General features: G+C 42.0%; 1 protein-coding gene and 1 pseudogene across 1 annotated transcript; one reads left to right on the top strand and one right to left on the bottom strand.

Moving 5' to 3' along the window:
- Positions 1-112,774: 112,774 nt before the first annotated feature.
- Positions 112,775-262,560, bottom strand: LOC126203586 (uncharacterized). Its single transcript, XM_049937947.1, has 4 exons — positions 262,371-262,560; positions 133,723-133,803; positions 126,635-126,879; positions 112,775-113,085 (listed from the first exon to the last, which is right to left on the bottom strand). Exons 1-4 carry the CDS (start codon positions 262,426-262,428, stop codon positions 112,927-112,929), a joined length of 543 nt encoding a protein of 180 aa, XP_049793904.1. The 5' UTR covers positions 262,429-262,560; the 3' UTR covers positions 112,775-112,926.
- Positions 230,420-230,537, top strand: LOC126204852 (5S ribosomal RNA; annotated as a pseudogene).
- Positions 262,561-288,358: the final 25,798 nt, after the last annotated feature.

Below are 288,358 nucleotides of genomic sequence, written 5' to 3'. Positions count from 1 at the left end.
TTATCTCCACCTAGAGGTCACTGTCGACAACGCATCTCCACCAGAGGGCGCCGTTGTGTTTCTTTCATCCAAGTTAGAAAAAAAATCGAAGTTGAGTATATTTTCAACAGACTTCGTATACATTCTGTCCTGATTACTTCACGAATGATGTCACCATCTTGAGTCTAGAATCTATAAAATGTTGTCAGCTGTCACCCATAGTCTATGGTAACCGACGTTACATGTACCTTTAAATTTCTGTTTCCTTTACTGCATTAAACTGTTACTGTTTACGAAATCGTACCCTACTGAAAATATCATGACTGTATCATAGTGGTGGTAGTGTAGTGTGTCGCGTCACTTATTTTGAAACTCGTGTCTCTTACGACCCGGCGTCGTCTGTTGATTTGTTTCGTATGAATAGCAATACGTGTCTGAAAAGAAGTACGAGGGAGGAGAGGTTCCCGAAGACCTGATACAGATTTTACAGGGCAGAGACATCGTGATGTAACGGGGTTGTGTGTAAGTTACTCTTGTGTAAAATCCTGCCAGAAAGGCCCTGGAGATTCGGTTTGTACAGACGTTGTTTTAGGTTAAGTTTCGTCGGAGGGCTAACGAACATAGCGTACTTCGCACAGTTCATGTTATTTCTTTCAGTTTTGTAATTCCCTCTCTTGCATTAAGAACATTCCAGTTCTTTGAGAGTGGAAGGAAAGTCTCCGAATAAAAACAACTAATTCATCCTGCGAGGCACGACTAACGACACAAAAATTTCCCCATGAATTTAGTGAAAACTAGGTCGAGATGTCTGATCCAACTAGTGCAGTTCCAACAAAAATGTAAGTAATCCTGCTGTTTAGAGGATAAGCTACAGACTCTTCTTTACGTACTATCTGTCACGTTGATAATAAGTGATAAGTAAATATACCTCTGTACCTGTATCATCAAAAGAAAATGATATACTACTATGTGAGACGGAGAGCGTCACAGACTAAAACTAATACACACGCATAAATCCGTGTTTTTCAGACAGAGCGTGTTTTTGACAGAGCGATGAAATAACTATTGGGTTGGTGTATAAGTTCGTAACGTCTTTCCATAAGTTAACAGATACAAAAAACAGAGACTTCAGTCATCAGTAATACCGGGTGATCAAAAAGTCAGTATAAATTTGAAAACTTAATAAACCACGGAATAATGTAGATAGAGAGGTAAAAATTGACACACATGCTTGGAATGGCATGGGGTTTTATTAGAACAAAAAAAAGTTCACAAAATGTCCGACAGATGGCGCTGAACAGCAAAACGTCAGTGACTGACTGCGCATGACAATCGTGTACAAAAGGAGCTGTAATGAGAGAGACAATCAGATGCGCCAGCAGTCGCAGCATGTTGACATTACATGAAAAGGCCCTTTTAATGAAGCTGTATTATCAGAATGGGGAATGTGCTAGTTCAGCGTTACTATCCTATCGCCATAGGAAGGGGATTCGAACGGGTAAAGGTCCGTTGACAAATGCAGCTGTGGCGAGAGTGATTCCGAAGTTGGAAGCCACGGGTTGTTTGACGATAGACCCCATAGTGGCCGACCGAGCACAAGGCGTAATGCTGCTGAGACAGTTCCGAAAGAAATGGAGACTGTAGTGGGTTCCTCTATGCACGGGGAAGTCAGCGCTCGTGCAGTCGCACGTCGCACCGGCATTCCATACACTACTGTTTGGTTGGCACTGAGGCGTACCCTCCGATGCTATCCGTACAAAACCCATCGGCATCATGAACTGTTACCTGGCGATTTAGTGAAGCGGAGGGCATTTGCTGTGTGGGCGTTTCAAAAGATGGCGGGAGATGACGATTGGTTGAGTAACGTGTTGTGGACAGACGAAGCTCATTTCACGATCCGAGGGTCTGTCAACGCCCATAATTGCAGAATTTGGGCTACCGAAAATCCTAGAACTGTCGTGGAAACTCCATTGCACAACGAGAAAGTCACGGTGTGGGTTGTATTTACCACATCTACCGTTATCAGGCCTTTTTTCTTCGAGGAAATGCGTGATTCTGGTTTTGTAACTGCTACCGTGACGGGTGAGAGGTACGGCGATATGTTACAGAATCGCATCATCCCCAGCCTGGCTGATAAACACCTGCTCGAACGTACGATGTTTATCCAGGATGGCGCTCCAACCCATATTGCTAGGCGCGTGAAAGATCTCTTGCGCGCGTCGTTTGGTGATGATCGTGTGCTCAGCCGCCACTTTCGTCATGCTTGGCCTCGCAGGTCCCCAGACCTCAGTCCGTGCGATTATTGGCAAGTGTATCGTGATCGACCTACATCTCTAGGGATGCTGAAAGACAACATCCGACGCCAATGCCTCACCATAACTCCGGACGTGCTTTACAGTGCTGTTCACAACATTATTCTTCGACTATAGCTATTGTCCCATGAACCATGGACCTTGCCGTTGGTGGAGAGGCTTGCGTGCCTCAGCGATACAGATAGCCGTACCGTAGGTAACACCACAACGGAGGGGTATCTGTTGAGAGGCCAGACAAACGTTTGGTTCCTGAAGAGGGGCAGCAGCCTTTTCAGTAGTTGCAAGGGCAACAGTCTGGATGATTGACTGATCTGGCCTTGTAACAATAACCAAAACGGCCTTGCTGTGCTGGTACTGCGAACGGCTGAAAACAAGTGAAACTACGGACGTAATTTTTCCCGAGGGCATGCAGCTTTACTCAATGATTAAATGATGATGACGTCCTCTTGGGTAAAATATTCCGGAGGTAAAATAGTCCCCCATTCGGATCTCCGGGCGGGGACTACTCAAGAGGATGTCGTTATCAGGAGAAAGAAAACTGGCGTTCTACGGATCAGAGCGTGGAATGTCAGATCCCTTAATCGGGTAGGTAGGTTAGAAAATTTGAAAAGGGAAATGGATAGGTTAAAGTTAGATATAGTGGGAATTAGTGAAGTTCGGTGGCAGGAGGAACAAGACTTCTGGTCAGCTGACTACAGGGTTATAAACACAAAGTCAAATAGGGGTAATGCAGGAGTAGGTTTAATAATGAACAGGAAAATAGGAACGCGGGTAAGCTACTACAAACAGCATAGTGAACGCATTATTGTGGCCAAGATAGATACGAAGCCCACACCTACTACAGTAGTACAAGTTTATATGCCAACTAGCTCTGCAGATGACGAAGAAATTGAAGTAATGTATGATGAAATAAAAGAAATTATTCAGATAGTGAAGGGAGACGAAAATTTAATACTCATGGGTGACTGGAATTCGAGTGTAGGAAAAGGGAGAGAAGGAAACGTAGTAGGTGAATATGGATTGGGGCTACGAAATGGCCGGCCGCGGTGGTCTCGCGGTTCTAGGCGCGCGGTCCGGAACCGTGCGACTGCTACGGTCGCAGGTTCGAATCCTGCCTCGGGCATGGATGTGTGTGATGTCCTTAGGTTAGTTAGGTTTAAGTAGTTCTAAGTTCTAGGGGACTAATGACCACAGCAGTTGAGTCCCATAGTGCTCAGAGCCATTTGAACCATTTGAGCTACGAAATGAAAGAGGAAGCCGCCTGGTAGAATTTTGCACGGAGCACAACTTAATCATAGCTAACACTTGGTTTAAGAATCATGATAGAAGGTTGTATACATGGAAGAACCCTGGAGATACTAAAAGGTATCAGGTAGATTATATAATGGTAAGACAGAGATTTAGGAACCAGGTTTTAAATTGTAAGACATTTCCAGGGGCAGATGTGGACTCTGACCACAATCTATTGGTTATGACCCGTAGACTAAAACTGAAGAAACTGCAAAAAGGTGGGAATTTAAGGAGATGGGACCTGGATAAACTGACTAAACGAGAGGTTGTACAGAGTTTCAGGGACAGCATAAGGGAACAATTGACAGGAATGGGGGAAAGAAATACAGTAGAAGAAGAATGGGTAGCTTTGAGGGATGAAGTAGTGAAGGCAGCAGAGGATCAAGTAGGTAAAAAGACGAGGGCTAGTAGAAATGTTTGGGTAACAGAAGAAATATTGAATTTAATTGATGAAAGGAGAAAATATAAAAACACAAAAATGCAGTAAATGAAGCAGGAAAAAAGGAATACAAATGTCTCAAAAATGAGATCAACAGGAAGTGCAAAATGGCTAAGCAAGGATGGCTAGAGGACAAATGTAAGGATGTAGAGGCTTATCTCACTAGGGGTAAGATAGATACTGCCTACAGGAATATTAAAGAGACCTTTCGAGATAAGAGAACCACTTGTATGAACATCAAGAGCTCAGATGGAAACCCAGTTCTAAGCAAAGAAGGGAAAGCAGAAAGGTGGAAGGAGTATATAGAGGGTCTATATAAGGGCGATGTACTTGAGGACAATATTATGGAAATGGAAGAGGAATTAGATGAAGATGAAATGGGAGATACGATACTGCGTGAAGAGTTTGACAGAGCACTGAAAGACCTGAGTCGAAACAAGGCCCCCGGAGTAGACAACATTCCATTGGAACTACTGACGGCCTTGGGAGAGCCAGTCCTGACAAAACTCTACCATCTGGTGAGCAAGATGTATGAAACAGGCGAAATACCCTCAGACTTCAAGAAGAATATAATAATTCCAATCCCAAAGAAAGCAGGTGTTGACAGATGTGAGAATTACCGAACAATCAGTTTAATGAGCCACAGCTGCAAAATACTAACACGAATTCTTTACAGACGAATGGAAAAACTAGTAGAAGCCGACCTCGGGGAAGATCAGTTTGGATTCCGTAGAAATACTAGAACACGTGAGGCAATACTGACCTTACGACTTATCTTAGAAGAAAGATTAAGGAAAGGCAAACCTACGTTTCTAGCATTTGTGGACTTAGAGAAAGGTTTTGACAATGTTGACTGGAATACTCTCTTTCAAATTCTAAAGGTGGCAGGGGTAAAATACAGGAAGCGAAAGGCTATTTACAATTTGTACAGAAAACAGATGGCAGTTATAAGAGTCGAGGGACATGAAAGGGAAGCAGTGGTTGGGAAGGGAGTAAGACAGGGTTGTAGCCTCTCCCCGATGTTAATCAAACTGTATATTGAGCAAGCAGTAAAGGAAACAAAAGAAAAATTCGGAGTAGGTATTAAAATCCATGGAGAAGAAATAAAAACTTTGAGGTTCGCTGATGACATTGTAATTCTGTCAGAGACAGCAAAGGACTTGGAAGAGCAGTTGAACGGAATGGATGGTGTCTTGAAGGGAGGATATAAGATGAACATCAACAAAAGCAAAACGAGGATAATGGAATGTAGTCGAATTAAGTCGGGTGATGTTGAGGGAATTAGATTAGGAAATGAGACGCTTAAAGTAGTAAAGGAGTTTTGCTATTTGGGGAGCAAAATAACTGATGATGGTCGAAGTAGAGAGGATATAATATGTAGACTGGCAATGGCAAGGAAAGCGTTTCTGAAGAAGAGAAATTTGTTAACATCGAGTATAGATTTAAGTATCAGGAAGTCATTTCTGAAAGTATTTGTATGGAGTGTAGCCATGTATGGAAGTGAAACATGGGCGATAAATAGTTTGGACAAGAAGAGAATAGAAGCTTTCGAAATGTGGTGCTAAAGAAGAACGCTGAAGATTAGATGGGTAGATCACGTAACTAATGAGGAGGTACTGAATAGGATTGGGGAGAAGAGGAGTTTGTGGCACAACTTGACCAGAAGAAGGGATCGGTTGGTAGGACATGTTCTGAGGCATCAAGGGATCACCAATTTGGTATTGGTGGGCAGTCTGGAGGGTAAAAATCGGGGGAGACCAAGAGATGAATACACTAAGTAGATTCAGAAGGATGTAGGTTGCAGTAGGTACCGGGAGATGAAGAAGCTTGCACTGGATAGAGTAGCATGGAGAGCTGCATCAAACCAGTCTCAGGACTGAAGACCACAACAACAACAACATAGCTATTGTTGAGGAATGGTGGTGGACATATTGAGCATTTCCTGTAAACAACATCATCTTTGCTTTGTCTTACTTTGTTATGCTAATTATTGCTTTTCTGATCAGATGAAGCGCCATCTGTCGGACAGTTTTTTGAACTTTTGTATTTTTTTGGTTCTAATAAAACCCCATGTCATTCCAAGCATGTGTGTCAATTTGTACCTCTCTATCTACATTTTTCCGTGATTTATTCAGTTTTCAAATTTATACTGCCTTTTTGATCACCCGGTATATTCTCCTTCACTATTTACAACAGTATGCCAACGCTGGAATAGCTTTTTGATCTGCGACTTAAGAGATCATGTATTTATGAGCGAATAATTCGTCTAGCCATGTTCGGAGCGCTTTTTCATTTGGACAGGAAATTTCTTGAAGATTGATCTGTAGGGAGTGGAAAAAGTCAAAATCTGAAGGCGCAAGACCACATGAATAAGACGGGTACGAAATGACTTCCCAACGCAACTCCTGCGTAGTGTTTCTTGTCAGTCTAGTAGAATGCAGACGGGTGTTATCGTCGAGTGGCATCACTTCATGCAGTCTTTTTGATCCTTGTTCTTGGATTGCGTCTGCAAGACATGACAGTTGTTGACAATAAATGTCAGGAGTGATGGCTACACCTTGGGGAAGCAATTAGTAGTACATCACTCTGTCACTGTTCTGCCATATGCATGACATTATCTTTTGTGGATGCGCGCAGGTCTTTGTACGGGGAGTTGCTGCTTACTTTGGACTCAACCATGCCTTCCCTTTCCTTTCATTGTGTTAGACTAAAGACACCATTTCTCATCACTAGTAGCAAACAGGATAGGAATGGTCGACGTTGTTCACGAGCCAATTGATGACGAGCAATCCGAGATGTACATATGGCCAACCGCTGATTTTTGTGATTTAGGTTGAGAGCCTGCGGTACCCATACTGCCGATTTTCGAAACTTCCTCATTGCATGCAAATGTCGCAAGATTTTGAAATGATCACGTTTCATGACGTTTCACAGTTCTCGTGTACAGTGACGTGGATCATTGAGCATTAATGTGTTTAAACTGTTTTCATCAAACCCTGAAAGTATCCCGGAAGCTGGAGAGTCATTAATGTCAAAACGATCCTCCTTAAAATGAGAAAACCATTTTCTTGCCGCGGTCTGTGAGCTGGTGGCATTTCCATATACGGCACAAATGTTTCCGGCTGCCTCGGCTGCTGTCACTCCTCTAATAAACTCGAAGAGAAGAATATGTCGGAAATGTTCCGATTTCCCCACTTAGCACTCCATTTTCTAGCCTCCACAGGTGCATTCATTATCTGCAAACGACAAAACGACGACATTGAACCTCAAAAATCCGCAGTGAACTACAAATAAAAATGATAATCGGTAAATAAAAAATGGTTCAAATGGCTCTGAGCACTATGGGACTTAACTTTTAAGGTCATCAGTCCCCTAGAACTTAGAACTAATTAAACCTAACTAACCTAAGGACATCACACACATCCATGCCCGAGGCAGGATTCGAACCTGCGACCGTAGCACCTAGAACCGCTCGGCCACCAAGGCCGGCGGTAAATAAAGCCATAGCAACCGGAATACCAACATGCTAAACAAAAACGTTACAAACTTTTGCACCAACTTAATAGAAAGGCTTATAGTGTATCGCAACAACTAAATATATATTTTTTTCTTCTTCTTCTTCTTCTATATACGAGAGTTTAATCTATTCCATAATATTAATAACTTAAACCATTCCAGCACCAACTATTTAGCTCTTAAAATGAATAATTAGGTCTGCTTACTAGGATCTGATCTAGGAAGTAACAGAATAGACGATAACGACTCACGATTAGAGAGACACACCATATTCAGCGCTGAAGTCTCTTGCGCACGCAATGGGCAGTTGGAGAGTGTCATAAGGAATCAAGTCATCTGTCATAAATGATAAACTTTTTCATCTCTACTCATACAGTGCCTTTGCACTTTCGGTCACATTCGCAGGTGAATAATAGAGGAGCTCGATTTTACCGTACGCTGAAAACCAGGCCTTATGATGTTTATGATGTATATGACTGAGCCATCCTTTTCAATTTTTATAATGTCCTAGTAACGGGTAAACATACAATACGTTGATGGGGCTCACAATGTCTCCACCTTCCCTCACCCCTGCCACATCCCTTTCCTCTCTTCCTATCAAACAGGAGACAGATAAGTGAAAAGAGACGAACATACAAAGCAGGTGCGCGAAATTCTTTACAAACGGAGAGATACATTTTATTGTCATTCAAGATGTCACTTCACCAGGGAACTTTTAAAGTTGCCAATCCATTTCGAGGCCGTAGGAAAGCACGATCTTTGAGAAGTTCTTCACGAAACCTTAGCAGCTTCTTTCAGTAGGCGCTGTAAACTGTCGTACGATCCAGAAGAACTCGTCCCACCTTGTAAATACTTAGTAATTACACTGTGTGACAAAAGAAGCGAAGCACACAGAGGAGAGGAGGAAACAATATGAAATTTCACAGCCCAAGAGGTTATGTGATGTTCTTTCGGTGATTGTAAAATGTGGTCAAATTTACAAAGAACTTGGCATTACGAACTCACTTTTCTGTACGAAGTAGCAACCTCTCTTGGCCGAATTTATGCACAGATAAAATTGGAAAGGGTGTCACATAGCCGTGAGATTTCCGAAGTATGAAAGCTGTGAATACCCTTGGAAAGGCATTCATCTATCTTTATTTTAAATGATCAACTATGAGATGAGACCTATTCTTTGAAAGACATTTGTTTTATATAATTTACGTAACTGTAAAGATGCGCATCTAGCGCGGACGCTAATACATCGATTGCATAGTCAAAGAAACATTTTAACAGAAGCTGAAATGACATTCCGCTTCGATCTAAATAAAAGATGGCAGTAAAAAAACTTTTGTAGATCTTCAGATTTTTAATGTACTGCTTCTGCTTGTAATGTGAAAACGTAGAAGAAGGTCGACTTTAAGCTAAAAAAGTGAGCGGTCTTGCCAGCGTGCAGACAACATTATTAATTAATAAAATTCAAGTAATTTATGTTCTAAACTGTAAATCGGCAAGTTATTGTTATCGAAGGTGTTGAACAGTGCAAGAATTGTCTTTAACGAAGGAGAAAAGTAATGACTGTAATTTGTGACAAAAACGTGAACATAGGAGCTAGCACAGGACAGGCTGAAATCTGATCGCACCTACAGTTAGAAAAGTACTTATGTAAGTTATATTGTTTATAAATAAGCCCTAATTTGCTAGTGAGAATTGTTAGAACATATTTAGTGTTTACCAGATTTCTTATTCTATTCTTTTCCTTTATACTTTTTTAACCTCCATGCCATATTATTTTTAGAAATGTCAAATAGCCTTTACTACAGCAGAGAATGCTGCGGCATCCTGGTCGTAGACAGAAGGCCGCTCCTTGTCTTCTATACAACTCATAGCTGCCCCATTTATTAATGATTTCATTTGCAAATACAATTTTTTTCACTGTTCATTGTTATAGGTCCCTTAGGTAATTAGAAAATTCATACTGATTACGTAAAGAAATCCGGGTTGTACTTTTCCAAATAACAGAAGTCTTTGCATAATCAAAAACTAGCCTCCTTCTGACAACGATCAGGAGCCGACCAGAAGACGGACGTCTTCGACCGCTTTCGTGTCTCCTGTGGCAAAGCTGTGCCAAACTGGGAACACGACATTCTAGTATGAAACACAGATTTAAATTGATAAAATTGAAATATATTTAACCTAATAATAATAATAATAATAATTTTTAATCATACTAGATGTGGCGCCCGAACAGGGACCTGATAAAAAATTTTTTAATCTGTTCTGTTATTGTTTCATGACATCATCCGGTGGACATCGGGAAGCCGTAAAGGAAGTACTGAACGAAACCGAGGAAGTATTAAAAAAAATTCGAAAAATAACAGCAGTGCGCAAAACGACTGATGTAAGTACACTTTTCATTACACATAAAATCTCGTGTCTTGTATAAAAAAAACTGATTTCCGGAATTTATTTCCTTACTGCTTCATTTTATCCTATCGTTGTTATTTCCTTGCAGAGTTGCTTATTTACGTAGTTAGAATTCATTTCTGATCATCTCTTCATTCAAAGTTTATTTGTTAGCGTTATTAGCATCTTCATTGTTACTACGGATAAGAACACAAGATGGATGCCATAATAGCAGGATTAAGTGTCTAGTAGGTGTTTGTCACTTATTTTCAAATTTAGGTGCCATCTTGTCTTATACCCGGTATAGCTCTGCAATTGTCAGCTACCGCGGTGTGACGTTTGACTATCTTCGATTTTTGAAAGCCTCTCAGAATTTGACATGCCAACGACTCACGTGAGTACAATACATACTTCAATTTGGGGGCAGACGCCGTCACTACAGGCAACTGCCGTGTCCTGCAATTTTTTGACTGCAAATTTCACTGTTGACTGTAGTGGACTGTAACAGAGGGTATCGTAGGTGTGGCCCAGGGAAGTGTGATAGGACCACTGTTATTTTCGATATACATAAATGATCTGGCGGACACGATAAGCAGCAGTTGTGGCTGTTTGCTGTTGGTGCAGTGGTGTATGGTAACGTGTCGGCGTTGAGTGACTGTAGGATGATACAAGATGTTTTACATAAAATTTCCAGTTGGTATGATGAGTAGTAACTGGCTCTAAATGTAGAAAAATGAAAGATAATAAAAATGAGTAGGAAAAACAAACCCGTAATATTGGAATACAGCATTAATAGTGTGCTGCTTGACACAGTCGCGTCGATTAAATATCTAGACGTAAGGATTATAGTGGAGAAGGCAAATGGTCGACCTTGGTTTATTGGGAGAATTTTAAGAAATTGTGGTTCATGTGTAAATGAGACCGCATACAGGATACTAGTGTGATGCACTGCTGAATGCTTTTCGAGAGTTTGGGACCCGGATTAAAGGAACGCATTGAAGCAGTTCAGAGGCAGGCTGCTGGATTTGTTACCGGTAGGTTCGAACAACATGCACGTATACAAGGAGATGGTTAGGGAACTCAAATGGGAATCGCTGGAGGGAAAGCGACGTTCGTTTTGAGGAGTGCTATTGAGAAAATTTACGAGAACCGGCATTTGAGGCTGCCTGCTGAACGATTCTACCGCAGCCAACGTATATCTCGCATAAGGATCATGAAGATGAGATTAGAGAGATTAGGGCCTGTACAGAGGCGTGCAGACATCGTTTTTCCCTCACCGTCTTTGTTGGTGGAACAGGTAAGGAAATGACTAGTAATGGTACAGGGTACCCTCCACCATTCACCATTTGGTGCCTCGCGGGGTATGTATGAGTAGTGAGGCAACAAGGACACTGACCCACATTGCAGGGTGCCTACATCAGGGGCAAGAAGCATTCAAGGGCAAACCTATTGTTCCCTTTTGATTGCCAGGTCCTTAACTTATTGTTCTCCTAAGAGGATTATGATCCTCTCGAGATAATACGTCTCTTTGATTGATATGTCCTTAACCTATTCTTTGGTTAAATGGTTTTTCAGGAAGCCCCCACCTCTCCCCTCCTTCTCCACCAGTCCCTCCTCCTCCCCCACCCCTGTGGAAAGTCCCCTCGCCAATACAAGCTCACTTTTGATATAAATTTCATTGAATAATTCACTAAATCGATCAATTAATTAATCCAATCCCCTCTGGGAACCCCCCCCAGCCCTCCCCTCCCCTCCCCCACCTGGAAATTGGCGGGAAAAAGACTCAGTTTATAGGCCATTTGGCAGGAAATCGCATGCAGTGAATGGAATATTGTTTAAACAATTTAGACAATGTGTGACAAATTGTTTATTTTAACAGTTTTTGGGATGCAAGGCCATGTATGTAATATAGTTTTTTTTTATTTACTAAAGAATTTGGTGGGAAATCGATTACAGTGTATAGAATATCGTTTAAACAATTTAGTACAAACAATCCTGCTGGAAGAACATCTGCAACTGAACATTATAGCAGAGGCTGAAAATATCGCTTCAGCTGTAAATTACTTTATTTTCACACGGCCAGTTTCGGACTGTTATAAGCCCATCCTCTGGTGTCGTAGCTGTGCTGTGGTCCCTGAGCACCGTTTGTACCAGGTGCGGTGTGTTGCCTATGAGTGCAGAGCAGATTGTAACTACAACCTGTTCTGCACTGATAGGCAGCACACTGCGCATGGTACACACGACTCTCAAGGACTACAGCACAACTTCGACACCTGAGGATGGGCTTATAACAGTCCAAAACCGGTTGTGTGAAAATAAAGTAATTTACAACTGAAGTGGTATTTTCAACCTCTGCTAAACAATTCAGACAATCTGTGAAATATTGTTTATTTAAACAATTTATGGTATACAAGGCCGTGTTTGGAATATGGTTTATTTATTTAGTTTAAGAACTCATGGGGAAATTGAATGCAGTGCATGGAATACGGTTTATTTAAACAGTTTATGGTATACAAGGTTATTTATGGAATATAGTTTCTTTAAACAGTTTGGCAGGAAAGCGATTGCAGGATGGAATATGTAAACAACTGCGGCACTATTTTTATTCTGATTGTGCATAGAAACGATGAGTAGGTTTATATTTGCTGCTGGAGTCAAATATGTTAAGGCTCTTACTTTTTATTTTCCTCGCTTCTTAAAGCACACTGGTGTCTAAGCAGAGATGGGATAATCAGAACAGTTACATATCTAAAACTTCATAGCATCAGGATACTGTGCACATGCTGCAAACAGTCATTCCACTGGACGCCCTACTGACATTGAAGTTGTTCCTCATGCTCTGCATTTTGAACATGGACGTTCGTTTCCAGGTCGATATGGGGGCCACCATCTCCTTGATCAATCTGGCAATGTATGCATGCCTGGGTTCCCAGGAGCTTTCTCCCACACTATCACCCTCTGTGGACAGTTCTTGGTCCCGGCCACATATATAAACATTCCCCGGCTCCTAACCCTGCTGGTGGTTGAGCATCCCTCGGCTTCAAAAATTTTTGGACTTGATGCTTTCACACTGTGAGGCTTTTCGATTTCTGATGAAATTGAGGTTGTTTCCTCTGCTGTCCATTAGAGGACCTTGATGATCTGCGTTTGGCCTATGCCTCTTTGTTTCAGTCTGACTTGGGGTGTGCTTCAGATTCCATGCGCACATTGCTCTCCAGTCCAATGCTCAACCGAGGTTCTTCTGAGCTTGACCCATTCCTGTGGCCTTTCATCCAGCAGTCAAGCAAGAGCTCAACTGACTGTGGATTGCTGGTGTCATTGAGTCCACGAAGGTGAGTGCTGGGGTGAACCTATTAGTGGTGATCAGGAAACCCAACGGCTTCCTTCACCTGTGTGGGGATTTCGGAGTTACAACCAATGCACAATCCCTGGTTGAAAATTATCCCATTCCCCAGCAGGAAGACCTTCTCACCAAAATTGAGCATAGTGAGTACTTCTCTAAGATCGACCTCATGGAGGCTTACCACCAGTTACTCTTAGATGGGAAATCTCACAACATCTCACAACATCATTGTCATCAACACGCCTTTTGGATTACATAAATACAAGCGCCTTCCATTTGGTATTTCCTTGGCCCCAGCCATTTTACAGAGGTACCTGGAGCAACTCACACAGCCAATCCCAGCTTGCGTCAATTATTATCTCGATGTCATCTTGGTCACTGGTCATACACGCCACGAGTATTTACAAAACCTTGCTACCTTATTTCTTGCCCCGTGGGCTGCACACTTACACTGTCAGCAGAAAAGGTGTAGTTTCTTTCAACCAAAAGTCGAATACCTGGGACATTGGCTCAGTAAAGACACCATTCGTCCATCAGATTGCATCATCATGGCCATCAACTCGCTTCCCTGCCCCAAGGATTCATCTGAACTCCACCTTTTTTTGGGCAAGGTTAACTACTACTTAAATTTTTACTCCAGGCTGCTGATGTTGCACCATCCCTCAATCGCTTGCGTCTCGAAGGAGTGCCTTTCAACTAGACTCAAGCCTGTGATCTGGCTTTTCTCCACTTGAAAACAATGCTCAAGTCCGCCCCTTGCCCTGCACTTGGGGTGTAGCACAGAGAGGGTCAGAAGCGGAGCTTAGAAGGTAGAATGCGTCAGCAGATGGAGCAGAGTCTGTGCTTGCCACCCATGGAGGAGTTTGGCCAGACTATGACCATCAATCGGCATGGTATGGTAAGTGCTCAGGAATAAGGTGAGGGCTGATGTGGTGCCAGAGGATTTGACTGCTTTTGTCAGCTATTGTTTAAACTTCCTGACCAGTCGTTATGCTGTGCCACTGGAGGACAGATGGAGCGGAGGGGTGATGTGAACATAACATAATTTTGCTAACTGTAATCAGGCTTGAACTTCGTAAATAGAAGGCATCATACACCTCTGAAAACCTATGTAGTGTTTGTGTTAAAAGAATCGATGTTTTATTTGGTTGCAAGGTAGTGGTTATCACTTTGCAGTTTGTCACCATAGTTTATCGTAGAGATACCTGCAGGGAGAATCTCTGTATTTCTTACACTGGAATATTAACAGAATTGCATTCAACATGACTAACAGGTCTGTAGCCGTACTGCTCTAGCATTATAGGGCGTTTTAAGTGCAGAACTGTGAAACCATAGGAGTGTATGTGTTTATATGCACAATCATTTCTCTCTTATCAATACCTTTTGGTACTGACCCTAGACACTAGAACAATACTTCTGAATTGAGTGCACAGTTGATTTGCGTAAAATACTTCAAACTTCGTCCGTCTTGAGCTCCATCACACATGAACCACACGTATCTTCTTCATAACTGTCTCCTGCATCATCACAACACTCTCATATCTACTATACACCGATAAGGGGTGCTAACATCCTCGACATCTGGAGAGTTCTCATGCACTTGGATGGAGCTGTGAGTAAGACTCTTGTGGGACAGTCATTGCTGAACAGCAGTTACAGAATCGTCTTGCTCTGTTCCTTCACGAGACCTGGAATGTAGCACATATAGTAGCCTCCCACTTCTGGTCATCTGGAAATTAAATCAGTCATAGTGTTGCAGGGAGGATTAGTCCAAGACAATGCGGACAGATCTTTCTATCTCCAACTTTATGGTAAGAATCCGAGAATTCTCTGTGACTCTCATCTGCATGGTGAAAGATGGGCATTCGTAGTCGTAAATTATGCACTATTATCGAAGTGCTTGAAATATACAGATTGGTATATGATGCTGGCTGGCATACTTTGGTATACATATGTTCGAGAATTAACAATGAACAGACGTACTGCACAGTCATCTATCTACATTCGCAATCTACTGTATGGTACTCGCAAAGCAGTGGAGGGGTGGTGTAGTGATGATACAGAAATTGGGAAGGATACTGCTGTGTCACTGATCAGTGTTGCAGTTATGGAAAAACTGGTGGAATTACTAAAATTGATCATACTGTCAACTGTGGTGCTTATTACAATACATCGACAGCTTTCTTTCCATCCCATCCATCCACTAGTACGCTGTTAATTACCACATAATGATTGACTGACATCACTTGTTACAGATGTAGAGAGAGTCTTAGTGGAAGCAACACCTTCCAGAGATGGCATGCACTGAAACAGTTATTGTGTACATGAGTGCAGTATGAAGGATCAATCGAAACGGAACACCTTGACATCTGCTTCCACATCACTGTTAAAAATAACTTTTAATGTAGAGATCATAAACCACCTTCAGACAGCTGTTTGGAAACACCCCACAATCCCACAAAACTCTTTCAGTTTCCATATGTCATGATATCTTCTGCAATTTTTTTTAGGACAAACACCATCTCTCTCTTTTATTTCAATCATCCTGTGTTTGTTGTAGAAGCAGTAGCAGCACAGTTTACACTGTACAATGTCCAGTTTTCTATGAGAGCCAACTGATTAATATATGTTAATGTCGTTTTAGCACCTGACACAGACCTTGAAGTCATGATGGAAAAACAAAATGATGGAAGTGTATGTAGCGTAGTCATACACAGCTTGGGTGTGTTACAGCAGAAAGAAACAAGTGTATCAATTAACAGCACAGGGAGCCTATCTTCCGACTGATGTCTGTGAGATATAGTCCCCTACAGTACCGGTGATGAAAATTTACACTGGTCTGTGCAGGTGACTTCATTCAAAAACCACCTGCTCCAACGAGACAATACCTGTACATTTAATATGCTCGATGCCAGTATGCAGATGGTATTTGTGATCGACATACCCGGAGAGGGGGATGTGGTAATATCTTACCGAGTTCTCTATCGGATTACATTAGTGGAGTTTTTATAGTTCTCAGTTTTTCCCTGTTGGATGGTACAAAATAACTATGTTAGATAGGAAGTATGGGTGACAGATATGATTCCACCCTGAGAGACGCAGATTTCCTTTGGACTAGAGTACTTGTATGTAGTTTGGAAATGGAATACAATGCAGTAACAAAGTCCTCATCCTTCTTCCAATTCCTGTGTGATATGCAGTCTTCCTAGTTTTCCCAATAAGAAATTCCACTGTAACTGCTCACACTATCTTTCCTACTGCATTGTGTTGCAGGAGAAACCTTGATTTAGCGCTGGCCTTACACACTGTAGAAGGCTGGCAGAGCTATGATTCATATTCCCATTTCCACCGAGTGGTCAAAACGCGGTTCTGTCACTTTAACTCAGCTCACCCTGTTTGTCCACGGGATGCAGAAGGTTTTAGATGTAGAAGTTTCTATTTCGAACTTTAATTGGGACAATCACATGGATGAAAGTGTAGGGATGGTGGGGCAGAGACTGCAGAGCAGTTACACTATGAAGAGAGACTGTCTTAAAACCATTTTGGAGTTTTACAGTGGCAGATAAGTTAGAAAAAGGTGACTCGTTTCAAGATACGAAGGTGGTATTAGAATGATTCACCAGTGGCTGTAGTCAGTAAAAGACATCTCTATAGAATCTAATGCATGTATGTGATTGAATGGAAAGACTTGATTCCAAATCTTAAACAGCATTTCTACCAGAAAGTGTAACGCTATCAGCGACTCTTGTGTGTGCCTGTAGAACCAAAACCACTTTTTATGCTGGAACGCTAACATAGTCGTTGAGATGGTACTTTTACTAGCGTTGTCCTTACGCAAAATGTATGGTGCCGGTGGTAGAACCCTTCCCTGGTCAGCTACAAATGTCGCGGTTCTCAATAGTGTTCCTCGAAAAGAACGTCATCTTCCATCCAGGGAATCCTATTTGAACAACCTGATGGGTGTGATGTGACTACTGAGAAAGAAAAATTACATGCCATGCAAAGTGACTCTCCAATTTAATTAATTATCCTATCAACTTGATATCAGTGACATGCTGGCTGGTGACTGGAAGCGGTAGGTCTGGTGCAACAGATATGATTCTTGACTTGGAGCGGTAAACAGCCGCTTGTTTTCTTTGCAGTGGTATCTTTTAACGATATTTCAATCTCTCATCTACACAGGGAGAGACAACTATCGTAATAAAATTAGATGTATCATCGAATTTATAAAATGATGCATAGTATAAACGCGATATTTAGATATTCTCTGTACTGTTACCTTAAGAGACTTCCTACATTGCGAGACAGTTGGCTACTTTAAGAGAGAGTTCTAAAGTGAGGAGGTGTCCTGTGACAGAGGTGGATCTTAGCACTCCATCAAGAGCCAAAAATGAATTTGATATTATAGTCCTGGATGCATAACGTAACAGACAAGATAAGATTTTTTCCTACACGATGAGAAAATACTTAAAGGAAATTTAGCCTATGCCATACCGTTACAGGATTTTCACTACAAGTAACGATACTTTGGTGATGTGAAAAAGCGTGTATGCCTAATTTATTCAGTCTTCGAAAATGACTTGTATAAAAAGAGAAATCTACATTTTGCAAGGTAAATTCGAGGTGTATGGTCAACAACGTCGCTGTCTAAGATTGGATACGTATTTTTTAAACTGGGGGTCTATATTCGGATGGGATTGGTTAGAACTACTATATACATTCAAACCGCAGCTGCTTGTTTTTCAGTGTACTGCTGCTGGCTGCAAGGGCTGTGATGAGGAGTCGGCAACTGGAAGTAATGGATTAGTTCTGCCTGTGACAGGTGGTTAGCTACAAAGAATGCTCTGACCAATCTGATCAAGCCCACAGCAGCAAGGTGTGACTAAGTGACCGGTGTGCTGCGTGGGCATGACAGAAGCTTGGGAGGAGATTCAAAGTGATGGATTTTAGCGCTGGATGTGTTGATAATGTCTGAATTGCTACCACTCAAATCATTCCAATACAGCCCTCATAACCAGGGGTGCTGCACTTTGGCGTACATACATGTCCTTGGCTGCACCTGCGATTGCAGCAGTAGTTTTCACCGAACTCTGAGCATTGATGCCGATGGTATCTGAGGTGGTTGGCGTGCTGCGTGTTGACCTTGGGACATGAGCACATGGGATGCGTCAGTGTTTAGGTAATCTCCAACATCTAGCCATGACGTCTACTGCTATGGACTGGATTGTGGTTTAGGTGTTTTGTGTTAAGCGCTTCCGAATACACTGCAGTGGACTCTGTCTTGCAGAGTTATTTTTTGTTGTTGTTGTTACTATCCTATCACGTGGCAGACCCTTTCCTCCTTTCTTATTCGTCCTGGTGTAGCGGAGAGAACTAATTTAGGAATTCTATAGCACTTGAAGAAAGAAAATACACTTAGAAGGAGTCTAGTGGTCGGAAATTCCATAACTGTGATGGTATAAATTGATGCCAAAATTTGAAATTCCAACTATTATTTCACACTTCATGGCTTCCAATCGTGATGTCAAATAATAATAGGTTTCTATTATTTAATGAAATTTCTCTTCAAAAACATAGCACTGTTGTTTAAGCATGCAAACTACTGTGCAGTGTCGGTCTTTTTTTATTTAGAGTAGTTTGAAACTGTGTGAAGCAAATTGTTTAAATGTCTACATTAACGATTTAATTAATATTTTCTGTGGCACATATTCTGAAGCACCATTTGTGACATCTTGAAGATATGATATTTCACACCAGATTTAATAGCTCCTGAAGCAATTCATGAAGTGTACCACAAGAAAGTCCACCAGGCAGGCTGGAGCAGTTTGGAGTCCAAGGCAGAATGAAATATCCCATGCTAGTTCCTATGTCTTCTGCAAAGCAAACTACAGCTCTCCCTCTCTTTGTATGGAACGACTTCCTTTAAAGTGTATTTCGAGTCAGCCTACTGTTAACTTTGTGACATCATCAGTTTGCGTGTGTGTGTGAAGTAGCAACTGTATCTGCCTTATTTTCCGTACACCATGATCATGTGACCAGCAAGTAAGTATTTATTAACTTCAGCAGTATTTCAGGATTAATTCCCAGTCAGGAAGGTGGCTCGTGCGTGCACTGGTATCTGACAGGTTGGTTCATGCTTGCAGAAATAGGATGTGACCACTTAAGATGGCAGCCGACAGCTGATAGTGGTGCGGCAAGCTCGGTGGTGCTTCCAAGCCCCTCTGGCACTCCCTGACTCTGGGCAGCCTGTGTGGATGGCGAGAAATGAGAAAGTTTTCAGATATTTTTAAGCAGCCTGTGATTGTGTAATTATGTGTTTCCTTATGTGATCAGAATGAAAAAGCGATTGATTTAATTACTTTTTTTCAATGTACTGGTATTTTACAAGACCTGTACCTTCCCAGACAGTACAGAATTATGAAGAAGAGAGATCCAAGCCCTGCAAATTTGATTTTTTTATAAATAAACAATATATCTTCTGCTGCATAATTGAATTTCCTGTCCTGAGATCCTTGCTCTCCAGCACAGTGACGCCAATTTATATGTGTGTGGGGGGGGGAGGGGAGGGCTGGGGGATTTATATGATGGGGAGGGGTTAATTAATTCATCAATTTAATTAATTAGTCAATGAAATTGATAGAGTGGGATGGGGCTATTCGAATAACTTAGGCCTGAAAGTGTACCTGTATCAGCAAGAGCGAGGGGGGAGGGTCAGAGGGTTGCTGGGGGTTGGGAGGATAAGGTGGAGGGGAGAGGGGTAATGGGAGGTTTCTCAGAAGGACAGATTATCCCCAAGGGGTCATAATCCACTTAGCAGAAAATTAGGTTAAGGACTTGTTAATCAAAAGCCAACAATAGGTCCCCCCCCCCCCCCCCCCCCAAATGTATACTTGCCCCTGATGTAGGCAACCTGTACTAACTAAACGTGCTGGTATCCTTGTTGCTCCACTACTTATGTAGCCTTTAAAATGGCGTCTGTAACAGAGGCTCCTTCGAAGCAGAGGGCTGTCATTGGGTTCCTTTGACAGAAAACTCGAGCATCGATGATACGAGGTATGTCCACAAAGTAAGTTACGTTTGCTTATATAAAACAAACTGTACATATACAGAAAAAATATTTATTGTACGAAAATCTACAGCTGTTAAACTACTTTTCTACACAGCTTCCGAAATTTTGTAGCCACTTGTCATAGTGTGGCACAAGTTTTTGTTTGTCTTCTTCATAGAAGGTTGCCGCCTGTGTATTCAACCATGTGGTAGCATGTTCTTTCAGCTCGTCATCATCGTTGAAGTGTTGACCACCAAGGACAGATTTTAGGTGTAAGAAGAGATGAAAGTCGCTAGGAGCGAGGTCCAAGCTGTATGTTGAATGATCAAACGCGTCCCAGTGAAATTCCCGTAAGAGTTGTTTGGTCACATTCGCACTGTGAGGTAGGGCATTATTGTGGAAAAAAGCAACACCTTTTGACAGTAGTCCTTGGCGCTTGTTCTGCATTGCGCAGCTCAATTTCTTAAGAGTCTCGCAATAACCACGTGCATTGATTGTTTGGTCTCGTGGTAAGAAATCAATCAGCAAAATGTCTTTTCCGTAGCAGAAAACGGTGAACATGACTTTTCGAGGTGTCAAGATTTGCTTAGGCTTAACCTTCGTTGGGGATGAAGTGTGCCTCCACGCCACCGATTGCCGTTTTGTTTCAGGGGTGTCGAACAATACCCAAGTTTCATCCCCCATGACGATCCGAGAAAGAAAACCATCGCCTTCTTCATTTAGCGTGTCAAAAACCGAAGTACACTGCCCATCCGTTGGTTTTTGTGCTGTTGAGTAAGAATTTTGGGTACCCAACGTGAGCAAAGTCTTCGAAATTTCAGTTTTTCTGTAACAATTTCATGAATTAGTGATCGTGAGATATTCGAATTTCCATAACAAGGGCTCTAAGTGTAATATTACGGTTGTGCTTAATCTTCTCTTCAGATGTGTGAACCAGTTCATCAGTAACCACAGACGGGCGTCAACTTCGCTCTTCATCGTGCACTTGATCACGTCCTTCATTGAACAGTCTGACCCATCTTCTAACCACTGAATCACTCATAGCATTTTGTCTGTAAACCTCGCAGATTTGCCGATGAATTTCCCTTGGTTTAACTTTCTTTGCATTTAGGAAACGAGTCACAGATCTGATTTCACACGCGGTGGTATTTTCAATTACGGCTGACACTATAAAGAAGCACTACAAAGCACACCGTCGGTTGCAGCGATCTGAAAATGGCGTACATGTCTTCTCCTTGAGTCAAAGTAACTGCCGCGCATGCTCGGAACTGTGATCGTAGCGCTGCCACGGATAGAAATAGAAACGGAACTTACTTTGTGGACGACCCTCGTATTCATAGGGGCTTGCAAAATGTCTACGGAGTTCACAACAGCAGGGTGAGTCGTCGGGTGAGGCGTCTGTCATCATCGCAACAGAGTAGCGCAAACCTGTCTGATCTGCTGCCCTGCCGGCCGGCGATACAAGCTGTGACTCCTGCAATGTTGGAACGTACGGTCACTCCTGTTAGAGGTGATCGACAAATCATAATTAAACACCTCCTGCTCAACTGGACGCCTCTGTAGGTAGAGCTGACACACTCGCCCACCATTTGGGGTACTCAAATTTTGGGTACCCACAGGGTCCCTCGCCTTCCAACAGAAGACCATAAAGAGCAGTGAGGGACCATCTGTTTGGTCCAATAAAGCGTGCATTCAGTGGGAAGCAGTACGTCGATGATGGGAAGATTATTGATGGAGCAAAAAGTTGTCTCCGACGTCGACCTGTAGAGTGGTACTATACGGGCATACGTGCCTTCCCAGCAAGGAGGTGCAAGGCCGTAGCACTGAACTGTGCTTATGTTGAAAAACACAGTTTTATAGCGAAAACAGTGCGTAAAAATATGGCGTATTGGAATCCAGAATAAAACCAACCTGCTTTCAGAAGAAAAAGTGTTACTTTTTGAGCACTCATCGGGTTTGTTGTCGTGGTTAGGTATCGAAAGTTATTTAGCGAAGACAGAAAGGTTACGGCTAACTGGCGACGCTTATCCGTGTTTAGGTAGTTTTTCCCTGAGCAGCCAGACAGGGAGTTACGTAAGCCACCGCAGTGGCCTACACTGCGTGTCAAGGACGGTCGGTGCGTTTTCTTTCTCGCGGATAAAGCCTACCCGCGTATTTGTGTTTTCGATGCTCACGAACGTGTTCCCTTTCACTACTTCTTGTGGTTTTACTTTTCAAAATGAGCCTCCGTGTTCGAAGGTTCTGACGACAGTATGGCGCTCATAGAATTTGCCTAAAAGAAGCTGTGTTCTTTGACGCGCCGAATCTCGAGCAGACGGCTTTACCCTGCGGGATGGAGAATGAAATACATAAAAAACAGCTCTTTAGATGGGTGCTGAGGAAAAGTAGGTACATAGCATACTGGAATGTTCCTGCTTATTGTCTATCATCATTAAATCATGCAATATTCAAACAAAACCGCAGGATGTTTCAAAAAGGCTGACATGAATCTGGACGATAACAATTACGAAACGTGGGACGTGCGGACAAGGAAATGTGTGTCGTTTGAATGGGTGTGGCATAGAATGTCAGAAAATTGCCGTTAGATGTCAATCAACGCGTCTTCTCAGTTTGCAGTCAGTCAGAAGTAAGACGGCGCCCGCTGAACAGATAGCGTTTTGTGTGCTGCAGTTTGCAAACAGTGAGTCAGTGATTTCGGTTCAGTGCGCATTTCGTTAGCATTTTGGCGTTGATCCTTCTGTACCCAAAAACATTCGTCGTTCTTATGCCAGTCCGAAGAGACAGGATACTTGTGTAAAGGTAACAGTCCAGGTCGAACCCGCACTTCTGATGTCATGGTGGAAAGAATTCGGCAAACGTTTGAGCGGAGTCCACAAAGTCCACTAGCTGCACAAGCAGAGAACTGGCGATGCCTCATACGACAGTCTGGTCTGTGAACAATAAAGAATACAATCAGTGCAAGCTCTTCGGGTTGGTGATAAAAGGTAATAGTTTGATTCCAGCAATGTTTTGCTAGAGGACATGGAAGACGATCCATTTTTACCACGGTTAATTTTCAGTGATGAAGCAACATTTCATATTTACGGTAAAGTAAATAGACGTAAGGTGCACATATGGGGATTCCAGAACCCTAATGACATTGAACACGAAAGAGAATCACCTTAAGTGAACATTTTTCGTGCCACTTCTCTTGAAAAAAGTGCACGTCCCTTATTTTTTAACAAAAGCACAGTGACTGGAATGAGCTACCTTTAAATGCTACTGAACTGGCTTTTTCCACAATTTCAGAAGGCCTTAGACGACTTCATTTTACAACCAGCAGGGTGGAGCTCCACCACACTGGCACAACAGCGTACGTCTATTTCAATCTAGGATGTTGTTGGTGATGCTAGTGGTGGACATATGGAGCATTTGTTATAGCATACCTAAAACTTTATATAATTTTGTGATTATTTTGCAACTGATACGATGTTTGTTGCATGTTTTTATCAATAACTATGGAGTTTTGAAATCAGGTTATCCTTTTTGAAACACCCTGTATTTTCTGTCCTGTTTTGCTTCGTGCTTCTGTTTCACTGCAGTACCAAAAGGACGGTACGATACCTGTGTAGTTGGGTGCGAATCTAGTATTCGTACTTACTGAGACAAATCACGAGGAATGCGCTTTGGATATTTATACATTGAATTTAGACACTTTTCTCCACTTTCATTGTCTATTTGGTAATATCCATCCAGTCATTACAGTTACAAGTAGCTGGCACAGAGATTGAGTCCAGCTAAGAGAGAATACACACTGAGCGTAAGATTAAATAATACTGAGCCAAAACTGAAGACTCGCGGTCACAACTGCAATAACAATTATAAAATCTTTGTTACAGGTTCACCTACAATTGACTTTATTATAAAGTGACGATGTTATAATAATCTTGATGCAATCAATTAATCAAAATTCTCGCTTAAGGTTATCGACATCCTAGTCTATCATACATCCGTCGTTTCTGATGCAAATATGTGATCTTCTTCATATAAGTTAAATATTACATTTCTTTCACAAAATTTCTTATTTTCTTGTCCGTTGCGAAATATCCACATATATTCGGTAATCGTTCATTACGTATAATTATGACAGGTTTATTTATTTATTTTTTTTATTTCTGATTTTCGTTCCGCGGTCGGTAGAAACGGAACCCTTACGAGATCACTTTGTTATCCGTCTATCTGTCCGTCTGTTAAGACTCCTTTCTCTCATGAACGGATAGAGCTGTCAAGTTGAAATTCATGTCAAATATTGATGTCTATGGCCTCTTGGCGGGGCAAGAAAGTTGAGCTTGTAGGTTAATGCAATCAAAAGATACAACCGCTATGTCACATATTTTGGTACTCGCAAACTCTCTCACGAAAACCTATAGATGAACAACTATCCATAAACATAATAATGTTTGTATGGGACCCTCAGAGGGCAAGTCCTACTCGCACTTGTCCGATTTTTTATCTTTAGCGTTACTTTCGTTCAAGAAGTCGAGATATTTCATTACTTAGAATAATGAGTACCAGACACTTGCTTATTTTTATTAAACGTTACTAATTTCGACAATTATGATATGTACTTACGAAGTGAGGAAAAATCCTCAGATTAGTAACTAAAATGTTAAATGTCTACTGAGATTTATACGTTAATATGAAAAACCTGAAAAGACATGCTATACAATCATCGAGAATTGCCGGTATGCACGTAATGAGCGCTTCGCTAGTTTGTATCAGGGAATACTGCATTATCATCTGTATAAGGCGTTACATTTCAACATGTCGTGAAAATCTTCCACTTTATTCTGTTACACGAATAGATACACACACTAGGCTTTCATATTTTTCTCTGGCTTATTTAACAAAGCTCCATCCTTTGATCCTAACCAAGATTTTTCAGGAGATTGTAAAGTAAAGGAAACGACGCGATCGGAAATTAGCTTCAAAATATTTTCAGTACGAAAGATAACTCCAACCAGCTTAAAGTTTGACTGTTATCAACCGAGTTTTACACTTGGTAGTGCCTCAAGCAGTACGCTCTACCCGTTAGAGTACACAATTTAATATATTAAAATCCGGTCAATGTATAAGAACACTGCAGTTACGTCCATAACATGTATATCACAACAAAGACCAAACAGTCGTCAAGAATACTGCCTTTCGAAATTCTACAATGCATTATGGAGTATAACCGGTTCAGCAAAGAATGATACCTAAAATGTTCGAAGGTAAAAAAGACTAGAGTGAATCACCTGTTGTTGCAGACTAAAGCAGCTATCAAGGAATGCCGCAGCAGGTTGTCTGAGAACATGCTTCCCTTCATCCTGATGCGATGGCGTGGGACGTATGTGCTACTTTACCAACACATTTCCCGCGTCCGGCCATCCTGATTTAGATTTTCCGAGATTTCTCTAAATCGCTGCAGGCAAATGCCGGGATGGTTAATCTGAAAGAGCACGGCCGCCTGCCTTCCCTAATCCGATGCGTTAGCTGATGAAAGTTTCCAATTCCAAATGTGTAATTTTAAGATAAGATGTAAACCAAATGAAATAGTTGCTTGAAATGAAATGAGGTCACTCATTAATTTTCGCTATTAGCGTATCAAATCAAAACATTCTGTCACCTGACGAATTAAGATGAGCCTGGCTCTCCTACACAACCCTAAAGAATAAATTGTCTGTGGCTTGCCTTGGCTAGTGTACTGAAGATGAGGACGTGATTCTATGGTGCTTCTGCGTATTCTTCACGTCTCTAATAATTTGGGTAGACTGACTTACCATGACTACCCTTGATTTGCATACTTGAAACAATATCGTGCAACATTTATCACAGCCAGTAATGCCGGGAAAAGTTTTGCGTCCTCGGCAACGATGTAATAAAGACAGCTTCTATTTACAGATGCGCTAGTTATCACTTGTTGCCATCAGTAGTCTTAAATTTAACGCAAACACTCCATATCTTGCGGAGTGTACCTCTGTTAGCAGGCTACTCTGCCCATCTCAGTCTGTCTGTGGTAAACCTGCTACAGGAAAAAAAGAGCTCCCAAAGCGGAAAACGCCATGTCAGACCTGCTACCCTTTCTGTACGTTGTCCACTGGGACAACCTGGGGCACAATCCCCTAGTAGAACACGTGTTTCCAAACGAAAGGACAAGGAGAATGGCATGGCCATCCACATTACTAATGCCTGCAAGAGTTCCAATGCCGAATGCTGCACGCTGCCAACAAATATTTATGTCACCATTAGGATGAACTCAAACCATTTACATTTCACGTTCATTTTTATATTTATGGCTAAGTACTTGATATCAAATAATCTTATGATTTTTTTACATAAGCGTTATTAAATATGCAGAAAGTGCAAAATGGCTAAGCAGGGATGGCTCGAGGACAAATGTAAGGATGTAGAGGCATGTATCACTAAAAGGGTAAGATTGATACTGCCTATAGGAAAATTAAAGAGATCATTTGAGAAAAGAGAACCACTTGTATGAATATCAAGAGCTCAAATGGAAATTCAGTTCTAAGCAAAGAAGGGAAAGCAGAAAGGTGGAAGGAGTATATAGAGGGTCTATACAAGGGCAATGTAGTTGAGGACAATATTATGGAAATGGAAGAGCATGTAAGTGAAGATGAAATAGGAGATGTGATACTGTGTCAAGAATTTGACAGAGCACCGAAAGACCAAAGTCGAAACAAGACCCTGGGAGTAGGCAACATTCCATTAGAACTATTGATAGCCTTGGGAGGGCCAGCTATGACAAAACTCTACCATCTGGTGAGCAAGGTGTATGAGACAGACGAAATACCCTCAGACTTCAAGAAGAATATAATAATTCCAATCCCAAAGAAAGCAGATGTTAACAGATGTGAAAATTACCAAACTATCAGTTTAATAAGTCACGGCTGCAAAATACCTACACGAATTCTTTACAGACGATTGGAAAAACTGGTAGAAGCAGACCTTGGGTAAGATCAGTTTGGATTCCGTAGAAATATTGGAATACGTGAGGCAATACTGACCCTACGACTTATCTTAGAAGCTAGATTAAGGAAAGGCAAACCTACGTTTCTAGCATTTGTAAACTTACAGAAAGCTTTCGACAAGGTTGACTGGAATACTCTCTTTCAAATTCTGAAGGTGGCAGGGGTCAAATACTGGGAGCGAAAGGCTAATTACAATTTTTACGAGAAACAGATGGCAGTTATAAGAATCGAGGGGCATGAAATGGATGCAGTGGTTGGGAAGGGAGTGAGACAGGGTTGTAGCCTCTCCCCAATGTTATTCAGTATGTATATTGAGCAAGCAGGAAAGGAAACAAAAGAAAAATTTGGAGTAGGAATTAAAATCCATGGAGCATAAATAAAAACTTTGAGGTTCGCCGATGACATTGTAATTCTGTCAGAGACAGCAAAGGACTTGGAAGAGCAGTGGAATGGGATGGCCAGTGTCTTGAAAGGCGGATATAAGGTGAACATCAACAAAAGCAAATCGAGGATAACGGAATATAGCCAAATTAAATCAGCTGATGCTAAGAGAATTAGATTAGGAAATGAGACACTTAAAGTAGTAGATGAGTTCTGCTATTTGGGGAGCAAAATAACTGATAATTGTCGAAGTAGAGCAATGGCAAGAAAAGCGTTTCTGAAGAAGAGAAATTTGTTAACATCGAGTATAGATTTAAGTGTCAGGAAGTCTTTTCTAAAAGTTTTTGTATGGACTGTAGTCATGTATGGATGTGAAACATTGACTATACATAGTTTAGACAAGAAGAGAATAGAAGCTTTCGAAATGTGGTGCTACAGGAGAATGCTGAAGAATCGATGGGTAGATCACGTAACTAATGATGATGTACTGAATAGAATCGGGGAGAAGATGAATTAGTGGTACAACATGACTAGAATAAGGGATCGGTTAGTAGGACACGTTCTGCGGCATCAAGGGATCACTAATTTAGTGATGGATGGAAGCGTGGAGGGTGAAAATCGTAGAGGGAGACCAAGAGATGAATACACTAAGCAGATTCAGAAGGATATAGGTTGCAGTATTTACTGGGAGGTGAAGAAGCTTACATAGGATAGAGTAGCATGGAGAGCTGCATCAAACCAGTCTCTGGGCTGAAGAACACAACAGCAACATATTAAATATTCATAAATCAATTAAATCATATTTTTATAACAAACCACGAGCTATGTGAAGTAACAGTTCCATTTGGAGTGGAGGTCTGCCAGTCTCTCAGCAACCTATTACAAGAGGTTTTCAATGCGGGGAGATCTGTAGAGTGTGCTGACCAGGGCAAAAATAGAACACTGTCTTTATTGAGATAAATTACGACACCACAGTTAAAAGACGATCTCGTGTCACCTTGTTGAAAGATAACGTCAAGGAAATTTTGAACACACGGCACAGCCACTGGCCTTAACAAGTGAGAAAAGTAAGGCCTATTGTCTAAACTAGCGGCTATATGAACCTTGAGCGATCGTGTTGTGTACTCAGTGCCATCGCATAGCATCACACCGGTTTCTGGGCTCTTTCATCAGTGATAAATACACAGTCCAGTCACATTAATGTGACCACACGTCAAAGGCATGAAAAGCCACCTTTTGCAGTGTGGACGTGCAGGAAGAGAGTCAGTGAGGTTGTGGAAGGTACCGACAGGCATGTGGAACCACGTTGACTCCACTGCCGTGGCCAACTGCGCTAGGCTTCATGGCTGAGGATCCAAGTTGCGAACAGCTCGATCGAAGTGGTTCAACAGATTCTCGATTTGTTTTAAATCCAAGGGGGCTGGTGGCCAGGGGAGTGGGGTAAACTCATCTTGGGGCTCTTCGAATCTTGCATGTACACTGCGTGCTGCACGACATGTTGCGTTGTCCTGCTTGTAGGTGCCATTGAGCTGAGGGAAAAAAACTCCATGTAGCGATGCGACATTGTCCCTGGGGATGGATATATAATGGTGTTGATCCATTGTGTCTTCCAGAATGACGAGTAAATCAGGGAATGCCACGAAAAACATTCCTCAGATCCTAACACTCCCACAATTGCTGCAGGGTGTTGCCTTTCAGACGTTTTACGCCGTAGAATCCGGCGGCCTTCTATCCGATGGAGCATAAAATGTGATTCATGTGAAAAGATCGCCTGTCGCCACTCAGTGGGCGTCCACTTGCAGTACTGGCGTGCAAATTCCAGCCTATGTCGCCCGTGAGTAGCATTTAGCATGAGTGCACAAACCAGAGGCCCATAAACATCAATGTTCGCTGAACGGTCGTTGAGGAGACGCTGTTGGTAGCCTCTTGGTTCATCTGGGCTGTCAGTTGCTCAACAACTACTTCTGTATCCCCATACACATCTCGGCAGACGTCGTTCATTCCTGTCACCTATGGCCAGCGGTGCACCATAGTTGCCTTGGCACTGGTTTTGGATAACTTGAGTTTGCCATGCATGATATACTTTAACCACAGTAGCACATGAACAGTTAACAAACTTACACGTGTCGAAAATGCTTTCACCCTTAGCCCGAAAGCCAATGATCGTGCACGTGGACGCTAGATAAATCGCTATGTTGACACATTACAACAACGAGTATACTGTTATTCGCGTTCCCCATGACACACTTTACATAACTTCCATTGCTAGAGCTGCCACCTGCTGTCTGTGAGTTGTTATTGTATGTTCACGTCGAACATAGGTGGTGGTCACATTAATGTGACATGGACCGTGTACTATCTGGTAATGACTGAGCTGGTTCAAATGGCTCTGAACGCTATGGGACTTAACATCTGAGGTCATCAGAAACAGCTTGTGGCTACGGTGACGGCTGGGCTATTGCAACAAGGCACACCGATTTTGATACAATGGAAGAAACCCTGTCATCCGATCTGTCTACCCTGGCAGCATACTTCCGTAAATGGAGGCTTAGGCCTAACTCCACGAAGACAGAAGTAACTTGCTTCCACCTCAATAACAGAGAAGCCGACAGAGCTCTGGAAGTATACCTTGACGACACGCGCCTCAACCACAACAAGGAGCCAAGGTACCTAGGGGTCACGTTAGACAGAACCTTGTCATTTAAGTCACACCTTACAAAAGAAGCTGCCAAGGTGAGAACAAGATACAACCTCATCCATAAACTCTGCGGAACCACCCGGGGATCAACTGCAACAACTCTGAGGACGTCTGCGCTGTGCCTGGTATATTCTGCGGCGGAGTACTGTGCACCAGTATGGCTAAACAGTAGTCATGTCAACAAAATCGATGTCGAACTTAACGACACCATGCGCATTATTTCAGGAACCGTTAGGTCTACCCCTAACATATGGCTACCTGTCCTGAGTCATATACCACCCCCCAAAATACGACGAGAAGCAGCCTTGGTCAGGGAATATAACAAGATCGAAGCAAACCCTGAACTACCGGTACACATCGATATACCTCATTTGAGTACAAAAAGGCTTCGTTCAAGACATCCTCTTCTTGCTCTCGACAGCCTCACTGGGTCTGACATCAACTCTTGGAGAAGAGAATGGCTCCAGAATTCCCCAACAACTAGCCACCTAATGCCTTGAATTACCGAGGCAGTTCCTGGTTTTGATCAGCCCCGCAAGGTTTGGTTAACTTTGAACCGATTAAGAACTGGGCATGGAAGATGTGCTGACTCACTCTTCAAATGGGGACTGCTGTCTTCGCCAGCATGTGACTGCGGCGCGCCTAAGCAGACCATCCAACACATCAGAGAAGAATGCAGTGCTAGAGCGTTCAGTGGGACTTTGAAGAATTCCTCGTGGCATCCCAAAAATCCATCGAATATATACAAGGACTAGATATTTGTCTGTGAATATATGTAATTTTATGTAATGTAGAATAACGTGATCCAATACTGAAATGTACTTAAATGCCATACGCTAAATAAATAAAGTTCCCTAGAACTTAGAACTACTTAAACCTAACTAACCTAAGGACATCACACACATCCATGCTCTAGGCAGGATTCGAACCTGCGACCGAAGCGGTCGCGTGGTTCCAGACTGAAGCGCCCAGAACCGCTCGGCCACACTGGCCGGTCAGTGACTGAGCGAACGACGTGCCTGTCTCCTTGAGCGTTAGTAGCGTGGGAAAGTTGAGATCCGGCGTGTCGTTAAGGGTGGCTGTGGTGTCACTGCCAGACACCACGCTTGCTGGGTGGTGGCTTGAATCGGCCGCGGTCCATTGGTGCATGTCGGACCCGCGTGTCGCCGCTGTGTGATCGCGGACCGGGCGCCGCCGCACGGCGGGTCTCGGGGGGCGTGCGGGGGCTCGCCCCAGTTGTACGGCGACGTTGCTAGCGACTATACTGACGAAGCCTTTGCTCTCATTTGCCGAGAGATAGAATAGCCTTCAGCTAAGTTAATGGCTACGACTTAGCAAGGCGCCACGATATTCGCTTAAGTAGTGATACTGAGTTTGTGTATATGTGGTGCAGCCGTCAATTGCCCTCCGCCACACACCGTTGGGTGGCTTGCGGAGTATGAATGTAGATGTAGATGTAGTAGATCCGTGCATGTATCTTACGAGTCTAATTTGTATAGTCAAGAGAGATGTACCAAAGGAAGCATTAAAAGTTAAGTATATTCCAAATATACGTATTTTCTTTATAGTATTCAATACGTATCCTGTTCCAGACTTGACGCCAGTCGGCGTGTGTGTACGCGTACCTTTCAGCTTCCTCCTCAGTGTGGCGTGACTAGCTTGTTACGCCACAACAGTGGCCCTTCTGAATCCATCGACTCCACATTCGCATGACAGTAGTGGGATTCCAACCAACGCGTGCTGAAATTTTTTAGAAGAATGAATTGCAGAATCAGTAGGCCACAGCCCCAATATTGTCGAATTCGGACACGTGTGCCAGTTTGAGGCGCACTGTTGCAACGATCACTTACTTATTTAGTTGCATAGCGCAGTCAGTCACGATATTCGCTTAAGTAGTGATACTGAGTTTGTGTATATGTGGTGCAGCCGTCAATTTTTTCGGCAATTGATTACCAGTTCACATTTGCTATCTGCGACACAACACGAGTAGCGGCTTATATGGAGCAGGAGGCAATCCACTGGTCTCGTAGAGTATATATATTGACCAAAGTACTTCTACTGCAGCAGTTACTACTGCGATTTACATTGTGAATAGTCATTGTGAGAATTAGTCAACTTGGGGAATCCGGACATTATATGAAATTAGGAAATGAGCCAGTGAGGTAGACAATCAGCCTGTTACTGAGAAAAGGGTTGCTACAGAAAACAGTCCTGCAAATATTACAACAGAATATAATGTGATGGAATTACATTTTTCTGGAGACGTATGAATCTCAACTTTATCTTCGATAAGAACAGAAGCTGGAGCTCTGAATTAAAAATTGTGCAATGGCCAGGACTTGAACCTGGGTCTTTTGTTTACTGGGCAGGTATCTAGTAACTACATCACTGCGACTATTGCAGGTGCAGGGACTACTCTCTTCCATTGCCCTCACTAACACAAATTTCAGTTCACACCTTCAGCTTATTTTTCCCTTCCTCAATCGTCACAACTGTCAGACTGTCTGATGTTGGAGTAGAATCTCAGATTTACACGTAATGGAGAAATCCTGCCTGTACCTCAGGTTCAGGTGATCTTTTGATCTGATGGAATTACATTTTCCAGGAATATTACACCAGTTACATATGTCTCCAGTAAAATGTAATTCCATCACGTCAGTAGACCTGCTACGATGGTGTAGTGGTTAGCACATCTGCCTAATAAACAAGACACCCAGTTTCAAGTCCCGGCTGTGGCATTAATTTTAGTTCATATTGCCTTCTTCAACGAGGATAGAAGCTGATTCTATCCTCGTTAAAGAAGGTAATATGATGAAAAGATTGACTGGGCTGTTATTCATACAATCATTAATGAAATGCAGGGTAACCAAAAAAGAAAGAGCACATTTCAGTTATTTACTAAAGACGAACTATGAAACATAGAACCACATTGCGCATGTCACTGCTTAGAGAAAACTTCAAAGTTTTATGTTCGCGCAGACACTATACCATATACTCAACATGAGTACCATGCATTGCTCGAGAAACATCGAAACGGCAGTCCATTTCATTCTACACATGAATCAACACGCCACTGTTTACTGAATCGACAACTTCAAAAATTCGATTTCTCAGCTCAAGAAGAATAGCTGCTACCGTATAAGTGGGACAAAGACTCTGTCTTTTTTTGTACCACGACATAAAAATCGCAAGGCCTGAGATCTAGTGATAGGGAAGTCAAAAGTAATGAACAAGATCTTATTTCCCTCCTCTTACAATTTAACGTTGTGGAGCGGTGTTTATAAGATAACGCTGCACCTCAAGTTGAAAGTGATGGGAGGGGGGAGGGGGGGCACCGTCAAGTATAAAAACTAAATTGAGGAAACAACCAACCTTTTAGCATGTCTTTGTACGACACTCCTGTCATAGTTTCCTCCGTAAAAAGAAAGGTCCCTAATCTTTGTGAATAAAACACATTGAATTTCGGTGAGTCTCTTCCATGTTCGACGTCGACGCTAAGATTTTGTGACCCCCAAATTCTTACATTACGGCGGTTTACTTTATCCGATAGATGAAATGTCGATTCGTCAGAAAAGATGACTCGTTTGGAAATAGTGTTCTCTGCCGTACTTTTTGTTATGGTTGCCGGGCCGTAATTGCTCCAATAACTGCGACTTTAAGGTTTCATATGCAGGCGTCGTTTCAAAACAGGGCCACGCCGTTGTTTGAGCAAGCTGAAATTCCTGGCCAGCTCGAGCAGTGTACCTCCTTCCCGGTGGAATGACTGGAACTGACCGGCTGTCGGACTCCTCCGTCTAAAAGGCTCTGCTCATGCATGGTTATTGACATCTTTGGGCGGGTTTAATGACATCTCTGAACAGTCAAAGGGACTGTGTTGGTGATACAGTATTTACAGCCAAAGTCTATCTTCAGGAGTTCTGGGAACCCGGGGTGATGTAAACTTTTTTGATGTTTGTATAAAAGATAGAAGCACATTACACACGTCACTGGATATAGGAAGGTCCAAAGTTTTGGCACAACTAGGCTGTCGTTCGTTTGTAGCAATATGCCGACTACACCACAAGAGAAATAATTTTCTATGTTGAAATTTGCGCGAAGTCAGTCCACTGTTCAAGTAAAACATGCTATTCGTCGTCGATTCAGAAAGACGCCACGTCTTTGAAAATTTTTTGAAACTGGTTGCATACGGAGCGGGAAGAGCCCTGGTTGGCCACCAATGTCTGACGAAAATGTCTGTTGTATCCGGGATGAGTTCACATGGAGCTCGACAAGAGTGGCCAACATGTTCTCCAGACATGAACCCTGTCGAACATGCCTGGGATAGACTGAAAAGGGCTGTTTATGGAAGACGTGATCCACCAACCACTCTGAGGGATCCCCGCCGAATCGCCGTTGAGGAGTGGGACAATCTGTACCAACAGTGCCCTAATGAACTTTTGGATAGTATGCCACGACGAATACAGGCATGCATCAATGCAAGAGGACGTGCTATTGGGTATTAGAGGTACCAGTGTGTACAGCAATCTCGACCACCACCTCTGAAGGTCTTGCTGTATAGTCGTGCCGGCCGCTGTGACTGAGCGGTTCTAGGCGCTTCAGTCCGGAACCGCGCTGCTGCTACAGTCGCAAGTTTGAATCCTGCCTCGGGCATGGATGTGTGTGATGTCCTTAGGTTAGTTAGGTTTAAGTAGTTCTAAGTCTAGGGGACTGGTGACCTCCGATGTTAAGTCCCATATTGCTCAGAGCCATTTGAACCATTTTTTTTTTTTTTTTTTGTATAGTCGTACAACATGCAATGTGTGATTTTCATGAGCAATAAAAAGGGCGGAAATGATGTTTATGTTGATTTCTATTCTAATTTTCTGTACAGGTTACGGAAATCTCGGAACCGAGGTTATGCAAAACTTATTTTTGACGTGTGTAATAGGGTCGTCACTTACTTCACGAAAAAGGTAAATCTTCCATGGTAATATTTTTTAATGACTCACGCATTCACAATTCTATTAAATACCATTTTCGATCAAAACTCACTCAGATTTACGTCTTAAACAACAATAAAAAAAAAGAAGAATACGGGAAAACACACAAGCTGGCAACCCCGGTAAATACTCAGACTATATTCATCCAGTATTTGGTAACGAGAGCAGTTAGTGACTTGCAACAAACTTTACACATAATTTCAAAACTTTACGAAACTTGCCCCCTCCCCCACTCCCAACACAAGATAATAAAGGGTAAAAGTTTATCGCTTATTGCTGTTCAGGCAGTAAAACTGTCGACTTTTTAATTTATCACTTCGTTTGCACTAACTAGAAACACATTCTTCAAACATGATCCACTTCTACCAATGAATGTACCTGCAAAATTATACCATTGTGCGATATTTAGTTCAGGAGTTATGATACAATAGACATTGAGATGCGTAAAAAACTACCTTTTGTTTTAAGTACAAATTTTTGCAGCGTTATTTATTTATTTACTCGTTGTGACACAAGTTACACGACGAGTTCGGTTCGGTGACTTGCCGTTATCAAGTGTACCTGTGAAAATAGTGTAAGAGGTGTATAATTGCTCCTTACGTCTATGTTAGTTCAAAATGGTTCAAATGACTCTGAGCACTATGGGATTTAACTTCTGAGGTCATCAGTCCCGTAGAACTTAGAACTACTTAAACCTAGCTGACCTAAGGACATTACACACATCCACGCCCGAGGCAGGATTCGAACCTGCGACCGTAGCGGTCGCGCGGTTCCAGACTGTAGCGCCTAGAACCGCTCGGCCACCCGTCCGGCTCTATGTTAGTCTCTGTCTACGTGTGGCACATTACGCTTACGTCTAAGATGGTGTGAGGTGGTCCTTGCGGAATCTTGGAGCACAAATGTCGGTTATCTTTTCGTTATAATACAATCACGTTATTCAAAAGTCAGAAAAGCTATCAAAAATTAACTTTACAAGATCATGCAAATAAAAAGTAAACATATAAATAACGTGATCGTATCGTAACAGAAAGACAAGCGACATTTATCCCGCAAGATGTCATATGGACCACGTCATACCAACTAAGAAGTAAGCATAATGTAGACAGAGACTAACATAAACGTAAGGAGCAATATTATACCTATTAAACCATCTTCACAAGTACGCTTGATAATGGCAAATCGCCGAAACGAGCTAGTGGTGTAACTTCTGTCACTTCGAGTAAGTACATAAACAGCGCAGGAAAAAATTAGTGCTTAAAATAAAATTTGTCGTTCGTCGCCCTCATGTAAGCCGCGGACCCACTGGAAAGGAAACCAGCTTTTGCTTGATACTGAACACAGATTACCCAGACCGCACTCATTCCACATCTACATCTACATTTATACTCCGCAAGCCACCCAACGGTGTGTGGCGGAGGGCACTTTACGTGCCGCTGTCATTACCTCCCTTTTCTGTTCCAGTCGCGTATGGTTCGCGGGAAGAACGACTGTCTGAACACCTCTGTGCGCGCTCGCATCTCTCTAATTTTACATTCGTGATCTCCTCGGGAGGTATAAGTAGGGGGAAGCAATATATTCGATACCTCATCCAGAAACGCACCCTCTCGAAACCTGGCGAGCAAGTTACACCGCGATGCAGAGCGCCTCTCTTGCAGAGTCTGCCACTTGAGTTTGCTAAACATCTCCGTAACGCTATCACGGTTACCAAATAACCCTGTGACGAAACGCGCCGCACTTCTTTGGATCTTCTCTATCTCCTCCGTCAACCCGATCTGGTACGGATCCCACACTGATGAGCAATACTCAAGTATAGGTCGAACGAATGTTTTTTAAGCCACCTCCTTTGTCGATGGACTACATTTTCTAAGGACTCTCCCAATGAATCTCAACCTGGTACCCGCCTTACCAACAATTAATTTTATGTGATCATTCCACTTCAAATCGTTCCGCACGCATACTCCCAGATATTTTACAGAAGTAACTGCTACCAGTACTTGTTCCGCTATCATATACTCATACAATAAAGGATCCTTCTTTCTATGTATTCGCAATACATTACATTTATCTATGTTAAGGGTCAGTTGCCACTCCCTGCACCAAGTGCCTATCCGCTGCAGATCTTCCTACATTTCGCTACAATTTTCTAATGCTGCAACTTCTCTGTATACTACAGCATCATCTGCTAAAAGCCGCATGGAACTTCCGACACTATCTACTAGGTCATTTATATATATATTGTGAAAAGCAATGGTCCCATAACACTCCCCTGTGGCACGCCAGAGGTTACCTTAACGTCTGTAGGCGTCTCTCCATTATCAGTGTTTGATAACGAGAGCACAACAAATTTTGCAAATAATTTCAAACAAGTTTCTTGTGCTGGCCATTTTAGCAGCAGTTGCATATAGGGCCAACATCAATAAAACGTTCAAACTGCAGGGACGAATTTCCTTGACTGGGAATGGAGGAAAAAAAAGGTCCTACGAATATGTGTCCGGAAATGAACGGTGTGCGTTGAACAACAGTCTGCCAAAACACAGTACAGAGCTGCATCGCATCCACGCCACAACAGAGCTCAAAGTGACCTCCGTGGGATTGCAGGTGATGGGGATAGTAGCGGTTGTCATGCCTGATACAAATAATCGTACTTTGGCTTACACCATGTTGGCGCGCCACTTGCCTGGAGCTTGCACTTGGGTTCGTCTCAATATCCTGCAGAACCCGGTCCTCCAAATCTGGTGCATGCAAAGTCCGCCGCCTCCCTGCACATTGTCTGTCTGGACGGACCCTTGATCACAAAAAAAGCCCAAAAAGGGCTTGAAATATTGTATGATTCGGTTGTTGTCTGTGAGAGCACTTGTTTTGGTATAGTCGTGATGCCTCTCCACCGTTTCCATCTGCTTGGCCGTACGGAAACACCATCTCGGCTTGTTCGCGACGTAAATACCGGACCATGCTGCTGCTTACAGTACGCTGCCTCACACAGCTTGGAACACACAAGGAACACACGGGGCGTGATCAGAGTTAACTGTCATTCGTCAGCGCCGTCTAACGCGGCAATGATGCATTTCCAGACACATGCTCAAACGACCGTTTTTCCTCCATTTCCAGTGAGGAATCCGCACCTGCAGTTTGTCGGTATTCTTAATGTTTACTCTGTATAAATTACAGCAGTTCAAAAGAAAGACGCCTTTTTCATGCTGCACATTAAGTTTCTTTTATTTATCTTGTGCACCAAGGTGTGTTTCGCCTCAGTTACAAGACATCTTCAGTGGGTGCCAGATCAGCGTCTAATTTATTATTTGCGAACCAAACAGTTTTCTCTCATGTGGCAAATTGGTTCGAAGTTTGTAGTTTTCATTTGGTCACTGTTTCCTAAGCTTTTTCTCGCTTATGTGCTTAACGTCAAATAAGTAACATATTAACTCATTAGTAATTAGACGCTTGGATCTGTTTTATATATGGGAGTTATATTCTCTAAGGAGTCTGGGGTTTACTTGTCTTCGCTACTCTAACGTCTATGAAGCTAATATTTTTGAAAATTACGAGAAGCTGGGTCACATTTTATAAATGTTGAGCTTGTGTGCTGCCGTAAATCGTGGAATGGTGCGTGTTTAACCAGTTTCCCGCGAGTTCCAGAGCACTCACACAGTGCTCGTGTCAAAATATTGGAACTTTAATATGTGTATCACAAATACTCGATGAATTCGTTGCACAGACGCAAGTTTTCGCCATATTTCGTAATACATTAACTTTAAAGTAATTTCGTATATGTTTTTGTGGAATTAAAAAAAAAAGGAAGTATATATCTCGCAGGTTTTTCGTATTTTAAACGAAAAACTCTTTGTTTTTCTTTGTGCGCAATACCATGAAGAACATGAAAACGAGGTCCCTACAGGGAAGCAGAAAAATTTGGAAGAGACATCTGAGAACGGATTTGTAATAAGTATGAAACTGGTTATATTTGATTTAAATAAACTTCTTTAAACTGGTTGTTGCTTTAAATATAAATCTTATAATTGTGCTTCATCCACGGCTCTCAAATGTCTCTCTTCGACAAGACAGTGAAAGTTTTTTTTTAAAAAAAAGAGGCACTGAGAGAAGCAAAGTCTGGTGGCAATCTGGCCCAGAAGCTAGCAGTGAGAGTTTTACAACCCTCCGATACCCCGTGTTGTATGGCAGATAAGAGGGGTGGAATGCAGTGCCCTCCCCACCCTTCTTGACAAACATTTCTGACGCCAGGGGAGCTGTGCTACGATGTGTACACGTGCTCAGTCAGCAAGATGTCCAACAAAGCGAGACTTGAAACTTCCTGGCAGATTAAAACTGTGTGCCGGACCGAGACTCGAACTCAGTTCATAGGGCACTTGTCCGTGAAATGCAGGGGTACTGAGTTCGAGACTCGGTCCGGCACACAGTTATAATCTGGCAGGAAGTTTCATATCAATGCACACTCCGGTCAGAGTGAAACAGTCACTCTGGGAGTGGAGAGTTGTTGATGCATTCTAACTTGCACGTTTTTTATTTCTCATATTACACAGATGTTGGCTGCACATGTATCAATTTGCTATCAAGAGACGCGGCTGTGTACCAGTGGACTGCCAACAGCAATTAGAAGAGTGGCGGTTTGCTGCAAGGCCTAGAATTTACTGCTAACAAATCTACATTCCCGTTTGTATCTCTTTAAAAAGAATCGTTACGTTGTATCTAGTGATGGTTTTGACACTGTGCATCTAGCGGTAGAAAAGTTATTTTCTATAGGTAAAGACAATCATAAAATGCTGAATTTAATTCTACACGCAAATTTAGGTAGAATGTGGCGAAGGGTTGGCAACGTACACTAAAGAGGATAAGGAATTTCTTTGCCAGAGGCAAACTGAACAGCTGTTACGTTGATGTTAAGTGTTTATGAAGCTAACATACCATGTTTGGTGCTTGTGGTAGTTACATTTGTGTTTTACGAACTTATATAAGTTATGTGATACATCACATTAAAGATCTCTCCACTCTTGGAGATGGTGAGTAATGTTGTGCGTATGTCTGTGTGTGTGTGTGTGTGTGTGTGTGTGTGTGTGTCTGTGTAACGTGGAAATAACATTGTAGTACTTAATTCCCTTGTCCCCTGCACCAGTGACCAGTGACACTGAAAATGAGCTAAAGGTAGATAGTTGAAAGCATGGCAACACTCGTTACTGAAAAGTAGCGGAATAGACTAGTTGAAACCGCCCTCCCCCCTCCCCCCCCCCCCCCCCCCGCCAACCACGTTTTGAATCTGTATTAAAAACTTCCAATCACGTCCGATGAAGAAATAACCTTTCTTGTACCACCTGTAACGTAAGCTTGAATAGGCTTAAGATGAAAAGTAGTGTACTACATAATGATCAAAATATCCACGGGTGTACTGCCGGTCTAGTGTCCAACGGGCACAATATTTCGGCGGTCATACATGTCGCCATCATCAGGTGAACTGACGGACTGAGCTCCTGTGAACGGGCCGGCACGGAGATCCGTACGCAATGGCTGCGACAGAACCCAGTTCCCTCTGAGCAGCCATTGCGTACGGATCTCCGTGCCGGCCCGTTCACAGGAGCTCAGTCCGTCAGTTCACCTGATGATGGCGACATGTATGACCGCCGAAATATTGTGCCCGTTGGACACTGTAGACCGGCAGTACACCCGTGGATATTTTGATTATCAAATACGCCGGGAGAAACTCAAGAATTACTACCTAATGCATTATCTATGGTTGCACTATCGGTCAGAGGTTGGCATTCACGTATCGTAGAGCCATTACAGCGCATTCCATGGCCACTAGCGGCGTACGTCGGCCCGATATAATGCCACCTCAAACCAGCTGGGAACCTCCACTTTGCTGCACTCGCTGGACAATGTGTCTAAGGCGTTCAGCCTGACTGGGTTGCCTCCAAACACGTCTCCGACGATTGTCTGGTTGAAGGCATATGCTACAGTCACTGGTGAAGAGCACGTAATGCCAATCCTGAGCGGTCCATTCGGCATGTTGCTGGTCCCATGTGTACTGCATTGCATGGCGTCGTGGTTGCAAAGGTGGACCTCGCCATGGACGTCGTCAGTGAAGTTGCGCATCATGCAGCCTATTGCGCACAGTTTGGGTCGTAACATGACGTCCTGTAGCTGCACGAAAAGCATTGTTCAACATCGCGGCGTTGCTGTCAGGGTTCCTCCGAGCCATAACCCGTAGGTAGGGGTCATCCACTGCAGTAGTAGCTCTTGGGCGGTCTGAGCGAGGCATGTCATCGACAATTCCTGTCTCTTTGTATCTCCTCCATGTCCGAACAACATCGCTTTGGTTCACTCCGAGACGCCTGGACACTTCCCTTGTTGAGAGCCCTTCCTGGCACAAAGTAACAATGTGGACGCGATCGAACCACAGTATTAACCGTCTAGGCGTGGTCGAACTACAGACAACACGAGCCGTGTACCTCCTTCCTCGTGGAATGACTGAAATTGACCGGCTGTCAGACCCCTCCGTCTAACAGGTGCTGCTCATGCATGGCTGTTTACATCTTTGGGCGGGTCAAAGGGACTGTGTCGGTGATACTATATCCACAGTCAACGTCTATCTTCAGGAGTTCTGGTAACCGGGGTGATGCCAAACTTATTTTGATGGGTAACGCTGGTTGAAGACGGCCGAGTGTACACCCAGTATCTACCTCTACTAGCTGTGGTACTTTGTTAAATCTCTAACATAACATTATACCTCTCAACGATTAGATTATGAAAACATTTATTTTTTTAATTCCGTCAATAATTTCAATACATTGTAATTATATGAAAATCTGAAAAAGTAAAGTTTTGATGCGCGTGGAAGGCGTCAGACAGACAACCTGCAGCTGGGAACTGGTGCCATGAATGAGGTTAGTAATTTAGTAATATATATGTTAACTTGATTTTACTATTTATGTTAAGCTTTCGTCACATTTCATATTTTATTAACTTTACAATCATTCGTTATATGCTCCTGCGACGGTCAAGAAGAAAAAAAAGGAAAAAAAAACATTCTCGCAAGTTTACCAAATTTGAACGAGAAACTTTTCATGTTGGTACGCAAAATCAGTAGTAGAGATGGGTCGTTCGCTAACTAACGGGTTCAAAGGAACGCTTCATCAAGATGAACGGAACAAGCGATGAACGAATTCTAAGGAACAGTCTTTTATAGTTCACTTCGTTGGCGGCTTTCTACTTATAATTCCCGGGAACGGTAAACGGTCGGTCTCGTTCCCGCAACGGCACGTCGGCCGCTCTCGTTCCAGCCTTGGTCCCGTTCCCATCTGTTTCGGTCTCGCTCGGCCGGACTCGTCCTTCACGTGGCCACTCGTCGCAGTTCCACTGCCGACTGCTCATAGTTCAGCTATTCGTTTCGTTCGCTGCGCACGTCCATACTAGATATGTTTCAAACCTTTTTTGGACTCGGAACTTCTGGTTCTTTTCGTATTCTATTCAGCGTCCATGACCGGTAATTAAAATGTATTTTATAATTACGTAAATTATATAACATTACAAGGTATGTAATACACACATCTTTTCGGGTAACAAAACGGCATATCAGCTTACTTCACTATTTCGGTAAACAGCAGAAGAAATATTTGTAAAAAGGCAAGATGTTTTTGTTATTACACATGTAAAGGAAGTCGGCACGGCACACACGAGTGGCCATTTTCCGTCTTTTTTTGATCCAAGGTAAAAGAGCATGTTCATTGTTATGGAAGGCAGACCGACTTACAACCGAATAAAGCCCGCGTTCCACAATCGAGTGTCTGGTGTCACATTTTGTAAAGAGAATATGATAACTTCTACAATATTATTTCAGTGGTACAGGGTGGCGCACGAAAAATCGTCCCCGAGTACTAGACTGCTCGTGGCGCACGAAAAATCGGCCCCGAGTACTAGACTGCTCATTGTCGCCTACCAATCGTCGTCTATTGTTTCTAAGTTGCTGTTTGCATTAGCTTATTTGTTATTTCTTCACTGCCTAATTATTACATGTTTATCTATTCTGCTCGTAGTGATCAACAAATCCTGTGTAACTGACGAGCAGTCTGTACTCGGGCCCGATTTTTATTGCGCCACCTTCTATTATTTGACTGTGATCGGTCACATAACGATACAGTTGGCTAAACGAGAGGTTTTACAGAATCGCGAAAATTAAAAGTGTAAGAGAATTCTGTTATGAATAATAACTCTGTATTCCATGGCGGAGACAAATGCCCCCTATTGACGTCTTCCATCTTCAGTCACTTGTGGTACTAATTTTCCACTTTTCATTAAGAACCGTATACGAAGCACAAATGAACGGTGAACGAGTAAAAATGAATGGTTCCCAAAAAAGAGTGATCACCAGTGAACTAGTTTCCAAGGATGAACGAGTTTGCCCACCACTAATCAGTAGTGACTACAAAAGTTGGCCCAAGCAGAAGAGCAAGACTATGTGTAAGAGCCGTCTGAAGACAGATTTGTAATAAATCCGAAACCGCTGATAGTTTGATTTGAACAAAATTTTTAAGTGATACTTGTGACTGGTTGCAGCGTTAACAAAAAACGTACAATTTTCTTCTTACTTTCTTTGTATTGGGTCATTTGAGATAATGGGGTGGCTCCATCCAGTTAAGTGAGAACAACAAACAAGCATCTCCGTACCAGGCAGCCATAGGCCTCAAGGAACTGTTGCACAACAGACCACTTGGCATCTCCTTCTGATTACCTTTCATACCAGGTGATTTTAACGAAAGTCCAGCTACTCACAGAGCTACAGTGTGGGCTGTAATCATCATATGGCAGCGAAACTTAGTAGATATTCATCTTTGATTTGCAGCTCCTTGTATTGGCAGTGTTTGCAGTTAAAATTTTTTGATTTGAGGTCCGCCAGTTACGCAAAACACCGTTTTTCTCAGTACCCAAACATGTTTCGGCACCACTGTGCCATCATCAGTAGGTTTTCGTTTTTATTTATTCTGCAATGTGAACATTTTTGTTACATGATTATAAAATTTGTGCATTTTTAGTTCAAACAGATCGTATCTTTTTGTAAATACCTTTACATTTGGTGAGCATGAATTTTCTGGACCACTTTTGTGTTAATTATTACAGGTAGCATGTCATCTGCAACCAAACGATGTTGCTGAGAAAGTTTTTTTTTTTTTTTGCTGAGAGTTAACCTATCTTGTAGAGTGTAATTTAGTTTTTCGCGATGTTTTCGCGCCTATTTTCGTATTTACTATAGCGTCCCCAGTGCTATATTACGAAAAGACTTAAAAAACGGTATTTATAAAGAAGAGACATTTAAAAATTGAATAATATATATATATTTTATAATGTGCCCGTAAAATAATAATTTCTCTGTGTAAGTTTCGAGTGCAAAGAAATATAAGAAAATGATCTAAAGAGACGACAAGATACGCTCTTTTGTTAATTTTTTAGTCGTCTTCACATCTTCTCTTGTCTTGGTTGCGTGTAGACGGACATCTTGCGAGTGCTGGCAAATGTAAGCATATTTGTATGAGTTAAGCAGATAATATATTGATTTAATATTATTGTGCACTTTTAATTTGTAAAAGGTGATCCCGATCTCATGTCCGCTTTCTTTTAATTAACCTGCATTCAAGTAATTTACAGTTCAACAATCGCAGCGGCCGATGCAGCCAACGACGCCATTACGTGGCGATATTAACTTATAAAAGATTTAGCGGAAGCGAAAAACTCGCCCGCTATTAACATAATATCCATTTTTCTGCACAGCCGCACGAAGTTGCAGAAATACGTAGCTTGAAGATTCTTATTTTCAGTACCATAGCCGAGAGCCAGAGCCAGGACTCCGACTACAATACAATGGTTAACGGAGGTAAGAAAAAAGTACCCTCGCGCGTGTGTGGGCCGCAATTGTAATTAATAACTAAAGATTTTTTGCTTTAAAGTAAACTGACTAGCCGATGAAATTAATATGAAAAGTTTATTCCCTTGTTCAACTTATATGCTCATGTTTTAAGATTCAGCGAGTCTAACATTCATTAACGTAACAAATAATCTAAGATTAATATTGTTAAAAAATAGAACTTCAGGAAAGCATTTAATCGTAAATCAAAATTGAATGAAATATCATTTTTATTAAGGCCCACCACGTAAGTTGGCAACAATCAAAAATAATAATAATAATAATAATATATTAAATTACGACGGCCGACGGACGCGAGATTGGCGCCGCAACTTTGGGGCCCGATCAAAGAAAAGGCGAAATTTATTTAATCTGATTCTATTGTAATGAATGTAATTATGTATGTGCCTAATTGTTGTAAAATATTAATGGCTATATGAATTCTTTTACATGTACAACAACAAAACCACACCCTGAGGAGATCTGGAGAAGAAAAAGTGTAGAAAAGAAAAAGGGTTTCGAGAAAGAAAAATAACTACGGTAAGGCCTATTGTGCAAGCATCCTGTGTAGCTCTGTGCGGAATATCGAACCCATATGCACATGAGCCGGCCGAAGTGGCCGTGCGGTTAAAGGCGCTGCAGTCTGGAACCGCAAGACCGCTACGGTCGCAGGTTCGAATCCTGCCTCGGGCATGGATGTTTGTGATGTCCTTATGTTAGTTAGGTTTAACTAGTTCTAAGTTCTAGGGGACTAATGACCTCAGCAGTTGAGTCCCATAGTGCTCAGAGCCATTTTTGAACCATATGCACATGAGATACCTTCGGCGAAAAAATAGTAAGTAAAGTGCAAATTAAACTTTGTGTATTTATATGTTTATTTTTGGAGGGGATAATTATTCGTGTGTGTATAAGTGTTAAAGATTTGTCAGTGACTTAAAGTGAATTTATTATGGGTAAGATAGGACAAGCTAAAGCATCCGTACCAGACGAACAAAATTTTGTTAATATGGAAAGTGAGGATCATTTGCAATACGTAAACGAATACCAAGCCACCGCCTCGGATAACATAATTTCCGGAGCGGGGGGCGAGGATCTGTGGACGGTGAATGACGCTCCACAGCAGAATGGGAATAGAGTAACAACAACTCCACTGCCTGGGTAGGGGGGCCAATCGAGTGCTAGATTAAGCGGGGCACCAGTATGCTCACCGATTGCAGACCCATTTGCAGAATTTCTGGCGCAGGTTAGAAGAAAGAGATAGGGAAAGAGACGAAAAACTGGCTCAAATGCTACATGAGCAGGAGAAAAAATTAATGCAAAAGCTCAGTGAGCAAGAGCAGCGCAGTGAAGCGAAACTAGACAGTATCCAAAGCGAACTTGCCGAGATGCGGGACGCTTGCAAAGAAATACCCGATCTTGTGCAAAACTTAGCCGGCGAGAAGCAAAAATTATAGATATCGCAGGCTACGCTTTAAGACAATGTCCAGACTTAACCTACCGTGTGGATAATGTGGAGATAGATGCACGGAAAAGTATTCATACATATTTGGAAGTGCAAACTCAAAAAGTCGAAAAAGAATTTAGCGAATGGCTAGAAGTAAAAGATCGTGAGATATCTGCAAATATTGAAAGCGACGTAAAAACAGCTGTAGAACAAGCGACTGCGGCCGCGAGTATAATTATTGACGCTAGCGCTGCAGCACTACACGCCGAATTAACACAGATCAAATCCCGTGTGACAGCGGAGTTGCCGAATTGGCAACATGAGGTCGCGCGAAGACTGTCTGTGTTGGAAAGCAATGTAAACAGTGGCGGACAGATAATGAATCCGACTCCGCGTGCTGATTACTATAATAACGCTGACGGTATGCAGGGTGCGAGTGCGCAACCGCAACCTAATGTGAATTATGAGCACGAACAACATGCGATACCGTGCAGCGCACGCACGAAGTAATGAATGTCACAGAATGTAGCAATCAGATGTGCAAAAAGAAGGACAATGTAATAAAACACAGGACATTCCAACCCTTCAATAGCGAAAAACGTAATGTCCACCCTGTTGTATTCATTAAGAACTTCAGGAATGTGTTTTCCCAGGACATGGACGGAAAGACAAAGAATACAGTTCGTGGTCTCCTTTATTCAAGGTGACGCGGCGCTGTGGGCCACCGTCGTGTCCGAAAAATGTCTAACGATGCAACAGTTCGAAGGTGCTTTCTTGCAAAAATTGTGGTCCGATAGCGTCCAAGAAAGACTAGGCAAGGAGTTGTACAGTCCAGAAATGTACAATCCTAAGGTGGGAACATTACGCAAATATTTTGAAAAGTATATAAACAAAGCCGGCCGCGGTGGTCTCGCGGTTCTAGGCGCGCAGTCCGGAACCGTGCGACTGCTACGGTCGCAGGTTCGAATCCTGCCTCGGGCATGGATGTGTGTGATGTCCTTAGGTTAGTTAGGTTTAAGTAGTTCTAAGTTCTAGGGGACTGATAACCACAGCAGTTGAGTCCCATAGTGCTCAGAGCCATTTGAACCATATATAAACAAAACCAGGTACTGGGACGAGCCTATGTCCGATTGTGACATAATCAGATTAATAAAAATGAAGTTGCCCAGCGAAATTAAAAGATATTTCATCAATGTGCCGGAATATGATAGAACAATCCATGGAAATAGTGGATTCTGTTGACTTATTGATCGAAGACATGAAAACCGAAAACAAGTGGAACCATGCAGGCTGTAATCAACAAAAAGCCGATTACAATGGCAGCCACAGTAACGGTAGTAACTTAGTACCAAATGATAACGGGATTAGGCAAGAGCACCGGAAACTGAATCGAAGCACAAACAATGGCAATGGTTATAACGGCAACGGTTATAATTGTCAAAATCGAAAAAGACATCATGATGGACGCATGACTAATGGGTATAGTGGTAACGGCAATCCGCAATGGCGGAACAACCTAGCGTGGTTGTAATGAACCGACACCACAGTGGCAACAAAACACATCGCCACAATGGAACGCCATCCCAGGTCCATCACAGAACATTTCAGGAAGTTACAACCGATCACCGCAAAACCAGAGCCATACACAATATCAAAATACACCATCGGGGAGGCAGGGCGGCCAACAACAACAACCAGAACCACAATATGAGGTTAGTGGAAGTGACAGACAACTGTCAACCCACTAATGCTAATCCGTTAAACTAAAGACAGCCACAATCCGCTCTCCGTTGTTGGCTGCAGGATGGGGAAGTGAGGGCACATTCACGGATGACAGCCATAAACTTTGTATGCTGAGATACAATGAGGGAATAAAAATAGAAAAGGAACTTGTAGACATACCGCAGAAATGTAACCGAACCGACAAAAGTGTTGTGCAGGCTATACTGCAAGCAAATATGTACGGAGCACCAATGCAGATAGTAGTCGACACCGGTGCGTCAACCAATGTCATGAGTGAAAATTTTTACAAGTACTTGAGTCAAAATAATAGAATACCAGTATTGCCAGTGAAGAATTGTCGTGTAACAGGTGCAATAGGTGCACAATCTCATATCATAAAGCACCAGGTGCAAGTCGAGTTTACGGTAGGAAATGAAGCAATGAAAAGCTCGTTCCTAGTAGTTAAGGGATTAGGTGTTGCTTGCATCCTGGGGATGGAATTTTTACGCCAGAAGGACGCAAAAATCGACCTCTTGTGCGGGGAAGTAAGCCTTATGAATGAGGGTAGAAGTGTAATTTTGCCATTGTTGAGGACACGGGAAGTGCACGGTAAATATTGCCGGAGCTTTCAGTCTAGATTCGAAGGAATACAGGTAATGAGTTTATATTCTGACCTAAGTACAAGACAAGCATATTATAAATAGTTTATTACTGAAGACAGAGAGGAAAAAAGGGAACTGATAGCCATGAAAGTCATGGAGTCAGAACATTTGACTGAAGCACAACAAAACGAATTGACTCAGCTACTTACAGATTATGAGAATGTGTTTTCGGAAAAACCCTGTGTTATCGAGGGCTACACCTATAACATCGAAGTGGTACCTCACGATACTTTCTGTCACGCAAACTACACCATCCCGTGGTCAAAGAAGGAGACAGTTACGATGGAAATAAGAAAAATATTTACAAAGACTTCAAGACGTTCGCTCAGTAGAGTAACTTTTACATGTGTGAATAATAGGTTGAGTTTATATTTTTCTCTGTGTGTAAATGTTCAGATTTTAGTGTAACAGGTAAAGACAATGAGGCACACAAGATTAGTGCGATTCAATTTTGTAGATGTTAAAGAATAACAGTATATTTAAGTAATCGCATTTTGAAAGAAAAATGAACGTAGGTTTAAGAATATTTTACAAATTTCATTTAAAAAAATGCTTTAAAAATATTTAAAAAAAATTCAACAGCATGTAATGACGAAAGAATTTCTCATTAGTGTGTCATGAACATTTTTGAACTGTAGTTGTAATGAAACTTATGAAAATTCAATATTATAGTGTATATGTTGTTCCATGTATTTATGTCTATACCGATCCTGAAATATGATCAATCATAATTTACTAAACAACATGAGTGCAGGGTGTACATCACCTAAGGTACCTCATGTGTTGTGGACAAGGTACAAAGTAAATCAGTAAACGCGACTACCGCTAAGCACTGTTAAAATATATTGCCATCTGCTGAGGCAGAGATTTACACGAATTTATCGTGTAAACAAAAGTCACAAATCTAAAGCCAATCTAGGAAATTGCACGCTAGGCCTAGATTACAAAATGTGTCAGATAATGCGAGAGGCAAAGTTTTGTAAAGTCGAGCCTGGCTCTGGAGGGGAAGTACGCAATGAATAGGCAGACGTGACATGGGGACTTACCTCAGATGAGACGGAAATACAATTGTATAGTCAAAAGTCTGAAGGCAAGTACGACTCTGTAAGTGGAAAATGGAACGAGGTAATTAGTGCGAGAGACTGGTAAAATCCAGCACGAGCGGAAATCCAGTTCAGACTGAATGAAATACATTAGTGTTTGTGAACTAATCGAAACAGTTACTTTAAGCAGTGTGAAAAACTGTGAAGGCGACACTGTGATACGGACAGTGAAGTGCTGGTATTGAACGTTCAACAGCGGTGAAGACGCCAAACGCCAATATTACGCACGAAAAACTGTGAATTTACTTAGAAATGTGAACTGTTAACGTGAAGTGAACCCACAGTCACTATTTTTGGGACAGATTGTAATTTCAGTGAGTACAATAATGCGAGATTGGAATGCGATGCGTGGACTGTTGCAAAACAGCGACCGCAGAGACGGCGAATGTTTGTGCTAAACTCGTATTGGGACATTCACCAGAGCCTGCGAGTGCGGCGAAAACATAAATAATTTTATGAAGACAAAAACTGACGTGTAATGGAAACAGTATCGCATCAAAACTGCATTCACGGGAGAAGATCCATGTCATGTATTCTGCGAGACAATGCTGGCTTGACACTAGGAAACTGGCGAAAACTTAACAACAACTGCCGCACTAATAAATGCTTCTTTCCCACTGGCGTAACCATCTGCAGCGGTAGAGAAATATTACGTTGGTTGCGTGTGTGTTTCATGTACTACGTCAGAGACGCGTAGCACAGCTGACTCCTTCCAACAGGCGTGGGGGGCGGATATCATCCCACTCCGCCACGCCCAGCCGAGGCAGAAGCGCATCGCCAACCGTGCAGCCGATCAGCTGATTCTGACGTCCCGCGACGGCGAGAGACACGCTGGCGTCGAGCGGGCGATGACCTCTCCGCAGCCGCCGCGAACGCCGAGCACCGAACACACCAATCGGCGACGTCGTGAGCTAAACGTCGCGGCGTAGATCATCAACGACACCGCAAACAATAACGACGATATATAAATTGTTATAATGACCTCATTTCTTTGCATAGTACAACGAAAAATTGTTCGCAACGTATGCACATCCTGTACTCTAATGACAACCCCAGGGTTTCCCTACGGCCGCGCCAAATGGGGAGCGAATAGTTGACACCCCTGGGACTTCAAGAATTACAGACTAACTCGTATTTGTATACCTTTGAACACTGCGGAAGCTGCAACGCCAAAAAGAAGCAGCCAAAATGAATGTACCAATTGAAAGATCATAACGAACTGTCATACTAATTGTATTCTACGTCCTTTTCTTTCGTACATGGCTGTATACGTAACCAATTGTGTAACATATTGTTATGTAAATAACTTTATCCGTATTACGCTTTGTGTGCAAACTACAACAACTTAAGCATACGATGTGACATATGTAAACTGTGAAAGAAAAATCCGCGTGTGGACACTGTGGACATAAAATAGGAAATATATGTCAAAAAACACGAACATTTTTTATGACATAAACATTTCGGGGAGCAATATAGCGTCCCCAGTGCTATATTACGAAAAGACTTAAAAAACGGTATTTATAAAGAAGAGACTTTTAAAAATTGAATAATATATATATATATATATATATATATATATATATATATATATATATATATATATATATATATATATTTTTTTTTTATAATGTACCCGTAAAATAATAATTTCTCTGTGTAAGTTTCGAGTGCAAAGAAATATAACAAAATGATCTAAAGAGACGACAAGATACGCTCTTTTGTTAATTTTTTAGTCGTCTTCACATCTTCTCTTGTCTTGGTTGCGTGTAGACGGACATCTTGCGAGTGCTGGCACATGTAAGCATATTTGTATGAATTAAGCAGATAATATATTGATTTAATATTATTGTGTACTTTTAATTTGTAAGAGGCGATCCCGATTTCATGTCCGCCTTCCTTGAATTAACCTGCATTCAATTAATTTACAGTTCAACAATCGCAGCGGCCGATGCAGCCAACGACGCCATTACGTGGCGATATTAACTTATAAAAGATTTAGCGGAAGCGAAAAACTCGCCCGCTATTAACATAATATCCATTTTTCTGCACAGCCGCACGAAGTTGCAGAAATACGTAGCTTGAAGATTCTTATTTTCAGTACCATAGCCGAGAGCCAGAGCCAGGACTCCGACTACAATACAATGGTTAACGGAGGTAAGAAAAAAATACCCTCGCGCGTGTGTGGGCCGCAATTGTAATTAATAACTAAAGATTTTTTGCTTTAAAGTAAACTGACTAGCCGAGGAAATTAATATGGAAAGTTTATTCCATTGTTCAACTTATATGCTCATGTTTTAAGATTCAGCGAGTCTAACATTCAACACCCCCCACCATGAACCATAGACCTTGCCGTTGGTGGGGAGGCTTGTGTGCCTCAACGATACAGATAGCCGTACCGTAGTTGCAACCACAACGGAGGGGTATCTGTTGAGAGGCCAGACAAACGTGTGGTTCCTGAAGAGGGGCAGCTGCCTTTTCAGTAGTTGCAGGGGCAACAGTTCGGATGATTGACTGAGCTGGCTCTGTAACACTAACCAAAACGGCCTTGCTGTTTTGGTTCTGCGAACGGCTGAAAGCAAGGGTAAACTACAGCCGTAATTTTTCCCGAGGGCATGCAGCTTTACTGTATGATTAAATGATGATGGCGTCCTCTTGGGTAAAATATTCCGGAGGTAAAATAGTCTCCCATTCGGATCTCCGGGTGGGGACCACTCAAGAGGACATCGTTATCAGGAGAAAGAAAAATGGCATTCGACGGATCGGAGCGTGGAATGTCAGATCCCTCAATCGGGCAGGTAGGTTAGAAAACTTAAAAAAGGAAATGGATAGGTTAAAGTTAAATATAGTGGGAATTAGTGAAGTTAAGTGGCAGGAGGAACAAGACTTTTGGTCAAGTGAATACAGGGTCATAAATACAAAATCAAATGAGGGTAATGCAGGAGTAGGTTTAATAATGAATAAAACAATAGGAGTGCGGGTAAGCTACTACAAACAGCATAGTGAACGCATTATGTGGCCAAGATAGGCACGAAGCCCACGCCTACTACAGTAGTACAAGTTTATATGCCAACTAGCTCTGCAGATGGTGAAGAAGTTGATGAAGTGTATGATGAGATAAAAGAAATTATTCAGGTAGTGAAGGAAGATGAAAATTTAATAGTCCTGGGGGGCTGGAATTCGACAGTAGTAAAGGGAAGAGAAGGTAACGTAGTAGGTGAATATGGATTGGGACTACGAAATGAAAGAGGAAGCCGCCTGGTAGAATTTTGCACAGAGCATAACTTAATCATAGCTAATACTTGGTTCAGAAACATGAAAGAAGGTTGTATACATGGAAGAACCCTACTAAAAGGTTTCAGATAGACTATTTAATGGTAAGACAGAGATTTACGAACCAGATTTTAAATGAATAGTTTGACAAAGCAATGAAAGACCTAAGTTGAAACACGGCCCCAGGAGTAGACGCCATTTCATTATAACTACTGACAGCCTTGGGAGAGCCAGGCCTAACAAAATTCTACCAGCTAGTGAGCAAGATGTATGAGACAGGCGAAATACCCTCAGACTTCAAGAAGACTATAATAATTCCAATCCCAAAGAAATCAGGTGTTGACAGATGTGAAAATTACCGAACTATCAGTTTAATAAGTCATAGCTGCAAAATACTAACGCGAATTCTTTACAGACGAATGGAAAAACTGGTAGAAGCCGACCTCGGGGAAGATCAGTTTGGATTCCGTAGAAATGTTGGAACACGTTAGGCAATACTGACCCTACGACTTATCTTAGAAGAAAGTTTAAGGAAAGGCAAACCTACGTTTCTAGCATTTGTAGACTTAGAGAAAGCTTTTGACAATGTTGACTGGAATACTCTCTTTCAAATTCTGAAGGTGGCAGGGGTAAAATACAGGGAGCGAAAGGCCATTTACAATTTGTACAGAAACCAGATGGCAGTTATAAGAGTCGAGGGGCATGAAAGGGAAGCAGTGGTTGGGAAGGGAGTGAGACAGGGTTGTAGCCTCTCCCCGATGTTATTCAATCTGTATAGTGAGCAAGCAGTAAAGGAAATGGAAGAAAAGTTCGGAGTAGGTATTAAAATCCACGGAGAAGAAATAAAAACTTTGAGGGTCGGCGATGACATTGTAATTCTGTCAGAGACAGCAAAGGACCTGGAAGAGCAGTTGAACGGAATGGACAGTGTCTTGAAAGGATATAAGATGGACATCAACAAAAGAAAAACGAGGAGAATGGAATGTATTCGAATTAAATCGGGTGATGCTGAGGGAATTAGATTAGGAGTTTTGCTATTTGGGGTGCCAAATAACAGATGATGGTCGAAGTAGAGAGGATATAAAATGTGGACTGGCAATGGCAAGGAAAGCGTTTATAAAGAAGAGAAATTTATTAACATCGAGTATTGATTTAAGTGTCAGCAAGTTGTTTCTGAAAGTGTTTGTATGGAGTGTAGCCGTGTATGAAAGTGAAACATGGACAATAAATAGTTTAGACAAGAAGAGAATAGAAGCTTTCGAAATGTGGTGCTACAGAAGAATGCTGAAGATTAGATGGGTAGATCACATAACTAATGAGGAGGTATTGAACAGAATTGGGGAGAAGAGGAGTTTGTGGCACAACTTGACTAGAAGAAGGGATCGGTTGGTAGGACATGTTCTGAGGCATCAAGGGATCACCAGTTTAGTACTGGAGAGCAGGGTGGACGGTAAAAATCGTAGAGGGAGACCAAGAGATGAATACACTAAGCAGATTCAGAAGGATGTAGGCTGCAGTAGGTACTGGGAGATGAAGAAGTTGCACAGGATAGAGTAGCGTGGAGAGCTGCATCAAATCAGTCTCAGGACTGAACACCACAACAACAACAACAAACATTCATTAACGCAACAAATAATCTAAGATTAATATTGTTAAAAAGGAGAACTCCAGGAAAGCATTTAATCGTAAATCAAAATTGAATGAAATATCATTTTTATTAAGGCCCACCATGTAAGCCTGCAACAATCAAAAATAATAATAATAATAATAATAATATATTAAATTATGACGGCCGACGGACGCGAGATTACTTACGTTTTCGTGTGGCAAGCACTTCCATTCTCCGTATCATGCTGAGATGTTGTGATGCATACGTAGCTATAACAAGTATTTTCCACAAATAACGTAGTAAAATGATTTTCACTACACCAGAACACAGTGTGATTGTGGTTTGTTATGTGTTCCAGCCGAGTCAGTGTTCATTTGCTCACCAGAGAGTTCGGCGCCAAATTTGAATTTTATTTGCATTTTATGTGTATGTGTGTGTGTGTGTGTTTGTGTGTGCGTATATGTGTGTGTTTTCTGTGTGTTTCTTAGCTGTGTGTTTCGTCTTTTATATGGTATTCTTATTTGTGTGTAAATGGTGCGTCTTTGGAGATTTTAATGCATTTATTTTTCGTGTGTGTGTGTGTGTGTGTGTGTGAGTGAGTGTGTGTGTGTGTAAATGTGTGGTGCGTGTGCTTGTGTGTAGACTTTATCTGTTTGTGCTGTCTTTATTTGTAAAGTTCCTTTAATGTGTTAAATAGTGTGCCCTTGCGGAGTGTAGTGTATTCGTTTAAGACCTGTTTTTCCTTCCGCTATTGCCTTCTTTATATGGAAGTTTTGCTCAATGGTCAGTTTGCTGTATAGGGTGTGGCTGGGTTTTAGTATTCTTAAGTCTGTTTCCATTGTGGTTGGGTGGTGTTTGTTGGCTATAAGGTGGTCAGAAAATGTGCTATCGGAGACGTTGTTTTTTAAAGCTCTGAGATGTTCCGAATATCTTGGTTTGAAGTTTCTGCATGTTTGTCCTATGTATACAGACATTAAGTGTTGCATGTGAGTTCATATATTCCTGAGCTGTTAAATTTATCCATGGGTGTTTCTTGCGTTCTGATCTTTTTCTGTGTTGTGGTCTCCGTCCTGTATCCTATTTGGAGTCCCTGTTTCTTTAATATGTTGCCAATTCTATGAACAATCTTGTTATTGGAGGTGAGTATGTGCCATTTAGTTTTGTGTGTGTGTTGTTGCTCTGTTGTGTCTTGTGTGTGGTCATTGTTTGTGTTTTGTGTTGTTCTGTGCTGGGTGAGGATTTGTGTGTGTGTGTGTGTGTGTGTGGTGTGTTCATTTTTGTACTGTTTGCATATTTTTTTGATTTAACTTGTCTACCATATGGGTAGTATAACCATTTTCTACTGCTATTTGTTTTATTGCGTTTAGTTCTTGTGTGTAGTTCTGTTTGTTCATGGGTGTTCCGTTTAATCTGTGGAGCAAGAAACTTAAGTTTGCATACTTATGTGCCAATGGGTGGTTTTATAGGTTGTACATGGTGGTGCTTGTGCTTTTCGTTTTCTCACCATACAAAAAACAAACAACACACGCAACCGCACAATATTCAGGAAACTGAATCCCAAAAAAGTTAGTAGATATTGTACTGCGCTAAGGAATCGATTTCCGCTGGAAAAAATTAGATACAATTTTGGCCACCCGGTGCAATGCAAGGTGAATGCAAGAAAGGCGTATAGAATTCTTTTGAAATAATACACCGCCATTTGACGGTATAGTACTGTATTTTCTTTGTGTACCATCTAGTTTCGTCTTCTGCGCCATTATCGAGTACAATGGTAAAAGTTCTTAGACCTTAAACATGTCATATCTGGTAAAGTCGGCCCAAAGCAGGTAAACAAGACTTTCTCACTTATCTGCTTTTGGGCGACTTTAGCAGAAATGACGTGTCAATCGTATAAGAAGTTTCAGCATTTTTTTCTATAATGGTGTAAAAGCAGAAATCTAGATTGTACAGAAGAAAAATACAGTAAAAATACAGTAAAAATTCAGTAATGGATTAGGAACAGGATGTGGTCAGAAAGGTTAAACAAGTGGCAGAGGCATATCGTTGATTTTTTTACTAACGGAGAGACGTCGACGAGAGGCTGTACAGTGTTAGATTTGCATCTGATGGGAAAAATTGGAACTACCTTTTTTCCAGCATAAACCGGTTCCACATTACCGCATTACCATATCTACCAAGTTTCGCGGCCATGCGGTAATTACAGCCAACACTGGACATCCGTGAGTAATTGTAACCAGCCCGTAAACCTCCGGTCCCCTCTCATTTTAGTTCCCTCAAACCATTTCCTTATTTGTTATTCTTCTTCTTCTTCTTCCATTCTTTCCTCTTCTCCCTCGTACTTCACCTTTCTACCTCCCCTTTTCTTTCGGCCTTTCTCATTTTTTCCTCCTGTCACAAAAAAAGCGCCGGTATGAAAACGGCGTCCCAGCTGCTGACCTTCTCTCATCACGTCACTGATTACTTGGGTCTCCTTTCAGTAGTCAACGATGGCCTTGCACAGTATTGCGAGGCATATTCAATAAGTAATACAACAAATTTTTTTCTCGGCCAGTTTCGGTTGAAAAAATGCGGAATTTTTTGTGGGCGTCATGGAATATTATGCTTCAGCCGCTATAGTTTTGTGAGATTCCGATACGTAGCCTTCCAAATGGCATCTGTAAGGGAGGTGAGTTCCAGGCAGAGGGCAGTCCTTGAGGGTTTTTTCCCCGGAAAACCAGAGCCTCGTAGATATTCATAGGCACTTGGAGAAAGTCTACGGAGACCTGGCAACGAACAAAGGCGCGGTGAGTCATTGGGCGAGGGGTCAGTCACCATTGCCAGTCTCTCCCGTGCCAACCAGACGCACACAGATGTGACTTCTGCAATATTGACACGTGCGAAGCGATCGACAGATCACAATCAAACATCTCGATGTTCAACTGGACGTCTCTGTTGATAGTGCAGACGCACTCATCCACCAGTTTGGGTACAGAAAGGTGCGTGGCCGCTGGATTCATCGCTGCCTAACAGAAGACCACCCTACAACCCGGATCTCGTACCTTCCTATCTGTTTGACTCAATAAAGAATGCATTCTGCGAGATGCAGTACGTGACGGTGGGGAGGTTGCTGATGCAGCAAGACGTTGGTTCCAACGTCGACCAGTAGAGTCCTCCCATTAAGGTGACATAAAGCTGTCGCACTGAACGGAAACTATGTTGAGAAATAGGGCTTTATGGCAAAAAGAGTGGGGAATAATACGATATACACTCCTGGAAATGGAAAAAAGAACACATTGACACCGGTGTGTCAGACCCACCATACTTGCTCCGGACACTGCGAGAGGGCTGTACAAGCAATGATCACACGCACGGCACAGCGGACACACCAGGAACCGCGGTGTTGGCCGTCGAATGGCGCTAGCTGCGCAGCATTTGTGCACCGCCGCCGTCAGTGTCAGCCAGTTTGCCGTGGCATACGGAGCTCCATCGCAGTCTTTAACACTGGTAGCATGCCGCGACAGCGTGGACGTGAACCGTATGTGCAGTTGACGGACTTTGAGCGAGGGCGTATAGTGGGCATGCGGGAGGCCGGGTGGACGTACCGCCGAATTGCTCAACACGTGGGGCGTGAGGTCTCCACAGTACATCGATGTTGTCGCCAGTGGTCGGCGGAAGGTGCACGTGCCCGTCGACCTGGGACCGGACCGCAGCTACGCACGGATGCACGCCAAGACCGTAGGATCCTACGCAGTGCCGTAGGGGACCGCACCGCCACTTCCCAGCAAATTAGGGACACTGTTGCTCCTGGGGTATCGGCGAGGACCATTCGCAACCGTCTCCATGAAGCTGGGCTACGGTCCCGCACACCGTTAGGCCGTCTTCCGCTCACGCCCCAACATCGTGCAGCCCGCCTCCAGTGGTGTCGCGACAGGCGTGAATGGAGGGACGAATGGAGACGTGTCGTCTTCAGCGATGAGAGTCGCTTCTGCCTTGGTGCCAATGATGGTCGTATGCGTGTTTGGCGCCGTGCAGGTGAGCGCCACAATCAGGACTGCATACGACCGAGGCACACGGGGCCAACACCCGGCATCATGGTGTGGGGAGCGATCTCCTACACTGGCCGTACACCACTGGTGATCGTCGAGGGGACACTGAATAGTGCACGGTACATCCAAACCGTCATCGAACCCATCGTTCTACCATTCCTAGACCGGCAAGGGAACTTGCTGTTCCAACAGGACAATGCACGTCCGCATGTATCCCGTGCCACCCAACGTGCTCTAGAAGGTGTAAGTCAACTACCCTGGCCAGCAAGATCTCCGTATCTGTCCCCCATTGAGCATGTTTGGGACTGGATGAAGCGTCGTCTCACGCGGTCTGCACGTCCAGCACGAACGCTGGTCCAACTGAGGCGCCAGGTGGAAATGGCATGGCAAGCCGTTCCACAGGACTACATCCAGCATCTCTACGATCGTCTCCATGGGAGAATAGCAGCCTGCATTGCTGCGAAAGGTGGAAATACACTGTACTAGTGCCGACATTGTGCATGCTCTGTTGCCTGTGTCTATGTGCCTGTGGTTCTGTCAGTGTGATCATGTGATGTATCTGACCCCAGGAATGTGTCAATAAAGTTTCCCCTTCCTGGGACAATGAATTCACGGTGGTCTTATTTCAATTTCCAGGAGTGTATTGCAATCCTGAATAAAACGAACCTGCTTTCCGAAAAAAAGAGGTGCATTACTTATTGAAAGCCCCTCGCATTTCGAAGTTCCACGGCTCGAGCCAGGAGAGCAGAAACACAGAGAATCTGAAATGACGGCAGTGCTCACAGCAGAAGAGCACAGCTGCGTAGAGAATCAGCCCACTCGCTGCCATGGTCGGCATGACGCTGGCTGGTGGGTACTGTAGTGGTGGCGAGCCTGTGTTCAAATGCCCGTGGAATGGTGGAATGCACCGGCGGCTCGCGGTTGGAAGCGACGTCTCGCGGCGCTGCAGCGGAACAGCGGGTGACAAAAGACCTGGACACCAGCCAGCCGTGTGGGTCAGCCGGCAGCTGAACTTTCTCCTCACCAACACAGCAGGGTTAAAGATACTCAGTAAACTGACTATGACTGGGTAAAAAACTAATCGACGGGTTGAGTTTTGGTATAATCTGTTTGCAAGAACTATACTGTAGAAATCATAGAATCCCGCCTTTTCCTGTGGATATGTCACTGGTAGAAGCCGACCTCGGAGAAGATCAGTTTGGATTCCGGAGAAATCTAGGAACACGTGAGCCAATACTGACCCTATTACTTATCATAGAGGATAGGTTAAGGAAAGGCAAACCGCCCTTTATACTATTTGTAGATTTAGATAAACCGTTTGACCATGGTGACTGGAATACTTCCTCTCAAATTCTAAAGGTGGCAGGGGTAAAATACAGGAAGAGGAAAGCTATTTATAATTTGTACAGAACCAGATGGCAGTTATAACAGACGAGGGGCACGCAAGGGAAGCAGTGGTTGAAAAGAGAGTGAGACAGGGTTGTAGGCTATCCCTGACGTTGTTCAATCTGTATACTGAGCAAGCAGTAAAGGAAACAAAATAAAATTTGCAGTAGGACTTACAATCTAGGGAGAAGAAATAAAAACTTGAAGTTTTCCGATGAGACTGTAATTCTGTCAGAGGCAGCAAAAGTCTTGGAAGTCCAGTTCAACGGAATGAAAAGCGTCTTGAAAGGAGGATGTAAGATAAGCATCAACAACAGCAAATCGGGGATGATGATGGAATGTAGTCGTAGTAGATCAGATGATGGTGAGGGATTTAGATTAGGAAATGAGACACTTAAAGTAGTAGATGTTTTTTACTATTTGGGCAGCATAGTAACTGATGATGGTCGAAGTAGGAAGGATATAAAATGTAGACTGACAATGGAAAGAAAAGCGTTCCTGAAGAAGAAAAATTTGTTAAGATCTAGTCTAAATCTTAGTGTCAGGAAGTCCTCACTGAAAGTATTTGCATGGGGTGTAGCCATGTATGGAAGTGAAACTTGGACAACAAATAGTTTGGACAAGAAGAGAATAGAAGCTTTTGAAATGTGGTGCTACAGAAGAATGCTGAAGATTGGATGGGTAGATAACATAGCTAATGAGGAGGTACTGAAAATAATTTGGGAGAAGAGAAATTTGTGGTACAACCTGATTATAAGAGGGGATTGGCTGGTAGGACACATTCTGAGCCATCAAGGGATCACCACTTTAGTACTGGAGGGAAGGTTGGGGGGGGGGGGGGGGGGGATCGTAGAGGGAGACCAAGAGATGAGTACAGTAAGTAGAGTCAGATGGATGTAGGTTGCAGCAGTTATTCGGAGATAAAGAGGCTTACAGAGGATAGACTAGCAAGCAGAATTGCATCAAACCAATCTTCGGACTGAAGAGCACAGCAACGACAACAATGCAACAATTACTGGCCACGAGGAGGCGATGTCTACCATTGTTGTTTAGGTAAGAAATTCACTGTGACTGATGTTGCAAGGCTACGTGACAAGCATATGGTCACAGCAGACGTGAGGGAAACGAAGCTGTCTATGGACGAGGTGCATGTCTCATTGTGGCAAGGGATGTGAATGCCAAATCCTCTCTGTGGCATAACAGCCAAACTGATGAAAGCGGTGAGACGCTGTGGGTATCTGGTACAGTAACTTGATTTCATTGTCTAAGACCTATAGGGCCAGCCGCGAACATCCGAGGGACGAACAGCTGTTGCCACTAACATATAGGGTGTCCCAAGAGAATGGTTACTATTCAGGGATATGACAGGAAAAATCATTCGAAGGAAAAAAGTCTAGAAAACTTGGGATCTTAGATGCATACCTTAGGAGCTACGAGCACTTCTTCATGTTCGATACTGTGAAACAAATCTCTTCTGCTGCAAGCTCTTCACTTTACATATTTTGGGTCAAGGTAATATGAAACAAAACTTGGCCAGGAGCAAGTAGTACTCTGGCACTGATGGCTGTGTACAAACTTAATTAAATATGTAGACAGTTCATAAATTCCGGGAATCGATGATCTCGACGATTTTTACCTTTTATCTACGTTAATACTGGTAGGATATCGGTTCCAGGGATTCCAATACTTTCGAGAATGTTTTAACTTCAAGACTGAAATCGAGCAACCAATGACAAAAATTTTTTTTCGTGGGATATAATTACAAATCAACAATTTTCAGATTTTATCCTTTGGTTGTAGTGTGAAACGTTGCTTCTTAGCAAATTTCATGGTTTTAGGTCAACAGGAAGTACCCACTGGTTTTAAGAAGTGAATTTGCGAGTATCAACATAGGTGATACAAATGGACGTATCTTTTCGTTGCACTGATTTAGAAGCTTCACTTGTTTACATCGCCAAGGCACAGTGAACCTTAATATGTGACATAAATTTGAACTTGATGTGTCTACCCGTTTCTGAGAAATAGGGTTTTGAACAGTCGGACAGACAGACGGACAACAAAGTGATCCTGTAAGGGTTCCGTTAATAGTGCCTGAGGTACGAAATCCTAAAAAGAAAAAAATGGCTAGTACACCTGAGCTCAAAAATGCATACCTTAAGAGCTTGCAGTAGATGAGGTTTGTTTCACAGAATTGAATACGAAGAAGTGCCCATAACTCTTAACGCACGCAATTTATAGTCCAAGTTTACTAGATTTTACTAGTTCGAATGGTCGTTCCTGTCATATCCCTGAATATTGACCATGCCACCTGGGACACCCTGTAGACGTCACTTTAGCAAACCGGATGCCAGGAGCTAAGATTAATAGCTGGTAAGTACTCCAGTATCTGAGATCCAGCGATCATAACGTAATAGTCACTGAAGGGGGGAGTGATAGAAACAGATGGAAGCAAACAGAGGAAGGTATCCAGAGTGAATTCTCCACTCTCCAGCGGACTGTATGCCAATATGAAACTTGCTGGCAGATTAAAACTGTTTCCTGACCAGGACTCGAACCCTGGACCTTCGCCTTTTTCGGGCAGTTTGTAACACCTACCTTTGACCTATTTTGTATCTGTATCGATATTTCTATGCCACTTTTTAGTATTGCTTATGTATAATTTTGTATCTGTCATGGAAATTCTTTGACTTTGTATACATGTTTCAGTGATGTGAAGCTTTTGAACAATGTTGTTTAAATTATGCTTGTGAATTTAAATAACTAATAGAATGATTGACACGTGATTTACTATGAATGGCTTGGTCCGTAGTTAGGGAACATAGGGTTGAATGTAAAAGATGTGGCGAAGCCTCTCAGCTACGGAAGTACCCCGGCGGAGTGCAAAAGGTGTGGTTGGCGCCCAAGTGCAACTCGTCCTTTGTGACGAGTAAGGAGTCAGGGCTCGGAAAATGGACTACGATGTCTTAATTACCTACATTACAGCATCTCAAGTGGCTTTGCTTCCAATGCATGTAAACTTCGGTGCACAGCCACTAACAAAAGTCATGCGAAGGACGCAGATACTTGTATCCCTAAGAAAAAAGAAATAATCAGGCTACCGTCGCGTGCAGCACACACATCTCCATTTTGGAGCGAAAGGTAAAATTAAGAAGAAGAGGTTATTAAAGCGCCTCGGGCCAATTAGAGCCCACTGTGAGGCCTCATGGATACAGGGCAGATAAGATGCACTACTAAACAATGTGTCAAGAAACAAAAAGAATACACTGGGAGTTTTGAGGCCAGAAGAGCTTAAGGGCTATATTTACGGACCTCCAATGCTGTATTTGGTGATACCATTATCATAACTTGGTTTTTGGCCCTATAAATATAATTCCGACGCCAAGAAGATATGTAACAGGGCGAGGCCAACAGTACTGCTATGATTGTGTCACTGCCAGGTTAATAGCCATTGCAAATTGCACTACCAGTGCCACCAGCCTGCCACTAAACTGTTTATATTTGGCACTCTGTAAATGGACCAGGTATTTGTGAAATCAGGTTGATTTTAATAATAATCATGCTAAAAACTCTATCCTACACCTGTGATCATCCCAAATCACAAACCTGGATAGGAATCCTATCCTAGTAAATTTAATTCTGAGTGTCCTAATTTATTATGAGAAAGTCGTTGAACTTGAATTTAATGTTTTGTTGTCAGTTGCACAGCCAATTATATTTTTGATTAGGTCAAAAGGCTGCTTATGAAAGCACATTTGTTTTTTAAAGAGTTATAGTTTGTTGTGCTTTACTTAATTAATGATAACAATACTTACTACTTCTCATACATACTGGTGTAGTTCTGTTAGTGAGCATGGTTCTTGAAACCATGAAAGTTTAAGTGTCCTCATGCACCAGACTAGTTAGTTAATGAAGCAATGCAAAGGCTCCTTCAGAGCCAGTGTAGTTACATATTCACTCTGTTTAATTGCTTCAAACCTAGTTTAAGAAAGAACTATTTACTGTGTTGTCTATTCTGATGCAAGTTGGTTAATGCACAGGCATAGAGACCAGGTACTAAGCAATGAAGTAACAGAGTATGATCATTAACAGACCTCCTGATTTAAATTCAGAATCATTTCAAGCTTTTCCCTATTCAGTATTGCTACTAGTTTCATGTGTGTCGGTATTTGGTTTTATAAACTGTTGCACCTAGTTCATTTAAGGTACATGTTGTTGAGAGGCGTATGTTGCTGTTCACTATCTCAATGGCCATTTGTTTATCACTTACTAGATGTTGTTGTTGTTGTTGTTGTTGTTGTGGTCTTCAGTCCTGAGACTGGTTTGATGCAGCTCTCCATGCTTCTCTATCCTGTGCAAGCTTCATCTCCCAGTACCTACTGCAACCAACATCCCTCTGAATCTGCTTAGTGTATTCATCTCTTGGTCTCCCTCTACGATTTTTGCCCTCCACGCTGCTCTACAGTACTAAATTGGTGATCCCTTGATGCCTCAGAACATGTCCTACCAACCGATTCCTTCTTCTAGCCAAGTTGTGCCACGAACTCCTCTTCTCCCCAATTCTATTCAATACCTCCTCATTAGTTATGTGATCTACCCATCTAATCCTCAGCGTTCTTCTGTAGCACCACATTTCGAAAGCTTCTATTCTCTTCTTGTCCAAACTATTTATCGTCCATGTTTCACTTCCATACATGGCTACACTCCATACAAATACTTTCAGAAACGACTTCCTGACACTTAAGTCTATACTCGATGTTGACAACTTTCTCTTCTTCAGAAACGCTTTCCTTGCCATTGCCAGTCTACATTTTATATCCTCTCTACTTCGACCATCATCAGTTATTTTGCTCCCCAAATAGCAAAACTCCATTACTACTTTAAGTGTCTCATTTCCTAATCTAATTCCCTCAACATCACCCGACATAATTCTACTAAATTCCATTATCCTTGCTTTTGTTGATGTTCATCTTACACCCTCCTTTCAAGTAACTATCCATTCCGTTCAACTGCTCTTCCAAGTCCTTTGCTGTCTCTGACAGAATTACAATGTCATCGGCGAACCTCTGAGTTTTTATTTCTTCTTCATGGATTTTAATACCTACTCCGAAGTTTTCTTTTGTTACCTTTACTGCTTGCACAATATACAGATTGAATAACATCGGGGAGAGGCTACAACCCTGTCTCACTCCCTTCCCAACCACTGCTTCCCTTTCATGCCCCTCGACTCTTATAACTGCCATCTGGTTTCTGTACAAATTGTAAATAGCCTTTTGTTCCCTGTATTTTACCCCTGCCAACCTTAGAATTTGAAAGAGAGTATTACAGTCAACATTGTCAAAAGCTTTCTCTAAGTCTATAAATGCTAGAAACGTAGGTTTGCCTTTCCTTAAACTATCTTCTAAGATAAGTCGTAGGGTCAGTATTGCCTCACGTGTTCTAAGATTTCTGGGGAATCCAAACTGATCTTCCCTGAGGTCGGCTTCTACCAGTTTTTCCATTCGTCTGTAAAGAATTCGCGTTAGTTTTGCAGCTGTGACTTATTAAACTGATAGTTCGGTAATTTTCACATCTGTCAACTCCTGCTTTCTTTGGGATTGGAATTATTATATTCTCCTTGAGGTCTGAGGGTATTTCGCCTGTCTGATACATCTTGCTCACCAGATGGTCTGGAAGGTTAGGTTGCTGTGTTACAGTGTGAACAGATATAAGGAAAGAGTTTAGGGTGTGTGTCAAGGAAGGTTAGGTTAGCCTTAGCACTGCCTTCTGCTTTATCGTTTTGCTTGACACAGTGCCTAATTAGCCTGACGACCGATTTTAATATGTAATGTTATAACTTGCTTTTGTGCAGGGAGAACGTCTGTTCCTGAGCCACCTGTTTACTGTTAGTTATACTCTGCTGGAGTGTTTCGGAAACGAATCCCAGTTTGATTGTTCTGTTTCTACTAGGTTATTTCATGGTCACAACTACTTAAAAAAATTCCTCACAGAGGTATGACGTTAGCAGCGATTGCCATTTAAGGTGGTCTGTGGTATCGTTACAAGTTGCTCTACCAACGGAGCCACCCAAGCATGACAAACGTGTCATCTTCACACCTTGCCTTCCCCAGTACACTGGAAGGTAGGAGATGAGATATTGGCGGAAGTAAAGCTGTTAGGACAGGCTGCAAGTTGTGCTTGAGTAGCTCAGTTGGTAGAGTACTTGCCCAAGAAAGACAAGTTTGCAGGTTAGAGTCCCAATCCAGTACACGGAGGAAAGCATGATTGTGATACATATCAGGAAAATGGACTGTGATGTCTTAAGTACCTACATTACAGCATCTCCACTCGCATTGCTTCCAGTGCATGTAGACTTCGATGCACAGCCACTAACTAAAATCATGCGAAGGATGCAGATACTTACAACCCAAAAAAAGAAATAATCAGGCTACCGTCCCGTGGACCACACACATCTCCATTTTGGAGTGAAAGGTAAAACTAAGAAGAAGAGCTTATTAACGCGCTATGGGCCATTTACAACGCACTGTGAGGCCTCATGAATACAAGGCAGATAAGATGCACTACAAAACAATGTCTCAAGAAACAAAAGGAACACACTGGGAGAAGTTTCTTTGTATACAGCTGCAATTTGACACATGGGGCACACCATAAGCAGTAGGGCAAAGACTGCATGGCCCCCTCTGCATGGAAGCCAAATTTATTCAAGATGGCTGATCAAAGATGGCGGCCACAGATGTGGCAGCATTGTAGTGACATCATGGCGGGAGTTCAAATTTTGGTGGGAAAATAGATCAATTGGGCTACTTGCACTAACCTAACTCCACCCCTCCAGTCCCTCCTCACAAACCCCTCACCCCTCTCATCACTTTCCCCTCCCATCCCCTCCCAACCCGTCCCTAGTCTGGAAATTGCTGAGAAAAGGACTCAGTCTGTGCTGGGCTGCTGGATATGACAGATATAAGTCTTTATTTTGTATGCATTGCTTGTTTAAACAATCTCAGTTGTCATAGACAGTAGTTCCACCCAGTGTGTTCACCATGACGTCCTGAGTCCAACTGACATAGTTCGCAACACCGCCACCAGAGCGCGCTGTTGGCCCTCCCTCCCTCCCCCCCCCCCCTCCAACCTCCTACCCCTCATGAAATATAACACAAGATGGCGGTCTGGGGAAAAATGGTGTGTCTAGCTGCTGGACTGGGAGGATGAACGTAATTGTTTACTGTGTTGAGATGCTGGAGAAGGAGGAGTTTAATGGGTATATTAGCTGTAATCACACAGCTGAGGACTGTGTCTATAGCCACCTGTAGGAAGTTTGGAAAGCAATGACATTTGATGAACACAAATACACTTCATCAAATAATGAAGATGCAGCAGGATGGGTTCAAATGGCTCTGAGCACTATGGGACTTAACATCTGAGGTCATCAGTCCCCTAGAACTTAGAACTACTTAAACCTAACTAACCTAAGGACATCACACACATCCATGCCCGAGGCAGGATTTGAACCTGCGACCGTAGCAGTCGCGCGGTTCCGGACTGAAGCGCCTAGAACCGCTCGGCCACCGCGGCCGGCAGCAGGATGGAGCTAAGTTAGATTTCGCAACTCATACTGATAAATGCATGTGCTTTAACTATAGAACATTCGATAAAAGTCCACTCACTCTTCCAAAGCACAGCAGGCAAGGCGTTCATTCCAGTGCACATGCTCCTTTCCTACATACTGGGCTGATGGCTCCAACATGCAGTAGCCACAGGGGTGGCCACGTACTGTTGCATTTTAAATACCTGGGGCCTTCCTTCTTCCCATCCTCAGAGCACAGATATCGCTTGTCATTGAACACAAATTGCTTTGGGAGTTATGACACCTGGTGTACAAGCAATCAAGGAGATATATCTTCTTGGAATTGTCTCTGAACACTCGAATGAAGAAGACATCACATGACTCTCAGACATGACAGAACTTTGCATAGATACGTTTCCCCCTGTCTTGTTCCAACCAATCTGCAGAGGCTCCTATTCCCTGTACAAAGGTTGTCTTGAGACTCTGTGACATCATTGAACGTCTTGTGAATGGAGCATTTAGATTGGTTCTGACTGAATTTACTCACCAAACTGCTGCTGCTGCCATTGTGGGAGCACTGTGCGCCATTTTCTGCAGACATACAAATCACGAAACTTTCAGTGGCAAAACCATTTCGTACAGATCGAAAAAAAAATAGCAGTCATATTACACTGGCAGTTAAACCCTGCGAAAGTGGTATACAAATCATGAAATATGGGAACTATCGCCAAAGAAACTTCCTCAATAACACTGGTCTGCTTCTGTCGAGTAAAGCTTGAATTTCTCAGCTTGAAACTGATCTCCAACCGGGCTATATCACCACATTTCATATCGATGTAGTAAACACAATTAATATCCTGCACCATACAAAATCATCACATCTGCATCCTGCATATAGCTATCAGCCACCAGACACTTGTATGTATACCACAAAGACAGACAAGATCCCAAAAACCATAAGCACATGCACCATATATAGTCATGGCAGCACTAGATATTTCCTGCAAGGTCATCCACCAAGCCCAGTGATCGTGAGTCAACTGCCCACCACACACTCTGGCCTGACACACAATCAGTGCATCCTCAGTGGGCTGCAGTCACTCTCCAAACTGGTGTACAAAGGCTGAGCTGCCTACCTAGGCACAAAGGCGTTACTGTTTCCGGCCCCGACCTGCTTCCTTGCTCCGTGCTTTCTACAGCCATCTCCAGACTCTGGGAGTACAAGAACTACGTACTTTCAAAATGTTTGCCAGAATATCATACCATTTGTGCGATGGTTATCGATAGCAAGCACATAGTAGTATGCTATCGATAGGTTGTGCCCTAAGTTCCAAAGATAAAAAATGGAAATTTTATCTCTAGTAACTGGAAACTTTAGCGAGGTGCAGCGAGGTAGAACGTGCTCTACATCACTGAGTAACTAGAAGCTTGTCTGTGAAGCTCTTTGCGTGAAAACTTGAAAATGGAGGAAACTGGTAGTTCCACTCGTATTTTTTCTAACGACTACCAATGTTAATGATATAAAAGATTGCAAATCATACTTCTACGTTACAAAGTCAGGTAAGATGTTTCGCATGTCTACAGAATAAGCGAATATCTCATCCATCTGTCTTTACCATCCAAATGAACACAACCAAATTAAGACGGGAAATGTGTAGAAGCAGCCAATTGGACAATTTACATGTGAGGGAATAATTGTCTAGTGCAAACACATGCCCATATTGAACCTTCTCAAATTTCCACGGAGAACACACGCGATCACGAAGGCTGCTCAACACACAATGAATATTAGTTCGCTATTCAGCCGCCTAGAGGGCGACACATCCCTGTACCCCAGAAGACCTGTCTAGCACGGATGGCTCCCACCATAATCCGGAAACATCAATTGGTCCAGCCACAGGCCACCGCTGCCACGCAGAATAATCTTAGGAAACCACCCACATATGTTATATCATTGTACTTACAATTAAATATTACGATTGCAGCCCCAATCTGACGACACTCAACAATGATCCAACTATTGGAAATATCTCCTCCTGAGGATGGTGGCTCTGGAAATATGAAAATCTGTACCGTTATTATGACTGGACACAGCTTTCCACATAAAAAATCTTTAATTCCCGTGACAGCACTCACAATTTTCCACGTCGAATCCAAACCTTCATTACAACAGAACAAAGCCATTTTCCTTGCACATGTCAGAACACTGATCACAGTACACATACTTTATAAGCCTGCTGATCACGGCGAATCTATCACATATTCCCTTCTACATATAATACTTCGCCAATAACTGAATGCTGGTGACATCAAACATTGCTAAGTGAAAATTCGCTATGGATGGACATATCTAATTTGTTTTTCTTACGAGTGGTACCAGTGTGCCTTAGGAAGAGAGACGTAATCGTCTTATAAGCGACCAGCTATTAAAGAACACGATCGCAAAGACTATGTTACTGTCACAAGCGGCTTTGATCCTACTGGCACTCGCAAGTATCGCTAATGATATCCATGTTAAAAGTTGTACAAGCTTTATAAATCGAGATATGATAAATCAAGATATGGTAAAGTGGTATTCCACACAAATACTGCGAAACTGAACATATACAGTGAATGCCAGGGTGTGGATTAACAGACTGAAAGTGCGGGTGCACAGTCGCCGGCGGTGTAAGATCGTTATAAAAGCACCGAATTTAGAAAGTGATTCGGCTAAAGAACGTGGTATGAAACCAGTATTTGCAACTCCCTCCGCCGCTAGGTATTTCTCCAGTGTCTGTAACCCATTCTGTCTCAATGCCACGTCAGAGGCTCTGCAATATATCCACTGGGTTATAGGCGAGGGAGGATGATGGCTGATTGAAAATGATCACATGCAGTATATGGTGTGCTATGCGATGAATCATTTTTTATAAAATGCAACGCTAGATTGAGGTTGTCAAAAAAATGTGCAAAATCCTATGACCAGTATACTGGCTTTTCGGATCTCTAGTCTTACGCTTTCAAGTATAAATGCTGTCGGCAATTTGTAACCAAGTCTTTCTGTTCAACCACATATTACCCCCGCTGGATCCTATGGAGATGTCTTTTAATGATTACAGCCTCTACTTAATCATATTCGTGGCACTCTCAAATCTCGAAGCGAGTCACCCTTTTCGAACCTATCTTCTATAGCAAAACTCCAACATGGTTTTTAAACAGTCCCACTGCATCTTGTAACTGTCCCTCAGTCTCTGTCCCGCCATCCCTGCAGCTTTGTGCATGTGATTGTTTCAATTTAAGTCGAAACTTAGCATAAGTCTAAGAGCGCTATATCTACCACCTTCTGCAACCTTTAGAGAAACAGGGTGAACTGACTTAATACGACAGGACCATGTTTGATTACTCAGTGGAAATGGGAACATATTTCGTAGCTCCGCCAACCGTGTACAGTGTGTAAGGTCAGTGCCAAACGAAGCTTTCTCCTGCAACACAAAGTGGTGTACAAGAGAGTATGAGCAGTTACGGGAACTGGAAGAAGGGCGAGGATTTTTGCTACTGCATTGCAGTGCATTCCCAAACTACGAGCGTCATTCAATAAGTAATGCCCTAATTTTTTCTCAGAATATATTTACTCTTGAGAGTCAGAATTTGGTGACAATATACATCAACATGCCTTGTCCAATTTTTCTTTGTAGTCTCCATCATGTTCTATGGCCATACACCAATGTTGTGGAAAAGCATGTATTTCCTGCTAGTAAAATCTCTTGTCCTGTAAGCATAGCCACGTTTGCACTGCATGATTGACACTCTTGTCATTTTCAAAGTGTGTTCCACATAGAGAATCTTCAAGTGGCCCGAAGACCTGGAAGTCCGAGGGTGCCAGGTCTGGACTGTAGGGTGGACGTGGCAATGATGTCCAATTGGCGATGTGTTCCCAGGATCTCAGACTTGTGTGTGGGCGTGCATTATCATTTTGGAGCAAGTTTTCTGCTGGACTCTTTCCCAATTGAAAACGTTGGAAACGGTTCTTGAGTTTATTGAGAGTCTTGATGTATGCCTCTGAATTAGTGGTTGACCCTCTCGGCATCACACCCACTAGAATGACACCATCACAATCTCAGAAGACAATACCATGACTTTTCCGGAAGAGGGGGTTGTCTTGAATTTCTTCTTTTGTGGTGAATGAGGATGATGTCACTCCATGGACTGCCTTTTTGTTTCTGGCGCAAAGTGGTGCACCCACTTTTCATCCCCTGTAACGATCCATGACAGAAAGGCCTCTTTGTTGGTCTCTAAACGCTCCAACAATTCAGATGAACTGGCCTTTCCTTGAACCCTGTGGTCCACGTGAACATTCGTGGACCCCTTCGTGAGCACCTTTTTGAATATCCGAGAGTCTCGATCATTGCAGACGCACTTCCAATGCTGACTGACAAGTGTAAAGCCAATTGTCGGGTTGTGATGGGCCGGTTGGCATGAATAACGGCATCCGTACTATTCAGCATGTCTGGAGTAGTGGCTGTGACAGGACGTCCCAAGTGTGGCTGATCATGGAGCTCTGTTTCTGCATTTCGTGAGGCTGTAACTTTCTTTACCCATCGCATATCACTCCTATCAACTGCAGCATCGCCATACAATGCACACAAACATTTATGAATGTTCACTGCGGTTTCTTTTTCTGTCTATAAGAATTCAATAATAGCGCACTGCTTGCAACGTGAGTCATATGTAGACGCCATTTTGACGCTGTACTACGGCTCTGCCATCCGCCAGAAAGGTTCGAAACTTCACTGGCGCAAAGAACAAACATCAAAAGTGGAGCATCAACAAGGACGTCTGTCTATGTATATTCCTGGCTTTCTAAAGAAAATGTGGAGCATTACTTATTGTACGACCCTTGTACATACAGTGTCTAAAGGAGATCTAGGTACGTCACAGTGTATTCATGTCTGTCACCTAAACATTTTCTCAGTCATCGTTATTTTGTACCATCCAACAGAGAATGAAAAACAATAAACTCCACTGACGTCATCCAATAGAGAATGCAATAAATTTTTACTGCATCTCTCTCTTCCAATATATGTATGTATATAAAAAACAAATACCGTTTGTGTCTTGGCATCAAGCATATGTGGCGATCCTAATAAATATACTGGCATTGATCCACTCAGTGATGAAAGTCACCTTTACAGAGCAGTCTGAAGTTACATTGCCTGCACTGTAGGAGGACCATATCCCGCAGACTATCAGTCACAAGAGAGGACTGCGATATACAACTACATTTACAATGTGCTTCTCTGTACTCTCCGCCAATTGCAACCTTGCAGTGTCAGCTAACAAACAGTTGTGGTATGGCGACATTCCTCTGTATGTCTATTGAGGTAATAATGACACGTGCAAGTTGACTGCTGTCTTTGATGCTTTCCTGAAAAGAAGAGAACCATCTGCCTCTAAACTGACTTGCATCTGCGTTGAAGGATGACAGAAAGTGGATGGAGTGATCGGTTGAGATGGAGTTGTAACGAGATATGGTTTAATGGTAGACTCACAATGCATTCTAGAATGAGAGGAAGATGTTGCTGCTGGTCATTTAACCATTTTTTTCCATTGTTCTCTTGGGTCATATCAGTTGCATGATATAATCTGCATTCGACTCACATACAAATGCGTGCTCTGTGTGTGACTTAGAGCACTATCTACTTGTGATCATTAACAGCAAACCTCTCAGTTATCGGAGGTTTTCAGTGTCATGTGTGATGATGATGAAACATATCCATCCTGAATGACATTTTCACTCTACAGCGGAGTGTGCGCTGATATGAAAATTCCTAGCAGATTAAAACTGTGTGCCGGACCGAGACTCGAATTCGGGACCTTTGCCTTTCGCGGGCAAGTGCTCTACCAACTGAGCTACCCAAGTACGACTCACGCCCCGTCCTCACAGCGTTACTTCTGCCAGTACCTCGTCTCCTACCCTCCAAACTTTACAGAAGCTCTCCTGGTTCGCAGTGAGTCGTGCTTGGGTAGCTCAGTTGGTAGAGCACTTGCCCGCGAAAGGCAAAGGTCCCGAGTTCGAGTCTCGGTCCAGCACACAGTTTTAATCTGCCAGGAAGTTTCATATCCATCCTGTTTTGGCACTTTCCTCTAGACGAATGATGGTTTATGCGATGTACCTCATTCTACTGCCACATCTTGGGCATAAAATCGAGTCTTCAGTTTCGTAACTACAGTGATTCTAAGTTAGCGACAGGTTTTTATGAGGTGCTGTAGTCCCTGTGTATACATTTGCTTAAGATGTCCTGTTTACGGAGTTAGTAGCAGCATGACATGTAATTTCCCGTACTGTGTGTTTGTCTCTTTCCTTATAAGCAGCGGAGTGGCCATGCGGTTCTAGGCGCTACAGTCCGGAACCGCGCGACCGCTACGGTCGCAGGTACGAATCGTGCCTCGGGCATGGGTGTGTGTGATGTCCTTAGGTTAGTTAGGTTTAAGTAGTTCTAAGTTCTAGGGGACTGATGATCACAGCAGTTAAGTCCCATAGTGCTCAGAGCCATTTGAACCAGCCTTATAAGAGGCATTCTCCGTTACTAAGAGATCACTTCATTGGACTGATGTGAGCATAGTATAATTTCTGAACCGTGACTATACGTGAACGGTGGGCGCCATACAACTCTGGAAAGCAATATGGTGCATGTATCACACAGAATCGATGTTTTAAGGAAGTAGTTTTTTCATTTTACAATTTGTCATCATAGTTTGTTGTAGAGAAATTTGCTGGAGAATGTATGTAATGCACTGGAAATATGTTTCTTACATTGGAATATTAGCAGCATTGCGTTCCACACAACTAATAAGTCTAAAACCACACCGCTCTAACATTATAGCATGTTTTAAGTGCAGAATGGTATAGCCTTAGGAGTGCATGTGTTTATGTTCTTTCTTACCAATACCTTCTTGGTACTGATCCCAGACACTAGAACAATACTTTAGAATTGATAGTGCAGTTGATTTATATAAAATGCTTCAAACTCCATCCGCCTGGACGTCCATCATGCATGAAAACTATATGTTTCTTCTTAACCGTCTGTTATATCATCGCAACACTTTCATATCTACTATACACAGATAAGGGGTGCTAACCTCCTCGACGTGCGCTCATCTGGAGAGATTTTGTGTACCTGGATGGTTGCCGCAAGTGAGATTGTTGCGGTACAGCAGTTATGGACTAGATCGGTCTGTTCCTTCATGAGACACAGTGGTCTACTTCTCGTCAGCTGCAGATTAAGTAGGTAACAGAGTTGCAGGGAGGGTTCGTCAAGGACAATGCGAGGTTATCTTTCAATTCTGAACTTTATCCTAAGAATGCGGGAATGCTCTGTGACTCGCATCCGCATAGGGAAAGATGGGCAATCGTAATTGTGAATTACACACTGTGATCGAAGTGTCAGAAATATGTAGATTGCTGTCTGGTATTCTTTGGTTATATGTTCGAGAATTAACAATGAATGGACCTATTGCACAGTCATCTATCTACGTTTTCAATGGTACTCGCAAAGTAGAGGACAAGGGGTTTTAGCGATGATACAGTAATTGAGAAGCATGCTGTCGCATTATTGGTCGATGTTGAAGCTATGGAAAAACTGGTAAAATTGCTAAAATTGATCACACTGTCAACTTTGATTCATGTTACAGTACATCGACAATATCTTTTGCATCCCATCAGTCCACTGGTATGCTGTTGATTACCAAATAATGATTGAGTGACAGCAGTTGTTTGGGATGAAGAAAGACTTTTGCTGGAGAGACAACACTATCTCGGGATGACTAGCACCATAACAGTGATCGCTTACATGATTTAAATATGACAAATCTGTTGAAATGGAACACTGAGCCATCTGCTACCCTGTCATTGTGAAAGATGAATTTAAATGTAGAGGCCATCAATCACCTTCAGACAGCTGTTTGGGAACACTGTACAGTGCCACAAAACTCTTTCAGTTTCCTTATGTTGTGACTGTCTTTTATTTCAATCATACATTGAGTGCATTGTTGGAGCAGCAGCAACGTGATTTACAGTGTGCGATGTCCAGTTTTCTTTAACAGCCAGTGGATCGAAACATGTTAATGTCAATTTAGAATCTCACACACGTGGTGGAAAAACAAAATGTATAGTGGTGTACAAAGCCGTAGTCATACACTGGTAAAATTGCTAAAATTGATCACACTGTCAACTTTGATTCATGTTACAGTACATCGACAATATCTTTTGCATCCCATCATGTGTTACAGTAGCAATAAAAAAGACCTATTAAACAATAACAGAGGGACATCGGGAAAGTCTCTTGTGAGTGATAGTCTGTGGAATATGGTCCTCCTACTGTATGGGTGATGAAACTTTACACTTCTCTGTGCAGGTCACTTTGATCACTGAGTGGAACAATGCTTGTATATTTAAAAGGATCACCACATATTCTCAGTTCCAGCACGCAGGTATATGTATATATATCGAAAGAGAGAGATTTGGTAAAAATCTTATCGAGATCTCTATTGTATGATGTCAGTGGAGTTTTTACAGTCCATATTTTTTTCTCTGTTGGATGGTACAAAATAACGATGACAGAATGACAGTTGACAGATGTGAATACCCCTTGAGGGATCCAGATCTCCTTCAGACTGTAGTACTGGTATGTAGTTGGCAAATGCACTGCAGTGCAGTAGCAAAATCCTTACCCTTCTTCCAGTTCTTGAAACTGCTTGTACTGTCTTTTATACCATTTCGTGTTGTAGGAGAAAGCTTCATTTGGTGCTGGCCTTACACACTATACAGTATATGTATGTTCCACATCTCCTTCTAAGCCTCTGGACCAAACTTAGTAGACATATCCTATACTGTCACGCAACAATTGCTGTGGGGATAAGAATCAGCAACTTATCATAGTTCGGGAGACAAGACGTCATAGACAATGAGATTTGCAAAAAGCTACTGCATATCCATGTTGTTTAAATTTATTACTTCTTCGCTACTAACTCTACTCGCAACACCTCTCGCTGGCAGTGTCCACATATGCCTCTGTATGTACCTAAACAGATTAATATCACTGTACCAGGCATATTTCAAGAAATACAATGTCATAAAACTGAGATGCGTAAAAAATGCCGCATCATGCATGAAGTTTTAATACATATACTCTTTACTACTAAGACACTCCTACATTTGAGTCAACTTGAGGAAATCCTTTATATCTGACGACGCTTTTGACAGCTTTCAACTGCGATGCGCGAACAAGTGAAAGCTAAAACAATCGCCGTCTACAGAGCTATCAAAAGATATTGTCATAAAGATGTTTGCAAAATCGCATTGTAGACGTGCAAAGCAGCTGCACCCAGCATACAGAAACTCTCCAGGATTATCTCACACAAAGCCTACTGCAGGAGCACGTATAAAGTTTTGTTTCTACTAGAAAAATGGCAAAATGAATACCCAACAACGCCGGCTTTGTCAGCTAATATAACGTACAACATCGCATGCTATAACTGATATTGATTATGTATGACCTGTTTAGATTTTCAAGATAATATGTACAAAATTCATGACAGTAAATTTAGTTAATTGAAGACAACATGTGCCAGCAAAGACAGATTGTATCCACACAGGACAGCAGCTGTTTTTGCCAATGTTGATCTCCTGCAGTCACCTGAGGGTCATGCATGTTTTCTGCAACATTATCGCTGGAGATATCAATTATGACAGTGCTGTATATTCATTTTCGTTCCTCAATTTCTCATGTGGTTCATAGTTCTTCTAGGTCAGGGACACAAGGGATGCCTCGTGCTGTGACAGTGAATGTGGATACTCCCAATGAAGGAAACCTCACGCTCCAGAGTCGAGTGTGTTTTTGTTACCCTTTCTCACTGCCCTCAAGCAGACAAGATTGTACACTCGAATTTGAAGTGCAGTCACAGAATATGATAAAAAAATCATAACAGGTTTTGGCAACATGAAGGCCCTTTGCAGAAGCTGTATGTCACATACCAAATACCTCTTGTGATGTCGAGAATCTCAAGTGTTTACGATTATAATCATCTTGTGACTATGCGACTCTGTCCAAACTAGAAAGAACTGTATGAAAAGTCAGTATATTCTGCATAGACAGAATGCTGATGTTATCCAAGAATTCTTATCTCCATAAATTGCACTTTTGCAAATAAATTTCTACTTCATTACATTTGCATCTTTCAATAAAAGAGTGCAACATCTGCATGTAGGAGATGATGCCAAATGAAAGGAATTCTGTCAGTGGATAGTTGCCAATGAGTGCTGTATTCCACATATTCTGTCGACTGATGCATCAACATTTACTCAAAATGGCATCAGTAATCCATGCAAGTCTCACATGTTACCAGATGAAAATCTGCACACTGCTGTGGAATCAAAATTTCAACGATATTTCTCAGTGAACGCGTGGTGCAGTAATATTGATGTCCATAATTTTAACCATCACTTTCTAGAAATAGCAGCAAATATAGAATTAAACGGTTCAGTTGAAGAAACAAAAGGATATATTAAAATGCCATTCAACAAAACTTTAAGCAGCTAGAAGTACGAGCAACATCCTTCAGCGAAATTAAAACAGTTCTAAAAACTTTAAAAAATAATAGCTCATGTGGGATCGACCGAATTTCAAACAGAATTCTGAAGAGTTGTTCCAACTTAATAAGCCATGTCCTTAGTAATACACGCAATGCATCACTGGCACAGGTTTTTTTTAAGACAGGTTATAATGCACAATTGTTCATGAGAAAAGCAACAAGACAGACTGAAACAACGACTGCCTAGTTTTCTTACTGAGACTACTATTTATATATTCACACAGCAAATAGTACAAGCCTTAAATAATAATATATCGGCTGTTGGTATCTTTTGTGATCTCTCAAAGTCCTTCCATTGTGCAGATCATGATTCTATCTACGAAAAACTCAAGTTCTATGGAACTGATGCCTTTACGCACAGCTAGTTTCAATCATATTTGACAAAAAGAATGCAAAGTGTTGTGCTGAATAATTCAGATAATGTCAGAAAGGTAGAAAATTTTTGTGAATGGTGAAAAAAAATTACGAAGGGATACCCACGTGCTTCAATTTTGGATCCACTCGTACTCTTTATGTATAAACTACACTTAGCGTTCAGCAAGAAAAATTGGTACTTTTTGCAGATGATACCAGTGTTACAATAAATCTCATTAGAGATAGTGCAAGAGAAGAATGGTAAATGACATTTTCCAAAGAATTATTAAGTGGACTCTCCCTATACTTTGAAAAAACACACTATCTACAGTTCTGTACTACAAATAAAGTCATACCAAGAACTGATGTGGCACATGAGCAGGAGTTAGTAAATAAGGTAGAACGGTCCACATTTTTGGGTGTACAAACTGATGAAAACCTGAACTGGAAGAAGGCGCTTCTCAAACAATTAACTTCAGCTACTTTTGTTCTTCATACAGTTTCTTAATTTGGAAACAAAGGTATCATCCTCCTGATGTATTTTGCACATTTCCCCTCATTAATGTCATACAGAATAAAACTTTTCTGGAGTAACTCATCACTCAGAAAGAAAATAGTGAAAGTACTAAAGTGAGCACTAAGAATAATAAGTGTTGTTCACCCGCAGACACTCATGTTGCTGCCTTTTCAAGGATCTAGGCATTTTAACTGTGCTGTCACAGTACATACATTAACTAATGAAATTCGTCGAAAAAAAGTCCATCACAGTTTCAGAAGAACAGTGACGTACATATCTACAGTACTAGAGGGAAAAATGACCTTTACTGCCCATTCTTAAAACTGTTAGCTGCTCAGAAAGGAGTCCAATACGAAGCAACAAACATTTTTGATCATTTGCCCAATAACATGAAATGTCTGATAAGTAGCGAAGCAAGATTTAATCTAATTTAAAATCATTTCTCCTGGACAACTTCTTCAATTCCGTTGATGAATTTGTGGGTTATTTCTACCAGTAAATAAATAAACAAAGATATTTAAGTGTACTTTGCATGAGCGGAACTAAAAATGATAATGTGTCCACCGTGAGGTGCATGGCAGAGTGTGTAATCTACCCCTCCCTTCTTTGTTGTCACTACTGTTTTCTATGATAAAATCTTTTCAGAAAATACGAGAGGAGTAGGATTTACAATAAGCTTTTTACTTATCTTTTCTCTCGTAGGCTAGTTAACTCCAGTTCTTCATGCTTAGGGGTCCATTTCTCGAAGCTGAAATTTTCACATTTCAGGATCTCATGGTCCAGTTGATCTACTCGTAAATAAATTTGAGAATATCTGTGCAGAATTTTTGTTTTTTCATTGTTTATTTGTATTACATTTTACTACACAACAATGTCTTTTGAATGTTCACATTAGCAAAGCCTAAATTACATTCTTCCTCCAAAATACAAAAATACATACAGTCACGTCAGAGGCATGCTTACTACGACTTCACATGCAGTAGTAACAATATTCCAAAGGGTTTACAAACTTTCTTGATAAATGAATTGGTATTAGTTTATTATTATTATTATTATTATTTTATAAACGAATCCAGAAATACACATAATAAACAGTACTAGATTGCGCAATTAATAATAGAAATTTTCAGTGTGCCAAATATTTCGTAATTTCAAATGTTACTAAAAAAATCATTTTTAACTGTAGATTTAGAGTTAGTACATATCGATTATAACAACGAAAATTAATTCATTTTCATAGATTATAGCTTGAAATATGACGTATTGTGTATGAAATTGTATGAGATTTTTCAGAAAAACTGTCCAAAATTTGAAAAATATTTCTGGTATCGGCTACTTCTGTTGAGGAAAAAAATGCTAGAGGAGGATGTCCCTTTACAAGTGTGAGGCCCATTGTACCAGTTTTCAGGGTTTCTTCCTGTTCCATTCATGTAGGAGTAATCCACTAAATTAGAGGCCCATATCGTTAATGTCGATATGCAGCACGGTTTTGGAACATATATTATATCTCTTTGTTCACATGAAGTGTTGAGTGCTATTGATAAGGGATTTCAGATCGATTCCATATTTCTGGATTTCCTGAAGGCTTTTGACACTGTACCACATAAGAGGCTTATAGTGAAATTGCATGCTTATGGAATATCGTCTCAGTTATGTGACTGGATTTGTGATTTCCTGTCAGAGAGGTCACAGTTCGTAGTAATTGACGGAAAGTCATCGAGTAAAACACAAGTGATTTCTGGCGTTCCCCAAGGTAGTGTTATAAGCCCTTTGCTGTTCCTTATCTATATAAACTATTTGGGAGACAATCTGAGCAGCCGTCTTAGGTTGTTTGCAGATGACGCCGTTGTTTATCGACTAATAAAGTCACCAGAAGATCAAAACACATCGCGAAACGATTTAGAAAAGGTATCTGAATGTTGTGAAAATTAGCAATTGACCCTAAATAACGAAAAGTGTGAGGTCATCTACATGAGTGCTAAAAGGAATTCGTTAAACTTCGGTTACAAGGTAAATCAGTCTAATTTAAAAGCCGTAAATTCTACTAAATACCTAGGTATTACAATTACGAACAAATTAAATTAGAAGGAACTCATTGAAAATGTTGTGGAGAAGGCTAACCAAAGACGGCGTTTTATCGGCAGGACACTTAGAAAATGTAACAGATCTTCTATCTTTTAGAATACTCCTGTGCGGTGTGGGATCCTTACCGTATAGGACTGACGGAGTACACTGAAAAAGCTCGAAGAAGGGTAGTACGTTTTGTTTTATCGCGAAATATGGGAGAGAGCGTCACAGAAATGATACAGGATTTGGGCTGGACATAATTAAAAGAAAGGCGGTTTTCGTTGCGTCGGAATCTTCTCACGAAATTTCAATCGCCAGCTCTCTCTCCCAAATGCAAAAATGTTTTGTTGATACCGATCTACATAGGGAGAAACGATCACCACGAAAAATAATGGAAATCAGAGCTCGTATGGAAAGATAAATGTGTTTGTTCTTTCCACGAACTATATGAGGTTGGAATAATAGAGAATTGTGAAGGTGGTTCGATGAAACCTCTGCCAGGCACTTAAATGTGATTTGTAGAATATCGATGTGGATGTAGATGTAGATGTATGGAGCATGGGAAGAATGATTGTTTGAATTATTCTAATTTTATCCTCATATTCCCCGTGTGAGTGATACATTGGGGGTTGTAGTGTATCCCTAGAGTCATCATTTAAAGCTTGTTCATGAAACTTTGTTGATAGACTTTCTTGTGATAGTTTATGTTTATCTTCAAGAGTCTTCCAGTTCAGTTCCTTCGGTATCTCTGTGACACTACCCCACCAATCAAACAAGCCTGTGACCAATCGTGCTACCTTTCTCTGTATACGTTAAATGTCCCCTGTTAGTCCTTTATGGAATGGGTCCCACACACTTGAGCAATATTCTAGGACGGGTCTCACGAGTGATTTGTAACCAATATCCTTTCTAGACTAACTGCACGTCCCCAGCACTCTACCAATAAACCAAAGTCTACCACCTGCTTTACCCACGACTGAACGTATGTGATCATTCCATTTTATCTCCCAACAAAGTACTACACCGAGGTATTTGCATGAGTTGGCCGATTTCAAGTGTCACTCATTGATAGCATAGTCATAAGATACTAAGTTTTTTCCTTTTTATGAAGTGCAAAATTTTACATTTCTAGCATTTAGAGCAAGTTGCCAATCTCAGCATCATATTGAAATATTACCAAGATGTGACTGATTATTTATGCAGTTTCTTTCAGATAGTAATTCATTACAGATAACACCACCATCTACAAAAGCCTGATTTTACTATTAATATTCCCTACAAGGTCATTAATATACAACATGAACAGGAAGGATCCCTACACACTTCCCTGGAGCACACCCAAAGTTACTTCTGCATCTGACAATGACTCCATCCAAGATAACATGCTGTGTCTTCCTTACCAAAAAGTCCTCAATCCAGTCACAAAATTCACTTGATACCCCATCCATTGGTACCTTCGATAATAAGTATAGGTGTGGTACTGAGTCAAATGCTTTTCTGAAATCAAGAAATAATGCATCTACCTGTTTGCCTTGATCTAAAGCTTTCAATATTCATGTGAGAAAAGTATGAGTTGGGTTTCGATGTCAAAGATATTGGATGGTAGTTTCGTGGCTCACTTCTACTACCCTTCTTGTAGATAAATGTGACCTCGGTCTTTTTACAAGACCTGGTTACAGTTTGTGTTCGAGGGATCGATAGATTACATAAATTTCAATACAGAACCTGACAGGGATTCCATCAGGGCCTGGAGCTCTGTTCAGTTTTAAAGATTTCAGTTGTTTCTCAACACCACTGAAATTAATACTTATTTCATTCAACTTTTCAGTGGTACGATGATTAAGTTGGGGAATTCTTGTGGATTTTCCTTTGTAAAGGAACGTTTGAAAACAGAGTTAAGCATTTCGTCTTTCGTATTGCAGCCCTAAAACCAGTTCCTGTCTCATTCATTAGGGACTGGACATTAACTTTGGTGCCACTAACAACCATTACACGTGGATCGGAATTTCTTTGGGACCTGTGAAAGATCACTTGATAACATTCTGCTATAGTAGTCATTGAAGGTATCATGTCTTGCTCTCTTGACAGCCAAAAGTGTTTCATTATCTATAGCCCTATGGTTTGTTTTACACCTCTTATGCATTAATCTCTGTTTCCTTAGAAGTTTCTTTACAGTGACTATATACCATGGAAGTTCCCTCTATTTATGAACTGTTCTACAGTGTACATATCTAGCCAGTGCATAGTCAGATATTCTTTAAACTGAAGCCACAGTTCCTCTACAAGATCCTGATCTGTGCTGAAAGTTTCAAGTTCTTCATCGAAATATGACACTACTGATTTTGTATGTAGTTTACTAAACGTTTATATCTTTCTGCTTGTTTTAGTTGTCCTTTGTACTTTGGTAATCATTAGAGACCGGATTATGTACATCATGAAAACCTTAAAATATACGCACAAATATGCATGGAAAATGCTTAAAAGTGCATGAAAAGTGCCGAAATATGAAAGTCAGAAAAATATAAAAACCATGGTAGTTGCTGCGTACATTATATCTCTAAAGTCGAAACTGTGCATTTCAATTAAGAGGAAGAGCGTCAGCCACGCGAAAAATCGGTAGGCCTACATTTAGAACGCTGATATCATTTTCTAAATACTTTCTCGTAGAAGTTAGGAAGGGCGCCTTTCTGGGATTAATTACTAAAAATTTGCAAAATGGGGACGCGTACCACGTTTCAAGAATTATTCTTCCTTTGCTATTGTTGTCGATTACCAGCGGATGCGAAGGGAATGAGTCGTAGAGAAACAGTCGATAAGTATAGGACCAACTTCGAAATATATGGCATGGAGAGAGGCACACTCAAAAACTCCGTAACATTTTATTTAAAAAACAACATAAAATCAAGAACTTTTTGGACAGCATTAACATTTAATTAATAGTATTGGACCAAAGCATCATTTACAATTTATTGTACATTTTTCTACTATTGCAAACGTAAACAACCAAGTACTGTTCTAAATGTTTGGTAGTAAGATTGCGTCTTCGGTCACTCAAAACATTTTTACAAGCAGAAAAGGACCTTTCTTTATCAACTAAGGTAACTGGGCATTATTTGAGTTTGGCTGCTATGTTGGCACTTATTTTTTCAGGTTAAAGATCACCTCATTCCATTAATAAAACTATCAAATTGGCACAAGGGTTCAAAGCCTGGGTTACTGTTTGAAATGTTTACAAACTTGTAAGTTTTCTTGGAAATACCTCCAGCAATGAGGAGTTGACTATAATAATTTTATTCATTAACTGAACAGATTCATTCAACGCTAAACCTTGTGTTTAAAGCTTTTCAATACTTGAAGGTATATGGGAAAAATGAGTACTTATCACAGCAATGTATTTTTTAATACTGGAATCATTAAAAGCTTCCTTGCACTGGCAAACTGCCAAAACCTTTGCACCCTGGAAGTCGTTTACTACCCCTCTAATGACCTCGAAATGTTCAAAGTAAAACAACACAGCTTCGACCCACATACCCCAACGAGTTACTACTGGTTCGAAAGGTAAAGGCACATTTGGTAGTTTTTCTTTGTAGGTCTTGATGCGAGTGGGAGCCTTTAGAAACATTTTCTTTGTGAATGAAATAATTTCATTCACATTCTCAAATTTGGAACGTCCTTCTTCAGCAGGGGCGATTCTAGAAGTCGGTTAAGGAGGAAGGAGGGCTAATAGTGGTAGGAGGGGGTTTGGGGGAATGGAATATCGCTTAACAAAAGGAGAGTTGGGGTCCTCCATCGACAAATTAGTAAATTTTGGTTTTGCTTAAAGAAGTTTTTGGTAACTGTTTTGGAGTTCAGGGTAAAAAGTGTGTATTAATAAATAATAAGAAACTTATTTTAAGTTAAATGATATTTATTGGTTTGGATAGTAAGCTATTTGCCGCCCTTATTCTTTTGTTAAAATGTGTTTGAAATACGTTGCAACCTATGTTGCTACATGATTATTAAAAAAAAGATTGAATCTGTTAGAGTAATATATTCGCCGATTTCTGAAGTCATTTTATCCAGCAAATATGATACTCCTTTAGGGGTGGAGGGGGGGCTATAGCCGCCAAAGCGCCCCCCCCCCCTTGCCACCGCCGCTGTTCTTCAGCTATGCGATATACTCCGTGAGCAAATCACATCACATGAATGAAATTGGCATAAAATACTCGAAGGGCTTTTCCTGCTTTGATCACATAGGCAGCAGCATCTGAAATAAACACAAACACCCTTTCACCTACAGAAGATTCTGTAAATATTTTTCTAATACCATCATTCAAAAATCTGGCGATCGTAGAATGATTTACTTGTTCAAGAACTTTGCAGGCAGCTAAATAGGAAGAAGAAGGCTCTTATTTTAAAGCACCAATAATGAAATTGCAGTGTAACTGTTACAAGTGTTTGTAGTTTCATCAGCTGAAATCCAGGTAATGCTTTCCTTGAGTTCATTCCGAATTTCTTCCGGAACATTTACGTAAATTGTCGATACGTAATTTTTACGTAATGTTGTTTCATCTGGTATATTTTGATATAATCAGTATTTGAGTAGGAAGCCTTTGAGCATAGGGTTTGTAAGTTTGTGAAGAGGAATAACGCTTGCAATCAATGTTTCACATAGATCCATGTTAAACCGACGTATTTGGTTACCTTTGGACAAATCCCTGCTACTGCAACTTGCTGTTGTCAGAAGTTGTTGACGTGGCCCTTTCTTCTGCATTCCTGCGATGTGAAGACTTGTCTTGACATGCTGGTCAGTTCGAAACTTTTTATGCACGAAACGTTTTTTATCACAAACTCGACAATATAAATCAGTTCTGTCATATGTAAATGTTACAGGATGGTCAGCTATCCACGAAACGACATTTCTTTTTTCGGGTAGCATGGCACACAAGTCATAAAAAATGGTTCAAATGGCTCTGAGCACTATGGGACTTAACATCTGAGGTCATCGGTCCCCTAGAACTTATGACATTCAACTGTGTACAAGTAAATAGAAAGCCAAACTGAAACAATGAACGTGCGACTAAAAGCTTGGGTAGTTTTATTTAATTGTTGCCGAAGCGTACGGTATTACAGCAGAGGGGATTAACCGGGAGCGCGGGCGCAGAAGCATTGACTCTGCCTGTTCCTGTTCCTTTTCTGCAATGATTTCGCTAGGTAGTGGGCTCTCAATTAATGATTACACGCAGTTCTAGGTTGCGGTCAATTGAGAAACATCAAAACTAGATCAAGCTAGAGACCGCCTGTCTAAATTTTTTGAATATTGTAAACATAGAGCGAAAATATGTTTCGTCACTAGTTTATAGTTAAAATATGCAATAACCGGTGAAAAGGGGTCAAATGTGCAAATGCATATGCAACGTGCAAATGCATATAACCCCGTCTCTAGTAACCATTGTTGCCACAACCACATCATGGCCACTGATACCAGTTTCGATGTGGACATCCTCAAGTCAGGTCTACTTTTTGCCATTAGATATATTTCCATCATGAGAGGGGTTCCAAACTATTCGATCTAGGCAGTTTTAAGAGAAGGCATTAGTAAAATGCATTTGGCAAAGCTTCACAGGATTTATTGTCATACCCACCACTAATGAAACTGTAATTTCCCGAATTAATTGTTGGATGATTAAAGTCTCCACCAATGATTACAGAATGATTCAGAAAGTTCATTCTGTACAAGGTTTTCTCTTAAACTTCCACTTACATCAGGAGATGAGTCTGGTGGGCGTTAAGTTGATCTAATTATCATTTTGTGCCAACCCTTGATATGTGTCTTGCCCAAACAATCTCACATGCAGCTTCGGTTTCTACCTCGGTGATTTTGAGTGACAAATACACCACTTCCATTTCCATTTACCTGTTGTTGTTGTTGTTGTGGTCTTCAGTCCTGAGACTGGTTTGATGCAGCTCTCCATGCTATTCTATCCTGTGCAAGCTTCTTCATCTCCCAGTACGTACTGCAGCCTACATCCATCTGAATCTGCGTAGCCCTCCAGTACTATATTGGTGATCTCTTGATGCCTCAGAACATGTCCTACCAACCGATCCCTTCTTCTAGTCAAGTTGTGCCACAAACTTCTCTTCTCCCCAATCCTATTCAGTACCTCCTCAGCATTCTTCTGTAGCACCACATTTCGAAAGCTTCTATTCTCTTCTTGTCTAAACTATTTATCGTCCATGTTTCACTTCCATACACGGCTACACTCCATACAAATACTTTCAGAAACGATTTCCTGGCACATAAATCTATACATGATTTTAACAAATCTCTCTTCTTCAGAAACGCTTTCCCTGCCATTGCCAGTCTTCATTTTATATCCTCTCTACTTCGATCATCATCAGTTATTTTGCTCCCCAAATAGCAAAACTCGTTTACTACTTTAAGTGTCTCATTTCCTAATCTAATTCCCTCACCATAACCCGACTTAATTCGACTACATTCTATTGTCCTCATTTTGCTTTTGTTGGTGATCATCTTATATCCTTCTTTCTAGACACTGTCCATTCCGTTCAACTGCTCTTCCAAGTCCTTTGCTGTCTCTGACAGAATTACAATGTCATCGACGAACCTCAAAGTTTCTATTTCTTCTCCATGGATTTTAATACCTACTCCGAACTTTTCTTCCATTTCCTGTACTGCTTGCTCAATATACAGATTGAATAGCATCGGGGAGAGGCTACAACCCTGTCTCACTCCCTTCCCAAAAACTGCTTCACTTTCATGTCCCTCGACTCTTATAACTGGTTTCTGTACAAATTGTAAATAGCCTTTCGCTCCCTGTATTTTACCCCTGCCCCCTTCATAATTTGAAAGAGAGTATTCCAGTCAACATTGTCAAAAGCTTTCTCTAAGTCTACTAATGCTAGAAACGTAGGTTTGCCTTTCCTTAATCTTTCTTCTAAGATAAGTCGTAGGGTCAGTATTGCCTCACGTGTGCCATCATTTCTACGGAATCCAAACTGATCTTCCCCCGAGGTTGGGTTCTACCAGTTTTTCCATTCGTGTGTAAAGAATTAGCGTTAGTATTTTGCAGCTGTGACTTATTAAACTGATAGTTTGGTAATTTTCACATCTGTCTACAACTGCTTTCTTTGGGATTGGAATTATTATATTCTTCTTGAAGTCTGAGGGAATTTTGCCGGTCTCATACATCTTGCTCACCAGATGGTAGAGTTTTGTCAGGACTGGCTCTCCCAAGGCTGTCAGTAGTTCTAATGGAATGTTGTCTACTCCTGGGGCCTTGTTTCGACTTAGACCTTTCAGTGCTCTGTCAAACTCTTCACGCAATATCATATTTCCCATTTCATCTTCATCTACCTCCTCTTCCGTTTCCATAATATTGTCCTCAAGAAAATCTCCCCTGTATAGACCCTCTGTATACTCATTCCACCTTTCTGCTTTCCGTTATTTGCTTAGAACTGGGTTTCCATCTGAGCTCTTGATATTCATGCAAGTGGTCCTCTTTTCCCCAAAGGTCTCTTTAATTTTCCTGTAGGCAGTATCTATCTTACCCCTCGAGAGATAAGCCTCTACATCCTTACATTTGTCCTCTAGCCATCCTTGCTTAGCCATTTTGCACTTCCTGTTGATCTCATTTTTGAGACATTTGTATTCCTTTTTTCCTGCTTCATTTACTGCATTTTTGTGCTTTCTCCTTTATCAATTAAATTCAATATCTCTTCTGTTACCCAAGGATTTCTATTGCCCCTCATCTTTTTACCTATTTGATCCTCTGCTACCTTCACTATTTCGTCTCTCAAAGCTACCCATTCTTCTTCTACTGTAGTTCTTTCCCCCTTCCTGTCAATTGTTCCCTTATGCTCTCCCTGAAACTCAGTACAACCTCTGGTTCTTTCAGTTTATCCAGGTCCCATCTCCTTAAATTCCCAGCTTTTTGCAGTTTCTTCAGTTTTAATCTACACTTCATAACCAATAGATTGTGGTCAGAGTCCACATCTGCCCCTGGAAATGTCTTACAATTTAAAATCTGGTTCCTAAATCTCTGTCTTACCATTATACAGGGTGTCCCAGCTATCGTGTCCACCCAAAATATCTCTGGAACAATAACAGCTATTGGAAAACGACTTTCACCGTTATCAATGTAGGGCTGGGGCCCATGAATGTACATATTTGGAATCATTCTAAAACGAAAGCATATGTGTTTCTTAACACAAACTTATGTTTTTTTAAATGGACCTCCTATATTTTTTCTTCAGCAATCCATAGCATGACAAAGCACATACACAATGGCGTTGATTGCATCGCAATATTCCCATTACATCCCGAGATATTAAGACGCGAAGTTGACGCTTGAAACACCCGACATGCGCTGCTAGCGCACGTCCTGAGGCTCAGGCGTGTACCCCATGCTGCGCGTAATCGCGATGTGATTGACATGCGTAATCACACTTCCATACTTATCAAGAGGTCCGAAACGAATAATACGGTCTGCTGCCATCCTGCATTAACGTCGTACATTCCAGCAAGTATTTATCCCATAGGCTAGGGGTGATTCGGTTCTGTAACATATCTGTGTACCGCAACGTTAGTCACAAAGGTAATTTCGCTTATCTTTAATCCGTTACTAAAAAGGTAATGCCGTTCAACGTTAAAACTTTACTTTACTGTAGATCTAGCGCAAGTGACAGTTAATCAGTCACTCGTAATAGTAAAATTCATGTTGATGGTTTTAGTGAAACGAGCAAGTGGACTAAAAGTTTTACCGTTGTTTACGTAAAAATGTTTTGATTTGGGAAGTTCAGGTAGGACATAGAAGATGAATGTAAACATGTTTAACCAATTAGTTTTATTATCACATAATTATCAATGTTATGCTTATCTAATGCGTTCTACATCTACATGACTACTCTGCAATTCACATTTAAGTGCTTGGCAGAGGGTTCGTCGAACCACAATCATACTATCTCTCTACCATGCCACTCCCGAAAAGCGCGCGGGAAAAACGAACACCTAAACCTTTCTGTTCGAGCTCTGATTTCTATCATTTTATTTTGATGATCATTCCTACCTATGTAGGTTGGGCGCAACAAAATATTTTCGCATACGGAAGAGAAAGTTGGTGACTGAAATTTCGTAAATAGATCTCGCCGCGACGAAAAACGTCTTTGCTTTAATGACTTCCATCCCAATTCGCGTATCATATCTGCCACACTCTCTCCCCTACTATGTGATAATACAAAACGAGCTGCCCTTTTTTGCACCCTTTCGATGTCCTCCGTCAATCCCACCTGGTCAGGATCCCACACCGCGCAGCAATATTCTAACAGAGGACGAACGAGTGTAGTATAAGCTGTGTCTTTAGTGGACTTGTTGCATCTTCCAAGTGTCCTGCCAATGAAACGAAACCTTTGGCTCGCCTTCCCTACAATATTATCTAGGGGTCTTTCCAACTGAAGTTGTTCGTAATTTTAACACCCAGGTACTTCGTTGAATTGACAGCCTTGAGAATTGTACTATTTATCGAGTAATCGAATTCCAAGGGATTTCTTTTGGAACTCATGTGGATCACCTCACACTATTCGTTATTTAGCGTCAACTGCCACCTGCCACACCATACAGCAATCTTTTCTAAATTGCTTTGCAACTGATACTGGTCTTCGGATGACCTTACTAGACGGTAAATTACAGCATCATCTGCGAAAAACCTAAGAGAACTGCTCAGATTGTCACCCAGGTCATTTATATAGATCAGGAACAGCAGAGGTCCCAGGATGCTTCCCTGGGGAACACCTGATATCACTTCAGTTTTACTCAATGATTTGCCGTTTATTACTACGAACTGCGACCTTCCTGACAGGAAATCACGAATCCAGTCGCACAACTGAGACGATACCCCATAAGCCCGCAGCTTGATTAGAAGTCGCTTTTGAGGAACGGTGTCAAAAGCTTTCCGGAAATCTAGAAATACGGAATCAACTTGAGATCCCCTGTCGATAGCGGCCATTACTTCGTGCGAATAAAGAGCTAGCTGCGTTGCACAAGAACGATGTTTTCTGAAACCATGCTGATTACGTATCAATAGATCGTTCCCTTCGAGGTGATTCATAATGTTTGAATACAGTATATGCTCCAAAACCGTACTTCAAACCGACGTCAATGATATAGGTCTGTAGTTAGATGGATTACTCCTACTACCCTTCTTAAACACTGGTGCGACCTGCGCAATTTTCCAAACTGTTGGTACAGATCTATCGGTGAGCGAGCGGTTGTATATGAGAGCTAAGTAGGGAGCGGTTGTATCAGCGTAATCTGAAAGGAACCTAATCGGTATACAATCTGGTTCAAAATGGTTCAAATGGCTCTGAGCACTATGGGACTCAACTGCTGAGGTCATTAGTCCCCTAGAACTTAGAACTAGTTAAACCTAACTAACCTAAGGACATCACAAACATCCATGCCCTAGGCAGGATTCGAACCTGCGACCGTAGCGGTCTTGCGGTTCCAGACTGCAGCGCCTTTAACCGCACGGCCACTTCGGCCGGCTATACAATCTGGACCTGAAGACTTGCCCGTATCAAGCGATTTGAGTTGCTTCGCAACCCCTAAGGTATCTACTTCTAAGAAACTCATGCTAGCAGTTGTTCGTGTTTCAAATTCTGGAATATTCCATTCATCTTCCCTGGTGAAGGAATTTCGGAAAACTGCGTTCAATAACTCCGCTTTAGCGGCACAGTCGTCGGTAACAGTACCATCTGCACTGCGCAGCGAAGGTATTGATTGCGTCTTGCCGCTTGTGTACTTTACATACGACCAGAATTTCTTCGGATTTTCTACCAAATTTCGAGACAATGTTTCGTTGTGGAACCTATTAAAGGCATCTCGCATTAAAGTCCGCACGTCTGTAAATGACAAATTGTTGCAAACAAATGTTTCTTAACATCACTGGGTAAAATAGCCCTTTGTAGAAACTTCCACTGTGATACCAGCACTACATACTAAACAAAGCGTTCACATCTCATGCTCAAAGTGATGCCCATTGGCTTGCATACATAGGGTCACTCTGCGGATGAAGGATACTTCGTGCTACTGTTTCCTCTTCGATGGCTATACAAGCATCAATAATGCGTTGCTTCATGTCCTCTGGTGTTGTTGGTTCATGTTGGTAAACAGCATCCTTCACTGCTCCCCAAAGAAAATAATCCAGCGGTGTAAGGTCCGGAGATAGGGCAGGCCGCCTAACTGGGCCACCTCGTCCAATCCACCTACCAGGGAACGTACAGTTCAGAAGTCGTCGTGCTCGTAAGGCGTTATGTGCAGGGCATCCGTCATGCTGATACCACATGATCATTCTCCGGTTCAGAGGTACGGTGTCCAAGAGAACAGGAAGATAGTGTCGTATAAATCTGGAGTATTGTCTGCCATTTTGGATGCCATTTATAAAGAAAGGTCCGATAATCGTATCTCCAATAATCCCACACCAAACATTAACTTTCCACGGACGTTGATGCTCTACCTGACGGAGCCATTTTGGATTGTCTGCAGACCAATAATGCATATTCGTCATATTGACAATTCCTTTGTTGTAGAATGATGCCTCGTCGGTAAAGAGAACATCTGCAAAAAAATTTGGATTAGTCAGAATTTTTTGCTGAGCCCACCGACAAAATGTTACCCTATTGCGGTAGTCATTTCCATGAAGATCCTGGTGTAAATGGACATGGTAAGGATGAAATTTATGACGTTTAAGAATACGCTGTGCACTTGATTTCGACACACCAACTTCACGTTCAATTTGACGTGTGCTGATTTGAGGATTCACAGCTATGGTAGCGAGCACAGCAACTTCAGCACGTTCATCTGTGCGTGTTCTAGGACGATGTCGAGGTCTTGGATTTAAGCTTCCCGTTTTACGTAGACGAGATGTGAGACGACCAAACATCCGGCGCGAAGGCGATGGCTTGTCAGGGAATCGTCTTCTGTACAGTCGTTCTGCCTGAACAGCATTTCGTCCACCTACAACAGGGTACAGTACAGGTATGTAGAGTAGGGTAGAAAACAGACATATTAACTTAATAACCATAATGTTCGCTAACAGTACTATCAACAAACAAACAATCTCATAACGTATTACCCATCAACGTACATTCTCCATAGATCTGCAGCATTTCTACCATATCTTCATGTGTTTACATTATACTGTACAGTATAAGTTCCACAACACAACGTTTATTCACAATGTGTACTACCTCCGTGCCGTCACTAGATTACTCTGATGCACGACTACACTGGCAAGCGGTGTACTGCACGCCAAAGCAACAACAAATGGGATGCTCGGGGGGTGGTGAAGTACAGGAGTTTGCATGAGTCGCAAATCATAAACAAGGCGAAGTGGTAACTGTGGCAGTAGTGGGAACTACGTTGGACACTTGACTAGGTAGAGCCAGGCCCTGCGCGACAGGCACAATGGGTCATATAACGCATTAGATAAACCTCATTTTGGGTGTGCAGGATAAATAAGACAACCTGACGGGTGTACACCAATCGGTACTGGTTCATATTGAGTACGTAGATGCGTAAAACGTGCAAGAGGGAAACCATTATGTGCTTATGAGAGTTGATGGCAGCAGACCGTATTATTCGTTTCGGACCTCTTGATAAGTATGTCGGTGTGATTACACATGTCAATCACATCGCGATTACGGGCAGCATGGGGTTCACGCCTGAGCCTCAGGACGTGCGCTAGCAGCGCATGTCGGGTGTTTCAAGCGTCAACTTCGCGTCTCAATATCTTGGGATGTAATGGGAATATTGCGATGCAATCAACGCCATTGTGTATGTGCTTTGTCATGCTATGGATTGCTGAAGAAAAAATATAGGAGGTCCATTTAAAAAAAAAAAAACATAAGTTTGTGTTAAGAACCACATATGCTTTCGTTTTAGAATGTTTCCAAATATGTACATTCATGGGCCCCAGCCCTACATTGATACCGGTGAAAGTCGTTTTCCAATAGCTGTTATTGTTCCAGAGATATTTTGGGTGGACACGATAGCTGGGACACCCTGTATAATCTATCTGAAATCTTTTAGTATCTCCAGGGTTCTTCCATGTATACAACCTTCTTTGATGATTCTTGAACCAAGTATTAGCTATGATTAAGTTATGCTCTGTGCAAAATTCTACTAGGTGGCTTCCTCTTGCATTTCTTAGTCCGAACCATATTCACCTACTACGTTTCCTTCTCTTCCTTTTCCTACTGTCGAATTCCAGTCACCCATGACCATTAAATTTTCGTCTCCCTTCACTACCTGAATAATTTCTTTTATCTCATACATTTCATCAATTTCTTCATCATCTGTAGTTGGCTTATAAACTTGTACTACTGTTGTAGGCGTGGGCTTCGTGTCTATCTTGGCCACAATAATGCGTTCACTATGCTGTTTGTAGTAGCTTACCCGCACTCTTATTTTTTTATTCAGTATTAAACCTACTCCTGCATTACCCCTATTTGATTTTGTATTTATAACCCTGTATTCACCTGACCAAAAGTCTTGTTCCTCCTGCCACCGTACTTCACTAATTTATACTATATCTGACTTTAACCTATCCATTTCCCTTTTTAAGTTTTCTAACCTATCTGACCGATTAAGGGATCTGACATTCCATGCTCCGATCCGTTTTCTTTCTCCTGATAACGACATCCTCTTGAATATTCACCGCCCGGAGATCCGAATGGGGGACTATTTTACCTCCGGAATATTTTACTCAAGAGGACGCCATCATCATTTAACCATACAGTAAAGCTGCATGCCCTCAGTAAAAATTACGGCTGTAGTTTCCCCTTGCTTTCAGCCGTTTGCAGTAGCAGCACAGCAAGGCCGTTTTTGTTAGCGTTACAAGGCCAGGTCAGTCAATCATCCAGACTGTTGCTCCTGCAACTACTGAAAAGTCTGTTGCCGCTCTTCAGGAACCACACGTTTGTCTGGCCTCTCAACAGATACCCCTCCGTTGTGGTTGCACCTACGGTACGGCTATCTGTATCGTTGAGGCACGCAAGCCTCCCCACCAACGGCAGGGTCCATGGTTCATGGGGGGGGGGGGGGGGGAAGGGGGGCGCATTTGCCTATCCTTTTGATATACACTTAAATTTCCCCCAAAATCTCATATCTATCAACTTTAGGTTTCAACCATCTCTGTGTACCTAGTATTATGTGAGCTTCACTGCTTTTGTTAATACTATGAGTACTATGGGACTCAACATCTGAGGTCATCAGTACCCTAGAACTTAGAACTACTTAAACCTAACTAACCTAAGAACATCACACTCATCCATGCCCGAAGCAGGATTCGAACCTGCGACCGTAGCGGTCGCGAAGTTCCCGACTGAATCACCTAGAACCGCTCAACTAGGTTTTTTAAATTAAAATATAGAACGTAGGTGTGTTTGAACATTTTATTTCGGTTGTTCCAATGTGATACGTGAACCTTTGTGAACTTATCATTTCTGAGAACGCATGCTGTTACAATGTGATTACCTGTAAATACCACATTAATACAATAAATGCTCAAAATGATGTCCGTAAACCTCAATGCATTTGGCAATACGTGTAACGACATTCCTTTCAACAGCAAGTAGTTTGCCTTCCGTAATGTTCGCACATGCATTGACAATGTGCTGACGCATGTTGTCAGGCGTTGTCGGTGGATCACGATAGCAAATATCCTTCAACTTTCCCCACAGAAAGAAATCCGGGGACATCAGACCAGTGAACGTGCGGGCCATGGTATGGTGCTTCGACGACCAATCCACCTGTCATGAAATATGCTATTCAATACTGCTTCAACCGCATGCGAGCTATGTGCTGGACACCCATCATGTTGGAAGTACATCGCCAATCTGTCATGCAGTGAAACATCTTGTTGTAACATCAGTAGAACATTACTTAGGAAATCAGCATACATTGCACCATTTATATGGCCATCGATAAAATGGGGGCCAATTATCCTTCCTCCCATAATGCCGCACCATACATTAACCTGCCAAAGTCGCTGATGTTCCACTTGTCGCAGCCATCGTGGATTCTCCGTTGCCCAATAGTGCGAAAAAAGTGGTCCAACTAAAACATTCATATTTCTTTATGTACTACATGAATATGTAATAAAAAATGGGGGTTCCTATTTAAAAAAACGCAGTTGATATCTGTTTGACCTATGACATCGCCATGTAGCGGGCCAACCATAGCGCCATCTGGTTTCCCCCTTCAAGCTAGTTGAGTTTCGTTCTTTGTAGATATTTCGTTTGATGCTTATTTTGTGAGATATTTGGCCGGGTCACTATCAATGGACCAACCTGTGGTATGTGAAACTGTTTCTCTTGTGATTTAATATTTACCTATTAAGATTTTGAATGAAACTTCCTGGCAGATTAAAACTGTGTGCCCGACCGAGAATCGAACTCAGGACCTTTGCCTTTCGCGGGCAAGTGCTCTACCATCTGAGCTACCGAAGCACGACTCACGCCCGGTCCTCACAGCTTCACTTCTGCCAGTATCTCGTCTCCTACCTTCCAAACTTTACAGAAGGTTCGCAGGAGAGCTTCTGTAAAGTTTGGAAGGTAGGAGACGAGATACTGGCAGAAGTGAAGCTGTGAGGACCGGGCGTGAGTCGTGCTTCGGTAGCTCAGATGGTAGAGCACTTGCCGTGAAAGGCAAAGGTCCCGAGTTCGAGTCTCGGTCGGGCACACAGTTTTAATCTGCCAGGAAGTTTCATATCAGCGCACACTCCGCTGCAGAGTGAAAATCTCATTCGGGAAGATTTTGAATATTTCTCAGGTTTTTAGCCGGATGGCATCATCCAGAAGGCATGATTTATTCGCAATCCAACTTCTTGCCATCTTCACACATTCCTGATGACTAACTGTCTTCTGCTGGTCACCACTTCTATCCCCTCCTCCCCTGCCAGCAGCCCCTAGCTGGCCGTGTTGGGGCATGGACCTGGCACAGTGGTGGGGAAATGCATTTCCAGGGCATGATCTGATGTCCTTTGTCCCACTGCCACAAGCACTGGAAACAGGTATCAGCTGGCATGGTGACAACACAGGCTTGTCCTCTTCAGTTGGCATGATAGGAGCAGGTTTCCATGTAGACTGCCACTGCATTTTGACTATGCTCGGTGCTGGGTCCCAGGCCTTGCTCAATTGAAAACCACTGCCTTTATTTATTTCTCTATCATGTAGTTGAATCACTACAGCCAGTTTTAATGTACAATCCCAGAAGGTGTTGGACTATTTCAACAATATGGCACCATCGTAATTCAAGACATGATTATGAGAAATGTAGAGATGTTGGCTACAGCAGACTTTGCAGCCTGTTCACTGTCTGTGTGGCGTTAATGCTCCCTGAATCTCTTCTGTACCATTTCGATAGTCTGGCATACATAGGTTTTCTGGACTGGCAGGGATGTTGTAGACTCCTGGTTTATGGAGCCCTGGGTCATCCTGGACTGACCCCAAAAAGGGTTTCATTTTGGCTGGTGGGCAGAAAATGCGTTTGACATTGTGTTTTGGGAGTATTCTTACAAATTTCATTGGTGTGTTTGTCAGATATGGTATAGTCGTCATTGGAAAATGTCTGTATTCATCATCAGCTGGCTAAGGCCCCAGTCACTTTGGTCTTACAGCACAATGTATTGTAACAGTTCATACTAAACATCATTTGAAGATGCTGCAGTTCAAGTGCTAGACTGTATTTGTTCAAGAGTTCATGTGCTATTTGCACCAGTGTGCTTGGTATACTATAGATACTGTGTCCTAATGTGCCATATTGTCTTTGATTACTGAACATGTCCAGAAATGGAAGCTGATTATTTTCTTTTATTTCCTGTGTGAAATTGATGTTTTGGTGCAGTGAATTCATGTATTACAGGAATCTTACAGTTGAAGGCCTCCATGTGGCCAGATTATGAACATATATCATCTACATACGGAAAAAACAGTGTGAGGACTTGTAGACTGTGGACACCAGGGCTTCTTCTTGAAATGCTCCCATAAACATGGCACATATCACTGATGTCAGCAAAGACTCTTGCCAGTCCATCTGTTTGTTCACAGTTGCCTATTTCCATAAAATAGAAAGTAGGTTTATGTAAGCATAAATTCAGTTTCATTAGCACTGATCCAATCTTTCCGGGTCTGAAGCCTAGAGAGTCTCTTAGAGGTACCCTTGTAAAGAGAAACACCACAGTGAAGTTTACCATGAAGTCTTCGTGGAAGGGCTAAATCAAGAACATTTTTCCATACAATTGACTTACCATTCAGTGCCCTCGTCCCCCTTCTTCCTTTATACACTTCCCCCCATGTTAGTTTGCAGTACCAATAGTCATATGCACTACATACTAACAATCCATTTGCACATTTCAGCTTAGGGTGCCAAGCAGCTGCTACTAACTGTGATATGTCCTGTATAAAATTACAGTTGTGGTGTCTCTGGCATCCCTTTCAGCTAGGCACCCCAAGTGGTGGCTTGTGTCACTTGCCCCTGCCAGTGTGGGAAATGTATATAGGACATACTATCCAGATGGTACAGGAGAGATGCACAGAGTATAAACGCCACACAGACAAGTAACAACAAATAAAATCTGCTTGACTGAGGCAGAAGTCATGGAGTTGCCAGATGAAATGTGCTATATTCCATATGTAGTGCTAGCATTTGCCAGTAAAGAGACTAAGCATTATTCTCAGGTGTTTTGCTAATCATATGTTGGTCCACCTATATTGCTAAAGAGCTGCCAAATGGCAGTCCTCTCTTGTGAACTTTAGGTAGTCAATAAAGCCTAGACAGTGCAGCTGCTCATGTGTAAAGTTTCTTCACTGTCATAGTTTGGAATGAATATTGATCACCTGAGTTTGCTACACTAAAACATTTATTTCACATTGGAGGAACAAGAAAATAATAAACTTTCATTCCTGGATGTGTTCATCAAGTGAGAACTAGATGCTGCATTAGGACGCAGTGTCTGTTGAAAACCCACAAGTACAGATTTGTACTTGCATACCTCCAGCTGTTCTCCCACTTTAGAACAAGAATGTGTCCTATGCACTCTAGTGCACAGAGCACATGAAACTATGGACCAAGGTAGTGCAGCAGCTGAACAGGAGCACCTACAGGCAATGTTCATTAAAAAGGTTTATGGCAACCACCAGATACAATGTGCAATAATACCAAAGAAGCTGAGGCCACAGTTCCCTGAGAATGAACAGAAATGTGTTGTGACAGCATTTATCCCATACATCAGGAACACATCAATGACAGTTAGAAAAAGAATGAGATTTTCACTCTGCAGCGGAGTGTGTGCTGATATGAAACTTCCTGGCAGATTAAAACTGTGTGCCCGACCGAGACTCGAACTCAGGACCTTTGCCTTTCGCAGGCAAGCTCTCGGTCGGGCTCACAGTTTTAATCTGCCAGGAAGTTTCAGTTAGAAAAAGCTTTGTTGGGATCAGTTAAGCATGTCATAGGACTCTGTAAACGGGAGACTACCGCACCCCCTGCCAGTGTGGGAAATGTATGTAGGCCACACTATCCAGATGGTACAGGAGGGATGCATGGAGCATAAATGTCACACAGACAATAAATATCCAATAAAGTCTTCTGTAGCAGAGCACTGTCTCTCCAACAGGGATTTCATGAATTATGAGTGCACTGTTGTAACAGTCCAACACCTTCTGGAATTGTATTCTAAAAGCAGATGTAGAGTTCTGCATACTCAATGAACTAATAAATAAAGACAACAATTTTCTATTAAGCAAGATCTTGGACCCATCCTTGAGCATGACAAAACCACAGCAACAGCCTGCATGGTTATCTGCTCCCACTGTGGCATCCAAAGAAAAGGGTGTGTTGTCACCATCCCAGTTGAGATTTGCTTCTGGCACTGATGGCAGTGGGTCTGAGGACACCAGATTGTGCCCCATTGGGACACTTCCCTGCCACTGCGCCAGGTCTGTTCCTGTAATGGCTGGTTAGAGGCTGCATGCAGGAGAAAAGGATGTAAAGGTGGCACCCAGCAGAAAACAAGAAGTAATCAGGAATTCCTGATGATGGCAAGAAGTCAGCTTGTGAAAGTATTATGCTGTCTGAATGGCACCACCTGGATGAATACATGTGAAACATTCAAAATCTTCCTGCAATCTGAAATCTAAAATCAAATAACTATTAAGATATTCAGTAAATAACACATTATGAATTAAAAATAAAAGGTAGACATGTATATCCTTTTACTACATTACAACAATGAAAACAATCAATTAATGAAAAAATTATTTAATTTGACAGATAAAAAATCTACTCACCAAGCGGCGATAGAACACATACATTAACAATTGTTGTAATTGGTAAGCTTTTGGAGCTAGTGGTTCCTTCTTCAGGCAGAAGGGTTAAAGGGGAAGGAAGAAAGTGAAGGACAAGGACTGGAGAGGTCTAGGAAAGAGGTAGATTTCAGGAAAGTCACCCAGAACCGAGGGTCAGGGGAGACTTACTGTACAGGATGAAAAACAAAGACTGATTGTTAAGGACTGCATCAGACAAGATTTGAAAACCTGACAGCTTAAGGATGGAACACAGGGTAATATGGAAGACAGAGATTACTACAAAAACGTAGTGCATGAGTTAATTAGAGTGGAATACTTTAGTAGTAATCTCTGTAATTGCATGTTATCCTGACTGCCATCTTTAAGCTCTCAGGTTTTCAGATCTCATCTAATACAGTCCCCAACAATCAGTCTTTCCTCCTCATCCTATATGGTAAGTCTGGGTGATTTTCCCAAAACCTACCCCTTCTCCTAGACCTCTCCAGTCCTTTTCCTTCAGCCTTCTTCCTTACCCTTCAACCCTGAAGATGGAGCCACTGGCTCTGAAAGCTTGCCAGTTACAGCAGTCTTTTACGTGTGTGTTCTGTTGCCACTTGGTGAGTAGATTTTTTACCTTTACTACATTAGTCATATGTCTTATAATAACATCCTCCAGTCTGGATCATAATTTATTATCAAATATATTTCATTAACTCAGTTCCCTGAAAAACTGTTATAGTGTGGTTCTGAATTCTCCAGTTTGCTTACTCTTGAGTATATGGTACTCCACCACAATGAAAAATCATGAATGCTGTAAAATAAACTTACCATAAAACAGTCACGTATTGTGTTGGAGCTAACAATGGATTCAGGTGATAGCAGATAATACAGAATAAACTGGGGAAGCTGAAGTCATTTCAGGTGTGTAGAATAATTTTTTGTGTTTTCACACAGGGCAGCAAAATGTAATGGTGTCTCTGATAAATTTTTCAAAGTTTTCTTGCCACAACAGATATGTTTGTATACTTAAGCTGTTAGCCATTTTATTTGTCATTGTTGTCAAGAGTAAACCACCATACTAATAGGCTATGTGGTACTTTCATACATAGTGGACCATAAAATTAAATGTCACAACATGAACCATGGACCTTGCCATTGATGGGGAGGCTTGCGTGCCTCAGCAATACAGATAGCCCTACCATAGGTGCAACCACAACGGAGACATATCTGCTGAGAGGTCAGACAAACATGTGGTTCCTGAAGAGGGGCAGCAGCCTTTTCAGTAGTTGCAGGGGCAACAGTCTGGATGATTGACTGATCTGGCCTTGTAACACTAACCAAAACGGCCTTGCTGTGCTGATGCTGTGAACAGCTGAAAGCAAGGGGGAACTACAGCCGTAATTTTTCCTGAGGGCATGCAGCTTTACTGTATGGTTAAATGATGATGGCGTCCTCTTGGGTAAAATATTCTGGAGGTAAAATAGCCCCCATTCGGATCTCCGAGCGGGGACTACTCAGGAGGACATTGTTATCAGGAGAAAGAAAACTGGCGTTCTACGGATTGGAGTGTGGAATGTCAGATCCCTTAATTGGGCAGGCAGGTTAAAAAATTTCAAAAGGGAAATTGATAGTATAAAGTTAGATATAGTGGGAATTAGTGAAGTTTGGTGGCAGGAGGAACGGGACTTCTGGTCAGGAGAATATAGGGTTAGAAATACAAAATCAAATAGGGGTAATGCAGGAGAAGGTTTAATAATGAATAGGCAAATAGGAATGCAGGTAAGCTACTAAAAATAGCATAGTGAATGCATTATTGTGGCCAAGATAGATACGAAGCCCATGCCTACCACAGTAGTACAAGTTTATATGCCAACTAGCTCTGCAGATGATGAAATGTATGATGAGATAAAAGAAATTATTCAGATAGTGAAGGGAGGCGAAAATTTAAAAATTATGGGTGACTGGAACTCGTTAGTAGGAAAAGGATGAGAAGGAAACGTAGTAGATGAATGTGGAATGGGAGTAAGGAATGAAAGAGGAAGCCGCCTGGTGGAATTTTTCACAGAGCATACCTTAATCATAGGTAACACTTGGTTCAAGAATTATATAAAAATGTTGTATACTTGGGAGAAGCCTGGAGACACTGGAAGGTCTCAGATAGATTGTATAATGCTAAGACAGAGATTCAGGAACCAGGTTTTAAATTGTAAGACATTTCCAGGGGCAGATGTGGACTCTGACCACAGTCTATTGGTTATGAACTGTAGGTTAAAACTGAAGAAACTGCAAAAAGGTGGGAATTTAAGGAGATGGAACCTGGATAAACTGAAAGAACCAGAGGTTGTAGAGAGCTTCAGGGAGAGCATTAGGGAACGATTGCCAAGAATGGGGGAAAGAAATACAGTAGAAGAAGAATGGGTAGCTTTGAGAGACGAAATAGTGAAGGTAGCAGAGGATCAAATAGGTAAAAAGATGGGGGGCAATAGACATCCTTGGGTAACAGAAGAGATATTGAATTTAATTGATAAAGGAGAAAACACAAAAATGCAGTAAATGAAGCAGGAAAAAAGGAATACAAATGTCTCAAAAATGAGATCAACAGGAAGTGCAAAATGGCTAAGCAAGGATGGCTAGAGGACAAATGTAAGGATGTAGAGGCATATCTCACGAGGGGTAAGATAGATACTGCCTACAGGAAAATTAAAGAGATCTTTGGGGAAAAGAGAACCACTTGCATGAATATCAAGAGCTTTGATGGAAACCCAGTTCTAAGCAAAGAAGGGAAAGCAGAAAGGTGGAAGGAGTATATAGAGGATCTATACAAGGGCAATGTTCTTGAAGACAATAGTATAGAAATGGAAGAGGATGTAGATGAAGATGAAATAGGAGATGTGATAGTGCGTGAAGAGTTTGACAAAGCAATGAAAGACCTAAGTTGAAACAAGGCTCTGGGAGTAGACGACATTTCATTAGAGCTACTGACAGCCTTGGGACAGCCAGGCCTAACAAAACTCTACCAGCTAGTGAGCAAGATGTATGAGACACGCGAAATACCCTCAGACTTCAAGAAGAATATAATAATTCCAATCCCAAAGAAAGCAGGTGTTGGCAGATGTGAAAATTACCAAACTATCAATTTAATAAGCCACGGCTGCAAAATACTAACATGAATTCTTTACAGATGAATGGAAAAACTGGTAGAAGCCAACCTCGGGGAAGATCAGTTTGGATTTCATAGAAATGTTGGAATATGTGAGGCAATACTGACCCTATGACTTATCTTAGAAAATAGATTAAGGAAAGACAAACCTACGTTTCTAGCATTTGTTTACTTAGAGAAAGCTTTTGACAATGTTGACTGGAATACTCTCTTTCAAATTCTGAAGGTGACAGGGGTAAAATATAGGGAGCGAAAAGCTATTTACAGTTTGTACAGAAACCAGATGGCAGTTATACGAGTCGTGGGGTATGAAAGGGAAGCAATGGTTGGGAAAGGAGTGAGACAGGGTTTTAGCCTATCCCGGTTGTTATTCAGTCTGTATATAGAGCAAGCAGTAAAGGAAACAAAAGAAAAAATTGGAGTAGGAATTAAAATCCGTGGAGAAGAAATAAAAACTTTGAGGTTCGCCGATGACGTAATTCTGTCAGAGACAGCAAGGCACCTGGAAGAGCAGCTGAACAGAATGGACAGTGTCTTGAAAGGAGGATACAAGATGAACATCAACAAAAGCAACACGAGAATAATGGAATGTAGTCAAACTAAATCGGGTGATGCTGCGGGAATTGGGAAATGAGACGCTTAAAGTAGTAAACGAGTTTTGCTATTTGGGGAGCAAAATATCTGATGATGGTCAAACTAGAAAGGATATACAATGTAGACTGGCAATGGCATGGAAAGCGTTTCTGAAGAAGAGATATTTGTTAACATCGAGTATAGATGTAAGTGTCAGGAATTCATTTCTGAAAGTATTTGTATGGAGTGTAGCCATGTATGGAAGTGAAATGTGGACAATAAATAGTTTGGAGAAGAAGAGAATAGAAGCTTTCGAAATGTGGTGCTAAAGCAGAATGCTGAAGATTATATGGGTAGATCACACAACTAATGAGGAGGTACTAAATAGGATTGGATAGAAGAGAAATTTGTGGCACAACTTGACTAGAAGAAGGGATCAGTTGGTGGGGCATGCTAAAGGAATACACAAACATTGAAAAGAGCAGACACTACATATATAATTAAAGTGATAATGGCCAATGAACCCTTCAGAGGAGATGCACACCAGGCTCAAATTCTTAAGGGATGAGCTGAAGTGCTGCAATTAATGAGACAAATGAGTAGGGGAACTACATCAGTAGCATGTGGTATAAGTTGAGAATTTGGGTCTGATGGGAGTCATGCTAGGTTAGTGTAGCTGTGGAGACCACTATTCGGATGGCATAGTGGTCACTGCATCTACCTAGTAAGCAGGAGGCCCAGGTTTGAATTTTGGTTCAACACAAATTTTCAGATTGCCCCATTGATATTAATCAGTTCTCACTGGCAGCTAATCTCTTTAAGTCATTTGTGTCTTACTGAGAAAGAAATATTAAATCCCCACATTGCTCCTAAAGGAATTAATTAGCACAAGAGAGTTTCCTTTACAATTAAATTATTCTTCTCCTCTGTTACTGGAGAAGCTGTGTTACTGGACTGACAAAAAACTAGATACGCCTACTGTTTCATTGCAGAATCTTCATGGGCTTAAACAGCTAGGAGAAGATCTAGGACAAAAATCAAGATTGTTGTGACAGTACCCTAAAATTTTCCCTATACTTTATGGTGTCTTTTGTGATGTTGAATGCTCTCAGATCCATTCCTGTCTTTACCAGCCATCCTGTAGAACTTTTTAATTTGGTAATGAAACTGAATATGTTCTTGGTTAGCTTCATTCTGTTAAAATGGCTCTCATACATTTAATTTATTCTTCCTTATTGTTGTTCATAACGTTCTCTTTTCTTTTCTCATTCTTCTTCCTCACTTCTTTTATTCATTGTAAGATATTGAGATCCTGTAGTGTTTCCAGAATAATTAATGTTGTGGAGGGATAAATTTTTGCCTGGAGTGATACTGATATCTTATATATTTTTTGGTTGAGTTTGTAAGATAATTTCATTTTCTTTAAACTTTCTTTACTTTTGGTGTTATCTAATCCATTGTTTTTGAGTCAGTTCTTCCAAATACTTGAACTATGAACTCTTTTGGTGTTTCCATGTTGTGTTCGTATATATTTTTCTCTGTTGTGTTTATGTTAAATGTACTTGGTTTTCTGTAATGACATTTGTAATCCAGCTTTATCTGCAATTTTATGAAGTGCTTCTCAGTATCTTCACATTGGTGTTTGTGACAAAGCAAGCTGGAATAATTTTAACTTCCCTTCTTGTTTTGCCATTTGCCTCCTTAAAATTATTTTTTTTTTCAATTTTAACTAATTACCATTAACATGTTGTTGTTGTTGTGGTCTCCAGTCCCGAGACTGGTTTGATGCAACTCTCCATGCTGCTCTATCCTGTGCAAGCTTTTTCATCTCCCAGTACTATTAACATACATGAGTATAATCTGCATTTTCATAAAAGAGAAAGGTTGGCCCTGAGTTTTAAAGAATATAACACCATATCTAATTTTGTGCTTGGTTTGATGTATTTAATTGATTTTCTAATTTATTTTGACTACTCCTAGTTAGTATCTTTTATTATAGGGTGAAATCAGTAATTGTTTCATAACTTAAGTTCTATTGTTGACATATAAAGAAATATAAATTCTGTACTAATTATAAACATTTAGGAGACAAAGCAACAGCATTCTTAAAGTATCTATTTGGCTCTATTCGAAAACATGTTAGCAAAGCCAGCCCTTAATTAATTCCAAATTAATTAACAGTTTTGTCCAAATTATTGTTTGCGTACTTATATTTGTTAATTTCATGATTTAGACAAATAATTTGGATTGATGCTTGTAGTAGAAGAAACTGTTAAAAAGACGGAATTTTTCAATGTATTCAGTTAATTTAATTAGTTAAGTTTTAACTGTAAATTTAACTTTAAACAATGTTTAGGTTCAGTACCTACTGTTGTGATGATATATAAGGGCCTGATTTTTGGTCATGAGACAGTCAGACCACCACCAAGTTTCAGATGAGGAACCTGTGTTGGTTAGAATGACAACAATGCATCAACTTAAGAGTGTAATAAGTGTTACACAATTAGAACTGTGAACTTTGTGGTTAGGCCTTTACTGCTTGTGGATGTTCAACAGTAAACTATTGTAGCAGTATGTGGAGTTTTGCTTGCTAACTATTAATGAGAATTATGGGACATTAGAACAATAGTGCATTGGTCATATATAACTGTTGCTTTTCCTGGACCCAGCTTGATACTCATCAATTGTGTGTTCTGCTTCATTTTCTATCATATTCAGCAGCGCTTTGGGTATAAATTTGTTCATAACTGGAAGTAAAGATATGTCTCAGTAATTGTTGGTGTCTGTACTGTCTCCCTTCTTATGTAGTGGATGAATTGTTGCTTATTTCCAATCCTCTGATATTCCATCTACCTTCCAATAATGTGTAATAACTTCATAAATAGTTTTAGCTGCTTACTTCCCTCCCAGTTTCCACATCCCAACAAATATCTCATCTTTCACTTGCACTCAGTTGTTTTTCAGCTGGCCATTGTACTTTCTACTTGATGCAGTGTCAGTGGTTCCTCAAGACAGCTTTTCCTTTTTGTATTGTCTAAAAATTAGTTATAACATTTGTTCATTGCAGATGAGAAGTTTTTTTTAAGTGTTTTGTTAGCAGCTCACATTTATCTTTGATGTTATTAGTCAGTTAGCATGTTGATACTTTGAAGAGAAGGCTCATTGCTTTCTATCCTGTAATTTCTTGTTTGAAAATTTTGTTGTTCCATCTGAAATTTGTATCTATTTCCTCTAATCTTTTTTGTCATATTTCAATTTCTCTATTCTAGCAATTTTTTATACCTCTTTCCTAATCTCGGTGACTGTATTCCAGTCTCTTTCCTTTTTATGGGTATTCCATTTTTTCCAAGTTGTTACTCTGTGCTTTATTGCTTCATCACACACCTTGTTCACCATCCACGTTTCCTTCTTCTTGGCGGCTATTCTAGTTCTTTCACCATTTCTATCATTGCTTCTCTGATCTCATACCAATCTCCCATCAACTGTGTGTAAAGCCAGAAGCTTTGTTATGAATTTGTTCCTGTTGTCTGACAAAAATTTTGTGTCATATCTATGATTTTTTCTAATTTTGATATTTGGTCTTTTATACCAATATATGACTCTTATTTCTGTTAAAAAGCAGTCTGTGTCCATGCATAATCCTCTTCTGAACATATATACAGGATATAATTGTCCTTATTGGTGCACACGTGTATGTGAATATTTCCTACTATTCTCTTGTATTTCCTGTCTGTGCCAGTCCATAATTTAAGTCTCCTAGTTGTATGTGGTGCTTTGATATTTTTCATGTGTCTAGTGTTTCCCAATATTCTACAACTTTTTCTGGATTTTTTCCTGTTGTCATTGCTGGTACATAGATTTGCATTAATGGGCCTGATTTTTGGTCATGAGACAGTCAGACCACCACCAAGTTTCAGATGAGGAACCTGTGTTGGTTAGAATGACAACAATGCATCAACTTAAGAGTGTAATAAGTGTTACACAATTAGAACTGTGAACTTTGTGGTTAGGCCTTTACTGCTTGTGGATGTTCAACAGTAAACTATTGTAGCAGTATGTGGAGTTTTGCTTGCTAACTATTAATGAGAATTATGGGACATTAGAACAATAGTGCATTGGTCATATATAACTGTTGCTTTTCCTGGACCCAGCTTGATACTCATCAATTGTGTGTTCTGCTTCATTTTCTATCATATTCAGCAGCGCTTTGGGTATAAATTTGTTCATAACTGGAAGTAAAGATATGTCTCAGTAATTGTTGGTGTCTGTACTGTCTCCCTTCTTATGTAGTGGATGAATTGTTGCTTATTTCCAATCCTCTGATATTCCATCTACCTTCCAATAATGTGTAATAACTTCATAAATAGTTTTAGCTGCTTACTTCCCTCCCAGTTTCCACATCCCAACAAATATCTCATCTTTCACTTGCACTCAGTTGTTTTTCAGCTGGCCATTGTACTTTCTACTTGATGCAGTGTCAGTGGTTCCTCAAGACAGCTTTTCCTTTTTGTATTGTCTAAAAATTAGTTATAACATTTGTTCATTGCAGATGAGAAGTTTTTTTTAAGTGTTTTGTTAGCAGCTCACATTTATCTTTGATGTTATTAGTCAGTTAGCATGTTGATACTTTGAAGAGAAGGCTCATTGCTTTCTATCCTGTAATTTCTTGTTTGAAAATTTTGTTGTTCCATCTGAAATTTGTATCTATTTCCTCTAATCTTTTTTGTCATATTTCAATTTCTCTATTCTAGCAATTTTTTATACCTCTTTCCTAATCTCGGTGACTGTATTCCAGTCTCTTTCCTTTTTATGGGTATTCCATTTTTTCCAAGTTGTTACTCTGTGCTTTATTGCTTCATCACACACCTTGTTCACCATCCACGTTTCCTTCTTCTTGGCGGCTATTCTAGTTCTTTCACCATTTCTATCATTGCTTCTCTGATCTCATACCAATCTCCCATCAACTGTGTGTAAAGCCAGAAGCTTTGTTATGAATTTGTTCCTGTTGTCTGACAAAAATTTTGTGTCATATCTATGATTTTTTCTAATTTTGATATTTGGTCTTTTATACCAATATATGACTCTTATTTCTGTTAAAAAGCAGTCTGTGTCCATGCATAATCCTCTTCTGAACATATATACAGGATATAATTGTCCTTATTGGTGCACACGTGTATGTGAATATTTCCTACTATTCTCTTGTATTTCCTGTCTGTGCCAGTCCATAATTTAAGTCTCCTAGTTGTATGTGGTGCTTTGATATTTTTCATGTGTCTAGTGTTTCCCAATATTCTACAACTTTTTCTGGATTTTTTCCTGTTGTCATTGCTGGTACATAGATTTGCATTAATAGTGGAATAGCCATTGTTTGCTGAATGAATGAAAGAAGTGATATTTGCCATGATGTGTATGTAAAAAATGTCATGGATACTGCTGGATTCCATTTGAAACCTTGAAGCTGTTCCAAGCATTGTGACTGTCTGTTTAGTCTTTATGCCCAGTATCCCTTAAAAAAAGTCCTGTAACCATATGATTCAAATGCATTTTCATCTTCATTCTAGTTTCCTGAAGTGCTAGTTTGGATATATTGAATTTGTTTAATACACCCATCAACTGTTTAAGTTTTCCAGTCTGCACTGAAGTATAATGTCCAGTGTGCACAATGGAAGTTTTTTCTTAGGGCTTCTACATCTACATCTACATCTACATTTATACTCCACAATCCACCCAACGGTATGTGGCGGAGGGCACTTTACGTGCCACTGTCATTACCTCCCTTTCCTGTTCCAGTCGCGTATGGTTCGCGGGAAGAACGACTGTCTGAAAGCCTCCGTGCGCGTTCTAATCTCTCTAATTTTACATTCGTAATCTCCTTGGTAGGTATAAGTAGGGGGAAGCAATATATTCGATACCTCATCCAGAAACGCACCCTCTCGAAACCTGGCGAGCAAGCTACACCGTGACGCAGAGCGCCTCTCTTGCAGAGTCTGCCACTTGATTTTGCTAAACATCTTCGTAACGCTATCACGGTTACCAAATAACCCTGTGACGAAACGCGCCGCTCTTCTTTGGATCTTCTCTATCTCCTCCGTCAACCCGATGTGGTACGGATTCCACACTGATGAGCAATACTCAAGTATAGGTCGAACGAGTGTTTTGTAAGCCACCTCCTTTGTTGATGGACTACATTTTCTAAGGACTCTCCCAATGAATCTCAACCTGGTACCAACCTTACCAACAATTAATTTTATATGATCATTCCACTTCAAATCGTTCCGCACGCATACTCCCAGATATTTTACAGAAGTAACTGCTACCAGTGTTTGTTCTGCTATCATATAATCATACAATAAAGGATCCTTCTTTCTATGTATTCGCAATACATTACATTTGTCTATGTTAAGGGTCAGTTGCCACTCCCTGCACCAAGTGCCTATCCGCTGCAGATCTTCCTGCATTTCGCTACAATTTTCTAATGCTGCAACTTCTCTGTATACTACAGCATCATCTGCTAAAAGCCGCATGGAACTTCCGACACTATCTACTAGGTCATTTATATATATTGTGAAAAGCAATGGTCCCATAACACTCCCCTGTGGCACGCCAGAGGTTACTTTAACGTCTGTAGACGTCTCTCCATTGATAACAACATGCTGTGTTCTGTTTGCTAAAAACTCTTCAATCCAGCCACACAGCTGGTCTGATATTCCGTAGGATCTTACTTTGTTTATCAGGCGACAGTGTGGAACTGTATCGAACGCCTTCCGGAAGTCAAGAAAAATAGCACCTACCTGGGAGCCTGTATCTAATATTTTCTGGGTCTCATGAACAAATAAAGAGAGTTGGTTCTCACACGATCGCTATTTCCGGCATCCATGTTGATTCCTACATAGTAGATTCTGGGTTTCCAAAAACGACATGATACTCGAGCAAAAAACATGTTCTAAAATTCTACAACAGATCGACGTCAGAGATATAGGTCTATAGTTTTGCGCATCTGCTCGACGATCCTTCTTGAAGACTGGGGCTACCTGTGCTCTTTTCAAATCATTTGGAATCTTCCGTTCCTCTAGAGACTTGCGGTACACGGCTGTTAGAAGGGGGGCAAGTTCTTTCGCGTACTCTGTGTAGAATCGAATTGGTATCCCGTCAGGTCCAGTGGGAAGTTCTACGAAGCTACAGTTCCTCTTTATGTGATGTTCTCAGCTCTCCAAAACCAATGGCCTAGTTGCATCACTGTTTCTAGTGATGAAGGACTGTTGACATCCTGTTGTATTTTTCCATTCAGTGTTTACTGTCATGTCATGGTTAAAAGTAAATTAGGAAGGATATTAACCCCTTTGTGGGTTGTTACACCTGTGATCAAATTGCCAGAGGGGTTTAACAGGCCACTGAATATGGGAACAAATGCCTTTTATAGCTGACTGCTTTAGTTACATAGTCTACTGATTTAACTGAATAATTATTATTGTTGTATTTTGTTTTTGGAAAGTAGCTTATATGGCCATTCATATTAGATGAGCACATCGTAGTATTGGGATGAGGATTCATAGGTGCGTGAGCATTCATTGATTAATTAACACATATCAACTACAGTTTGCAGTGGCATGAGTGATGAAAGAAGTGTCACATACTTGATCGAATGAGAAGTAGTCCATTCAGAGTGAACTAAATTGGTTATTGTGTTAATCTGTGGCATTATCATCTAGCAAATACATTAATATATCTACAGTAATGTTATTTCTTTTGGACTCTCAGGTGTAGAAATGATGCCAAAAATTACTAAACAATAGAATCTTGTTTCAGGAAAGGCAAATAATGAATGTTGCATAGGCCATTTAAAAAGAACTGAACTGTAACACTTAAGGCATATGTAATAGACTTGTCACACTTTGGTTACAATTGACAGACAACACTGGCCATCAAGTCTCTAGAATCCCAAACAATTGTGAACATGTGAAATATTTTTTTTTATTTCACAAAAGTAATGTAGTAACTAAACACATTTATGGTATTGTTCATATGAAACATTGATTTGTATTTCAATAAAAAGGTTGGGTTTATTGTACACAATAAATTAAGATACATGTTTATTAACATAAATAAATTTATCGATTCATTGCTAATGAAGTATATAAGGTTTCATGTATACACACATGGCAGTACTATAGGAATGCACTACACTTTCTTTGGTGATGTAGATAAATAAATAAACACTACTCCACTTGTGTGGAATTCCCAGTATTTGTAGCAGTGTCTGCTGTTTTGTTTGTGTTTGTGTAGAGCTTACGCAGATGTGTTACAACTTGGTTTCTGCTCTGTGTTGGATCTGGAGCCATTGTAGGTATTTCAGTTTTAGTCTCCTGCAGATTTACCTGCAACATAAATATCACAGTGTCAATGCTCTGTAATGTAAATTGATTTGACTCATAAATTTATGAGCACAAAAGTGATCAAGGACATATCTGAAACTAAGTTGTACTGTTTATAAGCTCCATTTAGCCTGCAAACATTGATGTGAAGTCAATATTGAATGTGAAAGAAGTATAAAAGACTGAGTATCTAGTAGATAACATAGATGATTAGATTGCAGATTTCCAATCCATCAATAATAATACTGGATGTTCCCCAAGTTTCAATTCTATGTCATTTTTCCCTTCCTGGTGCATGTTAATGATATTGGTCAATGTTCTCAGTTCATATGCAGTATGCTAAGTAGATGACACTTCTCTTTTGTTTTAGAGGCTTAAACACTACTGCACTCTAAGACAAAAAACTGATGCACCATGAATTATCCAAATGGGATGGAAATTGACAGAGGTGATGTACATGTGCAGACAAACCAATGATTACAATTTCAGAAAATTTGGCTGGTTTATTCAAGAGAACGAGCTTCACAAACTGAGCAAGTCAATAATGTGTAGGTCCACCTCTGGCCCTTATTGCAAACAGTTATTTGTTTGGCACTGATTGATAGCGTTGTTGGATGTTCTCCTGAGGGATATCATACCCAGTTCTGTGCAACTGGTGTGTTAGGCCATGAAAATCCCGAGCTGGCTGGAGAGCCCTGCCCATAATTCTCCAAATGTTATCAGTTGGGGAGAGATCCAGTGACCTTGCTGACCAAGGGAGAGTTTGGAAAGTTTAAAGATAAGCAGTAGAAATTTGCACCTTGTTAGGCAGATGTTTTATTGCTAAAATGTAGGCCCAGGATGGCTTGTCAAGAAGGGCAACAAAATGAAGTGTAGAATACTGTCGATGTACCGCTGTATCCCACCACCGTCTGGGGTGTCTACAGATATGTCTTCATCTTGGTATATCACTGATTTGAATGGAATTGTCTCACTGATGAGTCCTTCTTTGACTTGAGCCCCGATGACCAGAGGATGTGTGGGGAGATGCCTCAGACAATGGTTGGATACTGTTGCCCACTACATCTACATCTACATGTACGTGGATACTCTGCAAATCACATTTAAGTGCCTGGCAGAGGCCACTGTATTACCTGACAACCAGGAATGAGTGTCTTGGGTTAAAAATCAAAATCTGTAGGACTGTATTATTAGTCCAGTTTCTTATGGCTGTTTATCTTGTTTAATATACACATTAAATTGTTCAGAATCCCTGAAGTTTCTTTTTTATGAAGATGTCTGAAGAATATAGTAAATGAATGAATTCTGTACCACTCAGACATGAGTCCACTGCTTTAATCACATCTATCTCTACATCTATCAATCTCTATACTCTGCAATCCTTTGCAAAGTGGTACTATTGTATGATGTATTATGGTTAGTTTCTGTATCTTTTGCATATGGAGCACAGGAAGAAAAATTCTGAAATGCCTTTTTGCATGCTATATTAAATCTAACTTTATCTTCCCTATCCCTTTTTGACACCTTCTTTGGATGTGCTAGTCAGCTTTTTGTGCTTTTCTTGCTTCTTCTGCCACGTTTTATATTTATTTTCCATCACTTTGTCAATTTTGTGATCACCAATTCTGATGTTAAGTTTATTGCTAATTTTTATTAGTTTCATGTTTCTTTTAATTTACTCTAAATCCATAGCATGTTCTATTATGCTGTTCATTCTATTCAACAGGTCATGCAATTTGTCCCCACTTTCACTGCAGGTAGCAATGCCATCAGTGAAACTTATCATTTGTATCCTTTCATCTTTAATTTTAATTCCACTCCAGAAACTTTCATTTATTTCTGACTTTGTTTCTTCAGCATACAGATTGAACAGTAGGGGCGAAAGTATACATCTATATCTTACACCACTTTTAATCCCGTATCTTCCTCCTTTGTCTTCCATTCTTATTTTCTTCTTAGTTCTTGCACACATTTTATGTTACCTGTTTCTAGCTGTAGTTTACGTCTGAGAATTTCAAACAGTTTTGAACCTTCTGCTGCAATCAAACACTTTGTATAGGTTGACAACTGTCACAAAGAAGTCTTAAATTTTCATAACACTTTAAATGACACTGGTAAATATAAATGTACACCACTGGTCTTAAATTCTGTTCATTAGCTTATTTCCTACAAACAATCTATTGTATTGGTATTGAAATATTAATAGTAGTATCTCTGACAAGTATGAATACAATTTTAGTTTCATAAGTCAGTAAGCCAGAGATATTAACTAACAAGTGAGTTACCGTATGAATATTTACTGATGGTATTTGAGGTACTTGTCTTCAGGCCTAATTTTTCGTTCAGCTAGCATTTGTCACCTGTATATTTACTCTTCTGATATAGATGACCATAAATTCAATACTTATTGTTGTACTGGATAAAATATATTGTCACTTGTGGTGTTAAGTTGTGCTTCCATTATCAAGTGGAACTGTCTCTTTGGTACTTTTATCTTTCCTAAAGCCAGAGAAATATACATAGTGAAATAGTGCAAAATAAACCTGGTGTTGCCGGGGTTAGGGTTGTGATCAATAAAATATCTGGGAATCAGAGTGAAAGGATGTATACTATATAATGACAGATGTCAGATTACAAACAAAATCAAGGGACATAATCATAATCCACATATATATGTTGACAACTGGACATGAATGGGATGAAACTGATATAATGTGTAATCGCCTCAAAGAGATCAACGGAAAAGTTAAAAGAGATTAAAATCTTATCATTTTGGGGGATATGAATGGTATTGTTGGTGAGGGAAGGGGAGAAGAAAGTCATCTGAGGAATTTGGACTTGGATCAAGGAATGAAACAGGATACAAATTTGTAAAGTTCTACCAAAAATAAAAACTTTGCATCACAAATACTTTCTTTAACCATCACCAAGGAACAAGAAATTCACAGAAAATGCCAGATGATGCTAAGAGTTCATAAACATTTAGTAAAGTTTTAAAAAACAGGTCAAAGACAGAAAATGTTAGCAGGTTGTGATGTAAAAATGGACTATACATTGGTAATGATGACAAGTGAATTGAAATTAATGATAATTAAAAACAGAGAGTGTTAAGTGGGAACTAATTAGTCTCAAAAACAAGAATTCGTGGCATTTATATTAGAAGGCAACAAACAAGACAACTGATACAGATGACTGCAGTTTTTTTCAGTGTACTTGGTATGTCATAATAAAAACTGCTAAAAAAGAAATAATAGGAAAGGGAAGATACTGCAGACCTGGTGAATATGATAGAAGGGAGCAGAAAACTAAAAAATGCAAAAAAATCAGAGGAACAAGAGAAATAAGAAAGCTTGAGAAACGGAATCAATAGAGAGGCAAGACAAGCAATAGAAGGATCTTTTGAGAATGCCTTCATCTCAGCTGAAGATAACATGAAAGAAAGGAAACAAAGACAAAGCTTATAAATCAGTAAAACATTTTTGGAGACAGAAGAAATAGAAACAGAACAGTTATGTATGAAAATGGAAATATGCTGGATAGCATTGGCGAAATTGTAAGAATGTGAAACAGCACTTAGGAACTGTATAGTGGTGAAGAACTACTTCAAACACTACTTATGAATATGAGTAGATGCAAACAGCACAGCTAAACTTACCTTGAAAAATGTGTTTGAACTAGTTCTAGAGAAACTAAAAAAAAACAAAGCTTCTTGCGTGGACAATATTCCATGCGAAGTTCATAAATCAGTAGGAACTAAATTGGTAAATGAGATGTTTAATTTTGTGTGGAATATGCATATTTTGAGTAAATGTATCATGATACTTATCTCCATGAAAATAAATGCCATAGAATATGGAAACTACAGGACGGAGTCTATGTGTTCATGCAGATAAAATGATAACTACAATTTCTCTAAGCAACAAAGAGCAGAAAGTTGAAGCTACACACCAAAAAATCAGTTTGGATTCCAGAACAACAGAAAAACTAGAGAAGCAATTTTAGCTCTAAGATAAGCTTCAGAGAAAGAAGTGGTAAGGAATATAACTACTTACATAGCATTCATAGGCTTAGAAAAAGCATTTCATAATATCAAATGTGTCTGAGGAGTGTGTTCGAGTTGGTTGCGCCAATAATCACACCCCTTTAGCAGTAGTTCATTTATTAACCTTAACACATACAAGGATCACAAAGAACTGAACTGAACATGGCGGAACAGCCAAAGATAAAGCTTAAGAGTCCAAAGATGAATGCATATCGATGGTGGTGTCAATTTCATCGGCGCCACATAGCCCCCCCCCCAGTATGGGGTGCTCTTGAGAGGTTGGGGGGGGGGGGGAACTATGGCATTGGCAGGGGTGGTCTGCAGGAGATGGACCACGGTCAGCTCGACAGCGTCGTCAGGGAGTTGTGTGGGTAGATGTCATGAAGGAAGGTTCGGCCACCGAACCTGGAAGTCGTTGAGCGAGCCAGGTGTCATACTGGGCGTGCTGGTCGTGTGGCAACAGGTAGGCTGTCGGTTTGGGGTGGAATAGAGCAACGACGACGATGTCTCCGGAGGGCGTGGCGAACACACGAAGCATGTCCAGGTCGACGTGGGTGGAAGGGGAACACATTTCACCAGGTGGCAGGGTGTGGCGGAGGTTGTGTCATGAGTGCTGGATGAAGAGAAAAACACAACGAACAGTGTATAATCGTGCAGTATTATTGAGATGTCATGGATTATGTCCAGGGGGGACAGGCACAAACACGTCGAGCAAGGGCACGTTCAAGATGGGGGGCCGTGAGAAACCTTGACAGGGTGAAACAGGCGGCGAGGGTGTGATCATAGGTAAGCTCGACATGGGGAGCATGTGGTCACTCAACGGAGTGCGTGAGACTGGAGTAGAGGGCGAGGTAGGAGGAGAGCTCAACGATTGGAGCTGGAAGTCACTCGACGGAGTGTGTGAGAGCAGCGTAGAGCGCGAGGTCAGAGGAGAGCTCAACGATTGGAGCTGGAAGTCGATCGAGTGTCTTAAGTCCAACATGGAGGGAGTGGTCAGAGCGTTGTGAGCCACGGCAGTGAGAGGCGTGGTCGTGGCCTGAAGGGGGGTAGAAGAAGGCTCAACATGAGCAGGCTTAAGTCTGTTGAGAGACACTGTGACAGCTGAATCTTTCATCTGGATGTCACGGGTGTTGGCTGAGCGCTGGAGAACTTGGTACAGGCCGGTATATGGGGGTTGGAGGGGAGCACGGACAATGTCATCTCAGAGCATGACGTACTCGCAATCGTTCAGAGATTTCAGGACGTGAACCTTAGGGTGGGAATGGCTGGCAAGCGGAGGGATATGGAGGTTGATGAAGTGGCGTCTGACGCGGTCTACGAAGGAAGGTAATTCAGACTGAGGGGGAGAAGCGGAAGGGCTCACAAGTTCGGCAGGGAGAACAATGTTCTGGCCATATATGAACTCAGCTATTGTGCCTTTGAGGTCTTCTTTATAGATTGCACGAATGCCGAGTAGCACAAGGGGAAAGGCCTCCATCCATAGATAGATGAGTCATTGAAGAGCCGCCTTGAAAGCCTGTTACTTTGCGGGTGATATGCTGTGGTATGGATGCGCCGGATGCCACAAATGTTACAAATACCGTTGAACAGGGCCGACTCAAATTGTCTGCCCTGGTCAGTCGTGATGATAGCAGGACATCCGAAACACGATACCCATGACTCGACGAAAGCTTGAGCAACAGTTTCTGCCATAATATTGGGGAGGAGGACAGCCTTGACCCAGCGAATTGTTCAGTCGATAGACGAGAGAACATAACGAAAGCCGTTAGAGGGGGAGAGAGGACCGATAATGTCAATATGAATATGCTCCAGGAGGGTTCGAAAAGGCGCCGAGGAGGGGGTGAAGTGTGCTTGTGTACTTTGCAGCGTTGGCATGTGACGCAGGAGCGTGCCCATTGCTAGCAGTCCTTGTTGACATTTCTCCACACAAAACACTCCGCTACGAGGCGGGCGGACGCTCGAACACCGGGGTGGGCTAAATTATGCAATGTGTTGAAGACAGCCCGATGGAGCAAGGTTGGGATGAGGGGGTGTAACGTGCTCGTACTGTCGTCGCACAAGATCTCTCCAGAAATGCCAGGGAAGGTGGTGTGGACGAAGTGTAGTGAAGAAGTAGAGTCTGAAATCAGGTTTTGTGTTTCCTCTTCGGCGGGTTGGAGGTTAGGCAGTTCAGAGAGGTCTAACAGCGAATGCACGGCGTCGACTCGTGAAAGGAAATCAGCAACTATATTGTCAGCACCCTTTATGGGTCTGACATCGGTGGTGAACTGAGATATGAAGTCCATGTATCTGAAGTGATGAGGAGGTGGGTCAGCTGGCGGGTTTGTAATGGCCGCAGCCAGAGGTTTGTGGTCCGTTAAAACATAGAAAGAACGCCCCTCAATGTCAGTATTAAAATGCTTGATCGCTTCGTAGACCGCGAGCAACTCCCTGTCAAACGCGGAATATTTCTGTTGTGCATTGGTGAGCTTGCACGAGAAGAACTGCAGAGGCTAAGTTTGGCCGTCGATTGTCTCGCTAAGGACAGCGCCGATGGCAGTATCGCTCACGTCTGTGGTGATGAAAAACTGCGCATTGGGATGAGGATGCGCGATGGTGCAGGCCTCGGCAAGAATATTTTTGAGGGCAGTGAAAGAGTCAGTCATAGCAGGGGTCCCTGGAACGGGCCGAGATCCAGAAGTGTTGGTGCCTGCTAAGGCGTCCTTCAGTGGAGCCTGAATCTCCGCAGTCCGAGCTAGATGTCGGCGATAATAATTAACCATCCACAGAAAGCGCCGGAACTCTTTGAATGACGAAGGTCTGGATAGGTTTAGTATTGTTTGTACTTTGTCAGGGGGCGGTGAAATGCCGTCGGCAGAGACCCGAAAACCAAGAAAAGTGACAGCGGGTTGATGTAGCTGCAATTTGTCCTGGTTGGTCTCGATGCCTGCTACCGCGAGTGTTCATAACAGTTTGCACATGTCGAATGTTGTCCTTGACGGAGGAGCTGAACACAAGAATGTCATCAAGATATGCAAAGCAGAATTTTAGGTCGAATAGCACTTCGTTGATGAAGTGTTGCCAGATCTGGGTTGCGTTTATCAGACCAAAGGGCATGAATCGAAACTGATATAACCCGATCAGGGTGGTGATTGTTGTCTTCTCGATGTCTTCAGGTGCCATGCAATCAATGACAGAGAACGTGGTCGCACCTGCGAGGGAGCTGGGGAGCTGGTAAAGTCGGTAATGTTGGGTATGGGGTAGGTGTCCATAATTGTTTGTGCGTTTAGTCGACGGTAGTCTCCACACATGCGACAGGACCCGTCCTTCTTGGATGTCGTATGTATGGGCGTAGACCAGCTATTGGCAGAGGGTTCAATGACGCTGGAGCTTAGTAGTTAAGAAATCTGATTTTTAAGGTCGGAGAGGTGCTCGGGACAAAGTCGATGTGGTTTATTGGAGATCGAGGGACCTGGCGTGAGGCGAAGCTTGTGATCCGTGCCATTGGTGACGACAGGAGGCAGTTTGTTTACAATGTGTAGCGGGCGGGTCAGGCGAGGCGTGGTCGTGGTCGTGGTGTTCAGAGCCACTCGGTGGATCCGACGGGAGTCGAGACGGTAAAGTGTCCCAGGAGTCAACGTGACAAGATGGCCGCTGATTCGAAGCAGTAGCACTAAGGTCGGGTGAGCTTGGTAGAGCTCGTGAGCCGTTAGTGAGTCCATTGTCTGAGGGCGAGGCCTGTGGCAGCACGGTCGTGTGTGAAATGCTTGGCGTGAGTGCACTGTTTGTGTTGTCAGTGGTTGTCGCATTGCGGTGCACAGGAGCCGAAGTTGCATAGTTTGAGGTGCTGTCCGCAAGGGGTGGGGAAGGAGCCGTCAATTCGGGAACATGTGACGCTCGTCGCGCATGCGCACTTGTGTCTGGCCGAGTGTCAAATGCTGCCATGTTAGGAGGGTGTGGCCCTGCGGAACTGTCAGTACAAGTTATGGCAGTCTTGATAGCTCAATTGCAAGGGGTAGCAGGAGGTAAACACACGGAGGCTCGATTGCTGGGACTGCAAGCAAATTCGGCGCACTTACTGACCTTGCTTTATCCTTGCTGTAGTGTCCGCAATTCCTTTGCTGCATCAGAGAGCTGGAGCTGTGTTTCTTGGAGCCAGAGGGAAAGCTCGAAGTTTCCCTTGCGTAGGCAAGCAACGTGTTCGAGCTCGTCAAGGCACTTGTGCGTGGTGTCTTGTAACGTCATCGACAAAGACGAGCATGTAAAGATGAGATGAGCCCCGACCGATGTGTCACGGTGGGGTTTTCTCGATGGAACACAGGGGAAGTGAGTCTTGGACGGATGACGAAACACGGTGTTTCGCACTAGGTGCGGTGAAAGTTTGTGGTGTCGCAAGAAGTCAACGCCTAGTATAGGTTCGTCAATTTCGCACATTAAAAAAGTCCACTCGAGTTTGCAGTTTACGGAGAGTGAGACGACGTTGGAAGTTGAACCCAAGCATCGTAGTTTAGTTGGATTCACTGCTTGCAGTGAAGTATTATGAGGGCGGATGTTCGACAACACTAAGGACGTAGGCAGCAGTGAAACATTGGTGCCTGTGCCCACTAGGAAAAGGTATCCTGACGAAATGTCTTTAATGTAAAGTCGTCTGCAATTACCCAGTCGTTCCCAAACAGAATGGAGCACTGGGGGTTGCCTGTCATGTTGTGCGCAGGAGGCAGCACCTGGACCTACCTGTGATTGGCGTTTGGGAAGTAGCAGGGTGGTCAAAGACTAATATGTAACCATAAAAAATGAGACAGTTGTTATTTATGGAAGGACAAACCAAGAGGAAGGTGTCCAACAACATTGTGCATAGTATCTCACTATCTCCAACCACTGTGTAGAAGAGGCAATTAAAAAAGTCAAATAAGACTCAGAGGCAAGTTTATTAATACATGGCAAAAGAACAGGTATTTTATAATGTGATGATGGTGTTGCTGTTATAGAGGAAACTGCAGAAGACCCTGAACCCATGTTAGTTAAAATGGATAAAGTTATGGGGGAAAATATAATATGCAAAAAAGATATAATATGAAAATAAAAGTGATGGTATGTGATAAAGAAACAAAACTCAAAGTCCCACTTTACATAGACAATGAACTAAATGACCAAAGTGGATCATTTACTAATTTAGGAAGTGAGATCAGTAGGAACTTCCGGAGCAAAGCAGTAGTCAGAAGTAGAATAGCTCAAGCAAAAACTTCCTTCAAAAAGAAGAAGAATATCTTAAGGTAAAGAATGTTTCATTGGTGAAATACATGGCATGTGTAATGTTGGAATGGTAGCAGGGAGGGGGTTAGGTGGATAGAAGATAGGGAATAGTGAATGTGGAGGCCAGGACAGCTATGGGAACTATGGGTATGTTTTAGGGAGGGTTCCCACCTGCATAACTCAGGAAAGCTGGTGTTAATATGAAGGATCCAGATGGTGCAGGCTGTGTGGTAGTCACTGAAGTGAAGCAGATAGTGGTGGGCATGATGTTCAGGTACTGGGTGATCTAGCTGTCTCATGGCCACAGTTTGGCAGTGACCATTCATGTGGACAGAAACTTGTTAGTTGTCATACCCATGTAGGAAGAAACACAGTGGATGCAGTTTCTCTTGTAGATAACATGACTGCTTTCACAGGTAGCTCTGCCTTTAATGGGAATGAGGATACCTGTGACAGGTTTAAACTAGGTTGCAGTGGAAGGATGTATAGATGTATGGGACTGGCCTTGCACCTAGGCATCTTGCAGGGATATGCGCCATGACCTGAGGAGCTTGGGCAGGGGTGGAGTATGGATGGACTAGGATATAGCATAGGGTATGTGGGCAATGGAATATGAGTGTGGGAGGGCTCGGGAGGATAATGGGTAGGATCTTCCTCACTTCAGAGCATGATGAGTGGTCAAAGCCCTGGCAGTGCTCCAGTCTTGAGTAGTACTAAGACATGATAGGTATGTGGGAGGAAGGCAGGTGACTAGAGAGACAAGGCAAGGGATCTGTTTCTGAACAAAGTTTGGAGGATAATTTTGGCCTTTGAAGGCTTCTGTGAGACTCTTTACATATTTGGAGAGGGACAGCTCATCACTACATATGTGATGATCATCGCTGTCTAGGCCATATTGAAGGGGCTTCTTAGTATAGAATGGATGGTAGCTGTTAAAGGAGAGCTATTGTTGTTGGTCGGTAGGTTTGAAGTGGGTGGAAGTATTGTTGTAGCCACACTTGAACTGTCTGTCAACATCAAGGAAGGTGGCTTGTTGCATTGAGGAGAACCAAGTAAAGTGAATGAGTTACAAGGTTTTGAGGTTTTGGAGGAAGGTGGCTGGGGTGTCCTTACCCTCAGTGCAGATCAGAAAAATGTCATCAGTGAAAATGAACCAGGTGAGGGGTTTTGGATTTTGGGTGGTTAAGAAGGATTCCTCCAGATGACTCATGATTACATTGGATTAGGATGGTGAGATGTGGGTGCCCAATGATGTACCATGGATTTGTTTGAAAATGATGCATTCAAAGGAGAAGTAAATGTGAATGAGGTTATAATTGGTTTTGGTGACCAGGAAGGCGGTTGTATGTTTGGAGTCAGTTGTTCATTGTGGAAGGTAGTGTTTAGTAGCTGCAAGACCATAGGCATTGAGGGCACTAGTGTAGATGGAGGTGGCATTGACAATGATGAGCAGGGTGTCAGTTGGTAAATGAACAGGAACTGTGGAGAGTTAGTGGAGGGAATAGTTGGTATCATTTACATAGGAGAATGGGTTAAAGTAATAGACTAGAGTTGCTGATCCATAAAACCAGAGTTTTCCTCAGTGGAGGCACAGTAATTGGCCACAGAGAGGAATCCTGGGTGTTTGAATTTATGGGCTCTAGGTAGCATATAGAAGATAGGGATGTGGAGAATGGTGTGGGTGAGAGGAGAGATAGATTGAGGGGAGAGGTTCTTTGATAGGCCTAAGGATCTCAGGAGGTATTAACATTGCTGCAACATAATTCTCTCAAATCCCTTAACATGGAAACCAGCCTTACATATGCAAAAAGAACCACAACCCACCACCTAAAATCTGATCCCAACCTTATAATCCTAACTGCTGACAAAGGCTTCAAGACTGTGGTTATGAACAGCAGGGATTATCTGGTGGAGAGACTCCATTAGCTGTTGGATAAATCCACTTGCAAACCCTGCCACAATGACCTCATTCCAGATATTCAGCAGGATCTCTAGTCCCTCAACAATCCTTAGGCCCATCCCAGGACCTCTCTACTGAGCCTCTCTCTCCCCTCCACACATTCCAACCACTCCTGAGACTCCTACCTTCTATATGCTTCTTAAATTCCATAAACCCAGGCAGCCAGGATGCCCCATAGTGGCTAATTACTGTGTCCCCATTGAAAGAATCTCTGATCTCATGGACCAACACCTTCAGCTATTTTCTATTACTTTTTCATCCATATTAGAGACACCAACCATTAACTCTACCAACTCAACACAGTCCTGTTCTTTTACCACCTGGCACTCTGCTTGTCACTGTCAATGCCACTTTCCTCTACATTAACATCATCAATGCCCATGGTATTTCTGATTGAACATTAAGTTTCCCAATACACAGCTGACTCCATACATACAACTTCCTTCTTGGTTACCACGACCAACTTTATCGTCTCCCAAATTAGTTCTTGTTTGAAGAAACAAATCCATAGTACATCAATGAGCAAATGCACAGCACCATTCTACACTAACCTATTCATGGGCCTCTTCAGGATCCACCCTACCCATCCAGAACCCCAAGTGCCTCACATGGTTCAGATACATTGATGACATTATTGTGATCCTCCAGAACCTCAAAACTTCTCTGCCATTCCCTTCACCTATTCCTCCTTAACACAATGAGCCACCTTCCTCAATATTCACCTCACTCTCAAGTTTGGTTACATCAGTACCTTCATCCATATCAAATCTTCCAACCACCAACAATACCTCCTATCTCCACTTCAAAAGCTGCCACCCATTCCATACAAGACATTCTAGTCACCTGAAGTCACCACGTCTATTGTGGCAAGCAGCCTCTCTCCAAATATGCCAAGGCTCACTGAGACCTTCACAGACCAAAATTGTCCTCCAAACCTTGTTCAGAAACAGACCTGCCTTTCCTTGCCTCTCTAGTCTCCTACCACCTCCCACATACCCACTGTCCAGTCACAAAGGAGCATGCATCAATTCCACCCAGGATAGGAGCAACTGAATCACATTCTCCACCAGGATTTCTACAGTCTCTCATTGTGCCATGAAATGAAGAATATCCCTCCCCACCACTCCCACAGTGGTATTCTGGCACCCACTAAACCTATGCAATATCCTTGTCTATCCCTACTCCACCTCTATTCCAAACCCCTTGCCTCATAGCTTATATCATTGCAGTAGGTCTAGATGCAAGGCCCATCCCATACATCATCCTACTATCAACTAGTTCAGTCCTGTCACAGGCACCTCCTACCCCATTATAGGCAGGACTACCTCTGGATGGAGCCATGTGATCTACAAACTAAGCTGGAACACTGTACTGCTTTCTATATGAGCATGACAACTAACAAGTTGTTTGTCCGCATGACTGTTCACTGCCAAGCTGTTGCCAATAGTTATCTGGACCACCCAGTTGCTGAACATGATGCCCAATATGATGTACTTTGCTTCAATGTCTGCCTCTCAGCCTGCACTATCTGGATCCTTCCCACCAACAACAGCTTTTCTAAATTGTGCAGGTGGGAATTTACCCTACAACATACCCATAGTTCCCATAACATGTCTGGCCTCCACCTTCACTTCAGCACTACACAGAAATTTCATTCAACCAATGCATCTCTCTCTTTTCTGCCTGCCTCCCCCCCCCCCCCCCCCCCCCAACCAGTGTGAAGCCTCTGAACTGTGCATCTGGCAGCCTTATCATGTCTCCAGCATGCTCCTGGAATGTCCTCAAAGGCAGCACACCATCTCCTTCCACTCACCCTCCTATCCCTTCCCCTCCCCATACAATGCCTCCTCCTTGCCCCCACCACTCAGCCATATTGGTGCTCATGTCAGATGCAGTCGCACTCTGCAGTCAGGATGCAGTGGTTGGAAACAGTGGAAAAATCTGTGTGAGTTGTTCTTGTGTGAATATGTGTGTGTGTTTCCTATTTCCAAAGATGGACTAATTTGTTGGACAGCTTAATTTAGCAATCTTTTAATTATGCCTGTCTCATACTCAACACATCCTCTGTGCAGTGAGTACCAACCTATCCTTTTCATAATACTGTTTTTATCCCATGGAAATGGACAGGAATGGGGAGAGGCACATGTAGATATAAGAATTCAAATTTTAAGATATGAGAAATGCCACACTGCAAAATAAGAAGATGAAGAAAGTGGAGAAATGAAAGTAGAAATTGGAATGAATGGATGAATGAAGAAACTAACTGGTCATAAAAGCAAAAATAAATACAGAGGATGAAGGAAAGGTAAAATACTTACCTTCTTTTTTGGGGTGAATGCTGATCTCCAAGATGAGAGCCATTTCCCACCTTGTGTGTCTGTGATTATTTCTTCACCATTTGGAATGTAGAAGGTTTGCTGGATAACATGCCTCTTAGAGTTTCCATTGTTCTCAGGTTGTGGGCCAATAGGCTGTGTCTCTGTTTGAGGTCCAAGTTGTATAAGTACCTGGAAATCTGCATGTTCACCAAATCGAAATCCAAAACCGAAACGTGAATCTGTTCCTGAAATCATAATATAGAACATCCAGATGTTATTGTGGTTACTACCTTGTTAATAACCCTTAAGGGAAAAAAATGCAACGTTAAGTCTGTTCATCTCTCTGACAGAACATATTGAAATAATTAGGACCCAAATGAATTAAAAAAATTAACATATTAGAACTGAGAAAAACATCTTATTCACACACACGACAGTACCAAAGATTTGTGAGTGTGTGTGTGTGTGTGTGTGTGTGTGTGTGTGTGTGTGTGTGTGTGCGCGAGTGGGTGTGTGGGTGTGTGCGTGTGTGTGTGTATGTGTGTGTGACCAAGATGATCAAATCACTTCTACTCCAAGCTCTGCCAAAGACATGAAGAATTTAATTAATTTCCTCGAATCATCTCTCCCTCAAAAGCAGTTCCCATAAAGTTGATAGTTCCTCAAGTAAACTACTAAAATTCTATTCTTCACATGTATGCAGTGTGTTCAGTCACCTGTACAATATGACACTGTCACATGTTTAATACCTGAATGACTAAAATATGCTAGTCTTTGAGGGAGTTAAGACACATATTAATATCTACCAAGTTTCAATGCATACCTCTTTTTTGAGGGCACTGGAAAAAACTAAATACACAAGAACAATAACACACCTGTCCTAAAATAAAATAATTAGAACTTTCCATTGTCAGTTCAAAAATCACATTATACAAAATGAAATCACAAAATATTGCCATCTGGCATTTTCTGTGACTTATCAAAAGTAGTTTATCATGCAGTTTATGATGTTCAACTAGAAAAGTTCAAATATCGTGCTATCAGATGTCTTATTGTGCTTGGATTTCATTATTTCACAAGCAAAACACAGTGTGTCACAGTAAGGAACCCAGAGAGTGTGCACAATGAGGTAGCAGATTCAGAATAGGGAATCATCACTACAGGTTGTAAAGTACCAACACTTAGGTCAGGATATCAAAATGAAGAGACCTATATCACCTTTTGTTTTGTATCATGTGATATCATTTAAGTTTCATAATTTACAATGCATATTATTTGTTGAAGTGTATACTACATTTGAGCTAATATAACAACAATAATTTCCTTTCCAGTCAATAATGGATGTGAACATTCCTATTAGTCATGAGAGTACATAACAGGGGAACATAACATTTCTCAAAGTTCTTCATCATATCACTTTAAAATAAAGAAGAACAAGTAAGGATGTAATTTTAGATATAAATATATTCCAAAACACTGTAATCTTCCATTGTTTAATTTATGGAAGACATAGTAAATGTCATACAAATTTATGAAATTAAGTTGTTTGGAATCTAAGTTTATTATTCAATAGTTAAATAGTTACTCTTTGATTATGGAAATGTACATAACTTCACAAAAATGATTTTTATTAAATGAAAAATTATGTAACATCATTATTTAAACAAAGATATATAGACTTCCTATACTGAAAAAGCTTAATTATAAAAATAACTATTGTCACTGTTTGATTCTTTGATTTTTCTGCACAAGAAAACATATTTTTGTTTAAGTTACAACTCCTCTTAAAAACTATATGTATTGAAAATAATTGAAAATACAAAGGAATTTCTATAACATTATGGTGTGTAATAGTAAATTATATATAGTTGTAAAAAAAATGTGCACCAGACACAGTCTTTCTTCTCAGTTCTATTTACACACTTCTTTGTATGTAGTTCTTTTGTCAGACTACAATGCCCCAAGTTGATGTTGCTGTTGGAAAAAACCTTTTTTCGGTATTACTAAGTAATACATCAGTATTGTTTGTTTAAAATTATAAGGTTTCAATAATTGTGTACATCAATGATGTTGTAGTGTTTGATTTCATAATGGTAACTAAATCTGGATTGATTTATGAGACAAGTATGACGGAAACATGAAGTACAATAAATCTTGAGTAAAGGCCTACAGCAATTGATGTTTTCATTCATGAAGTTAAAAAACCTGGCCCTCTTGGACAATGAAGCCATTGTACAGACATCAACAACTTAAGAGGCATATTAAAATAATTTTTGTATCTGTTTTTGTTGTGCCTGTCTCCAACTCAATGTTTCATCTCTATACAGAGTAGCAATGTATCCTTCTCATAACTGTAAACTTTCAGAGATGATGGAAAGGGTAAATATACCACTCTGAGGTAAGAAACCTTAGTCCACAAATGACTGGGTCAAAAGCATATGTGAAAATCCACTCAAGTTTCACCTCAGTCTCAAGCAGTGCCCAAACTAAGGGCTTCAATTTATGATCTGATCATGATGTACAGATTTCTTCCTGAGTACTCCACAGTAGCTTTAGATAATTTCCCCTGTTGATGGACTAGTTATGAAACATATAACTTGGTGTCAGAGAGAACAACAATCCTAAGCCTTTGGTATAGTGATAGAGAATTCCATTTATCCGCACAAGTTTCACAACCTGCTACATTTACTACAGTTATTCAAAATGGCATCCTACAGCATTAATGCAGGTATAGAATTGTCACACAAAGTTCTGTTGTACCTTTTCTAATATCCGTTGTGTCTTTTGAACAGTGTTGAAGGCAGTGAGAATTCTTGTCAGGGGATCCTCTTCAGTCTCAACAGGTCCCACATACATAAGACTTTTCAAATGTTCCCACAAGAAGAAATCAGGTGGGATGAGATCAAATGAATGTGCTGGCCATTAAACAGGGCCTTTTCTGCCTGTCTACTTTTCAGGGAATGTTTGATACAGGTGTTCATGAACCCTAATTCCAGAGTGAGGTATGGGTCCATCAAGTTGGAAACATAACTATTGATGAATAACAAGTGGGATATGTCCGAGAAACAGGGGTAATACATCTCTGATAAAATATGTGTACACTGGTGTATCTAAGCAGGGAGGAAGAAGAAACAGGCCTAGTACATGATCAGTGAATATGTCTGCCCACACACTAACAGCCTGTATTAATGGCTCACCACAACTGTAGCATGGGGAGTCTCATCAGTCCAAAAATGACTATTACAGCTATATAGCATTCTGTATCTGGTGAGACAGACTTCATCAATGAAAAGTACATCTGCAGGTATGTGGTGATCAACAGTAAGACACTGCAAGAACCATTGGCTGAACTTGACATGTGGTCTAAAGTCAGCAGGAATTAAAATATGTACTTTCTGTGGATTGTAGGGGTGTAGCTGTATTTCCTGCAATACTCACCACACAGTACTCTGCAAAACATTCATTTTAAGTGCAACTGATTGAGTGCTGTTTGCAGGTGCTTCACCTCCTTGAGCAAGCACTGCAGCTCCTAAGCCAGGAGTCCACGTAATTTGTCATCCTCCTCATTCATTGTAATGTGGTGCCTGTTGCCCTGTTTTACTTAATCTCTGGAACAATCTTGGAAACATGGTGTGAGCTACATGTCTTCTACATGGATATTTGGCACTGTACAACCTTTCTGTTTCTCAGTTGCTTCAGTTCGCTTGCCCATATATGAAAATCATTTCAGTAAGTTCCATCACAAGGTACACCACCATTTCGTTAGGGTTGAATTACGTTCATACTTCATCTTGTAAACAGAGTTGCCATATACTACAGTACAGACATTGTACACCAGTATTGATCTTGTCACAGTATGCTGTCTGCATTGGATTAGGTTAATTATGATCCCAGCCTCTATGTCTCAATGCTGATTGTGATTACCTATCCTACAACCTCAGCAACAAGAGTTCTGGCATATGTATTTCACTGTCAGAGATATTAGAATGACTTTCGCTTATAACTTTCAGTTCAGTCATTTTCTGGCCAGAGTTCCTTACCTCAAACTGACACATTTACCCTTCTCCATCATTCCTGAAAGTTTGTAACATCATCACAGAATCATCCTGTAGATTGTAATTTACATATTCTAGGTAATATGCAGAAAGCCTTCATACCAATTTTAGGCTGAAAGAAGTCTTCAGTGATGCTGAAGCTTCCCAGCAGAGTAAAACTGTGTGCTGCATGAGGACTCAAACCCACAAGCTTGTCTTTTATGGATAATGCTCTTACTGACTAAGCTATCCAGACACAACTCATGTCCCCCGACACAACTCATGTCCTCATTTTGAGGGATATTCTTATGATCTATCTTGTTAAATTTACCCTCCACTACCTGTTATTAGACACTATTCTTCTCTTTTTGAAAGAAGTCATGTTGCCAAATTTGAAGCTTAATTTAAGATTACAGATCTCATTATGATACTTACAGATTGTTCACAAAGATAAGAGGAAGGGCTCCCTAGTTCTGAATCAGCAGAAGTTAGTAGGAGTCAGTCGACTTTTATCTGATCATGTTTCTTAGTGGCAAAAATACTTGGTTTGAGTGCTGAAGGCAGTGGACATAAGTTCTATCACATGTCAGACATGTTTTTTTTATTGCAATAGAAATGTATCATGGAACATACAAAATCACTTCAGCTGTATGAAAATCCTTTTATATTGGACTTTTATTGTGAGTCCAAGAGAAAAGGTTTTTCATACAGATGAATCAATTTTTTGTTTTCCAATATGTATGGTCACCCTGACTACAGAGCCTTTTGTTATAGGAATGACTGCCATCAATTATTTTTATTCCATTAATTGTGCCTGCATCATGTGATATCTGGGACCACAACCTACACTACTGTATAACTGGTTTCAAAAAGTAGATCCTCCCTCTTGGGACCTTTCCTTGTTTCTTGTAACTACACATTCTGCATAATACTGAACTCCACTTTCTTTTTTTATTCTCTTTCATTTAGGCTACCATCTACTGGGAAAATCTAGTTGGATAACTTTGACAAGGGTGTCTTCAGACAAAATGGAAGACTGCCCAGGCTGTGGAAACTTTTATCAATACACAAGGAAAACATCTGATGGACTTGGGCCATTACACCTCTGTGGAATATTTTGTTGTCCATGGTATTCACATGGAAGAAATTGCAGAATATGGGGACCTGACTGCTGGACCAAGGAGACATTATTGACTAGCAGTCGTGTTTCATTGTAGAAATCATACGTGTCATGAAAGAAGTCACAGAAATATTCTATCTGGATGAAACTTCGATAGACAGTAATATGGCAGCTGGCAATGTTGGGAGAAGGATGATGATGTCAGCATTGTGGCATGTGAAAGCTGCACTCATAGACTTGTTATTGGAAGTGTTGGACTGAGGAAGGAATTTGTCAGTGAGGCCTACCTAAAGTTCTGGACTAAAACCACAAAAGATGATTACCACAGTCAAATCAATTCTGGAAACTTTAATAGATGGTTTGCAAGTATGCTTCTCCCAAATTTTCCTATGATGTCAGTCACTGTGATGGACAAGGCTAGATACCATAAGAGACAGGTGGTCAAAACAACCACATGGTATATCAAAGTAACGATGTTGGAATGGCTGCAAAGCAGGCATGATGTCTGTATTGAGAGAGCATGAAGAAGCAGGCTCTGTTCACTTTAATTCAAGAACATAGACCTGCTAAAAAACATATGTGATTGATTCCACATAGTTTTCTGCTTGCCACTCTGTAATTGTGATTTGAATGCAGTATAACTGGCATGGGCAACAATAAATCAGTTGTTTAGGGAGTGCCTCATTTAAGGGGACTTGTTCAAAGACAATCTGCTTAAGATTGCAAGTGAATGCCTTCTATTGGTAACTGCTTATGACGGGGAAGAGTACAGCTGGAAGATCCAGCAACTGGGAGAAAATTACTGGAGGCATGGCAGTGTCTTCAAACTTGCAATAGATGAAATGATATTAATATCAGTAATGCTGAACTGGGCAGTAGCAACAATAATGTGCCATACACAGATGGCAAACTTCCTTCATGCATCTCACATTAATAATTTTTCAGTGTTTTCTAAGAGGATGTGGGCTTACTTAACACATTTCAGTGATAGAATCTTGTAGGATTATTACTGCAGAAGCAGCATTGTATTTATGCTTTGCTTTGATAGTTTACCTACTTGTAATCCTCTATTGCCATGTAGGGACATGAGTACAAGAAACTTAGTCATGGAGATTTGAGTGTACACACAATTTGGCATTACATAAGTGAATAAATGTTCAAAATTTTATTCACTGTATGGGGCTTATAACTGAAACAGTAACCAGCTGCAATTATAATTTACAAAGGTTTATTGTAATCAAAGAAACCTTTTTAAACCATACTAGTGGCTGGTTGTTGTTTCAGTTACAAACCTTACAGTATTACAGCCACAGTTCTCAAAACGGCAATTTACTCATTCTCTTTTTATTGCCGCAGTGTAAGTTTTACTACTGGTTCTTTTCAGTTCTGAACTGTCTATGAAAACTGATATGGAATTAGTAACCACAAGCAACATCATTAAACATGAATCTACCAATTTCTGTTTCACTAATCTCGTAAGCTTTTGTTGTGGCCCAGTCTCAATTTTACTTTTTGTAGACACACTATATGTATCAGTTGGCAGCTGTTTGGTGGAGGCTAATAGATAATACTATCAGTGCCACCTGGAGTGCAAACAGCATGTGAATGAAATTTTTTTTTGCCAGCAATGGTTGATGTTAGCATAGCTTGTTCCACTAGCTCTGCCCCTCTCCCCTCAGGAGCCTCTATGCTGGGAGTTGGTGGAAAGAGTTTACTTGCTCCACTCCTCACTCACCTCTTAGAATTTGCTCTTCTTCTTGTGAACAACTGTACTTGCTAATTTAAAGAAAGCAGTAAGTATGATATATTAACACACATGCATTAGTATTTAAAATGCAGGCAAAGTACAAAATAAAAGTATGAGAAATCAAGATTTTTTCAAAGATAAATCCATTTGGATCAATAACTTTAGGCTAAAGTGCATTGATATTTACCTTTTTTCAGTGGAGGAAGGTTGGAATAAATTAGTGACAATATTGACGGTAGCTCCTGGGGAATAATCAGTGCATCAGAACCTGAAACAGAGAGATACTGTTATAAAGCATTATATCACAAGAACTGGAAAAGAAGCTAGAGAGGAAGTTTAAATAACTTTAAATTTCTTACATCTTATGGTTAGTGTACCAATAACCAATGTTCATTGACATCCTGCAAGTGAGACTTCCTTGTTTTGGTTTTATTGCTAAAAAAAGTTCTTTAATAGCTGTTAAAGTCCATAGTCCTGGTCCAGCTAGCCATGGATACACTGTTATTTCCTCTTCACCTCATCTAACTGGGAAGTGAATGTGTGACATTGCAAATGCACAGGCACTGCGATGAAGCTGTGCACCTTTGATCCACTGGTAAAAGAAAGGCAGTAAACGCCAAGTAAGGCACTCATAAAAATAAAGTGTTCATGTTAACATATTCTGTGAAACACAATGCAGAAACCATTAACAGTACTATTAAAGAACCCTTTTGACCATTTGTATTATTTGACTCACTGAAGCAATGTCTTTGTTCTGACATTCATTCAATTTTTTTCCTGTGACCTTCAACAGCTCACAAAATTACTCAACTCCTAGCGTTGTTTTGCTTTTTAGTTAGCAGAAAAATAAAGACACATGTAAACATTTTCTGATGATGTCTGTTTCAGCTTTTTCTGTTATTTCTAAAATGTTAGAAATTTATTTTGTTCTTTGTCAGAAATTTATTTTGTTCTTTGTGTAATCTTATAATTTTTTCCTTGTACTTATTTGTTTGTGAAGCAGCAAGAGAAATTTATGTTGCATTTAGTCCATCAAGTGATACATATTTATATATTTTGCATATAAAACAGCTATGTATGTTCATGACAGGAGGGCACAATACACAAAGAAAAGAAAAAGTTAAAAAAATACATATACACGTGTGGTGCACACATAATGAGACCAACAGAGGGGGAAAAATAATTCACTTTTCCACAAAACATGACATTAAGGCACAAAATATATTAAAAATAAATAGTAAATACATGACAGTCAGTGTAGTGGACATATACACACACTTTTCTCCATTCATATTTAAAATCACTGTTTCCAAGTTATGTTAATAACTTGGTATTTAAAATTACTTCTTGGGACATTCTTTCAGTATCAGCTGTAAGCCATAAAGGTGCAATGGTATGTAGATGTATGAGGTATACAACTTCGCTTCCACCATTTTTTCCCCAACATTTGAAGCTTTAATAAAACAAATTGATTACACATGTATCCTTCAAAGTATTTTCCAATGCTGGTCACTACTTTCTCCCATCTTTCGGGCAGTGCACAAATCCTGTGGCGAAAAAATTGTTCGTCTTTTGAAGCGATCCACGAATTTGTGACTTCTTCATAAGATCGGAAGTGTTGGTCAGCCAGGCCATGCACCATTGATCCAAACAAGTGATAGTCAGAGGGAGCAATGTCTGGAGAATACAGCGAGTTGGGTAGGACTTCCCATTTTAATGTTTCCAAGTATGTTTCGACCTCTTTTGCAACGGGGGGTTTGAGCATTGTCATGCTGCAATATCACTTTATCATGCCTCTCACTGTATTGCGGCTGTTTGTCTTTTAATGCTCTGCTCAAACGCATTAATTTCATTCGATAACAAACACCTGTGACTGTTTCACTTGGTTTTAACACCTCACAGTACACGGCATCTAGCTTTTCCCACCAAATCTTGGAGCCATGAATATTCGGTTTGACCATCAACATGGAAGCCTGGCTGGGATACCCCCATGATTTTTTGAGTTTAGGGTTATTGTAATGAACCCATTTTTTGTGCCTGTCACAATGCAATGCACAAATCCCTTCCGTTTTTGCCTCTGAAGCAACTAATCACAAATACACAAATGAAATTCAACGTCTCTTGATTTCAGCTCACATGGGATCCAAGTTCCTTCTTTCTGAATCATGCCCATAGCCTTGAGATGGTTTGAAATGGCTTGCTGTGTCACTCCCACTAATCATGCCAATTCTTCTTGAGTTTGACGTGAGTCTTCACTCAGCAATGTCTCCAATTCTGCATCTTCAAAAACATACTCTCTTCCACCACTATGCCAGTCTACGAGGTTAAAATCACCATTCTGGAAGTGTTGAAATCACTCACGACACATTATTTCACTAATAGCGTCCTTACCATACATACTTGAGAGCATTTGATGAGACTCAGCTGTTGTTTTCTTCATTGAAACAAAGCAGTAACACTTCCCACAAATGACAAGAATTAGGCTCATAAATGGATATTTTCAATCAAGAACAACTTTATGATGCAGACACAAATCGACTAAAGTTTGAATGAGGTTATGTTGACTGAGGTCCAAGCTAACTGCCTGACATCTGCTATCTATTTCTTTTGACCGCTTCTCACCGTTGTCGCCACCTATCGGCAAACGGTGGAAGCAAAGTTGTACACCCTGTATCAGTGAGGAACAATTCTCTTCTTCATGTATGTTCTGAGTAGCAGATCAAGATGAGTGTGGTATGGGGGCTACACAGGTAAATGGCTAAAAATATCAAGTTTTAGGGTTCAGTCCTCAGTGATTACAGTTTTTTTTTGTTTCACATCAGATGATGATGTGTATATATGTGAACAACATGAAGTTGGACCATGATACTGTCATCATGTGATCATTGGTATAGATGTGTTAAATGTTTCCAGTTAGCTTCTTACTTCTATAGAGAAAATATGGAGAAAGGAGGGGTTGTAACATTTGTCAGAAACTGTTTTGATTTCAAGAGTATTGATATTAATAAATTTTGCTCAGAGCAGCACTTAGAAGCTTGTGCAGCAGAAGTAGTATTTCATAATAAGTCGTTTATAATAGTAGGTATATACAGATCACCTTCAGGAAATTTTAACCTGTTCATAAAAAGGATGGAAGCTCTGTTGTCCCATCTCATGGTAAAAAACAAGAAAATAGTGGTTGCTGGTGATCTGAATGTGGATTTATTGAACAGCTCTGTTAGTGAACAATTATTGCAATCAGTAACACAATCATTCAGTTTAGTTCCTACTATGAACTTTGTATCTAGGATATGTAAATGCTCTGAGAGTGCTATTGATAATATCTTTGTGGACAAATCTAGGGGAAAAAGTCATGCCACAAAACGAATAGTAAATTACCCTGTGTTAAGAGTTGAAACTTGTCAAGATGTAAAATCTATTAAATATTAGCACAGGAAGGTAATAAATAAGTTGAAAATTGAGAAATTCAGGAATTTGCTCAAAGAAATGACCTGGATAGATGCTGACAATACTTCTGACTCAAATGGAAAATACAAAGCATTCATTAATAAAGTTAACTGCAGAGTTCTGTGAAACTGGTGTCTGGGGCAAGAATCCAGATGGCATGAGCAGTGAAACAGGTGCTGAGGTCAGAATTGTCAGGATACTGTGTGTTGCCAGTATACACACTGACAAGATCCTGTTGCAGAGCATGCTCTACAATATGACAATTGTGACCTCAGAACTTGTTTCACCACATGCCCCATCTGGATTCTTGCCCCAGACACCAGTTTCTCAGAACTTCGCAGGTGGGAACTAGTTTCTTGCCACCCACCTGGCCTTAATTTACATTAATTTCTTCTGTATCAGCATTTCTTTGCAGTAACTACATTTTTCTTCACCCCATTTTAGTTCCATACATGTTTCATTCTCATTCTCTTACCCAACTATTTTTCACTGCCCCCCCCCCCCCCGCCCCCCCTGTACAATGTACATAGCTTTTCACTCTTATTACCCTGTCTTCCATCTTTAACATCCCAGTTTTCAAATCTCATTCGATACAGTCCCCAGCAGCCAGTCTTTCCATCTCATCCCATGTGGTAAGTCTCCCCTGACCCGTGGTTCTGGGTGACTTTCCTGAAATCTACCCTTTGTCATAGCCAGTCCTTTTCCTTCACCCCTCTTCCTTCCCCTTGAACCCTTCTGCCTGAAGAAAGAGCCATTGGCTCTGATAGCTTGCCTATTTGCAACCTTCTTTTGCTTGGTGAGTAGATTTCTTGTCCATCCAGTTAAATTATTCTGTCAAAAATTGATTGTTTTCGTTCAAATAATTGATTTGTATCTTGTAGTAACACATCATTATCAAAGATCTCAATATATTTATCAGTGTAAGTTTCAACTACCTTAAACATTTAAGTTTTGGTTACTGTAAGACTGCCTCCACTTGCTAAAATTGTACTTCTTAAATACACAATTGTTTTATTTCTTTTTATTATCAGTGTGTATGTGAGGCACATGCTATACTTATGTGAAATGAGTAATTTCTAAATTAGGAAAACATTTACAAAACTTTATTTTTTATTATTCACCTCTGAGATTTCCAACAACATGAGAATTAGTTTATCTGCAAACAGAGTATTTAAATGGCTGTTTAGCATTTTCAACCTCTGTAGAACATATGGAGTTAAGATTTCCAAAGAGCAATTAGCTAATTGTTTGAAAAATAAAGCCCTACAGTTACTCCTTTTAGAAAACATTTAATTTTCACCACAAAACTTTATACTGAAAAAGTTATTTGTAGTTATAACTTCCACTTCCCAGAAGATACTTTTGCTATTTTGACCTTTGAGTTCTTTTAATTTTAAGGACTGATGTCATTCTTGTTGCTCTAATTTTACTGACTTGAAAAATAAATTTGGTTACCAGATTAATGAATTAATTAAGAAACCAAATAAATTAGGAACGTTGTGAACCTTTTAATTTTACATGAAGCTTGGTGATAACAAATATTTGATGTAACTTTCGTAATTTTACAGTTGCCTGATAAACATTTGAACCAAATTATTGCCTGGTTCACTAGACTGACATCCACACTAAACTTGATTTGAGTTGACCTTTGTATTATTATAAACTAATAAATAGTTACTGATTTCACTAAATATTCATACTGTCATCTATACCTATATAGAACCTCGAGGCAATAATTGAGTGAGTTTGCACCCTGTAATCATCTGATTAACATCACAGCATTCACATTTATATGTCATTCAGTGCGAATATGAATATCTTTGTAAAAAGTTCTTTGAGCTGGCGTGACTCATAGAATCAGAATCCACTTGTAAAAATCTACTGTAAAAGTACTGCCACTGTCAGAATGCTACCGGAAGTGCTAACCTGCGATTAATGTTCTTCATGAATTCTTATAGACAAGCTGATCATCATGCTATCAGGAGTGAAAATAAATGTAAAAGGGTGTCAACTAAATGCAGTGTTGTGTCTATCACCTAAAAACTGTTTAAAAAACAGATTAAAGCTAGATGCAAAATTCTATAACTAGCTTCTGAGGGCCAGCATTCACAAGTTAGGAATGTTTCACTTCTGAAAATGCTTAGTTGAGATCACAAATTGAGAGTTCAGTTTAATGACAGTTTGAGCAATCTGGGAGGAATCAAGAAAAAGTCAAAGCAAAGGTATCTACTCCAAAATTAAAGTTAACAGATATCATCGGTACTTTAGTTTCAATAACATTTATATTTCTTTACAAAGCAACTGTTAAACTCAAAAGGAAGTTTATTTTGTTAATCAGTTTTATTAATTTTTATTGATGTCAACACACAAATTCCCAAAAATACACAAGACAATTTCAGTTTTATTTTGGAAAGAACACAGTCATCTTTTTTTTTACTGCAGTGTACTTGGTGGAACACATTTTCCACTGTGACTAAAGTCAAAGGTACATATACTTTTGCTCTAAGGATGTGCGTGCACAATATATCCAATGAAGACTTCAAAAGAAGTCACAGGTGAAATTCGCTCTGTTTCTCCTTCTTTTTCTCCTTTATTATCTTCATTCTTGCCAACAATTGACTGAAGGAATTTTTACGTAGCAACAGGGCATCACAGACTTCCATATGATCAACAAAATGTATGAAATCATCTTTTGTCACATTTTCTCCTTAGTCGTGAAGAAGGCCCCAGGTATTATGGAAATCTGAGTCCAATTCACCACTCTGCTGTCATTGCAGATATTTCTGTGGCTGCTTGCTTAATAGGCTTACACATTTCTTGACACGTATCGAAATTGTCATCTGGGTAACATTCTTCCATGTTTTATCGGCCATGGTAGTCACTTCCAAAACTTATGTTGGGGCGTTGATCATCTTCAGTGCTTTTCAGTGCCATCACCACAACTTATTTGTGATATGAAGATTTAAAATTCTGAATTGTACCCAGGTCATGCAGTTGCAATTTTTAAATTGTATTAGCAGGAAAAACATGTACTTTATTACTATATAGAGCTGATGGTTTATTGTGAACTGTGCAACTGCCAAGAAGGAGAGGATTTCTTGTCTTTTTTTGGACGCAACAGCCACTCATAGAGCAATCCCGTTGTCACCCATGCTTTAATACTGGAGCGGTAAGGCACAGAAAATTACGGGAGGCGTTTCTCGGTCAATTTTAGTAAAAAAAATGTTGAATTTGTTGTGGAACATCGTGGAAGATTCCTGGTTCAGCCCCTATAGTGCTATGAAGTTTCGATTGGTGGCGGCACTATGTGTGGTCTTCAAAATGGCATCTGTGACAAAGATGTATTGCAAGCAGGGAGTTGTCATTGAGCTTCTTTAGACCGAAAACCAGAGCATTGCAGATATTCATAGGCGCTTGTTTACAGAGATCTACCAGGAAACAAAAGCACAGAAAGTCGTTGGGCAAAGCACCTGTCATCATTGCAACAAGGTTACGCAAAACTATCTGATCTTGCACACACCGGCTGGCTGTACACAGATGTGACTCCTGTAACGGTGGAATGTGGAGACACTTTCATTCAAGGTGGTCAATAGATCACAAAGGCCTCGCTGCAAAAGTGGACATCTCTGCTGATTGCAGACACACTCGTCCACCAGTTGGGGTACTCAAATGTGTGTGCCTGAAGAGTTCCTCACTGCCCAACAGAAGACCCTAAAGAGCCAAGAAAGACCATCTGTATGGATGTGCTTACCTATTATAAGGCTGATCTCGACAATTTTTTGTCATAGTACAGTAGCTGTATGGGCTGGCTTTACGAACTGTACCGATGTCCGGCAGGGGTCGCAGCTGACAACCAAAGAGCATCACATATGTGGATAGTGGTTGGTCAACGCCTCATTAAATATTGGAGCAATGAGTTCTGGTGGACAATTCTCTTCAGTGCCTCGGGTCATGTACAGCCTCCAGTTACTGCCGAGTGTCCAAGCTGCAGTGTTCGTCTATCGTCTCCAAGACTTAGGCACCCTTGGCCAATTCTGGACTCTATGTAGGCATCACTCAGAGGCAGAGTGACAGGAATTTAATGCTTTAGAGGATCTGTCATAATTTGAAACGTCTAATTGTACCGAACACTCACAAGAAAAAGCATAATTTACGTTGAGTATTTCTTCATATTAAATAAATATCATTTTATTAATAATTTTTAGGAATATTTCGGACTAAAGATAACCTACGCCAACCTCCTGCATTCCAGACAGTTGAACATTCCTTTTATTGTGTAACCTAAGCTGAATTCTAGACAGCTAAGAGTTTCTGTTGTATAAAAGAGAAGACGAAAGTGAAGCTGTGTAATTGCAGAAGGTGACCCAGAATTTCGTTACAATAACAAAGCAATATATATTACTTAGTTACATTATTCCGCACGGGGAAAAACCGTTGCATTTTGGTCAGTGTCCCCAGCTAGTAACATCTGCCTAGAGGTCACTGGCCCCAATGCATCTCTGCTGGAAGGCGCTGTTCCGTTTCTCTCGTTTACGTGAATAAATCAACGTTTAGTATATTTTGAACAGACTTTGTGTACCTTCTGTGTTGCTAAAAACAGCTTTACAATCGATATCACCGTCTTAGACCTGGAATAAAAATATTGTCAGCTGTTACTCACAGTGGTGGATTAAGCCCTTCGGAGACCGGGCGGTGAAACTAAATGAGGCCTCCGACTGCTTAGAAACTAATGTTTTTGTATTTACATTTTGTAAAAAAATGATTAAGATACACTATTGGCCATTAAAATTGCTCCACCACGAAGATGACGTGCTACAGACGTGAAATTTAACAGACAGGAAGAAGATGCTGTGATGTGCAAATGATTAGCTTTTCAGAGCATTCACACAAGGTTGGCACCGGTGGCGACACCTACAACGTGCTCACATGAGGGAAGTTTCCAACCGATTTCTCATACACAAACAGCAGTTGACCGGCGTTGCCTGGTGGAACGTTGTTGTGATGCCTCGTGTAAGGAGGAGAAATGCGTACCATCACATTTCCGACTTTGATAAACGTCGGATTGTAGCCTATCGCGATTGCGGTTTATCGTATCGCGACATTGCTGCTCGCGTTGGTCGAGATCCAATGACTGTTAGCAGAATATGGAATCGGTGGGTGCAGGAGGGTAATACGGAACGCCGTGCTTGATCCCAACGGCCTCGTATCACTAGCAGTCGAGATGACGCATCTTATCCGCATGGCTGTAACGGATCGTGCAGCCACGTCTCGATCCCTGAGTCAACAGATGGGGACGTTTGCAAGACAACAACCAACTGCACGAACAGTTCGACGACGTTTGCAGCAGCATGGACTATCAGCTCGGAGACCATGGCTGCGGTTACCCTTGACGCTGAATCACAGACAGGAGCGCTTGCGATGGTGTACTCAACGACGAATCTGGGTGCACGAATGGCAAAACGTAATTTTTTCGGATGAATCCAGGTTCTGTTTACAGCATCATGATGGTAGCATCATGTTGGTAGCATCCGTGTTCGGCGACATCGCGGTGAACGCACATTGGAAGCGTATATTCGTCATCGCCATACTAGCGTATCACCCGGCGTGATGGTATGTGGTGCCATTGGTTACACGTCTCGGTCACCTCTTGTTCGCATTGATGGCACTTTGAACAGTGGTCGTTACAGTTCAGATGTGTTACGACCCGTGGCTCTACCCTTCATTCGATCCCTGCGAAACCCTACATTTCAGCAGGATAATGCACGACCGCATGTTGCAGATCCTGTACGGGCCTTTCTGGATACAGAAAATGTTCGAATGCTGCCCTGGCCAACACATTCTCCAGATCTTTCACCAACTGAAAACGTCTGGTCAATGGTGGCCGAGCAACTGGCTCGTCACAATACGCCAGTCACTGCTCTTGATGAACTGTGGTATCGTGTTGAAGCTGCTTGAAGCAGCATGGGCAGCTGTGCCTGAACACGCCATCCAAGCTCTGTTTGACTCAATGCCCAGGCGTATCAAGGCTGTTATTACGGCCAGAGTTGGTTACTCTGGGTACTGATTTCTCAGGATCTATGCACGCAAATTGCGTGAAAATGTAATCACATGTCAGTTCTAGTATAATATATTTGTCCAATGAATACCCGTTTATCATCTGCATTTCTTCTTGGTGTAGCAATTTTAATGGCCAGTAGTGTTGATGTGATGGTTGAGAAAAATATCAGATATTTAAAATGTGTGTACTCTACACTGTAGTAATTGTAATATACACTTCTGGAAAGAAAATGTAAAACCATCAAGGACTGTCCTCAGTAGTATGCGAATTCTGAGGGGTCGTAGTAATTGTGATTCATTTGTTACGGTCATTGGCAATCAGATGGCGCTCGGGAAGCCTGTCTGTGCATCCTCTGAGCTGCATTTAGAGGTGAAGAGCGTTAACAACACTCATTCTTGGGTACAACCATGCACCACCGACGAGTTTGTACTCCTGTTTAACGGTTTCAGAGCGGGGTCGCATTGTGAGCGTGCAGGAACAGGATGGAACGTATCCACGGTTTGCAGGACATGTTGGGCGCAATTTATCTGTGGTGTGACGCTGCTTTCAACAGGAGTCTGTAGAACATTCCCACATTTGTAGACCTGATTCTGGACATCAGTGTAGAACAGGTGCACGTCAAAATTGACACATTGTGCAAGGAACGGTGGCTGGCCGAACATCATCCAGGGACGAAATCTGGACACATATTGCACCTGCTATGTCATCAGGCGTCATTTGGAACCGTCTGTTTGCAGCAGGATTAAGGTCACCTGTGCCTGTGGCCAGGTTACCACAGATGTCCGACACTGCCAAGCATGGTTATCTGGCGTCATAAAACAGTTGCTGGAGAATGGAATGACGCTCTGTTGACTTCATGATAATAGTAGGTTCTGTCTGTATGTGATCGATGGACGTACATGTGTACGGCATAGATCTGGTGAGTTGTCTAGTCCAGAGTTCATTTTCTCACAACACACATGTCCCATCCGTGGCTTCATGGTGTGGAAGCCATCAGTTACAACTCAATGTCAAATCTGGTGTTTCTGCAGGATAAAGTAACCAATGCCCACTACACTGAAGACCCCTGTGTTCCTGCCAGCTCTACCACAGGAAAGAGATGTGTTTCTTCAGCAGGATAATGCACATCCATATACGGCTGCTGCAAGGCAATGTGCTCTTCGTGTTGTTCAAGCACTGCGCTGAACATCACGGTCACCAGATCTCTCGCCAGTTGAAAATGTATGGGACATGATGAAGCGTGAACTTAATCGTTGTCCAGAGCCTGCAAGAACCATTGTCGAATTGTAACAAAAGGCGAAAGATGCTTGGGACAATCTATCGCAGGATGCCATTCGGCATCTTTATGATCATTTGCACTTGAGCCTACACGCTTGAGTTGCCGACGCAGTGGTGGAGGGGGAAGGGGGGGTGGCTACACTGTGCATTGATGTGACTGTTTGGGCACCTTTTTCTGAGACACATGTGCTTCACTTGCCCTGAATTTGTTGTCGTGTGGTCCTTCAATGGTGAACCATTGAGCCATCTGCCACCTCACTTGTCCATAAAATAATAACATGGGTTTGTCCTTCAGGGTGTTGCATCTTTTTCCGGCGGTGTACATACTTAAATATATAGATGAGAAATTTAGAATACGAATCAGCATTGAGTACAGCAACCATCAGGCAGAGCGCAAAGAAATAACCAAGTATGAAATAAGAAAATTACAATTCATTCTATATGTCTAGAAACAAAGCGTGTACAGTTATAATATCTGTTTCGTATCTTAGTATTAGATAGTAGATACCACGGATATTATTGTAGCACATGTTTTCAAGTCTTTATTCTACTGTAATTTTCAATAACGTCGTCGAAATCTATTTCATTTGAAACTTTTCTTTCAGCTGCTAAAATGGTCAGTGGGCTAACAAATTTTCATTCATTGTACAGTAAAGATAATTTTTGATTAGTTTCAGTTTAAAAAAAAAAACTTCTCCCGCTTGGTGTGACTGACACACAAATGCCCCTTTTCCCTCCGTCGGGTTACCCATAGTCTGTGGTAGTCGTTATTGCGATATACACCGCTCCCAACGTCGTTTCCACTTGCGGAAGCAGTCTTGGTATGCCTCTTGCTGGATCGCGCGAAGCGTCATCTGCGAATTTTCTTTTATCTCGTCTATCGTTGCAAATCTTCGTCCATTCAATGGGGTTTTCAACTTTGGAAATAAAAAAGTCCGGACGGGCCAGGTCTGGGTAGACGGAGGATGGGGCAGCAGAGTGATTTCGCTTTTTGTGCAATAGTCACGCATCAACGAGGATGAATGCGCGGGTGCGTTATCGTGATGCAAGAGCCATGTACTGTCTCGCCACATTTCAGGTCGTTTCGTTCTCACATTTTCGCGCAGGCGTCGCAAAACCTCCCGATGGTACCATCGGTTAATATTTTGTCCCTGTGGCATGAATTCATGATGAACTATTGCTTGAAAGTCAAAGAAAATTATCAGCATGGCTTTGACATTGACCTGACCTGATGAGCTGCTTTTGGTCTTCGAAAACCTTTCCCGATCCATTGTTAAGACTGAACCTCGGCCTCAACGTCATAACCGTAGACCCATGTCTCGTCATCAGCTACGATTTTCTTAAGGAACATCTCATTCTCATTTGCACCATCCAAAAGCTCTTCACAGACTGCAAGGAGAAGGTCTTTCTGGTCTTGACTCATGAGCCTTGGGACGAACGTGGTGCCAATACGATGCATTCCAAGATTTCATGACTTGACCCAACTGAAATGTTACATTCTGTTATATCCTAGCCAGTAATGCCACCCGAGCCCGCTGCCAAAAGGTTGGCAGCATCAAAGTCCGGACGCCGTCCGCATAAGCAGCGCCAGCGAGACAGGAAATCGCCGCAAGTCTGCGCGCGCCACCGCTGGCTTCTGGCTTCTTAAGCGCTGGAGTCGCGAGCGCTAGGACAGTTCTGTATTCTCCGCTCAGTTGTATACTCGCCACCGAATTGTGTACTTGCTAGTCAGTTGTGTGTTCATCGCAGCAGAGTTGTTGTTTGTCGTCAGCCGACGCTGACCTAGCCGCTCCGACTCGAACTAGACAGATCTCTGCAGACACGGAGTTCACTACTGTGTTTCTGTATCTTCGTTAATAAAGATAAGTACCGACTTTTATTTAATCAGAGTGTTTGGGTTTTCATCTTTCTGTTCACTGTTCCAGCGGACCGGTCGGCCCGCTATTAAAAGTGTGGCGGTGACTTCGTAAGCCGTTTCTACAGCGAATTGTTTGTCGCTACGAACGCCGCCACAAAACATTCTTTTGCAATCTCTCGGACATCAGTCTTCGATTGGCACGCACAATTTCGTTGACGTTCCTGGCGTGAGCGTCGTCGGTAGACGTCGAAGGGCGTCCTGAACGTGGATTATCTTCAACTTCCGTCCGGCCATCTTTAAACTGTTTGAACCATTCGTAACACCGAGTAGGGCTTAAGCACTCATCACTGTAGGCTTCCTGCATCATCTGGTATGCCTCTGTAAAGGTTTTCCTGAATTTCACGCGAAATTTAATGCAGAAGCGTTGCTCCTCCAACTCTGCCATCTAGAAATTCGCATACAACAATGAAACTTGCGGCAGTTGCACATTGAACACCCAATGCCAATCGCATTTCGCTCCAACACATCATAGGCGCGAAGTTACGAATGTACAGGAATTTCTGAACAGACCTCGCACATGCAAATTTACGTTTCCGCTACTGCATTAAATTGTTACATTTTACAGAAATCGTTGCTGACTGACCATATCATGACTGTATCACAATGGCGGTAGTGTAGTGTAGTGTGTCACGTCACTTGTTTCGGTGCTTGTGTCTCCCACGACCCGGTGTCGTCTGTTAACTTGTCTCCTATGACTCGCAATGCGTGTCTGAAAAGGAGGGCAAAGGAGGAAAGGCCCCTGAAGACCTGTTACAGGCTGTACATGTCAGAGACTTGTTGACGCAACACAGCAGTGTATGGTTATGTCTTGCGTAAAAACCCCTCAGAGAGGCCTTGAAGATTTGCTTTCTACAAACGTTCTTTTAGGTTCGGCCCGTCAGTGAGCTGTTAGCAGTATTCTTACGGTTCATGTCGTAGTTTACGAACTGTCCTCTCTTTCACTAACAGTAACTCTTTTGATAGGATGCAGCGTTGCAATTCTTCGTGAGAGAAAGGAAAGCCTAAGGATGAAAGCTGCAAATTCATTTTGCGAGCCACAACTAACAACGCAGAAACAACTGTTGAATTTGGTACAAAGCCACGAAGAGAAATTTAGACTTGTTCCAGAGTGTGCAGTTCCAATAAAAATATACATGGTCTTGCTATTTATAGTATATGATTCAGGCTATTCTGTATCACCTAACTGCCACATTGATAATAACTGATAAGTAAGTGTACCTCTGTAACCGAATCATCAAAATAAAGTGGTATATTACTGAGTGAAACGGAGAGCACCCCTTGTTTCGAAAAATCCAGACGCACAAATTCGTGTTTTCTGTGGTGCATTGGATAACCAGAAAGGCATCACATTGGGCAAAAATATTTTTTCTTCTTCTTCTACGCTCTCAAGTTTAAATTATTCGATAATATCAATGCTGTAAAATATTCCAGCGCTGTATCTTTTGCAATACGATATTTTTAGCTGTCAGCAGGACTAATTGAGACGGTGTGTTAGTATTTGATCTAGGCGTCAGTAGCGTGACCTGCGTCAAGCAGCCGAACGGTCATTGTCGCCACAAGATTAGCGAAATACACCATGTGCAACGCTTAAGTGTCCCATTCACGGAGTAGACAATTACAGATTGTGTCTGCAGTCATAAGGAATCAAGTGGTCTGTCGTTCTAGATGTCACCTCTCCAGGGAAGATTAAACATTTCTAGTCCACTTTGTAGCGACAGCAATCCATGAACTCTGAAGAGTTCTCCACGAAGCCAACGCAGCTGTCTTCTGGGCGCTGAGCAGTGTCGCGTAATCCAGAACAGGTCCCATCTTGGAAATACTCAGTAGTTAAATAGAGAGACTCGTGTGAGGTTTCAAATCGAAAATTATCTTTCCTCCTCTATTCACACGCCACTAAACGCTGTCCAGAATCCTATGCAGTCGCGCCGTCTCTCCCAGGTGTATTACACTCATGAGTAGTAGAGATAGCTGCCGTGTTTGCGTGAGAGCGTTCCTGTCGCCAAGTGAAACGATAATTTTCGTTTGTCACCTGACTGGGTTGTTCTCAGGTCCTAATCTGGGATTCGTTTTCAAGGGAAGCGAGAGTACCTCTTACCAACATTTAATATTGTTGTTGAATTCTGCCGAAAGAAGATGTACGATAGCAGCTCGTTGGATGGTAGCCGGATCATTGGTGTCTGACGATTTGGGCATCCTATACCCGACTTCTTGGAAGGCTCTGGGAATTATCGTAGCAGCGACTCAAGTGAGAACACTCAAGTGCTACAATTTGGGGCAGCCGTCGCCATCAGTGTGGGCTGCAATTTGTTGACGACAAAGCTTGTCATTTACTATAGTATAGTGGATTGTAACAGCAGATAGACTGACCACAGCAGCGTTTGAATTTTGCCATCACGTGGGTGAAACTACGAATAAGAGTGGTAATGACATTGTGGGAAGTCGCATGTGTTTCCGGTAATTTCACTATTAATGAAACTCAAACGAGACTGTGCAGCGATTGTTGGATGGACTAGTGTTTAGGAGCGCAGAACTTTCATTGGAAAGCTGCAGTTACGTGTTATAGTGGAAGGCTGCATGAAGTCGACAGTAGACCTGCACGTTATTGAAAGTGCGTTGTTATTACTAAGTGTGTGTTGAAGGGTAATTTCGGTTTCTGGACCTACTTATACATCAGTGACCATTTAAAAACAAAACTGCTAATTTAATGCAACAACTATTAACGAATTTTTTTATTTTTAAATTTTTTTTAGATGGGCATTAAGTTCCTCCCCCTGGTAACACGCGTTATGGAAAATGTCTTGGTACTGCTAGGGTTAAACAGCAGGTCCCTATTTCATCTACCCTACCGCCTCCCCATAAATGACATTTACACTGGTTGTCAGCTCACTGATGTGTGTGTACTCCCTTCAGCAAGAGACAGCCTAGTAAACCAACATGGTACTGAAATTAGCCATCGAGTTAACGACTGCGTTACGTTCTGCGTTATCGAGAGGCGTGCTTACACTGCAGTCTCACTCGGCGCCCGATTATTAATTCGAGTGGAGTCGCAGGGGCCACTACAAGCTGTCCCACACGCACTGCCTACAGAGCAGACGACGAGTCGCTCGTCAGTCACCCCGGCACCGTATTAGGTGCGTGGCGCGTGTGTTAAGGCAACGGTCGAGTGCCCAACCGCCATCGCTGCTGACGTTTTCGATCACTTTTTCTCGTCAACAGGAGGCTACTGCCTTAACGAAACTGGTTACTTCTAACTGCTCCATCTTTGATTCGTTGTATTATTCACTCACGAGAGGACACGGGAAGTGCCAATACCCAATTTCCAGAAACTTCGTTCAGTGAAAGAGGAGTCAAGTTAAGCTAACGCGTGTGTTGGCTTGTCCTCAAATACTCGACCATTTCTGAGAAAATGACGGTCACAGTTCTGTACGAATTTAGATGCCTTTTTAGTGCGGGATAGTCTCAACAGAAGATGTGCTGCGGTGGTTAGCGTTGCGACCTCTCACTCTTGCCTCCGTGTTCGAAACTCCGATTGTTTTTATTTTATTTATTTACCTACCTACGTCAGTAGAAGGCTACTACACGAATGTCTCTTATTAAGTTAGGGGATTCAAGAGCGTTATATTAATTTAAAATTACAACTGGGTTTTATAATAATTGTCACATATTTATTATATAACAATAGTATGTATGGTACAATGTTTTTAAATTCTTATGTTCTTATATTCCATTCTTACAGCAATTCTTATATTTTTTTTTTACGTGTATGCTACAGAAGATTTGGTGCATTCCCTTGGATTATACGGATCGTAGAAACATCCGGAACATAGAAGTTCCGAAGACCATGAGCATCGCACGAAGGCCGCACAGACGTGAGTGATTCTGATCGGGAAGGCCTCATCTTGCAACTTGTGATCTCCATTTTTTCGGCAAGCTGAAAGGACATTGAAGTGGAAAGAGATTTTCCAGCGATAGGGCGTTCACACACTAGTTCTCGAATGGCTGTGGGACCAAGGAGCGAATTGAACGACTGGTAGAACGTTCCGAATGCATAATAATGCGCAACTTACTCGCTGAAGTCCTCTCCTAAAAACTTTAAAGGCGGCTCTCGTCTTCTTCCCATAATTAAGTTTGTTAAGTTTCACAGTTTGCGCAATTGACCTTTCCTAGGAAAATAAGTTAATGAATGTATCTGACATTGTCCCAATAGGAGACAGCGACCGTAAACAGATAATCAAATGTAGAACTATAAAGTTTTAAAATCTTTCCATAAAACTTTGCCGGCCGAAGTGGCCGTGCGGTTAAAGGCGCTGCAGTCTGGAACCGCAAGACCGCTACGGTCGCAGGTTCGAATCCTGCCTCGGGCATGGATGTTTGTGATGTCCTTAGGTTAGTTAGGTTTAACTAGTTCTAAGTTCTAGGGGACTAATGACCTCAGCAGTTGAGTCCCATAGTGCTTAGAGCCATTTGAACCATAAAACTTTTTACAACTTCGAAAATTTTTTATAGATTCCTCAATAGCGTTTAACATTAAATTTTTTTTTTACAAAGTGGTGACCAGCTTTGACAGCTTAAATACCATCTTCAGATCTGAGGACAGACAAACCGAAAGAAATATTGTCTTTCAGTAATAACACTAGTAAAAACTGCTATTCGTTTACTTTTAAAAACTTACAGGGAATTAACATACCACATGTAGTGTTATAAACGCACTCGCAGTGTATAATACTGTTACATCGTCCACAACATTATTATTTTAAATCTTCAGGTAGAAGGTGCTACATACAGCCTTAAACAACATAAGGGAAAATATATATTAGCAGATTACGTACATAGAACATTATGTACATAATGTATTTTCCCGTACGTTCGTTTTATGCTGTACATAGCTCGTTTTACCTGAAGGTTTAAAACAATAATGTTATGGACGATGTAACAGTCTTACATAACGCGAGTGCATTTATAATGCTATATGTAGTATGTTAATGCCCTGTAAATTTTTAAAAGTAAGCCAATAGATATTTTTACATAATTTTGTCACTTACGGAAATATTTCTTTTCATTTGTCTGTTCTCGAATCTGAAGACGGCGTTAAAAAATAAATAAAAAAGGAGAGAGAGAGAGAGAGAGAGAGAGAGAGAAAAGTTTAATGTTAAATGCGATTGGGATGATATACAGAAAATTTTGAAAGTTTTACATAAAGTTTTTTAATTTTTTTAGTTTTACATACGACTAAAATAACTTAAACTGCTCAGTAAAGGAAAACAGAACTACAAAACTATTGTGCACCGTTCAGCTAAGTAGGCGCTTCGAAGTGTCTTAAAATGTTCCAGGCAAACGAAAAAGTATCTGACACATGAATACAGGTCTTGTAAAAGGTGTGTTACGTGCCTCTAGTTTCCTACTTTTCAAAACAGGTGCCGATCATAGCCTTTTCTAGACTGCTATTCCTTCCGATTTCTTAACCAATGCATACTGGACCCTCATCACCGTTTATTACTTCTCCCCCATAAACTGCTTCACAGATAAAAGTCTGCGTTATTTCCACGTTATCTAGTGATCGCCTAGAAAGAAGTGGGAGGGGAAACAAGGAAGATTAGTGTTTAACGCCCCGTCATCGACAAAGTCAGTAGGAAAAAATGGCGAAGGAATCGACCGTGTCCTTGATAAAAGAACTATCCTAGCATTTCAGTTAAGCGATTTAAGGAAATCGCGGGTAAAGTAAATTCGATACCCTGGAAGGGGATTAGCTAAGCTGCCCTGAATGAGGATCGCTGTGTATTAACCACTGCGCCATCCCGGTCTTTAACCAGAAACGGGATACTAGATTAATGAAGTACTGCAGCAAAATGATGCTTCTTTTGTTTGCTGCATGAGTGAAAAAATGGGCAGAAAGTTACATAAGATGGTACATTCTAAGGTACTGAGTATATAGCTGGCCGATATGTATACGTGCATGTAGAGGTAGAAATACACTATCAAAGCAAAAGTACATGGACACGTATTAGTTGACATTAACACGCGAAGTGTCAACCTTCATCTTTATGACAATCTGAACTCTGCTGGAGACACAGGGAGGCGTCAGAATGTCTGCGGAGAAATAGCAGCCCATTATTCTTGAAGAGCCGATACCAGAAAAGGTCTTCTAATAATTTCCGGGTATGCAGCCGGATCCCGTCGACATTCTGCCACGATATTTCGGCCCAGAGACGTCCGGCCATCATCAGGTGAGTACACAACTACAGAAGAGCCAAGGTGCAGTCGCGGTATTTATGCCGAATCTCGCGTATGCGATATGTCCTGGCATCCTACAGCGCATGCGTCAGGTGTTAACGTGCGCGGCATAGCCGAGTTGTACGTGCTGCCCTCGGTGGTGAAAATAAAAGATCATCTAGTCATTGAGTATCGAATGACGCTGTCGATTCCGCTGTGATTGTATAATTTTAATAACAGGATTCCAATTTTTATCCAGCTGAAAGCCGTTGTCACGATTTATAAGAGTATCGGCAAGGCGTATTTCCACTGATTCTTTGATTACGGAATCCCGAAATCCGGAAATCGGAGCTAAAATTTTTGTTCCATTGTATTCCATTGAATGTCCCAATGAAATACAGTGTGCTCTGCTACTGCCGATTTTGACGGTTGCCGCAGACGGGTGTATCTTTCATGTTCTGTACATCGATCATGGACAGTTCTTGTCGTCTGTCCAATATATTCAGAGCTACATGCACAGGGAAATTTCAGAAGTCACACCAGAAAATGTATTGATAAGGGACGCTGGCATCTGGAGCGAAGTCGACGTTCCAATCCTTCCCAGGAAGGTGTTCCATTGACCTCAGGTCGGGGCCCTGGCCTTGACAGTCCATTTTTAGGAATGTTATTATTATGGCGTAAAGTCAAGAGCCAGCACGCGAGTCGGGAACGAGAGAGCGGAGAGGGCTGTGACAAGACGTTAGCCAATCACATGCTGATTGACCGCTCTCCAGGACAACACCGCGACAGCAGCGGCCTCTATGCGAGGAGGACATGAGCACTGCTGCCGACTGATGGCGGCCCAGTTCTACGAGAAGCTTCAAGACCGTCGACTTGAATAGAAGCTTCAAAGCTCATTACTTTGCTCGTACGTTCTACGTAGCTCAAACTTGGAATGGTTGTACTGCCTGTCGCCCTTTGCTTGCCACACACCTTTCTAATTCTCAATGTTAAGTATTGTCATTTACTCTTTTTTAATAAAACTCGTTAATACGAGTTGTCTGAATGTTGTCTAGTGCTGAAATTCGCCCTGACGTCTACCCCTCCTACCAACTCTAATCCCACCTTTCTCTTGCCACTTCCTCAGGGCTCCCTCTCCTCCACCTCCCTTCTTCTGAGCCGCTTTCCCCCTCCTACACTCCCTCCCTCTCCCATGCTTCCTTTCAGTGTCTCTGCACTCTTTCCTGCCTTGCCTTCCCTCTTCATCTCCCACCCTGCCCGTCTCCTGCCTCTTCGTGCACTCCCTGCCCCCACTTTCTCCTCTTCCTCCCGCCCCCCTCTTTTTCCCTCCTCTTCGACCTCCAATCCCTCGGCAGGTCCCTAACAGTGGTTTTTTATTCTTTGTGTTTGACTCCAGTGATTTTAAGTACACGACGACTTGATGTCGACTTTTTAACTGTCCCCCAATGTCCCCGTATCAGTGTATATTTTCACTCCCATCATCTCCATTTACTGTATGTTTATGTCCCCCTTTTTACCCCCATTTTCTATGTAAGAGTTCCCCTTGTATTTTTGTTAAAGACATTTGGCTGAAGAGCAGTGGACTGTGCCACTACTAGCCCTCCCCTGCCCATATGGGGCAGGGGAATGAAATTACAATAAAGAAAAAAAAATGTTGTCTAGCGATCTGAGAAAGCATGTTTCCTAGACACCCCATATTCGATGACTAAGCAGGATTCAACACAGATGTTGCCTTATGACAGGGTGCATTGTTATGCTGATGCAGTCATCGTCTCCAAATTGTTCAAATGGTTCAAATGGCTCTGAGCACTATGGGACTCAACTGCTGAGGTCATTAGTCCCCTAGAACTTAGAACTAGTTAAACCTAACTAACCTAAGGACATCACAAACATCCATGCCCGAGGCAGGATTCGAACCTGCGACCGTAGCGGTCTCGCGGTTCCAGACTGCAGCGCCTTTAACCGCACGGCCACTTCGGCCGGCTCCAAATTGTTCCTCTATTGTATGGACACTGGACTCGCATTCGGGAGGATGACAGTTCAATCCCGCGCCCGGCCATTCTTATTTAGGTTTTCCATGATTTCCCTAAATCGCTCCAGGCAAATGCCAGGATGGTTCCTTTGAAAGAACACGGCCGACTTCCTTCCCCGTCCTTCCCTAATCCGATGAGACCGATGACCTTGTTGTCTGGTCTCCTTCCCCAAATAACCCAACCCTCTATTGTATGCAGTACACCATGTAGTGGAACGTGTTCACATCCTTTCGTGTTTCCAGTTTTCTAAAGGGCAATTATGTAACCATACCCCGACCACGAAAACCAACCCTTTCCGTAACAGCACACTCAAATCCTCCCATCCAATTGCCACTGGGTGTAGTATGATTCTTCACTCCAGACCACTCATTTCCAGTCTTTCATTGACTACTGGCGTCGCTCTTTACACCATCTCAAGCTTCGCTTATCACCGAGTACACAAATGTGTAGCTTTTGAGGACCTGCTGGACCATTGTTCTCCTTATTTTTAACTTCCCACCCACATTCATTATGCTAGCTGGACTGCTGGTAGGCCTGCTTCTGTGGTCGAGCGGTTGTAGGCGCTTCAGTTTGGAACCGTGTGACCGCTATGTTCGCAGGTTCGATTCCTGCCTCGGGCATGGCTGTGCGTGATGTCCTTAGGTTACTTAGGTTTAAGTAGCTCTAAGTTTTAGGGGACTGACGACCTCAGGTGTTAACTCCCATAGTGCTCAGAATCCTTTCAACCATTTGCCTGCTGGTAGTGCTCTGGAATGCTTGAGAGATTCCTTCCGTTGTTTTCACGTGATTTTTTACAACCACCCTCCCTAATGCTCGACGTTCCCGTCCGTCGGTTAGTGAGATCTGCCTCCTCTTAATTTCACTGTGGTTGTTCCTTCGGATCTCCAGCTTCACAATCACGTCGAAATGGGGAGCTTTAGAACGGCTGTATTATAACTGGTTGATTTATAACTCAGATGACATCCAATTGTTAGAGTACGCTGGAAGTCAGTGGGCTCCACTGACCGAGCCATTCTGATGTTACTGCTTATTTACTGGAAATACAATACTTACCGCCTCCTTTTTTAGTGGCAGGTCCCGCTTCTATTGAGACGTAAGTGTTCAATTTCGCATTACATATGGGTGTCCGTACATTTTTGATCAGACATTGTATGTAAAAATAATTACTTTTTTCCGTCTATCTCATATCCCCTAACTAAACCGCTAAAGCAATGGTCGTGTTTGCTCATTGGACGTGCATTATCCTCTTTTAAATTCAGAATCATAACATAGTCACATGTAAGAACTAAAAACAAGCAAAGTAATTTCATTCCAGTTACAAATCGATTAGTTCAAACTTCTGGAGATTAGCTCTGTTGCATTTTGAAAGGAATACCGTAGACTGCAGTAGAATAACGTGATTTACCTAATGCTATAATCCTCGCAAAGTAACAAAAGACTATCACTGAAGAGCTGCCGGTATATGTTTGTTGTCGTTGCTAGGTATCGATAGTGATTTGGCAAAGACAGAAAGGTGACGGCTACGAGCGCTCCCGTATCTGTGTTTAGACTTCGCCTGAACAGCCAACTCAGTGGTCGACATCACTTGTCAAGGCAGGTCGGTGAGTTCTGTTTCTCGGAGAAAGTGAACAACGTGTTTGCGTTCTCGATGTTCACAAACGTCTTCCCTTCCACTAATTCCTGTAGTTTTACTTTCTGTTAAATAGTAAGATGGATTATGAAGCGATACCTACACGCGGAAATACGACTATGTCTTCGAGGTGCTGATGGTAACATAGTATTTCTAGAATTTGGCTGAAAAGAACTGGACTATGTAATGGATCTCGAACAGCCCCCTCTAATCTTCGATGCAGAGAGTAAAACATAAAAAAATTAGAAAATTACGGGAGAGGGAAACAAGGTACGTACATAGTACATAGAAATGTCCCTCCGCATTACCTACTATAATTAAACCACACAGTGTTTAAACAAAAATTTAAATCCTATTTTGCTTGTTGCTTATGTTTCTCCGCAAATGCCAAATTTAGTTACACCAAATGAATAGTCATATCGTTATTACATACATAACCGTAGGTTTAGTATTCCCTATTTATTTTCCTTAAGATAAAATTATGTTAAACGGTCTTCAGCTATTTGCAGTGTGCAATTAGACGCTGTCTTCACAATTGTGCTTTTTTGTTCATAATATGGAATCAACCATTACAGTACCATGGAACTGACACTGAGACTGAGTCCAACTAAGACGTGTCACATAGTGGGAGAAGAATGAAAAATCTTCACCCGAAACTGAGACTTACAGTCGCAGCCGGGGTGACATTGAAGTTTTTGACACTGAACACCTCTCTTTTCTTTGTTACAAATTCAGTTAAAACTTACATAGGAGTGATCCGATGAATCACAGACGTCGATTTGGAATAGGATTTTGGATCATAAACTGCATTCAAACATTATGAATCAGCTCAAAGAAAACGATCTTTTGTCAAATAGTCACCACGATTCAGAAAATATCGTTGTTCTGATGAATCACGACTAGTTCTTTAAGCACACAAAGTAATGGGCGCTATCGACAGGGGATGACAAATTTATTCCATATTTTTAGATTTCCAGAAGGATTTTCCACACCTTTACTCACAAGCAACTTCTAATCAAATTGCGTTCTTGTGGAGTACCGTCTCAGATGTGCGATTGCACTCGTGATTTTCTGCCGGAAAGATCATAGTTCGTAGTAACTGACGGAAAGTCATCGAATAAAACAGACGTGGTATCTGACGTTCCCTAAGAGGTGTGACAGGCCCTCTGCTGTTTCTAACCCATATAAATGATTTAGGAGGCAATCTGAGCAGCCATCTTAGATTGTTTGCAGATGATGCTGTCATTTACTTTCTCGTAAAGTCATCAGAAGAACAAAACCAACTGCGAAATGACAATACGTCTGTATGGTACGAAAAGTGGCAATTGACTCTAACTGAACAATGTGAAGTACCAATGCTGAAAGGAATTCGCTAAATTTCGGTTACATGATAAATCACACAATCTAAAGGTTGCGAATGAAACTAAATACTTAGGGATTACAATTACGAATAACTTAAATTGGGACTATTACGTAGGTAATGCTGTGGGGAAGGCGAACGAAACACTGCATTTTATTTGCAGCACACCTAGAAGATGCAAAAGGTCTGTTTAACAAACTGCCTGCATTACACTTGTCCGTCCCCTTATGGAGTATTGCGGCGCAGTAAGGGGCAACCTTACTAGGTAGGACTGACGCAGGACATCGAGAAAGATAAAAAAAAAGCAGCACAGTTTTTTATTATCGCGCAATAGCGGAGAGATTGCCACGGATATGATACGCGAGTTGTGGTGGCAATCATAAAGAAGAGGCGTTTTTCGTTGTTGCAGGATCTTTTCATGGAAATTCAATCACCACCTTTTCCTACGAATGAGAAAATATCTTGCTGGCGTCTATCTATCCAGGGAGAAATGATCGTCGTAATAAAATAAGAGAAATCAGCGCCCGCACGCAAAGATTTAAGCGTTCGTTTTTCCCATATGCTGTTCGAAAGCGGAATGGTAGAGAAACATCTTGAAGATGGTTCGATGAACCCTCTGTCAGGCACTTCATTGTGAATTGCAGAGCAATCATGTAGCTATATATGTAGATAAATGACGTCCATAGCCAGGAAACCTCGTCTCACAGAGTGACTTCCTCCAGAAATTTAATTTGCTACCCCGTTTCCATGCACGCTGATAGCCAAGTACTTCGTGGCGACACTAAGTCAGCGACTGACGTGGAGGCAACATGTCGACGAATTGTTGAGGAAGACTTCCCAAATCATGTGCGTTTTCGACCCGCTAACCAGTGAAATACCATCGCTATCAAATATATGTGGACTCCTAATCCTTGGGGTCTGTATCCTGTCTCTAACGGAGAACCTCTGTCCTGTCTGGAGCGCAGCAACAAATTGTCACATTCAGAAACTGCAACTTCAAACCAGTATCACCATTTCCAGCCAGCGACCTCTACGAATTTGCGGAGGAAGAACCTGTCAGTAGCGGATTTCTAGAATACCCTTAGAAGTTCTATAATAAAGCCGTGACTCCCCATGTATTAATATTCTGCTTAGAACACGAGCTCAAGAGCAATATGTCTTTAAGTAATAATGGCTACCAAGAAGATTCCATCTTTACAAAGAACACACAAATGGCAGAAAGCCGAAGATCTGCACAAGGGCATCTGATACAGACAAATCCACAGCCATTATCGCAGGCACAATGGTACGCTAAAAGTGCGATATGAAACATGACTCATCTGACAAAGGGAACAAGAGGCAGTTAGCAATGATCAATGCCGACTGAAATTTGCCCGTGGCTGCTGCCAACAACTCCATCGTTGAATTCACGTCATGCCATCACCTTACCGTAACTGTGGGAGATTCAGTTTGTCAACCACATATACTCCGAGTGTGCTGGACACAAAGGAATCAAAATGTTGCTCGTGAAATTCTTGTTGAAGGTTGTCATTAAAATATTGTCTATCAGCTTTATTTTATGTGTGTGTGTGTGTGTGTGTGTGTGTGTGTGTGTGTGTGTGCACCGGCTTGTTTATTTTGCTTATTTATATACAAAGATATATTGGGCACTGTAGTTACGAGAGTGTGCTGACAACTAACTCCGAATTTGTTATATGAAAACCCTTAAGGCTTTTTAAATAAAACTAACGCTATTAACTTTCTACATTTTTATTCTTCATGTCCTCATATTTATTTCTCAACATAGCTACCCTGGTGACGAACACATTTCTCCCGACGAGAGACCAAAACGCTGATACCGTCACTGTAGAATGTTTGACTATGTTGGCGGAGCCAAAACCTCAAATCTGCTTGCATCGCTTCATCAATATCCAGGTGGAGTCCTCGACGGTGTTCTTTAAGTTTTAGAAACGGTTAAAAATTGGATACAGCCAAACCCGAACTGTATGGAGTATGATCGATAACAGTGAACCCAAGGCGTCGGGTTGTTGCAGATATGGCAGCACTCGTGTGCGGTCTGGTATCGTTATGTACTAAAGGAGAAGATGCTCCATGTGTGGTCGAACTCTTCGATTTCGAAACTCGATTGCATCACGCAATTCCTACGCACCGACACGGTTACGTTACACGCCGACATGTTACACACTGTAATTTGGAGCCCAGTAGCGTCAGAGGGCTGCAAATACGTACTGATGAAGAATGAAGATGTAGAATGTTAATCACATTTGTTTTACTTAAAAAGCCTTGAGAGTTACCACATTAAAAATCGGAGACATTACTCTTCAGCACGTTCTTTCACTTAAGTGGCATCTTCAATTCAAATGGGATTCGTGTGGTAAATTAGTTTGCAATGTTTGGATAGGCAGCGCTGGGAAAAAAAAAACCGAAATAAACGACCATTTTAAATACGTATTTGTCGGATGTTTCAAGTCTTTGTAGTTTCTTGCATCTGAGAACCGTATGTTTAACATATTCCACAATGACCAGATAAGGTTTAACATGCGTTTACGAACAAGTTGAGGTGAGAGAAGGTTCGTATCTATTGAGCAACGAGTTAATGTACGCCTGTTTTCATCTCGGTCAATAGGCTGCCGTTCTCCGCGGCAAAAAATGCATGACCTTCTTCGCGTCCAGCGACTGGGCGAGTGGAACGCGTGAAGTGAAATGATGCAACGCCGTAAGAAGGTTGACAGAGAGATCAATGATATATCTCAGCACTTCCCACCGGTGGTTGCCAGTGAAATGGTTGGTTAGAATGAAGCGTTACAGGAAAACTGTGTTTGGGTCGTGACTCCGCAATAGTTCAGGCAACACAGCCAGCGAGAGTTAAATGTCAGATACTTCTCATCCATATGTGCTGTTTCACAGATCAAATTTCAGGTAAACAAACGGGCTACAGTTCGGGAAAAGGCCGTAAAAGAGGGGTTAGCAGTCCAGGTGTTGTACATGACGCAGGTGTATGATATCACAAAAATACTGTTTGGAAATGGCATATATTTTGTCATATATCTCGTTTTAAATGTTACAAAACAAGTGCAAGCGTTTGTATTAGAAGAAGATGATGTGCGCTCTCTCTCTCTCTCTCTCTCTCTCTCTCTCTCTCTCTCTGTGTGTGTGTGTGTGTGTGTGTGTGTGTGTGTGAGAGAGAGAGAGAGAGAGAGAGAGAGAGAGACGAAGAGAGAGAGAGGGAGAGAGAGAGAATTTTTGTTGGTGCCCTCACTCATTCCAATAGGAAAATGGCTATACATACCTCCTGTATAGAGTATACAGTATCCAGCATAGCTTTCTGTTTGTTATTTCCGTAAATAAGCTTGGAATAATATGTCCAGCCCCGTCTTAGGGCAGTGAGCATTTTGAATGCTTTTCAAGTTTGTATTCTCATTGGCAGCCTGGTCTTTCCATGAAATATCTAACACATTTTGTTCCCTTGTGGTGACAGTTTATATGCTGTGGTTGGTTACGTATTCTGTAAATGACTTCCTGTCTTCTGGATACCAGCATCCTATGTAGTGCAATGGTGTTACCACTACTATTAAGATACTGGTTACTCTGGTTACATATTCGGAAGGCGAGAAGTTGAAAATTCCCTCCTGCTATTTTTGGGTGCGACTTATCGGGTGTTTCTCTAGTGGCTGCAGCTAACTTTTTACACCAGTCATAATAGTGTTTAGCAAAGAATGCGTAAAGTAAATTTTACATAGCCGATTTAACATGAGTAAACTGTGAGGCAAACTGCTCCGGAAAATTCTCGGGATGAAAAAAAAAAAAAAAGAAGCTAGTAGAAGCCGTTGTACTGATACTTTGAATACCATTGAAACTGATCCTAATTTCTTGGAAAGAATGATAAAATGTGACAAATCTTCATTTTTCCCTTGTGATCCTTAAACTAAGCCAATCCATTCACTGGAAGGACCCAACTTTACCTGAGAGCGAAAGAAGCTCGACTGAGCAAATAAAGATTCAGCTAGATGATGACTTTTTTGTATTCGATATTCGTCCAGCTGTTATCTTCACTGGTTTCTTGAAAGTCGGATTAATAAGCTACATTACTACTTTGAGATTCTTGCTCTGCTCCGTGAGAAAGTAAGAAAAAAAAGACCCCAATTGCGGAAGAACACGCCATGGATTCTACATCAAGACAACGCACAGCCTCATACTGTATTGACCGTTTAGAGGTTTCTAGCGAAGTCCAGCATCCCAGTGTTAGACCACCTACCTGACCTCGCACCATGTGACTATTATCTACTCCTAAGGTCAAACCTGCGTTAAGAGGAACAAGATTTCACTCCTTGAAGTAGTGAAAGAAAAAGTGACACGCATCATCAAGGATCTCACAGAAGACTTCCACCACTGTTTCCAACAATGGAAAAATCTCAAGGAGCGTTTTAGGGATAGAGGGGCAGAGTACATTAAGGATGAAAATAACTAAATATGTGTACTTTTTATATAAAATGTTTTACAGCACAGTCTCGTTATTTTGTAGCTTCAACTCGTACTTTTCTCGTTGCAAACAAGACCATTTCCTGACTGTAGGTATGTGATACAGCTGTACGATCCAGCATGCTGAGCGGAAAATATGCCTGTCCTCTCGGGCGTTAATCGCGTAGGCGGTTGAGATCTGGCATGACATTGAGTACACTCACACAACAGTCGTTGCATTCCGGCCAACGCGCGCAGCAATATCGCGGAGCGGCAAACTGTAGTCTTGATGGGTCACGATCCTGCGATTGTCGAATTCTGGTACGTGCTAGTAGACGTTTCTGATGTTTACATGAGGCATAACGCAGTTTGATAACAGACAACCAACATTCAAATGCGATTTCTGAATGAGAAACCTGATATGTAACATTTTCTTGTTTAAAGAATATAGGGTGTGACAGGTATAAGTGGAGATATTTCCGTTGGTGACCGAGGTCGGTGTACTGCACAACATTACATCAGTATTTGTCATATGCAGACTAATAATTGTATGTATTACAAGTCATATGCTTTTAGGTTGGGTAGTACCTCCAAGTGTCAACGGCCTTGCGTCAGTGGTAACACCGGTTCCCGTCAGATCCACGAAGTTAAGCGCTGTCAGGCTGGCCTAGCACTTAAATGGGTGACCATCCAGTCTGCCGAGCGCTGTTGGCAAGCGGGGTGCACTCAGCTCTTGTGAAGCAAACTGAGGAGCTACTTGCTTGAGAAGTAGTGGCTGCGGTCTCGTAAACCGACATACGACCAGGAGTGCGGTGTGCTGACCACATGCACTTCCGTATCCGCATCCAGTGACGAATGTGGGCTGAGGATGACATGGTGGCCGGTCGGTACTGTTGGACCTTCCAAGGCCTGTTCGGACGGAGTTTAGTTTTTAGTTTTCAGTGCCTCCAAGTACATGAGGCGAGAGCAAACCATTAGTAGTTATTTTCCCCAGAGCAACAGGTTCGATGTTGAAGTGTGTACGCGTAGGCTCAAAACGGTTAGTCTATATTGACTGTTGTAGTCTGTTTAGTGGTACAGCTACGGCTATGCAGAAAACATCAGGCAGCAAATTATGTGACATGTTTGTGGGAAGAATGTTCAACACAGAGAAAAAACAAGCAGCTCACTGATTCGTGTAAGGTAAGGTCCCCAAATATGGTCCCTTTTTTATTATCACTTGTAAATCCATCAAATTGCTAGAAGAAAGACAAGTGAATGTGTCATTATACGCTCATGTATGTTTACTGTGTGTGCAAAGGTAAACTTTTGTAATAACTTTGTGAAGAATGCAAATAATAATGATAAAGCAAAAAATTGGCATTCGTTTAATTATGAAAAAGGTGACCCGAATATGGCCCCTATGTATTAAAGGCACACAAAACTTTGACAGTTGGTAATACAATCGCAAAACACATAAGAACTTACAAAAATTAGTTGACACTAGAAAACTCTCGAGTATTAATATTTAAGTTTAAAACAAAGAGTACAAATGTAGTTTTACGTGAAATTCGTCCATTGCATTTTTCATGGCTCCACGAAAAGCACTGTAGACACCGAATCCATTTTTGTCCTTTGTTTCCTGTGGATACATTTGTTGCACACTGGGCATTTTGCATCTTCACCGCCGTCTCTTTCGTCACTAACATCGACTACTTCAGAATTTGAAGTGAAATCTTCTTAAGTAACAGAATCTTCAGAAGAAGAAACTTTTCCGCCTTCAGTTTGCACAACCTGTCTTCTTTCTTGCAGCTGATTCCTCCTTGTCTTGTTTCCTCTGATGTGAATCTACAATAATATTTTTGTGAGGTGAGCCTACAATAAGGTTAGCTGAACCTTGTCGGGTGGAAGTGCTAGATTCGATGATAGGCACCGATCCTTGGGTGACTAGGTACGATTATTAACTTCTGAAGCAGGGTCTGGTTACATAAAATGCGAGTCGAAGATATATTCGTTCATGGGGAAAATTCTCGTGGATTTAAACCCACTGATAGCTGTTGACATATTTGCAGCTCTTCTGTAAGCATGATCCATCAGAACACCTATCTCATAGTGAGTAACACCTCTATTTTTGTGAGCATCCAAACATTTTCCAATTACTTGGACATAGTATGATTTTAATGGGAACGTCCAATGGTTGCATTTTATCAGTGCAGCGTGGAAGCAGACAAGCTACGGAAACACCATTATCTATGCCAAGCTGAATAGCATCTATGTTAAGAGTGTGCGTCATGTGACCATCTAAAATCAAGAACACTGGATCGCCTTTGGATGGTTTGACAATGTTGAAGAACTGCTGGAATCATTTCGTGAACAAGTCCAGCTGTATCCTTCCAGAAGGATGAGTTGCCCCAATTGTACCTGGAGGAGTTCCGTCTAGTAGTTCAGTCTTGAAGCTCTTGCGTGGAAAAGCCATCATAGGCGGAATAAATTATCCAGATGTGGACATGCACGTTACAAGAGTTATAAGTGAACCACATTCAGCAGGAGAAAATCGGTGAACTTGGCGTTTGCCTTTTACGTCAACAATTTTTCTACATTTATGCTGAACTATAGTCAAGCCTGTTTCATCAAGATTAAAGATTTTCATAGGATTGTGTTTTATTTCCTCGATTTCCGGTTTCATAATAGAAAAAAATTTGTCCTCGTTCTCCTTTCAGAATCCCTGGATTCTAGCTTTAGATGGCAGCTGCGGTGTTCTGAAGGAGATATCTGGATGGCGTCTCACGAACCCGCAACCATTTCTTACCTATATGTTCTTGTTGAAACTTAAAAGGATACTCAATATTATTTCCAATGGCTAGCTGAAAAGCTATACACTTAACATGATCTGCATGTAATCCATAATAACTTATCTCCATTGTTTTACAATACTCGACGAGCAGAGCCTCTATCTTGGGAGGTAAAATAGTTTTACGTCCTAGTGCAACATTCAAAACGTCTGCAGATTCAGACTTTGTGACTTTAGAGTCTTCAAATACGTCCTCATTTTTATTCTCGATATCCCAAATTCACGTACCGATTCTTTAACAGGCGTATTTTCCTGTTGAACACCTTGAATTGCACTGAACATCGAATTTTATCACAGTTTCGTCTTTTTGCCATCTGAAAATAAGAAGATAAACTATTTGATGATGTGCTAAGCTGTTTACCCAAATATGGCCTCGGGGCCATAATTATATCTGGCATTCGTAGCTGTGTGTGAAGCATCCACCTTGACGTTGTCTGCTAGTTTGTACGGGCTGGTGCATGAGTTCATAGGGCTTTTCCGTAACAGATACACGCAACAGAGACCTCAGTCATGAATAATACATTCTCCTTCACTATTTACAGCAGTCTTACAACGCTAGGGTAACGTTTCGATTGTGGAAATGACGTGGTTTTGGGCGAAGAACTCGATGAGCCATATTCGGAGCGCATTTTCATCCGGAAAGGAACTTGTTTCAAGATTGTTCGACAGAGTGCAGAAAACGTGAAACGTTGGAGGTGAGATCAGATGAATAAGGTTCTTGTGGAATGACTTCCCAACACAACTCCTGTACAGTGTTTTTTGTCAGTCCAACAGAATGCAGGCGGGCGTTGTCGCGGAGTAGCATCACTTCACACTGTCATCCTGGTCGTTGTTCTTCTATTGCGTCTGTAAGACGTCTCAGTGGTTGCCAATAAATGTAGGCAGTGATGTTGACACCTCGGGGAAGCAGTTCGTAGTACACCATACCATTGATGTTCCACCAGATGCAAACATTTTTTGTGGATGCGCGCAGGTCTTTGTACGGGGAACTTCTGCTTTGTTTGGGCTCAACCATTCCCTTCTTTCCCTTATGTTAGCATAAGGACACCATTTTCATCATGAGCAACGATACAGGACAAAATGGTCGGTGTTCTTAACGACACAGGACTGGAATGGTCGATGTTGTTCACTAGCCAATTGATGACGAGCGCCGGCCGGGGTGGCCGTGTGGTTCTAGGCGCTACAGTCTGGAACCGCGTGACCGCTACGGTCGCGGGTTCGAATCCTGCCTCGGGCATGGATGTGTGTGATGTCCTTAGGTTAGTTAGGTTTAAGTAGTTCTAAGTTCTAGGGGACTGATGACCTTAGAAGTTAAATCCCGTAGTGCTCAGAGCCATTTGAACCATTTGATGACGAGCAAGCACAGATAGTCATAACGTCATACGCTGATTTTTGTGATTTTGGCTTAGAGCATGCGATACCCGTGCACTCGAATTTTGAGCGTTCCCCATTGCATGCAAATGTCGTACGATGACGGAATGAACACAGTTCATCATATTTGCCAGTTTTCGACTACACTGACGTGGATCATTGCGAGTTAATGAGTTTAAACGATCTTCATCAAACCTCGAAGGTCGTCCTGAATGTGGAGTCACTCACATCAAAACGAGAAAACCATTTTCTTACCGTGCTCTCTCCATTGGCACTATCCCCATACAAGACGCAAATGCTTCTGGCTGCTTCCGCTGATGTTACCCCTCTACTGAACTCAAACAGAAGAATATGTCGGAAATGTTCGGCTTTCTCCACTTGGCACTCCATTTTCTAGCGTCCACAGCTCCACTCACTACCTCCAAATGACAAAATCACAATACGTAAACTCAAATAGCAACACTGAGCTGCAAATAACAAATGACAATCGATAAATAAGCCCATAACAACCGGAATACCAACATGCAAAACAAAAATGTTATGAACTTGCTTCTTCCTCTTATTTTCTTCCCAGTTACCCTTCTTTCTGCTGCATCATTTTTTATCCAGTCTCTCCTCATCCAGTGCCCTAGCGAATTTGTTTTCCTCCTTGCAATATCCGTCTTTTCTCATTCACCCTGTGTAACACAATCCCAATCCCTATTTTATATGTCCATTTCACACCTCCCATTCCATTCAGCTCCAAGTACATATCTAGAAAGCCTCTAGGCTTTTCTGCTGTGTCCGTCACGGCGTCCGTGTTTCATTACCGTACGGAGCACAAAACACTTCACTAATATTTTCCTTGTTGCCTGTTTGATAGGCAATCTGAAAACTACGGTACTAGAAACACATGTTTCAGTGCTGCAGAGTATGCGTTCCCCATCTGGTATAAATCCACTCAAGTATACATAGTTGACAAGGCGCTAAGTGAACGTGTAGGCTTTTAAAGGTTTTTTGAAACCTACACCACCTGAGTCTACCAACTCGTTGCCTTAGTACCACAAGATATTCGTCATGAAGTAGCCGCCAATACGGAGAGAACAAACCCGGCTCAACAAGAGAACCATCCATTACACGGGCACGTTCCAGCAGCCCCAAGATTGAGATATACAAGAACTTTCCTCAAGACCACTTCAGTCTTTCAGACAATAGAAGCTACAGCTAAAAAGAAACAATCATGGATTTGTCTACCTGGCGTCTCCCTTCGGAAACCATCCCACTTGGGTATGAACAGAACTGGGTCGTGTGAAGGTCACTTAACTGTCTCCGTTCTGAACATGGGAGATCCAGAAGTGACCACCACTGTGTGGGGACCACCAACTTTGGCTGTAGACAATTACAGACAATGGAGCACCTAATGGAATGTCAACTGTGTCGTGCATCTTACGCAGAAGAAGATGTTATGCTTGTGACTGCAAGCACAAAAATTGAAGTTGCAAGGTTTTGGTCAACGGTAGCGTAGCTTCCTAATTCAGTCTTTCATTTGTTTTTAATGGTAAATACTATGTGTTCTATTTGCTTCTGACGCGAATAAAAAAGCCGAAGATATTCATTCTTGTGTAAAACATGTATGAATGAAGGTGATATTTTCCAGTATAAGATAATGCAAGTCGCCCTATTTCAGTGGTCGTCAAACAGCGGCTCGCGTGCCGCATGCGGCCCGAATCAAGTACTCACGTGGTCCGCGGTTTCAGCTGTATTTTATAATAATATGCATCCAGAAACTAACAGACGAATACATAAACATCAACTTATGGTGAGAGGTCCTTAACAGTGTAGTTTCTCCGCCTAGTAACAAACAAAAATACAGAGACATTAATTTTTCAGATCTGCTTACTTTTAATTAACTTTGGTGTATGCCACCGTGAGCTGTGTAAAGTTGGCCGCTTACCTTAAGGGCAGAGGGGTAAGTAGTGAGGCGACTGGTGGGTTAATAGGATGGGGAATGTTTTATTGTTTGTCTTTCTGCACCAACAACTTAAGGACAGACGTAGGGCAAAATGCATTCTTGCACTTCAAAATATATATCTCCAAAAACGTTACAGCTAAAATAGCAAAACTTGAGACTATTATGTACAACATAATGGTTGATATTCTGTGCAATTTTTTTTGAAAGTGCGCATCGACATACATTTTATAAGTAGTTGTATTTTTAATTACCGTTCTTTCTATAACGTACTTTTTCTCGTAAGCTAATCAACCAATCTAACTGGAATTTCATAGTTTACATCTGCGTAAGAGGTTAATAAAACGCGTGGAACAGATTTTTGATTAAGGTAATTGTTGCTTTGAAATTAATTTTCCAGTTTTGTGTTAGCCAAGACTGCTCTATTTTTCTCAAATTTTAAAGGAGAACTATTGTCAGAAAAGAGATAACGGAAAAGCGCTGCGCAGGATTATTCAGTAAGTAATTCTTTAAGATCTATGTCTAATTTCAGGATGTTAGCTTCTATAGTTCCTGAGAGAAGAGACATTATAGCTCGAAAAAGTCAGTTTCTGCCAATTCGCATTTAAAGCTTTTATTTCAGTTTTTGATACTATTGATATACCTCTAGTGACCAATGCTGTCCATATCCATAATCTTTATTCTCTTCCTCGTCTACCTGGTGTAATCTCTCTTCTCCTGCCTCCTTTGCCTAGCCAACTTATGCATATTTTCTTCTGCTGCCTGAGCGTTGCCAAGTCGTGCTTCATCGATGTATGTATTTTCAGTGTGAGTGCACCTGGATGGAAGCCTAGTCTCTACAGGCACTTAATCCTACCTACATTTCCACTACTAAACACTAGACAGGCATCACATGCAGCTATCTTCACAGCAATTGTGGACACAGATACTGGTTTTGGACAATGCAGCCATCTAAGGTGATGGTAGCTCTCATTTGTATTCTGTGTTTTCCCATGTACACATTTTTTCAACAGTTCAGAGTTGGCTAGGTACCTGAAAGTTGGTTTTATAACATGTAAAACAGCAAGTGGCAAACCGTGTTTGTGGGTGTACGGCTTTCCATTGGCTTCTGCCAGAAGATAATTGCACCACGATATGTCACAAAGGGAATGTTGAGGATTATCATCTGTGGAAACTTTGTGAAACAGTAGTGCCCACACGGCTTGCTGCATTGTTTTCACAATATGTTTAGTTACCCCAATAGCTTTTCCACTGTTATGACCCATTTCGAACAAAACAGGTTGATATATGAAAAACTAAAATCTTTCTCACAGCCTTCTAGCGTAGAGAAGGTGTGGATCACCACACAGAAGGAGGGGGCGTTACCAGCACAGACACCCAATCTTTTTTAGAAACACCGAGCGAGGTGGCGCAGTGGTTAGCACACTGGACTCGCATTCGGGAGGACGTCGGTTCAATCCCGTCTCCGGCCACCCTGATTTAGGTTTTCCGTGATTTCCGTAAATCGTTTCAGGCAAATGCCGGGATGGTTCCTTTGAAAGGGCACGGCCGATTTCCTTCCCAATCCTTGCTTAACCCGAGCATGCGCTCCGTCTCTAATGACCTCGTTGTCGACGGGACGTTAAACACTAACCACGACCACCACCACCATTTTTTAGAAACATATTTCTAACTTAAATTCGACTTCTGTACTTTGCGATAAGAAGCAATCTGATAAAGTACGCAATAAAAGAAGTAGAATATTTTCGCAATTTTGCCCTATATCCGCTCTTTAAGGACGTGCGCAACTCGTACCGATCAGTTACAAACGTGTAAATTTTGCACGCAAGTTACATGTATTCGTGAGGCGGTCACCTTCAAATGCGGTACATATTCGTAGCAAGCAATGTGAAATTAAATTAAGAATATTGTAATACAATGCAATGAGTAGAGGAAAAAATACATGCAAAACGTTTAGTAAACATTTGTCATCGTGTCTCACATTGTATAAGGCATTTCAATATAAGTCCAGTTAATAATATAAATCAGTTAATCATCCGCTCTCACAGACCACTTCCTTACATGGAGCAGAGATCTATGACAGTGTGGATCAAGTAAAATGCACAGCCACGTCTCTGAGAGCGGAGAAGCCATCCAAACAGCAACCAGCTTGCACGACGAGAGCGGCGGCTCTTTCGTAACTTGTAACAACTGGTCGTTTTTTGTTGTTTCTCGCTGCCTGCTGCGTCTGACGGCGAGTAGGCCAGTTTCTGGCGCAATCTTCCTTTGTTACTTAACAACGGAGGATCGCCCGCAGCGTTTATCGAGGAGCCATAACAAATGTACCTTTGTGAAACGTTCCCTCTTAGCCGTTATGAAAGCAGAGGCGCGCTTCCATACACGCCCGTGAAAACTACCCGATTCGATGCATCTTTACCTCAAAATTGAGAAACAGCACAATTCTATTCTAACTGTGCTGTAATAAAATACAGTAGTAGTTCACCTGCTCGAATGAGTTATTTTCCCCTGTCGCATCATCGACATATATTCTTACGAATACCGCAGACGTGTAGAGTATTCAGTTCTATTTGAATATTTTGTAAACAAACAGCAGCGTTCTCTGTAACTTGAGCTTCATTTTATCATGCAACGCAGTGGTCAACACATAAAGAAGTCTCATTCTTTACCTCTTGGAATCTGGTGTTTATTATTTCATCATAAACTGTGAACAGTTAGTTACTGCTTTATCAAAGTATTGCATTTATGATGAGGTTTTCGTTACATTACGTACGGTGATCAGTCTCCTGCTTGATTACAGTCATCGTCATTCTGACATGTCTTAGACCCTGGAGGACTATTACAGTCTAACATTAAAGTATATTTTCTATGTTCGTGGGACGTTCTACCTTTGTGTCTGTAGCTTAGGAACGCTTTCTGGGGGTTCTCTTGTTAGCATGTATAGCATGTATAGCGTCCCCAGTGCTATATTACGAAAAGACTTAAAAAACACTATTTACAAAGAAGAGACATTTAAAATTTGAATAATAAGTGGACACTAGCCGCTCAGGCGAACATAAATTTTTCTCCGTATTATAATAATTTCTCTGTGTAAGTTTCGAGGGCAAAGAAATATAACAAAATGATCTAAATAGACGACAAGATACGCTCTTTTGTTAATTTTTTAGTCGTCTTCACTTCTTCTCTTGTCTTGATTGCGTGTAGACTGACATCTTGCGAGTGCTGGCAAATGTAAGCATATTTGTACTAATTAAGCCGATAATATATTCATTTGATATTATTGTGCACTTTTAATTTGTAAGATTTCATGTCCGCCTTCCTTTGAATTAACCTGCATTCAAGTAATTTACAGTTCAACAATCGCAGCGGCCGATGCAGCCAACGACGCCATTACGTGGCGATATTAACTTATAAAATATTAGCGGAAGCGAAAAACTCGCCCGCTATTAACATAATATTTATTTTTCTCCACAGCGGCACGAAGTTGCAGAAATACGTAGCTTTAAGATTCTTATTTTCAGTACCATAGCCGAGAGCCAGAGCCAGGACTCCGACTACAATGCAATGGTTAACGGAGGTAAGAAAAAATACTCTCGCGCGTGTGTGGGCCGCAATTGTAATTAATAACTAAAGATTTTTTGCTTTAAAGTGAACTGACTAGCCGAGGAAATTAATATGAAAAGTTTATTCCATTGTTCAACTTACATGTTCATGTTTTAAGATTCAGCGAGTCTAACATTCATTAACGTAACAAATAATTTAAAATTAATATTGTTAAAAAGGAGAACTTCGCAAAAGCATTTAATCGCAAATCAAAATAGAATGAAATATAATTTTTATTAAGGCCCACCACGTAAGTCGGCAACAATCAAAAATAATACTAATAATATATTAAATTACGACGGCCGACGGACGCAAGACATGCTCTAAGTCTTTCTTGGTACTGATGTACATGGTACTGATGAACATTCTCCAATATCAGTTGCAGTCCCAGTTCACATGGGATTTCTTCATTTCTTTTCTTTCTTCATTTCTTTTCCTGTCCCATTTTATGTAAGTTGCTGTTCAGCGTATAGACTTCATTATTAACTGTTCTTTTTGCTGCCATAACAAAGCATAGGTTTTATTCTACCACAGTTTTGTACAGGATGATGTAGAGATATTTTTGAACAAGATTTGCTTTCATTTCCCCGGCAAATAGTGGAGGTATTTGCTTAAATTTCTGACTTTTTAGGAAAAGACTTATGACTAAAGTCTTCAATACATTTCAAAATTCGAGATTTTTGTTTGCAGCTTAGGTTGCGTTAAACTCAGTACCTAACGAAGACAGATTTTGTACAGAGATGTCAGTATTAAATTCTGACTGAATATCCAGGTATTCTTCAACCTGAAAACTACAGAATACTTTCCAACTATACTGCGCGGAAACAACGGCACAGCCATAAGTCATGTTTTCATAAATTACTCATTCGTTTAAGGCCTCGTGGTGAGACATGTAACTGATGACTGAAATCCAAATATTAACGTTGAAAGGAATCGGGGCAGTGTCAGATGGCAAAACAGGAAACAAAAGTTTTAGAGATCTGACTCTACTTGCAATGCAGACATCTGATGGCAATCTAGATGAGCACAGTTGAACAACAAATATAACACATTTCTATAACCCTTCACATTTTTCTACGATAGCGCTTTTCGATGAAAACGTGCAGTAAGAAATGTACCAATAATAAGTACCCAATTTGGATAACTAATAGCACTAGAGTATTTTGTAAAAGGAATGGTATTTACATTATATTATGAGAGATGGTCACAACCAGAGTCGTAACCAGGGAAAACTTTCTTGTTTGTTAATCGTTTTCTGAGATCAGTACCAATTTACCATAAAAAGTTACATATTTCAGTTACATGGAAAATACACAATCCAAAGTTGCATTACCTGCAACAATAATGCGATTCCTTTTTTGTTGCTTCATTGCCGATCAATACAAAACTATAAAAAACAAAACAACTAACGTAAAATACTCGCTTTACACTTTCGTTGCGTTGGCTCACTTGGCATAACGATAGTGGATCCATTTAGAAGCGAAAGAACTACACTAGTGTCTCCCCACAAGGAAGCGGCAGGCCTTATGCAGCTGCTGCTCAACGCAATCAAAATTTGGATATCCTCGTCATTTCTGCGCCGCTACCATTTAGGGCCTTACAATCCTTTCCCTTATACTTCTACGTCTTCTTTTCCGCTCTCCCTGCTTTACTATCTGTCTCTCTCTCTTACCCGTTTCTTTTTTTCTTGTCTTTCTAAATTTTTTTCCGTCTGCGACAAAACCGTACCCAGCCTGGTTGACACACACTAGTGACGTCACCGATCGCAACCCGGTAACAGAAATTCATTACAGGTAACACTGGGAAGCAGCAAAGAATACCATCAGATCGGCTAACTCAGTGCTTTACAGCAAGAGAATGGGGAACAAAATTTTAGTTAGGGATCCACCAGAGCTGGGCAAAAACCTTGAGGGCCATTTTCTATCACTATTCTTCATACTGATACGAGACTGCTCTGCTCACCGGCCTTTATTCAGCAAGGTTTGGGGACAGCGACGAACCAGTCTGCAGCAATATTCTGCGGCTGTGCACGAAAAAGCACCCGCCCGTAGCATCAAACTGGATTTCAGAACGAAAGGACAGACATCCCACTGCCATCATGTGCTACACACGCTTGTTCGGCTAGCCAGTGTATTTGAATAACCAGCTGTATGGGCTCACACTGTGTAAATGAATCTGCTAAAAAAGTATTACGATTTGACTTGCTTAGTTCGTGGGTGCGTTTTTACCGAAACCCGTTTATTATTATTATTTTCAACCATTATAAATCGCTACGTACAGTCATTTGTGAAATGTAATTAAAGGTAAACCTGGATACACGCTTGACGCTTTCTTCACATGCCAAAAGTATGCACCCAAAAACTGTTTCGACCAGGATCTTGCCACAAAGTGGTGCTGGATTTCACTCCTGTTCCTTGAGACGTACTTCAATTTTTGGGGTAACTACAATCACGTGACTGAGAGCACAGATAAAGCTGACAACGAAATACGAGGTTTTACTCCGATACCCATAGACGGCAAGAGAAGATACCCATAGACGGCAAGAGAAGTTCTTAGCAAATAACAATGATGACATTGTTTAGAACATTGTAGTACTTTACTTACCTGCTTTCTGAAATGCCTCTTGTGTTCGACGGCCCTGATTACGAGGACCACATCCTTGTTGCCGTGTGTTACGTAAGTGAGCTCACAGGATTTAGGTCAGCAGTTACGCGTTTTTGCAGTGTGATACTGCTAACAGCTATTTAGTCCAAGACCTTAGCAAATCTAGTTTCTCACGACGCAAAAGAGTGGAACATACTTTTTGGGCATGTAATAGCTGTGTCTTTGTCTTACCCAGCATTATTCCAGTTTTCTTAGCCCACGCATTGCTGATACTCGTTCACCCACTAACGGGTACTTATTACACTACTGGCCATTAAAATTGCTACACCACGAATATGACGTGACGCGAAATTTAACCGACAGGAAAAAGATGCTGTGATATGCAAATGATTAGCTTTTCAGAGCATTCACACAAGGTTGGCGCCGGTGGCGACACCTACAACGTGCTGACATGAGGAAAGTTTCCAACCGATTTCTCATACACAAACTGCAGTTGACCGGCGTTGCCTGGTGAAACGTTGTTGTGATGTCTCGTGTAAGGAGGAGAAATGCGTACCATCACGTTTCCGACTTTGATAAAGGTCGGATTGTAGCCTATCGCGATTGCGGTTTATCGTATCGCGACATTGCTGCTCGCGTTGGTCGAGATCCAATGACTGTTAGCAGAATATGGAATCGGTGAGTTCAGGTGGGTAATACGGAACGCCGTGCTGGATCCCAACGACCCAACGGCTTCGTATCACTAGCAGTCGAGATGACCGGCATCTTATCCGCATGGCTGTAATGGATCGTGCAGCCACGTCTCGATCCCTGAGTCAACAGACAGGGACGTTTGCAAGACAACAACCATCTGCACGAACAGTTCGACGATGTTTACAGCAGCATGGACTATCAGCTCCGAGACCATGGCTGCGGTTACCCTTTACGCTGCATCACAGACAGGAGCGCCTGCGATGGTGTACTCAACGACGAACCTGAGTGCACGAATGGCAAAACGTAATTTTTGCGGATGAATCCAAGTTCTGGATGGGGTGCCATTGGTTACACGTCTCGGTCACCTCTTGTTCGCATTGACGGCACTTTGAACAGTGGACGTTACATTTCAGATGTGTTACGACCCTTGGCTCTACCCTTTATTCGATCCTTGCGAAACCCTACATTTGAGCAGAATAATGCACGACCACATTTTGGAGGTCCTGTACGGGCCTTTCTGGATACAGAAAATGTTCGACTGCTGCCCTGGCCAGCACATTCTCCAGATCTCTCACCAATTGAAAACGTCTGATCAATGGTGGCCGAGCAACTGGCTTGTCACAATACACCAGTCACTAGTCTTGATGAACTGTGGTATCGTGTTGAAGCTGCATGGGCAGCTGTACCTGTACACGCCATCCAAGCTTTGTTTGACTCAATGGCCAGGCGTATCAAGGCCGTTATTACGACCAGAGATGGTTGTTCTGGATACTGATTTCTCATGATGTATGCACCCAAATTGCGTGAAAATGTAATCACATGTCAGTTGTAGTATAATATATTTGTCCAATGAATGCCCGTTTATCATCTGCATTTCTTCTTGGTGTAGCAATTTTAATGGCCAGTAGTGTACTAGTGGTATGAACTCAAGAACATTCTGTAGTAGCCTATTAAAGGAACAAGGGATACCTAATGACTGCATCCCAATATGTAAATTCATTAAAGAAAATTTTCGGTGAAATTGTATTTCTTTTCCATATCGACAGCTCAGTTCACTGGATCAGTACTAGAAAGAAGAATAATCAAATGGTTCAAATGGCTCTGAGCACTATGGGACTCAACTGCTGAGGTCATTAGTCCCCTAGAACTTAGAACTAGTTAAACCTAACTAACCTAAGGACATCACAAACATCCATGCCCGAGGCAGGATTCGAACCTGCGACCGTAGCGGTCTTGCGGTTCCAGACTGCAGCGCCTTTAACCGCACGGCCACTTCGGCCGGCGAAGAATAATCTTCACAAACATTTAACGTCGCTCAGTTTGGTCCAGAAAGGTGTCCATTACTAATTAATTTCCCAACAGATTCAAAAAGTGTAGCTACTAATGAAGTTCAGATTAACAGAAGCCTGAAGTGTGGACAACTTCTCCTATTTCGCCGAAAACTCCATAGTAGAACCAACTGATGTGTATACGTTACTAATAATCAATGTTAGTGCAATCCGACTTCTGCACCATTTCAGTGCAGTAATGGGACCATTGTGAGTGTTGTAAAATGATTTTTCTGTTTGATGATGCACAGCTACAACAGACTAAGAACTGTCATATGCTTTTCACTGTATTCCATATTTACACGATTTGTGATAAGTTATTTATTACCTTTTAAATAAAAATATGTTTAATATTTTCTTTTACTTATTCCACATTCATGAAGACAATTACAGCTGAGATTTGTGGAAGGTACATTAGCGTATTTGATTTTCTTTGGAAATATTTGTTGTGTATTCTTGTTTTTCTAACATGTGCAGTATCTCCTCTACGTGAATCTGTTGAAACGAAACATACACCTAATCTTATCTAATACAGATCATGCGGACATATGAAAATGGAAACAGCATAAACTAGATTATTGTTGAGGCAGTTGGTGATAGTACAAACTGCTCTGCCAATTTCTACAGCTTATTTTGTTTATAGAAAAAATAATTGTACACAGTTGCCCAGAAAAGTTGCGACAGAATTCGAGGGGTTGCAGAGGGTGTCTTGAGGAACAAATCGAGAATAGGACCCGTGTCCAGAGATGTCATCCAACGTCGCTGCATGCGTCGAAGTTAATAGGCGCCGGTGCCTGCCACTGGGCCGCCCCTACGGCAGCAAAGGCGTCATTGTACGCTGACGGATTGTAGCCGTAACGTGTGTAACTCCTCTTTAGAGTGGTTATAGAGAAACGATTATTAGATTAAATTCTGTAATATGAAATGACTTAAGAGCCTAAAAATGGTAGTACTATTTCGAAGTAATAGTTAGTTAAAATTTTACAAAGAGCCGATATTCGAAATAGAATAACACAAAGTAGTACAAAGGGAATCCAAGGAAGACATAACAGAGCTGCGTTTTCTTTTGAATGTAATACATAAACCAATGCGCAGCATTGTTAGGTCTCTTGAGTTTTTGTTTTCAGCGGTGACGAGTGTATTCGCAGTTCTTCCGTGGTAGTCGGAATTTTGGGATTAGAAGCCTGATTAAATGGCATTCTTAGAACTGGATTACACATTGGAGTGGTGGATAATAGATTATTTTGGGATAAATTCAGATACGGAGTCAATTAGAGGTGATTGGATGTTCGAACATTGATATTCTAGTGAATGGTATTGTACGTGTTAAACGAAACGCTACGATCGTATACTTACGATTGCGAAGAGATTTATTGACAATACGGAAACTTTTATGATGAATTAGGACTTTATTCGCTGTATGCGAATCATTAAAGGGTATTGGGACCGAAAATAGTTTGGACCTTATCATACTAGTATCTTTGCCGCTCGCTGTCAAGGTGATTCCACTAATAAACGAGAAGTGAAAAATAGTGCCAGTTAAAAGATTAAACTTGTGATGAACAGACATTGAAAGGATTCGAACTCATAATTAATATCGTGTCGTGAAAATTGAGAAGCTTCGACATTGTAAGGCCCAGAGACATATTTATAATTTATCGGGCATTAGTGGCAAAGGACAGTTTCATGGGAAAGCATATATTTGGTCATAGGTACACGAAGGAATGTAGTACTGACTGACTGTTATCATACCGAAACAATACACACTAGGATCAACTCTCCTTTCATTGATCCCCCTGGTGCCACCTCTCATTAATTTAAGAAGTTAATTGTCTCAATAAAACAGAAATATACGAGACATTCGCAGTGTTTATTAAATTCCATAATCAGCTAGTACATACACAATAATATCTGTGAACATTCAAGGGTTATTGAAGGAAGCTGATAAACCTTTTCTTAAACAGATTTAATGGGATTCAAAGAATGCATACAGACTGCTAAAGTAACTAAATCAAATTACTCAGGGAAAAAAATTAGTAAAAATAGGCTGGAACTCAACTGATATCTTACTCCAGGGTAATAAAAAAAACTGTCTTTGGATCCGTCGTGGTTGAAGGAGTATGAAATATCTCTGGAAAAACGCGATCAATTTTCAACTGCTAGTTCACACGACTACATTCACAACGTGACTCAGAGATGTTTTATGCCCGACCCACACGGCAGGGAATGGTTCTTAACTAGCCGTGGGGGTGGGGGTGAGGAAACGGCGAAGCGATATATGTGCAGTCGCGACGACGGTGGGTGTGCGGGCATACGTCTCACGATCGCCAGAGAAGAAGGTGGAGCCAGCTGCTCCGTAGAAAAGCCTTCTCTCCTACAAATGCGATGCTCCGTTGCCTCGATGAATGACAGTTTCAGCCAGACGACTGCATCAGCAGTTTATTTTTCTTCTGGAACCCTCTGAAATCTCCAATGTTTGTCAAACCTAATCCTTTCCATCGGACTACCACATGGTATAGTGCGAGTTATCACTCAAAACCACTCGCTTCAAGTCACCCACTGTCCAGTGCCGTCGCCCTTTACACCACCTCAAGCGTCGCTTATCACTGACAACAGAAACATGTGGCTTATGAAGAGCTGCTCGACCGATGTACCCACTTTTTTTTTTAAGTCCCTAAACACAGTCGTTGTGCTACCTGGACTCCTGGTAGCAGTTTGAAACTCTCAAGAGATTCCCTCTGCGTGATTTCATGCAGTTTTTTGCAACCGCCTTACACAATGCTCGACGGTCCCTATCCGACAATATACGAGATCTGCCTTGTCTTGCTTGGTTTAGCTGTGGCTGTTCCTTCGTGGTTCCACTGACTTGGGCAGCTTTAGCAGATATCCCAGACGTACTTGTTTCTCCGATGACATCCACTAGTCCAACCATTCCGCTGTTACTGCTTCCTTACAGAGAGCACAGTACTCCCCGCTTCCTTTTATACTGGCGGTTCCGCCCTGCGTGGCATCTACTGGTCAGTTCCGCATTACACCGAGGTGACAAAAGACGTGGGATACCTCGTTATATCGAACTTGCTTTTTCCCCGCGTAGTGCAGCAGCTTGACGTGCCATGGACTCAACAAGTCATTGGAAGTCCACCGTAGAAATACTGAGCCATACTGCCTCTACAGCCGTCCATAATTGCTTAAGTGTTGCCGGTTGTAAGTAGGCTGTTTAGGTTTTTATGTTGGTGACGCCGCGTGGCTCTCTGTATAAAAATCGCTGACTGCGCTGTGTGTAGTCTTTGGCTGGTTGGACTCATTGTTGGAATTTTAGGTAGTGTAGTGTTGGGCAGTTGGATGTGAACAGCGCGTAGCATTGGGCAGTTGGAGGTGAGCCGCCAGCTGCGGTGGATGTGGGGAGAGAGATGCCAGAGTTTTGAGAGGTTACTATGAGCGCGGACGATCTGGACGTGTGTCCGTCAGAAAAAAGGAAATTTGTAAGACTGGAAGTCATGAACTGATTAATAACCATCGCCTGAAGGCAGCCAAACGCCGGCGGCAGGGGTGTCGAAGGGGTTGCCTAACTCTCAGGCGCTAGGCAGCTACGAGGCTTCATTTTTGTCGTAGTTCAAGACAGGTTTATTTGTAGCATGCTCAGCCAAGGTGCGTGGATAGTATCCAGGGTGTTGCCGAATTGGGAGATCTTAGAGCGACCCTTCGACATTTTATTTTTGCACCGTTAGAGAGGAAGGCTGTAGGCACCTTCGAGCCAAATTTCAAACTTGTGCGTCGCAATGGGTGGGAATTACGGGGTTCCGAAAGCGTGAGCCTTTAATTTTGTTGCGCAGTGCATACCATTGTACGTCACATAGTTCAGGAGGTATGACGTCAAACACTGAAATGCGTGAAAAACTAGCTTTTGCTTAATACATAGCGCAAATTACCTAGACTATTTTCATCCAGTGCTTCATAAGGAGAGCACTTAACGACCTCCAGCATAATTTAAAATCTCTCGTAAAATTTTTCTCGCTTACATGCTTGAAGGCAGATGTTTAACGCATTAACATATATGTGAAACAATCAGACGTTTCAAGCTGCTTTTCTACATGGAGAATTGACTCTTCAAACAAACTGGGATTTATTGATGCAGATATATGTACCTATGTAGACATCTGAATCCAGGAAACGAAATATTTTTGATTGCTGAATAGTAAGGAAGGAAGGTCTAGTTAACGTATTCTCTCCCCTCCCCCTCCTCCCCCCCGAAAAAAAGGAAATCGGCTATATAAGAGAGGTTATAAATCTCCATAGCTAATACTTCATCTTCACTTACAACAACTTTCTTCCTGAGGTCAGGGAACAGGTAATAACCAATAGTCGTCGAAAGTAATAAAGCATGTTACAACGTCAGAGTGAAAATCTGAGAAGCTGTTATGTAATAATTGCGTTGCGACGAGCGCTATTGTCTTTAACATTTCATGACATGACATTTAAAATGTGACTTCTTTCACCTTTTCATCACGCAAGTCACCAGAGGCTCTCTACTTTTCATAGTACTGTTTCATTTTCCTTCCTTGCATTACATCATCCAGAAAAATAATGTATATGCCCTTCCTCTTAATCGTGGTATTTACTTGTGTGAAATTTGTCCCAACAAAGACTGGCTGCTAAAGACAAATACTAGAATTAGAACAGGGACTTTTCAAGTAATGATGCAGCATTTGCCTGATTTTCCTGGAGGTCTTAATAAGTGGTGGAAACTCTCTTTGTGATACGATTCGTACAGTCCATCTTCTGTATTTGGAATTTCACCTGACGGACTTAATGACAGTGGCACAGGCTCAGTAAATAGTGCGGGGCTAAGAACAGTAATTACGACACAGACAGATTCTTCTGGATAATGGGAGTGAAAGTAGTGGGAGCTTCCTCATCCTGCGACTAGAGCTGTTTTTCTTAAATTTCTGAACGTTCAAATTAAGCTACAGTACGTTGTTGACATGGTTGGTCTGAGTCGTTCATAATTGCAGTAGCTAGAAACTTGTTTTTTAGTACGTACAACAGAGCACAGAAAACAAGTAATAAGCTTCTGTGTAACCGAAAATATTTCAAAAAAGCACAATAATTCAGACTCTGATACAAATTATAGGACCTCTGTGCCACTGAGCCTCTTCAGGACAGTACATAAACAGCAGTCTCCATTGTTACAAAAAATATATAACTTAATCGAAACATTGGAAAAACTGTGTGCATGAAAACGTATGAGTCGAACGTATACAGATAGTAGAATATTCTGAGCTGAACACTTAAGTCAACGAGCATTTTAGTTTTTTATTCAAATAAACTGCTGTTCTACCTTTAGAGTCCTTACCGCATTCTTCGAAGTGTGTACTTCACTGCCAAATTGACGGATGCTTATTGATGAATCTCCTACTCACGAATCAACACCACCTCCTTAAATACTATCATGCGAACAGTTATTTGTGGAAAACGTTAGACATCTAATGATCTACATTGTCAAAGTTTCTATTCATGGCGATAAATTTCTTCCAATTACGATGTCGCATGTTATGTTACTTTTCCTTAGAACATTCGTTTGTCATTTCTGCTTTCCACCTTGCTGCACCACAAATTACACGCATGTCAGCCAGTTTAGTAACGACTGGTTCTTCATCTTCGAGAACCAGTCATAAACTGTAATCAGTTGTAAACTCCACCGTAGACATATCATAAACAACTGAGGATTATTTGTGAAGTTAGCAACACCAGCGTGCCGCAGCTAGGAACACGATTTCGAGCGATAAGTATCGATGCTTTGCTGATGAGTAGTATCGTAAGAACTCTATTGTACTCACAAAAGCGTCAAAAGAAAAGAATCGATACCTTGAGATATCGATACTTATTGCTGACACAAAGATTAGAGTAGGTTCTCTCTATGGACTACAATCTTTCCATCTCTGTTTATAAATCTCTTTATCATACACAGTGAGAGAGCCGGTTTTCACAAGTCTTAAATAAAATAGGACAAATGTTAAAATAAATTGAGCTGTTTTCATTACAGATAACAATTTTTTAAAATTTGGAACTTCTTCTTTCTGCATGTATTGGGCATTTGCCTGCTACGTCCTCTTGGTACAAATTACTGATCTTTCCACCTTCTCCTCTTGTCTTCCTAAAGATATTCTCCCTACTCACTAATAATTCATGATTAATTGGATATTCTGTCGTCTTCCATTTTTGTGACAATGTTCTTTGAGTTGTTTCTGTATTCCTTAACCTGTTCATTTAAGCTCTTCACTCCCAATTGCTTCTTGATGCCAATATTACTCCTCCTGTCGGATAGTATGTATCCAGCGACTCGTCTACGAAATCGTATCTCTGATGCTTATATTCGTTGACCATTTCTTTTTATTACAGTCCACAACTCGCTTCTATATTTCATGGTTGAAGCTGACATCTTTCGTAGAATTTAAGAAGAGATTCGTTTCTTACTTTAGTTCTGAGGGTTCTATAGGTTGCTCAGACAACGTAATTAAAGCTTTCAACTTGCTTTTGTGTGTCCATTTCTGTCATGAATGAAACGGTATTTTCTAAGAAGTGGAACGAGTGTACTCTTTTTATGTTCTAATCATTTACTTTTATTTTACAGGGAACTGGGTCCTGGCCCCTGAAAGCCATAACTTTTGTTTTCTTTGAAGATACTAATAGATTATGCAACTTGGCTGTTGTGGATAAAATATGAGCAGCTGTTTGGAGTATGTTATTGCTATCAGCAATCACAGTTCGATCATCAGCGAAGAGTAATGCCGTAGAATAATTCCTTTCATTGAATTCATAAGTATAAAAACTTAATTTACTGATTCATCGCCTTATTACCTCTTCAATACAAATATAAAAAGAATCGGAGGCGAACTTCATCCTTGTCTTACTTCGATATTGGTCTTGGTCTTAGAGTTTCCATTTCTTATCCTTGGCATATGCTTTCAATAGTCTTCATTATGTGTAGAGGTATTCCTCTTTTCTTAATCTCCACGTAATAAATATAATAAAAAGCATGTACCAAGGATCGGAAATCGCCTTTGCAAGAACTTCAAATAAGAGATTACAGAACAGATCATCAGAAAAACAGTATTACCCAAAAGCAAATAAATTAAATCTTACGTAAACTCCGCATTCTTCCTCCTTACAGTCAATCAAAAGCAATATTTTATGCAGTCTTTTTGCTGATAATGTATTACGTAACTCTAAGAACGTGGTGTCTGCTTTTGAAAATAAACGCTCGGAGAGAACTGATGTCCCTGGAATTTTCAGGTACTTGTTGATTAGCTTGCACAACATTGTCTTCCCATTGATCTAAAACAGGGTTTTCAAACTGTGCGTCTCGGCTCTCACGGGCGTCGCGACATTATAATAGGGGTGCTGCGGTCATTTAATAAAAAAATAATTTGAATAATTTGATTTCCGAGTCAAGGAAAAACATGTGTGCCAGTAGTGATATCTAGGAAGCAGGCAATTAAGTATGGCAGCGTGGTATATAGTAAATGAATCGTACTACGTGACACTAAATAAATGATTCAGTAACAATCAGCTTGAAGGTTAGTTAGTACCCGCAAGTGGGCTACGAGATCATACACGTTTTGGTACCTTTTGCAAAATCCACTTACGTGAGGCAGGCTTTTCAACATTAGCAGCTATTAAGAAGAAATACAGATAGCAAATTGCAATCCTGTACCAAGATTTGAAGAATCAATGATGAGGAAGCCAGTTCATCCTTCCAATTGCTTTCGTTCCAAGAATAAGATCTGATGACTTTAAAAGTTGATTAAAATATGTTATCCATTATTAAAACGTGTTATGTCAACACTCAATTAAGAAATAACTACTCTCATTCATTTCTTTCGAAACTTGAGCTTATTTGCCCTATATTCCGGGTCTGGTGTCATGTGCTAAAGGAGCCGCCGGTGTTTATGTTCAGATCAAGGGATGGTGGGCGCAAAAGTTTGAAAACCGCCGCTATGCCCACAGTGGTGACACAGTGCTGGCCTGTTAGTGTTCGCACATTCGGTTATTGCAACTGTAACAACCGAGTCATGTGGCCAAACTTTTGGGTAAATAACCAAATTCTAATAGATCATTACTGTATCATTCTACGCGTTGCCTACTATGAAGTACTGCTGTAAAAGTATCAGTTGAAACTATCGAGTAAAAAAGTATCAGTATCGAGATGAGAATGGTCGATAACATTAAGTATAGTTTTTTCCCCTATCTCTCTAGCAGCAGGCAGTGATTTGTTGTGAAACATAACAGTTTGGAAAGATTCTGTCGCATACCAGTTGCTCATACAAGACCTAACAGAGCCAGAAATATTCACTAGCGTCAATTGGTTCCTCATCCCAAAATACTCAGCTTGGGATCCACTACCACCTGCATACCGTGGATCTTAAAGGATGACATACTGTATGCAGACACACAATGGCGTACCCAATTTATATACTTAATGATAAAAATTTTGAAACTTAGTACCTTATTAACAATAGGGCAACGATTCTAAAAACTGCAGCATACAGGTGGTTAGATGTGTCAGCACAGTTACACCACAGAAGAGGTACATGACGATGTATGAATGTTTAGCATTAGTGAACTATTGATGATTGTGGTGTCACCGCCAAACACCACACTTGCTAAGTGGTAGCCTTTAAATCGACCGCGGTCCGTTAGTATACGTCGGACCAGCGTGTCGCCACTATCAGTGATTGCAGACCGAGCGCCGACACACTGCAGGTCTAGTCTAGAGAGACTCCTTAGCACTCGCCCCAGTTGTACAGCCGACTTTGTTAGCGGTGGTTCACTGACTACATACGCTCTCATTTGCAGAGACGACAGTTTAGCATAGCCTTCAGCTACGTCATTTGCTACGACCTAGCAAGGCGCCATATTCAGTAATTAGAATGAATTCTGAACAGACAATATTGTGAATCATGTACCGTCAAGAGCGACGTTCATCATTAATGGATTAAACTTAAGTATCAAACTCATTACGTCCGCTTTCTGAATTCTAATTCCTTGTCATGTTCCAAACCTCACGTTAGTATAGTTCTTCCCTCCTCACGCCAGCCTGCGTGAGCTAAAACGCGTGCATTTCGGCCTCCTCTAGTAACACGGTGTTGGCTCTTCTGCCAACCTAACAATGATCGCTTAAGAATTCAATTACGCGTGCATCCTTCACATAATGTAGACGGAACCCTTAAATATAATGACATGGGATCTAAGAGAAATTCTATACACTCATAGTGAATTTTCATCTGGAATATCTGTTTACTACTCCACGGAGTATTGCAATAGTCTCACCATCACACTTGGCGTTTGTCCAATGGTTTATCGCTCACCGATGCAAGACTGGCAGATAACTGTCATCACGGTGCTCAGCACGTATGCAGTCGTAAATGTACGTCAGGTAGAAGGACATCATAAGAAATACTGCATTTTGCTACTCAACACGTCAGCGACGCAGTGACGTGTTCACGTAGGCCCGATGTGTGTGTGTGTGTGTGTGTGTGTGAGAGAGAGAGAGAGAGAGAGAGAGAGAGAAAGAGAGAGAGAGAAAGAGGGGGGGGGGGGGCTGATGGGAGGAAGGGGGTGCATGATCTAATTATCTCCAGGGCATGGAGGCTGCAAGCGGCCCCGGATATCACTTAAACAGACCTGAAAAAGTGTGCACGTATGAAAGGCGAGACTGGGGAAACATTCAGTGACTTCTCAAAAACAGTTCCAAAGCTTGTCCAAAAGTCGTACATACAAATCGTCCACGCGCTACTACTTGACATAAATCTACCAGATGATAGGGGTATCATTCTCTGAAACATGAAGTTGCAAAAACAATAAATGTGACTGGTAGCAGTGATTACAGTGATGTACATTTTCACTTGAAAAAACAAAAAAAAAGACAAAGAAAGAAAAGAGCTGCTTTTCTCACAGTTGTTGTTTCGTAGCACACTACAAGGCCTTCAGAAAGTTGACGAAGACACGGAGTACTTTTTACAGCTGGCTTTTATAGCTGGCTTTTTATAGATGGCTACCCCAGAGCGTGCGGTAGTTTTCCACGGGTCGCCGTTCACTTGTCATCACTATGGGAGGATTTAACGTATCTGGACAATGGAAACCTATGCAGTAGCATCTTTGTTACCAGGTCAGACGCCTGCGACGTACACAGGCCCACACCCGTTGCAGTGCCTCACCAACCGCATGCAGCTACATGCGACTTTCTCTGGAGCCTGCTGACATTGGAATTCTCCTGTGACAGTTCGAAAGGTGCTCGTTAGCGAAAGTGTGTGGACATGGCCATATGTGCGGTCTCCAAGGACAGGCTGTAATACAGTAGTCTCCCAAGGACTTTCTACTTTAGCTGGGGAACACACTTCGGCCTCTCAGGCAGCATGCTGTCTTTCAGAGCGTGAACTGCCGGACTACCCGCACGCGATAGTCAGAGCGCAGGCTCTCACATTACAAGCAGAGCACACGTACGCAGTTACCTCTCTCAGTACGTAGCGCAAACAAAATGAAGTATTTAACATCCAAATTACAAAGAAATTACTGGGATCTGCGTGTACGACTTCAGAAACGACTTTTCTCGAAATTTTCGCAGAAGAAATCTCTTCTAATCAGTTCTAAGTAGAGTTGTAAAATTACTCTAAACTACCGTAACTATCGTAAGTAAGCATGAGACTATGGTAGTTTTCCTAGAAGCTTTGGACAGTTAAGGACGTACCCGCTTTACTTGCAAGTCAAGTGTGTTGCATTACTATCAGGTGTTACCTCATAACGATCGCTTTCATTCAGTATCCGATCAATGTCTTACAAGATTAGCGTAAAAACCGGAAGCGGTGAAGCGTCTAGAAACTGAGGGAAAATATATAAAATGCCATCTAATCCAGGGACGTTTATTTCTCCTTATTATCCTCCTGTCTTTTACTTAAAAGTAAACAATATTTATAGCAAAATTGTAATTTTCTATGTTTATTCAGGTTCTGTTCGAAAATTGTTGATTTGTAACGTGAAACAGAGGCATGTTGCAGTAAAAATAAAGAAAATACAAATTTATAAAACATCGCTAGAAAATGCAATTTCCTCAACAGAAAGACGATAGCTTCAATATTTCGTCGAACTTTTGTAAAACATGTTTCTATAATTCATAAACAACTTTCGCATTTATCAGTAATAACAAGGAACACTTGCATTTGATCATGGTGAAGAACTTTCCACTGGTACAAAATAACAATAGTAACCATATTTTTTATGTTTGCATATGTAAACTGTACTTGCGTCAAAATTAATTGCTTTGGTTGGATAAAAACTCAGAGGTTTCGCAATAAACTAATTTTTATTACTCATAAAATGCAATTTATATTCTGTAAGGATAAAAAATACACACTAACACTGCGGTGTGGTTATAATTGTATGCAAAACAAACAACCACACAAACGAAAAACAATGAGAAGTCATCAGCTCCCATTTTCTCTTTCACACATTCATTTATGTTTCTTTCCTGACCAATGCTACCAATACCATTTACTACGTCACTTATGCAGTGTACCACAACTACCCAACTTTTGATAGAGTGCAAATCTAGTTCCAAAAAATGGTTCAAATGGCTCTAAGCACTATGGGACTTAACATCTGAGGTCATCAGTCCCCTAGACTTAGAACTACTTAAACTTAACTAACCTAAGGATATCACAAACATCTATGATCGAGGCAGGATTCGAACCTGCTACCGTAGCAGCAGCGTAGTTCCGGACCGAAGTGCCAATAAATAATGTACACCGCATGAGTTACGTTGAACTGCTTAACCGTAAAATAAATATTGCATAGACACGAAAAAGATATGCGGGAAGCACACTGTTAAAAACATTAAAATTTCGTGACGATCTGAAATGTGTGTCACATTGGCATTGAACATATACTCTCACCTTTCGTTGACAATGATCTTGCCATATAAGCTATGCAGACACACCTCTCCCCTAAATTCAACTCCGCAGCTGCTCTTCAGCATAGTTTTCAATGAAATGAAATGAGTCTGGAACGTTGCCTTTTGCCATTTTTTACCGGCTGAGCTATCCAGGCACGCCTCGTGGTCTTGCTCAAAGCTTTGTTCTGTGAATATTTTGCAAGTATAAGAGCAATGTTAAAAAATATATCAGCTCAACCACTTGTTTATAGTGTAAAACACTATAAACAAGTGGTTGAGCCGATATATTTTTTTAACATTGAAATTGACAACCACGACCTCTGATCCAGTATGGATAAAATCAGAACTATAAGAGCCCCTTAGCGGTTAGCTTTGGTTAAAATAATGAAAACGGCACCAGTTACTTATTTTTTGATGCTTGTCACAACGCGTTTCGAGAATTTATTCTCACTTTCAAGTGGATTGTGCATTTGCTTCCATGAATGTATTTGGTGATGTTTGCATCTGTGATTTTTTTGCCTCTTGTGTCTTTTTGAAGTTAGACTAGAATCAGAAAACGGGACAAAATGAATCTTTGAGTATTTTTAAACGCTACTGTTGCGAATGGTAGTTTTGTTTGTCTGCTTACAGGTGTTGTGCCTCCTCCATTATAAAGATTCTGACACACACTCAAATTATCACTTACACTGTTCACAAAACATGCTACAAAGATATTACGATTTTACAGCTTCAAAAAGAGTTTGTACACAGACCAGTTACAGTGTTCTTGGATTGTATTGACTAATAAATTATCGATTATATTTCTTTTTTCCTAATGAGGAAATGTACATATTTAACAAACTTGTTACAGTTTGCGGGCTTTCAAAAGAATAAATAAAGTGATGACGCCCTCAACTACGTACCCTCTGACTCAGAGTTGAAAATATTAAAAGTTTTGGCTGATTTCGTTGTCTAGGGACTGGGATACGTAGTTATTGCATTACAGGCCAAATACCGCCGAGTCTACAGGATATAATATGAATATACAAATGAATCAAATAGCTGAAAGTTCTTATCACTCAGAAACTGCGAATGTAACGTAGAAATTTATAAATGAAAGATTGCAATTAAATAAAATCTGCAGGTACTATCTTAACGACCTCAAATGATGAGTACGACAGTAGAAGTAATTTTGAGAATCTGGTATATTTCTGCAAAACACGTATTGATGTCGATGGTCCAGCAATTAAAATACAGGGTTATTACAAATGATTGAAGCGATTTCACAGCTCTACAATAACTTTATTATTTGAGATATTTTCACAATGCTTTGCACACACATACAAAAACTCAAAAAGTTTTTTTAGGCATTCACAAATATTCGATATGTGCCCCTTTAGTGATTCGGCAGACATCAAGCCGATAATCAAGTTCCTCCCACACTCGGCGCAGCATGTCCCCATCAATGAGTTCGAAAGCATCGTTGATGCGAGCTCGCAGTTCTGGCACGTTTCTTGGTAGAGGAGGTTTAAACACTGAATCTTTCACATAACCCCACAGAAAGAAATCGCATGGGGTTAAGTCGGGAGAGCGTGGAGGCCATGACATGAATTGCTGATCATGATCTCCACCACGACCGATCCATCGGTTTTCCAATCTCCTGTTTAAGAAATGCCGAACATCATGATGGAAGTGCGGTAGAGCACCATCCTGTTGAAAGATGAAGTCAGCGCTGTCGGTCTCCAGTTGTGGCATGAGCCAATTTTCCAGCATGTCCGCGGGCTACGCGTGAAACTTGCCCGCAAGCGTTCAACCGTTTCTTCGCTCACTGCAGGCCGACCCGTTGATTTCCCCTTACAGAGGCATCCAGAAGCTTTAAACAGCGCATACCATCGCCGAATGGAGTTAACAGTTGGTGGATCTTTGTTGAACTTCGTCGTGAAGTGTCGTTGCACTGTTATGACTGACTGATGTGAGTGCATTTCAAGCACGACATACGCTTTCTCGGCTCCTGTCGCCATTTTGTCTCACTGCGCTCTCGAGCGCTCTGGCGGCAGAAACCTGAAGTGCGGTTTCAGCCGAACAAAACTTTATGTTTTTCTACGTCTCTGTAGTGTGTCGTGACCATATGTCAATGAATGGAGCTACAGTGAATTTATGAAATAGCTTCAATCATTTGTAATAGCCCTGTATAAGTTGAATAACAGGGAAACAATAGATTCCTACTTCACGTAATTAGTTATGAACGACAACATAGCTAGCTGTGAACATAGTTCACTGTAGAAACCACGGAAATCTTACACGTTCACAAGTCGGCACTCCGAAGTATTTCTATCTCCCGCGATCACGTGCAAACCGCTCCACACTCTCCAAGCCTTTCCTGCGACCGTATGTCCGTCGCGCCGTCGCGTCCAGCACCCGTGTCCTATGCCGTCCTGTCCCAGACTCTCCCGTGCCCTCTCCTCTACTGTTCTCCCACTTCTATCGAGTCTATCCATTCACGACCGCTGTGATTGCCTAGAGCGCTCCCGCCATGTCTTCAAGCCAACGCACACTCACAAACATAAAACACTTTTGAAATACTGGATTTACATTTAAATGACTTGAAATTAAATAAATAATCGTATGGTTGGACCATAAACACGCTCTAACACACATTATTAAATACATAAATAAATTAAATAGACATATATTAAAGGAATAGGAAGCAAAAGTAGGCCAGTAGCCTAACGTCCCTGTGCTTTCTAAAACACAGTAAATAATTGACCAATTTCTTCATGAATAGCATACATCACATACAAACAAAGACATAGATGAATAAATATATTTGTAAGAATGCTGCTATCGTTTTTTCGTGTAATTATGGAGTACTTAAGGCTTGAAGCGAACGATAGTAATCGGCCAATTTGACCTCCAGTAACTCATGTACTCTTCAAGTTAAATGCCTGTAATTCATACCAATTTAGGTTTACACTAATAACTTTCTAAAGCCACGTAATCGGATGAACCGTTTAGATTTTGGAAATTCGTTGCTGGGTGTCACTTGTATAACTTACTGTCAGATACCAAACTTTAAATTAATAATGATATTGAAAATCTCACCCCCCCCTCCCCCCCCCCCCCCCACCATGAAGCATTTACCTTGCCGTTGGTGGGGAGGTTTGCGTGCCTCAACGATTAAGGTAGCCGTACCGTAGGTGCAGCCGCAACGGAGGGGTATCTGTTGATCTGTTGAGAGGCCAGACAACCGTGTGGTTCCTAAGGAGGGGCAGCAGCCTTTTCAGTAGTTTCAGGGGCAACAGTCTGGATGATTCACTGATCTGGCCCTGTAACACTAACCAAAACGGCCTTGCTGTTTTGTTACTGCGAACGGCTGAAAGCAAGGGGAAACTATAGCCGTAATTATTCCAGAGGGCATGCAGCTTTACTGTATGATTAAATGATGATGGCGTCCTCTTGGGTAAAATATTCCGGAGGTAAAATAGTCCCCCATTCGGATCTCCGGGCGGGGATTACTCAAGAGGACGTCGTTATCAGGAGAAAGAAAACTGGCGTTCTACGGATCGGAGCGTGGAATGTCAGATCCCTTAATCGGGCAGGTAGGTTAGAAAATTTAAAAAGGGAAATAGATAGGTTAAAGTTAGATATAGTGGGAATTAGTGAAGTTCGGTGGCAGTAGGAACAAGACTTCTGGTCAGGTGAATATAGGGTTATAAATACAAAATCAAATAGGGGTAATGCAGGAGTAGGTTTAATAATGAATAAAAAAAAATAGGAGTACGGGTAAGCCACTACAAATATCATAGTGAACGCATCATTGTGGCCAAGATAGACACGAAGCCCACGCCTACTTCAGCAGTACAAGTTTATATGCCAACTAGCTCTGCAGATGACGAAGAAATTGATGAAATGTATGATGAGATAAAAGAAATTATTCAGGTAGTGAAGGGAGACGAAAATTTAATAGTCATGGGTGACTGGAATTCGAGTGTAGGAAAAGGGAGAGTATGAAACATAGTAGGTGAATATGGATTGGGGCTAAGAAATGAAAGAGGAAGCCGCCTGGTAGAATTTTGCGCAGAGCATAACTTAATCATAGCTAACACTTGGTTCAAGAATCATGAAAGAAGTTTGTATACATGGAAGAACCCTGGAGATACTAAAAGGTATCAGATAGATTATATAATGGTAAGACAGAGATTTAGGAACCAGGTTTTAAATTGTAAGACATTTATAGAGGCAGATGTGGACTCTGACCACAATCTATTGGTTATGAACTGTAGATTAAAACTGAAGAAACTGCAAAATGGTGGGAATTTAAGGAGATGGGACGTGGATAAACTGAAAGAACCAGAGGTTGTACAGAGTTTCAGGGAGAGCATAAGGGAACAATTTACAGGAATGGGGGAAAGAAATACAGTAGAAGAAGAATGGGTAGCTTTGAGGGATGAAATAGTGAAGGCAGCAGAGGATCAAATATGTAAAAAGACGAGGGTTAGTAGAAACCCTTGGGTAACAGAAGAGATACTGAATTTAATTGATGAAAGGAGAAAATATAAAAATGCAGTACATGAAGCAGGCAAAAAGGAATACCAACGTCTCAAAAATGAGATCGAGAGGAAGTGCAAAATGGCTAAGCTGGGATGGCTAGAGGACAAATGTAAGGATGTAGAGGCTTATCTCATAGGGGTAAGATAGATACTGCCTACAGGAAAATTAAAGAGACCTTTGGAGAAAGGAGAACCACTTGCATTACTATCAAGAGCTTTGGCGGAAACCCAGTTCTAAGCAAAGAAGGGAAAGCAGAAAGGTGGAAGGGGTACATAGAGGGTCTATACAAGAGCGATGTACTTTAGGATAATATTATGGAAATGGAAGAGAATGTAGATGAAGATGAAATGGGAGATACGATACTGAGTGAAGAGTTTGACAGAGCACTGAAAGACCTAAGTCGAAACCAGACCCCGGGAGTAGACAACATTCTATTAGAACTACTGACGGCCTTGGGAGAGCCAGTTCTGACAAAACTCTACCATCTGGTGAGCAAGATGTATGAGACAGGGGAAATACCCTCAGACTTAAAGAAGAATATAATAATTCCAATGCCAAAGAAGGCAGGTGTTGACAGATGTGAAAATTACCGAACTATCAGTTTAATAAGTCACAGCTGCAAAATACTAACACGAATTATTTACAGACGAATGAAAAAACTGGTAGAAGCCGACCTCGGGGAAGATGAGTTTGGATTCCGTAGAAATGTTGGAACACGTGAGGCAATACTGACCTTACGACTTATCTTAAGGAAAGGCAAACCTACGTTTTTAGCATTTGTAGACTTAGAGAAAGCTTTTGACAATGTTGACTGGAATACTCTCTTTCAAATTCTAAATGTGTCAGGGTTAAAATACAGGGAGCGAAAGGCTATTTACAATTTGTACAGAAAGCAGATTGCAGTTATAAGAGTCGAGGGACACGAAAGGTATGCAGTGGTTGGGAAGGGAGTGAGACGGGGTTGTAGCCTGTCCCCGATGTTATTCAATCTGTATATTGAGCAAGCAATAAAGGAAACAAAAGAAAAGTTCGGAGTAGGTATTAAAATCCATGGAGAAGAAATAAAAACTTTTAAGGTTCGCCGATGACATTGTGGAGTGTAACCATGTATGGAAGTGAAACGTGAACCATATATAGTTTAGACAAGAAGAGAATAGAAGCATTCGAAATGTGGTGCTACAGAGGAATGCTGAAGATCAGATGGGTAGATCACATAACTAATGAGGAGGTATTGAATAGAATTGAGGAGAAGAGGAGTTTGTGGCACAACTTGACCAGAAGAAGGCATCGGTTGGTAGGACATGTTCTGAGGCATCAAGGGACCTCCAATTTAGTACTGGAGGGCAGCGTGGACGGTAAAAATCGTAGAGGGAGACCAAGATAGGAATACACTAAGCAGATTCAGAAGGATGTAGGCTGCAGTAGGTACTGGGAGATGAAGAAGCTAGCACAGGATAGAGTAGCATGGAGAGCTGCATCAAACCAGTTTCAGGACTGAAGACCACAACAACAACAACATTGAAAATCTGATTACACCATCGGAGTCGTCGTGCAAATACTAGTAATGTACATGCTTCTTTTTGAGGTATCATGATTCATTTGGCTTCTATTCATCTCTATATGAACTGTGAAACGTCTGCCATTGAGGTTTCACGAAGTCCGCCATCTTTGGCACTCCCTTCATCGACACAACGTCACCATGGAATTCGCAAGCACGCGGCTGGACCACGCGCTGGGGCTACCCCTCATGCTCAGCTAACGTTCGACACCACGTGGTTGCTGGCGGACCGCGGCCCGTCGAGAGGCCCCCGCGAGGCCACGCCAACTCCGAACTTAGAATATTTCCATGGCCCACAACTCGCCCGTTACCTCACAAGTTACCATATGGAAAAACATTTGAAAAAATTAATTGATTCGCTGTCTAGTTCGCCACTAAAATTTTTCCTGCTTGCTTTTTGTGGTGTACAAAATGCAAGCACGTGATTTTTGGAAATGATGGGGTATCTTGAGATCGTCTTCCATGTTGTCAAATCGGTAGCCAGTGGTATTTATGTGCGTTGCTATTGCTGATTTTGTAAATGCAAACAAATGCACAACACATGTGAAATGAGAATAAATTCTCGAAACGCGTTGCGCTAAGAATAAAAAAAAATTACTCACTGATGCAGTTTTCATTATTTATATCATGCTTCACACAGTTGTAGGCTTTCCTGAAGCATCTAATATGATGAACTAAAGGAGGTTAGCGTCGAGTCTTAGATGTGAAAGCTCATCCTAAACTAGATCCTTCTTCTTCTTTTTTTTTTTTTTTTAAACCGGTTACATTGCACTGGGCGGTGTGATGATTATTGTCCCATTGTATATGATAGTGTATTAGGCCCTGTAGATTCTTTAATAATGGTCAACGATTGTCTTTGGGAGTTTGCGTAGTGCACAAGGATAGTTCAGGCGAATTTGCTCAGTGAATTACGGTGACGTATCACTGGAAGACTGGAGACAAATCTAAGCAAATGGAGTCAATATCTGGTTTTACTGATTTATGTTTTTTCCTTGTCTGTCTTAAATCACTTATGATGATTACTAGGATGGTTCCTAAGCCAATTTTTTGTCGCATCGTTTCCAATCTGAGGTTGTTCTTTGCCCTTAGGGAGCCACGTTGACGTGAGGTCCAATTCTAATCTTTCTTCACGGTTCTTTTTCCGCGGGGCGGAGGTGGAGGGGAGTACGGTATCAGATCGAGAACAAGATATCGTATTACTTGTACGTCATTAGGGAGAAAATAATTCCCGTTAACGGCAACAGTTTTGCAGCTTCACTGTAGGCTGCCGCCGATCTACTAGCAGCAGTTAGTGTAGGTTGCTGTAGAGAAGCATTCCTACTGATTCGAGAAAACGCGCAGGTTATTCCCGTTTTCAAGAAGGATCGTCGAACAGATGCAAACAACTATAGGCCTACGTCACTAACGCCAGTCTGTTGTAGTCTATTGGTACAAATTTTATGCTCACATATTTTGACCTTCCTGGAGAATTCATTATTGTCGCCTAGTGAACAAAGCAGAGCACGTGGCACATCAGACAAGCCTTTTGACTGAACTGAAGAGTTCGTACTAAATAGAACATATTATGTTATTCTTAAGGGAGAGAAATCTAAAGCGAGTAACTTTGGACTAGTTCATGGGAGTGTACAGGACAGTTACTATTCACATATTGTGAATATGAATTACCAACCGACAGAATTAACTCTGTCCCTCTGTTTTTTGACTAGGGAGAAAACAGGATTCCAAGCAGTATTTAAGCAAAAATCTGCATCTCTCTTTATAAGGTTACTTGCTAATTTATTCTCAGCTGCTTCCTTAATAACACTATCCCAATAGCTTACAATGCATGACAGAGTCTCTGTGTTGTTATATCCCATAGAATGACAGGTTCCAGGTCGATCTCGTGTGTCTAATGCAAACGTCGAAAAAGTTCGCGAGACGTGTCACTGAAGTCTTCGCAAGTCAGTTAGTAAACTAAGCAGGGAACTGTTCATGCCAAAAACTAAGGTGTGGAAGGTGCTATATTTTAAACCGTACAAAGTGGGATCGGTGCAGAAACCGGAGCTGACCGATGTCAGAAATTATTGATAGTGACTATTAATTGCCAACGAGTAAAGTAGCAATAACTCTGTGCCTCTGTTATTTGACTAGGAAGAGAGCAGGATTACAACCAGAATTTATGCAAAAACCTTCAACCCTATTCATAAAGTCACTTGCCCATTTAATCTCAACCGCTTCCTTAATAGTACTATGCCAATATTTGGAAGTACATGCTGCAGTCTCCGTGTTGATGTATTCCATAGACGACCGATCACGACCACCATCTAAGATCAGCGCCCTTTCAGGGTCTGTAAAGGATGATCTTGGTCAGCGTAAGGCGGGGCCTACCGCATCCCTTGCAGTTGTGGAATGTCATATATTAGCCAGAACATCAGGAGCGTGGAGCAGCGGTTCATTGAGGTTGTGTGTCGCACGCGCTTACCACAGCTGACAAATCTGCTATTGCAGAATTTTGCTTTTGAACCGGTCATCCTACGGGATACAACACAGAGATTCTTACATTTACTATAAGCTATTGGGATAGTGTTATTAAGAAAGCAGCTGAGATTAAATTAGCAAGTAAACTTATACAGAGAGATGAAGGTTTTTGCTTAAGTACTCCTTGGAATCCTGTTCTCTCCCTGTTCAAAAAACAGAGGGACAGCGTTAATTCTATCGGTTGGTTATTAATAAACACAATCCATAACTTCTGACGTTGGTCATCTATGATTGTGTGATGGTAGTGGTAGTGTTAACGGAGTGTACGTGTTCTGTTTCGTCATATACTCTGCATACCAAGGTTTTAAATTTCCTTGTATATATCTCTCTCTCGTTGCACTTGTTTCTTGGAAATGACAGACTGAGTAGCTTTCGAAATGCCAGTGGATGTCGGAAACGTCACTGGGCTGCATTCCGTGCAGTAGGTCAACTCGCTTCAAACCCTGGACAGAACAGAATAAAGGTACGCACTCCGGCTTTAGTCGCTCGAAGCCTTGTGTATATTGCACTACTGCGTACTTTCCCAGTCTCAAGTCGATATGATTGGCGTCATGAGAATTGACGGTAAACAGTGAATAGGACAATGACACATTTTCAGACATTGTTTCTATGGTCTGTTTAATACATGTAAGCGAACCTGCCTAGTTATAGGATAAAATAAGCTGTGTACTATTCCAGATACAATGCTTATGACATTTTTAATCTGTGTAATGACGTAAGCGACTTAAAACTATACTACTACGTATTATTCGAAGTCGTTGGCTACAAAATTTCCTCTGCTTGGCTTCATTTCCGTAAATGGCTCTCCTACTGCCTTAACGGTATAATTAACGAGTTCAAATGTATTTTCGCGGACATATTTGCGCATTTTTAATGGACGGTCATTTCTCTACTTTCCGGTAGTGCCACACGGTAAAAATGGATCCTTCGTTATTGCAATTATCTTATAAACTACTACCTGCACACAAAAATTTCATTAGGATTTTCTATAGTGTCTTCTGAAGCTATTCGAAATTGTGATCATATTTTTATACATAAATAGAATTTCCCTGAGTAATATTTTTTTCTCGAAATTCTGTAGAAATATTCAAATTTTATGCAGAGAACTCTAGAAGTAAAGCATATCTATCAGGGACTCTGAAAAAGAAATGTACAGTTCTCGAAAGTCGGGTGCTAACTTCACCAGATTCTCATTATTCTGCAGTGATGCCCGATTCCATTAGTCCTCATGGTCTTGAACCGCGGATACATCATAATCGAAGCTGTCGATTGATCGACTATCTGAAGACGCGCAGGAAGCTCGGAATAAGGATACTCGGAGTTTTCGAGATTTTACAAGGAAATGTACCAGCGAGAAAACGGTGCATGTTGAACTCTGTGGGTGTAGGGGCTCCTGACACCTTCGGATTCATTCAACTCTAAGAGTCTAGAAAATGACAAATGAAGAAGGTAAACAGCTGCTACCTGAGATAAAAGAGCCCCGTGAGACGATCGACAGCGACCTTTCTGAAAGCAATAATGACACAAGCGACGAATGTGACTATGGTTCCGATTGAAATATATAAAAATATCGAATAAAACATTTCAATACGGCAATTTAGACTTCTAATTTGTTATCAGCGATCTCACAATACTTTATACCCGAAGTTTTACTCGAATCCGCTAAATTTGTAAATTTTGATTCGCCAAATTGGATCTGAGATTTTGAAATTTGTAATTCCGACATCGGATTCCTAATCGACGATCCAAAGAATCTAAAAGAGTACAGTTTTGTAGGATTTTATATCCTGTTTCCTGTTACGTCCAGGCATCGAAGCGAATTGGCCTACTGTGAGCCACGAGAAACCCAACTTCCACTGCGCTGTTCGTGGATAGTGTTGTCATATACAGTCACAAAGCTAGAAAATTGTAGCGAAATGCCGGATACATCGACGTTCAGTGCTGGGATTAGGATTTGACCGTAAACATAAACAAATGTACCGTACTGCATATAAATAGGTGGAAAGACCCCCTATTGTATGAATACACGACTGCCGAGCAATCACTGGAAGCAACGCCCCTCAAATTACTGAGAGTAAGCATACTGAGCTATTTAAAGTGGAATGAGCACATAAAATTAATCATAGGATGGGCAGATGCCAGACTATGATTAATTGGAAGAAATCTCAGGAAGTGTAGTCCATCCACGAAAGGGGTGGCCGACAAAAATACCGTTCGAGCGGTACCTAAGTATTGTTCGTGAGTCTCGGATCATTAACAGATAGTATTGGTAGAGTAAGTAAGGAAGACACAAAGAAGAGCAGCGCGTCTCGTGACAGGTTTGTTTACCAAACGTGAAAGCGTTCCAAGGGTGCTTATCCAACTCTAGTGGCAGACGCTACAAGAGAGGCATTGAGCATTATAGTGTTGTTTATTGTTAAAATTCCGAGAGCATACTCTCTCAGAAGAGTAAACCAACATATTGCTTCCTCCTCCTCTTGCGAAAAGACAGGAGAGATTAGAGCTCACACAGAGCCTTACAAACAAATGCTCTTTCCGCGTAACATTCGCGACTGAAACAGGAAAAGGAGGAAGTGATGGTATGAAAAGTACTGTCTGCTACTACAGTAACCCTGGGTTCGGTGTGGGGCGGCGTGGGGTTGATGGACTGCTGTGGCCTTTTGTGGGGTTGTGAACCACTGAGGGCTACGACGGGACGAAGCCTCTCCGTCGTTTCTAGGTCACCGGTTTCAGTACACAATACACACTCTCCGCTACAAATCGTAACGTTACTTGCAGAGTATAAATGTAGGTGCAGAATAAAATCAATAGCCTGCGCTCTATAAGATTGAGAATCTGTTAACAAAACATCAGCAGCGGCTGCAATAACGAAGTAATAAAAGAGGTACTAGATTGGCAAATGGGTGCTCCAGCTAATGGTGGAGACTACTGTAACTGTGCGTAGAGAGTTAGAAATGAAACTGAACATCGGCAAGACCAGGGTGATGAAAATGGAGAAAAGAGGTCGATGCAATTAATATATATTTTGATGGGATGGTATCATAACAGTTTCAGTCATTCGAGTATTTGGGAAGCTTGATAACTTCCAGCGAGAGTTGTTCAAAATGTGTGTGAAATCTTATGGGAGTTAACTGCTAAGGTCATCAGCCCCTAAGCTTACACACTACTTAACCTAAATTATCCTAAGGACAATCACACACACCCATGTCCGAGGCAGGACTCGAACCTCCGCCGGGACCAGCCGCACAGTCCATGACTGCAGCGCCCTAGACAGCTCGGCTAATGCCGCGCGGCAGCGAGAGTTGTACAAACGTAGTGAGACACAGGATTTCCATGGGAAATAAAGCTTCCAGGAGAGTTAAAGGTCTGCTGACAGCCAGAAACAGCTGCATTTCACTAAGTAAGAGATTCGCAATTTTTTTTTTTTTTGTGAGTGTCGTGTCTTATGTATTCTGCAGTGTGGACAGTCAGACAGAAAGAATACATTTTTTTGAATGTTTCGAAATATGGGTATGGACAAGAATAGAAAAAGCGAAATGGAATGAGAAATAAGGAGTGCTGAGCAGGGGAGACGAGGAGAGGAACTTCAGGAGGATGATACGGAAGAGGAAAACGTTTTGGATGGGACACATACTACGTAGGTATTGTCTACTGCAGAGAATCATGGAGGGGAAAAGTAGAAAGAAAAAGAAGGAGAGGAAGAAGGTGGTTTGTAATGATAAAGATTTGAAGAGAGGAAGAGGTTCCAGGCAAATGAAGGAGGATGTTCAGGACAGAGAGACTTGGAGGATGTCCAGTTGATACCTGTCTTTACTGGAAGAAGACGAAAAGATGATGCAAATTGTCTATGTGTAACGTCAAGTATGGACACAGACGCCAATGTACCGTTTGCAAGCAGCAAGGTGTGACAGCTGTGGTATCTGAACCACTTATCGACGTCAAAAAAGGGAATGTTGTCAATAAGGACAGCACCAAGGATGTAGCAGAAAGGTTCAGGTATCAGATCACTGAACGTGTGGAGTAAATATGTTACTTAGATATACAATTTCTCTGATGGTCATTTCTTGTGTACTGTGGATAAACCAAACCAAAATTTCTTGCACAACCTTAGTTACACGGATTTGTTACAGAACGTTGTTTTAAGACAACAGCAGTAGATGAAACTACTGGAGGTCAATTAAAAGGAAAATAAAATAATAATTAACTCTATAAAGTACAGTTGTTTTATATGGTTATGATCAGACACCAGACACCGAGTACGAAGTTGAGGATTTTTACACCCTGTATTAGCTTTGCTTTATTTACTGCTGTAACACATATTTTCACAAAGGTATTTTTCCAGAGCTATGGTATCTAAATAAAAAGAAGAGGACCCTCTGATGTTGAAAAATACATTTTTGAAAAGGCAATGCACCATTTGATGCGTACAGTTGATTGACAGCTCGATGGTAGGAATGGTTCATCAGATGATCGGGCAACATATTTTTTCTGGAACAAGGTAGTGGAAAGTACACAGAAGAAGATGTGTCTTTTTGGGATGTCCTTTGATTTAACAAAGAATTTTGATTGTATAGCCAATGCTCCATTGTTAAATAATTTAAAGTTATTAAAATATTAAAGCTATTAAAATTATGTTACAGGAGTAACACACATTCTGTACGATATTTCTGTATACGACCAATAAGTTAAGGGTAAAGAGCACACTTGAGTTTCTTAGGACGTCCGAAGAATCAGGTGTCTGCCTTCTGAACAGAAGCGAAAGCGACAGGACTTGCACTAGGCTTAGCTTTGAGGCAAACTTTCACAAGTGAAACGGATGCAAAGAGAGACCGCGGTGACATTAGATGTGCTTGGAGAGAATCAGAGCAAAGAACTATTTTCTTATCACTCGGAGACAAATCGAGGACCAACAGTACGATGACACTCTTTTCTGCCGCTGGACGTTGTACATTTATGTGAGATTGAAAAGCACACCCAGAAAATGAGTATTAAACAATGAATCCCCATACTAATTATTCATTTTACCTGTTTAATGTCTTCCACACCCTCTGCTGCATGGCACCAAGAATCCTTTTGGAAATTCTCTTCACAGGTGATATGAAGCTCTCCGTGGGAAATACTGGTACTGACAATCAAATAACAAATATCTAACGAAATGTTGTGGACGGATACACAGGTAGGGCCTATTATTACGCTTCCGTTCATCAATAAATAAAAGCAAAACCCTTATAGGGCCGGTTTGTTGTCCATCCGTCTGTCTATCCCACTGTTAAGAACCCATTTTTCTCAGGACGAAATTCAGATTTATGTCCCTTATTGAGGTCTGTGGTCCCTTGGAGCCGCTAAGTTGCTTTAACCAAAAAATGCGGTCATTTATATCACATTACACGTGACAAATTTTATATACTTCAGATAACTTTTATGTATCATACAGCCATTGGGATTGGACAGTTTCTCAGAAGAAACCTTCGAATCTATGCAGCCTTTGATACATTAGTAACGAAACTCAAATTCATGGCCAAACGAATCGGAAAGAAATGATCAAAAGAATGAAGGAATAGCACAGTCAATGAGGAGACAAAAGTTATTCTGGTAACTAACAAGTTTAAAAGCACTCGTTAAATAGACAAAACAAAAGAATACAAAGAAGAAGAAGACAGATATAATGATGCATACGATTATTAGAATAATGTCAGTTCTATTAACATTGCCTCTAGTACATTTTCCATACTACAATATCTGCGTCCGCTAAGAGTAATGAAATTCTAACAGACTGGCGTCGCAGTGGTACAGAAAGATACAATCTAGAGCAGGAGTTAATTAGCCTGGGCAAGAGCGAGAAAGTACAAGGAAAAGCTAGCAGAAGAGATAATGAATGAGAAAGGCAACGAGGGGAAATGATATGGATGTAAAGAATAAGACCTGGGGATACGAAAAGCTGAGGCAGGTGTTGGTACGGGACAGAGATAATTGTTCGCTACTGAACAAAAGAAGATAACTGGGAATTATGGAGAGGAAACCTGCACCAATACTCTCACTCTACCTTTACTGTTCGTCTCTGTGGAGAGTCTCTGCGAACCATAAAAAGAACTGCAACAGAACCACAGAACTACTCTTCTCATCTGTTTTTTGCTGACTGCTCGAAAATGTTCTCAGTTCAAACTTTGTGGCCTGTCTGGAGCAAAATAACTTTCTCCACGAAAATCGTTGTAGGTTCTGAAAACATCGCCGTACCAAACCCATGTGGCGCACTTCACACACGCTACAGGTACAGAAAACCAGGTTGATTGGGTGTTTCTGGACTTTTGAAATACTTTTGATTCGGTACCGCATCGACGCTTACTAGAGGAAATACGGCCTTGTGGGATATCTATCCAAGTTCGTGGCTGGATTGAAAATTTCCTCATAGACAGGACGCAGCGTGTTGTCTTGGTTGGAAGTCCTCTAGGCTGTGAAGTAATATCTGGTGCGCCCCAGATTGAGTATAATAGGATCGTTGTCGTTGTTCACGTCATATGTTAATGACTTAGCGGATAGTAACTTTTCAGAGATGATGCTGCTAGCTATGAGGAAATTCTGATGCCTGGAGTGAAAATTTTCTCTACAAATTTTATTCGCATTCCAGGCACTATATCCTTGTGCACCAAACATTAAACGCAAATTTGGAAATTCCTATAACGAGTAACGCAACACCTACATGTGATATATCAACAGTGGACAACTCAGATGTGGACGCCTCGAAGATGACTGTGCAATGTTTGACATTGTAGCAACACCCTCATCAGTACGGCAGACAATTGTTTATTATGAAACGCAAGCAGTTTAAATGCTTCTGCTTCACACACATCGCTCATTGCAGACCACGAACCACTATATAATGTCCGTTTCCGAGCACTGGTCTCTTATCAGAAAATACTTAGTATTAGGATCTTCTGCTGACTATGGTTTTGCGTTTAATGGTTTGGAACATCCATGAGGTTGTATAGACCGTTCTCCTCTTAACTTGGGGCGTATCATGTTTGATTGCACCGTGGAGAACCCGGGTCGATTTCCGATATTGGTGGGAAGACGGAAAATATTACACAAGAGAAGGTAGCGCTACTTGATTGAAAGCTGCAGCAGATAGAGCGATATGCTAACATATGCCCTTTCACCCTGCCTCACGTAGAGGATGAAACAGTGGTTATCCTGTGCCTTAGAGCGGAATTCTTTACACAACACTAATAAGGGAAGTGTGTGGCCTCTAACGCGCACGACTCGTGTTGTCTGTAGTTCAACCATGCTTAGACGGTCAATACGGCGGTTCCATCGCGTCCGCATTGTTACTTTGTGTCAGAAAGGGCTCTCAACAAGGGAAGTGTCCAGGCGCCTCGGAGTGAACCAAAGCGATGTTGTTCGGACATGGAGGAAATACAGAGACACAGGAACTGTCGATGACATGTCTCGCACGTTTCTAAGCACGAAAATGTGCTTAGAACATAAGCCGCTCATCCCGTTAAACAGTGCTATGCGCCATTCGCCTGCAAAATTGCGCGTCTTGTCATGAGAGACATCTGAATGATCAGCTATTCAAGGTCTAATCACGGAAGTGCCCCAGCTCGAATGGCTAAATCCGATTAAAATTTGTTATAAACTGTGGATACGTGCCTGTTCTACCACTCATCAACGTCATTTATCTGTATAACTCTGCGTTTCTTTACAATCAATGTCTGAATGTTAACGGTTATAAAGGCTACAGAGGAACAAGTTGGTGAAGAAGTAGTAGTGTGTTACTGACAATTATGACCAGCAGATTCACAGAGGGAAAGTTTCAATGAAGCGATTAAAAGATGGCGGAATCGAACACCTTGTGACAAACATCTGGATGATTCATCCGTAGTGTAGCAGTGCAGTATGTTTACATGTTGTCCCTTTTAACTGTACCTGCGCTTCCAGTCCTCTGCGTTTTCATCACTTCACTGAAATTAAATAACGAGTCAGAGAATAACATACGACAGACAGCAACTTACCTGCATCTACACCCGCATGGTCACTCTGTAATTCACAGTCGAGTACCTGACAAGAGTTCACCGGACCACTTTCAAGCTATTTCTCTACCGTTCCATTTTCGAACGCTCGGGAAAAACACGCTGTTTTTTCTCTTATTTTATTATAATGGACATTTCTCCCTACGTAGGTGTGCGACAGCAAAATATTTCCACATTCAGAGGAGAAAGTTGGTGATTGAAATTTGACTGGAAAATCCTGCCACAACTAAAAGCGCCTCTGCTTTATGATTACCACCGCAACTCGCATATCATATCCGTGGCAATCTCTCCCCTATTTCGCAATAATACAAAACGATCTGACCTTCTTTGAACTATTACTTTGTCCTCCGTCAATCTTATCTGATGCGGATTCTATATCGCGAAGCAATATTCCAGAAGAGGATGGACAAGTGTAGTGTAGGCAGTCTCTTTAGTGGACCTGTTGGATTTTCTAAGTATTCTGACAATAAATAGCAGTCTTTGGTTCGCTTGCCCCACAACATTATCTATGTGATCGTTCCAGTTTAAGTTATTCGTAAACATAATCCCTGAGTATTTAGTCGAATTCACAGACTTCAGATTTGTGTGATTTATCGTGCAACCGAAATTTAGCGGATTCCTTATAGAACTCATGAACGGTGTCAAAAGCGTTCTGGAAATCTAAATACACACATAAAAAAAATTGCATCACCTCGATTCCCAGAGTTCCAGAACTTATATAGAAAATGGGAATAGACATAAATATAATGATCATTTCCACCCTTTTTATTGCTCATGAACACCATACATTGCATGTTGTACCACCATACAGCGAGACCTTCAGAGGTGGTAGTCTAGACTGCTGTACACACTGGTACTCTAATACCCAGTAGCACGTCCTCTTGCACTGATGCATGCCTGTATTCGTCGTGGCATACTATCTACAAGTTCATCAAGGCACTGTAGGTCCAGATTCTCCACTCCTCAACGGCGATTCGACGTAGATCCCTCAGAGTGGTTGGTGGGTCGCGTCGTACATAAACAGACCTTTTCAATCTATCCCAGGCATGTTCGATAGCGTTCATGTCTGGAGAACATGCTGTGTCACTCTAGTCGAGCGATGTCGTTATACTGAAGGAAGTCCTTCACAAGATGTGCATGATAGGGGCGCGAATTGTCGTACATGTAGACGAATGCCTCGCCAATATGCTAACGATATGGTTGCACTGTCGGTCGGAGGATGGCATTCACGTATCGTACAGCCGTCACGGCGTCTTCCATGACCACCAGCGGCGTACGTCGGCCCCACATAATGCCTTCCCAGAACAGCAGGGAACCTCCACCTTGCTGCACTCACTGGACAGTGTGTCTAAGGCATTCAGCCCGACCGGGTTGCCTCCAAACACGTCTCCGACGATTGTCTGGATGAAGGCATATGCGGCAGTCATCGGTCAAGATAACGTGATGAAAATCCTGAGCGGTCCATTCGGCATGTTGTTGTGCCCATTTGTACCGCGCAGCATGGTGTCGTGGTTGCAAAAATGGACCACGACATGGACGTCGGGAGTGAAGTTGTGCATCATGCAGCCTACTGCGCACAGTTTGAGTCTAACACGACGGCCTGTGGCTGCACGAAAATCATTATTCAACATGGTGGCGTTGGTGCCAGGGTTCCTCCAAGCCATAATCCATAGGTAGCTGTCATTCACTGCAGTAGTAGCCCTTGGGCGGCCTAAGCGAGACATGTCATCGACAGTTCATGTCTCTCTGTATTTCCTCCATGTCCGAACAACATCGCTTTGGTTCACTCCGAGACACCTGGACACTTCCCTTGTTGAGAGCCCTTTCTGGCACAAAGTAACAATGCGGACGCGATGCAACCGCCGTATTGACCGTCTAGGCATGGTTTAACTACAGACAACACGAGCCCTGTAACTCCTTCCTGGTGAAATGACTTATTGGCTGTCGGACCCCCTCCGTCTAATAGGCGCTCCTCATGCATGGTTGTTTACATCTTTGGGCGGGTTTAGTGACATCTCTGAACAGTCAAAGGGTCTGTGTCTGTGATACAACATCCACAGTCAACATCTGTCTTCAGCAGTCCTGGGAACCGGGGGGTTGTAAAACGTTTTTTAATGTGTGTATATGAAATTAATTTGACGCCCCTGTTGACAGCACCCTTTACTTCGTCAGAAAGAAAGTTATTTGTGTTTCACAAGAACGATTTTTTCTTATTCCATGTTGACTATTTGTCAATAAGTAGTTTTCTTCGAGGTAATTCATAATGTTTGAACACAGTATATTTTGTGGAATAGAACTCGGTGGGCACTGCGTTAGTTAACATGTACTGGTTCTAGGAGATGTTTACAATTTTGCCAAATAATGTCTAATCTACTCGTAACTGTCCGTTACACGGTATTGCTTCTTCAGCGATTTATGCTCCTGTAGGCGTCAGTTTCGTTAATCCTCCGACATCGATTGTACACAAAAACGGGGTTTTACAGATAAATGACGTTCTTGATCTGTGAAAGAACAAACACATCTCCATATATTGCAGTAGTTTTTAATCGGTTCTACCCGTTCGATCTGGAGTATTCCCTGGTTAGTACTTGATGAGGTGACCATTCAAATGTCTCTCCTGATAAAACGCGCAGTGTTGCATGCGAATGGCCCATGCCACTGTTTTTAGGATGAGCGATTTATATCCTAAGTACACTTTTCGCGTGCTCCTGAGCGTTCGAGATCATGCACTTCCCTTGTAAGAGTCACGGGTTTCTACAACGAGTCTACCAAGGACAACATAAGTTTAAGTAAGCTGTAAAATGTTATTCAATCAGCAAAGATGTAGTGGTTTTCAGTCAACAGAGGGATAAGGGTGGATTTATTTTGGCAGATAAGACGCCCATTAATAAGGAAATAAGCATTAATAGGGCAGAAAGAATCAAGTAACACTCCAGCGTAAGTACCTTATACCATAAGTAGAATGTGACCTAAGTGACTGTCTTTTAAGCGGGCGAGGTAGACTCATCTGACAACATTTTTTTATAGTCTCTTAAACGTACCTTTCGCAATAACAGTGAATCCAGAAATGTAAGATTCGGAAAATGTCCCTCTAGACAGTTACCTCCATATATTCTAAAATGTACACTCGTACGTGACAGACACTATGAAGCTACTGGAAATGAAGTCCCATGCTTCTTGACAGAGGGTAGGGGAACGATGCGGGAGACCCGCACCGCCGTACTAGGCAAGGACCTATCGGAGGTGGTTTACCGTTGCCTTCAAAATGGCTCTGAGAACTATGGGACTTAACATCTGTGGTCATCAGTCCCCTAGAACTTAGAACTACTTAAACCTAACTAACCTAAGGACATAACACACATCCATGCCCGAGGCAGGATTCGAACCTGCGATCGTAGCAGTCTTACCGTTGCCTTCCTCCGACCGTAATGGGGATGAGTGATGATGATGAAGACGACACAACGACACGCAGTCATCTCGGGGCAGTTGAAAATCCCTGACCCCGCAGGGAATCGAACCCGGGACCCTGTGCTCGGGAAACGCGAACGCTTCCGCGAGACCACGAGCGGCGGACATCAACCTAATAGTGTTTGTAAATTTCGCTCTTCAGGAAACAGTTCGAGAATGTCTACTGATGTTTAATATGACTTTTAGGGTGTTCAAGACTACAATTATTAGCGCTGTTAATAAAATATCGTAGGCTGGAACTCAGTAAAATAAAATGATTGATAAAATAAAAATGCAAACACAAATCGTACATTCTCCCAATCACATTCATATTTGTGAGCACAGTCACAGATAATCTGAAATTGTAAAATAATCATTTATATTAAAAACATAAGATTGAATTAAAATCATTAGATCGAACACGAAGATTCTGGTTCAGTCTCACGGAACTTAGAACGAGCTGCTTATTACAGAAATGCAGATGCGTTCCGCCGGAAAATATCGCGTACAAAAAATGAACAGCAAATAAACATCTAAACATCAAGTTTCAGGTGAAGCCTAGATAGTGAGCAGCAAGTACTTTTTAGACAGTATCGAAATCTTATGGTGATGATTGTCTGCCTCGGTCACTTGTCTCTGAATGGTACAGGAGATTTCCTGAATTCAGGGACTCTGTGAAAGACAGGGATGGAGGAAAACACTGCAGTAATTGAGAAGAAATACCGGAAAACGTAATACTGAGTGTTTATGGTAAGCTGAAACGTGCCATGTATATAGAGGTTCTGGTCAAAGCATTTTAACAGAAGAGTTGAGTTTGAAACGCGTATGTGCGAAAACGTTTTAGAAAAATTTGTCTAGTGACCAAAAATAAATTTTGTTTGTTGTTCTTTCATCCCCCTGCCCCATGCGGGCAGGCGTGGGGTTCCTGTGCTTCAGACATCCCGCTCTTCAGCCAAAAGATTTAGAAACATATAAAGATGAAACAATATAATTAAAGGACGAAACTTTTTAATGTTTTAAAAATCTTTACTGTACAATCTCAGCTGCAATTAGACGTAAGTGATAACTGTTTTCGATCACAGGATGATCATCTTTAACTCTAAAAATAAAACATTAATACATAACTACTTTAGTAAATAACATAGGTTGAAAATACATTAAATTTCAATTTCTTAAAATTCCGCCTGAAAAAGTATATCAACAGAACGAAAATATGTAAAACTGAAAATGCTTAAAATTGTACCTGATTGATCAAGAGCTGTGAAAAGTGAAATTTCTTCAAAAAGAACTCAGCCATAAGCTGTAAAATAAAAGGAACAGCACTGTAGTACACTTGTGACAACATTCAGAGCTTTCCAGCAATTTGCTAGTCCCATACTGCCTCATACAGACCTACGGGTCATGGGTGACAGATAGGAGGGGTGAGGGGAGGAGGAAGGTAGTAGGGGGACAGGATAGACAACTTATACTGTGCTGCATTAACGTGTGACAAAGACATTGTCTTTAAGACTGAGAGGTGGCATGCCTCTATGATGCACACAGTGACTTGTCCCCTCTCATATTTCTATCTTACTCTGAGTAATTCGATTTGGGGAAATATAGCCGAGTATGGTCATTACAAGGCTAGTATTCAGAACTCAGAAGATATGAATATTTTCCTCTCTAACTGCATGCAGTGAAAAGTTGCTATTCCTTCACATGCAGACTTCCCATGCAGCGTCTCTCGTCACCCAGGTGGTCCGGTGGCAGGCGGTTTCTGCTGATCTAGAAAGGGTTATGCCGACGTGTGTGAGGGAGCCGAGTGGATGCTGTCCAGAAGCCAACATTGTCATAAGAGCGGGGGCGACACGCCCACAGGGGCCAGAAGAAAAGGCTGGGGTTAGAGAATGTGTTACTTCGCAGAAACTTAGTGAAAACACTTTCTGACGTGCTATGAGCGAGGCGTGGGAACTACTTGTGTTCCCAGGCAGTTTTGGCGGGCAAAGTCCCGCGTTTTCTGCAAAATCATAACCGTGATTGACTTGCTCAGGTGATAGATCTGTGACGTAGCAAAATCGGCGCAGAAATTGGCGCCAGGTATCTCCATTGGTGGAATAGTAGTGTTTCGGCAATAGAGTGGAATTTTCCGCCGGTTTTCGAGTTGCTGAATAGCACGTTTAACCACTGCCATGGTCGTGGGGGCGGTAATGTTCTGTGTTCGGCCTGTAAGTGTGCTCTTGAAGGAGTCGGCTCTCGCCTTTCGGTCAGAGTAGGTTACACGACTGAGCTCTCGCTGCTCTGGACAGCCTGCCTTCCGTTGGCTGTCTAATATACTTTCATTTAATTGTAACTGTTTGAAGAAGTTGCAATAGAGTGGAATTTTCCGCCGGTTTTCGAGTTGCTGAATGGCATGTTTAACCACTGCCATGGTCGTGGGGGCGGTAATGTTCTGTGTTCGGCCTGTAAGTGTGCTCTTGAAGGAGTCGGCTCTCGCCTTTCGGTCAGAGTAGGTTACACGACTGAGCTCTCGCTGCTCTGGACAGCCTGCCTTCTGTTGGCTGTCTAATATACTTTCATTTAATTGTAACTGTTTGAAGAAGTTGCTGAAGTTTCGACTTCAACGTAACTTTCCGAGTACAGTTGGCAATTGAGCGTCCTGGGTACAAGTGGCCTATGTTGTCCGTCTTGACCAGTTTTGGCTAAAGTTGACTGTATCGGAGTTACTGTGTGACTTCGCTTGTTAAAATCAATCACTGTACCGTCAGTGATTGTGTGGCGAGCCTTCTTCGTCTCCCTCAGAGGCGCATTTGTGTTGCTAGGAAGTCTTTAGTCTGGAACAACCAGACCAGGATAATTTGTTTCGGGCTATACTCGCGACATTATCATCACCATGACGGGACGCCGAAGCAACCAGCCATCGCCTCCGGTATGCCAGATCGTGTCCTTGCATTTAAGAAGACAGCTTGGTAATGTATGTCCGTAGCACCGGCAGATTAGGGAATTTTGCTATGTGACAATTAGAGCTCAGCAGAGCGCGCTTGTTCCTGTCTTTTCTAACGTGGTTCTGTCTTGGGTGTTCATTGTTGAGTTCTCACTACTGTAGCAGCAATTAATGTTGGGTTGGCTGGGTGTTTCTCTTAAGATTTGAGTTGCAAGGAACTGGCTCCACATACTACTTGGTCATAAATGTCACTATCTAGTTCTTGGACAACTTCACCTTCACAGCATTTATTTGAGTACCCAGTCTGACGTATTGTAAATGTTTCATGTGTTTTGTTTATTATTCTGAGTTTCGTTATAATAAATCAAATTGTTATTTTGGACAGAACTTTCATTCTGTTGATCGGTAGAGCAACCCTTTCATTTCTCACTACGTTAATGAAACTTTCCTTTATCAAATTAATTTCTATCAAATTAAATTATTGCAGGTGTCAAACTCATTTCTAGTCCACTTGCACGGTCGATTACAGTCAGTTCACGTTTCTTCTTAATCCATGTGCAACAGCAAAAGTCGGAGTTAGAAAAGAGGGGGCTTAGGGCATCATTTCCATATGAAGATTATAGAAGAATTTAGTGTTAAATACACTGCTAGACCCAGCACCTCGCAAGATGTAATGCAATTAATTCAATCTACGCTACCTATTTAACAGTTTTAAGAATTTTAAGTATTTTCAGCCTACGTTATATATTTAAACAGTTGTTAATGTTTTCTTTTATTTAATTTTTAGATCTGAAGATGATCATCAAGTGATTGAAACTAGTTATCTAGTGTGACTCGCTGCAGCTCACACTGCTAAAATAAATATTTTAAAAAATTGTACACTTGTGGCATCACTTATGACGATATGCCATCCATTATCAAAGGGTGAAATATTTACATAATATGTTTTTAACATTAACCAAAAATAATTTCATTGTTGCTATTTACAAAAAATTAAACTATTGTCATTATTCGTTTATAATTTAGGAGTAGAGATTAAAAGGTATAATAAAATAATGAAATTCTATTTAAAAGACGTTGCAGTCAGGTGTCGATCATAAAAAGAATGACTGCACTTGCAGTCAAAGTCGAACGGCCTATGTTGGGGGGAAATACTTAGCTGAGGGAAACGTTATGTGTCACGCAGGGTTGTAGAGTGTGGGTATAGAGAGGGGCACCATCGGGTTGTAACTATTGAGGTAAGGGTAGGTCGGATGGTTGGTGGATGGACGGAAAGGGAGCAGGGGACGTGGGTGTGAGTAGGGTCGCAGTATGAAGAGGGAAGGGGTAGGAAAGATGGAAAGGGAAGGACGAGCTCTGACATGGGGTGGGATAGGCGAGGACGAGTTATGGGTGATAGGAGGTTCAAGGTCGGGGCGGATTTCATTGTCTGAGAGAGGCGGTCGATTGAAGTTTCTTTGGGAGAGGATGTGGAGTGTGTGTAAGTCTAGTTTCGGTGGAATTGTGTTGGTATAGGAGCGCCAGCGTGCCAGAATTGACATTAGAGTCCAGTTCGCAGGTAGTATAGGGGAGTGACGAGAGGCGGAATGTGATGAGATGGAGAAGGAACCATATGGGCGAAGATAAACTTATGCGGAAGGCAAGGCGGAGATAGTGGCGGTCGAGGATTTGAAGGGAGTGAAAGAACTTTTTAGAGCACATAACATTCCAATCAAGGTTTTGTAGCTGTGGGAAATAGCGGAGGAGTGCAGGCCCCATGTTTGGCCAGCGAACAGTTTGACTCTATTGTGCGATTTCTGTTGGATGATTAATGGATGTGATTATGAGCAAAGACGATTGGAGGAAGAAATACTGTAGAAGTCCAGTCTTTAGTGCGAGTGAAAAATCCATGCGCAAGTCTTCGTGTGAGGCAAGGCTTACCGTATCCTTCGATACCCAGGGCGACATTACGATAGAATGGGTGTCCATTCGTCAAACAGTAGGTAAATTGACTGGACACGCAATAACAACTTATACATCGTGTTTTCGCAAAGCAAAAAGTGATATTTACAAAGGAATTTCAACAAAATATATGTAGTATTTGTGTGTGGTTCTCAATAACACGTGGGAACGCAGACGAAAAATGATTTGGCAAAGCTAAACTTGCAAATTACAAACTACCAGTACCTGTTAATGTGCGGAGGGTCCTGCATAATCCTTTAATGTAAAATTAAGATTTGAATGAAGAAAACCAACTGATGATAGCACAAATGTGCTGAAATATGTTTGGGTCTATATGAAAAAAATGTTTTGCATAAACGGTGGAAATTATATGCAATAAAAAGTTATGATTTAGATTTGGGACAAATTGCTGTAATAAGTAAGATAGAAACTTCCTCAGTTGTGTAGATACCAATGGATTCAGCTCAATGCGCCCACGCATAGCAATTTATGAATGCCCCTATTTTTGGCAAGTAGAAACTCCACAGTACTTTCTCAATGCACCTGTTGTTGGCAAGTAGAAACTCCACAGTTCTTGAACATCTCAGTTGCTCACTTGATTTGGCGTTGACAGCTTTAGAAAAAGCAGATATGCGCTATGAGAATATCGTCTGCAATGAAGGGAAAAACGACGAGACCTCTAGGACAACAAAATGTTCGAATAATGAAAAGAGTGAATACAGACGCACGTGGATTCAAATACGTCTTGCTTTGAACGTGACCTCTATTACTTCAACATATTGAGCTAAGTAAAGAAATTTGCAGCATCAGTCTAGATTTGTTTCTCTCATACCTCATACAGTGGCGACCTGAATTCCTTCAGCTATCAAGATCCCAATGGGCTACATCCGTATCGGAAGTCGCTGCAGAAGTGTGCGTCAACGACCTCGAGAACGAACGGTGTTAGAGCTTGTTTAAAAGACAGAAATTCTAACCGTTTCATGTTAGTCGCTACTTATTTACGGACGAAAGTGCAGCCAGTCGCCAAGGCATCAGCAGTGATTAGTGCAACGCGGAGCCCTGCGAACTGCGTTACGTAAGTGCATTGGCTGCGCAAACAGTTACGAAAGACTTACTGCAGAAGAGGAGAAACCGCTCCTAGAAGGATTCTCTGGCTAATGTAATAATCCTCCAATAACGACTCCATATTTATCGTCGGTGCACAAACGGCAGACAAGTCTTACAGTATTGTTCGTCTGAATGGGACCCTTACCAGTTGGGTCTGATTCAAGAAATTGAGCAGGTCCAAAGAAGTGCGGCAAGATTCGTCACTGTTACATTTAGCCATCGCGAGAGCGTTACAAATCTCATAGAAAGTTTGAAGTGGGACACACTTGCAGATAGACGGCGCGCTAACCGGAAGGGGCTGCTCACTAAATTCCGAAATCCGATCTTCGCTGAGGATGTAAAGTATATATTATTACCGCCAACTTTCAAATCGCGCAATGATCACCATTCAAAGATAAGGGAAATTAGAGCTCGTACTGAGGCGTTCATACAATCGTTTTTCCCTCGCGCAATCCGCGAGTGGAACATTGAGAGAGAGAGAGAGAGAGAGAGAGAGGGGGGGGGGGATATGACTTTGGCGCGAATTGTGCCCTCTGCGACACACCGCTTGGTGGCTTGTGGAGTTTATATGTAGATGTAGATGTAATTAGATGGGAATAAGCACTAAGTTACGAACTGATTGACAGTCCTCAAATTATCGTTTGCTCTAATTAGCAAGGGAAAAAAAAAGAAAGTAATTCGCTCAACATGTCAACGCCGCAAGTTCTTGAACACAACAAATCCTGCGGTTCCAAATATCCACTCATAACTTCTTCCCGCGAAGTGAAATGAAATTCTTAAGTGAAGTTTTCGAAACAGGATAAAGTTTTAATTGGAAAGTTCATTGCACACACTTTTCCTTATCAATATATTTTGCAAATAGTATACGTTACAGAGAAAAGCCAAACATAAGTGTTTGATGAAAATATTGGGAACAAGATTCGAATAAAGACCGATAGTTACGAGTCATTCAAAGAAACAGTTTCTGTTATAGAAAATGCACATCGTTTCAGGCATCTGAGCACACAGAGGAATTTTCTAAGCCAGTACCTCCGGAAAAGGTAATAATTAGACGAAGCTATATATTACTTAAAGAACTTTATAAATACACTCCTGGAAATTGAAATAAGAACACCGTGAATTCATTGTCCCAGGAAGGGGAAACTTTATTGACACATTCCTGGGGTCAGATACATCACATGATCACACTGACAGAACCACAGGCACATAGACACAGGCAACAGAGCATGCACAATGTCGGCACTAGTACAGTGTATATCCACCTTTCGCAGCAATGCAGGCTGCTATTCTCCCATGGAGACGATCGTAGAGATGCTGGATGTAGTCCTGTGGAACGGCTTGCCATGCCATTTCCACCTGGCGCCTCAGTTGGACCAGCGTTCGTGCTGGACGTGCAGACCGCGTGAGACGACGCTTCATCCAGTCCCAAACATGCTCAATGGGGGACAGATCCGGAGATCTTGCTGGCCAGGGTAGTTGACTTACACCTTCTAGAGCACGTTGGGTGGCACGGGATACATGCGGACGTGCATTGTCCTGTTGGAACAGCAAGTTCCCTTGCCGGTCTAGGAATGGTAGAACGATGGGTTCGATGACGGTTTGGATGTACCGTGCACTATTCAGTGTCCCCTCGACGATCACCAGTGGTGTACGGCCAGTGTAGGAGATCGCTCCCCACACCATGATGCCGGGTGTTGGCCCTGTGTGCCTCGGTCGTATGCAGTCCTGATTGTGGCGCTCACCTGCACGGCGCCAAACACGCATACGACCATCATTGGCACCAAGGCAGAAGCGACTCTCATCGGTGAAGACGACACGTCTCCATTCGTCCCTCCATTCACGCCTGTCGCGACACCACTGGAGGCGGGCTGCACGATGTTGGGGCGTGAGCGGAAGACGGCCTAACGGTGTGCGGGACCGTAGCCCGGCTTCATGGAGACGGTTGCGAATGGTCGTCGCCGATACCCCAGGAGCAACAGTGTCCCTAATTTGCTGGGAAGTGGCGGTGCGGTCCCCTACGGCACTGCGTAGGATCCTACGGTCTTGGCGTGCATCCGTGCGTCGCTGCGGTCCGGTCCCAGGTCGACGGGCACGTGCACCTTCCGCCGACCACTGGCGACAACATAGATGTACTGTGGAAACCTCACGCCCCACGTGTTGAGCAATTCGGCGGTACGTCCACCCGGCCTCTCGCATGCCCACTATACGCCCTCGCTCAAAGTCCGTCAACTGCACATACGGTTCACGTCCACGCTGTCGCGGCATGCTACCAGTGTTAAAGACTGCGATGGAGCTCCGTATGCCACGGCAAACTGGCTGACACTGACGGCGGCGGTGCACAAATGCTGCGCAGCTAGCGCCATTCGACGGCCAACACCGCGGTTCCTGGTGTGTCCGCTGTGCCGTGCGTGTGATCATTGCTTGTACAGCCCTCTCGCAGTGTCCGGAGCAAGTATGGTGGGTCTGACACACCGGTGTCAATGTGTTCTTTTTTCCATTTCCAGGAGTGTATACCTTTATTCTCCACCGGTTTCGGTCAGTCAGACCATCAACACTGGAAGAAAAGGCAAATGCATTAGATGGAAAAGCAATTCATCTTTCTCTTAGATGTTGCGAAAGAAAAACATGAATTGCGTTTCCATCTAATGCGTTTGCCTTTTCTTCCAGCAATGATGGAGTGAGTTATCAAAACCGGTAGAAAATGAAGGTTTATTTATACAGCTGCTGGTTAAAAAGGCAGGTATTTAAATAAATGACGGCTATAGAAAGCCACTTCACTAAAATATTAGAATACTGAAGCTATATGTCACGTTTATGCGATAAAGATACGGTTATGTTTAACAAAAACTCAGAGTTGCAGGTAAAGAATATTTTGTATTGCGTCTTATTTGAGACTCCGAGAGCCAGTTACATGATAAGATCTGACTTAAAAATCTTTGTCTCCCAGTTAAGAATGTCTACCAGTTACAGAATTTTAATGTACGAAAAAATTTCATAAGTTTATGAATAATTATGTTACCACCTGCAGTGGAGTTTGTGCTGTAATGCAACTTTTTGTTAGATTGAAATAGTGTACGTGGCAGCTATTCTTAACTGAGAGTCAGACATTTTTAAGTAATATCCATTGGTGGAATTGGCTCTTGGAGCCTCCGAGCGCGTCTAGTGATTTCTTTCACAGCGGACGATAAAAATTACCGCTGGTCGTCTGTAAACGTCAATCATGTTTCACACTTGGCGATACGGCTTTCGTTGATGATGTAAACAAGAACTGCAGTGCAGAGCATCCAAGAGAGTCAATTTAGATTTGTTGCTATACCCATGTTCGCATGTGTGCCTGAACATGAAATTTTGCGGATCTGAAAGGATTGCAATTAAATCGAAAACCACTAAACACAGCAATTTCGACATAAAAATGATGAAAATGGAATAAATGTTATTTGTTTTCTGTAATGAGATGCCTTCTGTTTTGTTCTTCATTTTTCTAGTCTACTAGAAAAAAATTGTCAAGAATGCTTGATAAGAAATCGTTGGGAACGCTTGATAAGAAAGCGTTGCGCCAGCATCACACAGTGCCAGAGGCTCCAATTTAGAAACCAGGTCTGCCAAAGGGTGTCCCTTGATCTTTCGTGCAGAGGTGACGCAAGCAGTATTTCGCAATGGGAGCTGCAACAACGATGTTGTGTCTCCGACCAGCAGCTACCAACTTGAGTTTGTAGTTGATAAAGTCTCTAAACTTGAGTTGGTAGTTAATAAAATGGGTAGTTGATGGTTGCAGACACAACCTCGTTGTTCTAGGGAGTCTACGAAAACCAATTCATAGAGGCTATCCACTTATGAATCGTGTATACGGATGGTCAGTTAAGGTCTGAGTATGGTGCACTGAAGCACCGAAACTGGTAGCCATATAATAAATAACATCGTAAGTACGACTGTTTTATTTTATTACATATGTTATGTTTTACGGTGTTCTAATATGTCGTTGTTGTAAACTAAACTGGTTCCTATTCTTTAACTTTCGTGCATGTCTACGTTGACAGTGAACCTGAACAATGCAAGTGGTGCGTTTATCAAAACGCTGTCTGATAAGTGAGTCGCCAAATACAGTAAATCTGAAACTGTATAGCCGCATTATAATTGACTGTTAAGGAAAATAATCAGGAAACTTAAAACTGTGTACTAAAGAAACTGTCATGTGAATTACTGTATCGTGCAGTGCAGTGAACAATGCTACCTATAATGCGTGACGTCGCAGTAAGTGAGTTGCAGTTTCAACACACAAACACACAAACGTAAAATTAAAAATCGAATCGGAAAGAAAAAATGTCTAAAATGCTTATTTTAAAATGCGATGTACATTAGTGTACGCAAACTGAGTAAGATCCCACACATTACATGACACAAAGGCAAGTGTAACATTGCAACGTAGTAATAAGACAGTTTGGAAATCCAAATCTTAACTGTGAATTATCTTACTTTTATCTGATTTATTTTAAATTGGCCCTAACGAATTTTGATGACTTACTTTGTGGCAACGTAAAGTGTGTACTGCTCGAGAGTGATGAAAATAAAAATGCAGTGTAACAGCAAACCGACTAAAGAAAAGAACCCTTGCCCAGCACAATGCAAGGAAAAGCAGCTATGTTAAGCACATAACACTTTACTTTTGAGCAACTCCGCTAACTGCAATGGGGCGACACGCAATTACAAAACAAAATTTTCGTGGGGAAACGTTGGTAGAAAATCTGGTAATTTCCAAGAATGATTGCCTATCGAAGTCGCGGGTTCAAACGATACACATCGAACGTGCGATCGTAAATCGATCATGTGACTCTGTTGGCTGGCGTTATGTTTACGGTGGTCACTACAGCAACGACAAAATAAGAGCGTTACAAAAATATTTGTAATTACAAAGGAGACGACTTACCTTACTCGTCGTCGGTTTTATCGTCATGTGGAAGGTCATTACGCTGGTCTGGATGGATAATTTGGAAGAGTCGAATTATCTATTCTTCCTAATACTCGTTCGTTTTCCGCACTGTCCACAATGAAATTGTAACGGTATTTCAGCATCGACACTGTTCTTGTGAAGTTTTACACACCCCTCTCTACCACAGTCTATGCAGTCCCTCCTTTCGTCGTCCGGTAGAACTCCATATTTGCGACAAAAAGTCGAACAATTTTCTAAGGGGGATAAGCATGGAATTAGATTTTTCCATGTTAGGGAATCCGCCGACGAAACGTCAAGAACACCAGACATCCCACACATTAGCGACATAAATCGTCTGCGTTTCCCTGGCAACTCACAAATAATTCGCGGAGGTATGTGATTTAGAGCAACTAAGGGAACGACGGAAAACGGATAAAAATGACGATCACAAATAATTGATCATAACGCTTGCCACCAGAGTTGCGTGATCGATTTACGATCGCACGTTCGATATGTATCGTTTGCACACCGCGACTTCAATAGGCAATCATTCTTGGAAATTGCCGAAAATCGACTTATTAGATTATTGAAAGAGGATAACATTCAAAAACTGTACTGCGAAACTCTAATTTCTTAACATTTACAACCAGATTTACAGAAATCACTTCTTATTAAAAATGTTACTCTGCCATATAATATGTTACTGAAATGGCACATGAGTTGTAGAATTATAGCTCCGAGTGCAAGCCATGCGAACAGGTAATTTTGTTTAATCACGTTTATACACTAAAACTAACTGACGTGAACCAATGAAGAGAAAATTGCAATGTGTTTGTATTTCTCAAACTCATGATAAATTACGCGAAAAAGCAACGCGGCAACATTACCTGAAAATATTCACACTTCTTTAATCAGCCTTTACCAAATCAGTAAGTTGCAGCTCTGTGCTCTGCTAACCATTTCCAGACCACTCAGCAACGTATCCAAGACCCGACAACCAAAGATCACATTTCTTGTACTCAGAATCTCTGCGACGTAACAGATCGACTGTTGCGGAATTCTATTTGAAAAATATCCAGTGTAGAAACACGATGTGTGACAAAACGAATGAAGACAGTGCTCACATCACTTTCATTGAATACCAGAAAATAACCTGAGAGCCTTATAACTTCACTCTACATACATTGTGGGTTGAACATCTGATTCGGACGTCTGTGCACTCGACGCCTTGTATTATGTGAAAAGAGGCAAAATCGCAACTCACCGGACCACGATACACGCCTCCAGTCGGCTAGTGTCCAGTTTCTGCGTTAATTTGCCCAATGAAGGACCGCAGATCTAAATCCTGCTATCAGCTATGGCCTGTTGTGAAGTATTCGACTCCAAACGTCTATTTCATGCAGTTCGCTTCTCATTGTTCGCTCGTAAACTGGTTGAGATGGACGTGCATTCTCTAACAGCAGAACTTTCTGTCCGGTTTGAACCGATCGTCACTGATAAGACGTGGCATGCACCTCCGGCCCCTATTAGGATGTTTTTACGACCGCTGTTCATAAGCCTTGTTAGACTTCTGGAATATTACATATTGTTTGCAGACACGTTGGACAATGTGCTCTGAGGCACCAACAAATCGCACAACCTTACTCACGATGAGATCGTGGGCTCGTCCAAACATGATAGCTCAGTTCTGCCATTCTGTTACATCTCGACGTCGACACATCTTATTCCGATGATTGTATAAGCTGACTGGCTCATACAAAAGCCTTCACTTTCGTGAGTTCCGTCAACGGCGGAGGTTCACACGACCGCCTGCTGCCATTTGCAGCTCTTCATAACGTCCACTGAGCTCTTTTATGGGTATTACTAATACACGCTAAAACAAAAGAAACGACGCACAACGGAGAAATTAGTCGAATGGGACGGAAATCAGTACATCTGATTCATATGTACAGACAAATATATGATTACAAATCAGAAAAATTGGATGATTTATTCAAGAGAAAGAGCTTCACAGACTGAGCAAGTCAGTAACGCGTTGGTCCACCTCTGACCCTTATGCAAGCAGTTATTCGGAGCGACGTTATTTTACAGAGTTGCTGGATGTCATACTGCGGGGTATCGTGCCAAATTCTGTCCAGTTGGCGAGTTTTATCGTCAAAATCCCGAGCTGGTTGATGTTCCAAATGTTTTCAATTGGAGAGAGATCCAGTTATCTTGCTGGCCAAGGAAGGGTTTGGCAAGCACGAAAACAAGCAGAAGAAACTCTCGCCATGTGCGGGCGGGCATTATCTTGCTGAAATGTGAGCCCAGGATGACTGGCACGAAGAGCATCAAAACGGGGCGTAGAATATCGCTGACGTACCGCTATGCTGTTCTGGTGCCGCAGATGACAACCAAAGTGGTCCTGCTATTAAACGAAATGGCCTGTCACTCCTGGGTGTTGGGCCATAAGGCGGGCGACAATCAGGTTGATGCCTCACCGATGTCGGACCGTCTCCAGGGACATCTTCTGCGTGGTATCGCACTGACTGTAGTAGAACTGTCTTCAGTGATGAGTCCAGCTTCGAAATGAGTCCCGATGACCAGCGAAGAACTGTCCGCAGACGCCCAGGATAGTGGTCAGATACCAAACTGACTGTCGCCAGGGATTTGTGGTCTAGCGTGCCATTTCATTTCTTAGCAGCACCTGTTTGGTTGTCACAGATGGATGAACGCGTCATTTACTTGCTTAATTTGTGAACCTTTTTCTACTGTAATTGTAATCATTTGCTTGTTTCTAAATGTACAGCACATCTAACGATTTCCGTCTCAATCGGACAACTCCTTCGTGGTGTGTTTTTCTTCTTCTCCCTTGTCTGAAAGTGTATTTGGAGTAAGACTCAAATGGTACACTGTCCTACTGAGTTGCAGAAAAGAATGTGACAGTGGAGTCCGCAGCTCGTGGTCTTGCGGCAGCGTTCTCGCTTCCCGCGCACGGGGTCCCGGGTTCGATTCCCGGCGGGGTCAGGGATTTTCTCTGCCTCGTGATGACTGGGTGTTGTGTGTTCTTCATCATCATTGACTCGCAAATCGCCGATGTGGCGTCAACTAAAAAGGACTTGCAATACGGCGGCCGAACTTCCCCGCATGGGACCTCCCGACCAACAATGCCATACGATCATTTCATTTCAAATGACAGTGGAAAATTGCTCTGAAAATATAGTGACGAAAGGCAAATACGTCTGTTTCTCGAATGTTACCAGCCACATGTTGTGCAAAATGATGGTTTCTAAACATCTGTGGCAGGATGAAAAATTTATCAGAGTGCTACTCGAACTTCAACACTTGTCTTCCGCCAGCGCCCTGCATTGTTTGGATTTCGAAAAATCCCCTCTGCTTTCAGTACGAAGTTATTTGTGCATAGGAATACAATACCGAGCAATATATTCGCTTATTAGGATCTGAAACCCCATTTATCACAAAGAAAACAATAATGCCAATCCCCAGTTGAACGTTTGATGTTGATTTCGGTACGACAGGGTAATACGTTCATTTATGATTACTGCAGCCATAGCTACAGTACGATCTTCGCTTGATACTAGAATTCCTATTGCACTATACTTTTCAGCTTGATAGGCCGCCTCAACATTGGCTCACTGATATTCGGCCGTTCTGGATAGATATTTCTTTGACGGAATGTGAGATCCAGGCGTCCCTGCCCGCACCGTCTCTTGTACTAGACTGGATATTTTTCTGAAATCTTTTAGTTTAAAGACGAAGGAATTGTGGAAATCGTGAACGACTCCAGTTCTCACATCCTTACAATAGAGAATGTTTGTTTCAGCTTGGAACAACTAAATATCTCAAAAATTCGCAAGGTATGAAAAAAATGTTCGAGATAAGAAGCAATAATTTTCAATGGGGACATCTGCCTGGCGCAATACAGGTCACCACTAATCTCTCTGCCCCATGGGGGTCAACTTATTATTTTTATATGAGAACCCAACTTTTATGGCAGAATCGGATTGTAAACCGAAAAATACTTAGTTTATCCGAACCAATGTAATCGACAACATTCAAATTTTCCGGTTTTTGTAATTAGGAACCGACTCATTTGATTGTGGATTGCATTTTCGATAAAAATGTATCCTTTTTTGTTCTAAAATGTAGATCTTACTGTTAAAAATTTAATTTAGTTTTGCAAGTTTGAGTGCATAGTAAAACTTTCACGTTTATAGACTAAAAGTGTGGAAAATAAGCTACTTTTAACTTTACGTAGTTTTTCTGTTGCTTCTGGGTTGATTTCGGTCAGCCCCACAGCATCAGGATGGAGCCCCACACCACCAGGATGCTTGTTGTTGATGAGTCCCCTTGAATCTCACAGTCAGGGTGGCTGATTTCCGTGTGTTCTTCCATCCAAACGCCGTAACTCTAGCGCCGCCTACTGGCTATCACTGGTTGGATCAAAGTCCTCTAATCTGAACTTAAGCATTACCTCTACGTAATGATAATTCTGACTGTGTCCAGTAATGAAATGTTATTCCCCTGCAGGGAAGTTTACTGAGCTTTGCTCCAGTGTGCTTTGTCGTCATGATTATAGAGACCAATAGAATTCGCACTGGAAAGGACGAACCAGATTTCAGCCGTCTGACGCAGTGCGGAAGAGTGATGTTTCTCGTTGAATATTAGTGATTCAGAGAAACATTGTTCTTCCGATTTCCTTTGAATACGACGAACTCTACGGAAAGTTGCAACTCTGGCAGTGGTTCTCACTTGACAGATTTATGCACACCCTTAAGCTGTGCCGGCTCAGATGTTGCCGTTCTCACGCCCTCGCCTTTGCAGCGCACACAGATGGGGCTCACTTTCGCCGTCCGTCGCGTGTGACTCACGCCAACACGGAATACCCGCCTAAGGTTACGGAAACAGGATTCAGCAGTTCGAATACCACAACTTTCACACTGCACGCAACCAATCCATCTGCTGTTCTGCAACAGAATGTTGACGCTCCTTTTCATAGTACCTCAGGCAAGCAGGTAACCTTCTTTTTAGTTCGAATAGCGCACTTATCGGAAGCACAAATAGGGTGCAACAGATTGTGAGGTGAGGATGTCTGTTCAGCTTCTCAGATTACCGTGACAGCAATAGAGAATGACTTCTTTCCGGCCACTTTCTCTGCATGACGCATTGCATGATGAGGTAACGCTAAATATATCATCTCAAGATGGAGACTTCTTCAGCATCCTTTTTCCACAGTAAATTCTGTTCAAGTAAATACATCACTCGAACTCAGATTAGCCTACGGTTAAAATCTGTAACAGCAGGTACAGTGTTGCAAGTGTAAGCGAAGTCAAGACTTCAATAGTGACGAAAGAGAAATCTCCTCAATAACAGAATTATTAAAAAATGAAGGGAATTCATTGAGATATTGGATTTCACACTGAAAATATTTTGGGGGATTGCACCAGTAGCAATGGTAAGAATGAGAAGGCGACGGTTGCGAACAAGACGCAATCCGACAGTGGCTGTTCTAGTGCGACAGTCGGGAATTTATTTCGTGATTTTGAAAGAGGGAAACCGTGTCTCAGTGATGTGAGATCTTAACTTCCGTGATAACAGCAGAGGTGAAACGTTATTGCTGTGCAAAAACAGGAGCAGACGAAAATTTAAGTGTCCTGTAGCAATGCTCCATTGTGTACGGCATTCTCTGACAGTCGAAAAATCATAATGACTACTGTGCTTACTTAGTGTAATTAGAAGTATCGAACAGAGTTTCGAATGAAGAATTCGTCAAGTAGACAAATTTGTGTGTTTTTGGTTAAGTCACTCGTTTTAGGGAAATTTCCCTAAATGATTAATCGTTCGTTACACAGAAGAAACCGATCAGAATTTTGTTTTGATATTTTTACTGAAGACCACAGCAATAACAGCGACAAGAAAAGCAAGATGGGCGCTGATAATCTTGACATTGAGTGCCGGTAAGCTCCAAACCCGGACGCACACACACACACACACACACACACACACACACACACACACACACACACACAAAATAGCAACGATAATTACAGACGTAACTGTTCTAGTGTCAAAAAATTGAGGAAGAGAAGAAAATGGAATGGTGTAAGGTGAGCAGTCACTATCAAGATTTCCCTTCAAACGAACTGTGATTCTTTAATGGAGAGTTATACTACACTGTCCAGTCACATTAATGTGACCACATTTGAAAAGCCTGAATAATGACCTTGCACACCACAGACCACTGCGAGACGTGCAGGAAGAGACTAGTGATGTTCTGGAAGGTACCGGCAGGGGAGTGGGGCCATGTCAACTCCAGTGGTGTGGCCAGCTGCGCTAGGTTTCTCGGTTGAGGATCCATGGCGCGAACAGCTCGATCGAGATGGTCCCACAGATTCTCGACTGTGTGTAAACCCTGGGGGTTTGCTGGCCAGGGGAGTACTCTAAACTCACCCTGGTGCCCTTCGACTCACGCACGTACACTGCAAACTGTGTGACACGTTTCATTATCCCACTGGCAGATGTAATGGTGCCGAGCAAAAACTAACTGCATGTAGTGGTGGACGTGGTCCGCCAGGATCGATGCATACTTGTTTTTATCCACTGCGCCATCCAGACAGACGAGATCACCCAGGGAATGACACGAAAACATACCCCAGACGATAACACTCACTCCCCCGGCCTTTCAGATGTTTCTCGCCGTACAGCCAATGACCATCTGTCCGATGGAGTATAAAACGCGATCCAACTGAAAGGGCCACCTGTTGCCACTCAATGGACATCCATTTGCGGTATTGGCGTCGAAATTCTAGCCTTCGTCGTCGATGAACAGCAGTCAGGAGGGCTGTAGGAGCATGAAACAGGTGCCTGCTGCGGAGGCCTATACACAGCGGAGTTCGCTGAATGAACGTTGAGGAGAAACTGTTGGTAGCCCCTTGATCCCTCTGGTCGAATCAGTTGCTCGACAGTTGCCCCTCTGTTCGCCCGTACACTTCTTCACGGCCTTCGTTCACCCCTGTCATCTATGGCGCGTGGTGGATTACAGATGTCTCGGCGCCGAGTTTGGATAGCACCATTTTGCCAAGTGCGATATACTTTGACCACGGCGGCAAGAGAATAGTTTAGAAACTTAGCCGTTTCGGAAATGCTTCCAAAATGGTTCAAATGGCTCTGAGGACTATGGGACTTAACATCTGAGGTCATCAGGCCCCTAGAACTTAGAACTACTTAACCCAACTAACCTAAAGACATCACACACATCCAAGCCCGAGGCAGGATTCGAACCTGCGACCGTAGCGGTCGCGCGGTTCCAGACTGAAGCGCCTAGAACCGCTCGGCCACACCGTCCGGCGAATTGCTTCCACCCTTGGCCCGAAAGCCAATGATCATCCCCTTTGGACGGCAGATAAATCGCTCTGTTTCAACGTTAGGACAACGGCAGCACTGTTTTCCGTTTACCCCCCACACTCTTTATACCCTCCACTGATATCTGTGAGTGGTTATTGCACGTTGACGTGGAACATAGGCGGTGGTCACATCAGTGTAAATGGACCGTTTATTTCAATGGACTGGGCAAGAGATTCAATGATAAAGAAAAAATTCGCATTTGATCCGTATTGTCTCAGTTGTGGTTCATTTTAAGTAGAATCAGAATGTAATGATTTGGTGAACTTCAGAACCTAATGCCACAGATACACCGTTTGGAGCGCATTTTCCAGCACAGAATTGTTGATCACTTTGTAGCAGATGAGACGTGCACCGGAGACTCAGCAGCATTGAGTGCGCCAGAGAAGTTACTTTTTTTGTTTTTTTCTTTTTTCTCCAGGGCTTTGGCGACGTTTGTGAGACGCAATAAATTTTCGTCATGGACCAGCATAATTTCCACCAGGAGCAACCACTTCTCAACAGAACTGATTCAAATGGTTCAAATGGCTCTGAGCACTATGGGACTCAACATCTTAGGTCATAAGTCCCCTAGAACTTAGAACTACTTAAACCTAACTAACCTAAGGACATCACACACACCCATGCCCGAGGCAGGATTCGAACCTGCGAGCGTAGCAGTCCCGCGGTTCCGGACTGCAGCGCCAGAACCGCTAGACCACCGCGGCCGGCAACAGAACTGATATTAGCTCATAGGCGACCTAATGGCGGCTGGATTTGTCGGAACTTATAGCGGAGACGTAACAATATTTATCAGACACAAAATCGAGTCGACTGTGACCACACTGAGATTTACTAGAACCAGTATCAGTTGACAGAGAAACTGTTAATATTTTCTTATTTCATTATACGAGAATGTACAATGGGAAGTCAAATGAAAACGAGACAGCTGGGAAAAAAAGAAAACTGTTTATTATTTCAGAAGTAATCGCCATAAGTGTTGATACATCTGTTCCATTGTGAGAAGAGGCGAAATGCCTTCATGGAAAAATGTTCGCAGTTGCCTACAGAACCATGATTGCACCAAGGCGTGCAGCTCCTCGTCCGATGTAAATCGACGGCCACGAATGTCTCTCTTCAGGGCACCAAAAATATGGAAACCTCATGGGGAGAGATCGGGACTGTATGCAAGATGGGTTAGGGCTTCCCAGCGAAACTTCTGCAGCGTAATCAAAACAACCTTGGCAACATGTGAGTGGGGATTATCCTGCAGCAGAATGATGCCACTCCTGAACATCCCTGGCTTCATGGACTTGATGACGTGCTTCAATTTTTGCTGAGTGTCCACTTGGACACTTGTTGACGGATGGTTTTCACGGTTGGCATCATTCTTTTACAGGATAATGCCCACCCACGTGTTGCCAACTTTGTTTCGGTTACGCCACAGCAGTCTCGCTGGGAAGCACCTACACATCCACCATACAGTCCCCATGTCTCCCCAGGTATTTTTTGGTGCGCTGAAGAAAGATATTCGTGGCCGTCGATTTGTTTCGCACGAAGAGGTGCATACCTGGTAATCATGGTTCCGTAGCTAACCGCAAACATTTTTCCATGAAGACACTGACCATCTTGACTCATGGTGGCACAAAGGTATTAGCAGTTACGACGATTACTTTTGAAATAAAAAAAGTTTACTTATTTATTTCCTGTCTTGTTTTCATTTGATTGCCCCTTATAGGAGCGTTGTTTCTTCGTCTCCCGTGCATAAACTGAAGCTTACTACAAGAAACCTAACATTTTCTGTAGCTGAGCTAGTGATGATGTAATATCACTTCAGGTTATCTTAATAGCACCGAAACTGCCACAAATTAAGAACCATGTTCATTTTTCTTGGCGCAGTAGTATGAAAAAATTTCGGACTCTTTTGCTAATTTTCACCCAAATATTCCTTCGTTGAAGTCATACCTTGATATTTAGGAATTTCATAAGGTGATATGCATTTTAATCTGTGAATATAAAACGTGAGTAGGATTCACAGATCTCTCGAAAATTCCGAACAAGATATGTTATCTTTGTCTGGCATCCAGGACGACTTAAGAAAAATCTTGAATGTCCAACATTTCCAGGAATTATTATTATTGCTGTTATTAGTATTATTGGAATCATGGAAAACAGTTTGGATATTCATCGACACAAGTATGCGAAAGCCACCTTAAGGCGTCTGGCGGAAGTACTATGCCACTATCACGTCCCTCTTTCCTGTTTCAGAAAAGCCGGAAGAACGATTGTTTGTAAGCCGCTGTGTGAGGTCGAATCTCTCTCATTTTACCTTCATGGTCTCATTGGGAGACACACTCTAGGACAAAAGATACGACACGCCACGAAAGAATTATCTGAATGGGATGAAAATCGGTGGAAGTGATGTACATTTACAGACAAACAAATGATTACGAGAATGAGATTTTCACTCTGCAGCGGAGTGTGCGCTGATATGAAACTTCCTGGCAGATTAAAACTGTGTGCCGGACCGAGACTCGAACACGGAACCTTTGTCTTTCGCGGACAAGTGCTCTACCAACTGAGCTACCCAAGCACCAGTGCTTGGGTAGCTCAGTTGGTAGAGCACTTGCCAGCGAAAGGCAAAGGTCCCGAGTTCGAGTCTCGGTCCAGCACACAGTTTTAATCTGCCAGGAAGTTTCAAATGATTACTATTTCAGAAAAATGGATGATTTAAACAAGAGAAAAAGTTTCATAAAGTCAATAACGCGTTGGTCCGCCTCTGGCCCTTACGCAAGCAGTTATTTGGTTTGGCATTGATTCATACAGTTGTTCGATGTCCTCCTGAGGGAATCGTGTAAAATTCTGTCCGACTGGTGAGTTAGATCATAAAAATCCCGTGATGGTTGGAGATAACTGTCCGTAAAGTTCCAAAAGTACGCATTTGAGAAAAGAGCCGGCGACCTTGAAGGCCAATGTACGGTTTGGCAAGCATGAAGACAAGCAGTAGAAATCTCTCCGTGTGCGGGCGGGCACTACCTTGCTGAAATGTGAGCCCAGGATGGCTTGCCATGAAGGGCAACAAAACGTGTTGTAAAACGTCGTCGACGTACCGCTGCGCTCTAAGGGCGCCGCGGATGGCAACCAAAGGGTCCTCCTATGAAAAGAAATGGCGCCCCACACCGCCACTCCTGATTGTCAGGCCGTATAGTGGGGGACAGTCAGGTTGGTACCCCACCGCTGTCTGGTGCGTCTCGAAACACGTCTTCGCCCTGGAATCTCATTGATTGGAGTAGAATTGAGTTGGGTGATAAGTCCCACTGCGGACTGAGCCTCAGTGACTAGCGAAGACGTGTCTGGGGATGCCCCAGACAGTGGTGTGGTGTCAACCTAGCTGTCGCCGCCATACTGCCCGACAACCAGGAGTTATGGTCCAGGGTGCCATTTGTTTTTATGGTAGTACTTGGTTTTCATGCGCGGCACCCATACATCGTCAATGTTCTACACTCCGATTTGTTGCCTTCATGGCAACCCATCCTGGGCTTAAATTTCAGCAAGGTAATGCCAAGCTGCACACGGAGAGAGTTTCTATTGCTTGTCTTAGTGCTTGCCAAATCCTACGTTCGCCAACAAGATCGCCGTATCTCACCCCAACTGAGAAAGTTTGGAGCATTATGGGCAGGGCCCTCCAGCCATCCCAGGATTTTGACGATCTAACACGCCAATTGGGCAAAATGTGACATACTATCTATCAGCAGGTCATCCAACAACTCTATCAATCGATACCAAGTCCAATAACTCATTGCATAAGGGTCATAGCGCTAACGACCTTGCCGCAGTGGTAACATCGGTTCCCGTCAGATCACCGAAGTTAAGCACTGTCGGGCTGGGCTAGCACTTGGATGGGCGACCGTCCGGTCTGCCGAGCGCTATTGGCAAGCGAGGTGCACTCAGCTCTTGTGAGGCAAACTGAGGAGCTACTTGTTGAGAAGTAGCGGCTCCGGTCTCGTAAACTGACATATGGCCGGGAGAGCGGTGTGCTGACCACATGCGCCTCCATATCCGCATCCAATGACGCCTGTGCGCTGAGGATGACACGGCGGCCTGTCGGTAACGTTGAGCCTGTTTGAGAGGAGTTTAGTTTTAGTTTATAGGGGTCACAGGTGGACCAGTGTGTTACTGACATGCTAAATGTGTGAAGCTCTTTATTTCGAATAAATCATCCATTTTTTTCTAAAATTGTAATTATTTGTCTGTATATGTACACCACATTTTCCGATATCCGTCCCATTCGGACAATTCCTTCGTTTTCTTTTTTCGTCGTTTTGGCCTTAGAGTGTTTATTCAGGATGAAACAATACATTGCTTGGATCTTCCAGGAAACGCGCTGTTCTTCTTCGGATATTCTCTGTTACCCCTATCAATTCTTTAGGTACTCATCCCAGCAGCTGCGCAGTAGTCAAGTATAACAACAAATTATGATGTCTATACTACACTCCTGGAAATTGAAATAAGAACACCGTGAATTCATTGTCCCAGGAAGGGGAAACTTTATTGACACATTCCTGGGGTCAGATACATCACATGATCACACTGACAGAACCACAGGCACATAGACACAGGCAACAGAGCATGCACAATGTCGGAACTAGTACAGTGTATATCCACCTTTCGCAGCAATGCAGGCTGCTATTCTCCCATGGAGACGATCGTAGAGATGCTGGATGTAGTCCTGTGGAACGGCTTGCCATGCCATTTCCACCTGGCGCCTCAGTTGGACCAGCGTTCGTGCTGGACGTGCAGACCGCGTGAGACGACACTTCATCCAGTCCCAAACATGCTCAATGGGGGACAGATCCGGAGATCTGACTTACACCTTCTAGAGCACGTTGGGTGGCACGGGATACACGCGGACGTGCATTGTCCTGTTGGAACAGCAAGTTCCCTTGCCGGTCTAGGAATGGTAGAACGATGGGTTCGATGACGGTTTGGATGTACCGTGCACTATTCAGTGTCCCCTCGACGATCACCAGTGGTGTACGGCCAGTGTAGGAGATCGCTCCCCACACCATGATGCCGGGTGTTGGCCCTGTGTGCCTCGGTCGTATGCAGTCCTGATTGTGGCGCTCACCTGCACGGCGCCAAACACGCATACGACCATCATTGGCACCAAGGCAGAAGCGACTCTCATCGCTAATTTGCTGGGAAGTGGCGGTGCGGTCCCCTACGGCACTGCGTAGGATCCTACGGTCTTGGCGTGCATCCGTGCGTCGCTGCGGTCCGGTCCCAGGTCGACGGGCACGTGCACCTTCCGCCGACCACTGGCGACAACATCGATGTACTGTGGAGACCTCACGCCCCACGTGTTGAGCAATTCGGCGGTACGTCCACCCGGCCTCTCGCATGCCCACTATACGCCCTCGCTCAAAGTCCGTCAACTGCACATACGGTTCACGTCCACGCTGTCGCGGCATGCTACCAGTGTTAAAGACTGCGATGGAGCTCCGTATGCCACGGCAAACTGGCTGACACTGACGGCGGCGGTGCACAAATGCTGCGCAGCTAGCGCCATTCGACGGCCAACACCGCGGTTCCTGGTGTGTCCGCTGTGCCGTGCGTGTGATCATTGCTTGTACAGCCCTCTCGCAGTGTCCGGAGCAAGTATGGTGGGTCTGACACACCGGTGTCAATGTGTTCTTTTTTCCATTTCCAGGAGTGTATGTGCAGTCAGTAGTGTTACCCTGCTTCCCCCCTCTGTTTGACACTTTTTTGAGTTGCAGAGATTACAAATATACTGATCGACAGACAGAAGCGACAGGAGTTTGGTCGATCGGCTTATTCGAGAGGTCCGGCCGTCCAACCATCTGATAGTGGGACTCCATTACTTAGTCGCACCATTAGCTCACACAACAGACAATTGGAACCGACGCCTCGGACCCGATCTCGGGTAAGACAAATTGTGTAGCCTGTATGGTCCTAAGCCGCACTAGAAAACCGACAATGTCAGCAAGGGAATTGTTTATGTAGTCTGCAGTCGCCACAGGAATTGCGTGTCTCCCACAAAGGTATAGCGAGGGTTCAGAGCAATTCCTCTGTTTGTCTGACTTTGACACTCTGTGTCTCATTCCGGACTACAGAGACGGTTTCAGCGTGAGTGGGCAACATCGCGATTGGACTACGAATGATTTGAAACATGTGCTCTTCAGAGATATAGCTAGCCTGGGTTTCCGGAATAATTCTCGTCTCCTGTCCACCTGGACGAAACGTGGTAGCCGGTACAATAAAAGGAACTTCAAGGGAAGCATCAATTTGGTGAAGGTCGAGTCGTTATCTGGGAAGGTATAAGGTAGAACGGGATTATAGAGCTTCATACCTTTGTTGCTGGTCAAAGAAATGCTGTTAACGCCCAGAGATAGAGAAATGAGATACTGTAAACGTATGTGACACCTCTTTGCTGTACATCCAGTCCAGGCTTCGGTTTCGTGGACGGGAACGCCCGTCAGCATCGAGCTACTGTGGCAGAAAAATTTTTCAGTGTGACGTAAACCGTACCACTGATGTATCAGCAAGATCTCCCGACCTGAATCCTACAGAACCTGCCTGGGATGAGTTGGAGAGACGTACTGTAGCCTGTCAACCGTTGCTAAAGACTCTTCCATTTCTCCGTAGAGCTCTTTTCCACGAATGGACTCGGCTGCCAACACAGTTCACTCAATGTCACAGTTAAAAAGCACCTCGTGTAACTGTATTGATTTTATGTGTGAAATTTGTTTGTATTTTTAACAAACTTGTGTGGAATGCGCTACATACTATCCACTATAATGTCAACATGACTCGTGTAATACAGATACAGTTTGAAACGTCCCCTTTTTGAACAATTTTACTCGACTGTGCTTAGACTGACGCACAATATTTTTTAGCGCAACGCAATCTGACTTTCAAAAAAATCCCTATAAAAGAATGGCCCTGACTAACATTAAACTATACCTTTCACAAATCACTAAATCACTTACCTCACAACAATCTTCGTTTCTCCCACTACTGCAATACAGCAAGCGCCACTACTCCCAGCTAAATAAAAGATTCAAACTATGGAAGGCACTAACTACTGATAGGGATAGTTAGCAAATGAAAGATATTAATAGAGAACAAAGAATGTATTTACCTTGATATCATCATATATATAGCAGTTCATGACAAATTACAAAACTCCGCCATCTCTCTCCCCACATCCACCACTGCTGGCGGCTCACCTCCAACTGCCCAACGCTACGCGCTGTTCACAGCCAGCTGCCTAACACTACAATGGCGAGTATTACAACAATGCAAAGCAGCCACAGACTGCACACGGCACAGCCAGTGATTTTCATACTGAGGTGGCGTTACCAATAAAAAAACCTAAACAGCCTACTTACATAGCCCCCATGCTACCCACAAAAAATGTTACAAAATTTTTTTGGGCACTGGCCAATACATATTTGTTGATCTTGTACTTCCCGGATTTCTCTTTGGTGTTGCGTATTAATTTGATTCAGATTTTGTTTCAGTTTCCTAATTTGTTCGAACTCTTCTGTGTCATTAAAGACTACCGGTTTTGTGTCGTTCAGATTATCATCTACCTTCGTAGATAAGTTAGTGAACTGATCCGAAAGTTCGGCTACTTTCTCCGATAGTGAACACATTTCCTCAGTGTGTTTTTCTGAACCAAGTTTCAGAGTATCTACTGTGTCCTTTAAGTTTTCCTGAGTTTTTGCAAGTTGCGTAACCGAATCGGTAGATGCAACTGAGTCAAATTTAGCTTGCAAGGTCTCATGATTTTCATGAACAATAGTTTGCAATTCTTTTATGGCTGCCTCGTGATTCTGTAGTGCATTTTCATGCCGCGAAAAAATAGGTTGGAAATGCTCACAAATTTGTGTTTTTACGTCATCACAGACTATTTGACATTTCGATTCGATGTTATGTAACTCAGTAGTTAAATCTTCACGTGTTTGTTCAACCGTGGAGTCTAACTTTTGAAGATTTTGTTCCATTGTGTCTAACTTTTGAAGCATTTGCTGTGTTTGTCTCTGATTTTGTTCCAATGTGTCTAACTTTTGAAGCTTTTGTTGTGTTTGTCCCATTTGTTGTATTAATTGTAATAACAATGCACTGGTGTCTGGAACATGTTCCTTAGTGCTTTTCGGCAGTGAATTTGCACCGGAAACATTCACATTTTGACAAGCAGAAAATGTGTCTTGACTTATTTGAGAAAACGGTGAGGATCCAAAACCTGAATCTACAGTATTTGCGAGATCGTGTCGTGTCATTTCGGATTCCTGAGGCGAGCTATTGCCGACCGATCGATCGATAATACTTCCCTGTTCACCAATTGTTTCACTGCCTACGCCATTGTTTGCCGCCCGCTCCATTTCCCTATGCACAATTACCAAATTACTACTTTGAACATCAGTTAATTCATTACTCGGTGGCGCTAACACACTGCTTTCATTTTCACTGTCATTTCTCAGTTTACTTTGGAGCCTAGTATTACGTTTTTCACACGCCATTATTGTCACAATATTTCACACGACAACACAGAAAAACACAATTTGAAGAGCAAAAATAAGAGAACACATTAACATAACACTGAAAATAATATCTAGTTAATTGCAGCTGCGAAATACTTGGTGCAAATCTACATGCATGCCACAACTATTTTACTATACAACAATGAAAAACTACAACTACAATGGAGATTCTCTCTACAATTACGCGCTAGCAATAAACAAAATCTACACTAATTACACAAACTACAAGAAAAAAATCAGAAGATTCCAGTGAGGTATCCTAGGCTAAGGGTCGACATATGAAACGTCCCCTTTGAACAATTTATACTCGACTGTGCTTATACTGACACACAATATTTTTTAGCGCAAACGCAATCTGACTTTAAATAATCTCTACAAGAGAATGGCCCTGACTAACATTAAACTATACCTTTCACAAATCACTAAATCACTTACCTCACAACAATCTTCGTTTCTCCCACTACTGCAATACAGCAAGCGCCACTACTCCCAGCTAAATAAAAGATTCAAACTATGGAAGGCACTAACTACTGATAGGGATAGTTAGCAAATGAAAGATATTAATAGAGAACAAAGAATGTATTTACCTTGATATCATCATATATATAGCAGTTCATGACAAATTACAAAACTCCGCCATCTCTCTCCCCACATCCACCACTGCTGGCGGCTCACCTCCAACTGCCCAACGCTACGCGCTGTTCACAGCCAGCTGCCTAACACTACAATGGCGAGTATTACAACAATGCAAAGCAGCCACAGACTGCACACGGCACAGCCAGTGATTTTCATACTGAGGTGGCGTTACCAATAAAAAAACCTAAACAGCCTACTTACAAGTTGAACAGGACGTATAACAGCAAGATTTTTAAAAATCGGATGATTACTGTCACGTTAATAAAGTGTAACACAGACTCCAGCGCTTAGAGCTACCAAATTGAGGGAATGCTGATTACTACTGGTTGGGTGGTTAAGCTGGACAGTGCAATAGGGTATCTCAGCGTTCATCAAACCAGGAACGTATTCGCACAGCCATGTCAACACTGCTGTCGTAATCTTAGAAGATAAGAGTCTCCGCAGCATTCCCGTCATGAAGATGTAGAGGGGAGGTGAACTCTTGGGCACCGAGAATGTTCACAGCCTGGTTCATGATAACCATAATGAGTGGGCTCAAGTCACTATACGAAACACTCCCCAAGAAATCATAGAACCACCTCCGATCCAAACTACTTGCACCGTCAGACAAGAAAAAAAGAGACCCACCAAGATGGATTTTTCCGAATGGGATGGAAATCGGTAGATCTGAGGTACATATACAAACAAACAAATGATTACAGTTTCAGAAATATTGGATGGTTTATTCACGCAAAGAGATTCACAAATTGAGCAAGTCAGTAACGCGTTGGTCCACTTCTGGACTTTATGCAAGCAATCAATCGAGTTTGCATTCATTGATAGAGTTGTTAGATGTCCTCCTGAGGGATATCGTGCCAAATTCTGTCCAGCTGGCACGTTAGATTGTCAAACTCCCGAGCTGGTTGGAGAGCCCTACCCCCAACGCTCCAGACGTTCTCAATTGGGGCGCCCTTACTGGCCAATGCAGGGTTTGGCAAGCACGAAGACAGGCAGTAGAAATTGTAGCCATGCACGGGTGGGCACTATCTTGCTGAAATGTAAGCCCAGGGTGCTTTGCCATGAAGGCCAACAAAACGGGGCATAGAATATCGTCGACATAACGGTGTGCTGTAAGGGTTCTGCGGATGCAACCAAAGAGGTCCTGCTATGAAAAGAAATGGCTCCCCTGACCATCACTCCCGTTTGTCGGGCCCTGTGACGGCCGACAGTCATGTTGGTATCCCATACCTGTCCGGGGCGTCTCCAGACACCTCTGAACTGGTCGTCGGGGCTCAATTCGAAGCGGGACTCATCACTGAAGACAATTCTACTCCATTCAGTGAGATTCCAGGCCAAATTCCTGTGAGAGTATTTGAACCAGACAGCTTAACACTGCAGGGCTGATGTTGATATCATTAAGGCAACTGTTGAAAAGTGAAGATATTAAGATAACGTTACAGTTTTCTCGACTCATGCTCAGTGCCATATTAGTGCAGTCTGAGGATATCGGTGATTATCAGTATTATGCTTCAACTTTTCTCCCGATTGTACACTATGTGATCAAAAGTATCCGGACACGCCCAAAAATAAACGTTTCTCATATTAGGTGCATTGTGCTGTTACCTACTGCCAGGTACTCCATATCAGCGACCTCAATAGTCATTAGACATCGTCAGAGAGCAGAATGGGGCTCTCCGTGGAACTCACGGACTTCGAACGCGATCAGGTGATAGGGTGTCACTTGTGTCATACGTCCGTTCGCGAGAGTTCCACACATTGTAGTGCCAACAGTAAAATTCGAAGGCGTTGGTGTTATGGTGTGGTAGTGTTTTTCATGGAGGAGGCTTGCACCCCTTGTTGTTTTGCGTGGCACAGCACAGGCCTACACTGATGTTTTAAGCACCTTCTTGCTTCCCACTGTTGAAGAGCAATTCATTGATGGCGACTGCATCTGTCAATACGATCGAGCACCTGTTCATAATGCACGGCCTGTGGCGGAGTGGTTACACTACAGTAACATCTCTCTAATGGACTGGCCTGCACAGAGTCCTGGTCTGTATCCTATAGAAGGCCTTTGGGATGTTTTGGAACGCCGTCTTCGTGCAGGCCTCACCGACAGACATCGATACTTCTCCTCAATGCAGCACTCCGTGAAGAATGGGCTGCCATTCCCCAAGATATCTTCCAGCACCTGATTAAATGTATGTCTGCGAGAGTGGAAGCTGTCATCAAGGCTAAGGGTGGGGCAAACCATATTGAATTCCAGCATTACCGATGGAGGGCGGTACGAACTTGTAAGTCATTTTCAGCCAGGTGTCCGGATACTTTTAATCACTTCGTGAGACCGTGGGACTTTTCAACGTAACAACCCAGTTTCCTGTGAGCGATCCTTTTCTACCGATCGACTAAGTAGCGTGGCATAACACCGGTACTAATTGGTCTGTCTGTCTCTCTCTCTCTATCTGATATCTTCTTTAAAAATATTGGGTCATTGCTGGTCATTTCTCTAACTATACCATTCTCCCTGGTCTTGAGAGGAATTCTGTTTATCCTTGGTGGTGTTATACGCTGTGTTGACAGCCTGTGACAAGAATGACTACCAAGTAAGAATTCGAACCCTAGCACATGACATTCACGTGCAACGCCTTTCGATTGTGAAGTCTCTCCCACAATTTTTTAAGATTACTAATCCCTGGATAATGGATACCGATGAGAGTTTGGTTGGAATGCCCAGCGTTGTAACTGTAAGTTAATTATCTTCTACTTTTGGAAGTATACATGCTCTGTTGATGACTACATTAGTTGTTTATCGCACGGCAGACGAGAAAGTTTCAAACTACAGAATGAGAACAGTGTGTAAGCAGGACGGAGGGAGAGAGAGAGAGAGAGAGAGAGAGAGAGATGGAAACTATTTGAGAGGACGGATGCAAGTGTCGCCACCATGAGATCAAAGAGCTGGGTCGTAAACCTTCGAAAATAGGGAGTGGACTCGCAGCCGGAGAAAGCTGCTGTTCTCGAGCTGAGACAGCCATTGCCAGGAAAAGGTCGACGAAGGCACCAACTGCTCTACATAACTCAACAGCCGGACTATGAACAGGTTCTCTCCGTAAACCATAGGCATGTGTGCTCTGAACAGATGTAGTCGGAATAAAAATACTTACATGAAATTACAAAATCTTGAAGATAGAAGGAAATAAATGCAAGAGTTTAATGTGGTATCAGCATCGACATTATAGGAGATGGAGCACTAGCTCAGTTGGACAATGTTGGGTGGGAAAATTGAAATTCGCTGTGGTAGGACAGGGATTTGAACTGTGCTCCTGCCGAAAACGAGTACAGCGCCATAAAAACAACGAAAACTCGCTCGCTTGAAAGTAACACCTGACTGCAGGTTAAAATATTAAGTGCGTTCTTTTGTAATGCATCTGCTTTTCATTAGAACTCTATTGTCATAATTGGAGTTTCTCAGTCAATCTGTTCATTGCTTCTTGAAGTTATTAGCATGTGAGGAGGTCTCTTACACCCGTCACTATTGTGTTGATAAATCATAACGCAAGTTAATGAAATAGTTTACAGCTTTTTACCATTATCACACAACATTGCATATGCTTCACGAGTAGCTTAATGTCAATAGGCAGATGTGTCCACATTTACTAAAACACGTTGCCTATAAGAGTCTGTATACTTCATAGTTCTTCTCCATCAATAACGACCATTATAGAAGTGGACAGGGAACGATATATGGTGATGTGGGACGTGGGTGCCAGCCTGGTATTTACGTGGTGGGATATGGGAAACGGCCTGAAAACCAAATCCAGATTGGCTGGCTCGCTAGCTTTGCCTTTCGATCCTTTTTTTTTTTTCTTTTCGCAGGTCTTTCAGCAGAGCATTTGAGGACTTACGCCGGTTTATACAACCGAAGAAGTGTTTTCGCTTCACCATATGGAGATACTACGGTATGTTACGATACTAGTTAGAATGGGCATAGAGGAATTGCAGTAACGCTGCTGTATTCCGTGTTCTGCTTACGAGACGCGACGTATGAAATCATAAACATCGGCAGAAGAGGACTGTTAGATTGACGTTCGAGCAAATAAACACTAAGTTCTACATACTGTAATATCTCCGATCTCCCCGAATTTTGCAGATTGAACTCCATTGAATTCCAATCTCCTATGTCTACAAGATTAGCAGGAGAAGTTAACATTGTTGCATCTGAAGAAAGAAGTCGATAGTGATATCTCTGTTATTAATAGATGAAAAGATACCATACATAAATGTGAGGACTTAACACTACTGGCCATTAAAATTGCTACACCATAAAGATGCCGTGCTACAGATGCGAAATTTAACCGACAGGAAGAAGATGCTGTGATATGCAAATGATTAGCTTTTCAGAGAATTCACACAAGGTTGGCGCCGGTGGCGACACCTACAACGTGCTCACATGAGGGAAGTTTCCAACCGATTTCCCATACACAAACAGCAGTTGACCGGCGTTGCCTGGTGAAACGTTGTTGTGATGCCTCGTGTAAGGAGGAAAAATGCGTACCATCACGTTTCCGACTTTGATAAAGGTCGGATTGCAGCCTATCGCGATTGCGGTTTATCGTATCGCGATATTGCTGCTCGCGTTGGTCGAGATCCAATGACTGGTAGCAGAATATGGGTCCAGCAGGGTAATACGGAACGACGTGCTGGATCCCAACGGCCTCGTATCACTAGCAGTCGAGATGACAGGCATCTTATCCGCATGGCTGTAACGGATCGTGCAGCCACGTCTCGATCCCTGAGTCAACGGATGGGGACGTTTTCAAGACAACAACAATCTGCACGAACAGTTCGACGACGTTTGCAGCAGCATGGACTAACAGCTCGGGGACCATGGCTGCGGTTACCCTTGACGCTGCATCACAGACAGGAGCGCCTGCGATGGTGTACTCAACGACGAACCTGGGTGCACGAATGGCATAACGTCATTTTTTCGGATGAATCCAGGTTCTGTTTACAGCATCATGATGGTCGCATCCGTGTTTGGCCACATCGCGGTGAACGCACATTGGAAGCGTGTATTCGTCATCGCCATACAGGCATATCACACATCGTGATGGTATGGGGTTCCATTGGTTACACGTCTAGGTCACCTCTTGTACGCACTGACGGCACTTTGAACAGTGTACGTTACATTTCAGATGTGTTACGACCCGTGGCTCTACCCTTCATTCGATCCCTGCGAAACCCTACATTTCAGCAGGATAATGCACGACCGCATCTTGCAGGTCCTGTACGGGCCTTTCTGGAAGTAGAAAATGTTCGACTGCTGCCCTGGCCAGCACATTCTCCAGATCTCTCATCAATTGAAAACGTCTGGCCAATGGTGGTCGAGCAACTATCTCGTCACAATACGCCAGTCACTACTCCTGATGAACTGTGGCATCGTGTTGAAGCTGCATGGGCAGCTGTACCTGTACACGCCATCCAAGCTGTGTTCGGCTCAATGCCCAGGCATATCAAGGCCGTTATTACAGCCAGAGGTGGTTATTCTGGGTACTGATTTCTCAGGATTTATGCACCCAAACTGCGTGAAAATGTTATCACATATCAGTTCTAGTATAATATACACTCCTGGAAATGGAAAAAAGAACACATTGACACCGGTGTGTCAGACCCACCATACTTGCTCCGGACACTGCGAGAGGGCTGTACAAGCAATGATCACACGCACGGCACAGCGGACACACCAGGAACCGCGGTGTTGGCCGTCGAATGGCGCTAGCTGCGCAGCATTTGTGCACCGCCGCCGTCAGTGTCAGCCAGTTTGCCGTGGCATACGGAGCTCCATCGCAGTCTTTAACACTGGTAGCATGCCGCGACAGCGTGGACGTGAACCGTATGTGCAGTTGACGGACTTTGAGCGAGGGCGTATAGTGGGCATGCGGGAGGCCGGGTGGACGTACCGCCGAATTGCTCAACACGTGCGGCGTGAGGTCTCCACAGTACATCTATGTTGTCGCCAGTGGTCGGCGGAAGGTGCACGTGCCCGTCGACCTGGGACCGGACCGCAGCGACGCACGGATGCACGCCAAGACCGTAGGATCCTACGCAGTGCCGTAGGGGACCGCACCACCACTTCCCAGCAAATTAGGGACACTGTTGCTCCTGGGGTATCGGCGAGGACCATTCGCAACCGTCTCCATGAAGCTGGGCTACGGTCCCGCACACCGTTAGGCCGTCTTCCGCTCACGCCCCAACATCGTGCAGCCCGCCTCCAGTGGTGTCGCGACAGGCGTGAATGGAGGGACGAATGGAGACGTGTCGTCTTCAGCGATGAGAGTCGCTTCTGCCTTGGTGCCAATGATGGTCGTATGCGTGTTTGGCGCTGTGCAGGTGAGCGCCACAATCAGGACTGCATACGACCGAGGCACACAGGGCCAACACCCGGCATCATGGTGTGGGGAGCGATCTCCTACACTGGCCGTACACCACTGGTCATCGTCGAGGGGACACTGAATAGTGCACGGTACATCCAAACCGTCATCGAACCCATCGTTCTACCATTCCTAGACCGGCAAGGGAACTTGCTGTTCCAACAGGACGATGCACGTCCGCATGTATCCCGTGCCACCCAACGTGCTCTAGAAGGTGTAAGTCAACTACCCTGGCCAGCAAGATCTCCGGATCTGTCCCCCATTGAGCATGTTTGGGACTGGATGAAGCGTCGTCTCACGCGGTCTGCACGTCCAGCACGAACGCTGGTCCAACTGAGGCGCCAGGTGGAAATGGCATGGCAAGCCGTTCCACAGGACTACATCCAGCATCTCTACGATCGTCTCCATGGGAGAATAGCAGCCTGCATTGCTGCGAAAGGTGGATATACACTGTACTAGTGCCGACATTGTGCATGCTCTGTTGCCTGTGTCTATGTGCCTGTGGTTCTGTCAGTGTGATCATGTGATGTATCTGACCCCAGGAATGTGTCAATAAAGTTTCCCCTTCCTGGGACAATGAATTCACGGTGTTCTTATTTCAATTTCCAGGAGTGTATTTGTCCAATGAATACCCGTTTATCATCTGCATTTCTTCTTGGTGTAGCAATTTTAATGGCCAGTAGTGTATTTTGTCTGAGTGAATACGTCTACATACTCGTACAAAGTACGCAGGCCACCGTGCGGGGCATGACGTTGATTACGTCGTACCATCACTAATAATTTGTCTTTCATGTCCCATTGGCAAATAGAGTGAGTGAAAAACGATTATCTTCGTTCCTCCGTAAGAGCGCTAATTTCTTTATGTTCGAGGTTCTTACGCGAAATAAACGTTGGCGGTAGTAGAATCGTTTGCAGCCAGTTTCAAATGCCTGTTCTCTAAATTTTCTCATCAGCGCTCCTTGGAAAGAAAATGCCCCTGCCAAAAATGGTTCAAATGACTCTGAGCACTGTGGGACTTAACATCTAAGGTCATCAGTCCCCTAGAACTTACAACTACTTAAACCTAACTAAGCGACGGTCATCACACACATCCATGCCCGTGGCAGGATTCGAACCTGCGACCGTAGCAGTCGCGCGGTTCCGGACTGAAGTGCCTAGAACCGCTCGGCCAACACGGCCGGTAAATGCCCATGCCCTCCAGATATTCCCACTTGAGTTCCCGAAGCTTGCGTGTGGATCGAACCTACCAGTAAAAAATCTAGCAACCCGCCTCTGAATTCCTTCGATGCCTTCCTACACTCCGACCTTGTGTGGATACTAAACACTCGAGTAATAATCAAGAATGTGTCGCATAGTATTCTATATGCTGTCTCCTTTGCGATGACCCACACTTTCCTAAGACTCTCCCAATAAACTAAAGTAGATCATTTGCCTTTCCCCATTCGCTTTACAGGCTCGTTCCATTTCATATCCAACGTTAAGCCCAGGTATTTAATCGAAATGACTATGTCAAGTAGCACACCACGAACGCTGCATTCGATTATTACGGCATTGTCTTTCCTACTCATCTGCATTAACTTACATTTTTCTGCATTTAGATCCGGCTGCCATTCATTAAACCAACTATAATTTTTGTCTATCATCTTGCATCCTCCTGCAGTCACCCAACAAAGACACCTCCCCGTACATCACAGCATCAGGAAACAGCCGCAGATTGCTGCTCATCTTGTCTACAAGAACATTAGGCATATAGAAAATAACAGCAGTACTATCACACTTCCCTGGCGCCCTGGCGCACTCGTAACGGTACACTTCTTTCTAGTAAACACTGACCGTCGAGGCAACGTTCTGGGTTCTGTTGCTTAAGAAGCCTTCGAGCCACTCACTATTTGAGAACCTACTCCGTATACTCGTACCTCCGTTAACGGTCTGCAGTTGGGCACCGTGTCGCTTCATTCATAGTTCGTAGGATATCTTGTGATGAAAGGGCAAGCTGAGTTTCTCCCGAGCGACGGTTTCTAAAATCGCACTGGCATTTGGTTGCATGGAAATTTATTGTATTTGAACTGAGAATATGTTCAGGAATTCTGCAGCAAAAGAATGTTAAGGACATTGGTCTGTAATCATATACAAGGTGTTACAAAAAGGTACGGCCAAACTTTCAGGAAACATTCCTCACACACAAAGAAAGAAAATATGTTACGTGGACATGTGTTCGGAAACGCTTACTGTCCATGTTAGAGCTCATTTTATTACTTCTCTTCAAATCACATTAATCATGAAATGGAAACACAGAGCAACAGAACGTACCAGCGTGACTTCAAACACTTTGTTACAGGAAATGTTCAAAATATCCTCCGTTGGCGAGGATACATGCATCCACCCTCCGTCGCATGGAATTCCTGATGCGCTGATGCAGTCCTGGAGAATGGCGTATTGTATCACAGCCGTCCACAATACGAGCACGAAGAGTCTGTACATTTGGTACCGGGGTTGCGTAGACAAGAGCTTTCAAATGCCCCCATGAATGAAAGTCAAGAGGGTTGAGGTCAGGAGATCGTGGACGCCATGGAATTGGCCCGCCTCTACCAATCCATCGGTCAACGATTCTGTTGTTGAGAAGCGTACGAACACTTCAACTGAAATGTGCAGGAGCTCCATCGTGCATGAACCACATGTTGTGTCGTACTTGTAAAGGCACATGTTCTAGCAGCACAGGTAGAGTATCCCGTATGAAATCATGATAACGTGCTCCATTGAGCGTAGGTGGAAGAACATGGGGCCCAATCAAGACACCACCAACAATGCCTGCCCAAACGTTCACAGAAAATCTGTGTTGATGACGTGATTGTACAATTGCGTGCGGATTCTCGTCAGCCTACACATTTTGATTGTGAAAATTTACAATTGATTAAGTTGGAATGAAGCCTCATCCGTAAAGAGAACATTTGCATTGAAATGAAGATTGACACATTGTTGGATGCACCATTCGCAGAAGTGTACCCGTGGAGGCCAATCAGCTGCTGATAGTGCCTGCACACGCTGTACATGGTATGGAAACAACTGGTTCTCCCGTAGCACTCTCCATACAGTGACGTGGTCAACGTTACCTCGTACAGCAGCAACTTCTCTGACGCTGACAGTAGGGTTATTGTCAACTGCACGAAGAATTGCCTCGTTCATTGCAGGTGTCCTCGTCGTTCTAGATCTTCCCCAGTCGCGAGTCATAGGCTGGAATGTTCCGTGCTCCCTAAGACGCCGATCAATTGCTTAGAACGTCTTCCTGTCGGGACACCTTCGTTCTGGAAATCTGTCTCGATACAAACGTACCGCGCCACGGCTATTGCCCCGTGCTAATCCGTACATCAAATGGGCATCTGCCAACTCCGCATTTGTAAACATTGCACTGACTGCAAAACCACGTTCGTGATGAACACTAACCTGTTGATGCTGCGTACTGATGTGCTTGATGCTAGTACTGTAGAACAATGAGTCGCATGTCAACACAAGCACCGAAGTCAACATTACCTTCCTTCAATTGGGCCAACTGGCGGTGAATCGAGGAAGTACAGAACATACTGACGAAACTAAAATGAGTTCTAACATGGAAATTAAGCGTTTCCGGACACATGTCCACATAACATATTTTCTTTATTTGTGTGTGAGGAATGTTTCCTGAAAGTTTGGCCGTACCTTTTTGTAACACCCTGTATATGGGACTCAACTGAGCTTTTTTCCAGGCGCTTGAGACTTTGTGCTGGGGAAGAGATTCGCGATAAATGCAATCTAAACTGAGCTGCCCAAGCACGGCTCACGGCCCGTCCTCACAACTTCACCTCCACCAGAACCTCATCTCCTACCTACCAAACTTCAAAGACGTTTACTTGCAAAACTTGCAGGACTACACTTTTGGAAGAAAGGCTGGTTCAAATGGCTCTGAGCACTATGCGACTTAACTTCTGAGGTCACCAGTCGCCTAGAACTTAGAACTAACATGAATCATGACGCACGTGCGGCCGCACATGTGTGTCGATTCGTTGACCATACACTCGATCTCCCCCCCCCCCCCCCCCCCCCCGGGTCCCCTGGTCCCGAGGTCGCCATGGCGCCTGTGGCTGTGGTGCTGAGATAGTTGGCTTTTCAAGCCGGCTATCTGGGCAAGCACCCACGCCAGCAAAAGGTTGGCAGGATTCGAACCTGCGACTGTAGCGGTCGCTCGGTTCTAGTCTGTAGCGCCTAGAACCGCATGGCCACTCCCGCCGGCTTTGGAAGAAAGGATAGTGCACAAACACAGCCTCGGAAATGTTTAAGGAATGAAATTTTCAACCTTCACCCGAGTCTACGTTGATATGAAACGTTCTGGCAGATTAAAACTGTGTGCCGGACGGGGACTCGAACCCAGAATCGTTGCCTTTCGTTAGCAAGTGCTCTACCAACTATTAACGTACCATCGGAAATCTGGACGCACTTCAGGCACCAGCGACTGGATTGACGGTAGAATACTGTATGTCTCGGAGCTTGGCTTAACTGTCCGGATCGCGAGGATTGAAAAAGCCATTATGAAAAACCCCTTCCAGCATCAAAGATGTGCTCCATGCCAAAGGGGTGTATGGCTGGTAAGGCAGAACCGTTGCTATGAGGGAACATCTGTGACACCTCTTGTTATTCAGTTGGGTGAGTCTTGATCCAAAAGGCAATCGCCTCGAGGGAACATAATTTATTCTCCCTGTTCAAGTTCAACCTGCCAGTGGAAAATGTTAACTGTCAGGTTGTACTAACACCCAGCCAACAAAAAGAGATCGGGTAGACAATCCTCTGAAGAGAACCACTTTAAAGGACTGTGGTAAATAGAGTAACACGGCACAAGTTTCCCTACAACCATTTAGAATAATTAAGCTAGAGAAGGGGTTTGCTGCTGTGGTCTTGAGCCCAAAGACTTATTTGAGTCAGCTAGCCGCACGAGGTTATCCCGTACTAATCATTTCACCTAAGCATGGCTGCTGCAACCGATATTCATCTGAAATGGCTTACTGTATGTAAGCTCTCAAAAAATAAAAATTCTAGGTTGAAATATCAACAAAATTATGAAAAGGATGTATTATTATTCACTGTAAAGATGAAACGTTGAGTTGCAGACAGGCAAAACTAACTGAGACATTGAGCTTTCGGGCAAAGCCTTCTTCAGAAAAGAAAACACACAACTTTCACAAGAGCAAGGACACCTCACGCACACACGACCGCTGTCTCTGGCTGATCTGTCTCATGATAGCCTGAACTCTACTGGGGACACTTTCAGTGAGGTTTCTGAATACCTGTGGAAGAATAGCAGCCCACTCTTTCTCAGTAGCAGAAACCAGAGAAGGTAGCGGTGTTGGACGCTGTGGCCTCGGGCGAAGTCGACGATCTAACTCGCCGAAAGGCGTTGCATTGGGTTTAGATCGGGATTGTGAGCAGGACAGCCCATTTCAGGAATATTACTATCCATGAACCATTGTCTCCCAGATGCTGCTTTATGACAGGGAGCACTCTGATGTTGTAAAATGTGTTTGTGCTGGTATCCTTCAGGATTTACAGCAAAACAAGGACTACACCCTAACCACAGATAACACACCATACCGTAACACTACCTCCTCTGTACTTCACTGCTCGCACTACATATGATGGCAGGTAACGTTGTCCAACCATTCGTCAAACCCAATCCACTTCCAGTGAATTGCCACATGGTATAGCGTGACTCGTCACTCTAAATCACTCGTTTCCAATTAACCGATGACCAGTGCCCTTGCTCCCTAAACAAGCTCAAACATCGCTTGGCATTCACGACAGAAATATGTGGCTTATGAGGAGATGCTCTGACATTGCTCCATTAAATTCCTGGTTTGCAGCTGCATAAATTCAGTTTCCTTTTCTAATGTTTCGGATGTATTTCGTTCAGCCATCTTGAGAATGAGGCGAAAGACTAACGCTCCAGCACTCGCTCCGACCTTTTAAACTCGTGGACCGTGTCACTACGCATGCAGCCACATATACAAAAGAGCCAGAGACGTTGATCGTTAAAGAAAGTACAACATGCGTGAACTAGATCTGTGGCTGGGCAGTCGGTTCACGCTGGGATGTCGATGCATCACTGAGAGCTGCACCGTCACGACGTCTTTGAAAAGCGCCGGATCCCATGACTTATTCAAGCTGAAGCCGCTTTCTCTGTTAATTAAATTCGTCGCTAAGCGAATTTCAGATGCGTCTTTCACAACCTAGCCCTAGATAGATTAAGCAGACACTAAAATTTCGACGTTTTCGCATGACATAGGGTGACCAGTATCAATACAGTGCTCTGCCACAGTCGATTTATTGGGATGTAACAGCCGAGTATACCTGTAGTGCTCCATACACATTTCATGGACTGTAAGAGTCGTGTGGCTGATGTATGAAAGGCCACATTCGCAGAGGATCTTGTAAACCCCAGCCTTCCAGAGCATTCAATCGTTTATAACAAAACACAAAAATGCTGCCGTCTTACGTCGATGACGGAAAATCTATTTTACACGGTGCTTACTGAGTATCTATCCTATTTTTGACGGCAGGCTTTCCACATATGGCAGGAAAGCTATGGATTTAAATCTTTCTGTGTCATCTTCTGCGTTGCTTATGGCCATCTTTGATCTAATTCGTAACCCCTTATGTATCTGCTGAGGAGGAAACTCGTTCGTTTCAAAAATTCTCTTAAATGCCACAGCTCGTACTGCAGATTTTTCTCAAGAGCAACAATGTGTTCTCTGAGAACCAAAGTTCTGAGAGCACTCATTATCTGTCAAGGATGGTGGCAGCTGTTTACATGTAAATATAAACTCCTATGTGTCAGTTTCTGATGCTCTGTATGTCTTAAGGAGCCATCATATTTGGGCCGAACCAAAACGTCCAAAAATGGAAGGCACCCCTCCTTTTCTATTTCCATTGTAAATTTGATTTGTCCTTGAATGGAACTGAAGTGGTTCACAAATTCTTCTAATTTATTTTCGCCACGCGGTCACATCACAAACGTGTCGTCAACATACCTCCAAACTACTGTCGGATATAAGGCAGCAGATTCCAGTACCTTTTCCTCGAAGTCCTCCGTAAACAAATTAGCCACAAAGTTCGAAAAGGGACTATCCTTGGAGCGTCAGTCTTTCGCCACACTCTGAATATGGCTGAACGATATACAGCCGAAATATTACAAGAAGACGAAGAAGATGATGATGATGATGAATTTATGTGGCTGAACATTCGAGATTTAATGGATCCGTCATTGGGCCGCGAAAACATGAAGATTCTCGGTCACTGTACCACATTCTTTTAAACTTCTATGCAGAGTCCTTGTGTTAGTTGGACCTTGGGTAGCACTTTGGAACTCAAGAGTGATTCCTTCCACTGATTTCATGCGATATTTTACAACCATCCTCAGGGATGCTTGACGGGCCTGTCGATTAGTACATGAGGTCTACCTGGTTTTGGTTTAGGTGCAGTTGTTCCTTCGCGTTTCCGCTTCACAATCGTATCATCAACAGTCGACTTGGACAGTTTTAGAAGGGTTGAAATGACCCTGATGGATTTGTTACGTATGTGACATTCAGTGACTAGTCCACGTTCGAAGTCACTGACCTCTCCTGTCCGACTCATTTAGCTGTTACAGCTTCTCAACTGACAACACAATACTCTCCGCATCCTTCTATACTGGCGGGTCCGCTTGTCGTGACATCTAGTGGTCAGTTATACATTACACAAAAACGTCCGGATGCATTTCAGTAAATCTGTATTTTTAATTCGAATGCTCCTGAGCGTATTTTAACGTTCAATTATTTGAATCCTCGTGAACTATGGTGTGAACATCGTTACAGGCACTGCGAGTATGTGGTTCTGGTTTCAGAAAAAAAAAAAAAAAAAACGAAATGTCAGAGAAGAAAACAATATATTTCAGGAGAGATCGTAAGTTGATATTTTATTTGCTAAGAAAATAAAAGTAGTTCGTAGAATTTTCGTCATCTCAAGCTATAGAAGGGAGAGATGTTTCGAAATGTGGTCATTATTAGCGCTCAGTATTCTTAAAAATCATGCGAAAAGTTTTTATTAGTGAACTAGATTCAACATTGTTCCTTTTTACCAGCATTTTGGAATAGTAATAGAAAAGGAGAGAACCGATAAAGCTACATACCAAGGTAGACTGAGTAGCGTAGGTACGATAAATCTTGAAATTTATGTCGAAATAAGGATTTCTCATAAACCGATTGTCTGATAAGAATCGTATGAACGATAATAATGTAACAATGAGATACTGGGGTCCATTCTGCAGGCCATGCATCACTCTCCTCAAACAGAGTAAGTTTTTCCGAGGTACGCAACAGTCTGTCAGAAATGGTAAGCATACAAAAGGTAGCGAAGATAAGCAAGAAAAATATCTTACGCCTTCCTCACGACAAACGGAGTTATCAGAACTGATAGTTTCTGCACCGGCTCGGAATAGGCTACAATATGAATACAGTGTTTCTTAATGTATTTTTATTTTGTGCCGGCCGAAGTGGCCGCGCGGTTCTGGCGCTGCAGTCTGGAACCGCGAGACCGCTACGGTCGCAGGTTCGAATCCTGCCTCGGGCATGGATGTGTGTGGTGTCCTTAGGTTAGTTAGGTTTAACTAGTTCTAAGTTCTAGGGGACTAATGACCTCAGCAGTTGAGACCATAGTGCTCAGAGCAATTTTTTTTTTATTATTTTGCGTTCTCTGTTAAAGACGGGAACATTCGCAGAAAGAGAATGGGGACGATAAAAGGATATTTATGGGACCCAGGACTGACCAGAGAGAAGGACAAAAAGACTAGCGCAGTTATGACAACTAGCATAAAGGAAATAGTGAGCACCGTGTTACGGGGCGTGCAGAGATGCGTCTGATCTTTCAGATGTAAACACATGATGCACAGAGCTTGTTTTCTGACTTTTCCGTCATCTGCTGCGCTCTTTTTTATGTTTTATCTATGAGAGTTTTCTAAACTGGAAGTGGGTTTGAGATCACTGAAGCGTTGTTATGATTTACAACATAGCTGGCCTTACGGATTTTCAACGAAGGTCCCAATATGGGCTAAGGCACCGATGACAAAACTCACTCTCCTACTTGGGATACAATGAGCTACTGTGACTGATGTCCAACAGCATGCATTGCTCACTGCAAATCTCAGCTGCCAAAAAAAAAAAAGTAAGACAGTATAAAGTAAACTCACTCAGGTGTAACAAGGTATGCATAAACGTTGCTCATGGAAATGAAAGATAAAATTTTCGCGCAGAGAATGTCAAAGAAAAATGTGAAATGACAGTCGCATAAACAAAACATCCATAACAGAGCTGCTATCGACAAACTCCTAGTAAATCACATGCAATGAGCACGGAATGTTAATCTATATTACTAAACGGGTGAAGTTGGGCCTGGAGGTCTGCCGGAAAATCGCAGAGCGTGGAAACCTAAATGTGACGTGGTCGAGCCCGCATCTCGTGGTCGTGCGGTAGCGTTCTCGCTTCCCACGCCCGGGTTCCCGGGTTCGATTCCCGGCGGGGTCAGGGATTTTCTCTGCCTCGTGATGGCTGGGTGTTGTGTGCTGTCCTTAGGTTAGTTAGGTTCAAGTAGTTCTAAGCTCTAGGGGACTGATGACCATAGATGTTAAGTCCCATAGTGCTCAGAGCCATTTGAACCATTTTGACGTGGTCGAATCCCGATTGGACCACCGATTTATTCAGCCTGCCTTTCACATACCATTCACTTCTCGATGATGTGAAGATTCGCGTTCGACACGTGGTTCGGATTCCACATTAAACTGTAGGTTCCCTTTCCCCTCTTGGATAACTCGTCTATGTTCGGGACACGAAAGTCGCTGAAGTGGAGTCCAACCGAAAGGCTTGTTGCGAGCTACTGAGCCACACGAAATTTTTATTTAATGCGCGCTGCTTCTCTGGCATTGCGTGTACTGTTTGTGCAGATTCTTTTTGTTTTCCTTTAAGCGAATTTTTATGTTGTTCACAAATTGAAACATCTTCTAAACTTTACACGCTAATTAATGCTATGGAAGCATGGTCTTTTCCGAATGTACATTTGACCAGAAAGTGATTCTGGCTGCTAGTGTCGGAGATCTTTGTTAATTCTGCAGTATGAGTTCCTGTAGTGATATTTACATAGAAACTCTCATCCTAAATCACATGTTTCTTAAGAAGTCAAATACAAATTTTCATAGATTTAGCTTTAAAAATGTGTAAATTTTCACAAAAATTTTCAGCCCCTATTTCGCCCCCTTTGGGATTAAATTCCCAAAAAAACACTGGAACACGATTTTTTTTTGTTTCTAACCCAGAAGTCATATACCAGTTTTCATTGATTTAGTAAGACTTTAATAATGATTTATTTTAAAAAACTTTCACCCACTATTTCACCCCCTTAATGGCTGAATTTCCAAAAGTGCTAATGCATGTACTTTAATTTATGACAGAGAAACCAAATACCAATTTTTGTACATCTATCTTCAAAATTGCCTTAATAGCGACATATTTTCAAAAAACAATTCACCCGCTATTGCACCCCATTAGGAACGGAATTTCGAAAAATCTCTTCTTAAATAATGCCTACAGCATAAGATCAACACCATCTCCAAATTTCAAGTTTCTACCCTTTAGCACTGTGGGCTGGGCGATGATGCGTCGGTCACTCAGAACATTGCCTTTTATATATAACGGGTAAAAGAGTCACTGGGTTCCAGTTGCAGGCTGCTTATACAATGGCTTCCAGTGTCATACGAACTTGGTATTCAGCGCGTCATACAATTATTAACAAAATTTAAAAATTAATATGAATAATCTTACATTGAAGGTTTACGATAATAAGTATTAAGAGTTTTGCGTCTTCAAGGATTTTACAAGCTTTACGCCAGATATTTATTGTAAACTAATCAAGCGTTTGAAGCTGTTTTATACATAAGTGTCCGATTCTTTAAAAGGCTTACTGGTTACTAACTAGTGCAAAAGTGTAACATAAACCAATGAATCTACTTTGACGCAGTTCCCCACCGCAGGACATCTTGACTTCTGCAAAACATTAGGTGAGGGAGATAACGGGGTAAGTACATAATTGAGGCTGTTTTCTTTCCAATTATGATGCATAATGTTGGGCCCTGAAGTGGTCTAGGCAGTTGCCGGCAATCCTCCGGTTCTTTAAAGAATCGTACTGCGTGATTACTTGACAAACGAGTTAATGTGTTAAATATTTGACGTTAAATGTGTAAGTGAGAGAAAGTTAAAAAAAGTTTGAAATTATGTTTAAAGTTTCCCGAAAACCACTAAATGCTGTCGTTGTGAAGTACTGGATGAATATAATGTGGGTAATAACCGCTCCATTTTAAGCAAATGCTAGTTTTTCAGGCATACGAATGTTTGCGACGACATAACTGCTGAACTGTGTGTCGTACAGTGATATAATTTTACAGGTACATTCATTGATATGCGTGGAAACGCCAAATTCGTTGCGAATCGAATTAGTAGTAAAGCAGTAAAAACTTACAATGTCAATCCTGATGCTGGAGTTTTACTGCAAGAACAACGAATATGTAGTTAACGATAAACTTCTTTGCTTCCATCATTTTGCGGAGGTTGGCAGCGAGAAAAAGTTTCATGAAGGTTTGAAATTACGTTAAAATTTTGTTGGAAGTCAGTAAGGGTTTTATTCTCAAATACTGGATGAATATAGTCCAGGTATTAAGTGGGTCATGTGTTACGCTGCCTCAGGAACATACGAGTATATACACTTTCTAACTGTAATACTAGTCTTACTGTGTTAAACTTGCAACATAACATTATACCTCTCGAAGAGTAGATCATGACATGAAATTCGGTTAATAAATAATTACGCGAAATATTGAAAATAAAATTTTTTGCCCCTGGAAGACGTTAGATAGGAAACCTGCAATCAGATCTTGGATACTGTGCCTCGAGTTACTCGCTTACGAGCATAACACGGCAAGTGACGTAACCCGATTTCCGAGAAACTTCGGTCAGTGCAAGAGGAGCCAAATTAAACGACACCTCTCTCGGCTTATCCGTAGGTACGCGACCATTGCTGTAGAAACCATCAAGGTTTCCGACTTTTGGGACAAGATGGCTCAGCGCAGCTGGTGGCGTATTGACTGGCATCACTCCTCACTTTCACGTCCTGTGAACGAAAGTGTTTTCATTTGTTTTATTTTTTCATTGATCTACCCATGTCCATAGAAGGTTACTAGACGAATGTTTCTTATGAAGTCAGGGGATATAAGGGCGTTATACTAATTGTAAAATCAAAACTGGCTTTCACAATAAGTGTCTTACATTTATTTTATAATATATGTATGTATGGTATTTTCAGGGGCTACAGTCTCTTTAAACTCTCATATTCTAATATTAGTTCTTAACTCTTATATTTTATTCTTGTGTTTATTCTATAGCAAGATTTGGTTCATTCCCTTGGATGATACCAATCGTAGAAACATTGGAAACAGAGAAATTCCAAACACAGAGAGCATCACGTCGAGGCAGGTTTGCCACAGCGACATTTATTCGCGACAATCTCACTCGGGGAAGAAACGTCGCTAACTTCGCTGAAGATATCACACATTAGCAACAATTTCGGAGCAAACGAGGCATAACGAATCATTTTTCCGAAACCTGCGCTTGCAGTTGATTATGATCAAGATACACTACAGGGATCTCACTGAAAACAACTTCAAATTATTTATTTATTTAAAATTCATTCACCAGACATACAATTAGTAAACGAATAAAGATAACATTATTTCAAAACACACTGGAAAACATTCGAGCAGTAATCTTCTAAGGATTAGGGTAGATAAATACAAAATAAAAGTAAAAATTGAAGTAATAATAGGGTTTCGAACACGGGGCGCAGAAGTGTGAAGCCGCGACAGTAGCAACTGTGCCACCGCTTCGACGAGACTGTTTATTTTCTAAAGGGCACATCAAGTACGTCAAAAATTTTGATCGACGTTTTCTCAGAAACGGTGGAATATCTACAGATAAGCCGAGACAGGTATTCACTTCTTTTTACCACTCACCCACTGAACGAATTTATGGGAAACTGGGTTACGGCACTTACCGTGTTCTCATCGTTAGTAACATAGATGTCATAGTTTTCAGTTTCTTCTATTTCCACAGTGAAAGAAAGGGTAACCTGTAAACCAATTTTGTGACAATTTCTTGGAAGACGACATTGTTTCCGACAATTCTGTTCATTTTCCTAAAACATCGTACAGGATGTTTCATATTTCGTATTACAGGCTTCTAAGGGTTGTGGGGGAGATTTAGAAGATAAAGTTTAAATTAAAAACCCATGTCCGGAAATGTATTCTTTGGAAGTTATATAAGTTTGAAGACCGGATCACTTTCAACTCTCAAGCCATACAGCTTGAACTTAGCGGAGACAATGCGCTCTGGCCCGTGTGCTTTGCAGGGGCCCATGGCATGGGCAGTGTTTCGAGTACTGCCGTCAGGTTGTCTTCTAGGTGACGAGGGACGTCTTCTTCAAATTCGACAGTGCGGGTCGTCCGCAGAATACCACAGAGATTCTAGTTACGGATTTAACGGTTTCTCGCAGTCGTTGTTATGATTGGACGAAAGTTGTACGTGATGTCATAATTACAACAGGGAATGGCTACAGCGATCTCTTCTCATTGTCGGTATGCGTGTGTACCGTGAAGCTGAAGATTAGAAAACAATACGATTTTCAGACTTATTTTATATTCAAGCGGTACGGTTCCGGACATGGGTTCCTTAACAAAACTTTATCTATCTAGTATCCTCTACAATCCCTAGAGGTCGGTAATAGGAATTGTGAAACATCCTAACATCCTGTATATTTAAGCCACTATAGGTCAATTTCGTCTATAGAGTCATTTTCAAGTGAGCAAGTCAATCATCATACGAGGCGTGGCGATGAAATAACGGGACTATTGCAGCAAAACATTTCCTTTTTTTTTTTTTTTTTTTCAAATTGGTTCAAATGGCTCTGAGCACTATGGGACTTAACATCTGAGGTCATCAGTCCCCTAGACTTAGAACTACTTAATCCTAACCAACCGAAAGACAGCACACACATCCATGCCCGAGGCACGATTCGAACATGCGACCGTAACAGCAGCGCGGTTCCGGACTGAAGTGCCTAGAACCGCTCGGTCACAACGGCCTGCCGGAACGGCATCCCTCTTCACTCTCCCGAATTCCGGCTCCAAAATTCCTCCCACACAAACACCCTCTTACGTACTACCCCAAATGCTATAGTCCAATGATACCCCTCTTTCTGACGGTCTTGGTCCACTTATCACATCACTCATGTGAGTGATGCAAAAAATGCAGTAAATGAAGCAGGCAAAAAGGAATACAAACGTCTGAAAAATGAGATCGACAGGAAGTGCAAAATGGCTAAGCAGGTATGGCTAGAGGACAAATGTAAAGATGTAGAGACTCACTAGGGGTAAGATACATACTGTCTACAGGAAAATTAAAGAGACCTTTGGAGAAAAGAGAACCACTTGTATGAAAATCAAGAGCTCAGATGGAAACCCAGTTCTAAGCAAAGAAGGGAAAGCAGAAAGGTGGAAGGAGTATATAGAGGGTCTATACAACGGCGATGTACTTGAGGACAATATTATGGAAATGGAAGTGGATGCAGATGAAGATGAAATGGGAGATACGATACTGCGTGAAGAGTTTGACAGAGCACTGAAAGACCTGAGTCGAAACAAGGCCCCCGGAGTGGACAACATTCCATTGGAACTACCGACGGCCTTGGGAGAGCCAGTCCTGACAAAACTCTACCATCTGGTGAGCAAGATGTATGAAACAGGCGAAATACCCTCAGACTTCAAGAAGAATATAATAATTCCAATCCCAAAGAAAGCAGGTGTTGACAGATGTGAAAAGTACCGAACTATCAGTTTAATAAGCCACAGCTGCAAAATACTAACACGAATTCTTTACAGACGAATGGAAAAACTGGTAGAAGCCGACCTTGGGGAAGATGAGTTTGGATTCCGTAGAAATACTGGAACACGTGAGGCAATACTGACCTTACGACTTATCTTAGAAGAAAGATTAAGGAAAGGCAAACCTACGTTTTTAGCATTTGTAGACTTAGAGAAAGCTTTTGACAATGTTGACTGGAATACTCTATTTCAATTTCTAAGGGTGGCAGGGGTAAAATACAGGGAGCGAAAGGCTATTTACAATTTGTACAGAAACCAGATGGCAGTTATAAGAGTCGAGGGACATGAAAGGGAAGCAGTTGTTGGGAAGGGAGTAAGACAGGGTTGAAGTCTCTCCCCGATGTTATTCAATCTGTATATTGAGCAAGCAGTAAAGGAAACAAAAGAAAAATTCGGAGTAGGCATTAAAATCCATGGAGAAGAAATAAAAACTTTGAGGTTCGCCGATGACATCGTAATTCTGTCAGAGACAGCAAAGGACTTGGAAGAGCAGTTGAATGGAATGGATAGCGTCTTGAAAGGAGGATATAAGATGAACATCAACAAAAGCAAAACGAGGATAATGGAATGTAGTCGAATTCAGTCGGGTGATGCTGAGGGAATTAGATTAGGAAATAAGACACTTAAAGTTGTAAAGCAGTTTTGCTATTTGGGGAGCAAAATAACTGATAATGGTCGAAGTAGAGAGGATATAAAATGTAGACTGGCAATGGCAAGGAAAGCGTTTCTGAAGAAGAGAAATTTGTTAACATCGAGTATAGATTTAAGTGTCAGGAAGTCATTTCTGAAAGTATTTGTATGGAGTGTAGCCATGTATGGAAGTGAAACATGGACGATAAATAGTGTGGACAAGAAGAGAATAGAAGCTTTCGAAATGTGGTGCTACAGAAGAATGCTGAAGATAAGATGGGTAGATCACATAACTAATGAAGTATTGAATAGGATTGGGGAGAAGAGAAGTTTGTGGCACAGCTTGACCAGGAGAAGGGATCGGTTGGTAGGACATGTTGTGAGGCGTCAAGGGATCACAAATTTAGTATTGGAGGGCAGCGTGGAGGGTAAAAATCGTAGAGAGAGACCAAGAAATGAATACACTAAGCAGATTCAGAAGGATGTAGGTTGCAGTAGGTACTGGGAGATGAAGAAGCTTGCACGGGATAGAGTAGCATGGAGAGCTGCATGAAACCAGTCTCAGGACTGAAGACCACAACAACAACAACATGTATGTACCTATTTTAACCCGTCAATACACTGACTTTTTTTTACTTTCTTTAGCTTATGCTACTGTCCTGTCATTTATCTTTTGTGAAACATTCATTTTCCATTTCATCTGTGTCAATCTTTTAACTAAACAATAAATCCACCTTTTATATTTTACATTATGCAACTCACTCTGTGTCTTCCTATTACGTCATAAGTTCATTTTGTCAACCGCCATGTCCAGTTTTAAAATATGTTTTAAAGTTTTTACTCTCGTATGGCTGAAGAGCGGCGTCTTGCGTACGCTGACAGCCCACGCCTATCCCATATGGGCATAGGGAAATGAAATGACAATAAAGAGAATAAAATTCCACGTCTCCTCCTAAACCACTGGACCGATGTCAACCAAATTTTGCCGCTTGGCAACAATCAGTTGGGGTAAGAACCACCTACCTATCATAGTACAGAAGATATGACGTCACAAACACTAAGAAGCGTGAAAAACTGCCACATTATGCGTGGCGCTGAAATTTATTACTTCTTTGGCGCTAACTCTATTCGCAATATATTTTGCAGACAGATAGAAGCCAAAAAAATGGTTCAAAAGGCTCTGAGCACTATGGGACTTAACTGCTGTGGTCATCAGTCCACTAGAACTTAGAACTACTTAAACCTAACTAACCTAAGGACATCACACACATCCATGCCCGAGGCAGGATTCGAACCTGCGACCGTAGCGGTCGCGCGGTTCCAGACTGTAGCGCCTAGAAACACTCGGCCACTCCGGCCGGCTAGAAGCCACTGAATCTACTTATACAAATATGTCTTTGTACGACACATAGTTCAAATGGTATGACGTCATAACCACCAAGATTCATGAAAAAATGCTGCATCATTCATGAAGTTTCAACATATATTCTTTAATGCACACATCTACAGTGGAGACAACTTAAGGGAATTCCTGACACCTGGCAGCTTTCGACTGCGATGTGGAAATGGCTGTAGCCGAAAACAATCGCCATCTGTAGAGCTATGATGAGACGATGCCATAGAGATGTTTACAAAATCCCGTTGTAGACACGTGAGGCAGCTGCGCTGTGCTTGCAGAAGTGATGCGGGATACTAACTACAAACACAACTCATTTTTTGTTTTCGTTTCTAATAGAAAAGTAGTAAAATGAATAGACGGACAATACTGGGTTTGGCAGCTAGCCCATTATGTAAAGTTACTTCTCTACTTGATAGATCACCATTACTTTAGAACCGGTGGACCGCTAGAAAATTTGACTGCTAACGGAGATATGAAAGTGGGAGGCAGGTAAAAAAACGTTGACTTTCCTGATGAATGTTAATAGCGCTTGTTTTATTAAAACAGTTTTCACATAAAAATATCGGAAGCATTACTTTCCAGCACTCGCACGCATACTTCTTACACTTCCTTTTCATTGGTCAACTTGGCATGACGATAGTGGCTCCATCTAGTAGCTGAAGACAACAAACAACCGTCTCCGCACTAGGTAGTGACAGACCTTATGGTACAACAGTTGTCATTTTTTAAAATATTGGAACTCCTATATATCGATATTTAAAAGAATTTTGTTATCGGCTATCGATATATGGAAGAAAAGTATCGATATGTAGACAAAAAAGTATCGACGTAGATGCCTATAAAAATATCGGCTGCACATTATAAATACAGTATAATATCGGCTTTAGAGCTGTATATTTAACTATTGATTTATTATTAGATATTCTGTGCATCAACAACCTAGGCATCTGCCTATCCACCTTAAAGCAAGAATTGAAAGGAAAACGACGCACGTTCAAGTTTGGCGATAACCACTTCGCTTACAATGATAAGTGCCTGTAAGTGGCACAATAATATATGTCCAATGGATCCGTCGTTCGGTTTCGTCACACATCGTATTTGTCTGGAACACTTCATATGGACTTCCCTGATTCTTCATTTCTACCAACGCTAGCAACCTAGCAATTAACGTGTCATAATTTCGTGGTGAAGCTAAACGATGGAGGTTCTGTTGATAATGCCGAGCGCTGATTACGTCAGCATTTCCCCTCATACGTCTCCGCCCACCGTAAATCTTATCATTTAGATTTTTGATCATAATTTTCAGCGACTGTTTTTGAAGAATGGCCGTGTGAAGAAATTTTTCGCATTGGAAATTTTGTATTACAAAAATGGTTCAAATGGCTCTGAGCACAATGGGACTCAACTGCTGTGGTCGTAAGTCCCCTAGAACTTAGAACTACTTAAACCTAACTAACCTAAGGACAGCACACAACACCCAGCCATCACGAGGCAGAGAAAATCCCTGACCCCGCCGGGAATCGAACCCGGGGACCCGGGCGTGGGAAGCGAGAACGCTACCGCACGACCACGAGATGCGGGCTTTTGTATTACATTCACACCGCCATCTCCACACACCCCCTTCTCGCCCCACCCCCCACCCACCAGTGCAATCCAGCAGTCGGACTCCTTCTTTTGTGCTACAAATACTTGCTTCACACAGTCATAGAAAAACACTGGACGTGATAAAAGCTCAAAAACTGGAAAGAATCCTTCACACAGTGAAAGTAAAGTTATGTTCTACGAGGGTAATCCCAAAAGTAAGGTGTCCTATTTTTTGTAAGTACATAGACCTGTTTATCTCTACAATGGTTTACATCAGTTTACAGCTTGAACATTTAGCTATTTTTCGACATAATCACCATTTCTGTCGATGCATTTTTGTAGACGCTGTGGCAGTTTTTGTATGCCCATGTCATACCAGCTCGCCGCCATGCTGTTCAGAAAGTTATGAACCTCTTCTTTCACCTTGTCGTCGGAGCTGAGTCGCTTTCCGGCCAAATGTTCTTTTAACCTAGGGAACAGGTGCTAGTCACTGGGCGCCAAGTCAGGACTATAGAGTGGGTGGGTGATTATGTTGCACTGAAACTGTTGCAGGAGAGCAACGGTTTGCCGAGCGATGTTTGGGCGAGCGTTGTCATGGAGAACGTGTACGAACTTGCTCAACATTCCTCTTCTCCGGTTCTGAATTGCCCGTTTGAATTTTTTCAGAGTCTCACAGTACCTGTCAGCGTTAATTGTGGTCCCAGCGAGTCAGCTCCGACGACGAGGTGAATGAAGAGTTTCATAACTTTCTGAACAGCATGGCGGCGAGCTGGTATGACATGGGCATACAAAAACTGCCACAGCGTCTACAAAAATGCATCGACAGAAATGGTGATTATGTCGAAAAATAGCTAAATGTTCAAGCTGTAAACTGATGTAAACCATTGTAGAAATAAACAGGTCTATGTACTTACAAAAAAATAGGAGATCTTACTTTTGGGATTACCCTCGTACTACAGTTTCAAAAGGAGAACTTCAAATATTTACCGAAAATTGAGAAAAAATAAAAGTATCGGCACTCGATATTGCCATTTTGATATCGATACGTCGGTGGAAAGATATCAGTGATGTGTATCGATGAATTTGTGAAAAACGTATCGATACATCGATATATTATCAACAGCCCTACCTTATGAAACTGTTGCTCAACACAGATCAATCTGAATCTCCTCGTGATTTTCTTCCACACGTCTCCAGACCCCTCCCACTTTAATGCTCTCCAACTCCCTCCTCACTTCCCATCCTCCTTCTTCCACTCGTTCTCCTTCCTCTTCTACTTCGCTCTCCGTCCTCCCTTCTTCTTCCACACTTCGTTATTTTTTTTTCGCCTGACACAAAAACGGGCCCCTACGGAAACGGCGCTTAGGGCACGCTAATAGGCTGATGTCATTCTCTCGTCACTACACTGATTGCCTGGGTTCCTTTCAGTAGTCAACGATGGCTCTGCACAATGTCATTTCGACACTCCAACACTTGAGCTAGATAAGCTGAAACACAGGCGGGATACTCACAGCAGAAGAGCACAGATGCCAAGAAAAGCAGCGCGCACACTCGTCGGACGACAGCCATGGTGGGTGCGCTAACTAGTGGCTGCAATGGTGGCGGCGAGCCCGCGTGCTCACGCCCACGGAACGAAGGCGTGTACCGGCGGCTCGCGGCTGTGAACGACGGCTGGCGGCGCAGCACTGGGTGAGCGAGTGAAAGAAGGCCCGGCCCGGCCCGCCATGTGGGTCAGCCGCCGCACTTTCTCCGCGCGTTCCCCGAGCCACACAGGCCACTGCGCCGCCTCTGCCTCAAGGACGGGTGTCTCCAGCTGGTTGACGCCAATACCGGCGTCCTTTAGTCACCCCGGAGCAAGGTGTGTCTGCTACGCCACTGCTGACGGAGTTACTGACGGCTACTGTGCTGCGTGCTCGTCGTCGATCTTCAACTGCTGACGCGCGATCTGAGCTTTTCGTTTTGGTTCATTGTTGTCTAGGTCAGGGAAACATGCGATGCCCTCCTCCTCTAACACTGAACGTGGTTACTCCCAAATGAATGAAATCTCCATCTTCATAATCGAGAGCATTGCTGTTAACCAATCTCACTGCTGTCTAACAGAGAATAATGTGCACTCGATTTTCATATACATTCACAGAATATAATGAAAATCATAACAAGTTTCGGTAATATGATGCTCATCTGCAAAATCTAGACGATTCACACACCAAATACCGCTTGTGATATTCAGAATCGGAACCGGTGACTATTGTTGTCATCTTATGTGTCTGTGGCTATATTACAAAGAATTGTAGCATAAGTCAGTCACTCCTTTCTGCAGAGGAAATGTCGTTCTTTTACAATTGAAATAAAATTTCCAGAGACTGAAGTTCTCTAAATAAAAATCGAATTCCTTACAGTAATTTATCCAGTTTACTGACTGTTAAGTTCCTTGGCTGTTGATTATATTATTTTAATAATTACACCGACAAGCCACTTTGTTATGTATTTTTATTTAAGATAATACGCGTTTCGGGCTTTCACCCATCTTCAGCTGGTGTGATATATACTTGAGTCTTCAGTCGGTACATAGTTACAAAATTGACAGAAAATTGGTTGCTTCAGCTGTCCTGTGCAATATAACAATTTTGTTTAGGTACTACTCTTCGCGAGTCGTATTATTGCAACATACAGCTGTGTAGGTGTACTTACTTTCTACTGAGCTCGTTGTTATTCCAATTTTTGCCCTTGTGGATGTGGCCCAAACACTTCTTTCACTTCTATTTTGCAACAAAAACAGCCCACTATCCGCGAATGTTGCCGACTGATATGTTTGCTTCCATCCGAAAAATACAAGGACTATATTTTGCTTACAGGTTCTGTTATGGTCAATGATATATTTTGCTTACAGGTTCTGTATATCATCCTGAACCTGTGTGTCATCCTGAACCTGTAAGCAAGATATAACTTTGACCATAACAGAACGTGAATGTAAAATACAATCTTTCTTTTTTACTGATGCAAACAAAGATGTCAGTCGGCAACGTGGAAGATAATGGGCTGTTTTTGTATAAAATAGAAGCAAACAACTTTTTATCCGACATCCATGAAAGCAAAAATCGAAATAACAACGAAAAGAGTAGAAAGTAAGTAGATCTAAACAGCAATACATTGCAAACACACAACTTTCGAAGTGTAGTAACTAAACAAAATTGTTATTTTGCACAGCACCAGTTGCAGCATCCAGTTTTCTGCCGATGTTGTAACTTTCTACTGACTCAAGACTCAAATATGTAATACGCTAATTGAAGATTCGTGGAAGCCCGAAACGCCTATTAGCTTCCAAGATGCTACTCCAGGCGGGTGTGAAAATGAATGTGCGCAACGGAAAATAATAAACGCTAAAATGGTGATTTAGCCCTGTCTGACTACCCCCTGAAGCAGACCTTAGGATCTCTTAATTCTATAAATTACAATCTAAACATAAATGAATGATGAAGGCAACTAATCCTACTCAATGATAAACGTTGTTCCTGCTTATATTTTTATTGCGGATTAAAAAAAAAACTTTATATTACCAAGTCTACATTTCCTAAGTGAAATTACTAATCAATTGCTCAACTCTGCCCCTTATTATGACTGCGCGGTCTAATATCAATAACGCGAAATGATTGACTCATCTACGTACGGAACACAAAAAATGGTTCAAATGGCTCTGAGCACTATGGGACTTAACATCTGAGGTCATCAGTCCCATAGAACTTAGAACTACTTAAACCTAACTAACCTAAGGACACCACACACATCCATGCCCGAGGCAGGATTCAAACCTGCGACCGTAGCAGTCGCGCGGTTCCGGACTGCAGCGCCTAGAACCGCGTGGCCACCGAGGTCGGCGTACCGAACACAAGAAGGCACTCCTTTCAAAGATGATCTACGGTGGTGTGGAACCTCAGTGGAAATAAACTAACGTGATCACAGATGTTTAGCTTTTATAGTCCTAATAAGCCGAAGCAATTTGCGATATCACCGTATATACCACGTCCGGTGCGTCGAAGTGATGAAAAACCCCAGACACAAATAAACTCTTTCAAACACTAGGACGGCAGAAGGTGGTCCTCTGACTAATAAACTCTAATACTGTCTTCTCCTCTCTGTGTTCTACAGAAGAGAAACGCGAACTCCCAGTCACAAGGACGGAGTTCAGATAACGTCTCAACGTAAGTATAGGCAGACGAAGTGCTCTCAATTACTGCACGCTGAGTACTCAACGACGACTTCCAACCCAGCGGTGAAGTCCAGAATCGTGTAGGTTCGCAACAGTACAGTGCCTAACCGTTCTAACTATAAACTCTCCTGAGAGCAAAGACAGCAAGTCCGTCTGTACCAAACAAAGCTGATATCGAACGACCGTCACACACGGGCACTCACAGCGGAAGACCTCGTCTCTCCACCACTGGCTTCCCAGAAAAGCTCAGCTCCCCACCATCGTAATTCCGAAAACGAATCATATTACCGAAACCACGGAATATTCTTCCTCTCTACAGATTCATCCGAACACCGACCAACCATATTTTAGTCTTTTGTCGTCCAGCGCGGAAAGTTTGCGAGGAAAAACCTTTACTCGTACAATGGTACGCTTCTGAGTAAAAACCCTTGAAAATAACCCAGCCTGGGTGGTTTCTGAGATGCCACTTATTCGTTCCTCTCACCTGCATCCAAAATTTGCAGAGTTCGGAAGTATTATCCGGTTATCCTTCTGGCCCTACTACAACAGCTGCCGCCCGTCACCCTACTGTGCTCCAGAGCCCAGGTGCCACGACGTCCGTCTAGCTACAACCTGTGTTTAAGCAGGACCAATACCTGTGCGGACCTTCCACCCAGAGCTTGAGTTTTGGCTGCCGTTTTATCTCCATTGGCATTACAACCTCTACTAGTATAGGCAATCATTCATTACGCCGTTTTTATAATAAAGACACTCCGTCACCTTTCATGCAATAAGCGTTAACAATTATTTACAAGGTGTACGTGACAATGTCAGTCTCCTTCAAATATTCATATATACGATATACAACCCATCAAATGATATCTAATTGTGGTTGTAGTTCACGGCAAAGTATGTGGGTGAGTGCTTGTAAGGTACGAAATTATAGCCACCTTACAAGCTTAAATAAAAATACACAACGAAGTGGCTGGTCTCTGTATTCATTAAAATAACGAATTTCTTACATTTACGAATTTCTTTTATTTACACGCATTCTTGTGAGTGATGTCCATTCACCTTACAGCTAACTAGTCTCTGGGTATGAACACCGCAAACCACCTTCACCAACCACCACTTCACCACCATAGGCCTGACCTTCTAATACATAGCGGTAGGAGGTGCTTTGGATACCCTAACACCTCTCCTCCCCTTTTCTGTTGTATTACCGACTAGTGTGAGGGAAGAACTTTTTTTAAATAACCCCATCGCGTCGTGAATGTTTGCGAAATGTGTGTGGGAAGAAATAATGTCTTGTCGACTTCTTCTTGAACTGTACATTCTCGGACTTTTTGTGTCTCTGTGACTAACAGCGACTCTCTTGTAGCATCTGCTGCTGAAGGTTGATAAGCGTCAAAGAGACACTATCTTACTTAGGATGCTAACGAACTCATGACGAAATGTACTGATCATACTAAGAGTTTCTCAGTCTCCACAATTAGTTGGTTCAAATGGCTCTGAGCACTATGCGACTTAACTTCGGAGGTCATCAGTCGCCTAGAACTTAGAACTAATTAAACCTAACTAACCTAAGGACATCACACACATCCATGCCCGAAGCAGGATTCAAACCTGCGACCGAAGCCCCTCAATTAGTCATAAATGATATGATAAGGGTCTGAAACCGGTGAGCAATACATAATAATAAGTTGAATGAGGCTTTAGTAAGCTACCTCTTTGGGGCAGTGTATTACAAGTAAATTTTCTTAGTATTCCTCCGGCGAAGCTCAGGCTGGCAACTAGTTTTCCAACTACTTTTTTTACGTGGTCTTCACCGTTTAAATCGTGCCGTCACGTACTTTTAGATATTTTAGGATTTTTGTTGTTTCATGAAATATCTATAAACGAGTAGGTTTCGGAGAGATAAACACAGTGGGAAAAAAAATGGACCCAGGTGACATCCTTCTAATACCGCCCCTAACCTTCACAATGGACCCAATTCGGCAAGGAAGAGACTCCGTGTGTTTCTTCAGGTCCGCCGTATCCAGCTAATGCCAATCATTGATGATTAGAATTCATACACACTTCCGGTCATACACATCGTACAAACTAAAGAGTCCGATAAAATGCAGATTATCCCCCTCTGTCATTAAGTAAAATACAATATGGTTTATATTTTAGCGTCTTCAAGGGATCCATCCGTTGCCCCCATAACAACTGCACAAACTCTTGACATTCTCGACTTAAGATCTGTTTTCGCAATTATTTCAGTCCAATACGTCTGTAAATCATTCCATAAATCTTCAACGTGAGTAACTTAGAAGTCGATATCCTCAGAGTAGTGAAGACACTTAAATCACATAACAAATGCAAGACTTGCAGTCCAGACTGTATATCATTTAGATTTCTTTCAGAGTATGGTGATGCAATATATCCATACTTAACAATCATATACAACAGCTCCCTCGACGAAAAGATGCGTGCCCAAAGACTGGAAAGTTGCACAGGTCATACCAGTATTCAAGAACGGCATAACAGTAATTCACTAAATTACAGGCCCATATCATTAATGTCGATATGCGGCAGGCTTTTGGGACATATATTGTGTTCGAACATTATGAATTATCTCGAAGAAAGCGGTCTGTTTACACAAAGTCAACACGGATTTAGAAAACATAGTTCTTGTGAAGCACAACTACCTCTTGACTCACATGAAGTGTTGAATGCTATTGACAAGGGATTTCAGATTGACTCCGTGTTTGTATGTTTCCAGAAGGCTTTTGACACTATACACCACATGCGTCTTGTAATAAATTTGCGTGCTTATGGAATATCGTCTTAGTTATTCGACTGGATTCGTAATTTCCTGTCAGAGAAGTCACAGTTAGAGTAACTGACAGAAAGTCACCTAGTGAAACAGAAGAGATTTCTGTCGTTCCCCGAGGTAGTGTTATCGGCCCTCTGCTGTTCTTCATCTACATAAACGGTTTAGGAGACAATCTGAGCAATCGTCTTAGGTTGTTTGCAGATGATCCTATCGTTTATCGTCTAGTAAAGTCATCAGAAGATCAAAACAAATTACAAAACGAATTACAAAAGACATCTGTACGGTACAATATTGGCGATTGACCCTAAATAGTGAAAAGTGAGCGGTCATCCATATGAGCACTAAACGGATCCCGTTAAACTTCCGTTACACGTTTAATCAATCAAATCTAAAGGCCGTAAATTGAATTAAATACCTAGGAATTAAAATTACGAACAACTTAAGTTCGAAAGAACACATAGAGAATCTTGGAAAAGGCGAACCAAGGACTGTGATTTAGTGACAGAACACTTAGATGATGCAACAAATCTACCAAAGAGAATGCCTACTCTACGCTCGTCCGTCCTCTTTTGGAATGCTGCTGCGCAGTGTGGGATACTTACTAGATAGGATTAAACTGAGTTCACCGAGAAGGTTCAAAGAAGAGCAGCACGTTTTGAGTTATCGAGAAATAGGGAGAGAGTGTCACGGACATGATACAGTATTTGGGTAGACATCATTACAACAAATACGTTTCTCTGCGGCGGGATCTTCTCAGGAAATTTCGTTCGCAAACTTTCTCTTCCGAATGCTAAAATGTTTTGTTGACGCCGACCTACATAGGGAGAAATGATTATCATAATAAAATAAGGAAAATCAGAGCTCTCACAGAAAGATATAGGTGTTCCGTTCTTTCTTTCTGTCTTTCTGGCGCGCTGTTAGAGAGTGGAGTGACAGAGAATTATTGTGAAGGTGGTTCGCTGAACCCTCTGCCCGGCACTAAAGTGAATAGCATGGTATCCATGTAGATGCAGACTAGATGTAGGTATCAGTTTTCTGACCTGTCTGTCATGTTCATCCCATAAGAGTTCAGTGGGTTTTAAGCCAGGCGACTGACTTGTCCAAATCATATTCTTCTGTTTCCCGCATTCCTCTTTGCTATTTACATACTCTCTGCACAATTTAGAAGCATGTTTGGGGTCATCGTCCTGCTTCAGAACAAAACCACGACCGGAAGGTTCTTGCCAGATGTAACTGCATTGCTGATCAGTATCTTGTGATGTTCTTCCTTCTTTAGCGTTCCATTAATTGTCGCTAGATCACTGACTTTATCACCCGTGAAACATCAGCACACCATAACCGACCCTCCGTCATGCTTCGCCGTTAGCGTCACACACTCTTCATACGTTCTCCACGAAATTAACGTACCAAGATTCGATATGGTTTCCAAATATTTCAAACACAGATTCGTTCATGAATATCACCATAAGCCATTGACGGCCGGGGTGGCCGAGCGGTTCTAGGCGCTACTTTCTGGAACAGCGCGGCCGCTACGGTTGCAGGTTCGAATCCTGCCTCGGGCATGGATGTGTGTGATGTCCTTAGGTTAGTTAGGTTTAAGTAGTTTTAAGTTCTAGGGGACTGATGACCTCAGAAGTTAAGTCCCATAGTGCTCAGAGCCATTTGAACCTTAAGCCATTGCTGGCGCTCAAGTTTCTTTTCACCTTATTTTTTTTGGGTAATAAAGGCTTTATGGCCACTATACACTACTATAAACGTTGTTCACGAAGACAGATTTGCGCTGCTGAGGCAGAGATTGGAGATGTACTGATACTATTTAATTCCTTGTGAATTTGAGGTACAGTAAGAGTCCTCTGGTGTTTACTCTCTACACATATGGACTGATGTTAATTGTAGTCTTCCATATCGCGAAACGTTACAATGGGAACAGTTTGTCCGAATAGCTGCAATACATACCCCGCTATAGATGGAGCTACTCCAACTTCTGTTAGTACTGTTCTACTTCAATAGCCTTCCTGGTTCTGAGCTAAAATTGAAGCATGTTTTTCAGTTTCGGTCTCCTGCTTCCGTCCCATTAAGAGGTAATGTGGTATGAACCTGATCAGGTATATGAACACAGTGCTAGATAAACACAATGTGCTGTAAGTAATACCAAATGACTGTTACGCAGACAGTTGAAAGAATGAAGCTTATTTGAATGGAATCATCTTAGGTAAAGGCAGGTCACTGGTGTTGTGGTTTCTCATCAGCGTCTCTCTATAAGAACAATCAGTCAAATAAATAACAGTTGCAATTATTCTTTATATGTTTATACTTATTTTGTTGACAGAACTGCGCTGTAACGGAATATTGTAAACTAAATCGCTGTTTTAACCGCAAATCTATATTTATGATAGATGATGGAAAACTTTTGACCGGTAGTGTAGGTACCAAATTGTGGGGATGTTGATCGCTTCGTCTCACCCAATGTCTCCATCAGTCGGAGAGATTTCATATGCAGCTAATATCGGGTGATTTAGTGTGCCAGTCGAGGGGCAACAGAGCACCTGTTATGTTCGTCAGACCAGGAACGAGTATGTGCGCCCTGTGCACGCATCTCTTGTAATTCTGGAAGACTGGAGTGGGTGCCGCATACTTTTTAGGAAGATGTGGAAGGAACGGCAACATTTAGCCATCGATGGGATTGATGCTGGTTCATGTTCATGGTAGCCAGAATAAACGGACCCAAGTACACTACATCTACATCTACATCTATACTCCGCGAGCCACCTTACGGTGTGTGGCGGAGGGTACTTATTGTACCACTATCTGATCCCCCCTTCCCTGTTCCATTCACGAATTGTGCGTGGGAAGAACGACTGCTTGTAAGTCTCCGTATTTGCTCTAATTTCTCGGATCTTTTCGTTGTGATCATTACGCGAGATATATGTGGGCGGTAGTAATATGTTGCCCATCTCTTCCCGGAATGTGCTCTCTCGTAATTTCGATAATAAACCTCTCCGTATTGCGTAACGCCTTTCTTGAAGTGTCCGCCACTGGAGCTTGTTCAGCATCTCCGTAACGCTCTCGCGCTGACTAAATGTCCCCATGACGAATCGCGCTGCTTTTCGCTGGATCATGTCTATCTCTTCTATTAATCCAACCTGGTAAGGGTCCCATACTGATGAGCAATACTCAAGAATCGGACGAACAAGCGTTTTGTAAGCTACTTCTTTCGTCGATGAGTCACATTTTCTTAGAATTCTTCCTATGAATCTCAACCTGGCGCCTGCTTTTCCCACTATTTGTTTTATGTGATCATTCCACTTCAGATCGCTCCGGATAGTAACTCCTAAGTATTTTACGGTCGTTACCGCTTCCAATGATTTACCACCTATGGCATAATCGTACTGGAATGGATTTCTGCCCCTATGTATGCGCATTATATTACATTTATCTACGTTTAGGGAAAGCTGCCAGCTGTCGCACCATTCATTAATCCTCTGCAGGTCTTCCTGGAGTACGTACGAGTCTTCTGATGTTGCTACTTTCTTGTAGACAACCGTGTCATCTGCAAATAGCCTCACGGAGCTACCGATGTTGTCAACTAAGTCATTTATGTATATATACTGGCCATTAAAGTTGCTAAACCACGAAGATGACGTGTTACAGACGCGAAATTTAACGGACAGGAAGAAGATGATGTGATATGCAAATGATCAGCTTTTCAGATCATTCGCACAAGGTTGGCGCCGGTGGAGACACCTACAACGTGCTGACATGAGGAAAGTTTCCAACCGATTTCAAACAGCAATTTACCGGCGTTGGCTGGTGAAACGTGGTTGTGATGTCTCGTGTAAGGAGGAGAAATGCGTAGCATCACGTTTCCGACTTTGATAAAGGTCGGATTGTAGCCTATCGCGATTGCGGTTTATCGTATCGCGACATTGCTGCTCGCGTTGATCGAGATCCAATGACTGTTAGCAGAATATGGAATCGGTGGGTTCAGGAGGGTAATACGGAACGCCGTGCTTGATCCCAACGGCCTCGTATAACTAGCAGTCGAGATGACAGGCATCTTATCCGCATGGCTGTAACGGATCGTGCAACCAGTCTCGATCCGTGAGTCAAGATGGGGACGTTTGCAAGACAACAACCATCTGCACGAACAGTTCGACGACGTTTGCAGGAGCATGGACTATCAGCTCGGAGACCATGGTTGCGGTTACCCTAGACGCTGCATCACAGACAGGAGCGCCTGCATGGTGTACTCAACGATGAACCTGGGTGCAGGAACGGCAAAATGTCATTTTTTCGCATGAATCCAGGTTCTGTTTACAGCATCATGATCGTCGCATCGGTGTTTGGCGACATCGCGGTGAACGCACATTGGAAGCGTGTATTCGTCATCGCCATACTGGCGTATCACCCGGCGTGATGGTATGGGGTGCCATTGGTTGTCTCGGTCACCTCTTGTTCGCATTGACGGCACTTTGAACAGTAGACGTTACATTTCAGATGTGTTACGACCCGTGGCTCTACCCTTCATTCGATCCCTGCGAAACCATACATTTCAGCAGGATAATGCAGGTCCGCATGTTGCAGGTCCTGTACGGGCTTCCTGGATACAGAAAATGTTCGACTGCTGCCCTGGCCAGCACATTCTCCAGATGTCTGCCCAATTGAAAACCTCTGGTCAATGGTGGCCGAGCAACTGGCTCGTCACAATATTCCAGTCACTACTCTTGATGAACTGTGGTATCGTGTTGAAGCTGCATGGGCAGCTGTACCTGTACACGCCATCCAAGCTCTGTTTGACTCAATGCCCAGGCGTATCAAGGCCGTTATTACGGCCAGAGGTGGTTGTTCTGGGTACTGATTTCTCAGGGTCCATGCACCAAAATTGCGTGAAAATGTAATCACATGTCAGTTCTAGTATAATATATTTGTCCAATGAATACCTGTTTATCATCTGCATTTCTTCTTGATGTAGCAATTTTAATGGCCAGTGGTGTATTAACCCAAAAAAACCCAAAACGTCACAGGACCATACCTGGCCTGAACTACACCCTCCACACACTGCGGATTAAACGCTTCACTGGGCCGGCTGTGCAATCTGCACCTTGCGTCATTTTAAAAGAGGCAAAATCGTGACTCATCGCACCACACCGCGCGCCTCAAGTCAGCTATTGTCATTCTCTGTGTTGTTTAACCCATTGGAGAGGCACCCTCACTGGAATTACGTGTGCCGTTCAATAAGTAATGTTTTCTCGGTCAGTATCGATTGAAAAATGTGCAATTTGTTGTGGGACATCGTGGAATATTCCCACTTCAGCCCCTATAGTTCCATGAAGTTCCGGCACGTGACGGGGCTATACGTAGCCTTCGAAATGGCGTCTGTAACGGAGGTGCGTTCCGAGCAAAGTACTGTCATTGAGTTTCTTCTGGCGGTAAACCAGAGCGTCGCAGATATCGATAGGCCATTGCAGAATGTTTATGGAGACCTGGTAGTGAACAAAATCACGGTGAGTCTTTGGACGTGGCGGCTGTAATCATCGCAACAAGGTAGCACAACACTATCCTATCTCCTGTGTGCCGCCCAGCAGCACACAGCGGTGACTCCTGCAATGTTGGAACGTGCTGACACTCTCATTCGAGGTGATCGACGGATCACGTACAAACACCTCGCTGCTCAATTGGGCACCTCTGTTGACAGTGCTGACACGCTCGTCCACCATTTGGCGTACCTAAACGTCTTTACCGGTTGAGTTCCTCACCACCTAACAGAAGACCATAAGGAGCAACGAATGACCATCTGTGCGGAATTTTTTGCACGCTACGAGGATGATTGTGACAATGTTTGTCGAACTTTATCAAAGGCGATGAAAGATGAGTTCATCACTTCGAACCGGAAACAAAACGGCAATCCGTCGTATGATGCCACAACACATATCCTCCGAAGAAAAAGTTCAAAGCCGCACCCTCAACTGGTGAAATCATGGCGGCGATCTTCTGGGAATTTGAAAGGGTTATCTTGTTTCATGTCTTCTTTCGTGGTGCAGTGGTCAACTCTGAGTTGTGTTGTGCTACCCTGAGGAAACGATTTCATCGTGTTCATCGCCAAAAAAATTCAACGAGCTTCTCCTGCTCCATGACGACACGAAGGCTCACACAAGTCTGCGCACTCCAGAGGACCTCACGTAACTTCAGTGAACTGTTCTCCCTCATCCAACCTACAGCCCGGATCTCGCATCTTCCGACTTCCATCTCTTTGGCCCAGTGTAGGATGCACTCCGCGGGAAGTAGTACGTGGACAATGGGAGGTTACTGAGGCCGCGAGACTTTAGCTGCGACGCCGACCACTAGGGTGGTACCACGCGGCATATAGGCACAGACACCAAGGCGGCGTACGCCCGTCTCATTGAACGGAGATTACGTTGAAAAATAGGGAAGAGGGTCTTGTAGCCGAAAGAGTGGGGAATAATATGGCTTACTGGAATTCTGAGTACAACAAACTTGCTTTAAAAAAATTGCTTTACATAATAAATGACCCTCAAACTTTCATCTTTCTTTGGTTTATTCTCAATGCATGTTCTACATCTACATCCATACTCCGCAAGCCACCTGACGGTGTGTGGAGGAGGGTACTTTGAGTACCTCTACCGGTTCTCCCTTCTATTCCAGTCTCGTATTGTTCGTGGAAAGAAAGATTGTAGGTATGCCCCTGTGTGGGCTCTAATCTCTCTGATTTTATTCTCATGGTCTCTTCGCGAGATATACGTAGGAGGGAGCAATATACTGCTTGACTCCTCGGTGAAAGTATGTTCTCGGAACTTCAACAAAAGCCCGTACCGAGCTACTGAGCGTCTCTCTTGCAGAGTCTTCCACTGGAGTTTATCATCTCCGTAACGCTTTCGCGATTACTAAATGATCCTGTAACGAAGCGCGCTGCTCTCCGTTGGATCTTCTCTATCTCTTCTATCAACCCTATCTGGTACGGATCCCACACCGCTGAGCAGTAGTCAAGCAGTGGGCGAACAAGCGTACTGTAACCTACTTTCTTTGTTTTCGGATTGCATTTCCTTAGGATTCTTCCAATGAATCTTAGTCTGGCATCTGCTTTACCGACGATCAACTTTATATGATCATACCATTTTAAATCACTCCTAATGCGTACTCCCAGATAATTCATGGAATTAACTGCTTCCAGTTGCTGACCTGCTATTTTGTAGCTAAATGATAAGGGACCTATCTTTCTATGTATTCGCAGCACATTACACTTGTCTACATTGAGATTCAATTGCCATTCCCTGCACCATGCGTCAATTCGCTGCAGATCCTCCTGCATTTCAGTACAATTTTCCATTGTTACAACCTGTCGATACACTACAGCATCATCCGCAAAAAGCCTCAGTGAACTTTCGATGTTATCCACAAGGTCATTTATATATATTTTGAATAGCAACGGTCCTACGACACTCCCCTGCGGCACACCCGAAATCACTCTTACTTCGGAAGACTTCTCTCCATTGAGAATAACATGATGCGTTCTGTTATCTAGGAACTCTTCAATCCAATCACACAATTGCCCTGATGTTCCATATGCTCTTACTTTGTTCATCAAACGACTGTGGGGAATTGTATCAAACGCCTTGCAGAAGTCAAGAAATACATTTACCTGTCTATGGCCCTCTGAGTCTCGTGGACGAATAGCGCGAGCTGGGTTTCACACGATCGTCTTTTTTGAAACCCATGCTGATTCCTACAGAGCAGATTTCTAGTCTCCAGAAAAGTCTTAATACTCGAACATAATACGCGTTCCAAAATTCTACAACTGATCCCACCGGTTCGTATGGTTCAAATGGCTCTGAGCACTATGGGACTTAACATCTGAGGTCATCAGTATCCCAGAACTCAGAACTACTTAAACCTAACCAACCTAAGGACATCATACATATCCGTGCCCGACGCAGGATACGAACCTGCGACCGTAACGGTCGCATGGTTCCAGACTGAAGCGCCTAGAACCGCTCGGCCACAACGGCCGGCTGTCACGATAAGAAAAGTTAAGCGATGAAGACTGCTTCCAGTTTATTTATATATGATTGAGCTTGATATTAATGACACTATACATTTTGCTGTTAGTCAAACGCAGAAATGAAAAACAAAACAGTGGGAGGAAGGGGATTTCTAAAAACACGACTTTTTTCGACAAATCTGGGTGCACCTTCGTAACGCACATTAAAAACCAAAGTACTTTAGTTTGAAGATTTTTTTTATATCAGTTACCATTTCAATGACATTCATTAAAAGTTTTAAACTTTTTTTTTCAAGGGGAGATTTTGCTCCACACTACAACATATTCAAATCCGATCAAATTCGAAGTTTATCGCTTCGTCATGTTTACTTTTCAGTATTTCAGTATCTCATTTCTATCCATACTGTTCTTCTAACAATCTTCTTAAACTTCATTCCGCTTTTCAGCATTTCGGGATCTCTGACGGATCATGGCGTAATCCAGCTGGAATCTTAACGAGTCCTTAAGGCGTCTTTTCGAATATACTTTCTCCTGTTGTGAATTTTAGACAGTCTATTCGCTGTTATTAGCTTTCTTTCGGAACTCGATTATTCTTTCTCCTTTCTCATTCCTATTACCAAGTCGTAACTTTGTCTTCTATTCCTTCACCTACTACAGCGTTCCATCCCCCATGATTATTAGATTATCGTCTCCCTTTATATAATGAATTACACGTTCCGTATCCTCATGTACCTTCTCTACTTATTTTTCTCCTACTTGTAACATTGCCATTTATGCCTTAATTGCGTTGTTTTCGTTGGTTTACTATCCATTCTCTTGAGAATAATGTTATCATTGAACTGTTCGCAGTAGCTCATTGTCTGCCGTACCTTCCCATTCACGACGAATTATGCTCCCGTTTCACCATTTTCTGCTGCTGCCGATATTACCCTATATTTGTCTGACCAGGAATAACTATCTTTTTCACGTTTCTCTTCACTGACCCTAAAAATATCAAGAATGGCCTCTGAATTTCCATTTTTAGGTTTTATATATTCAAACTTCTGGCATTCCACGCCCCTACTCGTAAGACGTCTCCTTTCGTTAGTTTTTAAATCTTTTTCTCATGGTCAGCTCTTCCTTGGCAGTTCCCTCACAGACATTCGAACAAGGGACGGATCCGGAATATTTTTCCATTGTCCAGTTCATCATGACACTTTTTCAATGACAGACCACATGTCCTGTTGATAAACCTCACGTGACTTTAGTGAAATGGCTTTTTTTGCTTTCTGCATCCGCATACCGTTGATGATCACTCTGCATCCTCATATCTTTGATGATTGCTGATTCTTCCTCCTTTTAAGGCCAGTTTCCCACCCAAAGCGGAAGATACACTGAAACTCCGCCCGCTTCTTTGACAATGCTGTTGATTGAACGAGGATCACGCTTTATACCGGAGATCTTCCGCCACCATTACTGATGCTGTATGCACAAAATTCAAGCAGTGGCTGCGATATCGAACCCAGAATCCAGAACGTGTATTAGCCACAGACGCTACCATTTCACCATGGATGCAGAGAAGTTCAAAATGGCTCTGAGCACTATGGGACTTAACATCTGAGGTCATTAGTCCCCTAGAACTTAGAACTACTTAAACCTCACTAACCTAAGGACATCACACACATCCATGCCCGAGATAGGATTCGAACCTGCGACCGTAGCGGTCGCGCGGTTCCAGACTGAAGCGCCTAGAACAGCTCGGCCACAACGGCCGGCTGCAGAGAAGTCTTTAGCTTTGTTTATGTAATGAAAGTTTATTTTGAAATCACTGTGACGTAAAGACATGTAAATCATTTATATCCCTTACCCAAATCAATGATCAGTCTGCATCAGGATACGAACTTCAGTGAACTGAATATATAAAACTAAAGGCATTAGATGTGAGCAAGTATTTTGGCCGAGGTTTGTAACGGAGGATCTGTCATTAGTGGCACATACAATCAAGCACAAAAAATAATCAACTTGCAGTATAAATTTAGCTCTTAAGGCACTGGTAGAAGCTACGAAGCTAATCAAGAAACAGGCCTCTATTCGTAACAGCAGAGGACATCTACAGAGTTTTTTTGGTCATAACGTGCTGTGGTGGTAGGATCTGAAAACTTATTTGGATTACTTCCAAGGTAAAGCTAAAGACACTGAGGTCAAGAGGCTGACAAAGTCCGCAATTAAGACTTCACTCGTTTATACAATGATCGAAAACATTTATTCGCTTCTAGATGCCTAAATACCTAATTTTAAAGAAGAGAGAGGCATTGACGTTTTTAACACTCCGACAAACATAATTCTTAAGGATAAGAAATGTAACGAAGGAGATGTAACAATACTTACAGAAAAAGCATAATCTTACCTTTTTCAGAGTCAGTACAAACCACTAGAAAGAATTAATACAGAACCCAAGACCTTGCAGTCTGAGAGTATGGACGTTGCAGTGGTAGATGATTTCTTATAAACTCTTCTGTGAGAAATGAAGATTAAATTTGGGCTTAATGTACCATCGACGACGTGGTCATTACAAATGGAGTGACAGCTCGTGTAAGGGAAGGATGAGTTAAGGAAACCGGCCGTATCCTTTTCATTTAAACTATCCCGACATTTGTCTCAAGCGATTCTCGGGTAACCATGGAAAACCTGTCTACATTGCGGGCTGAGGTCTAGAATCGCCAACTTCAGTGTTTTTGTCTTGGCATTAAGTCACCTCGCTCGACTGCAGTCAAAAAGAACTTGCATCAAAGTATATGCGACAAACTAGTTTACATAACTTTCAATATCTGTGAAGGATGAGCAAGTGAGTGTAAATTGCTCAACGAAAGAGTGACGGCGGAAGAGTAGGGCAGAATGTGGGAATCTGGCGCAAAGGTTAAAATAACGCACATTGATATGTTTGTAACTGTGAGAGCTAGTCCCATCTGATCGGTGCTACCATCTTGTGCTCAGTTATACAAATATTATTGCCAATTATCGGTACAAGACGTAAGATTGTGCTTTGTCCTTGTATCTTCTAATATTTGAGCTCTGGTTTTTAAGAGGTAAGCCATTTCCTGTTACGTTAAAACACAAGTTTTTGTTGTTATGCTTATGTGGCGGTGTAACATCTCTGACTGGGTAAGAGGAGGATTTCTGCCCTGTGAAACCTTGTGAGTATGCTCTGTACGCTCATAAAGATTGCATGAGTTACGTATAATGTGCTTACCAATAAATAGTGTGGAAATAGTACCTCTGTGCTGTGTCACTATTCTGCTGTCATATCGCCAGTACCCCACCAATTCCTATCTCTGTACATTAACACTCTTGACTGTATAAGTGTTATTTGTCCTAAGCAAAGTGCGAGTGTGGAACTTTAATTTTATATAAGTCATGTTTGTTGGGACAATTTGACGAACGGAGGTCTAGTGCGTCATTTTACCTTATCTCAGTTTCACACAAATGAAAGTAGATAGCTGAATGAGATATGTAGTCAAAATCAAAATAACATAGTGAATCATTTTTATAAGATTGGATTCCTCTGTTTAGATGCTGAGGACGTACACCCGTAAAACAGAGAGAGCTTCTGGGGCGGAGGATGAATTAAGAAATGTCATCAGTGCTGTTCATGATGGGACTTCTATTATATAGAGAGCAAACCAGCACAACACAACAGAGGTAACACTATGCTGAAAAAGGAAACTAAATAAGGAAGCATCAAAATCGAGTTTAGTTTGTCCATCCATATTCTCTCCTGAAGAAGAATTAGAGTTAACCAATCATGTATAAAACTAGCTGAGCTATTTTAGGGCTGACACCTCACGATTTAAGGAAACTGGCTAATAATTATGCAGAAGCTAATAGCGTAGCATACATTTTTAATAAATGGGAAAAACTAGCTGGAAAAGACTGGTATTATTTGTTTCTTAACCCTTAACATCCCAGGTACAGTCTCACAGACCGCTAGTGTGTATTGTACTCTGTTGCTAATGGATAGGGGTGATCACACTGTCGTTGGCGACAGTGTGATCACCTACTTAAGCAGATAATAATCCAGATCCTCTTACTGTTTGGAATTTGTTTATCACTGAAAATATTTTGAGTATCGTATTGAAATTGACACATGAGGGGCAGATAACCCAATTGCCAATGCCATCCCATAGTTGCTGGCCTCAAAGCACGCACTAAACATTTGCCTGCCAAAGTTGATCAACACCTGCACTACCGTCCTATATTAAAGCCTATATTAAAGACACCAACCATTTCCTAGACTGAAATCTCTGCCTGTCTCAGTCCTATCACATACCATGTTTGTCCCCATCAATATCACCTCCCTCTACATCAGCATCCCTCTTGTACATGGTCTGTCTACTGCTGAATATTTCCTCTATCAGCACCCACCTGATTCTGAACCTCTGACATCCTTCCTGCTCACCTTAATCAACTTTATGATTACCGACAACCACTTTACCTTTGACGGGCAGACATACGAGGGTCACTCCAAAAGAATTGCACACTATTTTTGTAAAAATACAGTTTTCATTCTGCATGTGTGAAAGTTTTACAGTGTGTAGATACATCCTTCCCACTTGTTTTCAAACTTAGTTCAACCTGTTTCCATGAGTGGCGCCATCACAGCATGTCTTCAAGATGGCTGCTACACTTGACGTTCGTCAGAAGCAACGTACTGTCATAGAATTCCTGTGCTGTGAAAACGAGACAGTGGAAAACATCCACAAGAGGTTGAAAGGGTGTATGGAGATGCTGCTGTCGATCGCAGTACAGTTAGTGGGCAAGCAGGTTACGTGATGAAAGCGGGCACAGCAGTATTGAGGATTGTCCTCGCAGCAGCAGGCCTCGTACTGCACACACTCCAGACAATATGCAGAGAGTTAACGAATTGGTGACTGCTGACAGACATATCACAGTGAACGAATTGTCATGCTATGTTGGGATAGGGGGAGGAAGTGTTTGCAGAATACTGAAAGTGTTGGCGTTAAAAAAGGTTTGTGCCAGGTGGTTTCCCAGGATATTGACAGTGGCTCACAAAGAAACAAGAAAAACGGTATGCAGCGAACTTTTGGAACAGTATGAGAATGGTGCAGATGAATTTCTTGGAAGAATTGTGACAGGTGGTGAAACATGGCTCCATGATTTTTCAACAGAGACGAAGAGGCAATCAATGGAGTGGCATCATGCAAATTCACCCAAGAAAAAAAATTCAAAACCACACCTCCTGCTGGAAAAGATATGGCTACGGGTTTTTTCGATTCCGAAGGACTCTTCCTTGTGGACATCATGCCAAGTGGAACCACCATAAATTCTGATGCATACGTGATGACACTGAAGAAACTTCAAGCTCGATTGAGTTGTGTTTGACCACGTCAGCAAAAGCAGGATGTTTTGCTGTTGTATGACAATGCACGGCCACATGTCAGCCAAAAAACCATGGAAGTGATCACAAAACTCGGATGGACAACACTGAAACACCCATCTTACAGTCCTGACCTGGCTCCATGTGACTACCATCTCTTTGGGAAACTGAAAGACTCTCTTTGTGGAACAAGGTTTGAAGATGATAACTCCCTTGTGCACGCTGCCAAACAGTGGTTCCAACAGGTTGGTCCAGAATTTTACCATGCGGGTATACAGGCGCTGGTTCCAAGGTGGTGTAAGGCAGTTGAGAGGGATGGAAATTATGTGGAGAAATGAAAATATTGTTCCTAAAGGATGTATCTACACACTGTAAAACTTTCAAACATGTAGAATAAAATATGGATTTAAAAAAAAAATAGTGTGCATTTCTTTTGGAGTGACCCTCATACAAACAGATCAGGGGCATGGCCATGGGATCCAGAGTGGCTCCTTCCTATGCCAGCCTTTTGTGGGACACTTGGAGGCTACTTTCCTGGGAGCCGTAAGTCTTGAAACATTGGTTTGGTTTAGATGCATTGATGACATCTTTGCCATATGGACTCATAGTGAGGCTGGCCTGTTAAAATTTTTGGAATCTATTAGTACATTCTCCTAATTAAATTTCACACGATCCTATGCTGATTCCCACTCAACTTTCCTCGATTTGGACCTCATCTTCACCAAGGGACAGCTACACACTTCTGTTCACATTAAACCAACTAACAAAAAATGGTATTCACATTTAGACAGTTTCTGCTCTTTCCATTTCAAACAATGCCTCCCACACAGATTTGGTGTTTGAGGCAAATGTATTTGTTCAGATGCAGGCTCTTTACAGCAATACACCACCATTCTCACCACAGCCTTCACTGGACTAATTACTCCACCAGCCTATTTCAAAAGCAGATTTTCTGGGTCAGCAAATCCAATCTTCATACAGCTGATCCCTCTGAAAAGCAACAGTGGAGTACACCTCTTATGATTCATTATTATCCTGATCTTGAATGTATTACTCAGCTACGTTGAAATTCTGTGACTGCTGATCCCTCTGAAAAACAATTGAGGAGTGTACCTCTCATTATTCTGTATTATTCTGGTCTTGAATGTATTATTCAGCTACACTGAAATGCTATGACTTCCTAATTTCATGCTCTGAAATGTGGTCCATTCTGTCTGACATTTTGCTCACCATATCTAGAATGGCCTTCCACATCCCTATCCCTCCCCCCTCCCCCCCTCCCCTCCTCCCAAAAAAGAACTCTACAGTATACTAGCCAAACACTATGATTCGTCTGCACCCATTTGCCCACCCTAAAACTCCTACCACTGTGACTGCCCATGCTGTAAGATTTGCCCTATGCACCTTCCAACCACCGCCTACAATAGCCCTGTAATGGGCAAAACATGTACTGTCAAAGGAAAACCCACATGTGAAACAACACAAGTTGTGTACCAGCTGTTGTGCAAACACTGTTCAGCCATCTACTTAGGCATGACTACCATCAAGTTATCAGTTAGGATGCATGGGTATAGACAGAGGGTGTGTACTGGCAATACACAATACCTTGTTGCAGATCATGCTCTGAAATATGACAGTCGTGACCTTGGTACCTGTTTCACCGCACATGCCATCTGCATTCTTCCTCCAGGTATAAGTTTAGCACTCAGCTTTCCACTCTTATTAACTCTTGCATGATGTTTTATCAGTAATCTCTGTTTTGCTTACTATCCTAGCTTCCACCTTTAAGCTCTCAGGTTTTTTTTTAATGTCGTCCAATACAGTCCCCAACAATCAGTCTACTCTCCTCATCCTGTCCATGGTTTCTGGGCAACATTTCCAAAGTTGTCCCATTTTCTTAATGTAGCAGTCCATTTCTTTCATGCTTCTTTTTTCTCCTTCAGACCTTCTGCCAGAAGAATGAGCCTCCAACTCTGAAAACCTGCACATTTCTTTAACCATTATATGTGTATTCTACTTCCACAACACAGTGAGAAGATTTTTTTTTTATCTGTCCAGTTATATTATATTTTCAGAAACGGGTTCTTTTGATTGGTAAAGAAGCAGGTGTGGTGATTAAACCTCATTACTTTTAAGCCCAAAGTTCATGATGAAAGACATCAAGATCAAATGTTCTGAAATTGCCCTACAACTGGATCTCTAGGAGGGCTGAAAACTTTGGTATCTATGTCTAAAAAACAAAGTTGTATGAATAACATGATCCAGAACATATAAGTCTTCACCCATTATTTCTATTCACTATTACATACACACTTATAGCTTTGAAGAAATTGAGAAGGAGTTGGGAAAGATCAATTGTAGTAAGAAAAGTGTGATGCAAACAAAAGAGTGACTTTCTTTTCGAGATCTGGAAATATGTTTTGTCTCTTTGGTGAACCCAGTGGGAAACAGAATGGAGTAGGGTTCTTAATAAGCAATAACATCACTGATAAGGTATATTGATATTGGAGGGGAAATCCAGTGAAACAGTGTGATTAGTTTAAGACATTTTATTGAGATACAAAATTCAAATTGTGCAGGTCTGTGTTCCTCATAAAGTCACCCAGATGAAGAGACTGTCTTCTTTTATGAGAGCATTATTGGGATATATAAAAAAGGAAGGGATTGACAACTTATTTTGATTATTGGTGATTTTAATGTGAAAACAGAAATGCAAGAACAGGATAAAATGGTAGTTGGTGATTATGGGATTGAAGAGAGAGGAGAGCAACTAATGCAGTTTGCAGGATTTATTAAAATGCCCATAATGAAAATGTTTTTCAGAAAGCATGCTGTTCAGAAATATACATGCAGAAGCCTCAACTTCAGTATTAATGATTTTATACAGCCAATAATCCCCATATTATTAAATATGCCTCTGCTTCAAACAAATTTAGTACTGGCAGTGACTGCTGACTAATAAGAACAAGACCTGATACAAATGCACAAAAAGAAAGATGGAGGGTGAAGAGGAATCAGGTTTGAAGAAAACAAAGAAGCTCCCAACAAGTCCTCAGGCTAAAATTTCAATATTCAGGGGAAGAAGATCTGGCAGAAATAAGTGTTTTAAGAGCACAAGAAGTTGGTAGCTCAAATAAGAATAAAGAACAGCTTATAAAATTTAGTGACAAAACTAGAAAAATCACTTTCACTGAGAAGGGAAGGTGAAATTGAGTCTGACCTTGACATGATAGAGTATACTGAACTGTGTAAAATCTTGGGAAAAGAAATGAAGTCCAATTTAAAGGAAAAAGAAATGAAGCCTTTCTAAGATCTAGTTTAAAGAACAAAATTAGCTTTAGTACAGCTCTGCAAAAGCTCATGATTAGCCAGAAGCAGATCATTGCAATAGATGGAGACAATGGTACATTTACCAATAAAGAGGAAATTTAAAATTTCATCAGAAATTTTTGCAGTCAATATGTGCACAAAACAAAATCAAAACCTCTCCAATTCATACAAAGTTCCTGATACACTTGCTTCAGAAACTACCAGGTGTACCGGTATGAAGTGAGCATTAAGATACAAATGTGTCGATAGGGAACATTTGTTGTGAACGAGCCTTAATTTTTTTTTTGTTTGGTTGGTATGACATCTGTCAAAGATATTTAGTATACATCAAGTCATGGAACAAACAACATCATATGTTTTCATCATGTTAACAATGTCGAATTTTGTACCAGAAAGTGATAATTTGCGGAAAGAATTAATTTTTTGTTTTCATTTGAAAAAAACTGCTGCAGAGTCTCATCGAATGCTTGTCGAGGCATATGGTGATCATGCTCTATCAGAAGCAACATGCAAAAGATGGTTTCAAAGGTTCAGAAATAATGATTTTGATGTAAGAAATGAAGAACGTGGAAGACCACCAAAAACGTTCAAAGACGCTGAATTGCAAGCAATATTGGATGAAGATGATACTTTGAGTCAGAATCAAATGGCATCAAATGCTAAATGTAGCATAACAAACAATTTCTGACCGTTTGAAAGCTATGGGAAAGATCCAAAAGTGTGAAAAATGGGTGCCACATGAATTGAATGAAAGACAGATGGAAAACTGAAAAACCATTTGTCAAGTTTTGACCATTTGTAAAGTTTCAAAGACATGAAAGAAAATCAATTATGCATCAAAATGTTACTGGCGACGAAAAATGGATTTATTTTAAGAATCCTAAACGGGAAAAGTCATGAGTTAATCCGGGACAACCGTCAACATCGACTGCAAAACCTGATCGATTCGGCAAGAAGACAATGCTCTGTGTTTGTTGGGATCAGAAAGGTGTGGTGTATCATGAGCTTCTAAATCCCAGTGAAACTGTGAATACTAATCGCTACAGACAACAAATGATCAATTTGAACTATGCATTGATCGAAAAAAGACCAGAATGGGCCAGAAGACATGGCAAAGTAATTTTTTTACACAGCAATGCACCTGCACACAAAGCAAAACTGGTTCAGGATACAATCAAAACACTTGGCTGGGAGCTGCTACCCCACCCGCCATATTCACCAGAATTGGCCCCTTCCGACTACCATTTGTTTTCATCAATGGGACACGCATTGGCTGAGAAACACTCCGATTCCTATGGAGAAGTCGAAAATTGGGTGTCTGATTCGTCCGCTTCAATAGACGAACATTTCTGTCGGTGTGGTGGCCACAAATTGCAAGAAAGATGGTCAAAATGTATAGAAAGCAATGGTCAGTACTTTGAATAAAATGTTTTTACTTTTTAATTCAAAATTAGTGTTTCATTTTCACAAAAAACGCTCATTTCATACCGGTACACCTAGTATTGATACCTTGAAAAAGGACACTGCTCTTGGTTACACCAATTGTCTGTTGACAAATAAAAGTTTGCTGGTGAGGTAACTTACGAGCACTTGTCAAAAATCTTTACTTTGTCTATTGACTGAGCATCTATTTGAGCCTTATAGAACAAAGCAACGAATTCAGTTCCACAAGAAAGGAAGCATTAATGACATAAAAAAAACTGTCGTCATATGCAAATAGTTTTTACAAGAATAATGTTAAATGGTACCAGTCCCATCCTTCTTTCTGCGCAACCCATTGAGCAAGCAGGATTCTGCAGTAGCTTCAGCACATTAGACCATATTTTTGTTCTCTGGGAAGTGATGGGCAGAGTGAGCAAATACCAGATGCTCCTGTGTACAGTCTTTGTGGATTCTGAAAAAGCCTTTTATTCAGTTGGCTATCTTGCATTTGAGCAAGCCTTAACTGAGGAGGAGGTGGAGGTGGCATAAGAAAGCTCACTTGTTTGGTAGTTTTTTTGTTGTGCCTATCTGCCACTCAGCATCTCTGCTATATAATGTGTAGTAATCTACCCTTTTCATACTATTGTCACTATTCCATCCTGGATTTTCCATTGTGTAAAATTCTATACCACATAAATGAAACTCCTACACTGTGAAGTGAAAGAAAGTGATCTCTTATCTTCAAAGCTGTTTCCTGCTTTCTTGGAAATGGCAGTGTAAGAATTGAACTGGGAAGAAAAAGGAATTAGTATCAATGGAACAAGACTTAACAACCTGAGGTTTGCAAACGGCACTGTGCTGTTGGCAAATGAGTTTGAAGATCTACAGACACTGGTATATGATCTTGCCTCAGAATGTCAGACAGTGGGACTGAACATAAACCTTTCCAAGACAAAAGTTTTGTCTAATAAATTGCACATGGTAGGAAATATACAACTCAAAAATAAATCACTGGATTCTGTTAAAGAAAACATGTATCTTGGTCAGCTTGTAAATATGAATGGAGATATAAGATCAGAAATCTTTCAATGCATCAAGCTAGACTGGCAAAAATGTGGAAGTCAGTCACCTATATTCAATACAAACTTGCCAATAAAACTGAAAAGAAATATAACTTTCTATCAGTGTGTCCTCACCTTGTTGTCTTATGGCCGTGTGTGTTGGAATTACATGAATATACATGATGGAAACTAAGAACTACATAGTGAGGCATGGAAAAGTCTATATTGGGAGTTACAAGAAAAGGCAAAAAGGGCAGAAGGCATCAGAATTTTTACATCAATGACATCCTGGAGAGAAGAGCCACTGAGAAGTGCCAGTGGATTGGGCAGGCTGCCAGAAGAACTGATGACCAATGGACAAAGGCAGTGGTGGAATGAAGTCCAAGAGACAGAGACAGACCACAACCAAGACTGCCAGGCTGATGGGACAAACAAAGAGCTATGGAAGGATAGGGGAGTTAATCAGTGGAGTAGTGCCCAAGACCATTGTTCATAGGAAAAAGAGTTGCAGATGTATCTGAGCTTAGCACTTTGAGAGACCCTGTCATTTTAATAATAGAAATGGTGATGATGATAATAAAGGTGATGAGGATCTCTTTTCCCATCTCAGCTGGGCAGTAAAGTCTCCAATTAAAATTTTGCTATGATTTTTGTTGATAATAATTGCCATCTGATCCAAAAACTACAAAAACACATACATGTCTTCTCTGTGTTTTTCCCAATTATTTTTATTATTAGTTGAGGCATGGACATTTATTATTGCACATATAATATTTGCAGTCCTTACAGTCAGTATTGAAAATGTAAGGGTTTGTGTTTAATTCTATTACAGAGTATTATTTTGAGATTGACTGTGAATCCTGTTCTGAATTGTGGACATTACTTCATTACACTTTTTCCTGGTATTTCCTTGGAAATTCTATATCCTTGTGATTCTATCGCTCCTGATCAGTGTTTCTCATGTCTTGGAGTTCAGTTATGAGAATCCTTTGTCAATCCATTTCATATGTCAAAATTTTGAGTTTTCCTGGTTGGTTAAGGGAATTTATTTTATGTGATTCTATGTTATTTATCTGTCCTGTATTGAGTATAAATTTTCATTGTCTGTCAGTCTTGGGTATTTTCAGATTCTCGGATTCTTTCAGATGAACTTTCAAGTAATCATCTGCAATATATGAGTGCAGTCTTTCCTGGCTATTGCTAGGTAGTGAAATTTTGCTTAAAGGTTTCCTTCCATATTTGACTTTCAAAGACAGTCAACCCTGTGTGGAAGCATCTCTTAGTTACA

The sequence above is a fragment of the Schistocerca nitens genome, chromosome 9 (genome assembly GCF_023898315.1).
Source record: "Schistocerca nitens isolate TAMUIC-IGC-003100 chromosome 9, iqSchNite1.1, whole genome shotgun sequence".
NCBI classification, from domain to species: Eukaryota; Metazoa; Arthropoda; class Insecta; order Orthoptera; family Acrididae; genus Schistocerca; species Schistocerca nitens.
The sequence above is the reverse complement of the archived record's forward strand: the minus strand, read 5'-3'. Positions and strand labels throughout refer to the sequence as shown.

Excerpts from the sequence above, each read along its gene's own strand:
- LOC126203586 (XM_049937947.1), bottom strand. The coding sequence starts at position 262,428 with ATGGCTGTCGTCCGACGAGTGTGCGCGCTGCTTTTCTTGGCATCTGTG. Across the intron at positions 133,804-262,370 it reads GGCATCTGTGCTCTTCTGCT|GTTCTGATGCACTGATTATT; the intron begins GTGAGTATCCCG and ends TCTCTGTTTCAG. Across the intron at positions 126,880-133,722 it reads CCTTCCTCCACTGAAAAAAG|GAACAGATTCACGTTTCGGT; the intron begins GTAAATATCAAT and ends TTATGATTTCAG.